This window comes from Balaenoptera musculus, chromosome 1 (genome assembly GCF_009873245.2).
Source record: "Balaenoptera musculus isolate JJ_BM4_2016_0621 chromosome 1, mBalMus1.pri.v3, whole genome shotgun sequence".
NCBI lineage: Eukaryota > Metazoa > Chordata > Mammalia > Artiodactyla > Balaenopteridae > Balaenoptera > Balaenoptera musculus.
The window spans coordinates 8,030,613-8,313,149 of NC_045785.1; the positions used below are offsets into that span (position 1 = coordinate 8,030,613).

General features: G+C 55.1%; 3 protein-coding genes and 1 long non-coding RNA gene across 21 annotated transcripts in view; 2 read left to right on the forward strand and 2 right to left on the reverse strand.

Moving 5' to 3' along the window:
• Positions 1 to 5,301: 5,301 nt before the first annotated feature.
• CASZ1 (castor zinc finger 1) lies at positions 5,302 to 162,278 on the reverse strand. Of its 18 annotated transcripts, none has more exons than XM_036855160.1 (21): positions 155,416 to 155,527; positions 122,512 to 122,666; positions 73,561 to 73,612; positions 61,371 to 61,409; positions 33,121 to 33,609; positions 29,242 to 30,076; positions 27,760 to 27,828; positions 25,671 to 25,761; positions 24,728 to 25,012; positions 23,613 to 23,785; positions 22,508 to 23,355; positions 19,921 to 20,056; positions 19,619 to 19,682; positions 18,151 to 18,305; positions 17,886 to 18,008; positions 16,602 to 16,940; positions 14,901 to 15,099; positions 13,945 to 14,116; positions 11,977 to 12,128; positions 11,665 to 11,806; positions 5,302 to 8,927 (listed from the first exon to the last, which is right to left on the reverse strand). In XM_036855160.1, the coding sequence occupies exons 4-21, from the start codon at positions 61,384 to 61,386 to the stop codon at positions 7,828 to 7,830; spliced, it is 5,388 nt and encodes a 1,795-aa protein (XP_036711055.1). In that variant the 5' UTR covers positions 61,387 to 61,409; positions 73,561 to 73,612; positions 122,512 to 122,666; positions 155,416 to 155,527; the 3' UTR covers positions 5,302 to 7,827. The 18 variants fall into 18 exon arrangements, with proteins under 18 accessions (XP_036711055.1, XP_036710998.1, XP_036711102.1 ...); XM_036855246.1 differs by lacking the exons at positions 61,371 to 61,409; positions 73,561 to 73,612 and adding exons at positions 10,760 to 10,881; positions 122,083 to 122,244 and having other exon boundaries at positions 8,799 to 8,927; XM_036855103.1 differs by lacking the exons at positions 61,371 to 61,409; positions 73,561 to 73,612; positions 155,416 to 155,527 and adding exons at positions 122,083 to 122,244; positions 162,151 to 162,278.
• A 45,969-nt stretch (positions 162,279 to 208,247) lies between these two features.
• LOC118880855 lies at positions 208,248 to 211,039 on the forward strand. The gene is made up of 3 exons (XR_005016407.1): positions 208,248 to 208,322; positions 209,461 to 209,646; positions 210,438 to 211,039. It is a non-coding gene; the product is annotated as an uncharacterized LOC118880855 (long non-coding RNA).
• Positions 211,040 to 218,007: 6,968 nt separating this feature from the next.
• On the forward strand, positions 218,008 to 222,763 carry LOC118903806 (60S ribosomal protein L5-like). The gene is given in 5 exon segments (XM_036869255.1): positions 218,008 to 218,011; positions 218,231 to 218,232; positions 221,253 to 221,283; positions 221,592 to 222,220; positions 222,529 to 222,763. Coding segments are annotated over 3 exon segments (894 nt in total). The 5' UTR covers positions 218,008 to 218,011; positions 218,231 to 218,232; position 221,253.
• A 50,265-nt stretch (positions 222,764 to 273,028) lies between these two features.
• C1H1orf127 (chromosome 1 C1orf127 homolog) overlaps positions 273,029 to 282,537 on the reverse strand; it is a 16,110-nt gene continuing 6,601 nt past the window's right edge. The window contains 15 exon segments of the mRNA XM_036824113.1: positions 273,029 to 273,034; positions 274,110 to 274,327; positions 274,394 to 274,460; positions 274,570 to 274,682; positions 274,685 to 274,870; positions 274,873 to 274,957; positions 275,097 to 275,205; positions 275,313 to 275,511; positions 275,748 to 275,819; positions 280,017 to 280,152; positions 280,394 to 280,484; positions 280,486 to 280,587; positions 282,103 to 282,182; positions 282,345 to 282,416; positions 282,419 to 282,499. Of these exon segments, the coding sequence (XP_036680008.1) occupies positions 273,029 to 273,034; positions 274,110 to 274,327; positions 274,394 to 274,460; positions 274,570 to 274,682; positions 274,685 to 274,870; positions 274,873 to 274,957; positions 275,097 to 275,205; positions 275,313 to 275,511; positions 275,748 to 275,819; positions 280,017 to 280,152; positions 280,394 to 280,484; positions 280,486 to 280,587; positions 282,103 to 282,182; positions 282,345 to 282,416; positions 282,419 to 282,499 (1,617 nt within the window).

Genomic DNA, 282,537 nt, shown 5'->3' on the forward strand with positions numbered 1-282,537 from the left:
CACAGGACGCTCCTTCTGGGAGCACTCGGCTCCCTCGAGCCCCCAGTGCTGTGGCCCGGTGTGCGGGGGTCAGAGGGCCTGGCCCCGTCCGGTGCCTCGTGTAGACAGGGGCTTTGGAGACAAAGTGCAGGCACCCCGGCCGCCGCGGAGGTGGAGCTGCAGCGGGTATGTACCCTCCGGGGAGGCCCCGGCCTCCTGACCGCAGCGCTGGCCTCCCACCCGCCCGGCCCTGGGGAGGGAGGAAGCCGCTGGCCGAGGGTGAGAGACTTGGCATGGGGGCTGTTTTGTCTCAGAAAACATTACCCCTCCTACCCAGGCCCCTTTTTCGGGCTCCCGCGGTAAACTCCTTCCTGGCGCTCAGGCAGGGGGCCCTCGCCCTGACTCTCTGAGTGTCCAGCCCGCCGGCCTGGTTTCCCAGGTTTTGTCTTTGATGCTCATAACCTCACGTGATGTCCCGGCTCGTGCTCCCTAGGGGCAAGCAGAGACGCCCCCCCCCCCCCACCGTTGAGTCACCTCTGCCTCTTGCCATCAGCGAAGAAGCCAGGTTTCTCCATCCCCAGGGGCTCCCAGCCTGGTCTGGACGAGGGGCCCAGCGTCTGGGAGCCCGGCAGGCAGACGGACCTGGGATGACAAGCAGAGGGCTGGTGGCTCGGTTGGAAGCACCCCTGGGCCTCGGGGGCCGGAGATGGGGTTTCCCCGCTCTGCCCTCCTCGGGGCATGGAAGCCCGGGTCCCGCGTGGGCCGTCTCGGGGTCTCCCCCTCTACTTGGTGACCGTTTCTCGTGGCCTCTAACTTTGCAGAGGTCCCTCCTGCAGTGGGACCAGACGGGGGGAGGGGGGCAGAGGGCAGATAGCCTGGGACGGAGACGCAGCCAGAGCTGCTGGCGCGGGGCAGCGGGCACTCGGGGGACCTTGTGGGGTGTGTCTTCCCCAACCTGGGGGGTCGGTTGTCTCGCAGGTCCCCGGACTCACTGCGGGAGAAAGGGACGAAAACCTGGGCCCGGGGGCCTTTTGCCCTGCGGGTCCTGAACGCCCGATTTCAGCTTTTGAGGACAGAGAGTCTGGCGTGATTTCAGGGAGGGAAAAACCCCTCCCCAAAACGGCGTGAGTGCTGCCTAATAAAGGCAGCTGCTGGACGGAGGGAAAACAGCCCTTTGAAAAAAAAGCCTTTCATTAGAAAAATAATGCATTTCATCCAAATAAGGTAAAAATATTTGGAATGGGGCAGAAGTGAGCAGCAGGCAGCGCCTGTCGGGCCCTTTCTGGAAGGGATAAGATTATTAAGCTCAATTACAAAGTATTTTTGTAGAGTCTTTTAAGAAAGAACTCGCCCAGTGCGCAGAGGCTGCAGGACGGCCCTCTGGCCCCCGAGGTCTCCCAGCTGGCCCCGGGAGGTTCGTGGGCTCTGCCTTGGGCAGGGTCCTTCCTCAGGCAGCCCCGGCTCCCCGGCGCTTTGCGACGCGCCCGGAGTGGAGCGGGCGAGGCTGCTGCCCGGCTGGGTCGGCCTCCTTCCGCAGGAGCCGGGCAGCCGGTGTCCTGGGACACCCTGGCGGGGAAGGGCAGCGTTGTGGGTCGGGGGAAGGGGATGCTGAGTTTGTACATGTTCTCTGTTTTCATACCATGGGAGCACACATCAGCTGTTGAAAACATCCAATCGCTGTTGAAGGGGCTAGAGGATACAGAATTCCTCTCCCACCTCCACTCGGTTCACAGGTGTGCACACGTCGTCTCTCTCTGTCTCTTTCTCTCTCTCTCTCTCTTTAATAAAAACGGGAAGTTGTTCTGCAGTGTTGTGTGACTTGCTTGTCTCACTGAAAGTAAAGCGTGTGTCCTCGGGGGCTCACACCAGGTGGGAGGAGAGGGGTTCTCTAGAAGGCGCCTCTCCTGGCCTCCCCCCGTGCTCAGCCAGGACAGCGAGGTGCCGGTTCTCGGCCTGGCCCAGGACCTCCCTCTCCTCTGGTGACTGTCCCTTCCTGCCCCAGGCTCAGCTTCTACCCCAGCCTCAGCCCCGCCTCACACCGCCTCTGCCCCAGACCCAGACAGGTTCTGCCCAAGGCGGAGGAAGAGCAGGCGGGAGACTGGCCGACAACCTGATTCTCAGGACTTTACTTAATCCTTAGTGTTTCTTCGTCTGTTTGCTTAAAGTTGCTTCTGCCAAGGCACCCAGAGAAGAGGGTCGGAGTCTCCACACAAAGCAGGCAAGAAGGCGCCAGTGAAACCCCAAAGGTTGCCGTGGCTCCAGCTCACCTGAGGGTGGACCCAGTCCTGGCTGACCCCTCCCTGTCCGGGCACCTCCCTGGCCCCTGCTCCTTCACGCTGCACAGGTGTTTCCCACCCCCGGGGATCGGCCACCCCACGCCAGGGACAGACACCTCCAGGGTGCCCGCGGTGCTGGTGGGTGACCGCCACGTTCTCCACCGAGAGCTGGCACGTCCTCCCCCCCACTTCCCAGCCCCGCCCTGGGCTCCAGGCACGCGCTCGAACTCAGAGAGGAGTTTAAATCTCCAGCCGTGTCGTGTCGGGTGCTTTTCCCTGAATAGTGAACAAACCTTAATAGTTTACTTCCATCAAGCACTTTAAAGCTCATACTGCTCTGGAAGAGGAGATGAGATTTTATTATCATTTCATGAGGATGCCTGCAGCCTTTCCTTGCCCAACAGATCCTGGGAGGATCTTCTTTATAGTGAAGGGGTCACATTTTAAAACACATCTTGGAAACTCAGGTGCCCAGCCCTCCACGTCCCGGCCCGGCAGCTCTGGGAGGATGTTTCCAGGGCATTAGTTCCAGGGTGCCCTGTAGATCCAGGGTGTGGCAGCCGGACCTCAGGGAGGCTCTGGGCAGGGCCTTGGGGCCCTTTGATGGGGAAGAAGCCTTGGACTCGCCGAGGTCCCGGTGTCTCCCCTGAGTGGCGTGGGTGCAGGGCTCACAGGAAGAGAAGCCTCTGGGTCTGGCCCTGCGCTGGCTGTGCACCCTGGGAGGCGCTTCCTGTCTGCCCCCACCCCGCAGAGGGTGGGGCGGCTCCTCCCGGCGAGGGTGGCACAGGCCTGGCCCTGTTCATTCCCGGCAAGGTCCCCAGGACTCCAGCTGGTCCGAGGGGCCCTGCTTCCTGGAGGCCTTCCTGGGGGCAGCAGCACTTCCACTACCCCTGTGCTCTGAGCCAAGGCCACCTCTCGTGGAGGCGAGCAGAACGACAGGCTGTCTGTGCCCGGGGCGACGGGACACGCGGGCCACGCCGCCCGGAGGGCACTGCCCTGGTGCGGTGGGTCCAGGTGGGCTGTGAATGCCGAGGCCCGACTCCCTTGGGTGACTCAGTTGCTGGTAGCACCTAAGCCGGGCCAGGTGTGTGGGAGGTGGGCAGGTGACTGAGCTCAGTGCGAGCCTGTGCGCGGGTTCGGGCTCTTTCCAAGAGGTTACAAAACTCTTGAATTTGCCCCAGTTGGGGTGTAGGAGCATCACACCACCACAGCTAATTAAATTCCGGAATGAAAACATGTTTTACTGCGATTCCTACCGAGCCCAACAAGCCACAGGGAGCAAGCACGGTGCGGCCTGGGCCCACTCCGCACCCCTGGGGTGGGCCCCGCCCTCCTGGGGTCACAGTGGGCTCGGGGGACATGGTCTCAGTGGGCAGTGCCTGGGACTGAGAGCTACGGGCTGGCCTGCGCGCAGCCTGCTTACGTGTCACGGGCCCGCGTCTCTCTGAGGCTCGGCTGAGGGCTGCCCTGAGACCCAGCGCCCCCTTCCCTGGGCCCCGTCTTGTCCTGAGCCGAGCCTGGAAGCTGGCCCTGCCCTCAGCTAGGCTGGGCCTCCTGTTGACCACGTATGGGTCCACTGAGGTCCATCCGGCCCCAGAAGGCCTGGGGGCCGCTGGGGAGGGGGCAGTCTTGGGGGTCTCCCCGGCCCCGCAGCAGTGACCAGAGGGAGCTCTGTGTTAGCACCACCCACCCAGCCGGCGGCGGCGGCGGCGGCGGCGGGCTGCGCTCTGGGCCTGGCTCCCTGCCTCCCCTCGGGCCCTGCGGGAGGGCCTGGGAAGCTCCAGTAATGGTTTTAATTTGTTGAACTTGTGTTTTATCCCATAAATTAGTCACTTTTATTTAACAGAATCGAGATATCCACAAACAATAGGCGAGTTCCAACTTGAACATTTTAATGAGACAGAAAAAAGTATATATGTTCGCGTCTGTTACAAACGTATTTATGTAAATAGCCTGTGGGCCGCGTGCCAGGAGGAAAGAAGAAAGGGAAGGGCCCTCTGTGCTGGGGGGGCCTGGGTTAGAAAAGAGGCTTTTGTGGTGGAAATGACGTTGAGCAGGGCCCCCGTAGTGGTGCAGCCCCTGCACCGCTCGCTCCCCCTGCTGTCCCGGTGGTGACACCTGGGGCGCCGCTGGTGGGACTTCACCTCCCCAGGAAAAAGGGGTGTGCTCCTTGCAGGGATGTGACATCCACTGAGATTCTCCACGAGGCGGAGGAGCGTGCAGGGCCTGGCACACACATCTCCTCCCCAAGGCCCTGGGCCACCTGGCCACCTGGAAGGAGGTTAGCTCAGGGCAAGGCTGCCAAGATGGCACAGATGAGGAGGTTTACTGAGGAGGGGGTCACCATCTAGAAGCGTCAGGGCAGATGTGCGGCCTGCACTCTGGACGGGGCCTGGCCGTAGCGCTCTAGCCACCCATGCTTCTGAGGGAGCCCCAGCCGTGGTGCCACCGGGGTCGCCAACTCAGGCAGGCCTGGGGCTGGTGGCTACGGACCTAGGAATTGGCCCCCGCTGGCTCTGCCCCTGCGTGCTCCGGGCAGGAGTCGAGCCAGCATCCGGATCGGATCCGGGTACGCGCCGTTCCCAGCCCGGGCAGGTCCCTGCAGGAAGGAGGAAGGAGCCGAGGGAGGAGGCAGAGGGATGACCCTTGCCAAGCGCCTGCCCAGTAGCCCTGGCTGCGCTGGGAGAGAGCCGGCCAGGCTGGGGGCCTCTGGAGCCCTTGCCGGAGGCCTGAGGCGTCTGTGCCAGGCATCTCCTGAGCCTCCGTGGGGCCTTCAGGCGGGGCTGGGGCGGGAGGCCGGGCGGGGCCCAAGCCCCCCACCATCTGTTCCCGGCAGCCCAGGAGGACGTGGCCCCCTCCCAGGGGTGAGCCCGGTCTGCCCCCTTCCCTGCCAGGGCTGAAGGGTGACCGACACCCTCCTCCCCTCCCTGCCTTGGCACATGGAGCCCGGCTGGCCATGGTGGCCGTGCCACCCTGCACAGCTGGGTCCCCGCCAGCCGCTCGGGACTGACTTTAAAAATAAAAGATAACTTGATAGATTTTTTTTCCAGTTTTTATTGAGTGAAAATGTCAAACCTTGCATCAGTCATGAAAAAAAAAAAAAAAATCAAATAAATAAAACACATATATTAAATTTCTAATAGCACTAAATTCAAGTGGAAAAATATTCAGTTCTTAATAACCAGGTGCCGAGGAGACCAGATTCAAGTAATCAGAGCACACGCTGTTCAGTTCGGTTTTCACGTTCTGCGTTTTCGTCTCAAAACCTCTCTATATATCTCTATATATCTATATATGTATATACATATAGATATATACACACACATATGTGCATACATATTATTTTATATTTATATATATACACATACATAGTTATAAAACATTAAAAGAGCATTGGTGGATCAAGCATTGTTTTCCCCACGGAAAGAAAATAAAACAAAAATTACACATTAAAATTCAAAATGAGCTAGCAATGGCTTATCGTCCTAGTGTGCAATATGAAGGTTACAAAAGGCTAGACTTCGCACTGTCGGCATCTTCTTTTTTTCTTTTTTTTTTTTTTTTTTTTTGTTTGATTTTGCTACATTGAAAAAAAATTTTTTTTTTTTTTCCTTTACAAAACTCCTTCCACAGACTCCCCGGTTCTGTGGTCGGGCACAAAGTCTGGGCGAATGCTCAGCAGCAGCACGTGGTGCCCACAGAATTCAGGAGGCTCTGCTAGGGGCTGTTCTAGAAAACCATTTGTTTCCTGTTGAATCAGGTACACTCCTTCTGACCACTCCTCCCTCCTGCTCCCTCTCCAGTTCAGATGGTCCTGGCTTTCTGGCTGTGGGCAGCCAAGAGGACAAAAAAAAAAAAAAAAAAAAAAAAAAAAAGAAAGAAAGAAAAAAAAGAAAAAAGAAAAGAAAAAAAAAGTAAACCACTGCCCCCTGCAGCTGGTCAGGCTCCCCTTGGAGACCTCTGGGGAGGAGGCTCTGGGAGACGGCCCCTCCCCCAGGCTGGGCCTCGCGCTCTCCCTGTGGCCATGTCACAGGGCCCAACCTGAGACAGGGCTGGTGGCCCGGCCTGGAGTGAAGATGAACAGGAGTGGCCTTGGGCAGCCTGCCCTCCGTCCCCGTCGCCCTCAGAGCCATTGGCCGGGCACGTACCTGCCAGGTGGGCCCTGGCTCTGGGCTCGGTGACCTCACCGCTGAGGGAGGGTGGCAGGGGTGGGGGGCTGGGATTTGCAAAAGGAACCAAATCAGGGTGGGTTGCACCAGCAAAGAAGTATCCCAAAGAAAATAATAAAACAAACTGGGAAGAAAAAGCCCTATAAAGCCACACGCATAACCAATAGAGAAAAAACTCAAATGTTAAATTAACTACAAACTTGTATCAGTAATAACAGTCCTTTTTTCTTGTCTCTACGAAATTCAAGTTAAAAGTTGGAATCACGCAGCTCCCATCAGTGCTAGTGTAAAGACGGACAGCCTCAAACTGGTAAGGCCTCTAAACGCTAAACAAAACCCCACGTGAGCAATTGCACTCGGGTCTCCAACCTCAGGGCTGGTCCGGAGGCGGTCTGCGCTCTAGCCGCCCGCCTGCTTTTTTTTTTTTTTTTTCTTCTTTTGTTCTATGTAGAATAATAACCTTTACAGGAAAAATACTGTACAACTTTCTCGTATTTTTTTCCATGTTGACTATTAAAGCCCCAAACAGTCGCATCCTTCCTGTTCTCACCACCTGGGTGGCAGAGACGCCCTGCGGGCCCAGCAGCCCAGCACCAGCGAGCAGACGCACCCCTTCCCAGGCCCCAGCCCTCGGGACGGACACCCCGACCAGGCCCCGCGCTGGGGGCAGAGTGACCCGGAGCTCCCCGCTCTGTCGAGTCCAGGAGGTTCCCTCCGCGGTCCCTGTAGTGTCGCCCGCCGGACGCCGCCTGCCCCGCCCTCCCCCCAGGGCCGGGAGGGAGGGTCTTAGCTGCACGAATGGGAGGCCCTGCCAGGTGCCACAGGTGCCGGCCCGCCTCCGGTGGTGAGGGGCGGGGGTCGCGGCGACTCCCGGTGCCCGTCCCAGCCCTGAGCAATGAGGAATCCCACCGGCGCGCTCGGGGGGCCCGGGGTCCGGCGCGGGGAGGGCGCGCGGGGCAGCCGCCCGGGGTCGCCGCCCTCCTCGCCCTCCGGGCCTCCTGCCCCTCGTTCCCACCCCGGACAAGAGCACCTTCTATTTCCCTGAAGAAGATCCCCGAACTGCGGCTGAGGAGGGTCCCGGGCAGCCTCTGTCCTTCCGGCCGCCCAGCTGCCGCGCGGGCGGGGCGGGCGGGCGCGGGGGGGCAGCCCCGGAGCACCAGAGGGAGGCCCCCCGCCTCTGTCCTGAGACGGACTCGGGGTCCGGAAGCACCGGCGGGGCGGCCCCGGGCCCGGAGCGCCTCCCGACGCCGGGGCGCGGCGAACACCTAGCTCTGTACAAGGGAAGCTTTACATATAAATACCGTTTCTTACAAAATTGATACTAATAATAACAATAGGATAAAGCGGCAAGATCCCGAGGGCGCCGGGCGCGGCCGGCCCCCCACGCGCCACGGGCCCCGCGGCTACGGGGAGGCGGCGGCGGCGGCAGGCGCGGGGCCGGGCGGCGCGGGGGCGCCGAGGGCCGCCAGCTCCAGGCTCCGCGCCCCCGGCCCCGCCGCCGCCGCCTCGGAGAGCGACTCCTCCGAGTCGGTGCGCAGGTCCTCGTCGTCGTCGTCGTCCTCGTCGTCCTCGTCGTCGTCGTCCTCGTCGTCGTCCGCCTCCTCCTCGTTCAGCTCCAGCTCCTCCTCGTCGTCCTCCTGCGACGACTCGCCGGCCGCGGGGCCGGGCGCGGCGGGGCCGGCGCGGGGCCCGGGGGCGTCGGGCGGGCGGGGGTCGCCCGCGTCGTCCGGCCCCCGCCCCGGGCCGGGCAGGAAGAGCAGGGCTGCAGCGGGCTCGGCGCCGGGCGGGGGCGCGCCGTCCAGGCTGGCGGCCGGGCCGGGCGCGGGGCCCTCGGCGCCGGGGGAGGCGGCGGCGGGCGGCTCGCCGCGCTCCTGCTTCTCGTGCTTGCGCTTGTGCGAGTCCATCTGCGACATGCCCACGACCGTGTGGCGGCAGCCGGGGTAGGTGCAGTGGAAGTGCGAGCACTTGAGCTTGTACTTGCAGTCGGGCACGGCGCAGTCGGCGCTCGAGCTGAACTGGCAGAAGCCCGCCGCGCTGATCACGTCCTGCTTGCCGTGGTGCTTGCGGTGCGCCGTGACCTTGGTGCTGTCGGTGCAGCGGAAGCGGCAGCGCAGGCAGTGGAAGTGCGTGCTGGTGCCCGAGAAAGGGCAGTCGGCGAAGTGGCAGCTGAGCGAGGCCTTGAAGCGCTTGAAGTCGTCCAGCACGAGGTTGTCCACGCGGTCGTGGTGCTGCGCGTGCTTGTACATGTGCGTGCGCCCGCAGAACTTGTAGCCGCAGTTCTCGCGCGTGCAGTGGTAGTGGGTGACCTTGAGCGAGAACTGGCAGGCCGCGTCCTTGCAGTCCTCGTAGAGGTCGAAGCGCCGGAAGCCCTCCAGCATCATGCCCTCGTCCAGCATCTTGCGCGAGGAGGCCGTCTTGCGCCGCTTGCCAAACGGTGACATGTCCTCAATGATCCAGAAGCGCTTTTTGGCCCCGGAGGCTGTCGGCATGGAGATGGTGTTCCCTGGGGAGGGGGGCTTGGTCAGCGCCCACGTGCGCACCCTACCCAGGATTACACCCACGCGATGTCCCCGATCTCGGCGCGGTGGGCGGTGGGGGGGGGGGGTGCTGCCCTCGGGGACAGCTCCGCTTCCCGTCGCTCTGGGGGCCTCTCCCAAGACCACCCCTCCCCCCCCAGGATAGCTGGGGAGCCCCAGGCTTCCCCCTTCGTCATCCGCATCTGCAGGCTGACCGCACCGGCCCGCCCTGGTGGGTGGCGGAGCAAGCAGCTCTGGGGGATGTGGGTGGGAAGTGAGGACACGTCCTGGCGCTAATTGAAGCTGAAGGGGGAATCTAGGTCGGCAGAGTGTAATTACCCAAGTTGGACGGGGGCCAGGACACCATCACGCACCCGCCTCTAATGAGGGACAGGCCGGCTCCTTCTGCCCGCCGGCTAACCAGTTTCCCGGGCTGCCGGCCTGTCTGCGCCTGGGACCAGCCTACTCGCAACAGGGATGCAGAGCGCCCTGGGGCTGTTTGGGGCTGTAACTCCCCGCCCCGAGGCACACCTTCTCCTTGGTACCAGAGGGTTCTTTCAGGTCTTGGGGTGTCCCGCCCCCAGTGAACTGGGAGAGGGCAGCTCTGCTGCAGGGCCAGGACTGGAGCCGGGGCTCGGCCCGCGGATGGGCTCCACCTGTGCCCTCCCCCTCCTGGTCCCAACTGCTTCCCTGGGCTTAGGATGCCCCGTTGCCGGGGCCGCTTAATCCACTGTGTGGTTGTGCTTCCCGTTACTCCTTTTCTGCACAGGCAGCCGGGGAAGGGGTGGCCGTCCCGGGACTCCCTGCTCCACGCCCCAGGCCTAGCCCTCCCCAGAGTGCGGGGTGGGCACCCTCCGGGCTTCTCCCACGCGCTGACCCTCCCGGCCCTCCCAGAACCTGCCGAGAAGGCTCAGCCCAGGCACCAGCCCCTTCCATCTGGGGAACAGACCCAGTCCCCGCCTCAGCAGGTGGAGAGAACAAGGACTGTGAGGGGCTGGGGTAGCCAGCAGGGGGCAAGGAAGGGTCTGGGGCCTGGGGATCCGGGTGGGTGAGGAGTGGCTGCTTTGGGTCGGAGGTCACAGGGCTCTGGCTGGTTATGTCAGCGACAGAACAGGGGCTGAATTCCCTGAGGAGGAACCCCCTGCCTTGCTCCCTGCCATTCCCCTGGGCTGGCCCAGTGCCTGGCAGTCGGGCAGAACGTGAGGTAAGAATGCATGGAGGAAGAGGCAGAGCCAAGGTGGTGATGGCACCAAAGGGCAGGGGAGGGCAGGTCCCGTGCCTGCCAGGCGGCAGGTACAGGGTGGGGCTGGGAGGCACCTCTGCCGTGGAGCACTGCCCGCGGCCTGGGCCTCTTCCTGCTTGGCTCCGGGGCTGGGGGCTCAGGCTGGTGTCAGGATCCTGCAAACCTGGGCGGGTCCCAGGCACCAGCAGCTTTCCCAAGAACATCTCTGCCCCTCTCTCGTGCTGGGCCCCGGGTGACGTCCTCAGAGCAGGAGGACAGGCCCTGCCTTGCCGCAGGGTTAGGGGGGTGGGGCGGGCACGGCCATCGTGGGGTTCTGGCCAGTCGCTGAGCTGGGGTGAACCCCAGGGAGCCCTGGCAGTGATGTTCTGGCCTGCCCAGTGCTGGGCAGGAGCCGAGAGGCACTGTCCTCGGGACAGGGACCAGGCTCTCTGGTCTTGGCGGGTGCTGCGCTGTGAGGGGTGCAGAGTGGCCGTGTCCTTGACCCAGCAGGCCACAGAAAAGGGTCAGATCCTGGACCGTGGCCTCGAGGCTCGGCCAGGGTGACAGACAGCGGTGGAGAAGGCATGTGTGAGTTACCTGCGGCGTCCTGAACTAGGGGGGCGTCACTTTTTACTGGAGTTGGAGTGGCAGTGATGGGCGGGAAGCTGGGCGGGCTGCTGATGGGGTGGGCCAGGCCCCGGGTGGCTCCGAGAGTAGCACTGAGCAGAGAGTATGAGAGACAGGGTGGAGAAAAGAGGCATGGGAGGGAGGGGAGGGGCGCCCGGAGCGCGGCCGGAGAGAAGGATGGGGGCGGTGGGGGCTGCGGAGCCACGCGGGCAGCCTCGGCACCAGCGGCGGCAGGAGGAGCAGGAGGAGGAGGAGGAGCCGGGCAGCCTGGAGAGGGTGGAGAAAAGCAGAAAAAAAAAAACCAAAACAAAGAACAAACAGAAAAGAACCAAAATGAGAAACCCAATGGCAGAAGCAAGTATGATATGAAAATACGTGGACAGAGGAGGAGCAGACAGACGCCACGAAGAAGAGAGGGGAGGAGGCGGCAGAGGAGAGCGAATGGGAGGGAGAGGCGGTGCAGGGAGAGGCCACGGCGGGCTGGGGAGGACCCCACTCTGGGGCCCAGGGACCGTGCTGGGGACAACGGCAGAGGGGCCAGAAGAGGGCCCGGGGCTGGGCGGGGCCCACCTGCCCCTCTGGCTGGGGGCTGTGCTGCTTTATTCTGTAGCTCACAGCTCAAGCCCGGGTTCTCTCCTGGAAACGGAAGCCGAGGGCAGAGTGCTGGGGAGATGGGCAGGGTGGCAGCAGGCGGGGACCCACGTCCCCCAGACCAGCCAGCTCTGCCACGGCCTGGCCCGTCCTCCTTTGAGGCCACTTGAACGTGAACCTCCTGTCCTAAGCCAGACCCAGCATTGCTGGGCCTCGGAAGGAGGGGCCTGTCCCAGGCTGGGCGCTCCCGGGCCCCCGCTGTCCCTTCCTGGCCGCCCGCTCACCTGCTGCGGTGCTCTCGTTGCCCACAGGGGTGCTGGAGCAGCTTCGGTCCATGGTGGAGGACTCAGAGGACATGGCGCCCGGGCTGCAGCCAGTGTAATCCATGTACTCGTCCGTCTCGGTGTCCATCAAGCTCGGGGGGCCCTGAAAGGAAGTGGGGGCCCTGAGGAAGCTGGGCTGGGGGCTGTGCTGCCCACAGGGGCAGGCTGTCGCTTTGGGCGGCCTGGCCCACCACCCGGAAGCAAGAGCGGGACACGAGTGATGGCCTCTTGCCACCCCGGGTCGGGGAGCGGCAGCCTGCCCGCCGGGCTCACCTGGGAGGAGGGCACGCGATCGAAGTTCTTCCCCAGCATCCTCCTCATGTGCTTCCGGGCGTGGGAGGTCATCTGGTGCTTGAGGAGGAAGGAGAACTGGCAGCCCTCCCGGATGCAGTGGAAGTGGCTGTTCACCTGGTTGTACTTGCAGCCTGTGGACACAGCCCCACTCGGCCGTGAGCCTCTGCCGCCGGCCAGCGCTCACGGCACCCCCTGCGTGTCGGGCACTGTTCTGGGCACGGGCCTACGTGGCCAACCAGGCAAATGGCTTCTGGGGAAAGGGCGCGTCCCCTGTGGTGGTGTTCCCCTGAGGAGGGCTTCTAGCACCCTCTCACCCCAACCCCAGAAAGTCCCAGGCCCACTGGCTGTCCAAAGCCTGGCTCTCGCCTCCAGCCTGCACGCACGGGACAACAGCAGGCTGGGCCCAGGCCCCCGGGCAGGGGACCCTAATGACCTGTCCACTAGGTCAGCCACCTCCCAGCAAGCCACCTGTCCCCACATCTCCTCTGGGGAGCCCAGGCGCCGCCTGCCCCCAGACCTGTCAAGATGGCTGCGAGCCGGCTGGCCCTCCGCCCTGCCCCGCCCCACCTCGGCTTTGCTCTGGGCGGAGAACAAATAGAGCGAGCCGGACTGAAACGGTATCAGCAGAGGGCAGGTGAAGGCCTGCCCGTTGCCATGGCACCTGAGCCGGCCAGGTGTCTTATATCATCCCCCAGCTTTGTTTGGCCCCAGCTACCACCCAAAACACCCAAACTGAGTAAATAACGGCAACTGCGGAATACCCTGACACCTGTAGACTGAGCCCAGGGACAGCACGGGCCCCCGAGGGTTGACATCTGTTGCCGTGATTACCAGCCCTCTCTCAGGCCATTAATGATTTCTGAATTAATTCTTGAAGGAAAGGTTTGTTCCCGTTCTTTTCTGGCAGTTGACTTTGGACTGCCTCATCCTCCCCCTGTGCAATGGCCGTCGGCTGCAGGCCGCGGCCCCACCTCTTCTGCCCCGGACCCTGCTGCCATGACCACCGGAATCACAGCAGGCCTTGCATGCAGCCCAGGTGTCTGCACCCGGCCTGCCTGCCTCCCACCTGCCTTCCAGCTTCCGGTCTCCTCGTGGGCAGACTCCCGCCCCACAGCTGCAGGCCCGTGAACGCGTGGCTCCACCCTGAGGCGGGAGGATGGGCTCTGCCCTCTCTCTGCCGGTCCTGGAGCCCCTCCCCACAGCATCCCCAGGGCAAGCTGGGGCCAGCGAGCTCCTCGGGGTGGCCTTGTTCCAGGGCTGGGGGGCAGCTTCCCTGCCAAGGGCTCAGCTCTCAGCAGCAGAGTCAACTCTGAGGCACCTGCCCCTGAGCTCAAGGCCACTTCCTTGCCCCGTGGCCACCTCCTTCCAGGTCACCCCAGGTCACAGATGCTGTGGGCTGAGCCCACAATGTATGTGCTTCTCCCACCAGATCCCCAGCACCAAGCACAGTGCCGGCCACGGTGGACGCTCAGAAAAGACCGTAGCTGCCACTTCTACCCACCCCTCACCTCCTGCAACAGCACAGAGCCTGGCACACGGCTGCTCCTCCACAAACGTCTGCTGAGTGAATGAACAAATGAACACACCACGGTCCATTTGGGATAAAACCCTAGTAACTTCAGGTGCTCCTAAGACTTGCCTGCAAGGCTCTCTTGAAAAGAAAAGGAAAAAGAACCAGCCCTGGGTGCCAGAGACGAGGCTCCGGGCATTTTCACTGGGGTGGGTGCAGTGGTGGGAGTCACCCTCACCCCTTTTCCTAGGCTCTTAGGGTTTTGACTGTTCTCCTGGTTTGACAATGCCTGGCCTGTGATATCGTGACATTTTCAAAAAAACAAAACATGGAGCCTGATGTGCGGCGACAAGAAGTGGGTCCCAGGGCCTCAGGCGCCAGAGCCGCAGCCCTGCCACCTGCTGTAGTTCCCTACCCCCAGCCCTGGCCTTCGGTACCTAGCCTGCCGCACTCCTCACGCTTGGTGAAGTACTTGAATCCGTTGGCTGCCCGCCGCTCAGCTTTCTCATGCTTCTTTATGTGCCACGGCAGCTTGGTGGTGATGTTGGTCACAAAGTAGCAGCCGGTCCTGAGACAGTGGTAGTGCCCGCGCATCCGGAACTCGCAGTGCTGCAGGGAGGGACAGGAGTCAGGGCCAGGCAGGCGACTTCCGTTAAGCTCCCACCTGCTCCAGGCCTCTAGAGGGCTGTGGCAGGCGTGCGTCCTTCCACGCTCAGAATCAGCAAACACAACTGTGTAAAGACCTTTCACGTGTTAAAAAGCAGTAAGTCCCTTCTGTCATTTGATTGAAACATCCCACCTGGTATTGTTTCCATCTCTTTCTAAACCCACACCCAGCGCAGACATCACTAATCTATCTGAGCACTCTTGTCTGTGTGCCCAGACCTAGGCAGACGTCACTAATCTATCCTAGCACTCTTCTCCGTGTGCCCAGATGGAGGCTCAGACTGCTTCCCAATGCACTCTGCCAGGCAGCCCCTACAAGTCTCGGGAGTAGCCTTTATAATGAATCTGACCTGCCCTTCCTGTCTGGGGCATGGACAGTTCAATCTCTTTATCTGTCTAATGGGCCTATTTTAAAATCCTAGGCCTCTGGGGAAAGGGAGCATAGCTGTTCCAGGACGCGCAGAAGGATGCCAAGTGCACGGTGGCTGCCCAGCATACAGTCATCACTGAGGGTTAGGATGAAATGACCTCGCCAACTGAGCACCAAGCTGAACTCCTGCCCAGGGGTCTCCAGGGACCTAGGGGCAGACGGTGTCCTTCCCAGACTCTGGAGGAGGCCACTTACAAAAGGGTGTGAGACACGGAGCCTCGGCCAGGAGGAGCTGGCCCGGAGCCCTGCGCCTCGCTGCCCCCACCCCAGGCCCCACCCTGCCCGCACGTTGCTGACCTGGTTGGGACAGAGGCACTGCAGGGAGTAGTACGCAAACTGGTCTCGCACGTTCACCAGGTTGTTGTTGGGATTGATGTGGTCCAGGCAGTGGGACTCGGCCTTGCCGGAGGTTTTGCAGACGTACTTGCAGTTCCCAAAGAGACAGTGGAAGTGGAACTTGTTGGCATACTTGCAGTCCGTTGCGAGGCAAGGATCGCTGGAATGAAACCACGGCCCAGAAGGTCATTGGCATTCCTGGTGCCCTCCCCGCCGGTGTCCTGACATTTGCTCACGTTGGGGTTCCGCTCCCCACTCCCCTGTGGTGTAATCAAGAGGAATGGCCCCTGGGCTGCCCTCCTGCTCAACAGGCCCATTCAGCCAGAGACTACAGATCCCAGCATGCAGTCTTGCCTTCTTTTTAGAGCTCTGATGGCGCCGAAGGGACTGCGGTATGCAGGCTGCCCAGAGCACTGCATGCTGGGACACGTAGTTTCCGTGGCCACACCCCAGGATTACAGATAAGGATGGCCGCAATCACTTCGTGGATATGAAAATGAGCGATGGTGCTGCCGGGCCTGGCTGATGTGGCATGGGCAGTGCCCTGGCTGTGGCCGATTGACAGGGTGCAGATGGGTGGGCAGCCCTACCAGGAGGCTTTGCCACCACGAGGCCTTGGCCAGTGGGAACGTGTGCCTGGCGTCAGGTCCTGCTGAGGCTCAGCTGCTGGGGCTTCCAGGGTCAGCTCGGGGCTCGGGGCTGCCACCCACTCAGAGAACCTCACAAGCCAGCTGAGTGGTGGGGCGGCTGGGGGTGGGGAGGGGTGCTGGGTGAGCCCCCATGGCTGGCCTGCCCCGAGCAGCAGCCCCAGCTCCAGAGCTCTGCCTTCCAGGCTCCAGGCAGGTGCGGAGGGGCTGCACCGGCTTCTGCCCTGGCCGACAACACGGCCGCCCCCGACATCCACACTGGACCTGGGGTGGGAACTCCGACCAAGGCCAGGATGCTGAGCGGGCTGCCACTTTGGGGAGGCGAACAGAGGAAGGGAAGCTGGGAAAGGGAGAGAGAGGAGCACAGGTCCCCTTCCACGCCGTGGGCCCAGCCCCAGGTGCTCAGAGAGGGAGGACAGCTGCCACTCAGGCGGTGTGTGTTCACGTCCAATTTATTACTTTTATTGAGAACAGGAAGCCGCACATATCATGATACAGAGTCACCGTTCTCGCCGCAGGGAGACACCACCATCCAGCGAGGAAGGTCCCTTCCACCCCTGAGAGCTCAGACCATTGTGCAGGTGTTGGGGGGGGGGCCAGAGGAGGGCCTAGCCCCCTCGCCGCCCACCTATGACTTTGCTTGCCCTGCAGAGACTCAGCCACGGGTGTGAGCCACAGAGACCAACAAGGGGACCCGGAGGGAGACGCAGCCCGCCTTGCCGGGCGAGGACCACCACTCCCAGCCCACCCAGGCTGGTCCTCGCAGCGCCACCACTGGCCTCTCTGGAACGGTGGCCACTACCTCCACCATCTCCCCCCACCCCGGCCACCTGCTCCGGGAACAGGCAGTGAGGTCTGAGCAGCAGCAACTTTGGCTAGAAGGACATCACCCAGTGACCATGTCCCAGAGGGGCTACTGCAGGGGAAGGAGCAGGACCTCCTCAGCTGCCCTTACTAGCACCTACTCCCGAGACACACGGGGGACACAGGACTCCCGGCTCATCGAGGGACTCACTTCTCCTGGAACTGGAGGAATCCGGGTTTGACCTGGGGCTTGGCGTTTTCTAGAGAAGTCGTTGCCAAGGGCGAAGTGGGCAGGTGAGGCACTGACGCTGGAACCTGAGGCGTCTGGGGTATCGTGGAAGCCAGCTGCTTCCAGGCGAGCAGGGTGGGGCTGGAGGGCACGGCGGCCAGGCTGGGGGCGGGCCCCTCGAGAGAGGAAGCCGTGGCCGTGGTGATGGGAGGCGCTGGAGGGGATGAGGGGGCCAAGGAAGGTTTGGTCTCAGCAGCCGAGGCCGGGAAGGAAGCCTCCGCATTTCCTTTCACTGCTCCTCCCTCTGTCCGGAAGTGGAAGCTACGAGAGACAGGAGAGGGGTCTCAGGTGGGGGAGGAGAGGGCCTTTCCCTGGCACACCTGCCTGCCTGCCTGCCTATGTATGACCCCATCACAAGCCTAGTGGGCCAGTGTCCCCACCGCATCTTCAGTGCCTGGTGCCAGAGGCCTCCCACCAGGAGGGAAGGACTGAGAACACACTGCTATGTCCTCTGATCTTGAACTTGGGCTCCTGGCTCTGCCCTAACTACACCTTCCTACTCGTGACCTTCCTGATGTGCTGTCCCTAGCCTCTCCCTACTCGGGAGGGGTTGGGTACAGCAGGTCCTGGCTCATGAAGCCCGTCCTTCCAGAACCTGCTCCGACATTTAAAGGGGGGTCTCAGACCAGCAGCTGGGGCTGCCTAAGCAGTGAGAAGAGCCTGACCCGGGGCTTAGAGAGCGGTGAGGATCTGCTGTAAATGTTTACCAGTTCTGGGTTCAATTACAGTAGGCGGCTGAGCTTGCTGCTCAACGAATTGTACAAATTAATTTCATTATTTTTAGGTCAAAGAGAATCTACAAATGCAGTACTGTGGCTTGGAAAAGCCTTCACTTAGGGTCCCTGCTGGGGTCAGAGCTGGGTCTCTCCAGCTGCCTCTGCAGGAGCATCTGTGGGAGGGAGGGCTGACGGCTGCATGGGCCCGGCGGGGAGAAGCAGCTCTTACTCAAGGCGGGGACTGGGTGGGCTCAGAGGACCCGGCTGGGGGCTGAGCCAGTGGGAGATGAGGAAGCCTGCCTTTTGCCAGGCAGCACCTTCTGAGAAGCCAGCTCAGCTTCTGAGGTCTCGTGGGAACCGCACACGGGTCCTGCTTGGAAGGCTGCTAGAGGCCTGTGCACCCCCCAGCCCCACCCCGGCCCACCCAGCCCCGAGCCAGGCTGGGACAAGTGGGGCTGGGTTTAAACGGGCCCCCCGGACCCCCACTCACTTGGCGTGCTTGATGGCCCCGTCCAGGGTGCTGAAAAGCGCGCCGCACTCCTCCACCACGCAGTGGAAGTGGGCCTTGTGGAGGAAGTCACACTGGGCGTCGCAGAAGTCCTTGGTGCCAAACCTGGCAGAGGGGCCGGCTACTCAGAGGAGACCCTGGCGCTCTGGCGAGGCTGGGGGAACAGCCTCGTGGGGGGAACACGTGCCCCTGGGACGAGTGGGCGTGGCCCTTCCCTCCCCCTTTGCTCACACGGCAAGCCCCTCACCTGCGAAGGTAGACCTTCCAGGGCTCTGACAGCTTCTCCTGAACCAGCGCCTTCACGGCCTTGCCCAGGAAGGGCGAGGACTCCCCGGCGGGGCTCCCCTCCGCTTCTGTCTTGATGTTCAACAGGCTGCCGAGGTTGGGATTGCCCTGAGACATCTGCGAGGAGGACAGGCCCGTGCTTCAGGCTGGGGACCTCAGGACACCTGACCCGACTGCCCTGGGAGGAGTGGCAGCTCTGGGCCGCTCGGGCCTCTCCAAACTGACCAGAGCATCGCGGTGCTGGCAGCCGGGAGGAGAGGAGGCCCGACCCCACATGGCTCTGGCTACGGAAGAGCCCTCACTGAATGGATGCTGCCGCGGGCGGCCTGCGGCGCTGCCCCGGCCCCGTGGAGCTGCCGGGGCTCTGCCACACAAACCCCGTGCTGCTAGGAGCCATCACTCAATCTGAGGCCGAGACTCAGGGCACACACTCCAGCCCAGCTTTCCCCAGACTAAGCGGCTCCCTGGTTATTCTCCTGCCAGGTTTTCAAAAGAAGTGCAGGAGGAGGAGGCATGGGGGGAACCCGCACGAATTCCTTGAGAACGAGAGAAGGCACACAAAGGAGGAGCAGAGAGGGAGGGAAGGAGGCTCGTGGGGTGAGACCAAGGCAGGCTCGCTGCTGCTGGCAGAGGAGGGGGCGGGGGAGTCCGCGGAAAGGCTCGACCCACGTGGGGTGTGGGTCTCCAACAGGAAGGAACAAGGGGGTGCAGGGAGCAGTGACCCAAGAACGGAAAAGAGGAGCAAGAGAGCGAGCAGGGAAGGGCGGAAGGCAGAGGGCATGCGCACCGACGGGGCAGAGGCCAGTGGGAGGCCATGGGCCCAGCAGGAACCCCACTCCGTGAGGTCCGGCCCGGGCCCAGCTCCCTCCTCAATAGTCACTTGTGTACGGTAACCTAATTAATCTTGCTGTAGTCAAATTTATCATGTGAAGGGGGAAAATATATTTGCGATGGTGTATAATTTACAAAGACCCTGCATTATTTAAAATAAATATTCTGGAGCGACCTCTGCTGAAGGCGTCCGAGACCATTACTCAACCCGAAAAGTGGAAATTGATGCTTTGCTCCCACTTTGGTCTCCCCCTCCACCTTTATAAACAAACAAAAAAATATATAAAATTAATAAAATTAATAACCAAGAGTGAAAGAAGTTAGAGGGCTCCGGAAAAGCTTTTGGAGCCCTCCATGTGAAGGGAAAAAAAGGGTGTCAGAGGCTGGAATATATTTCTTCAGCCAGTTCATTAAATTAATTTGTAAGCAGTGGCTCTGAAATTATACCCGATGAAAAATGGCCTCAAAATTTAAATGGTACAAACTCATCTTATTAGAGGCAAAACATTAAAAAACAAACACATCCCCCCCACCCCCCCCAGCACAGCTTTAATTTCTCTGGGTGGGGGAATGGGAGGCGTGTGATGGATGGTTCTTACCTTATTCATAAGCGAGGATAAAAGAGATGAATTTGCCGGGACTGCGTGGCCATTTGATTCATTACTGGAACACACAAACCAAGGGGCTTTAGCTCAGACAGTACGTGGGACCGGGCCCAGAGACTCACCCCTCCCAGCTGGCCCCTGGGGCTCTGGCCCCGCCTGCTACATCTGCCTGGGCAGGAGGATGACCCCTTGTCAGGAGGGGTTGGCCCCTGGCCCCATGGAGTCTGGCTCTGAGGGTGCTGTCCCCAGAGCCTCCTGCAGAGGGGCAGAGCTGGGAGGCCTGGGCCTCGCCTCACCTGGGCTCCTTCAGAGTCAGGTCTAAACTGCGGTCCTGGGAGGCCTCGTGGGGACCTGGGGCGCCAGCACTCTCACCGGGCTCCTGCTTCACCGGGGCTGGGGGGAACCTGGCAGGGGTGGCCTGCTGCCCATTTCCTATGGGGGAGGGGGGAGGGAAGATGGTGTTAGAGGGACTGAGGGCTTCATATGGGCACAAAGCGGAGCCCCCCGAAGTGAGGGTAGCGGGCCGGGTGGGCTGGGGCCCCTGGGGAGCCCTGGCTGCTGGTCAGCGGTTCTCCCCACTGACATGATCGCTTGTGACGCTTCCCCCTGTGTGGCAATTCTTCAAGTGATAATTATTGCAAAATTATGTCAAAGTTGTCCTGGCTCAGGGCCTCCTGGAGGAGAAGGGCGGGAGGATGGGGAGGGGGCTGGGACGGGGGCGGGGGCCCTTCCTCTTCTCCACCGACTGTCACAGTCAATTTGTGGAGCTGCCGCTTAGGCTTTTATTAAAGACTCTGTTAATGCTGAGGGAAAGTGGCAGATCGAGACTGGGAGCTGCGCCCCCTCCGCAGGTCCCGTCCCCACTGTTGCCGGGGCGACAGCCCTGCCTTCCACTGAGCATGCCCAGGAGGGGCATCTGCTGTGTCAGGGCTATGGAAGCTGACAGCCAATCAGAGCGGTTCAAACTATGTGACCTCGCCCGTCAAGCTGTCCAGGGCAGGGATATGAGGCCCACCCTGGCCAGGCTGGGCTGGACGGGGTGGGTGGGGGAAGCTGGCGGGGTGTAGGCATGGCGGGGAAAGGCCGGAGCTGAGCGGGCAGAGGATTCGGGAGGCCAAGCAGAACAGGGCAAAAGAAGTTGCTGACAGGAACATGTCCACCGAGCCTTTCCCCACAATCCCCAAGTGACTGAAATATTAATCTGCCCCAAGGCGCTGCAGCTGACGGAGAGCTGCTTCACAGACAGCAAGTGGCATTTTATTAAAAAATAAAGGAAAATGGCCCCCTTCCCTTCACTTGACCTTTCTTTTCGGGGAAGGAGCTTTTTCTAAAGAAAAGAAAGTACTTGACAGTCTGGCCACGGAGCCCAGCGTGGTCCCAGCCTGCAGGCACCTCGCCGGAGGCGCGCGGCCCCCGGCAGTCAGGCCTGACACCCACACTTGGAGTGGAAGGTGTGTCACAGCTGATAGGAGCGTCCCACTGGGAACATGATATTCAGTTTTCAGAATTCAGAGTCCACATTCCAGGAGCTCCCCAAAGCCACTTGCCCAGGGTCCCTAGGGAAACAGGGCTCTGACCCTCCTGCCAAGCACTGGTCTCTCTGGGGGCACTGCGCAGAGCCCTGGGTGGGCTGCGGGGACCCTCAGTCTTGGCGGGTCTCGAGACAGTCTCACAGAGGAGCAGGGTGCCCGGGCTCAGAAGCCAGCTGTTGAGGTCCAAGTCTCGACTTGGCCACCTCCCAGGGGGTATACTTGGGGACAGACTATGGCCCACACTGTTCCATCAGCTCCACAAGGCAGGAGTGTTTGTCTCTCTTCTTCCCTGCCGTGTCCCCAGCACTGGGTTGGTGCCTGGCCTGCCAGCAAGCTGCCCTCAGTGAGCACCAGTGGTTGATAAGTGAATGAATGAAGGAAGGAATGAAGGAAGGAAGGAAGGAAGGAAGGAAGGAAGGAAGTGAGCCACATCCCAGATTTGAGCCGAACTCTTCTTAAGAATTTGACTAATGCTAATTACCCGGATGGGGGAGAACAGAGGGAGAGGAGTGAGGGAAACAGAAAAGCCAAAAAAAATCCAGAGAAAAAGAGTAAAAAATGTTCTCAAGAGCAGAAAACTTGGGAGAAAGGAGAACCTCTCTCCACGATGAGCCAGAGGAAGGACACAGATGTGACCTGGCGACTCCGACATGGCAGCCAGTGGCCGGGTCTGGCTCAAGTGAAAGAAATTCCAGTTGAAATCCAGGTCCTGGGTCACGCTAGCCAATTTCAAGCACTCAACAGCCATGTGACCAGTGGCTACCATATTGGACAGTGTGGAACAGAACGTTTCCACTACCACAGAAAGTGCGACTGGAAAGCGCTGATGGACAGGGAGACCCTGGGAGGGCATCCTTGGCCTTGACGGGCTGTCCAGGCACGAATCCCCTGAGCATTCCTGTACTGCGGCCACCCTGCCACTCGGCTGGACTCACACGCCCTCCCAGTCACCTGGAAAGAGGGTCCCAGGGAAGCCTGGGGCTCTGGGACTGCTCCCACTAGGGCTGGGAGCCCCTACTAGCCCAGGGCGACACGGCAGGGTTCGGGGGGAGCTAGCGGTTGCCCCGGGATGCACAGGTACCCTGTGAGGCCGGGATTACTGCTTCCCTTCACAGATTGAAAAAAACAGAAACAAGAGTTGCCTGGGGTGGGTGGGCCAGAAAGAGGGGCCCCGAATAGGAAACAAAGAGGATGGAGGCAGAGACCAGGCAAAGAAGGGGGCAGGGGTCTCGGGGGGCAGGGAACAGAAGACACTTCCGCCAAACACCCGCTGCTCGGCTCTGCACCGAGGCCAGAGAGCTCCTGGGGTTGGAGAGGTGCTCGCTTCCCAGGCAGGGCCCAGCCTGCTCACCTGGGTCAAAGGTGGCAGAGGGCTTGAGGGCGGCCGCAGCCAGCCTGGCCATCATGGGCGAGATGAGGCCCTTGCTCGCAGAGATCCTCTCCACGATGGAGGCAGGGGGCACCGGGACAGAGGCAGCTGCCGCTGCGGCCGAGTCGCCAGCTCCCGAGGCAGCCAGGGCGGGCGTGTCGGGGGTTACTGAGGCTGCTGTCCCTGATGACATGGTACCCATGAGGCCGGGGGCACCCACAGGCAGGGAGGTGTTGCCCCGGCCCGGAAGGATGGGGAAGTAGGGCGCGGCGCCGGGCAGGCCCGAGTTGGAGAGGGCCAGCGCCAGGGGGATGGATCCAGGCAGGCCCTGGGCCAGCAGCCCCGAGATCTTGCTGTTGGGAGGCTTGGTGGCACTGGGCCCAGCCTCGGAGGTGGCAGTGGCGGTGACCAGGGAGGCGGAGGACTGCTGGCTGGTGGGGGAGGCGCTGAGGCTGGAGTTCTTGCTGCTCAGGGCAGAGAAGTCAACCAGGTCGTCGTTGCTGGACTCCTCGTGCTCCGTGTCCTTGGCGCCCAGCAGCGAGGGCGGCAGCCCCAGCATGCCCGAGCCCGAGGCGCGGATGTGCCGGCGCTCGTGCTTGCGCTTGTGGGAGGTCATCTGGCTGGTGGAGGTGAAGGTGAAGCCGCAGCCGGCGCGGATGCAGTGGAAGTGGTTGGTGGCCTTGCTGTACACACAGCCCTCGTACTTGCACTCCTCGTACTTGTAGAACTTCTTGAAGCCATCCTTGGCGTAGGCGTCGTCCTTGATGTGGTAGCTCTTGTGCTTCTCGATGTCACACTTGTTCTTAAAGGTGAATGTGGCAGCCGGGCGCCTGGCAGGACATCGGGAGGCTGTCATGGGGCCTCACGGGGCCAGGGGGAGGCCCTGCCCTGCTCCCACGGTGGCCCTGGGAGGGATGGGCCTCTGGATGGAAGACCAGGCCAGAAACTAAGGCGGGGCCTCTGAGCAGCCCTCTGCTGCTGTTCCTACTCCCCTGAGGAGGTGGGGCCCCGAGCCACCCACGGGCCTGGGGCCCTGCCTGCCGTCCCTCCCCGGGCCAGGAGGCCTCCCCGGCTGCCTCCCGCTCACCTGCAGTGGAAGTGCGTGGTCTTCTGCCCGTAGAACTGGCAGTCGGCCGTGCCGCAGTCCTCGGTGGCTCGGAAGCGCTGGAAGCCGTCGTTGATGAGCTGGGTGTTCTTCTTATGGAAGTTCTCGTGGGTCATCACGTCCGACGTGCTCGTGTACACCTTGTTACAGCCCACCTGCAGGGGCCAGAGTGGCAGTCAGGGGAACCGAGGCCAGGCACCCCGGCGAGGTCAGAGCGGCTGTGCTGCTGGGTGCAGCTGAGCCTGCTCGGGGGAGCTTCTGCACCTGTAAACGTCCAACTCGGGGCACCGAGGTTAAGGTAGGACGACCCCTCAGGCCCCCAGGGCCTGGCCCGTGCTGGGCGTGGGTCGTCCTCAGAGAGCCCTGGATACGTCCCCACACAGGCGTGGGAGTCCCATCCTGCAGGAGGTGGCTTGGGGGTCCCCAGTCTGTGGCTCTACCTCTAAAGCCCCCGGGGGTGAGCAGGGCTGGACCCTGGGGCCTGGCGGTCACCTGTAGGCCGGGGACTTGTTTGGCAAACAGTTTCTGGCACAGGGCCTTCCCTACCCCACCCTGGCTGGGCCAAGGCAGGCAACGTTGCCATATTGAGTAAAAACCAGTGGAATCTGAACACTCTTGAGGGCTGGACCGTGCCAGTGTCTGCACCATCTCAGAGCCCAGAGAGCGAGCCCCCCTCTCCTCCTGGCCCAGGTTGTTTCACGGAGGCCATAACAACCCCCTGACAAATACCGGGGGAGGCGCAGGGCTGCTATTTGCAAACCAAAGTCGCTCCCCCTGGACCTGACACCTTGAAAAAGCCCAGACTCTGCGTGGCATTAAAGCAAAGAATTAAACAAAAACCTCCTCAGGAACCGTTTGCAATGCTGCTCTTGGTGTTAAAGGCTGAAAAATGTCGGTCTGTATAAACAGCTCGCTGAATTTCACCCGCACCAAGTATGGCCATGGGGAAGGCCCCACCCTGGCCCACCGGACACTGCCCAAGCCTGAGCCCCCGGGACTCTCTCCTCTGGCCGTCCAGCCCTGGGAAGGGACACAGAGAGCGGCCCTGCCCGAGGCAGGCCTGCCTCGGGGGTGGGGGAGGGTGGAGGGCGGGGCACCTGCATGCAGTGGTAGTGGGTGCTCTTCCCGTTGAGGTGGCAGCCGTGGTAGTAGACGCTGCAGTCGTCCAGCGGGCTGAAGCGCATGAAGCCGTGCTGCAGGGAATTGTCCCGCTTCTTGTGCATGTTGTAGTGCCGGATCACGTCCTGCTTGCTCGTGAACCTCTGCCGGGAGAGGGCCTGGTGGGCAGGAGGCTGGGCCTGGCCCCAGGGCCCTCCGGTCTCCTTATAAGTCATCCTGTTGGGTCGAGGCAGCCCAGACTGCCCCAAGGCCAGCACCCTGGACTTTGGAGGGAACAGTTCCAAAGGTTCCAGAGCCACAGACCCTTCCCTGACCTCCCCGTAGTCTCCCCATCGGCAGGCCCAGAAGCAGAGAAGATAAATCGGGCCAGGCCTTTCAGGGAGGAGCTCTGATAGGTGACAACTCGTTGCGTCTACTGCCACCTGTGGGCTCTGCCAAGCTGGGCTCCCTGGTGAGACGGAGGCAGTGGCTTCCTGCACAACACCCGCACCCACCTCCCGCCTCTCGTTCACTTGCTCTGCACCTACCAGAGGGTGGCTTTGAACGTAAGGGCCGATCCGTCTGAACCTCAACACAACCATCTATAAAATGGGGCAGTAATACCAGCCTCTTAAGGACACTGGGAAGACTCGATTGGATAAGGTACGCAGGCTGTCTGCACAGTCCTTGGTGCGTGGTAGACTCAGCGAATGGGAGCTTGAATTATTACCACTGGGGACGCAGGTGGCTCCAGACCCTATCAGATGCCTGTGGGCAGCAATCTGGGAACGAGAACAGGCTGGGAGCTTTTCTGGGCTCTCTGCCTGCCCAAGTCAAATTCAGGTGGCCCAAGCAGAACCGAGTAACCTCGTCCTGCTTTCAAGAGGCCCCTCCGCTGCTGTGCCAGCCCGCAGGAGCGGGGCGGGTGCCCGTGGGACATACCTGGTAGTTGCACTCGGGGTCGAGGCAGTGGTAGTGTTCGCGGTACTGGTAGGCGCAGTGGATGTGGCCACAGTGCTGACTGCCTGAGAACCTGCAGGGAAGAGGGGGTGGACTCAGGCCTCTCTGGATGCCAGCTCCAGGGTCCTCGGCCTGAGCGGCTGAGCAGAGTCCGTGCCCGTGCTCCAGGGAACTGCTGCTGTGGTTCAGGGTCCCTGGGTGGACATGTGGAGGGGCAGAGGTGGTCTGCTGGGGTGAAGGAGCAGAGGCTGAGAAGGCTAGGGCGAGTGACGGGGCCGCTGGGAATCCCAGACCCACTGAGCTGCAGACCCAGCCTTATCTGCCCCGGGAGGGAGTGGCAGGTGGGGCACAGAGTCCTGGCACCAAGATGGGAGGAGGAAGCTAGGCCAAGCCAGAAGCCAGAGCAGGGTCAGGGGAAGAGACCTGGGGTGGGATGGGATGGGATGGGATGCTGAAGGCACGAGCCCCCGAGGTGGCCCAGTTGCCGTTTCTGCAGGTGCTGCCCGCCCACCCCTGACTCAGTGCTGGGCCAGGTGCTGCGGACTCCAGCTGCGCCAGCCCAGGGCTCTGTTGCTAAGAGGTGTTAAAGGGCTCTCTCTGTTCTGGGCTTTCCTGACACTTGAAACAGTCCAAGAGTCATGAATTTTTAAAGCGCAGCATCTGTTTGGCTTCCCGTGGCAGGGAGCGCGCTCTCCGGCCAGCTCCGTAGCCAGGAGCTCCGTGCTGCCTGGCCACCACCTGCCCTTCCAGAGTACCCCAGGCCTTCTCCAGGCCCCGATGCTGCCAGGGCGGGGGTCTCACAGCCTGGACGACGGCCACGGGGGACAGCACCCCGTGACAACTGTGGACAAGGTGGTGGGCTCAGCCCGCCTGCCCCAGTGCGTTTCGCATGGTGTGGGGCTGCGGGAGGGAAGCCCCTCATGAGGGGAGAAACTCTTGCAAATAAATATTTAAGCTGAAGCTGCCAAAAGGGCCATCTGCTGAGGCACTAATAATAATGGCAATAATAATAATAAAGAGAGCAGAGCAAAGCTGAAAAGACAGGGAGGGAGACACAGAGAGCGACGGCAAAACTGGGAGATCAACAGAAAGACGGCTGCCAGGGCACAGCCCCGGCCTTGTGCTGCGTCCCCAGGGGCTGGCCGCTGGGGGCCTGAGCGGGGCGGGGGGGGGGTGGTGCGGGGAGCGGGTGGAATCTGAAGGTTCTTCACATGCCAATCCCACTGCCTTCAGGATGTAAAGGGGCAGGTCTGGAGTTAGGTGGTGAGGGGGGAGCACACTGAGGCCACCCGCCCACATCCCTTCTCATCCCCAACCGTTCCACAGGGGCCTGCAACCCCACCTGCCCCACCCCCACCCGGCCCCAAGTGGAGCCCTTTTTAAAAATTTTTTAAAAATGTTTATTTTATTTATTTATTTATTAAATTTATTTATTTTTTGCTGTGTTGGGTCTTCGTTGCTGCGCACGGGCTTTCTCTAGTTGTGGTGAGCGGGGGCTACTCTGTTGTGGTGCGCGGGCTTCTCATTGTGGTGGCTTCTCTTGTTGCGGAGCACGGGCTCTAGAGCGCAGGCTCAGTAGTTGTGGCACACGGGCTCAGTAGTTGTGGCTCGCGGGCTTTAGAGCGCAGGCTCAGTAGTTGTGGCGTGTGGGCTTAGTTGCTCCGCGGCATGTGGGATCTTCCCGGACCAGGGCTTGAACCCATTCCCCCTGCATTGGCGGGCGGATTCTTAACCACTGTGCCACCAGGGAAGCCCACAATGAGCTGTGGAGGGGGGGGCCTGCACTCACCTGTGGCCGGGCCCTGCCTTCGGGCCCTTTCAGGTACCCCAGTCCTGCCTGGGGTACAAGCTGCTTAAGGGCATGTGGCCTGGACCACATCAAGGGGGCGGGGGCTCTGAGATGGGGCAGAGGGCAGGCCTGGGGAGGGTTTGGAAGCAGGAATGCATGGGGGCGGGGAGGCAGCAGGCACCTTGGTACTAGTGGTCACATGGACGTATGGTCCCATGGTCCCCAGGCATTCCTGCCCCCACCCACCTTCTCTCCATGGCAGTCTCCTCCCCAGGGGCCTACCTGGCAATATATTTCTGGTAAATGTTTACATCTTCAGTGACAGCTGGTTTATCTGTGGGCAATCCGTTCCTGGTGAGAGACACACAGGGCACAGCTGATTAGCAGACGAGGTGGTCTCATGCCCCAAGAGTGTCTGGGGGCAGCTCCCTGCCCTGGGGCCCTGGCCCTTCTCTCGCTCACTGTGTAGTGTTCCGGGCACTTAGGGTGGGACTGGAAAAGTCCTTCGGCAGAAAACTAGCACAGGTTCAATTAGCCCACCTTTGGCAAGGGCTGGGCCGTCTTCAGCTGGCAGGGCTGGAGGGCCCTACCTTGGGCGTGGATCTGACCTAGAGTCCAACAGCATAGGAAGCCTGGGAAGCTGGGGCCTGGCCGCCTTGCACACAGAGAGTCAGGATGCTGCTGGCTGAAGAGGGGTACCAGGTACCACTGGGGAAGACGCCAGGGGAAAGGGCAAGAACAGCACCAAGCAAGTGTGGCTGGGTGGTCGGAAAGGCCTCCCCGACGCCGAGGGCAGCTCCCTAGATCTACTCCCAGGTTTCTGGACCCGCCTCCAGGAGGGATGGTTGAGGGGAAGGGTCTCACTCAGCCCCACACATTGATCCATCAATTATTTTGCCATTGTCTAGGGCTTTGCGCTGGGTGTGCCCACCCCACCCCAGCCTCCTATCTTCTCTTGCTGCCTTCCCCATGGCGCGGGCTCTGAACCTGGGAGCCCTGGCCACCAGCCTGGAACCCAGAACCCCCAGCCCGGAGTAGGGCTTTCCCAGCCAACCATAAGCCCGCAACTGGCCCTCATGGTGGCAGGCAGAGAAAGCCTGGCACGGGCACATGGGGGTTACAGTACCCTGTGGCATGTGTGTTAGCAGATGAGCACGTGCACAGAAGTACAGGCAGACCCTGGAGATACTGCAGGTTCACTTCCAGACCACCGCCATAAAGTGAATATCGCAATAAAGCGAGTCACACGAATTTTTTTGGTTTCCCAGAGCGTAGAAAAGTTACGTTTACACTATACTGTAGTCTATTAAGTGTGCAATAGCATTATGTCTGAAAAAGCAATGCATATGCCTTAAATAAAAAACGCTTTATTGCTAAAAAATGCTGACCGTCATCCGACAGTGCAGGGTTGCCACAAACCTTCAATCTGTAAAAATACGCAATATCTTCGAAGCGCAATAAAACAAGGTGTGCCTGTACCCGCTGTGAGAGCGTGTGTGCGCACAGCAAGATGTATAGTGTGCGGGTCCATGAACTGAGTCTGAGCGATTATGTAGGCAGAGGAGTGTGTGTGCGTGTGCGTGCGTGTGTGTGTGCGTGCGCGCGTGTGCGGAAGCATGTGTGTGAGAATCTGGGTGCACAGTGGATGTGCATAAGGTGTGGGTGTGTGTGTCCATAAGTGTGAGCTTCAGAGGCAGGAGGTGGGCCTCCGGGCCACTCCAGTCCCGAGTGCAGGGCTGGCAGTGAGGGTGGTGCACGCCTTACTTGACAGTGGAGACGGTCCCCGTGGTGATGGAGTCTGTTTTGGAGAAGGTTGACTTCAGGTACTCGGGAGTGTTGAAAGGCAGGGAGGCAGGTGGCTCAGGGCCTGGCCCGGGGGCACTGGGAGCAGTGGGCACGCTGGCGAGGGGTGCAGGAGCCAGGCTGGGGGTGGGCGGAACCTTGGCGGGGCCCGGCTTCTGGATGGCCCGGACGTCGTACTTGGAGGGGCGCCCCACCTTGCCCGTCTTGAAGGCGATGGCCCCTCCCATGTCGGGGCTGCCCTCCCCGGGTTTGAAGAGGTGCAGGTACTTGACGTTCTCCAGGTCGTACTTAGACGGCTTCTTGTAGGCGCTCCCGTTCTGGGGCCGCAGGTTCTCACCCGTCTTCAGTTTCTGGATGAAGAAGTCGTACTTGGAGGCACGGGCCACCAGGCCCTGCATGGGGACACTGCTGTGTGAGGGCAGGGGCAGGATGGTGGCCTTGGTCTCCAGGTGCGCGGTGCTACTGGGCAGCCGCAGGCCAGGCAGTGAGCCCAGGGCCTCTTTGCCGGCCCGCCCCTCGGCTGTGGTGCCGTGGGCCGGCCAGGACAGCTGCTCGCCGGCCTTGAGCTTGCGGATGTACTCCTCATACTTGGAGAACCGCGCCCGCTTGCTGAGGGCGTCCTCGGAGGCGGGCAGCACGGAGGAGGTGGCCGCCTCGGGTGTGGAGCCCGCGTGCAGCTTCTCGAAGCTGATCTTCCTGGCCAGCTCGTCCCTCGTGTTCTGGTCGTCATAGCCAAACATGCCAAGGAACTCGGTCATGGTGGAGGCCGCGTAGTCCCGCAGTGAGGAGGCCTCGCCTATGGCAGGGAGGAGAGGGGCTGTCACCTCTGGGAGGGAGCAGGGTAGCCAAGGGACAGGACCCGCCCCCCCCCACACACACCCGCCCCCCGCCGCCCTGCCCACAGAGGGAGGGGGCCAGCCTGGGGAAGGGGTGGAGCGGGACATGATCTATGGACATTTGGCTCACTTGTTAGGTTTTACGACTCTTAAATTAATTTGTTTAAAAAAAAAGTAATTAATACTGGGGTAAAATAAAACGAGTTCATCAATGCCAGGAAAATCAATTTCCTAAATGTTCTGGCCGATGGCTTTTCAGTACATTAAACAAAGTTTCATAAATGTCTCCGCTCTCTCGCCTTGGCCTAATATGAAGGAGAAGTCATTTTACTGGAAGTAAGGCCAGATCCCAACCTGCCTCCCAGGGTGGGGGTGGGAATGGGGGCTGGGGACAGGTAGGGCTCTGAGCCAGTGGCTGGGCCGTCAGGAGGGACCCCAGGGGCTGAGGGAGCCACTGGGGATGGGGTCAGGGGTGGGCCTGGCTGAGCCTGCCTGGAGGACCCTCCCTGGCCCCCACAAATGGACACACAGGCCCCTTATCCCTGGGAGGATGAGAGGCTCGCCCCAAGCCTCCTCAGGACCTGTCCCCTTGGCCCTTCCCGGCCCCCCAGGCTGCTGATGGCCCCAGACAACAGGGCCGACGGGGCAGAGAGCCTGCGGATGTGTTCACTCAGACTCCCTCAGGGCCCGCCCACCCCAGCCAAGACTTAATGACGTAGAGAGTCCTTCAAACCTCCCTGCCACCATCTGGTCACTTGTGCTCGCGCACGAGGGTGGGCCACCCCGAGGAGAGTCAAGGCCGTAGAGGCAGTGGCTGAGGGCGGCCCATCTATCGCCCCACTGTGTCCACAGCGGGGCACAAGGAGAATCCCCCGAAGCAATCTCCCCACAGGGACACGCATGCACGCGTGCACACTCGAGCTCGCAGCCCTAGCGACCTTCCCCGCCCACACACACACGTGTACACAAACCACCCCAAACTCCACAGTCAGCTCCCCAAGATGAGTCTCAGGATGGCGGGGGCAAGATGACCCCATTCTGCCTGGGGCTGTTCACTGGAGACAAGCCCCTTCCGCACACAACCTTCCGCCACAATAGGCCTGCGACTCCCCAGCACGCGCCTTCCTGCACACAACACTCGCTGAACACTGACTGTGCGCTACACCCTGAATCAGGAGTGGGTACACACAGGTGGGTGGGACTCACCTGGGCCCCAGGGCACATGCGTGTTCTCTCCACTCATGTCTGAGCCTGCACACCCAGGCACACAGAGCGGCAGGACCCCAGGCTGGGGGTCCTAAAAGCACGGCCAGGGGAAGGCGTGGCCGAAGCAGGGGTGGGCGGACCAGGACCCAACAGGGCAGCCGATGAGGGCTTTCCTCCCACCCCTACCTGGAAGTGGTCTGAGAGCGGGGCTGGGCTCTGGCACAAGAGAGTACCTAGCAGCATGTAGAAAGAGCCTCTGAGCTCCTGGGAGGACAGGGAGAAGGGCAGTCCTGTGGGGACCGGGACGCGCCAGGTGAGGACAGGACAGTCACGGGCAGCACCTGGCACACAAGGTGGGCAGAGTGACTCAAGGAACCGACGGACAGCTGTTCCTCTGGGCGGGATGGCCGGTGGGCTGCTGTCCTGACCTCAAGCTACTTGGGGTTGGGGACCCAGTCTGGGAGGAGTGGGCCCTGGCTGCTAGATTCAGTGGCTCAGGGACCAGGGAAAGGGGCTAAAAATAGCTGGAGGCAGCTGAGCCCTCACTATATATGGCAGAGAAACAGAAGGCTTTGAAGGGCAGGCGGCTTAGAGCAGGGAGGGGGCCAGGCAGGGGTCCCAGGGGCAGCCCAGAGGCCTGCATTCCCAAGCCCACGGTGGGCAGCCTGGGCTCCGGTCGCCTGGCTCCAGTGCCCGGGCTGAGCAGGCCGCCCTGGGTGTCACCCTGCAGTCCCACTGGGCCTCAAACCCGAGGGGCGAGGCCTGCAGCCACGAGGCCACTGGCAGTTCTAGCCCTGCCTCCTGCCATCCTAGCTCTCCGCTCCCCCGGGAGGTGCTGGGGCGCTGAAGGGACAGTGGGCCTTGTCCCTGTCCCTCCCCTCTCCTCAGGCCCAGCGCAATCACCTTGTGTCTGGGAACGGCAAGGGCTTTTCCTATCAGAGGAAACTGAAGGTCACACTTTTCCTCATTGATCTTGCAATGTTTGTTAATTACTCTGTCACTGATGTGGCGAAGGATAATTAAACAGCTCTGTTTATATCTTATATGCATAATTATGTGGCTGCGCAGGGCTCCGCGCGCAGGGAGGAGATGCGCCCCTCGCTGCAGGGGAAGGGGATCGGGAAGCGGGCAGGGAAGGCTCGGGACACCAGGCACAGGCTGGGAATGAGGCTGGGGAGCTGAAAAAAGACCCCAGGCCCAGAGTCCCAGTCCTAGCGGAGACACCCTCCCACCCAGAACCTAGGCCCTCCCTCCCCAGGGCAGAAGGAGCTCTGCATCGAAGGACAAGCAGACACCAGAAGAGCCAGCTCTTAGCCATCTCGTGGGAAAGAGGTCAGCCAGGGGACCGCGTCTGGGGCAGGTGGGTGTAACGGGATATGCCGGCTGGGTGTTGCTCCCCACACGCATGTCCAGGTACTGCGCCCCCCAACAGGCTCCTCCCTATGCAGGTGCGTGTGGACAGTCGTCTACTCACACGCCGTCCGTCCGTCCGTCCATCCATCCATCCATCCATCAGCCTGTCCACCAGTCCATCCGTCCATCCACTGCTTCCTGAAGACCTACTGTGTGTTTGGCAGCCCACCCCAACCCGGCTCGCACGTCTGGGAAGCTGCCTTCTCAGGCCCTTCCCTCTTCACCCCTGCTGCCCTTCCTCAGGGGTCCTCCCTGGGTCTGAGTGAGGGGTCACTATTTGGAGCAAGAGTGAGGGAAGCGGGCATGCGCTGTGGACACACCACTCCTTCCCCGCCGCGCCGCCCTCCTCGTGGGGTTATGTCCCGCCCGGGGCTCAGACACCCACCTGAAGCCTGCTTGGCACTGGGGCCACTATCAGCCTTGGAGGCTGCCCCGTCCGAGTCCTTCTCCTCGACGACGCTGCCATCCTTGGGGGGCTCGTCGCCGTGGTCTTCCTCGTCGCTGCAGCCCTGGGGCTGCACCATGTAGACACCCTCGGGTGGCAGCTCCAGACCCTCCCGGGCGATCCGCCCCAGCACGGGCGGGGGTGTCGGCTCCTCGCTGTACTCCCCGTTCACCCACTTCTCGATCACCGCCCGCCTCTTGTCCTCTTCGCTGCGGGGGGCCCGGGCCACCCCCGACTCAGGGCCACTGCGCTCTTTGTCCCGGGGCCGCAGTGGGCTGCCCTTGGCGTGGGCGCCGGCCTCCGCTCCCTTCTCCACCACCACCTGGCGGCTCAGCTTGGCGCAGATGGCGTTGAGCTTCAGGCCGCCTTTGCGTTTGGCCGCCATCGCGGGCTTGCCTGTAGGCGGGTCGGGGCACCGGGTGCCTTCAGCTGCAGGGATGGAGGAGAGGGGTCAGAGGCGTGTGTGCCAGGCCTGGCCACCCACCTCGACAGCCGGGGCGGACGCGCTGCCCCCGCATCCCCCAAGCCAGAGGTCTCCCCAGTGACGGTTCCACCGCCCCGCCCCAAGGCCAGGGTGCGTTTGTCCCCTCACTAGAACGTGAGATCTATCCTCAGAGCCTGGCGCATACTAGGGGGTTCAGAAATATTCTGTAAACGAGCAAACGAATGAATGAACGAATGACTCTTCAAACGCAAGGGGCAGTCTTCTTCCCAGCACCTGGCTTCTGGAAGCATTTCCCCCCCTTGTTTGGCCCCAGGAGGCAGGACAGATATGCCACAGGACCTGGCTCCGCCTTCTCTGCCTCAGCCAGCTCCTGCTGCCCTGGAAGGCCTGGCTGGTCCCATGAGGCCCACTTTCCAGCCCTGAGAAGCTGGGACAGGTTGGGATTCCTCAGATCCCCAGCGGGAAGCCCAGAGGCTGCAGTTACAGGGCCTAATCCCTCAACACGACAGCCCAACGCAACCGGCCGGGAACTGTATCTAGGCTGCCCCAGTGCTAGCCACCTCCCTCACGGCTGCTGAGCGGGGGCGCCCAGGGTCCTGCGGGGTAAATGGCAAGACCACTAACCATACAGCCTGGCACCCGCCACAAAGGCCAACAAAAGTGGACACACCTCCACCTGTTTACTTGTACATCCTGTCTGTCCACCCATCCACGTAATGAGCTCCTACTGTGTGCCAGACCCCGAGGTGGTACCAGGGGCAGGGCGGTGGCCATGGCAGGCCGTCTTGGCTCACGCTCCCTCTGCGTGCACAGGGAGCCCCACCGAATGCTCTCAAGGCAGGGCTCCTCCGTGCGGCCCTCAATAGAGAGGTGGGCATGGCCGAGTCTCCACACAGCTCAGAAGGCTAAGCAAGGGGACTCTGCTCCCAGATCCATGGTCAGAAGGGGCTTCACTATAATGGATCGAGACCCTAAAAACCCACACGCCTGGAACGCACTGAGAGGCTTACTCAGACAGGGACGGCCACACCTGTGCCAGGACCTCATCTACAAGCAGACTTGGCTTGTACACACAGATGGTTGCCCCCCGATACAGACAATGCCCAGCGGCCCCAGACCCTTGCCTCGAAGCCAGCTGCCCAGGGATCCCAGCCCAGCCCAGCCCAGCCCAGTTCTCCCAGTCCTGCAGCCCTGGCTCTGCCGGGCCCCACCCTCACCCCTAGCTGGATGCCCACTCTGCCCACGTTTGTCCGCATCTCCAAGTCTGTGCTGCCCACACCCAAAATTCCAAGCATCATCATGGGTTCCTTCTCAAAGCTCAGCGATGGGGCCCCTCATCATGCCATCCCACCCGGCCTCAGGGCCAGCCGCCAGGCTCCGTGACACCAAGTTTCCTCCAGCAGGCCTATGGGGAGCTGGCCTCACCTGGCCCCCTTTGTCCCCGGCCCTGGTGGAGAAGGGAAGGGTGGGAGTGCGGAGCCTGCTCTATTTTTACCGGGAGGTAAGCAGCCAAGTGTGTATGGCAGACGGCAAATGAATCTATAAATATTTATCCCAAGGAAGAGGGAAGCAGAAGCTCCCAGGGCTGCACTTGCTGCTGGTGACACCCCCTCCCTGGGCCCCCACCCATCCTGGAGCCTCCTGGCACTTGGGCCCACCCAGCCCCGCCCACCCGCTCCTGATCTCGGCTGTGTGCCTGCCTCAGTCCCTCACGGGCCCCCACCAGCTGCGATGCAGCTGTGCACCCAGGGCCCACCCCCCGCCCGCAGGCCCCTTTGCTCCGCCCATGCCCCCTACACCTGCCCTCCAGCTGCTGCTCTGCCCCAGCCCACCTGCCTTCCAGATGTTGCCCTCCCTCTGACTCTACTGCTGGTCCCAGGGGTGGCGGTGGAGAAGGGGTGTGGGCCTGGGGTGCAGGGCAGGAGGCAAAAGCAGGCCTTACTCAGAAGTGCAAACGCGTGTGAGTCTGGGGCTGCGAGCTGGGGTGTGTGTGTAAGAGCTGAGGTCCAAGGTGCCTGCCCGCCCGCCTTCCGGCCCACCCTGTGGGGCCTTCCCCCCTCCCCCTCCATCAGGGCCCTGGGACCTGCAGACTACCCCCCTCGTGGTCTGACCCCAGGCTCCCATCCATGTAAACATTCCCTTGACTTTCTTCCCTAAAATATAAACGCCGTGGCCAGGCCTCAATGGGAGGAAGCCATCCGTCCCCGGCCCTGTCAGTGCCCCTTTCATCTCCTTCCCGCCACCAGCCTGCCCGCTGCTCTATTTACACTGGACACTTCCTCTGGGAACAATACTGCCCAGGAGGCAGGCTTGGGCCGGACGGTGGGAAGGCGCGGGGACTGCCGTACCGCTCACCCAGGGCCGGGCTCCAGAGAGGAGGCGAGGGGCGGGGCGGCTGCAGGGAGCCCAGCCAGGCCTGGGGAGAGGAGCGGGTCAGTATCTGCACGCAGGCAGCCAGCCCAGGGCTCCCCCAGCCTCCTGCCTCGGGCCCCAGTGATGCCGGATGGGCCAGGGCGAACCCTGGGAGGCGGCACAGCACCATGGTATGGCCTGGCTTTTGGGGTCAGACAGTCGTGAGTTCACAGCCTGGCTCCGGCCCCTCACTAGCCCTGGGCCCTGGTCGAGCTTTCTCCCCGTGAAAAGGGCTGCAGGACTGTAAGATGAGAGAGGGTGCTTGTCTGTGCCAAGCACAGGGCCTGACAGTCGAGGACCTGGGGAAAGGCAGCTGAGCCCTGGGAGGGGACAAACAGGCAAGTGTGGTGCCACATCTGGGCACGAGATCCCTAGACCAGGAAACCACACCTGGCCCAGCAGAGGCAGAAGCAACAGGAGAGGCTGGAGGGCTGGGCCGCGGGCAGGCTGCCTACTCAGCAACAAATGGCCCCTCACCGGCTCCCACAGTCTGAGCCTCCCCTCCCAGGGCTCCAAATGCAACAAGCCCCCAGCAGGCAGGCAGCTCTGTCTCCAAGCTGAGTGGGTCCTGCTCAGGGTGGAGAAAGGGAGGGGCGAGAACTGGACTGTCCCTGCACCTGCTGGACGCTAGCTCACAATCTCTCACCATGATCCCGTGAGGCAGGTACTGTCGTCGTCCCATTTGACAGAGGAGGAGACTGATCCTGGAGCCGTGAAGACACTCCAGAGCCCGAGCTCATGAAGGCCGGGGCTCAGCAAGGTGCGGGGCCGCCACCATGTCCCCACGAAGGCTCCAGGCAGGCTCCAGGAAGTCCCAGGCCTCCCTGCCCACCTCCTCCTCACCCTCACTCCCGGTTCCCATAACACGGAGCCCCCTAAAGTGTTAACTGTGATGGGTAAAATGGTGCAGCAGATTGCTACAATAAATAATTTACTGATATTTATAAATATGCAAATCAGCCAGCTTCAGAAATCGAATGAAGGGAGGGCCTCGGGAGAAGGGCCCGCTACGGCAGGAATCTCATCACTCCCTCCAAAGGCTGGGGAAGGCCAGGGCTCCTGCCAGTTCTGAGGGAGAGAGGGGGGCTCCTGTAGCTGCACCTGGGCCCCTCATCCCTGATCCCTGGGGACCACGGGGGTGGCTGGAACGGCCACTTCCTCGCCTGGTCAGGGCCAGGTCCTCCCCTGCCCTGGGCAGCCTGGGCTCAAGGGGACGAGAAGCTCCAGTGCCCACTGCCCACGGCTGGGTACCTCAGAGTCACTCGTCCTGCCTTGGGGGTGGGGGTTAGTCCCCAGGGGCTGGGCAGGCCTGGCAGCCCCTCCCCACCGGTGAGTAATGTGTTTTGGGGCCGGGCGGACTGTCAGCTACCAAGCTCCGGGTGCTTTATGGGCTCTGCCTGGCGGCTCTGAACTCCCTGGTAGGAAATAAAGTTCTCCCTGCGCGTCCCTTCTAAACATTTCACTCAGTGGAAACGGTGTTTAAGAAAAATGAGGACATATTTCTTCCTAAGGATGCAGTGTCCCCTTTGGGCGGCCTAATGCCCGCTGTATATCAAGAAGTGGCGAGGCAGGGGCCAGGCACCCGTCCCCTCGGGTTGGGGTGGTCTGGGACCTCCTGCCTGCTGCCAGGCGGCTCGGGGGCCATGGGCACCGCTGGGCCACTCTGGTGGCCGCCCTGGCCCACACTGCCTAGAGCAATATGGCAGCTGGCACCCTCTGAGCACCACCCCTGTGCTGGGGACAGTGCTGGGCAACTCAGAGCATCGCCTCAGTGGTCCCCCAGCATCCCCGCCTCAGTGGTCCCCCAGCATCCCCGCCTCAGTGGTCCCCCCGCATCCCCGCCTCAGTGGTCCCCCAGCATCCCTGCCTCAGTGGTCCCCCAGCATCCCCGCCTCAGTGGTCCCCCAGCATCCCCGCCTCAGTGGCCCCCCAGCATCCCCGCCTCAGTGGTCCCCCAGCATCCCCGCCTCAGTGGTCCCCCAGCATCCCCATACGGCCGCTGTCCTATCCCTGTTTCTGGGTGAGAAAGCAGAGCTCACAGAGGTTGTCAACTGTCACGGTCACCCAGAGAGTGTGCCAGAGCCGGACTCCCACTGGGCTCCGATGTCTCACCATCTGAGACCCCACACATACCTCCCACAGCCTCCCAGCGAGGGTGGCAGCAATGTTGGAGCTTCCCTGCAGCCCCTAAGAACTTGAACCTGACAGGCCACAAGCCCCAGTGCTGCGGTGCTGAGCCTATGTTCAGGCTCTGGGCTGAATTCTGAGGATATGAAATGAGCAAGCGGACTGTCCTGGTTCCTGCCATGACGGACTGTTCACTTTAGACGAGGGGGCAGACGTTCAAGTCATTACAAACGTGATCACTGCAGTGAAAAGTCTCGGTACCACAGGAGCGGCGAGTCTGGGAAGCAAGGAAGGGTTCCTAGAGACATCTGCTCCGGCCCTGCTCCCCACGAGCTCCCTCAGGGGCCCCCCTGCCCCCTCCCCCTCCCCCACCACACAGCCCATCTCCATCTTAACAGCTCCCGCCCCATCTCCCCAGACAGGACCTGTCCCCGAGAAGAGGGGTGTCCTTCCCTCTTGGGCCCAATCCCATGCCTCGTTTTTGCAGGTGGGAGGAGTGGCCACTGCCTCTCAGGGCTCTCAGCTGGGTCCCCTGGTCCCCAACAGCTCCAAGTCGGGAAGTGGGGGGCCCAGCCGCTGGGCCCTCCTTGCCCCACTTTGTTTATTTATTTATTATGATTTTTTAGTCCAGTTAAAAGGTTTACTATCCAGACGCGTCTAAGTGGCCTCACTTAGCGTAAGTAACTCTATAAATCAGGAACTGTTAGCATCCACCGCACAGGCTGGCTATCAATCTCCCCCAGGTCACAGCCAAACAGGAAGGGGAGAAAAGAAGAGTTACCACCCAGGGGAGATTTAAAACACACACACACACACACACACACAGTGCACACACAGACCGTGCGCGCGCACACACGCTTGGGCGTCTCTGTATTTATACAATCATATTATATTCACACGTGCACACGAAGAGCGGCCCGGAAACCGGCTGTGCTGTGTGTGTCATGACAACAACGCATAAATGCGACTCCTGCAGCCTGAAGGGGACACAGCCTGAGGGAGGGGTGAACCCCCCGGGGCCGGGCTCTCCGTGCCTGAGCTGCCCTGCCCAGGCAAGCAGCTCTGGAGGGTGGCAAGGGGGCTCTGCTGGGTCCCCTCCCTTTCTGTGGCCCCTGCCTCTGCCAAACCCCAAGGGACCAAGCTTTCCCCTTTTGCGCGCCAGGGGCAGGGAGGTGGAGCCCAGGGACGGGGCAGGGAGGCTGTCAGCTGCAGGCCACTGACAGGTCCTCAACCACCGTGCCCAAGGCTGGGCACACCCCAGACACACAGCACAGGACTCCAGAAGGGCAGCACCAACCAGAGGAGCAACCGGCTGCTGTGCAGAGCCCTGGAGGGTGCCCAGGCAAGGCGGCCTTTCCACAGCGGCCTCAGGAATGCCTCACCTTCTCTTCGAGTAGGTGTGGCTGGATGCACACAGAGCTTGGACACAGGCTCCCACCCCATCCCCAGAGAGGCCCCGGTCCTAGAAGGCCCCACTAGGAACTGGGGTGGAGAGGCCTCTCCTGGCATCCCCTGGGGGTCCCCAAGGCCAGGCCAGGCAGCCCGAGGGTGGAAGACCCGCCCAGGCCCACCTCCTCTCCCACCTCGCCCAGAGGCCTCCCCAGCTCACCCGCCCGCCTGCCCGCTGCATCTCCCCATGAACTCTATTTCTCTTTCCTCTCTGAAAACAACTGAGCTGTAAATACTGTTTAACCTTCTCCCCCCCCTCCCCCCCCACCCCCTCCCCTCCGCACTATAAAAACACAAATATGCCATAACTCAGCCGGCCCGGCCGCCCAGCCTCCAACATGCCCTGCGCCCGGGCCTCTCAGGAAGGTCATTACAAACGACTTTCCGATTCACTGCTCCTGAAATAATTTTGTGTATTAAAACCTGAATCTGCACTTTCTGGGGCCGAAAGCCTCGCTTAATTATGGCGGGTGTCCTTGGGACGGACAGTGATCCTTCACTCGCCAGCCCGCGCTCCAGCCCTCCGCCCGCCAGCCCGCCCCCCTCCCTGGGCCCAATCTGTTTTCAAAGTGTGTCTGTCCTTTATTAAATTGTTTTCTTTTCCACATTATCAGTTGCCATGGAGACCTCATCTCTCGGATTATTTGAATTTCATTATATCTATTGATTTGGGAGCATTTCATCTTTTTTATTGTTTTTCTGTCAATTTTCAAAACGAATAACCATCTAATTTGCGTCAGTGCTGATTATGTTTGTCCCTCAATAGAGGTCGGCAGCTGCGCTGGGGAAACAAATCAATGAAAAACCATCATAAAACTCCCCACTCCAGTCTCCAGGATGTGTGGGTGACATTCCACGCCTGCGAGAGACACTCATCAGCTCCAAGCTCGGCTACGGTGGCGGCAGCTCCGCTCCACGTCCGCCTCCTCTGGCCTTAATATTTAATTCCGCGATTTGGGGCATTATTAGTGGTGTTTTTATTAGTGCGTGTGCATGTGAGTGTTCGGTGGTGGGCTGGCTGTTTCACTAATTTGTGGGTGAGGCAGGGAAACCCCGGAGGAGGGCAGGGCGGACGGTGTTGGGGGTGTAGTGGGAAGCGGAGGAAAGGGGGGACGCCCTGGGGAGCGGATGGGGCTCGGGACCGGGAGGTCCACAACGAGGGGCTGGAAAAGGGGGGACACAGAAGGGGGACCGAGCGAAGGGGAGGAGAAGAGGGAATTCAGATTGCTCACTTTGTTGGTTTTTTTTAAATAATTTATGCAATTTTAAGCATTTATGTATAAATTTTTTAATAAGCCACCCTGGAGCAGGATGGCCATTAACATCCCAACGTCCTTCTGTCCAATGGGCTGGCGGAGAGGATCAATTTCTGAGAGTACTTTCCCTTTTTTATGACATGATAAAATGCTTTTAAAGCAACTTACACAAATACGGAAAATTTTTTTCTTTTTTCCCCGTCCCCTCTCCCATCCCCTAACAGCCTTCTTATCCACCAGGGAGGGGGGTGTGCGCGCACGCACACTTGTGCTCGAGCTCTCTCTCCTTCGGGGGAGGGGGCTGGAGGGGAGGCTGGCCGGGAGAGAGCCCCAGTTCTAACTGGAACTGGCCGCCTGTCCTTCTAACAAGGGCATAAACTTTCATTACCCATGCACGCAGTCAAAGACAATTTAGGGAAACGCGCTGCTCGGAAAAGGAAAACCTCAGCGATTCGTGGCCCACGCTGCCGCTGCCATCTGGGGGGCTGCTGCCGTCTCCAGCGTGAGGGAGCGGGACCCTGAACCTCTGGCCCTGCCCGGAAGGAAGTGCAGAGGGGCCCTCGTGGGATGCAGCCAAAGAGGGAGAGGAGGGACCAGACGGAGCCCTGGGAGCACCCAGCCTTGGGCAGGGGCCAGGCCCCCTGGGTCGTGCTCTCCCCCGACACCCCTTCGCTAACCCCAGCCGGGCGTGGACCCTTGAGGGCAAGCGCAGGACTCGTCATTTCTGCCACCCAGCGCTGTCGCGGAGCAGAAAGAAGCTCAGCTCTGTGGATGGATGGTCAGACAGAGGGACCAAATGAAGATGAAGTAGGAAACAGGGCCCAGATGGCCTGGGGTCCGTGCAGGAGACCCACAGGTGCTGGGGACAGGCTCTCTCTCCAGGGGTCACCTGCTTTGGAAGTGGGTCTGGGGCAGGAGTACCTCTGGGTGTAAAGGATCAGGGGCACCAGAGTGAGAGGGGGTGGCCTGGCCACCATCACCCCAACCCTGGACTCGAGCCCCTAACGCCCTGAGATGGAGCCAAGCCCTTGTGAGGAAGAGGGTAACGGCCCGTGCCCAGACTTGGGGACAATCCTTATTTCCATGTCCCCTTCACCTCGTAGACCCTCCTCCTGAGAGGGGTGGGGGGGGGGGTAGGTGGAGGGGCCTGAGGGGCGAGCCCTGTCCCAGGGCTGAGGGGGATGATCCTGGTTCCCAGGGTGGGCCCTTCCCTGCCACTACGGGACAGCGTCCAGCCTGCTGAGACCACGCCTGGGCAGCTGGACTTTGGCAGCTTCCAAATAAGACAAACTGACATTAGGAACTTGGCCGCCCTCTTAAAAACCTCCCACTTTAAGCAAGTTACATCTCTGCCCCGGACAGCAGTGTCCTCACCTGAGATGCAGGGTTGTTGAAAGGAGGACATGGGGTGACATGTCTGGCACAGAGCCGTGCAGCATGGGGCCTGCCACCATACTGGATGGTGACCGTGGACAGGGTCCCCGCCCTCGGGAGCAGGAAGTGCTGGTGCGGTCAGGGCAGAGTCCAGCCCTGCACGGCCCTGCCTTTGCCCGGGGACCTGGGAACCCTCAGCGTCCTCCTGCTTCCCCACCTGCCACAAAGCCCTACTTTCTCCTTGGGCCCTCCCACCCTGGAGCCCCTGAGCCTCTCTCAGGACGCATCCCACCCTCTGGGCGAGCCTGAACGTGGGCAGCCCAGGAAGGGCCCCACGGTGTCCTAGACGCTCAGCGGCACCAGCACGGGAGCACGCTGGTAAGGCCAGGCCACCCCCAGCCCGCGTGGGACTCAAGCGGAACAGGGCTGCGCCCACCCTCCTCCTCTTCGGTGCACAGCCCCCCCCCCCAATTGTCATTAAAATAACAAGTTTCTGTTACAATCTAAACATTCCCACATCGCATAAAGGGTTATATTACACCCGAGTCACTCCCGGGCCCGTGTTTGCACAGAAAAGCTCACGGCAGGTCCCCCCTCCTGACGAAGTGACTTATTAAAGTTTAAACAGTAATTAACAGAACAATAAAAATAAAGGGATGTTTGGGGAGTCATAGCACACACAGGGTTTTTGGCAGTGCCAGCAGTTTTTCAGTGCCCTGCGCTGGCAGCAAAATGCGACTGTGAAGCCAGGGGGCACGGAGGACCGGGCCAGCGTTGGGTTGGGGAGACTCCAGGCCTAGAGGGTGAGAAACTGAGGGCAGACGGGAAGGAGAGGATGAGGTCCGGGAAGCCCTTCTGGAGTCTGTACGGGGCCACCAGCCCCACCGGGATCCGGGGTAGCAGGGTGGGCACGGTGGGAGCAGGAGAGGAGGTCTGACACTGGCAGGAAATCCGCCGAGCCAGGCTGTGGAGGCTCTGCGATGCCAGAGCCTAGCTTGGCCCCAGGCACTTTCTGGGAGCCCAGTGGCCTGGTCACACCCAGCCAACTCCGGCATGGACCTGACTTGGGGAGGCACCGGGTACCCAGGCACCATGAGCATCGCTAGACCCTGCGGTTAATGATTCCTGGGCCTGGACCCCAGCCACTCTGGGCTTCTCTCCCAGTGGGGCAAGTACCTCTCCCTGCTCCCGTGGCCGGGGCAGTGCAGTGTACACCCCTGAGAACTCTCCTGAAGCCACTGGCCCCTACTAAGCATGAGTTAGGACTCAGGGGACAAATCTGCCTCTCCATCCTCTGGGAGGGGGAGACCAGATGGCCCAACTAATGCTGGGCCCCACCTGAAGGGAGGAAGCACCTGGCTCACTAGGCCAAGGTGGGCCCCACTGGTGGAGTCCTCCTTTGCAAAGGTCCACAGGGAGCCGGGCCTGGGGGGCTGGCCTAAGGCCAGGACGCCCTGCAACGAGCAGGCCAGGCCACTCATCCTTCGCCTCTCCTGTTCTCCCTGCACAAGTTCTACCCAGAGGCTCAGACACCTGGGCTGGGTGCAGGGGGGTGGGGAGGGGTGGGGGGAGGCAGGGAGGGGCCTCGGAGAAAGGAGGGGCTCCACCTGGACGAGGCCAGCGCGCTCAGTACTCTTCCCTCAAAGCCTTGGGGGCTGGAGAAGAAGGGACAGCAGGAATGCTTAGTGGCAAAACAATGCACGTGTTTTATCTCATGCCAGCCAGGTGAAGGGCACCAAGGTACCGCCGGGCTGGCCCTAGACTTACCAGCTCCCCAAGCTGCCCTCTCACTTCTCCTTCTCCCAGACTCCCTGGGCCCCAGATGTCATAGGCTACGTTGGTGGGGTGCTCTCCCAGGGCCGACCTCTGACCTTGCAACCCAGAAGCCATGGCCAGCCTTGCTGCCCTCGCCTGTCCTTCCTCTCCAAGGAGAGCCTCTGTAAAATCAATGTTCTCTCCTCACCACAGAACATTAGTTCCCAAAAGTGTTTTTTCAGTATAGCATCCCCAACTCAGGCTCTCCCAAGTAGGGCAGAGCAAAGGGTGCGACACGGGGACACCGTGAGGAACATGACGGTGCCCTCCACCTTCCTCTTGGCCTTCTCCATCTCTCTCAGTGCCAACCTGCCCGGGCCTGCCTGGGGATCCTAGTTCTGCCGTAGCCTCCCTCTACCCTGGTGCCTGCCGTTGGCAGCCTGGCCCAGTGTCAAGTCCAGAAGCCAGCCCCTGGCCCAGGCAAGCAGCCCCACCAGATCCCTGGCACAGGTTCCCCTGCTCTTTCCTCCACATCACAGCTGCAGGGCCTGACGTGAGCAGCTGCAAGCCACGCGTGGAGGTGAGACGCTGGGCTGAGGCCAGAGGCTCTCTCTAACCTCGTGTCTCCTAGGATCTGGTTCCTGGGCAGCTGGTGGGCACAGAGGGCAGGAACTCGCTTTGGCTGGGCCTCCATGGTGCCCGCCCATGCCACTGCCTCTCAGCAAGGCCCCTGCAGGCACAGCCGGCCCGGAGAGCACAAGGCCCCAGGGACCTGGGATCTGGGCACAAACTTTGCTCCAAAGACGTGGAGAAGAGCCAGCAGCTTTCCTTTCCCTCTTTTCCAGGCAGAGCTCTTTGGGGCTCCACCCCCTGCCCCAAGATGAGGGACCCTCGGTGAGGGGAGGGTAGAGGGTCAGGCAGAGAGAGCTCAGGAAGGGGGCAGGCGATGCTTCCCAAGCACCCAGCTGCTCTGCTCAGGAGCCAGGCTGCGAAGAAGAACGACAGGAGCTCCAATCCCCTCGCCAGAGGAGGCTGACGGAGTCGCCCAGCGCCCAAGGTTGGGGGGGTGGGCAGGGAAGGTGTGCTGGGGGTTGGGAGAAGGACTGGCGGAAGGCGGGGCCCCAGGGAGGGCACGTGGGGACAGAGGCCTTCTAACTGGTATGCTCTAAGGTGGGCAAACTGGGAGCAGGCTGCTCATCCTAATCTGCTGTTTCCAGAACCCCCAACTTCTCCCCTGCCCCCATGGCACGGCAAGGAGCTCTGGCTGGACAAGGAGCTCCTGAGGGTGGCAGCTATAGATTTGTACAGAACTTTAGAACTGGAAGGGGTTTGAGGCCCGAGAGGTGGAGAGACTTGTCGAAAGCCCAGGTCACTCACATGTCAGGACCAAACAAATCCAGAGGCCCATTTCCTGACCTAGGCCCTGTCATGACCAGCAGATCAAATTGCTCCACGTCTGTGTTTTAAAAGGGAATTTTCTGTGACCTTGGAGACCGCTCCAGGGCCCATCAGCCCCAAACACCCCACGGATTCCCTGCTGGAGAGGCTTCAAGCCCCACATTTGCCCACCTGGGCAAGGACCCCAAATGGTTCTGAACCAGCACCCCTAGGATGCAGGGCCTGGAATTCAGGCTCCTCAACTCTCCCAGGGAAGCACAAGTGGCATCTGGCTCTATGACCTGGCTAACCCCCGGAAATGGGTAGGACACGTGGGTGGTTGACCATGTGGGAGGGAGTGCCTGGGCACATGGAGAGCGCTCCGGTGTTGGCGGGAGGGGCTTCCTCTTTCAGGGACTGAGACCCCCAGAACTTGTGAGCTGTGCTCTGAAGGGAAGACAGGGCAAGCGCTATTCTGGGATTGGAGGAAGGGCATGGGAGAGGCAGGCCCCGGGCAGGTAAGCACAGCCTCCCGGAGCCCCAGGAAAGAAGGCGGGGACGGCAGCACGTGGCAGAGAGGTGCTACGGATGACATGCCACCCCACCCTCCCTACAGCCCATCTCCACAATCCCCTTGCTGAGGCCAATGACGATGACATGAGGGGCCTAATTTAGGAGTATTTTTAAAACTGTGGCCCTGGTGGAGGGGTTTAGCAGTTGTCAGCCATCTGGAGTAAGGAATTACTGTCACCTCCCTGATCCTATAGTCCCTAAACCCAAAGCTGGCTACGGCTCAAGGGGGGAGGCAGCAGGTGGGTGGGGGACGGACGGGGCCCATTCCAGGGCGGGGCTTCCCACAGGCCAGGAAGCACCTTCCCTCACCCTCAGAGGGGGCCTGGGGCCGGGGGAGGGGGCCGGAGAGCCCGGTGTCCTCTGTGCCCACGCGGGCTCTCCCACCCGCTCACGCACGCTCACTCCCTGGGCCATGCCGGCTCGCGCAGGGGCCGTCAGGTAAATTAGATCTGAAAGCTGACAATTTCTGACCATATTTCCTTGATTATTTCAAACAAATGCACAGCAGCCGCTGTAAGGAGATTAAAGTGACATAAACGTCCCGAGTGGGAGGGGGGAGGGCAGAGGATTCAGGTCACCCCCATCCGTCCCCCGCCTGACAGACGCTATATCGCTATCCAATCCAATAAAAAATCCCCCCCTTTTGCTTTAATTAATTTTACAGCTAGCTTGCTTAATTACTTTCAATCAAAATCCTCCTGCCATCGCAAAATTAGAGATGGTTGAGCTCCATTAGCCTAAATTCTTCATTTCCATATAGAAAAGAGGCTGTCTGCATAGCCAGCCTGGGCCCCTGGCAGGACAGACGCCCATGTGCCCGCCCGCTGCCAGCCAGCCCACTCCTGGCTTCCGCTCCATGGCTATCTCTGGCCTGTGCATTTCCCCTCATTCTCCTCTGTCCTTGCTCCTTGGGCTGAAAGAGGTGAGGTCTAGAAGGGGTACACTCCCCCGCTGCCCCCAACTCTTCCCCTGATTCGTGCAGGGACTGCAGAGCTGGGCTGGACTGCCAGGGTTGGGCTGCCCCTGGCAAAAGGAGGGGCGATCCTGGGATCCTGCTACCCTGCGAAGGGGCCTCTGCTGCTCCCAACCCAGGGCAGACAGTTCTCCTGGGCTCTCTGCCTCATCCCTCCTCACGAGGCAGAGCTCCCAGCAGAGCAGGACCACTTCTAGCCTTGGACTTAGGCCCAGTAGGTAAAGACCCCTGGAACCAACATCATCCAGGGTCACCTCTCTGCTGTTTCCTGGCTGAAGTCGCTCACTATCAGAGCGACTCCAGGGCCAGCTGTCTTGATGGTGCTAACAGGCAACATGGCGGCCCCCACAGACTCCCGTGTTCTCCAGGGGGCCCCACGTGGGCCCCTGCTCATCCTCCCGTATCCCCGGTTCCCAGCCTGCAACAGCTGCTCTGCTCCTCCACCCCCGGCCTGGGTTGGGTGGGTGGCAGGTCTGGGCTCTGTCCACATCCTGTGCCTGCACCAGCTCCCTTCTCTCCCCTCCGCCTCCTCCTCCTCACAGCCCCCAACCTCAACTCTGGAAGCTCCACTTCAGGTTTTCCAGGCTACAGCCCTGAGTGTCACCACAGGGTCCAGCCCAACCTGGGCTCCAGCTGATTAAGGATCTGCAACAGGATGTAAGGATTACAGTAAAACCTGGCTCCGGATCTACAGGGGCAGAGGGCCAAGTCCGGGCTCTGGGACTCCCCTTGCCTCCCCTTTCGGCACGCCCCCTCCCTCTGAGATGCTGAGGGCCAAGAAAGGCTGGGCCTCTGGGCCCTTCACGGGATCTTGGCTGGACGCTGGGAATTGGATGACAAGGGGTAGCATGTGGGACTCAGGCCAATTCTGGCAGGAAGGCAGGACTGGGATGGGGTGAGGAAGGGGATTTAGGGCTGAAACCTGCCCTAGACCCTCTACAGGGACAGGAAGCCAACCTGGTCCTCCCTCTCAGGGGACCCGCATGGAGGTGGGGTGTCCTGGGTCTGACTTCTGGAAGCTCTCAGGGAGGCCCTTCCAGGGGGCAGGCTTTAGGGCTGCCCCATCGCTATGGCTGAAGGATTCTGGGGTTGGGTGAGGTAGCTGGACCTGGACCTGAACCTGGAGCCAATCTTCCTGGACACCAGGGACCCACGGTCAGTCTGCAGGCTCCTCGAGGATCCTGCGCTAAGGGTTATTTAACCCAAGTCCTCCTCTTCCTGGGTCAGTTGAGTTTCTCAAATATATCCCAAGTACCTTATGGGCACGGTCCCCGCTGGCCCTAGGGATCCAGAGAGAACGGTTTCAGGTATCAGGGAGCTCAGATTCTGATGGGGAAGACACACCAGCTCCAAAGCATTCCCCACACCACTGAGGGCACAGAGGGGAGGCCAACTGTGAGTTCCAGGAAGGCTTCCTGGTGTCCAGGCCCAGGCTATGCCTGGGAGGCCAGCAGGTGCAGAAGGAAAGGGGGGCGGCTCCGCTGGGCTCCTGCTCCTCCAGCCACTCTTCCCTCCACGCAGGGCTGCATCCTCTCTCCTGCCCTCTCCTCCGTGAGTCATCAGCAGAGTAGGCTAGGGAGCCCAGGAAAGGCAGGAGCAGCCCCAGGCCTCGGGGGCACTTACAGACTTCCTGGTCACTCTCCCTCCCCCTGGGGCGGAGCTGAGCTGAATTCTGGCTCTGCCCCTGATGCACCATGCCTGGCACAGACAGCCGAGTAGGTAGAAGAGTGGTTGGCAGAGCAAGTTCCAGGTCAGCTGCCCAGAGCTCGAAGGGGCACAGCCACAGTGGGGTGGTGAGGTTTCCCCCCCATCTCCGGCCTGCCAGCCAGCACCTGTGGTGCAGGAGCACCTGCCTCTCGCCCCATTCACTCCTTCAACTCAGGAAACACTCCTTCGATTTGGACCCGGCTACCCTTCCTCCTATGCATCCCTCAGGGGTCCTGGTTGAAATTTTACTTCTTCCGGGAAGTCCTGCAAAGTGCAGGGCCCCCTTCCTCTGCCCTCTCATCACACCCTGCTCCATTAGATAGCACTTCTGTAATAACTTGGTTAATGACCCCTCTATTTCGCTAAACTGCAAGATCTGCGGGACAGGACCACTGTTTTAGCACAGCGCCTGACCCAATAAATATTTACTGAACGGATACAGAAAACTAAGTGCTTCTCAAGTTCATTAGGGGTAGAGCTGGGATTGGGGGTGTGGCCTGACTTCTGTACCAAGCCCTGTGGAGCTCCAGGACCTTTCCTATCTGCGAGGGTAGGACTGGGTGGGACTGAGTCTGAAACCCCTTCTCTTGGGTCTCTGGCCCTCTTGAGCCTCAGGCTCACCTCCAAATGCCCTTCGCAGGGCTCTGCCTGGAGAACAAAAGAGGCCCCAGTTGTTCCCACATTTCTCTGGGAGAGGAACAACTGTTGCCGGCGGCCAGGCCCTTGCTGAATAAATCCAGCAACTGTTTGTAGTACAGTGCAATTCTCTCCCGCTACTCCTGTCTCTGTCCCAAAAAAGGAGAAAAGGAAATTGAAAAAAAGATGGGGGAAAAATCCCATCCCAAGCCCCACGATCTCCCCTCCCCCGCTATCAAGTCCGTCTGAAAATGTTAACACACAGAGGGCACGGGGACAGCCACCTGCCATTGCAGACAACTGGGACAGCCGCAGCAAAGGGTGAGGCTGTGAGATCAGGACCCAAAAAAAGGAGGTGAGGGAGTGAAGGATGGGGGGGGGGCATGGGGCAACAGGATAGATCAAAGAAAACGGAGAGACTTTGGAGGGCAGTGAATGCCCAGCCCAGCAGTCGCGGGAAAGAGCCCTGAGGACGAGTGGAGGGAGAGGCCAGAGACCTGCAGAGACACCCAGAACCAGAGGGCCCAGGAAGGCTCCAGGAGGCCAGGCTGAATGGGGAGGCAGGAGGTTTCTGTGGGAGCAGCAGGTACAGTGAGGGGAGGCGAGGGAGGGGAAGAGAAGTTGACTGGGTAAGAGGGAGAGAGGTCTATTAAAAACCTCTCAGTGCGTAACACAAAATGTCAGGGTTTATAGCTTCATTCTTGGCATTGCCGGGACTGAGAACCCTGCACAGAAATGTCACCGCTTGTCATGTTTAATCACCTGCTGTTTGTTAACACCTTCCCTGCAAGGAGCCTGTCTCAATCTGCCCCTGGGCCCCCAAGGGACCAGGAAACAGAAAACATCCCCATCTCCTTCTTGGTCCCGCCTCAGGGTCTCAAGGGAGGAGCTCCATTTGCCATCTATCTGAAGGTCTCCCAGGAGCCCCAGAGTGACCCTTCCTATCAGGCAGGCCAAGGAAAGGGACCCATATGGTCCTAGCAAGGGGCTAGGACCTCTGGCCGGGGATGGTATGTTTCAAGTGGCCAGAGCCAGGGTGCTGCCAGGCTGACTACCTTTCTCCTGCTCCTTCCACCTGCCTTTCTAGGGCTGCCTGTCCATTCTGTCTAATCCACTCCTGTGCCCCCACCCTGGGTGGAAGAGAAGATAAATAAAAGAGGGCCTGCTCAGAATCCCTGCAACCTGGAATTCACCAATCTGTCTGCTTGAACAGCAACTGCCACATAACATCTAACATTCAAAGCCACCATCCTTCCACTTACAATCCTGGATCACACCATCTGTGGTTCTGGCTTGGCTCTCTCTCGGAGCACGCTTTGCTAGGTTGTTTAGACTAGGAATTCTCAGTCCTACTGCCCCATAATTCCTCCCTCTGGGGTGGGAGGGTGGAGTAGGCCACTCAAGCAGCACGTGTCTTCCCAAGAACACCTGGCTGTTCCCCACCCCTGAAAGCACGGTATGGTTAACACCAGGCAAAGGGCTGGGTCCTCTCTCAGGTGACACCTACACAAACTCAACACAGCCCCAGACGCAAACCCCATGCAGGGACAGCTGTCTGCAGAGCAGCAAGTTGATCCTGTACGGTTCCCGAGGTAGCCCCGTTACTTCTAGAAGCAGTGAGGGCCAGTGGTGAGCTGAGCTGCAAGGGTCTCCCGATCTTTCCTTCCAACAAAATCCATGCTTACGCAGAAACATATCTGACAAACATGCATCCCAGGAGAACGCCCGTTCATTCAGACTTTCTTCCTGAAGAACGCTTTGTCCAGTCCATTCCCATTTCAGTAGAAACAAGTCAGAATGTTTTTCAACTCCCCTTTGATACTTCCCTGAAAACAGACGGGAGCACCCCTTTCTCAGGAGATAGGCAATAATGAATGCTTTTCGAGGAAGCTTCCTCCAAAAAGTTCAAAACGCATTTGCATCAACAATTGCCTTTTACCTCGCAGGGAAGGCCCGGGGATGCGTCCACGTGTTACAGCTGGGATATAGGTGGAGCCCAGAGATGGGGATGTGGGCCAGGCAGCACAGTCAATAACCAGGGCTGAAAGTGGCCTCCACTCCACGCTGCCACTGGAACGGTCCTTGGGGAAGCCCTACTCTGGGTCTGTCTCCCTGCACTTGGGAACAAATCCCTTAGTGTCTCTGGGCCTCCTGTTTCCCCACTGGTGAAACGGGACAACTCCCTGTGTCTTTCTCCGAGGGAACCGATGAGAAGAAATGGATAGTAGGTGTGGTGTGCCTGGAGTCTCTTGGAAGGAGGGCACTGGGTAAACTCACGGGGTTTCTGCCGTCATGATTCTGCACGTTGCACCCCATCCACTACGGGGGGAGGGGGCTCAGTGTTAACACGGTGGGGAGGAGTGGGGCCTCAGCTGCAAGACCTTTCCTATGCCCAGCAGAGGTTTTCAGGCAGTGGCCTGTCGTGCCTGGGGAGGTGTGTGTGCACACCCGCTCGAGTCCACATGCACCTGGCTGAACGCAGCCCACGGAGCCGGAGCCAGGTGGTTTTCGGTGGCGCCAGTTGTTAAGTAACCCATCCTAGACTGAGACTATTCTAGTTCAGGTGCTCAGGCTCGCCAGGACCCTGAGGGAGGGGCTGTGTCAATAAGCCCATCCTTCTGCCTCCAGGCCTGAGGGGGTTCACGGGACATGGGTCTTTCCAGTCCTGGGCAAACCAGGGCGGGTGGTCACTACATCGCTGTCTATATGGAGTGACAGCTGGAAACTGCTCCCGAAGCCCCTCCTTCTTGGGTGTCAAGAGAAGCGCTCCACCTCCTGGGGGCACTGCCCACGTGGGGCGGGAGGTCAGACTGGAGCCCCTCCCACCTTGGGGATTTGAAAAGCTGGTCCCCGTCATTGAAGGGGACCCTGAGCATACATGGAACGTGTCCTCCCAACTCAGCAGGCCAGGGCGGAGCCCCAGAGGAGCCAGGAAGCAGGGCCTGGCCTGAGGTTCAGGGGAGCCCCCTGGTCCAGAACTGTTTTGTCCAAGCCACTTGGATTTATCAGATGAGCACGGCCTCCCGGCCAGGCCCCCTGGTATAATCCTTTCATTAATTTACTATTCGATGGGAAATTACTCCTTACCCAGGAATATAAGTTTTCATCTTATTTTAAGTTAGATTCTTAAAGCAATTACCCAGGCATCTGGCAATGACTTCACCGCTGCGGCCGGGCCCTGGAGAGAAGCAGGGCAGCCCTGAAGCTGCACAGACCCCTGGTTCCCGGCCCCGCAGGGGAGTTCAAGGAGAACCGGGAGCCCCTAAACAACTGTCCTGGGTCCTGGGAGGAAAGTGGGGGGCACACCGTCATCTCTGCTATTTGCTGTTTGTGAAAACACTCCTCTCCAGCACCACCTGCCCCATGAACCTACCGGGGACAGTTGCTGAAAGCCTCAGCAGCTGGTGCCGTGGGAGCATTTTCTATTTTTAATTGTTTGATCGGAATATTAACTCATTTAGGTCTGTTCCCAAGACACACTTCCCAGCCAGGGGGTTTCCCCCATTCCCCAGACCTTCTTCTATCCCTGTCCAGTCAGAAATCAACTTTGAAATTAATAACTGGAAACACAGACCTCTGCAAGTTTGCAAAGGATCAACACACCGGAGAGAGAAAGAAAGATGGTCCTCGCCGGCCACAGGGTGGCCCCGAGCCATCCTCTGAGCCACCAGGCAGGGGAGGTGGCTCAAGCACCCAAATGCCCCGCTGCTCCCACCTGACCCCGCTTTTCCTGGCCAGCCTCTCCCTCTCCCCTCCGGTCAGCCCCGCTGACCCAGTCTGCTCACTTGTCAACCTCGAGGGCGGGGACGCTCAGGAGGCTCCCAGGGAGGGGGCGCCGGGAGGGAGGCACGTGGCCCTGGGCTCAGAGGGGCCGGGCCAGAGGCTGACTTTCCTTTCAGCTTCCACTTCCGAGAGGGAGGGAGAGAGGGCAGCCTCTCCACGGAGCCACAGGAGAACCTGCCAGCCAGCCCTCCCCGGGAGCAACACCAAGGGCTCCAGGCCCAGCCCCGATGGGAGAGTCACCCTGCTCAGCCTGAGCTAAGCGTCGCTCCCCGTGCTGCTGGGGACAAACCTAACCCCGGTGGCCCCCGTACCCGTCCTCGGAAGGCCCCCGACCCAGCACTGGGGCCACTTGGCCTCTTCGCCCTCCATGCCCTTGGCCCCCCTGCCATGCTTTTCCCTCTCAAGGTCACAGGGCTGTCCACACCAGGAATATTTACTCACCAGACTGGCCCTGTTAGCAGCACTCACCACAAATATGCTTTCTGATAAAGTTGGCAGAAAAAAGTTCTAGAGCTGGAAACAGTGTCAGAAAACATCCCCCACCCGCACAGTGTGAGGCTGCGAACAGGTCACACAACCAGCCCGGCCAGAGTCCTGGGGGAGGCTTTTGTCGCTCTGGCTCTCACTTTTCTCCTTCCTGTTTTACTTCCCAACATACAGCCTGTTGCCAGGGGACCAAGGGCTGGGGATGGCTCTAAGCTCATACTGGGTCTTGGCCCCCAAAGGGCGCAGAGGCAGGGGCGTGGGGAGCGGCCCTCTGTTTCCTCCTGCCAGGAGCTCTCTCAGTGGCCTCTGGAGGACGAGGCCGGGTGGCCTCTTACCTCTGCTTCTCTCTGGGCCGTCTCACCTCGCTGAGCCCCCTTCCCACCCGCCCGCCCTTCCTCTGTGCACATGGGCTTTAATGTTTTTATTACCTGTTTGACTCACTGCCTTATTGCTTCTCCCCTTAATGGGGCCGTAACCGTGGAAACAAGGAATAAACGGCCACCAGAAAATGAGATGATTAAACAGGTCACCCTGGCAAAACAAACTCAGCCAAGGAACCTCTGGGGGTGGGGAGGGTAGGCTCCTCCTCCCCTCACCCTTGGCCAGAAGGCTTGGACCAGACCCCGGACCAACGTCCCCGTCCCTGGAACTGGGGCAGATGCAGTGGGGCGCCCCCTGCCGGGCAGTGGGACACCTGGTCAATCCCTCCCCAGGCTCCCCTATCTCCCAGGCAGCCCTCCTGGCTGGCCTTGGGCCTTGAGCTCTTTGGCTGAGGGGTGGCAAGGAGGAAGGCACGGGCCTAGAGGGAGGTGAAGAGCAATGCCAAGGAGAAGATGCACTCCCTGGTGACACAAAGTTCTAGAATTCGCTCCCTGCTGGGCTTCCTGGATGCCTCCTCCTGTTTTCTCACTGGGCTGGAGTCCCCCACCCGATGCATCTCCTACTCTCACACAGTATATTCCCCGCCGCCTCCAGGGGCCCCTTAGTTCATGGAGAAAGCCGTATACTAAAAGGCCAACGTACGTCAAGGTTCAACTCGGGAAGCTTTCCTCTGGGAATCCCTGGTCTTTGGAGCCACACAATGTGTCTGTGTGGCTCCAAAGCCACATCCTGGACCAACCTGCTCCCACAAAGCCTCAGGTCAGAAGGCTACAAGAGAGGGCCCTCTTGACTTCAGGAAGGACTCCTTGGCCCCTTGGCACTGGCCAAGACTGTGGGTCCAGAAGAGCCCCCAGGAGGCAGCCCGTGGGAAGCTCTAAGAACAGACCCCACAGCCCGATCAGGAGCAGCCCAAACACCAGGCCAGGGGGCAGAGGTCCAAAGCCCTGGCAACGTGGGGTGGGCCTTAGTACGGGCCACCCCTTCCTTCTGGCCTCACTCCCTGCACTGCGTCTACCCAGCTGGGGGGGTCCTGGGACTGTAAGCAGGACCTAGAAAGGGTGAGCAAGGCACAGCGAGGTCCGCTGCGGGGAGACGGCGACGGGCCAGGGAGGAGATAGAGGGAAGTCCCGGACCACCCACTGGCTACTGCCCCCGCCCCCTCCAGGGCAGCAGACTGCGTGTGCAAGTGTGACCCCACGGCAAGACCCCCCGCCCCCAAACCCAGTCACGGTTAGCAGCTAATGGGGCCCCCCCATCAACCACTCACGCCTACCTTCATCCTTATGCCCACTTTCCCCCTTCATGTCATCCCTCATCCCAGCCCCACTCCTTCCTGTAAACCAGGCGTAGAAAGCTCTTGAGGAGCGAAGGCCCAGGTCCCAAGGGAATCACCAAATGTTTCCTGCCTGCCTCCTGCTGCCCCCACTAAGAAGCTGGCGAGGCAGTTGGCGAAGAGGCACATCAGTCAATCAATTCCATCAGCACTAACAGTGGGAAGGCGCAAGACCAGCCCTGTACCGCGCACTGGGAGGAGATGTGAACGCAGAGCTAACTCTAATAATGGTCACCATTACAAAAAGCAGTAGCAGAAGAAAGCAGGGTTCCTGGCCTTGGTCTCTTGGGGCAGCGTACAGAAGCCCGAGTGCCACCCTGACACACCAACGTCATGGGTATAACCAGATGCTCAGAGGAGCAGGTCCCCAGCCAACCTCTGATCTCTTGTCTCTTTCCAGGGCCAACTGGGTGTGAGGTGGCAAAGGGGGAGGTGCAAGAAGGTGGGCAGGAGGTTCTGGCTTTAGGGAGCTGGGCGGCCTGGGCCAGAAGAGGCAGAAAACTGTGGTTGCACAATGGGAAGCAGCCGGGGCGGTGGGTGGGCTGTGGGGTGGAGGAGGGAGAGGAGGACAAGGCAAGAGAGAGAAGAGGCTGGTGGAAGTCTAGAAGGTGTGGGTGATAACAGGAAACATCGTTTGTCTATCTCTATCTGTCCCAATACCTCCCATCCTCTGTCAAGTTCAAAGGCCACTCCTTCACAAAGCTCCCTGGGCTCTCGGCACCAGCACTCCCACCTGGTGTGACAGATAAACGCACCTGTCTCCCTCCACCAGGCAGACCCCAGAAACCTGGGAAGGACCAGGCGGCCTTCATTTCTGCAGCTCCTACAGCGGGTGCTCCCCAGCGCTTACTGAATTGCAGACCTCACTACTTGCGTGTGATTTCCTCCCCTTCAGGGCACGATATGTCCTGATGCGTCTGGGGTATGAGGATGCTATGCTGTGGTCAGGAAGCCAGAGGGGTGAACGCTGGACCACCAAGCTGTCACGTTTTCCAGTCAATCCCAGAGAAGCAGTCTCCTCTCCTCTGCTCGCTGGGACCACCAGCCCTCCTCCTCCTCCTCTTCCCTGGCTCCTTCCTTGCTCTTCCTGCTGTACTCTGGCCCAGCTACCCCGGAACAGCTGCTGCTTGCTGTGGGGACCCACAGGCTGTAATTACTACAGAGCAACTTCCTTCCCCCCTGAAGATGAGGAGGAGGAGAAGGAAAAGGAGGAGCAAGAGAAGACGTGGTAGCAGCCAGGGTGGTCGAGGTTTAAAAACCAGCTCAGGGAAGGTGGTGTAAAGGACAAGCCTTGGGGCCTGGGGTGGGGGAGTGAGGGTGGGGAGCAGGGGTAAAGAAATGGCCTGACTCTTCTGAGAACGGTGGGCCAGGCAGAGGAGGCTGACGGAGGGGGCAGGCGCATCACTAACCTGGCAGGGTCCAGGAAGAGGAGGAGCCTGGGCCCAGAGCCTCCTGGGTCCCACCCAATCCTCTGCCCAGGGACTTGAGCCAGGGGCAGCAGCTTTAATGAGGAGATGCTGCTGCCGTGACTCAGCCCTCCAAAGGTGCCTCCATTTATTTTATTTTTCCATCATAAAAACCCAAGCTGCAACTCAGCCAGATTCCCTGGCTCTGGGGGATGGGGGAACACCAACAGTGACGGCGAAGCCCTCAGAGAGGTCTGACTAACTGGACCCAGTGCCCTTCTTAGACAGGAGAGTTAATGGGTTCCCCTGGTTGATCCCCAAGGGAAAAAGGGCCCGGGGTGGGGTCCCTCTAGGGATCTTTCAGACCTGCCCTCACTGCCTCTGCCTCCTGTTGGAGAATGGCTACTCCAGGCCTTATATCTAGAGTTTTGCTCTGATTATCTTATAACCAGTGCCAGGGCTGGTTCAAGGGGCCACTTCACAATCCAGAGCTACCTGTCTCGAATGCTTTCTTCCAAAGAGAAGGTCCAAATGTGTGCTTCTCACCTCGTCCACTCAACCCGTCCCCCAAGATGCCCCACAGAACCCTCTCAGTAAAATCAGGTTGGGAGCTGGAGAACCAGAGAACTTAAAGGTCATCTGATGCTCACGCCCCTCCAAACGTCACAGCCAGCCTCTGTCTGAATGGTACCAGGAAACTCGCGAGTTCAGAGACAGCCCATTCTGTCCTTGGCTCTGACTGCTCCTTCCTGCCAAGATGGCACCGAAGCACCTACCCCCTGCAGCAGAGTGGCAAAACCGGTGTCCAACCTGACCGTAGGGACTGGCCCCAGCTTAGACTGGTTGAGTGGGTGTACCTGGCCAAGTAAAGGCTCGAGGAAGAAAAATTGAGGACAACCTTCTCTGGCCCAAACTCAGCATGGACTCTCTTCCTCCAGAAACAGCACAAGAACCTTCCCAGGCCCCAGTGTGACCAGAGCCAGCAAGGTTCCTAGAAGCCTCCACTCCTGGCAAGGCCCTGGCCTTGCACAGGTGGCTCACAGCAGTCCTGAGAGTCTGGAGGCGGGCTGACACTCAGAGCGGCAACTTTGGGTTGGGGAAGGCAAATTCTTTGCTCTCTGGGGTCAGCTACTGCCTGGAAGAAGCCTGCGGCCTTTCCTCTCCCCTCCTCGAGACTGTGTGTCCGCGAAGCACGTGGCCAGCATGTGGACATCCCACTCCAAGAACCAGGCTACTAAGCCAACATGTCTCAGCTCCCTTGACCCCATCATTCCTGGCCTCGTCCACAGCCGAGGCTGGGGGCCAGGATAAATGTGGGGTGGGGGTGGGGGGGTGGTCTGTACGCAATGCAAGGGGGTCCAGGCCTGGAGTCCCAGCAGAGCTTATCCCAGGGAAAAAGAAGCAGGCCGGGCGCAGTGAGCAGCACTGATCCCTCCCCCTGACTCACCTCGACAACACAGCTACAGCCACAGTGCCAAGTGGGCAGTGGTGCCCCTCACGGCTCCCCCTGTGGTCCCTGGTCAGCCCTTTGAACTTGCTCTCTTGCCTGTTTGGCCCTTTACCTGGCAGAGCCTACCTTGGATCCTCTGATGGACAGCTCTAGCCCTGGACAGCCCCTCCCCCTCTCCTCAAGACCTCCCTAGGGAGAGCGGGGGCAATTACAACCAGATCCTTAAGAATCAAGGGCAAGTTCCGTCGCAAAGCTCTACTGCTGTTTCAAAGCCATTTTTCGCCCTGGCCTCCAGTTTTTTTCAGGGCCTAGGAATCAGCCTAGCGGAGCCTAATCCTGGGGAGCTTCCCAACTGCAGCATGGATTTACCTGTGTCTGAAAGCTTCCTCCCTCCTCCCCTCCCCCTCCTGACTCCCTCCCCCAGGGAAATCACTCTAAAAGGGCCTAATGGAACTATGTCCTCCTCTCTTCCTCTCTCTCCTCCCTCCCTCCCTTTCTTTCTCTTTCCTTTTTTTTTTTATTAGCATTTGTGGAATTTATTCCCAAACTCTCCTAATCTTCCGTACACAACCATTTGATTTGCATAACCCAACCCCCTCTCATAAAAACTGGCTGCTAGTTTAATTAAAAAATGTAAATTTGCTGTCATCTCGGGGCCTGGTGAATTAGGACGACATCGGCATTTTTTATTGCTAAAGACGTCCAGATTGATCCAGCCCTTGGCTGAACTATGGTGGAAGAAAAGGGGTCCACATGGCCCCTGAGGGTCTTGAGGTCCTGCTGTCCCCTCCTGAGAAGCCCTGGTTCTCCCACCACTGAACTACTTATGGCTGCAGTGCTTCAGAACCTAGACCTGGAGTGATGTTAACCCACAATCCAACGCTTACTGGGTCCCTGGTGCCAGCAACCCTTTGGGGCCTGTGTCTCCAGCCTTGTACTGTGCTAGAGAGGCCCTCGGCAGAAGCTGCCTGTGGTCCCCCAAAAGAAGAGAGCCCCTCATCACATCAGCAATGAGTCCAGGCCAGAAACGAGGCCCCTGGCCCTGGCTGTGTGCAGAAGTACATCCCAGAGGTTGAGGAAAGATGAGCATGCAGTGAGCCCAGAGACAGGCTCAGAGGGGGATCTCAGAGCTCCCACCTGCTTCCCTTTTTTTGTGAAGAGGGGAAAAAGTGCTTTTCTTCTGAAGTTCTGAGATTAAGGGAAACTTTCAAGTTCGAAGAAAAGGCTGAGATGGTATCACCAGATGACTTCTCCAGGAAACAGTCAGACCTTTGACACCCTGGACCTCCCCTCACTGAGCGGCCAGAGTCCAGGCCTGGGTCCTGCTGGGAGGGCCCTGCTCCAGCTACGGGAGGGACCAGCTGACCACAGGGGCCCTTCTAACTTCTAGGAAAGGTTTCCAGAGCCTGTCCCTAGAGGGCTGGGAGAAGTAAGTGCTGGGAAAGATGCTACAAGAGGTTCTGCCACCTGCAGGCCCAGGAGGCCCTGTCTCCAGTCAGGGACACCCTACGGAAGGGCTTTGGAGTTGTGCCCCGACAGCAGGTGGGTATAGGGCAGGAGGATGGACTCCAGCTCCACTTGGCATCTGGGTTAGAAGGAGGAAGCTGAGGGCCCGACTTCCAGCCGAGTAATGCCTAGGTCCCCTGTGCCTGTCCACAAGCAGAGGCTCACCTGCCCCAGGTAGGGGGTGGTGCGTTACCACCACTGGCCCATCTATAAGGTCTGCTTCTTAGCTGGGATGGGGGGGGGGCCATTTCTGAAGAAAGGGGGTGGGGCCTGAGAGGGAGGTGATGAGACACCTGATTAGAGGTGGGGGGGGGGCTGCTTCTCTGTGGGAGTGAAGGGCAGGGAGGGGCAGGGTGGCAGCAGTGGCCTTAGACACCTTAACCACTTTGCCCAGCAGGGGTTGTTGCACCCTTCCTGGGCACAGAGGTCCCCAGGACCTCCACATCGAATTCTCCAAGATCACACCTGGCTGGACATAGTCTTAATATTCCTTCCCCAACAAACACACTTCCCTCCTTCCCAAAGCCACTGCCATGTCCTGTCACCCATCCTGGGCCCCCTAGTGCTGCCTCCTGCCCTCTCTGCCCACTCCCTTTTGACTTCAGGAGGTCAAATGTCAGCCCATGGATCCCAAGGGGCAATGCCATGAACTTGGGCCGTTATAAACAACCACTCTAACAGCCACCCATACCACCTTCTATAAATGAAACAGAAGGGTTCAGAGATCAATCTCAATGAATTATGAACCTGTTTATCACTGACTTCTTTTAAAGACATTTAGCAAGAAGACAGCCTAGGATGAGGGTCCTGGTCAAAATACCATTTCAGTACAGAGGGCTAAGGGAAAGCCTGAAGAACGTAAAGTAAACCTCACTCTGGACTCAGATTGGAACCTCAGATGGGAAGAGAAGAGAAATGTTGAATACAATTAGATTAAAACCAATAAAACACCAAAATCTCAGGATAAACTCTGCTCCAGGCCAGCACTATGCTACGTGGGACCCTAGCCTAGGCGCCATGCTAGGCCCCCCAAAACCCATACGTCCAAATTCAGTAGTTTGTCTGGTCTACCCTCTCCCAGGGTAGGGGCTAAGGGGGATGGGAGAGAGTCCTGGGCCCCTCACTTTGAACTGATAACAGCCGCCTCATCCCACGGATTCTCAGGTGAAAAATACTCATTAGCCATAATAAGCAGCTTGATCATCCGACACAGCCTTGTCCCACATAAATTAAATTCCTTTACCTTGAGAGAGTCGCCCCGAAACCAGACTAACCGCCTTTCCCAACAGGACGCTGCTTTCAAAAACTAAACCATCCCCCACTAAAAAAATAAAAACACACACCCCACAGCCAGACACACAGAGATCTTTGCTGGGGAAGAAGAAAAAAAAAAAAAAACAGAAAAAACACGCAGCCGTTCAAAAAACACGGAGAACAAAAAACAAAAACCCCACGAAAACCCCCTAAATCCTCTCTCTGGGTGCCCCCCAGCTCCCTCTCCCCTAGGTTCTTTCACAATGACAAGCATCAAATTAGTCACAGTCACTAAGCAAGTAACAAATAATAACAATAATATCATCGGAAGCCTCACAATCCAGAAACCAAGGCAAGAAGCGCAGCCCGCACCAGACCCTCTCCAGACCAGCCCACCCCCCACCCCGCCCCGCTCAGCTGCTACCTCATTGGGCTAAAAATAATAACTTCCGTAAAAGAACCGAAAGAAAAGTGAAAGAGCCACCCCTGGTTCCCACCGGCCGGTACCTGTACCAAGATCCATTCTCCTCTCTTTGGTCCCAAACTCTTCGAGGAACGCCAAAAAAAAGAAGAGGAAAGAAAAGAAATCTGTTTAGTCTCTCGCAGTGCCCCCCGCTACCCACCCCAGCTCTCCCCCTCCGCTCTCCGCACCCTCCCCCCATCGAGGGGCGGTCAAGTCCCCGGGCCTGGGGGAGAAATGAGAAGGGAGACCCGGAGGGAGAGCGAAAGTTTCTCCCTCCCGCCCCTCTCTCTCTGGCGCTCCGGCACTGCACACTCAAAGCAGCTCTTCTCTGCTCTCGAGTTTATTAAACTAAAAGAGAAACTATTTATAGACGCGCGCCGGGTCGGGGGGCCCGGCCGGCCCCCGAGGCCGAGGGGCGCCCCCGCCCGCGCCCGGCCCCGCTCCCGCCGCCCCCGCCCCCGCGCCAGGGTCTGAGCCCCGCGGCGGCGCCCCCTGCCCTCCCCCGCCCCACTCCCGTACTCACCATAGTCGGAGAGTCGAAAGCCGAATTCACTTAAATAATCAACTTTCATAATACTTAATTAATGCCTAATTGCGACTGATTACTCCCCGAATAACAAGTTGTTTTAAAGCCCTGATGTCATTGCTCCTGACGGTAACACTCAGGGTAACAGTTTGGCAGGAGGGAGCGGGCGGGCGGGCGGGAGCGGCCGGGGGCGCTGCCAGGCGCCGAGGTGATTGGCAGGGCGGCCGCGGCACCGCCTCCTCCCGGCCCGGCCCGCACCGCCCCGGCAGGTGAAAGAGCAGAGCTCGGCCCGCCCGCGCGCGCGCCCGCCCGCGGGAGGCTGGAGTGAATGGGCTCGCGCTCGCCCGCCCCGCGCCCGCTCCTTCACGCGCGCCTCCGTCTGTTCACTCCCGCGCGCGCGCTCCTCACACGCGCGCCCTCGCCCCGCGCCCGCTCCCTCACGCTCGTGCGCGCGGCCTCAGCGCACCGGCCCGGGCGGCCCGCCTTATTGGCTCAGCGACTGCCCAAACCTTAGACTTCGGAGGAGGGAGGCGGGGACTCGGCGCCCGGGGACGGGAGGGAGGGGGAGGCGGGAGGGGGTCGCGGCGGTCCGAGAGGACCCGGCGGCCCGCGCTCGCGCCCCCGCGCCAACTCTGGCCGGACGCCAGCGGGCGGGCGCGCGCTCGCACGCTCTCCTCGGCGCTCCGGCCCCGCGAGCGCGACTCGATGGCGGCCGCGCGCGGACTCACTCCCCGGCGCCGGCCGGCCGAGGGCTCGCGCCGCGCGCAGCCGAGCAAACTTTTCCGCGCCGGCGGGCGCAGGTGTGTGCGCCGCGGGGTTGCGCCCACCGAGCCGCGCGCCCTGGTGCGCCCCCCGGGCTCTGGGTGCTGGGGTACCAGGCGTTTTGTTTCCTCCCCATCCCTGAATCTCTTCCTGTTGCTGTTGGTGGTGGTGCTTTTTAGCTCTGAGGAGGAAAGACTCTGGGGCCTTGGGCCTGGGCGTCCCGGGGAACACTCGCATCGGCCTCGCGCTGTTCCGCACACCGTGCCCGCCGCAGGCTTCACGAGTGCGGGGACCCCCAGGGCTCCGCCACTTTGGTTTGGCTTCGCCTTTAAATGCGCCCTGGCTCCCCCGCCCCCACCCCGATTGCGGGTGGACCCCGGCTCCGCGCCACATCACTGCTCTCCAGGCCGTCCTCCTCCCGCTGCCCCGCAGTTCCGCCCCCAGGCCCGCAGTGGGGACGGCACCTCCTTCCTCCCTCACCCTGCCTTGGCCGCCTGTCCTCCGAGGGCCCCCACCACGGATCCGCGCTGTCACTTGGGCTCCCAACCGGCCCTCTTGCCTCTGCCACCTCCCATGCGGGGCCCTGGCAGACAGGGCACAGACAACCCTCAACCAAGGAGCCAGCGTCCTGCCACCTGCCCCTCTGACATCGCCGCATTTCCTGTCTGCCAGTTCATCGCTGGACCAGGCAGGGCAACTTCTTCTCTCCTTGCCCTCCTTTCCCCTCAGAGAAAGCACTTTGGTGTATCTTTCGGTCCCCAGATGTCCCTGCTGCAGCCAGATATGTTGAGATTCCTTAAATTTTAGTCATCTAAGTTACCCACTGGGTGGGGGGCAAGGAAGGAGGCAGGTAGGCGAGCAGGAAGGTGGGCAGTTTTGCTTGTGAAGTACCTGGATCTCACTGTCCCCAGCTCTCCCTCTGTCCCTTCTGCAGCCCCCCTGCTGCCTTCCTCCCCTCTCCTGTTTCAGGGGAGGCCACACTGCCTTCAATGAGGGGAGGGGACCAGAACCCAGGCTTTCTTTTCTCTGGTCTTTGGGCAGCATTCAGCAAAATGGCGCTGGACTATTTTTGCAATATTTCTATTTTGCAAAGGGAAGGGCCCAGGGAGGCCTTGGGGCAAGTCAGGGAGTTAATCTACTCTTTTTCCCACGTTCCCCTTATTTTTCTTCTCCCTTTATTTACTTATTTACTTTTTAAATTGCACTTTAGTTCCAAATGGCCTCACAGGGAGATTAGCATCCCTCCCCCATTCGACTGCTCTCCCTGTTGCCTTCTTGGCAACCCCCATTCCTGCTTGTCACACAACCCTCTACCCTTCAGACCTGCCCCATGCCTATGGAGGACGAGTAGCTGGAGAGGCCCAGGAGCTCTGAGTGTCCCCCAGCCCTAAAACCCTGAACAAGGGAGCAGAGCTCCTTAAACAAACCAAGCCCTGTGCTCCCCAGAGGCTGGTACAACTGCTGTCACTGGGCAACCAGGCAGCAAGGACCATGAGCTTCTCCCCAGGTGGGGTCTCAGAGAGGGCACTGCGGTGTCCAGGACTGCTCTGGGGTACACACATGCCGCTGGGTTCTCCCACCCATGACTCCCCAAAGCAAGGCTTACAGCTTTGGGTTGTAACAGCAGTCAGTCAAACCCAAATCCCAATCCTGAAGTGTCTGCTTCCCCATCTGAGCAACTGGGATGTAGAAGGAAGCCTGAAAACATAGGGGTAGAAGGGTGATTTCTGGGTGCGTCTGAAGTGTGCACGTATGGGGAGCTCCCTGCATATGTGACCCACACAGCCTACGGGCTCCCTATGAATGTCCTTCTGGGCTTCTGCTGATGGTGGTCAGGGCATGGGAGGGCATGCCTTCCTGTCACTCACGCAGGGCCAACAGGATTGGCTGCACAATAACCTGGGGGCCTCTGGTGGACAAAGGCTGGAGAGGAATGGCTGAAGGGATAGAACTGAGAGAGCCGGAAGGAAGGCGGAACAGGCAGGGCGGGCGAGAGGGGCTCGCCAAGCACAGCCAGTGGTAGAGGGAGGCGTGAGCTGCCCGGAGAGCCTCAGCTCTGCCAAGACGATGGCCACCATCAGCCACTGCAGGCTTAAGAGGCTCTGCCCAAGAGCGAGGGGCCTTCCTGAGAGGCACAGAAAATGAGACCATCTTAGCGTGTTACGATTTGACATCTGAGAAGGCTGAGGCCGTGTCGTGGAGGGGTCCCCCGATTTCTCTTTCTCTCCGTGTGTGTACTCATACCAAGGCCCAGGACCCTGGCACCTCTGAGCCTGTGGCCCATTTTGCCTTGCGAACCCTGATGTGGTAACACCTCTTCGACCCTGAGGCCAGGCCACAGCTTCTGTGCCTCGGGCCCGGGGAATGGAAAGCCCAGTGCCACAATTCCTCCTGGTCTCAGGCCCTGGGCCCAGAGCCACCAGCTCCTCCTCTCACACCCCGCCTCCAAGGGAAAACGTGGAGCCCTGCCCAGCAATGCCACCCACCAGGCCCCTCACACGGGTCCAGGGGAACCTGTCAGCTGTCCCAGGACAACTTTCCTTCACTGGCTCCCGGCGCCCTCGCATCCCCAGTTTGCCCACTCATTCTCTCTCCCTCCCGAGCCCGGGGCCTTCTCACTCACCAGCCTACTTACACACCAGGTATCTCATGCTTTATCTGCTCTCATTTTGAATTTGTAACTTTCACATAAACTTGAACAAAGCTCCTTTTGTTTCTGCACCCCACCCCGGGATCCCAATAAACTGGTTCCCTCTGAGGCGACTGGGCCAGGACACAGGAGCCTTGGCCAGACGACTGCGGGTGCATGTGAGCAAGCATGTTCGCACCTGCGGGGGAGTCTGTGTGCCTGCCTGTGAGTGCACTCCCCAGGCGGGCGGCGGGAGGGGTCACGGGGAGCCTTGAGTGAGCGAAGTGTGGATGGGAAGGATGGTGGGGATGGAGGGCAGAGCCCAGATGCCATGGCACGGGGATGGGATAGCCTGCCAGTAGGGCACGAGAGGTCATGGGCCCCCGATGGGTGGGCATCGGGGCAGGGGGTGGACGGGGATGAAGAGGAAACAAAGAGCAGAGAGGCACAGCAAAGTGGGTGGCGGAGCGACGGGCTGAGGCCGGGCTCGGGCTAAGTGTAAGGCAGATACAGGGATCGCATTATGGCGGTCTAGGGGCTGGCACGGCCGCACGCTCAGCCCCGTAATCCTGTTAGCCAGCAATCTCCATTCCGAAAGAGCTTCATTTCTTTGTGAATATTTGTAAACTAGATATCTAATGGAAAATTATAGGAAAATTATAGTGAAATTCATGACGGAGAAATCCGATTATCCCTAATTCAATTATGCCATCTTAGCCCACACAGCACATTTCCCATTTTTTTCCCATAAATACCGATGCCAGGGGTCCCGGTAATCAAATAAAATTGAAAATCATCTTCCCATTAAATTCAATTAGCCGCAATTTCTAAAGCCTATCAGAGATTTTAATTACTAAATTATAAAATTCTCCAATGCTAAATTGAAACCAAAAAAATTGCACATCCTTATATTTCAGAGAAAAAAAAGGGGGGCCAGCAAAATCCTCGGAAAATGCCCTACTCTCTGTGCCCGGCTCCAAAGCAGGTCCCCTACCTGGAGGGACAGCGCACCGCTGCCTACTTGCCAGGCTGAGGACGAAGCCAGGGGGGCAGAGGAGAGGGCCCTGTCAGGGGAGGGGCTGAGGCATATTAATTTAACAGAGGGGCAAAGCACACCTCCAACCCCAAGCAGCTGGAGCTGGGCTGGCCCCTGGAGAGGACCCGCGTCCTCACTGGCTGTCCTGGCTCCTGAGATGCCCTCAACTTTGTCCCCCACGGAGAGTGAGGTCTATAACTGCTACCTTCTTGGCCCGTGGACATGGCTCGGGCCCAGGTCACAGCTTGGCCTCAGGGTAGCAGACCAGAGGCAGCCGGCTTCTTACTCAGTTGCCGGCTCTCTGACCACCTAGCCGGGCCCCCAGATGGCCTGGGCTGGGACAGAGGTGGGAGTAGGACGGAACCCCATGTTGAGGGTGGCCAGACATCATGGGAGGGGTCCGTGGCCCCGAGCCTTCTCCAGAGCATTCCCAGGAGCCATGGGTCCTGGCTGTGTACCAGCCTCCTGAGAGAAGAGCTGGGGATGGACATGGCCCAAATTCGGCCTCTCCCTGTGCTTCCAGCTCATTCCTTGTTCTTACCCTCTTCTGGGAAGCTGACCGGCTGAACTGGCCAGAAGGAATACCCTTGCCCCGCGGGAGAGCTCACTCTTTCGCCCCCATCTCCTTTTAGGGAAGCGCTGGCCATAACCCCAACGGTAGCCCCTCCTCTCTCACCGCCCCCCCCCCCGCCCCCGCAGGCCACTTACCCAACTCTAAAGCCTGCTCTAGGAGTCAGAAGAGCCTGGGGAGGTGGCACCGGTGGTAGCATAAAGGGACCTTAGATCTGAAACCCAAGGTGGGTGGCTGGGTGGGCAGCTGCTGGGCCCGGCAGTTTCAGGGCAGCCAGGAGCTGAGCTGCCAGCAGCCAAGCTGCCAGCAGCCCAGCACCCAGGGAGCAGGGAGCAGGTTTAATTTGCCAGGCAGTCAGGAGTGCCAGCAGGGGAGGCACCCGCAAACAAAACAAAAACAAAAAAGTTAATTATCTTTGGCTTTTTCTTAATAAATATCCAAACTGGCCCGGCCGGATCCTCCGCTTTGGAGGGAGAGAGAAGAAGGAGGAAAAAACCCCAAACCAAATCCAACAGACTCATTCTCTACCTTTCCCTTTGTCTCTCATCCTTGTATTTCTCTCTTATCAGAGGCAGTAACAGTTTCACATTAATTCCCAAATTTTGCAAGTGCAAGAGTGTGGTCACAAAAAGCTTTTTTTTGTTTTTTTTTTAAAGTTTTGGGGTGGGAAAGTGGGCATGTGAAGAAGAAAGAGGCAGGCAGGAGGAAAAAAGGTGAGAAGAAACAGGACAGAAGCAGAAGGAGTGACAAAAAGACAGAAGGAAAGAGAGAGAAGAAAAAACAGAGAAAGTGTGATGCGGGGAACTGAGCTCGTTGCATTGCCCCCAGGGACACGGCCCAGCCTGTGGCCCCAACCTGGGCAGGGACCTTTTCTGGAATGTTATGTTGGCATTTTATTTCGGTTGCAATTATCAGCTACAGGAGATAATGGGGATTTTTCATCTTAAAGCTCCAAACCACCTAGGTCTCATTGGCCACTTGGTCTCCCCTGCTGCTGCGAGTTCGTGTGCCAGCCCTCCCTTCCAGGAGCTTGGCTGGGGAAGAGGGGAGGTTGGCTGTCCTTCTGAGGCGTGTGACTTTTTCTGTGTGGAATCCCAAGTATACCTGGGGAGAGAGATGCGTGTTGCCACCTGGGCCTACGTGTTTGCATGGTGCTCATACACGCCTGAGCCCATGCTGTTAGAAACATCTGGTAGGGCACGTGGTGGGGGGTAGGCAGCCAGGACATCGGGCAGTCCCTCACGGAGCACGGGCGCTGGAGTCCCACTACCTGGGTTCAAACCCTAGCTCTATCTCTCGCCAGCTGTGCAACCTCAATCAAGTCACTGACCCTCTCTGAGCCTCCATTTTCTCAGCATCACAGTCAACAATAATTAGTGATTGCCGAGGGCTGAGGGTAGGGGAGAATGGGGAGTGACTGCTAATGAGTACGGGCTTTCCTTCTGGGGTGATGGAGATAGTCTAAAATTAGATAGTGGTGATGGTGGCACAACCTTGGGAATATACTAAAAACCACTGAACTGTACACTTGGTATGTGAATTATGTCGCAATAAAGTGGTTATAAAAAAGTGGGGATAAAGAGGGGGAATGATAACAGCACTTACTGCATCGAGCTGTCAGAAGGGCATACAGAGCACGTAGCCTGGCACAGAGTAACGCTCACTAAGGATTCACGAGTAGTCACTCATATGGATTGTGGAGGACGGGCTGGCATCCTGGGGCCTGGGCTGGTATCCGTGAACTCATACTGCTGGGGCTTACAAACGTCTACCTGGGGCCTTGGGGCAGGGCCAGCAGGTTGTCAAGCAGCTGAGCTGCCCGCCCCCAGTACTTGGTTGGGGCTCCTGGGTGACTGCTCCCTGGCAGGGATGGGAGAGTGCATGGCCCTCCTCCTGCCTCCCCGCCCGCGTCCCTGGAGAGGAGGCTGCCCACCGTGGCAGGCAGACTCTGTGCTCACTCTCCTCGTCTCACAGAGCACTCATATTTTCCATGTGCAGCAGACCGTGAATTCACCTTCATACTAGTTACAGGGTTATTTAGCTTCTCCTGACACTGACAATCACCAAACTTTAATTCGCTGCTCGGTTTCTCCCTGCTGCGCCCTCTGCCCACCCCCAAAATCACTGGGAGAGGATGGGAAGAACGTAGGTCTGGCCCGCTCTTGCCAAAGCCTGCCCTTCGGAGTGATGGAGCGATGGGAGGAGGGGGGTTGGTCAGAAGGAGAAGATGATGGGCAGAGGGCGGAGAGAGAGAGCAGTACGAGACAGAAGAAGTATCACCAGGGCTAAGGGGAGCTTCCATCCTGCTCCTCTGGCCTGACACTAATGTATTCAACCTGACGTCCATCCCGTTATGAATGAAGACTCAGCTGACTGGGCTGTGGGTCTGAGGGCTGGCAGCCCTGGCCAGGACCTCCGGGGCCAGGACTCACTAAGATTCCCAGGACCAGGCAGCTGGCATGGGCTGGCTCCTCTGCCTGATGCTGGACGAGCAGGTGCCCATCTGGGAACTCACCAGAGGGAGCCCATTCTTACCACCTGAGAAGCCAGCTCTCATTTCCTCCCGCCTCTCCCGTGCCAGTCTCCTGTCAGGCCAAGCCCTCCTGCCCTGTAGAGGTTTCTCTCTGGCTTACAGCCCTGTTGCCGGGATCACGTCTCTCTTCCTTTGATAAAGCCAGGGGGGTCTGCTCAAAGCTACTGACAAGCATCAGATGAGAAACAGAGACTGAGACATCGCCCACCAAGGATCCCAATCACACAATCCTGGGACCAGTGTAGGAGCCAGGGCCCAAATGTGGCCACGAGTCTGCTTCCTCGCCCAGTGGGAGGGGCCGCTGCTGCCCTGAGCACCCAGGCCAGCCCCAGCAGGGTCTTTGTCTCTCTTCCCTTGCCTTCGACAGATCCCCTTCTTTCTGTCTCCTCTGCACTCCCACAGCTTTCCAGGAGTGGGCCCAGCTTCCAGAAGATCCAAAGAGGCCTCTGGTTAGCTCAGGGGCCAGGCAAGCCCAGAGATCTCAGACTCTTCCTCTCAGCTACTCTCCACCTCCTGAAGTGGTCACCATCACCTTTCCCCAAAGCCTCCCGGGCAAGCGAGGTTTCCTCTGAGGACCATTTGGTGGAAACAGGGGACTCTCTTATTCGCCAAATCCAAGCTGGCTCCATCAGCCACTCATTGGGCGGAGAGTCCCAGGAGCAGAGAGACTCACAAGGCAAGGACCTGGGGGGCTCGCAAAAGCAGAGGCAGGGCCGGGGGCAGAGCCAGGAGGGGAGAGGCAGGGAAATCCACTGGTGGGTCCAAGCTCTGCCTGCTTCCTCCCAGCCCTAGTCCACTGCCCCACCCCTGCTGGCAGGGGAAGTGGCCATGGTGGCCTGGGCAAGAGAGATGTCAACGGGAGCGATGGCAGAGATGGGAGAAGGGGCTTGTTGACTGCAAACTGTCCATTATGGCTCAGATTATAAGCATATTGCGCAGGGCTCTCTGCACGATGCCGAGGAAATCCAATACGCTGAAAGGTTAATGCAATCAATTAGGGTGACAAGGAAGTAAAGTAAAGCCTTCGGAGTAGATGAAAAGGAGAGAGAGGGAGAAAGAAAGAGCGCCATGGAGTTGGGGGTGGCAGTACGGGCGGTGGGAAGGTGAAGAGGAAGAGAAACTAATGGGATGCAGAGAGAAGGCTTGGAGGGGAAAACAGATCTACAAAGGGCCAGGAGCCCGCGAAAAGAGGACAGTAAGAGAGACGGCAGCAGAAGCAGCAGGAAAGGGCAACTAGTGAGCTGTGCGGGGACCCGGCTCCCAGCCCGTCTCAGACCCCTGACTGCTGCGCAGCTTCAATTTCCTTCCCGCTCCCCCCTTCCCCCTCCCTGCCAGCCTTTCCTCTAGGGCTTGGAGCCTGGCTCCCAGATTAGCTCACAGCGCTAGTCATGTGCAGCCTTGGTCCCTGCCCCTGTACTGAGCGTGTGCCCACCGTGTAACGTCCAGGGCCTTCTCCACAGAACTGTAGACTGGGTCCCAATTGCCCCAGAATGGGCCCAAGTTCAGACCCGGACCCTTCCCTTGGCTTGCTTTGCTCTCAGCAGACCCCACAGCTTTCCCCTACGCATCCTAGTTCGTACTTGCAACAAGCCTGCAAAGCAGAGAGCGTGGTGGTCAGGGCTCCGTTTTACAGATAGAGAAACTGGTGCTCGAGAGGTTATGCGACTTCCCAGGGCCCTGCAGCAGACATGGAGGACCCGGGACCGACCTGAGAACTCCAGTGACTCCCCGTCCACCACCCGTGCGGCGTTTTCTTCCACGGCCCTCGCTCAAGCGAGGAGCCTCAGCTTCTCCAAGGTGAGGGACTCAGTGGTCCCGGGCAGGGGAGGGGGACTGCATGGAACCTGCCTAGGGATGACTGCTGGCTCCTACATGCATGGTGGAGACCCAGGCTCTGGCAGGTGAAAAGGAATGAAGGAAGGAGGGAACGCAGGCGCTGCCTACCTGTCAGGCCCCGGGCTAGACACCTTCGGCCCCATTAACTCACTCGCTTGTCCCAATAACCCTGCAAAGTAGATATTCTGCTCATCTTGCAGAAGAGGAAACTGTGGATCTGAGAACTTGCTAAAGGCTACAGGATGGAGACACAAGGCTCCTGGATCCTGGGAGCAAGAGATCTGAGGAGACAGTGGCTGTCAAGGAGAGGACAAGCCGGGACTTCTAGGTAGGTGGGACTGAGCAGGAGATGAGGTCCTACAAAGAGCAGAGAAAGAAAGGGCAGCCCCAAAGGGACCAGGAGTGCAAGCAGCCCCGCAACCTCAGGGACAGGCCTGGGCCCCTCAGAGCAAGACACGAGCACAGAGCAGGATGATGGTTGCACAGCACTGTGAACGTACTTAATGCTAGGGAACTGCACACTTAAAAATGGTTACAATGGTAAATTTCATGGTGTGTATATTTTACCACTGGAAAAAAAAAAAAAGAGCAGAGGGCAGGAGCCAGAAACCCCGGAGGGAGAGACAATAAACTTTTCCTACAAAGGGCCAGATAAATATTCTAGGCTTTTCAGGCCAAACATGCTCTGTTGTAGCTACTCAGCTCCGCCGTCATAGAGTGAAAGCAGCCATAACTGATATGCAGATGAGCGGGTGTGGCTGTGTTCCAATAAAACTTTATTTACAAAAACAGGCAGTGGGCCAAATTTGGCCCTCTGGTCATACTTTGCCAAGCCTTGCTCCAGAGAATGGAAGCACCTGGGGCTGACTTTCAGGACAGAAGTAGCCAATCTGAACCTTGCCAAGAAGTGGAAGGAAGGGCTGGGCAGAGGGCTCAGGAGGAAATCAGGTTCTCATTACCAGCAGAGGGTGGAGAAAAAGAAGGGAAAGAGAACAAGGGCTGGATGGGAAACAGATGTCCAGGAACTGGTCCATCCCAGCTCCCAGCATCCTAAGCCCTCCACTGTGCTTCAGAGTCTCAGGGATGATATGAAGGGGCGGAGAGTTGAAGCTCTCAACATGCTAGGAGTCTTGATGCCAGGAGAGAGGTGTTGGGCTCTGGCTAAGAGAGGACGGGAGTGGGGCAGCAGCAGGGTCGGGCTGGCCAGAAGGGATGCCAGGGGAGAGAAAGGCGAGGAGAGAGGCCCGGGGAGCAGAGCTGTAACCAGGGTGGTGCTGGCGGCAAAGGGAGGAATCCACAGGCCCCAGTGAGAGCGCAGGGCGCGGGCCGGGCCTGCCCTACACCGGCCGCCTCTGATCACGTTTTCAGGGCCACTGCCCGCCGGCACAGACAATGCTGGGGGAGCCTTTGAAGTCCGAAAGGGATGCCGCGGTGGGAGCCTCTCGAATCTCCTCCCTTCCCCCATCCTCCCGGGGGAGGGGGCCAGCAGGACAAAACCCAGAGCCGGTCACAGCCGGGCCCCCGAAATGCGTGAGACAAAGGGAAAACAAACAGGTTTGGAGCCAGGCGCACGGTGCCGTGTCTGTCCCCCGCCCCGCCGAGCACGGATGATGGATGGCTGCAGCCAGCCAGCTCGCCCGCCGGGCAGGCCCCGCTATTTACATAACACTGGCGTTCCACCGGTCACCTCTGACACGGCGCTGCCTGGGGCCGAGGCCCGGTGGCCCCGAGGTTCCTCGAGCCACCCGAGAACTGAGACAGCCTGTGAAGGCCCGGCCAGGCCAGGGGAGCCCAGCGCCCGGGGAAGGGAAGGGCAGCAGCCTGGTCTGGGCTCAGGGCCTGGGGCCTCCTCCCTGCCAGCCTCCCACGGAAGAAGGAGGGCCGGGAGCTTCCCAGGAGAGAGGACTTCTAGGGCTTTCAAGTCCACGCGGTTCCCCAAGCACGAGCTACAAGCAGAGCTTCCAGGGAGAGCTGGCAGCAGCCACAGCGGGCAGACAGCACTGCGGAGAGCTGGGCACGGTACTGCCGGGCGGCTGAGCCCTGGCACCACAGATGCCCCTTTGCCTCATGCTGCCTTGAACACATTCCACGCCCAGAGTCAGCGATCCACGGGTCCCCAGCCCATTTCCAGCCTAAGAACGAATCTGAGACTCTTCTACCGGGGTCATCTTTTCCTGCCAGGTTCAAATAGGCAGTGTGGTTCCAATTCCCTGTCTCCATCTTCCAGACCCACCCTGGGGGCTCGGCACGACTGGGCCCAGCCCAGGGTGACACGTGTACCAGGCGCGTGGTCACCACTGGGGGGAAGGACCCACGGATCAGGGAAGGGCTCAGGCCTTACCTTGTAGCGGGTCCTAGAGGCTCCTCTCTCGCAGTGGGGGCGTCACTTCATCCTGGGGAGGGACAGAGAAGAGCCTCTTAGCCTTTCAAGGCAGGACGCGTACAACTCCCCAGTGTGTGCCCAAGGGCTCCCTGCCACCCCCAGGCCAAGGGGCTGATGCTCCAGGGTGGCCAAGGGTGTCAAAAATTCAGACGCGCGGAGTGGGCACTGATTTTGGCCCATCTGAAAGGACGTGCCGACCAAAATTTGAAAAAATTCAGAAAGCAGCAGGGGCTGATCACAGTGGAAATATGGTCCTCAGGACACCCCTAACCAAAGAGAGGAAAGTCAGAGCATACTGCACACACCTCCGTGGAGGCAGAGATGCGGGTGTGCGGGTCGGGGTGCTCCCCTGGAGCTGCAGTGGTTGAGCAGCAGGGCCTGGGGACGATGACAGGCTACAGCAGCGCCCATCCCTCACTCTCTTCCCTTGGCCCCTGAAAATCTACAGCAGATGGGTGACTGAGGCGCAAGGGTGGACCAGGGGCCAGGGCACCAGGAGGCCTCAACTCCCAGGAATAGGCTGCAGACAGCACCTTCCACCCTGGGGTGCTACTGATGAGTCACAAGCCATGCCGGGGGCCCACGTAGGGAGAGGGAAAATGGCCCAGCAAGGTGGGGGGTCTTTAGCCAACACGTGACTCAGCCCAGCTTGCCAGGCCCAGGCCCTCCTGCCCAGCGCGTGAGTCTGGGGAGCCAGGTTCAAATGGGACAGACGCCTCGTGTGGACAGAAAACCCAAGGAGCCTTCTGCCTGCTGACCTGGGCCCACCTGCCCTTGCCCGAGCCAGGCCGGGCCACCCCACCCCACTCCCACCCCGTGGGCCTTCAGAACTCCACCCGTACTCGGGAAGGGTTTTCTGTTTATTAGGTTTTTTTTCTCCCTACTCCCTCCTTTGTGGCTTATCAATGATGCAAGAGGAATAACACCAATTTCCTTAGGCTGTGTAATCCCCAAATCAGATTGGGGGGATTGCGAGAGGTGAGGTGACCTTGTACAGGGCTCCGGGAATGCCACCCAGTTCTGCCGCCCGCCCTCCCATTCCCAGGGCATATTTAGACAGATAATGCTAATTGTACTTGACGCATCCTCCTAAGGAGGGCTGGGTCCTCTGCCAGCTTTCGCTGCCTTTGCTGGGCTGCCTGGGTGGAGGGTGCCCACTGAGGCAGAGCCCACCCTGCTGGACACCGGGCTCTGGTGGGCATCGAGCCGTTGGGGGGGTTACCCCATGGGCCTCTGATGCCCATCTGACCCAGATGGTAGGAAGCTAAGATTCTGCAGAGAGCTGCGCGGACAGAGAGACGGGGCAGCAGAGAGGAGAGGGGAGCCCTGCTGAGATGGAAGAGGGGGCCGAGGTGGGGAGAGTGGAAAAAACAAGCAGTCGGAGAGGAGAGCTGGATGAAGTGGAGGCCAACAGGGCTGGGCCACGGGGCAAGGGAGAGAGACCCTGGGCCTCCGCTGAGAGGCGCTGGGCAGACTTGGCTGTCAGAGCTCACAGCCCAGCCAGCCCGCCCAGGGGCCCAGAGGGGCGTCATCGCTGTCCGGTCCATCCCACACCCGCCCGCCTGAGATCTCTCAAGGCACCCCGGCCAGCCTCCCTTGAACCTCCAAAGCCCCCCAACTCCACAACTCCAGTATCTCCCTTCCACCACCTTTTTCTCCCCTCCCATCCTCCCCAGCAACTGTGCATTTATTAATTCATGAGGCACTAATTAGTTCTTTGTTTAATTTTGTGTTAAACAGACTGACCGGAATGATAACGACTCGCAGTGCGGTGTTGCCGTCCCCAACCACCCCTGTTTTCTGACAACAAGGGAGCGCGGGAGACCGGAGCGCTGAACCCAAATCCCTCAGCAGTTGCACTTCATTAAGTCAAAATGTGACAAGAAGCTTAGAGAGCAACTTGCAGATCTGATCACACAGAACAATCGGGGAGGAAACTTTCCAGGAGTTGGCTGGGGGTGGACGAGGGATGGGGAGGGGCAGAGATGCTTACCGTGCGGGGACCAGGACGTGAACCGGGGTCCTGCCCCTCACCTGGCCCTGGGGCAGGCGGCCTGGCGGACGGGAGCAGGGAGGCTGTCTCTGGGTGGGATCTGGGACACTGGGTGGATTCTGGAACCCCCGTGGGGACCTGAGAAGTTCAACTTTCTCTCTCCATCCTGCCCGGGCATCTTCCCCTGTCACTCTCTGCCTCTCAGTGTTCCCGCTGTTTGGTTCTGGCCTGTGTGAGTGAGTGACTGGGCACAGCCAGGGCCTGGCAGAGAACCAGAAAGCTGCTGCAGTTAAGGAAGGATTCTGCAAGGCCGGGGTGGGAAACACAGAGGAGACCAGGAGCCCCAACACTTAGGAAGGCTGAAGTTAAGTGCAACCCTTCCAGGCTAAGAAACAGAAGTAACGTGCTCAGGGATCCCGGCCAACACAGCCACTCTCCACCAGCCGTCCACCCATCCACCCATCCACCCATCCTGCACTCATCCAACGTTCTTCAACCTAAGTGCTCCGACCAGAAAACGGAGGACCAAGAGGTTGAGTTCTATGCAGAGGTCCACAGTAAATCAGAAACAGAGCCAGGTCTGTTTGGCTTCCGGGCTGTAGTGGCTGACTGTAGGCAGGCAGCTGAGCTAACAGTGACCACAAGCCTTGCTACCTGCTCCCTCCTGTCTATGTGACAAAGCAAGACCTTGGCCCAGACGTGTCAAGCTGCTAACCCCATAGGTCCACAGGGAGGGATCGGAACTAAGCCCTGTCCCAGTCTAAAGACAGGGCCCCTGCTCTCCTTTTACCGGACCCTAATCTCGGAAGATGTGGACAATGTCTTACATAAATGAGAACATGGAGGGGGATAGGAGGAGGAGAATAAGAACAAAGCACACAGAGAAAGTTGACAGAGGAGAGCCCAAGAGCCGGATTGTGTGTGAAGATCCTCCTGCCTTCTTCCCATTGGCCACTGCGCCAGCCCAGGTGTGGCCTGACCCACCCGCTGAGGGCCGGGGCCTGAGGCAGAGTCTGCAGGTCAGCCTTGCCCTTGCCTTCCCCCGGCCGGTTCGGTTCGGAAGTGCAGTGGTCTCTCACCCGAGCCTGGCAGCCCTGGGCTGGCTTCTGTTCATTTGCTGTCAGGCTGCCTAAGCAAACCAATTAAAACTAATCATTAATTATAAAAGAGAGCAAGAAGAGTAGAAGAGAGGGGAGAGGGTGAAAGGGCGAGGTGGGAAGGAGGAGAGGGAAAGTGGGGTAGAGAGGGAAGACGCGGAGGGCCTGCAGGGAGCTCGGAGTGGGGGACCGTGGGCCTGGGAGCTGGAGGGGACCAGAGGCACAGGAGGTGCTGGAGTTGAGGGAGGGCAGGAAGGGCGCCAAAGATGGTAGGGAGGGGGCTGCCGCGGGCCGGGGTGGGGGGGTGGGTGGAGGGAAAGGCTGGAGAGGAGGGAAGGGGCAGAGGGAAGGGTGAAGAAGCTGCTGTGACCAGCGTACCAGGACCCGAAGAGGCCTCGTCCGCCTGCAGTCCCCTCTGGCTGGAGCCACCGACCATCCGGGACGTGGCTTCCGAGCGTCTCACCCGGGGCTCCCCTGCTCCATATTTATGAGGCGCAGCTGATTACGCAGCACCGGGCCAGGCTCCTCAGCCCTGCCGCCCCTACCTGCTCCCCAGCCCTCGCAGGCCACAGAGGGGCGGCTCGGGGCAGCTGTCGCGGCCCATCTACCCCGCCCCCCCACGCTGTCTCCTGCCCCCTCCGGCACCCGCACACACCCCGTCCGTCTCCAGGCCGGGCCCTTTCACAGGGCTGAGGCCGTGTCAGCGGGCAGCTTGAGGAGGGGGGCAGCACAGACAACAAGGGGCAGTGTCATGGAAACGGGCACTTTCCCCGAGAAATATTCTGTTTGGCCTCCTTCCTGCATTGAGGAGCTGTCAGGAGCCTGAGTGAGAGCCAAACCACCCCGGGACCAGGCGTGACAAAACCTATTTTCTGCCTCAAATTTGATTGATTAAAAAACTTTTTAGGAAAACCATGTTAAAAGAGTGAAGAAAAAAAAAAAGAGAGAGAGTGAGAAGGAGAAAGACAGAGAAAGAGAGAGAGAGAAAGAGAGAGAGAGAGAGAGGAACGAGGAGGAAAGAAAGAAAGAGAATGAAAGTGCTGCGGGCGCAGGGCCACGGGCAGGGGCCGCGCTGTTGCCCCGGCAATGACGCCAGGGCCGGCGTGTCAGCCCGGTGGCCGCCGCGGCAGAACCAGGCACAACGGAAAGGTCAAAGGAAGCCCCAAACGTCTACACAGTGGTTAGCAGGACAATGAGGGGCCGAGGGCACGCACGATCCAGCAGGTGCCAGATCCAGAGGAGGCGGCGGCCGGGGCAGGTTGTCCGTCCGCGTAGGGGAAGGAGCCCAACAGCCGCAGGCAGGCCGGGGACAGCCGGGGGTCAGCGCCAGGCCTCCGGATTGGCTCTGAGGAGGCGGGCAGTGGTCTGCAAACACAGTCTGGGCTGAAATTTGGCCAGGCTCCTTAAAACCCTGTACAGGGTCAAGAGGAAGGATCTAGTAGTCTGGGGGCAGGAAAGGGGTTTTCCCACCTTGTTCTCGGAAGTCCTGGCTCATAGAGGTACCCAGCTGACCCGCCCGTCCCGCGGGGGCTGAAGCCTCTGCTGGTCCAACACCTCTAGCTTGCTCTCTCGGTCTCACACCTTCCCTGCCCAGGCCCTTAGTTCCTTTATTACTGGATGCTGCCCTGTGTGGTCCTCACGCCTGGCTTGCCCTCTCTTTTTTCCCGTCTCAGAAACTGAGACAGGCCCCACCCTGAGCTAGGACTGTGATGGAAGGCCGTGCCTTACTCTCTCAGGGCTGCAGGAGAAGGGCCAGCCTCCCCACCTTTCCTGAGCCCCCGCAGGGGGAAGAAACTCCTCCATCTCCCAGAGGCCCTGCCTGACCACTCCAGTCGGAGGTGGCTCAGATCTTCCTGGTGGGACCCATCCTGTCCCCAGAAAGACGGGTCCAGGTCAGCGGCTGGGTTTGCTCTTCCCCGTCTAAGGGCCTTGGAGGTCAAGGTGAGGAAGAGATCTGGAGAAGATGTCGGCAAGAAGGTTTCTCTGGGGTGCTGGGAGCGGTGCATCCAATGCGGTCTTTGCAGCTCAGGGCTCAATGTGGGCGAGGCGGTGCCTCCTTGGACAGACGGCGCGTTCCACCAGACAGATGTACGGAAAGACAACACCCGCTCCGGGCCCTGCCCAGCCCTCCTCCAGGTCATTGGCTTAGATCTCTCCGCGTCCCGGCTCCACAGTGATCGTCAGGACGTACACTGAGTACGTCCTGTGCACATGACACTGTGCTAGGCCCGAGGAAGATAAAATACACAGCTTCCACGAGAAACAGCAGAGGAGGTGAGACCCAGGTCTGAATCCTGCCTCTGCCACTTACCCTCCATGGTGTCTGCCGGGGCAGGCTGCTTAACCTCTCTTGGCCTCAGCTTCTTCAACTGAAGGGGCGGGGGGTGGTATGAGCCCCACCTCAAATGCATTTCATTCAGTAATTTTTCTTCAACACCTACTATATGCTGGGTACTGTCCTAGACCTGGAGAACACTGGTAACCAGAGACAGTCCTCATGGAGCTTCCGTTCTGCAGTTGTTGTGAAGACCCGCTGAAATAACACACAGCACCGTGGTCTGTCACACAGTAAGTGCTCAACAAATATTACCTGTTACTAGCTTTCAGGGGCCCTGCCTTTAATAAACTGGGGAGAGGTCCAGCAATTCCACTCCTAGGTATATACCCGAAAGATTGGAAAACAGGGACTCAAACAAAAACCTGTACACGAATGTTCGTAGCAACTCCACTCACAACAGCCAAAAGGTGAACACAACGCAGATGAACGGATAAACAACACGGGGTCCCCACAAAACGGAATATTATTCGGCCATGAAAAGGAATGGAGTTCTCATACAGGTTACAACATGGATGAACCTTGAAAACATTACGCTAAGTGAAAGAAGGCAGACGCAAAAGACCACATATTATACGATTCCCTTTATATGAAACATTCAGAATAGGCAAATCCATAGAGACAGAACACAGATTAGCGGTTGTCAGGGGACGGGGGAAATAGGGAGTGACTTCTAATGGGTATAGAGTTTCTGTTTGGGGTGATGAAAAACTTCTGGAACCAGATATTGGTGATGGTTGCACAACACTGTGGATGTACTTAATGCCACTGAATTGTACAGTTTAAAATGGTTACAACAGTAAATTTTATGTTATGTGCATTTTACCACAATAAAGTAAAGTGATATAGCTGAAGAAGAAGGAGGAGGAGGAGGAAGAGGAAGAGAAGAAGAGGCAGCAGCAGCAGGTGAGGAGAAGGCTATTCCCAAGTGGCAGCTCAGCATGAGTATTAGACAAGCCAAGCAAGGGGGCGGAAGGTGAATCATCCTAATTTCAGACGGGTCCCCTCTCCTTCCTGTCCTCAAGAATGGCGTGCGCTCCCGCCCGAGGCGTTCCTAGGCCTCACAGATGCGCTGAAGAAAAAGACAACATGGGAAGGCTAGGGTGCCTCCAGAGATGGGGGCACACATCACTCAAGAGCCCACGATGCCGTCTCCCGAGCGCTGCCGTTCCTCTGCGCACACATGGCCTGGCTCCTCTCAGGTGTGAATCCCAACACGCACGGCCCACTCCATCCATCTCTCTGCCGGGCTCCCCAGACAACCTGTGCTGCTGCCCAGCATCGTAGTGCAACACGCTGCCCCCCACGTGGGGAAAGAGGGTCTGAGTCAATGACTTCCCCACCCACAGGGCTCTCAGGCTCCCCAAGGATGGGGAGTTCCACCTTGCAGGAAAAGCTGAGGATAACCAGGGAGCCAGGCCCTTGGGACAGCCCTCCCAGCCCTCAGCCTGCCCTCCTAGCTGCTCCGAATGCGTGTGCGCACAGAAACCCCTGCCTTGGCCCGGGAACTGTCAGGAGATCAACAAACAAAAGCTGCTTCTTGACAGGGAGTCATTTATATTTTAGCTTCGTTCCATTATCCTAACGAATCCTTCATCAGCAGATGCAATATTAACAGCAGAAAATCAGCTCATTACATCCGGGGGGATTTCATCAAGACGGCAATCATGTATGCAGCTCCCCAAGCCTTCAAGAGGCCAGTATGGCTGTTATTTATTTATTTTGTTACTTATTTATTTAATTTTTTGGGTTCTTTCCACATAATTGCACCACATCTCAAATCTTTAATAAATAATTTGTAGGTCCTGAACTGCAGACAGCTTTGCTCTCTGCCATGAGAGCCTGCATTAGCCAAAATATTTACCAATATTTGAAAGCCATCAGAATCAGGAGGGAAGTGGGGAGGGGTACTCTGTTCTTCTAGAAACAGCCTGCTCTGGGGCTACGGTGCTAGGCCCTCACTCCAGTCCCCCAAGCCGGTCTCTTGGTATGGCGAGCAGGCCTGTGTTGCTTCCCTGGGCTCACTTAGTTTCAGCAGGGGATTCCTGGGAGCTCTTCGAGAGGGATGTGGCCATCTCCAAGGGTTCCTGCGGGCCTCTCATGGCTGACGTGGGCTGGTTGCTGGAAGGGACCCCCTTGGTGAAGGGGCAGGAAGCTTCCACATGCTGAGCTGGAGCAGTCTGTCGGGATGACACTCCCTGGGTTTGCCCGACCAGCAAAGGGAGCTCAGCGAGGGAAATCTTCATTGTGCTACAGCAGGCCCTGGCTCTGCTGTGGCGGAGCGTGAAGAAAAGTCTGACCTGGGAATTCCCTGGTGGTCCAGTGGTTAGGACTTGGTGCTTTCACTGCCATGGGCCTGGGTTCAATCTCTGGTCAGGAAACTAAGATCCCGCAAGCCGCGCAGCGAGGCCAAAAAAAACAAAGAAAGGAAAAAAAAAGTCTGACCCATCCCTCTCGGCTCCCCAAGAGCCTATGCCTCCCACTTCAAAGGAAAGGAAGGTTTAGTGGACCCAGAAGGCAGACTTAGTGGGCCCATTCTACAGACAAGAAAACTGAGGCTCAACAAAGTGAAGCTTTCTTCCCAAGGCAACACAACTAGGAAAAGGCCCAGAACCAGGATTTAGACTCAGAGGTCGCTCTGCTGGGCCTCCATTCTTTCCACTAGGCCAGAGCCTTCCAGTGACACAGCCCAGCCTTCCAAAGGCTCCTGGCTCTGGCCCACGAGCCTGGAGTGGCCACTAGGGCCGACGGGCACCCCCTGCCACCACCACTGGGCTGGCCATGCTTTCACAGGTTTTTCCCAGCAGGGGCTGGATTTCTGCCCAGCCAGGAATATGCTCCCAGGATGTCAATTCTAATCTCCCCAGCGCTCTGACAGAATTAAGCTCCAGTTTGTCGGACAACATCCCAAAGTTTCAGAAATCCAGGGCAGACTCTCTAATCAGGCTGCAGGACAAAGGTCTGGCCTGACCCTGTCACTTCCATTTACTCCTCCTGTCTGTCTCCCAGCTGCTGCCTTTCTGCAGCTTCCTCCACCCTCTGCCCTTCCCTGGCCAGCTCAGCCTCCACCCTCTCCTCCAAGCTCCCCTGTTTCTCCGCCCCGAATTTCCCCTCTCTGAGCAGCTGGGCTAATCCTGTTGCTCCACTATCTAAAGCCGAGGAATTCCTATGAGACTGACCTGCCCGCTAGCGCTAGGCCTGCCGGCCTCACCTTGGCTGGGGCTCCCTCTGGTTCTCCACCTCTAGGGAGCGCACAGGCTCAGACCTCCTTGGCTTGTAGAGGGTGCAAAGTTATTCTCAAACTCTGCTTACCCCTGCCTTCGGTCAGCCTGACTTTGGGCCCCCTAACTGCCCCTGAAGCATTCTCTGGCCTTGCCCAGCTTCCATCCTGTTTGAGGGGTCAGCTCGTGGGCTCTGGAAAGCCTTGGCCCTTCGGCCATGCTTGGGGACACCCCTCTGGGCAGAGACCTCCCTTCCTCAACAGAGCCTGGGGGGCCCCAAGAGGAACACTGGGTGGAGGGACAGCAGAAGCAGCCCTGAACATGGGGTGGGCAGGGCCTGCGGTGAGAACCCCAAGCCCTGGCTCTGCCGGGCTGTGGAGCCATTAGAAAGGGGTGAGGAGCGCGGGAGCTGGGCAGCTGGGCCAGGAGAAGCACTCCTGTGCAGCCAGCCAGAGGACAGGCCCCCAGGACGCCGGGGAAGCAGAGGGGCCTCCCTCTCCACTACTCACCACGCCCAACACCCAGCTTCCCTTCTACACGGCTCTCAGATGGACCCAGAGCGCTGACGCCTGACTCAGTTTCCAGAGGAAATCATATGCACAAGCTGGTCGGAAGAGGCAAAACCTTACAGCACGTTCAGAGGGGCGTGGATGGGGGACCGTGAGCTTAAATCTGTTTGGTTCACATCAAAAGGCTCCTGGGGGAACAGAGGGCACGGGGAGCAGTGTGGACAGTCAAGGGGAACACCAAGGGCTGCTGCGCTTGAGCCTGTGCGCTGACCAGAGGCCAGATCAGGGGATGGGGCTCCTCCAGACAAAGCAGGGGGCAGGAGTACACACACGGGGTGCAGAGAGAAGCCTCAAGGCGGACAACAGAAATGGGAATGTCGTTCTCCTCTTTTGTTGACCCTCCAGAGGCACAAGAAACCTAGAGTGGCCAGGGTAGGGGCGCTCCCCCAGAGCCACCCAACTGGCAGGGAAGTCCTGGAATGTGGCAGGTAGGCAGGGCCATGCCACAGCTCCTCGGCTGCCCCTGTGACCTGGGTGGAGACCTCACCCTGGGCATGGAGTTCTGTCCTACACAGGCTGTCTCACGCCCTCCCCTCCCCGGCTTCCTTGGCCACGGCCATGTTGTACGGAGTGGGGATCACCTTCCTCAGAGCTGCAATGAGGGGCAGCTCCTTACTCCCTGACGGTCCCTCCTGCATCCCCCCACCCCCCCATCCCAAGGCTGGCCCTACCTTCACCAGCACAGCCAGCCGGGAAGCCTGAAGGATTCACCTAGAGCCTTGGGTGAGCTGGGCTGGGGGAGGGACAGGAGCAGGAGATAAACGACACGTCTCTGTAACCAGCCCTTTCTCTAGAAGGTTGAAAATAATTATTGTCTTTTTTACTTAATAACAGAAAAATCTACAAAGGTCACCAGTGGAGAGTAGAAGAAGGCCTGCCTATCAGTCCTTGCAAGGAAGTCCCTGAAGTTTCAGCGCACCCGCCCCACTCCCGACAACTCCACAATCCCCCCAAACTCCCAACTTTGCTTTCCTGCCCTTCCTTCTGCCTCGTCTTTCCTTTCTTGCTGTGCTGGGTGTTGGTGAGATGTTGGGTTTTTTTCTTTTTTGCAATTTATCAGCAGATTGTGTGGAGCTGAGTGGTGTGAGCCTCACCCTGCTAAATAAAGCTTTGGTATTTCTGATAAAGCCATCAAATTCCTTATCACGCTGACACAAAGTGCATTTAAAGAGACAGACACCCTGTCCCTCCCTTCCCACCAGCCCCTGCCCCCTCCACTCAGTTCAGATTTCCAGCTGCTCAGGCTCTTGTGGATCAGACACCAAATACGGCTCTGGAGGATGTGGGGAGTGGGGGAAACCAAGGGGCGGGCTGCCCTCTCCGACTCCCACCCACCCACGTCAGAGCCGCCGGCACCCTGACCAGGGCCTCAGGTCCACAGGGATGTGGCATGTGCTTCCTGCCCCAACTCAGAACCAGAGGGAGCAATCAGTAGACACGCCCCGCAACAGGGGATGTCCTCACAAACAGCACAGTCCTGTGTTAGGACAACACCCGGCCGCTGCAGGAGGAGCCCCCAGTAAACTGCTGGGCCTACAGGGCTGCTCGCTGCTGTGAACACATCTGGTGGCTTCAGCCACTTCAGTGTCCACACGGGGTACAAGGACGGGGCCGAGAGGGGCCACTGATGCCCACACAACCCGGGGCCGACCAATGTTCCCATCATGCTTGACCACGGGTTCAGCAAAGCCCTGACTCCTCACACGGCCCTGCAAGGTGGGCGGAACTATCACCCCATTGGACAGATGAGGAAATCAAGGTTGGCCTGAGGCCACAGAGCCAGCGGCAGGCCCAGCTGAGGCTCCAGCCCAGGCTGGCCAACAGCTCTGCTGAAAGACTCTTTCCTTAATTGATTGCAGAGCTCATGCCCACCTCCCCATACAAAGACAGGCCTTCCTGTGTCCCAGTGCCCCCTCCCCCTTCCCCGGCCCTAGCTCGTCAGTCCAGCCCCTGGGCCCACACACAGCCTGTTGGTTGAGGAATCAAATTTATTATTTTTAATTATTTTGATTTATCAAAGCAGCAGCTACAATCATATTAAACCAACTTGGCTTCTTGGCATTAAACAGATACAGCTGCCCAAGGACCCTCCCACACTCTATAGATGCCCGGCCTGTCCGTGTGCTTCCCAAGGAGGGCACCCGGGGCACCTTCTCCAAGGACCCCAAATTTGAGGACCACTAGGCCTCCCACCTGCCCTGCCAGAAGCACATGCAGCCAAAGTCGCCGAGGTCCAGAGAATGGGAAGGAACACGCTGGGGCCAAGCTGTCAGATGCTTTGGGAAACAGTCACCTCCGTCCCCCAGCCCGGGAGACCCTTCCAGATTCCTGACCCACTGGGGAGTCACACGCCCCTCAGCTGGCATTTGCGGGGGCCTATTCTATCCCAGGCCTGCAACTGGGAACTCAACATAGATGAGCCAGATCACTCCTCAGACCCTGCCCACAGGAATGACTGCCCCCTTTTTGCAAGGGAAGAAACTGAGGTTCACAGAAGGGAGGTGACCTGCCCAAGGTGCACAGCTAGAAACACAGCCAGGCTGGAATCCAAACTGATTCATTTTGAATGAAAACTCCTTTCGACCATACCCCTCTGCTTTCCCCTTAGATCCGGGAATAGTGTTCCTGCCCAAGTGCCGTGGCTACTGGAAGAAGGTGGCAGAAGAGAAAGGACCCTGAAGTTCAAGGTGATGGCCCTGTGGGGCAGTAGCACCAAACCAACAGGTTTCCACAGAATGCCCAGGCCCATCCCAGGGCATAAGGTGGCCCACCTGCAGGGCATGGGGCGGGGGGGGTGGGCGCACAGGTGAGCAGATGCACAGCTCAGCCAGGGAGTTGGGCCATGCCCTAGGGTACAGCCCAATCCCTATACATCCAGGAGCCTGTGGCACTGCAAGACAAGGACCAGCATTACAACCAAAATTCTAAGCCAAAATGCACACAAAGAGCATGGGGGATTCTGGCAGGTCTGGAAGGGGCACCTCCAGGGTCCAACAGCCCACAGAACACACTGGAGTCAGCTCCCCGCCCCTCAAGGAAAGGCAAATCTTGGGAACATGGGCAGGGCTTCTTGGTGGGGTGAGAGGAGGCAGCAGTGCAGAGACAGAGTCTCAATACAAGTGCTCTGACTTCATGGCCAAGAATTATAGCTGGCTGCCACCAAACCAGGAGCCAGACTCCCGCTGGTCCCCACGGCCTGGAGACCCCGCAATCTGATGTGAAGAGCTTGGCTCTGACTGCAAGTTCTGAACCCTGATGGGCATTGATAGGCACATCATCTGGCCTCCCTGAGGTCAAGTTTCCTTATCCATCAAACGTATGCAAAGATAGTGCCGATCTCGGAAGACTGGGGTGAGGATCTGGGGAAACAATGAGTGCAAAGCTCTTAGCAAAGTGTCTACACATTTTCTGTGTGCAAAAAGTGGTGGCAGTTGTCATCATCATCGTCACCATCATCACCAGCATCACCTAAACACCTCTCTAATTGGGATACGGCACCTGGGATTGTGCCTTTGGAGATGGTGATGGCAGAGAGACTGAGGAAGCTCAGAAATGTCTAGAAGAGGCCTTGCCCGGCACACCAGCTAAAGCAGCCGACGAGGGCCTAGAGTTCAAGGCAGGAGGGGAAACCAGGATGACTTGTGACAGTCACATTTGCCTATCAAAAGTATACATTCACTCAGCTTTCCATGGGGACTCATGCCCTAATATGGGCCCAGCAGCTTTCTGGGTTATTTCGAGTGTGTGTGATAATGACTCCAGGCTTTGTGTCTGCTGCCCCCAGAAAACCTTCCATCTGGGGAAAGGGATGACGGCTGGCAAAGACTGAGAAGGGCACAGGGAAGTCCAAGGTCAGAGAGTGTGCAGAAAGTAGGCACAGATGGGTAAGCCGAGGGGAAAGGAAGAGCAGAAGGCGGGAAGAGTGGGCTGACCCAGGGGTCAAGCTGAGAGAGGAGGGACAGAGAGCTGGGCAAAGCCAGCCAGAGCTCCAGGACACAGGTGGGCACTGGACCACTCCCAGCAGGACAGCAGTGGGGCCTGCAGCCCGTCTCGTCACCCACAACGCCAGTGGGGACCCCTTTAGTACAAGGGCCAAGCTGGGCTCCTGGGCCCTGGGCAACCACTCGATGCCTGGGGGCCCCTGGCTCCTGGATTTATTTACATATAAATGATCTTCTGCCCAAGCTTGGCCCATCAACTCCAGGCTGCACAGGGTTAACTCCAGATGGAAGGGCTGGCTGGCTTTGCCTTCACTCTACCTCAATTTCTACTGCTCCCATCACCTACCTCCCCCACCCCCTGATCTTAGGAAAAAAACCCCATCAAAATAACTATTTTATGTCTCCAAATATGCAGATCATTTTCTTTAATGAAAGATGCTTGACGTCTCCGATCCAATTAATATGCAAATGCAGGAGAGGATTTATTTGTGACATTCTGTCTGGGTGAGAGAAAACAAAAAAGGCCTGTTAACCAAAACACTAATTGCTGTGACTGATTGTCACATATCATCATTTTCCTAAGATCTCCTCCATCCCCAGCTCTCAGGGAGCCTGAAACCAGGACTCACCCACGAGGCATCAAGGAGAAACAGGGCGACCAGCTACCTGGAGGCGTGGCCCCTCCCACCAGAACTGTGTCTGGGGCCAATGAGGGTGGAGGCTCTGACTGGTTTCGGTCCCACAGGGGTGGTCCCGACCATCTACAGAACTTACCAGTTCATCTCCCTTCCTGCAACGCACTTCACCACTTAGGCGCTGATGTCCAGACCGGAAGGGAAGAGGCCTGGTCTCTACTGGATCTGATAGGCCAGGGGAGGCCTCAGCTCGCACACCTTCCTGCCCCGTTCCAGGCCAACTGCTTTTTTGCCGCCTGCTCCTACCTGCTAGGAGCTGGAGGCCCGCCAGTGTTCCAAGAAGGAGAGAAAGCCTCTTTGGGTGCTGTTGGTTACTGCCCTCCACTGCCTCCTCCCTCATTTCTCCTGCTGTTTCATCTTGAGGTCCTCGCAGCACTTGTTGAGAGAAGCCACCTGGGGAAACTGAGGCATGGCATGGCATCCTCTCCTGAAGACGACACAGGGACTCTATGGACATGTTTGAAGACGACCAGGGACCCCTTGCAGCTGGGCAGATACCTGCATGTCACCCCCAGGCCCCATGACTGCACTGAAGTGGGAGGGTCAGCTGTCACAGCCTCATCTCCCTGAGCAGCTCAGACCCCTCAGTAGGACCATGGGGTCTCCTTTAGGGAGAGAGGGGAGGGGAGTGAGTGTTGATGGATATCTTTGTTCCCAAAAGCCAAGGGGGAACTGGAAAAGATATGTTTTGCTCAAGATACCGGGCATAGGACAAGAGGGTTCTGGGTGCCACACAGCTCCAAACTCAAGGCCAAGGGGCAGAAGAAGATCTGCTAAAGCAGCTTTCTTTTCCACACAGGGGCCAGCGGACAAGAGGAGACTAGAAGGTACAGACTTAGGGCCCTAGTAGCTTGGAAGGCTGATCCCTTACCACTTGAGCACAAACATTCTGGGTGCTCAAAGAAGGCCTCTCTACCTCCCTGTCTCCCCCGTGGAACTCCCCAGAGATTCCAGACACTGAAAACTGGGGGCTGGGGAACCAGTGTGGCAAGGCCAAGGAGCCATGGGGGCCCCTGAGCTCCTCTGTGGGTGCTGGGCCCAGCTGAGGGCACAGTGAGGGCTCTGCATCTTTCAGGAAAAGTCACTGAAGGTCAGCGAAGCAACAGCAATCTAGTGAACACCAGTGCACATCAGCCCAGGGGCCAGAGGCTGCCCCCAGGAGGGCCATGATGGTGGTGGGAAGGTGGCCTCATCCCACTGACTCCCATCTCAGATGTCCCCAATCTCCTGCCCTGGCCCAGCTGTCTCCCTCTGGCAGCCCCACCACAGCCTCCAGGGAGAGCTGGCGCCAGGGCAGCACAGGGCAGACACTCTCTCCCCCAGAAGGCCTGCCCCCGCACCCCGGGAACAGGCTCAACAGGATGCCATGCGGGGGAGCTTGGAAGCCTTCCGGGAAGAGTGCAGCCCTGGCCCCAGTCCCGCCGGGAAGGAGGTGAGCCGGGTCCGCCACTCCGTCTGCGGCTCACCTGACTCGCGCCCACAGCGGCTGAGCACCAATGGGGTGTGTGTGGGTGCAGACGGGAGGCGAGCATCATGGCGCCAGGAGCCAAAGCGGGAAGGGTGGGCGGCTGGGGAGTGGCAGCAGGTTGGCTGGCCAGCTGAGCGGTGCTCCGGCTGTAAGCTCCAGGTGTGAAGGCCCCACCCCCAGGGTGGGACCAGAAGAGGGGTCCTCATGGAACACTGAGCCTGTCTTACGCAGCTTGGAAGTACCCACTTTCCCCAGCCTTCCTCGCCACCGTTAGCTGATGAGAGCAGGCAAGCCTTGCTCCTACTTAGCTTGTGCCCACCTGCGGGCACTCACAAGCACAACCTATGCGGCACTGGGGTTCAGGGAACGTTGAGATGGTCCCAGTATGCCATGATTTTGAGTCCCTTTAGAACCAACCCATCTGTACACTAAACCTCCCATAAAGCAGAGGAGTAAGTGGCTGTGGCTCTGAGTGGTCTATCAAAGCCAGATGCCCGCCCCCACCCCACTACCTCCTCCTCCCCCTGGTGCCAGCCTGGGGCAGCACAGGGCGGCCTGGGCTATGGGAGGTGTGGTGGGCAAGGTCGGGTGGGGTGAGACCAGCTTCCTAGCACTGGGCAGAGAGGCCCTGCGCTTTGCAGGGGCCCCTTCACAGCTTAGAGGGAAGGCCCAGACCCCAGGGCATCATATTGGAGGCTCCCTACCTCCTTCAGTCTTCCTTGGCCCTCCTTCCCCGTGGTACGGCTCCTCCAGGACCAGATGCCTAGAGAACACGTCCCATTGATGCATTTCCACCTAATTCCCTCCCACAACCTGGCTGCTCTCACAGTCAGCTTTACTCTGGCCATCTCAGGTGGCACTGCCTCAGCGTCATGCACCCCAACCCCAAAGCCCTCCTTCCCCTGGACCCTGGGGTTCTCCCTAAGTCCAAGCCACACGAGCACGGGTCAGCCCCCAACTCACACCCAACCTTGCACCTGCCCAAGTCTCTCTGTTCATTCCAGTTCTGGGTGGGGACAAATCTAGAATCTGTTTCCCAAATCCAGGACCTCGGAGCTCTTTCTCCATGGGGTACTTTCAGAGAGCTGGAAGAGTTCCCCCATCTTTGCAGAAAGGGGTGTAACGTTAACGCCACACCGGCTTTAAAAATACCCCAGCATACAATCCACAGGGTTAGAGCAAAGGCCACGTGGTCAGCGCCGGACTATAAATAACCAGCCAATCACATCCCAGAGCCACAGCCCCTCCCCAGCACCAAGAACCTTTCTGAGGAAATCAAAGTGAGCACAACTGTTACCAAGTCACTACTAAAATATTTACCAGCCTGGCGAGGTGCCGAAGGTGCTTGGCACTGAGTGTTTGCTTATTTACAAGGCTGTTTTAAAGGGTAAAAAGCAAAATAAGGTAACCTGAGCTATTAAACCAAGGGGGCCAGGTGGTACCTACCAGCTGTCAGCTGTCCCAGGCACACAGGGAGCTGGAACAGCACTGGTGTAGATTCCCCCCAAAATGGGTCAGAAAAGGGAACAGACAGGCCTTGGTGCTCTGGATTATCCCAACCAGCAGGGGCGGGGGCTCGGGCAGCGGGAGCAGAGAGAGTGCCACAAGTTAAAGGTGCTTCTCCTCCAGCTGCCCCTGGCCTTCTGCATCCTCACTCAGAGGGGCAACCTGGGACACCGCCCTAATCCAGAGGTGGGGGCCTCTGGTAGGGAGAGGGGAGGCACAGAGGAAGGCAGGCCCCCAAAGATGACGTTAGGGGACACACGGGACCTGAGAAAGAGAACGCACTCGAGTGTTCTTTTCGTCCTCCTCTTCCTCTTTCTTTGAAGTTCCCTTGTGGTTTGAATTTAATTTTGATTTTCTCAACTTTAGCAGATTGAAGTTGAAATAACCTACAAATTACTTAATGTGTTGTAAATCTGGGGGAAGTCAGGAGTAATGGGGACCACATGTTGGCAGGAGGAAGCCCACCGAGGGCTGAGGGGAGGGGGCCCCCTCAGACACGCAGGTGGCTGTCCCAGGCAGGGACACTGATGCCCATGCTCCCCTGGAAGGAGAGGGCTTGGGCTCCCCCAGGGGAAGGGGTAGGATTCCCAGCTGGCCAGGGAGCCCTGGATGGACACAGCGAGAAAGTGTTAAGACGGTGGACGGACCAAGTCGCCGCCCGGGGCAGCCTGGTGACCGCGGACGGGGGCAGCCAAGTAGGCCGTGTGCCAGGCGCCTGCCAGGCCCCTCAGCCGCGCCAACGCCGCAGCGCTGGCCCTGCTCCCCTCTGGCCTCGCGCTGCATGTGTGTGGCTGTCAGCTGAGCTCCCACCTCCCTTCTCCCCCCTCCCGCCTTCCCTCTTCAGCAGATTTCTCTCAAGTACTAAGCCATATGGTTCCAGTTAAGCTCCATATTTTTCCTTGTCGATTGAAGAGACACACTTTCCTCTTTGCCAGACAGTTTGCAGATTGCTCTGTTGGCTCAATTTCTTATTGGATTTCTCAAAAAACCTGACATTTTAAATTAATTTATAGCCACAACAAAAAGAGTTCAGAATTTTAATGGTGTTGTAAGTAATTTTTAGGTAATCCACTCCAGATTTTGATATTAACCTTTGAAACTGGAGTTCATTCAGCTACTATGTTACAATAGCCAGTCAGATTCCAGGCCTGGGGGAGGCCAGGCTGGGGTAGGAGGCAAAAGCAGTGTTCTGGGGACCCCATTCTGCCAGGAAACCCCAAAAGGGTGGTGCCTGGGGAATCCTGGACCGCTGAGTGACAGTGACAATGGGGCGGGGAGGGGATGGCAGGGGCTCCGTAAGACAGCAGGGCAGGTGCTGGAGAGTAAATGTGGCGGCAAGGGGGCCTGATGAACATTCTAGAAGGACAGGCAGGACTCAGCAGAGGGCAGCATCCCCAGGTCCATCAGCAGCAACAGCAGGGCTCAGGGTATGCGTGAGGCTCCACCTCAGCGCGCCAGGAAATAACAATGATAATAGTAATAATAACGACGACAGCTAACATTTGCTGAGCACTCACCGTATGTCAGGCAATGTATGGAGTGCTGTACACGCATTATCTCACTGACACCTCAAAACCACCTATGGGGGACTTCCCTGGTGGCGCAGTGGATAAGACTCCGAGCTCCCAACGCAGGGGGCCCAGGTTCGAAGCCTGGTCAGGGAACTAGATCCCACATGCATACCGCAGCTAAGAGTTCGCGTGCCACAACTAAGGAGCCCGCCTGCTGCAACTAAGACCCGGAGCGACCAAATAAATAAATAAATAAATGTGTAAACTTAAATGAAAAAAAACCCCCAAAAACCCCACCTATGGGGTAGCTACTATCACCACGACTACTAATACTAATCTTATTAATTGTTAACATTTTTTTGAGGGCTTACCCTGTCCCAGGTATTAAACGGTAACAGAAACCATGTAAAGAAGATACACTATTCTTATCCTCATTTTACTTAGGAGGAAATGAGGCTCAGAGAGGTGAAGTCAGGTCCCTGGCTCACCTCACACCTTGTTTCTCCTTTCACAAAATGCTACAGAAGATTTACTGCCACCATGGTCCTTCTGGCTGGAGCTAGAGGGAGGTGGTGTGGTCCTCCGGGCTGGCCAGGCCAGGGCCTGCCGAGGATGCCACCTCTTCCCTGTGCTGCCTTGGGCTCGGCTGAAGGCTGTACGCCAATCCGGACAGAGGAAACTCCGGGCGTGGGGAGCGAAGCCCTCGCCAGCGTCTTTACTAGGCTCTGGCACTAAGCGGCCCCTGCCTGGGTACCGTGCCAGCTTACTACAGCAGCAGAGTGTTAGCATTCCTTTCCTGCAGGAGCTTCCAGGGCACCCAGGAAAGGAGATGCAGAGATGGGGCCCCGGCCAAGGCCGTCCCAGTCCCTGGAGGGTCCTCACTCCAGCAGGGATCCAGGGCTCTGAAGGGAGGCCAGAGAGAGGCTGGACAGGGCTGCCCTGAAACCAGGGGCTGTCCTTGGCCTTCTCCTCATCTTGGGGGCAAAGGATTCTGGGGGTTAGTCAGCCCCTGCCAACCCACTGAGATGTCACGTTAAATGGCACCGGGTGGGGCCTCAGGCCAGATTCTCTGCCATCGAAGCAGGGACAAAGGAGAGAGTAGATGGCCGGGAGGAGGACTGGAGCGTCACCGGAAAGGTTTTGACTTGAATCGCTTTGGAAGTGAACAGAGCCTCCGAGCACGCGAGTGAGAAGGACTGAGGGCTGAGTGAGGGCAGCGGGGGCACCTGTGGGAGCCAACGTCAAGCCTGCGGCCTGTTAGGGAGGGCGGAGCAGGAAGATCACGGGCGGAGGGAGGAAGGGGCCAGCAGCAGCTCTGGGCCGGGCAAAGCTGGGCAACCAGGGTGTAAGGCAGAGAAGTGGCTGCAAGACCACGACCCCATGTCTTTCAAGCCTGGTCTACAGCCCTCAGGACAGGAAGTGGCCCAGGGAAATGCCTACTCTGGCTGGGTCATCCGTCCATCTATCCATTCACAACTATCTGCCGTTTGCTATTCTGGGTGTCAGGTTCATGCAAGGCCTTGCAAGTCCAGAAGAAAATCCAGCCTCCCAGAAACTCACAGACTCAAGAATCTCAGCCCCTTTATCCCCAGGGCCTGGTGATGCAGCACGGCCCAACAGTGTCCAGGATGACGCGGTCCCAGTGCCCGCTCTCTGAAAGGTTCTGCTCTAGGGTCCCCTTCTTTACTCCCCTCAGGCCTCAAGTCGGATTTCTTGACTCCATGAGTGAGACAAACCTCCCCCAAGGTGCTGGGAACCATGATGGGAACTCTGTCCCCCCCGACACTTCCATGGAGAAAAGGAGCCTGAGCTCTCAATTTCAGGTGCCCGCAGCTCTGAGCAATGAGGGCTGGGCCGAGAAGCTGGCCTTCACCTCCTTCCTGATCCGAGCTCTCAGGAGGGCCTGGCAGCAGCTGCCAGGCTGCCCGCTGCCATGCCCAGACCGTGCCCGTGCCCAGACCGTGCAGACCTCAGAACCTGTGGAGACCCTGGCTAGCGGCCAGACACCATGTATGAGTGCCAGGGGGTGGGGGGCACGCTCAGGCTTTCCATGCCCCCGGCACCATGCCAACATGTGGAAGGTTGAACTCACCCCTGGCGGGATGCCACGTGCCCAGGGAGTGGGCATCTGCTGGCACGGCATCGTACGAAGAACGAGGGGTTCCGCCATCGCCTGTCACTCTGGGCTCCCCCTGACACGTCACGGGGGTACATCCACTCCTGCCCTGCATGGCGTGGTGCATGGGGGCCCTCAAATGTCCCCGTGGCACCATGCCCACCACATACTGCGGGCCATCCCCACTGGCACCGGGCTGCACGTGGAAGGACCCAGACACTCTCCTGGACTCCAGCCAGGCTCTGAATGGCTCTCCCCGCTGGCTTGAGGCCATGAACTGGGCATCTCTGGGTTTGGGCCCATGGTACCATCTATTCACTATAACAGCCCATAGGACTTCCCTCCCTCCCACTCTGCCCACAGACAACCACGTTCCATCATTTTATGGACCACAGGAAAACGCCAGAAGCCTTCGCAAAATGAGTTGCAACGTGCAAACTATATGTAAAAATTAAAATGAACATCCTTCCCCTCCGGTCACTGGGACAATCCCATCCGACTGATTAAATTTTCATTTGTGTTCCAATTGATGAAGCAAACCCCAGAAACTTTCTGAATTGTTTCCCTCCCCAGTTGTCTACTGGCCTCTCGCTCTCTTTCCCAGTCTTTCTTTCTTGGCTTTTTTTTATTTTTTATTTTTTATTTCCCCCTCTTGGTCAGGTTAAAGCGCTCCTGAGGGGTGATTGACGGGGGTTGCCATGGAGACCCTGGCTTGAAAAAAAGCCTCGTTAGTTGCCAACTCTGTGTGTTGTTGTTTTACAACTGTGACCGACCGTCACATGAGAGGGGGGACAGCTGGGGGCCGGGCAGCACAAAGGGGAATGGCTTTTTAATGGAGTGCCTGGCCGGCGCTTGAAGACTCAATAAAGAGTAGCTGGTGAGTCCCCTCGCTGGGCCCGGCCCAGCACACGGGGGCCGGAGGCCCTTTGTTCCTCGGGAGCTGGGATGGGAAAGTTGGGAAACCAGCCGCTGAGAGGTGAAAACAAGAGGCCTTCCCCCACCGCTCACCGGACAGCTATTTTCTCTCACTCTCAGGGTGCCCGGATCGAGGGGACAAAACCCAGTGTCTTGGACAGGCTGCCATGCTGGGGGGCCGGGAGGCAGCTGGGGGAGCGGAGTGGGGAAGCAGAGGGAGGCGGCAGGCCCGCCTCTGGCTCCTGCCCCTCCACGGCCCTCAGCATGAAGGCAGGTGGCCGATAGGAAACCGGGCCGTGCAGGGCGGGGGCAGCCAGAGCCCAGGCTCAGGACAGGCCGAGCCCTGATGGAGCCAGAGGCTGCGGGAGGGTTTTCTGGGGGAGGACAAGGCTCTGCAGGAGAGACTCACGCCACGGGCCAGGAGGAGGCTGGTGCCCACAGAAACGGGCTGCCGGGTGGTTCCTGCCCCTCTCCCAGGCTGCCCATGAGGAAGGACCCCACTGCTGTCTCGCCCCATGGCAGCTCCTGACGGGCCCTGCACCCAGACAGAGGCCAGAGGAGCCAGGAGGAGGTGCTGAATGAGGCCAAGAACTTAGCCCTTTCTGAGGACAGAAACCGAGTGCCAGAGCAAAGGCTTTTCTCTGGCCCTGACCAGAGAGAGAGAGAGAGGAAAAGAGTGTAGCGGTTCTCAAAGTGTGGTCTGCGGGCCTCTGGGGTTCCCGAGACCCTTTCGTAATACTACTAAGATGCAATTTGCCTTTTTTGCTGTGGTGACATTGGCATTGATGGTGGAAAAGCAATGGTGGGTTAAACGGCTGGCACCCTAGCACAGATCACAGCGCAGCGCTGGCAATCACCGCGTTCTTCAGTGCCATACACTTCCAGTTTAAAAAAAAAAAAAGCCATATTCACTTAAGAGTGTTCTTGATGAAGCTATAAAAATTGTTAATTTTTATGAAATCTTGACCCCTGAGTACGTGTCTTTTTAACATTCTGAGGGATGAAAAGGGAAGTACACATAAAGCACTCGTGCTGCATCCCACAGTCTAACGCTTGTCTCCAGGAAAGCACTTGGGTGACTGGGCTGAGGCTGAACTGGCTGCTCTCTTCACAGAGCCCATCTTTACTCGAAGGAGCGACTGACAGAAAAACTACGGTTTTTCAGATTTGAGTATTCGGCAGACATCTTCTCAAAAGTGAACAAAGTAAGACTGTCACTTCGCGGGGGTAAAAAACTGACAATATTTGTTGCCAGTGCTAAGCTGAGCTTTCAAGTGAGAATCAGACTTTTGGAAAAATATTTGCCACTGTGACTCTGACAGCGTCCTAAAAACTGAACAACTGACAGCGTCCTGAAACTGAACAACTTTTCTGATGACACAGGTGATGACAGTAATGAACATCATTTTTTTTTAAATTAATTAATTAATTAATTTATTTTTGGCTGTGTTGGGTCTTCGTTTCTGTGCGAGGGCTTTCTCTAGTTGTGGCAAGCGGGGGCTACTCTTCATCGCGGTGCGCGGGCCTCTCACTATCGCAGCCTCTCTTGTTGCGGAGCACAGGCTCCAGACGCGCACGCTCAGTAGTTGTGGCTCACGGGCCTAGTTGCTCCGCGGCATGTGGGATCTTCCCAGACCAGGGCTCGAACCCGTGTCCCCTGCATTGGCAGGCAGATTCTCAACCACTGCGCCACCAGGGAAGCCCCATCATTTTTTTTTTAAATGTCGTGTAATGAAATGTGTCAACATTTGGAAGATCTGCCTTCCTCAGTGAACCAGTATTTTCCAAATGACCCATGCAAGAGGTTACAAAATATCACGCATGCGGGAATGATTCATTCAAAGTGCAAGACAGACCAATGGGTTTTCACGTAAGAGTACACAAGTTCACTGATGTGGTCTCAGATCCCACATTGCAGCTAACCTTTGAGAAACTATCACTTGGCGAGTTTTAGCGTAGTATCAAAGGAGAATATCCACAATTATCTGCAAAGGCTATTAAAATAGTCCTCTCTTACCCAACTACACATCTGTGGGAAACTGGATTTTCTTCATAGGCTAATGTAGACAATACATCAGCAAGGACTGAATGCAGAAGCACATCTGAGAGTCCAGCTGTCCTCCATTAAGTCAGACATTAAAGAAACCTGCAAATATATAAAGCAATGCCACTCTTCTCACTAAAATTTTGTTTTGGAAAATGCAGATATTCTCATGAAAATATGTTCTTAATGTTAACATGTAATGGATTTATCACTGTTATCTTTTTTTTACCGTTTTAAAAATTCAAGCATAGGTCTTCCCTGGTGGCGCAGTGGTTAAGAATCTGCCTGCCAGTGTAGGGGACAGGGGTTCGAGCCCTGGCCTGGGAAGATCCCACATGCTGAGGAGCAACTAAGCCTGTGCACCACAACTACTGAGCCTGCGCTCTAGAGCTTGCGAGCCACAACTACTGAAGCCTGCACCCCTAGAGCCCGTGCTCCGCAATAAGAGAAGCCACTGCAATGAGAAGCCTGCGCACCACAATGAAGAGTAGCCCCCGCTCGCCGCAACCAGAGAAAGCCCGCACACAGCAACGAAGGCCCAAAGCAGCCAAAAAAATAAATAAATAAATAAAATAAATAAATTTATTAAAAAAAAAAATTCAAGTATAGTTAATTTACAACGTTGTGTTCCTTTCAGGTGTACAGCAAAGTGATTCAGCTATATATATATGTATATATATATACACACACACACACACACACATATATACACATCTATTCTTTTTCAGATTCTTTTCCATTATAGGTTATTACAAGATACTGAATATAGTTCCCTATGCTGCAAGTCCTTGTTATTTCATTATCTTTAAATGAATTAACATTGATAAATACATTTTCTAAAATTTCTGGGTTTTAATTTCTAATATGGAAAGTATCGATCGCAATAACCCACATACGTCAAAGCTCTTTGGAATCCTCAGTACTTTTTAAGAGTGTAAAGGCGTGCTGGACCAACAGTTTGAGAACCACTGGCTTGGGGCAGTGGGAACAGAGAGAAAGAGGGCAGAGAATATGCCATTGTCGGGCTCTATGGAGCAGGGCTCGGCAGGGATAAGTCTCTGCCCTCGCAGCTGGCCTTGGACTGGGTGAGGGCTGCCTGCTCAGCACTGCCAAGAAATTTGAGGAGAATTACACATCACATCCTATGGAGAGAGATGTAACAGCGGGCAGGATGGTGACTGGAGAAGGCAAAGGCTGAGGCAGGGTGAAAAGGTACTGGCAAATATTGAAGGAACCACCCAGAGGCCCTGGAGGAGCAGAGGGAGAGTGAGAGAAGGAGGCCAGTTTCGCCCTTGGCTTGAGAGGCCCTAGCCCCGTGGGGTGGCAGCCCAGAGAGGTAGGCGAGGTCATGGGGGCCTGAGCCCCACTGCTCCATCAGAACGTAAAGAGGAGCTGGTGGAGGGGATGCCCAAGAATTTAGAGCCGAACAGGGATTCTTGCCACCAGTGTGCAATTCACAAGATGCTCTGGGCCCCTTCCCAGGGACATGTTAATTATCTTCCCCCACTGGTCCCCGTGGGCAACCAGGCTGGAAATGAGCAAAGGCCGGCTCCAACTCACTTTGCTCTGTTCTGCCTGGGAAAACCAGTGGTCCTCAGCCCCAAGCTTGGCTCTAGTGCAGAGATGTGGAATTTTCCAGGAAAACTTCAAAATCATCACTGAGAGGGGAAGACATTTGAAAACTATCTTGAAGAGCAGAAAGAAAAGAAAGGGCAGGCCAGGCTTCCCAGGGATGCCTAGGACCCCAGGGCTGGGGAGGCGAAAGCGGAAGCTATGTGTTTTCATCTCATGCACAGAGTCCCCAGGACAGCACTCAAACTTGACCTGGGGCCCCAGGTCATCCCTTCCTCCTGGGATTTGAAGCTCAGGGACCCCCAGGCCCTGTGGCTTCTGCTGAGAGCAGCATCTAAAGGGCACCTCTGGACGTCCAACCAGCCGAATGTCTACATCGAGTCCCTACCACCTGACACCCCAAGTGGAGGCTCAGGGTGCAGCACCCTACCAGACACACCTGCACGCCTTCCTACCCCACAGACTGCACCGAGAGCCGGCTTTGTACAGGCACCAAATTACATGCTAGGAGTCCATCAGGGACGATGGCAGAAGCCCTCCGCCCTCACTGGTCTCTGCTCTTAGAGAAGTAACTGGGGACAGTGAGACAGGTGCTAGGACTGTGAAGCTGTGTGGACACAGAGAGGGAACGCTAACTCAGTCTCGGGCAATCTGGGAAGGCTGTTGGGAGGAGGTGGCATCTGGAGGACCTAGTAGAAGAGACAGTACAGTATAGGCAGTCGGAGCCTGGGCTCCAGGGACAGACTTGGGTTTGAATCCTACTTCTTAGCTCTGTGATCCTGAACGTTGGCCCCCTCCTCTATAAATCAGAGATGTTATTAGTATCTGCCTCATAGGGTTGCTGAGGGATTAAGTAAAATAATGCAGGTAAAGAGCATGACATGGGGCCTGGCACGTACTAAACACTCAATAAGTGTTGTATTTATAACCATGCAAAGCTATATTCTCACTCCTGACAGGTCCACCCTGGTCAGATCCCCCAGACCAGCCCGTACCAGGTGGAGCTGCCGGCCCAATGCAGAAGCACTGATAGACCCCTGGCCCTATCAGCCTCAGCCCTGACCCTCTCCACGTATATAGGGAAGAGGGGGAGGGATACCCCCAGAGCATAGTCCAGCAGACGACAGGCAGAGGCGGCGCTGCCCACCTCTCCTGAGCCTGTGGGGTGCTGAGCACGACTCAGTGCTGATCTTGAGCAGTATCTTCCAGCACAGAAACTCCAAGTCACCTGCCTGGGAAGAAGCAGGGGAAGAAATCCCACGGCCATGCCCTCCCCTGGAAAAAAAAAATTCTAGGAAACAAAATACAACGACATCTTTTTATTTTGTTTTTTTTCGGTAATTATACTAAAGATGAAAAACTCATAATAAACATCTCCCAGTCCCCACCTGCTAACAGTAATTATAATAGACTCAACAATAAATGGTAAAGCAGGGCAGAGCTGCATCTCGGGAATTCTCTAGGGCATGTGGATTAGCTAGGAAAGCCTGAATGATTAAAATACACTAATTAAAATTTTGTGTTCCTTGGTAACTCGTCTGCCTGGGCCCCTGGTGTTGGCAAAATGGGAATTAACGTGACAAAAGCAACACAGAGGGTTTTTGTTTTAAATAAAGAAAAAAAGAGAGAGAGAGAGAGAGGGAGAGGGAAGACCTATATAAACAAGTTAGACACCAGGAGAAAAGAAAGACGAGGTGGTTTTCTCTCTTTTTCTAACTGGAGCACCAGAATGCTTGGGACAGGAAAGTGTAAGAGAGAGGGTCCGGGTCTTGGAGGGGAGGCCCTTTGCCTGCCCTGGGGTCCTGTGGGGGGCAAGGGGAGCATGTGTCCAGAGGTCACTGTTTAAAAATAATTACTGGAGAGAAGAGGATGGGAGGGGGAGAAATGGGGGGCAGCAGGCGCCCACCCAGTCCGGCTTTCCAAGGGCATTCCTCCAGGGCGGGCCACATATCCCCAACTCCCCGCCCCACGGCCAACGGGACCCTGGGAGGACGCAAGGGAGCTTCTACCCCATTGCAGTTGCACAAAAGAAATTGAACACTTTTGAGTTGCCCTTAGCAACCTAATTGCATCAGTACATTGCACACAGGAGCCAAAGTAACTGAATTTTGATGAAAAGACGGCGGTAATTTACGGCATCACAAAATTAGTTGTCATGGCGACGGGTTAATTACATCTCAAATTAACAATGCAAGTGTGGTGAAATTAAATATAAATCATATTTTCTGCATAAATTATAGGGGTTGATTAGACCGGGGCTCTGGGAGAGAGAAAGGTTGAGCCGCCACGGGCCCCAAGCTGCATTCTGAGCTGACGGAGAGAGGCGCCTGCAAGCTCGGGCGCGGATGGGGAGCTCTTGGAGGGGACGGGGGACCAGTGGAGTCAGGCACCAGGGCTGCCGGGGCTGCCTCCCTCTGTTCCCGCTGCCACTCTCAGGCTCAGCTGGCTCCACGCAGCGCCAGGGCTGTCCCCAAAGTTTGCTTCTGTTTGGATCAAACTTTGGATGGGGGAGGGGGCGGGCACGCAAGAAGGAGGGACGGCGGCTGGTGCCTCTTAGCTTAGTGTCAGGGACAGAAGTTCTACCTTCACCCATCCCAAGTGACTCCCGGCTTCTGTGCCCTGAGCCCTCAGAGAACCCACCACAGATGGCCGGCTTAACCCTGCTCTCTTCAGTTAAATGGGGTCAAACGGTTTCTGAGTCACAGGCATCTGCCTACCAGGGGACAGGCCCCCTGCCACATGACAGGCAAACAGCACATGGTCAGGGCTGCACCAGGTGGGCAGGGTGCATTGTAGGTGCCCAGGGTACCCAGGGGCAGCAGCTTACGGCCTCGGGTGGCGGCAGGCACATCTGGCTGAAGGATGAGCTTTTCCGGCTAGCCAGCTCCGATCAGGCAACTACACTACTGACCTCACTCCCTCCTAGCCAGGGGCAAGACACTGTGAACGTGCCTTCCTTGAATGGGGAAGAACTGCAGAGAGCCAAAGGCCAAAGAGAACCCACAGAGCACTATGTCTGGGCCCTCTGGGGCTCTGCCTGGCACTACCCTGCCCAAGTCATGGGAATACTGAAGAGGCCACAACTGGAAAGTGGAACGTGCCCCAAATGCCCTAGCCCTGGTCCCACCCACCCGTCGCTGATGGGCAGTGCTGGCAGTACTCCTAGGCCCTGACATGGAGCACTGCTGGACCAAATTCAGCTTGGTCAGGCCAGGCAACCTCACCAGAATGCCCAGTCAATAAATGCTTCAGAAGCATGCCTCTCTCCTCACGTTCCTGGCCCTGTTTCTCAGGTTCTGGAGAACACAGAGGAGAACCCCATTTGCTACCTGGACACAGGTATCATGAGGCAATATACCAGGAGTTACAAACTTTAGTGAGCAGCGAATCACTGGAGAAGGTCACTAAACCTGTAGAGTCCTCAGGCCCCTGCTTCGGAGATTCTGATTCTGGATCTGGAGGGACCCAGAATCCAAGTTCTTAACCTGCTCCACCAGGGAATCTGATGCAGGCAGTCCCAGGCCCACACTTAGGAAGCACCAGCAACTCTAGTTATTAGTCCCATTTTGCAGATGAGGGAACTGAGTCCCAAGGAGGTTAAGTCACTTTTGAAGACAGGGCAGAGCTGAGATTCAAAGCCACCTCTGAGTTGTTGCCCATCCTGTGCAATGCCTTCTCAAGGCTGTGTCAGGCACCTTGCCAGGCCATGTGGGAAATAGGGACCATGAACCACAAACTGGTCCCTGAGGACTACACGGCCTAGTGGAGACACAGAGTGTGAAGCAAACAGCAAGGCCCAACATGCCCAATACATCACTAAGGGACAGGGACATGGGAGCACGGGAGCAAAGGTGGGGACAAAGGAAAGGCAGGGGCCAGTATGCACCGGCAGCCAGCCCAGGGTAGGAGGCGCTCCCTCAGGGTCCCTGGGCCGGCTGAGTGTCCAGCAGGGCTGTGCCACACTTCACCTGGCCCAGGTGGGAGGAATTTCCTGAAAGGCTTCTGCAGAGAGATGGGGCGAAGGAAGGAAGAGAAGGCCCTTGGTGGTCCCCCGACCACGGAGGTGCATGTACAGCTCATGAATATTTTAGTGGCCATTTATTTATCCCTGCACCATCCAGCTGCTGGGGCCACAGACCCAAGGTGGATAAATATAGCCCCTGGGCGATCAATGAGGCATCCGCTCCACACCGCCCCCCCCCCCCCCCCCGCTCCTCCCGAGCCACATCCATTAGGCCCCTTGTTCCCACAACCTGCTGGCTGGGCACCTTGTCCTGCTCAATTGGTTTCCGATTTTCATTAGCGGTGGAGGCACAGCCCCGCTCCAAGCCTGGGCGTCCCCCTCACCCTCCTAGGCCCTCCCTGCTTGGGCTGGGCATGGAGCCCGAGGCTGCCGTCAGCCTGGAGGGGCCTTTTCAGAGAGCCCAGCTGACCAGAGCGGTGAAGTAGAGATGTGCAGAGCCCAGCAGCCAGACCTCACTTCCCTGGCTGGCCACTGCGCAACGCAGAGGGAGGTGGGGTTTCCCTAGGACTCCGCCCCCCATACCAGGGCCAGCCGGCAACGGCGACGTCGTTCCAGAACACTGGGGCTCTCCTTTGCTCACCAGGAAATTTCTGGGGGCCTCCAACGCCTTACACCTGGGGGAAGGGTGCCAGAGAGGGAGTTCCATTGGCTGTAGCGTTGGGGCTCCTGAGGCTGCCACAAGGGGACCCCTGTTCCCCTGGGCTGGAAGTTACATACAGGCCACCCTGGCCTCCTGGCCTCCAGGGCCAGGCCTGGCTCCAACCTACCATCCAAAGGAACAAGAGTGAGCTGCTGCACTCTCTTTTAGGGCCTCAGATCAGACTGGAAGGCGTGACCAGTTCCCGGCCTCTGCTCCTCCTGCCAGGCTGAGGACATCTCAAGCAGGCTGGGGCTCAGTACCTGGGGGCACTGTGTCCAGCCAGGCAGTGACTCCAGGGGCAGTCTCAGCCCTGACAGGGGTCCTGCCCCCGCCCCCCTCACTCATTTAACAAATAGTTCCTAAACCCCACCACGTGCCAGACATTGTCCCAGGGGTACAGCTGTGAAAGAGGCAAAGCCACCCAAATGCCCTGCCTTCAGGAGGTTTAGCCTTGGCTGGGGTGGGGACAAATAACTAAACAACTAAAGAGTTCTAGAGGACAATAAAACAAGGGACGTAATAGAGAGTTACAGAGGAGAGAGGTGGGGCTACTTCAGCAACCTCTGAGGAGGTGACATTTGAACCAGAGATAAGTGAATGGGCCTTCCGGCTGAGGAAGGTGGGAAGGGGGGTGGGGAAGGTCTCAGTTCCAGGAGCTGACACAGGGGAAGATGCCAGAAGGAGTACCCACAGACTCCCTTCCTTTGGTGCCAGGTGGCCAAGGGCTCAGGCCAGTGGCTAGCAGGACAGTGCCCCTTGGCAGGCTGGTACAGCATCAACATGGCCTGGGGAGGGGTAGGAGAGGAGAAAGGACAATGGCTGGCAGAGGACCAAGGGCACGAGGCCACCTGCCTGCTGGCTGTGAACACAGGCCCCTCCTCCAGAGCCACTGCCAGGACACAAGGGAGCCCAGCCAGGCCTGCATGGGGTCCTGCCTGCCCTGGGAGCTGCAGGGCCATGGGGTGACCAAGGGCCAGGGCTGTCTTCAGCCCCTTGACTCCGCCCTGAGCCAGCTCCAGAGACTAGGGCCTTGACTCTCCCGTCCATGTCCATTCACAGCGAGGACACAGAGGGTGGGGTGGAAGGTGAGAAGAAAAGATCAGGCATAAATCCCAGAGGGAGATGAAGAGGGAGGCAGGCCTGTGCCTTTAAAAGAATTTTCATTTAAAGGCTCTTCTCTCTTCCACCATTTCAGTGATCTATATGCAAATATGCTAATGCATGCAAATTAAGACACCACTTTTAGTCCCAATTTAATAGAAAGCATTAAAATACCATTTTTTTTTCCAAAAAACTCCATATGCATGAAGGAAGGATTTTTTTTTTTTTTTTTTTTTTACTTTTCACTAAAGTCACATTCCTGCAGCTATTTTATGCTGTCAAAATGTTCTCAACAAGGGGAGATTTGACTGGCTTCTCTGAGAGCCAGTCATAGGAAGCTCAGGCTCTGCTTCTCGTTGAGTTTTTCTTTTTCCTTTCTTTTTTAATTTTGGGGGGAGAGGAAAGAAAGACAGAAAAAAACAACAACAAAACAGGACACCCAAGAGTCTTTCGAAGGGCGCTTTTATTTTCAGGCCAGGCACCGATCCCCTCTGCGTAAAGTGTGTGTTAAACCTACAGCTGCGGGAGATGCATGCGATCTGGTTGGGTGTGCTTGTGGTCACTCCTGCTCTCTGGAGCGGGTGCAGACGAAGCGCACGGGGCCATTCTGTGTGTGCCACTGGCGGGAACATCCTCCCGGGGGCCTGAACCGCCTGGGAGGACAGTGCCCTTGGTGAGGGTGCAGGAGGGCAGGCGGGCACCAGAGCGGGGGGTGGGGGGGTGGGGGGGTGGAGGTGGGCGCGTGGCTGGCATGGCCAGTGTGGCCCATTTCAGCACCCAGCCGCACATTGAGGGCTGTCTATTTTCACTGCATTCGCTGCTCTGTAATTAAACTCACTGCTCCCACTTGGGCTAACAGACCTTTTCCAGAGGGCGCCCCCCACCCCTACTGGGCCCATTCCCCCTTCTCCCAGCATTCGTGGCCACTCTGTCTTCCCACAGACCCTTCAGGAGACTTCAAATCTTGGATCTGAATGCAGGGCCCTTGTCAGAACAATGGCGCCAGCCCTTGAACTGCGCTGCAGCCCACCCCTCCCCTTCCTCAGGGCCCTCTCTTCGGGGTTACAGTTCCTCATTAGACCTCAGTACTCCAGCACGTGCATTTTGCCAACTCCTCCACTGTTCCCGGCCTTTCCTTCCTGGCTGAAGCTAGTCAGGGCCTGACCTCCGGGAAGCTGCAAGGTGCTCTGATCCCAGCCGGGTTCCTCCCAAAAGGGTGACAGGCCTCTCACAGGGAGAAAGGGGCAGGGCAAAGGCAATCCTGCCACGTGGGTGTCGCCTTCGTGGGCAAGGCTCAGCCCCGGGTCACAGCGAGTTGCTGTTTTACAGTCAGGGTGAACACCGACCACCGCCAGCTTATGGGGAAGGGCCTAGGAGCTTGTCATGTGTTGGTTCATTTACTCTTCTCAGTGACTGCACAGACGAGAATGACCAATTCCAAGCCACAAATACAGAGAAGCAAGGCTCAGAGAGGTGAGGCCACTGGCTCCAAGTCTCACAGAAACGGTTGCCGAGGGGCAGAGTGAGGTCTGTGTGTCTTCCACACTCCCAGAACGAGCTGAAAGTCAGGGGGCTGCGCCGCCCACCCCAGTTTGCCCCCCCGCCATGCATGAGGAACCCCAGCTGCCCCACTCGGGGCTTCAGCTCCCCATCCGTAGAATGGGAGAGGGCGGGCACAGCCATCCACGGCTCCTTCTGGCTCCATCTGTTCCCGACTGTGAAACAGATGGAAGAGAAACAAGGGTGGGGTGGGGGTCTCCCTGAGCCGGGCAGGGAGGCAGACTGGCTCCCCAGGGCCGCCCCACGCTGCGGTAGAGGCCCTGCAGGCAATGGCCAGGAGGTCAAGCAGAGCTCAGGCAAGCGGGGAGACAAATTGAATATTGGGGGTAGAAGGTAATTAAAGAAATCAGAAAAGTACTTAGGTTGGGCCTTAAGGAACGAGAGCAGAAGCCCCACTCCACGGAACTGTTCAGAGGAAAAAGAGCAAAGACAAGAAGAGAGAAGACCCGCTGGCGTGGGCCCCGAGGCTGGCAGTGGGTGGAGGGTGGGGACTTGGGACAGACACGAGGGGCACAAGCTCCGACTCCCGTCCGAGGCCTGGAGCTCGGGCTCAGGGTGACAGGAAGGGGCTTCGCACACACGTTTCTCCAGCGAAAATGCAAAGGCAGGAGAGGAGAGCAATGCTGGGCTGGCAGGACAGGGCTCATCTAGCAGAGCCCATGGTGGAAAAAGAGAGATTTAGATATTTACGGGAAATACGTTTGTTGGTGCCAAATGCCTGGTTTTACTGTCGGGGGGAAAAAAACAAACCCAACCACCGAAACTCGTTCTCAACTGAGAATCCGCACGGAGGCAAACGATTTCCCCATCAAACCAGTTTTATTGGATATAAATATCTAATTATTCGTACCAGGCCCTGGAATGCCAGACATTTTGCAGCTTTTACAACATGTGTAGGAGTCTTTATAAATGACATATATACACACATACACAAACATATATATAGTTATATATTAACAAATCTGATTTGAATTTCATCTGAATTATTTTTTGCTTAGTGGGTAGTTTTTTTTTTTTTTTTTTTTACAAACCCAGAAAAGCTAGAATGTTTTCGGTGCTGCTCACACCCTCTTTCTGCGGGGGCATTTTATGAGCCTTAATGTGCCTGACCCAGAAAGCTCCGGGGAAAGGGACCCCCCCCCCGTACCACTCTGCAGTGACCCACACGTTCCCCCCACCCCCCAGGGCCATTCGGAAATGCAGATGTACTCGCTCACAGCACTTTACAACCACAGGACCCACGGCTGCACATCAATACCTCACACGTGACACAAACATGAGGTCCCAAACAGACACACAGAAGTACTGACTTTTCGAACGTAAAGCACATATTCCCCGGGCCAGCGTCCACAAGCCATGGATGACGACAAAGCGCTGGGCAGAGGGGGCAGGAAGGTGGGAGGGGGAGGAGGAGAGAGGGGAAGTTGTCTTATGGGGAATAACGTGGATCAGCCTGTCATCTGGAGACCCATCTTCATCTAGAATTAATGCACTAAAGTTCTTTTGTTTTTCCTCTAAATGGTTTTAAAGAGACAGTGGATTCTCAGCCCGGACATGGCGGCTCGGTGCGCAGCTGGTCCAGCCTCCGCAAGGGGAAGGGATGGGCAGCCGATTCTAGCCAGGCTGAGTCCGTTACCTGCCCACCCTGCCCCTGCCCCTGCCCCAACCTACGGCCACTGTGCTTTCTCCCAGCTCTCCCAACTTTCCAACTCGGTGGAAAGAAGTTTAAAAATCTCTGGCTTTCACGGCTCCGGACCCAAAGGCTGTGTTAGACAGAGTGAAGAATGCGAAAGCCCTTGGCTGGGCAGGGTGAGGGGCGGGAGAGGAAGAGGAGTGGGTGGGCGAGGACTCGAGACCTCTGAGCAAGGTGCTAGGTAGGGCTCGCGCCGCGGGGTGCAGGCTGGCAGCAGCCCCCTGGAGGCAGTGCTAAGACAGCGGTGCAGTGAGCCCCGCAAAGGCCTGAGTTCCCCAAACGGGAGCCCCCAGGCTGCTGAAGCCGAGGGCACAGGGGTGGGGACCGGGGGAAAGGAGCTTGGAACCAGACAATCCAGGAGGACCCTTGGGGACATCAGGGTCAGGGGAAGCTGTCCCTTGAGGCCCAAGGGCCGAAGGAACCATTCTAGTTAGAGTGGTATTTGGAGAGACTCTAGCCAGGGGCTGGCTGTCCGCACGAGAAGGAAAACCAACCACATGTCCAAATGCCCCCCACCCAGACCTACAGATTCACAGGGAGAAAGGGCTCGAGATTAAGGAGGGCCCCGGGCCTCCACCGAGAACCTTCTAAGAATGCCCACACATCCTCTGCTCAGAGACCCGCACTCAGGGGGATGGGCTGGGGGCCGGGGGAGCTGAGAACAAACAGCAGCAACAGGAACAGAGTTGAGCCATTTCAATTATTCATATGCCAGATGGATTCTTTTCCTGCCTTTTTTTTCCTATAAAAATAAGCAGGGAGGGAGAAGGTCTTATGACCGTCTCCAAAATGGGAGAAGGAAGGGGAAACGGAAGAAAAAAATAGAAATCAGGCCCCCCCATTCGTACCCACCCCCTGCCCTGGAGACCCCCGATCTCCTGACAGGAGGGCAGGAGGGACGGAATGCCCTCTGTTGGGCAGGGACCAGAGGCGTCATTTAGTTTCTCTATGAGCAGAGAGCAAGAAGCAAGGAAAATTGTCGAAGAAAGGGAGGGTGAGAGAGAGACAGAAGCACGGAGCATGGGGTGGAGGGGGGAGGCAGGCAGAAGAGGGTTCCGACCTTCTGTGAAGGATATAAAAAATCCAGCTGCCTCAGGGGACACCCAACTATCTAGCATATTGCTGTTAAAATGTCTGCAAAATTTAATACACTTGGCATGCCATCTAATCAGTCCTTGGAAACTCGGGCACTCTCTCCCTCCTATGATCAAAGCGCCTCAGAACTTCCACCTATGGGATTCCCACCCCCACCCATCCCCCCCATTTTAGATGAAGTTGATCCCCCCCCTTATAAAAACAGCTGCTGTGGCTTTTAGGACACATTGCATCCTGAAGTTCACCAAGGTCTAGAATCTAGAAGGAAGCAGAACAGCAGGGAGAGCCGGGGGTGGGGTGCTAGCTCCAGGACTTTGGTACCCAGGTTTCTTCTCCTTCTTAGCAGGAGGGACGAAGGGCAGGCATGCACTGACAAGGTCCGTGGTCCCGAGATGGGCAGGCAAAGGCTGCTCCTTCCAGGGAAGCTGGCGAGAGTCTGACAGCTCTTATTTAAATAGCTGCCCAGCACACAGAGAGCTGTGTCCTCACCAGAATGCAGACATATGCCAGTGTACCCATGGACACACGCCCAGCCATGTGCTCCATCAAGCCACCCATTGTCGGGAAACTTCTGTGAACCCCACAAGATTCCGAGGCTACTCCAAGTCCCCAACAGCCAGCTAGGAAGTTTCCAGGTTAGCCCAATGATGGCTGCCTGACCTTCTACCCCAAACACAGCAATCAGAGCCCCGCATGACCTGGATACTTTGGCAGGTCACCTGACGCTTAAACTTGACAGAGACCTTGTAGAATTCCTGAATGGGACTGGAAGGATTGATCCCCCCAAATCTGCACCCTCCACCCAAGGAGAGCTCTTGCCAAATCCTCTCTGTCCTTTTTCTTGATTTCCTCACCTCTGACTGACCTTAAGTCTCAGGTGGCCTTAAATAGGCCTGGAGGACCCTAAGAGGCTCAGGGAACCCCAGAAAGCCTGTGTCATGCTAAGGTACAGTGCTTCCTCAACAGGCCAAGACCGGGGAGGACCCGAGCACTGCATCTGCAGGGAAAAGCCGCAGAGGCCAGGGACACAGAACACAGGTGGCCCCTATGTAACTTCCCTGCCCCTCACCACGCAGGTGGGAACAGAGGCAAACAGGTGAAGGCGATTCAAGGGGGTGTGGGCAGGGCCAGCTTGCTGGGCGGGCAATCCACGCAGTCACACAGGGCCCCACGCTCAGAAGGGCACGTGCTTGGTTCAATGTCCTACAGCTGCCATCGTAAAATTCTTAATTTTAGAAGGAGGGGCCCTGCAGTTTTATTTTGCACTGGGTCCCGCAAATTATGCAGCTGGTTCCGGGTGTGGGTTTTGGAAGATCAGAGGACCTGGGTTTGAATCCCAAGGCTCTATCCCCTAGAAGCCAAGTGACATCAGAAAAGCCACTAATTATCTCTGGTTGCAGGGAGCCTCGTCTATAAAGTGGGGGTGATCACGCTGCTCTCAGGGTGGCCGGGAGGACCAGGAGGGTAAAGCGGGGAGAGAGCTTGGGGAACACGATTACACGCTCCTATTCAAATACAAGGCGTGCTGACCGGCAGGGGAAAGCACGGCCTGTTGGCATTGGTGGTTGCTTCCCACACCCCAGGGATGACCTACTCCACTGTGGCAAGAGGTCTCCTTCCAGAGCAGCATAGCAGGGGAGCCTCTGGCGGGCCCAGCCCTGCTGTCCCCGTTCACAGGTGAAGAAACTGGGACAGAGTCAGCAGCTGACCTGCCTGTTGTCACAGAGCTGCCTCCAGGCAGGGCGATGCTGAGGACATACTGTTCCTGCTGTCCAGGCTCGGCCTTGGCCGCAGGACACTTGAGATGGGGACAGTGAGAAGGAGGTAGGATTTGGAAAAGGGACGAAGGAAAGGCCTCTTTACACTTCGTCACACACACGCGCGCATACACACATACACACGGCAAAATTAAAGCTGAGAACTTGGCTAAAAAGAAAACTCCTACCCCTGCTCCGCTGAAACTTATTTTAGGGCAGGAGGTAATTGCCAAGGACCCAAATAAAAAGCCAACCGCAGGCTGTAAGTGGCTCCAAGTCTTTAATTAGACCCCAAGAAAAAACAGTGGCGAAAAGAAAATGAAAGTAGGCGAAGGCTCCCGGAGGAAGGAATATGCATGTGGTCTCCTCCCTCCCCTCAAGTCCAGTGGCTTCAAATGAAGGCTACCCTTGCCTGTGACGGGCATCAGAGTGTGCCCTGAACAGGCAGGCAATGCCCACTGTGGGGGCTGGCACGGAGCCAAGAGGGCACTGTACACCCCGAGCAAGGGCCAGCCCTGGTCCTGGGTCCTTCTCCCAGGGCCTCCCTATGCTCCAGCCCATGGAGGCTGGCCTGGGGTCAGAGCGCCGTGGGCCAAGGGGAAAGTGAGCTACCAGCCCTGCCAGCCCTGCGGTCAAGGCAGCAAGGAAAGGAGAAAGCTTTGGGTGTGGAGTGGACTCTGCCCCACTCAGAGATCTGCCCATCGAGCCACAAGGCCCAGCTCCTTGGCCGCTGACCAACCTTCCCACTCAGTAGCACTTTCCCCACTCCCTGGAGCTGTCTTCAGGCTGCGACCCCTCTCCCCAGGCCCTCTCCTGGGCCCGTGTGGAGTTGGGTGGCTCTGAGATCCTGTGGGCAAAGCAGGCTTCTCCCCGCAGGGACCCTCCTAACCAGAGGTGCGCTCTCAGAAATCCTCTGGGTGACAAGTGGCATGTGGCAGAAACCCCCAGCCGCTGTGCCATTCCACCAAGGCAAGGAAAGCAAGGAGGCACCAGCCACTCCATGACCCCCTCCCAAGTCCCCATCCGGCCTCTGGCCTTTGAAGAACACAGGCGACCTTGGACTAAGGGTGGGGCTGGGAAGAAAAGGATACGCCATGCTTGGGAAGGTGGCGGCCAGCAGAGGGTGGGTGTCCAAGCTCTTGCCTCTCATACAAACAGAACCCAGTGGGCCAATCCAATCCCACAGGTGGGGGGAACTTGCTAAGTGCCAAGACCAGCATGTGCCAGATGTGGCGGAAGCAATGGCTTCCACTGATGTTATAACAAAGGCCAGGTCCCAGGGGCAGAAGGGAGGCATTCCACCCAGAGTCTGCGAAGGAGCCCAGGAGGAGAACACATCCCAGCCCACGTGAAGGAGGGAGCAGACGCTGGCGTCCCGGTCCTTGCCTTCTCACGGTGGCAGGATGGTGACGTGGGCTCACAACCAAAGCCCAGTGCGCTACAAGTGGGCACGATCAAGTGGGGGAGAGGGAGACCCTGCCTCACCGCAGCTGGCATCAGAGGCAGCAGGGGCAACCACGCTGCAGACCCCTGTCCTGCTCCCCACAGCTGCCTGGAACCGGAGGTGTCACACCCACACGTGGCTCCCCTTGAGAACGGGCACTCGCTGACAGTGGGGTACACTGTGCTTCCCTTTCACAGGCTCTCCTCTGCTCCTGCCCCTTCGAAGCCGAGCGCAGGAGGACAGGCTCCGGAATGCCCACTGAGTGGACTGGCCTCCCAGCCAGAGTGGCAGGCCGTGCCCTGCTGTATTATACATTGCATTCTTCAGCCATTTCCTCTCCCCTTTCTCAAACAGAACTTTAACACAACAGTTTAGGAGTAGGTCTAACAGCAATAGGGGGGCAGCTACCCCTCATTCAGCATCTAAAGGTCCCAGGCCCTGTCGCAGGCACTCTAGAGATGACATCCCTGCAAAGAAGGTACTACCGTGCCCATTTTACAGGGGAGGACGCTGAGGCTAAGCGTGGTGAAGTGACGGCCACACATCTACACAACGGTGGGCCTGACTGCAACTCAGGTCGGCCTGGTTCCAAGGTCTGTCTCTCTCCATCACACATTTCTCCCAACTAGTTCTCCCGTCTGACCACTAGATCTAGGCAGGGGCAGGCCCGCTGACCTCTTTTCCCCTGTTGCTCTGTACTGGGTTCTCTGGGCGCCGGTTTAATGTACGCCAAGTGTAATGTAGGTGACAAGCATGACCCCATTCCCAGCCACCTGCCATGCCCTGCTCGGATGTCCGAGGCCTGCACGGCCACAGCAAGCTGGAAGGTCTTCCCAGGAGGAGGAGCAGGAGTGAATCCGACCTTCCGAGGCAGTCCCAGTTATCATGTCAGTCAGGAAGGGCCTCCCTGCCCGCTCCCCTCCCGCTTGCTTTGCTCTGCGGGGGGTGGTCAGACTTCCATCCACTGGGATAAGTGGAATTCCTCTTGGATGAGGAGCCCTGTGGCTTCTGCTCACCAACTTCCTTCCCAGCTTGGGAATGTGTTGAGAGCAGCAGTCCAGGCCCCCGGCAGAGGCTGCAGGAGTCCTGCTAATTAATTAGCTCTCCATCCTCCCCAGGTGCTCACCAGACACAACCAGATGGTCCCAGCGACGCGCCCTCTACCGCCATCCTCCCCTTGGAACCACACGGCATCTTCCCCTCAGGCTCCCCTCCGTTTTTCCCTTCTGTGTTGCAAAACCCCGAGAGAGCCCCTTCTCCCCTTCTGCCAGGCCTGGGCCCAGATAGCCCCAGATGGGCAGGGAGGACAATGAGAACCTGGTTCAGGTCTGCAGGACTGAGAGTTCTAGGTGGGGCCGAAGTTCAGACAGGTTCCAGTTTCTCCTCCTGCCTTCAGTCAGTTCAGTTAGGGAGCTGGGGTGGGATCGGTGCGGGTGGGACCCAGGGCTGAGTCTGCCCCTATTTCTTGGAAATGTTAAGAGATGGCCCTACATCCAAGAGACTCCAACTTAAAACCCCAAACAAATAAGGCCTGGCCGGTACCCCCTCCCCCGCAGGAGGGCACCTCATAGGAGCTGCTCCAACCAGAAGCAGAAGCCCACTGGGGCCTCTACAGCACCACGGACATTCCACTGGCTTTCTGTTGGCACCTCTAGGTCCGAGGAGGGGTGGTGGCCTGCAAGGTGCATGGCTGTGCCCTCTAGACGGCCAGCCTGTGCAGGCACACGGGGCCCAGGCAGGGGTGCAGAGTAACAGAGCAGTGGGGTCCCAAGGGCAAGGAGTCGGAGTCAAGCAAGGCTGGAGCCGCAGCTGAGAAGCCCTGGAAGGTCCGAGGCCCAGGAGGCGGGATGGCCCTCTGCAACAGGTCCTGCTTCGGGGGAGACTGCACAAGGACTGGAGCCCAGCATCGCTCGGCAGCCCGTGCCCCGGTGCCAGCAGCTGTGTGACGTGGGCTCTAGCTGGTGACCCTGCTTCACTTTTCTGGGCGTCGGTTTTCCCACATTAAAAATGAGCCTGAGCTGGATGATCCTTGGGGTGGCCGGGAGCTGGTGCACGTGGTGTGATGGGCAGAAGGCCTGCTCACAGTTACGCTCAGGACACGTCCGCTGAGATCATGACTGTTGTTGTTATTTTCATAAGCATCACTCTTTTTGATTCGAAATATTCTGTAAGCTTCCTTTCAGACAGCGCTCCAAAGTAATGGGGAAGATCTGAGCTTACAGCCCAGAAAGCCACATTTCCTGAATTTTTTATGCCCAGAATCAAAACTAGTGAGGAGAGGGTAATGATGATTTGATCAGAAGCTGTGAGGGGTTTGGCCGGGTTTCGTGAGCCCGAGTGACCCAGGACTGGCCCGCCCAGGATCCAAGAGGCACTGACCTCAGAGCTGTCAGGAGAATGCAGACAGGTGACCGGCTCTTCTGGGCCCATCTTCGCGGGGATGATCTTTGGGGTGAAGCATCTTTATCTGGGGCAGCAAGGGTTAATGCAGGGCTGGGAGAGGCCAGGCAGCACGGAGCACTCCCTGTTTATTAATAAGCTATTTATCACCAGCTTTGCTTTTAATGCCATTTGGGCTTAATGTCGTTAATGAAATATAAATACCCAGGCTAACGATGTCGGTCAGAGGCAGCAGGGGCAGCAGACGGCTTGCGAAACAGGGCCAAACCGCGGGGCACGCTGGGGAAGAGGCTGAGAGCTCGGGAAGCGGAAGAGGTTCCCCCCGGCTCGGCACCCCTAGCCCCCTTCTGCTCCCACCACAAGACTCCCCAGCTGGCTGTGCCGGGAAAGGCTGGGAGGAGGGCAGCCCGGGGCTGGGGGAGAAGAGGCCTCCCTACACAGGATGCTGTTAACTCCTAGAGGACAGAGCGGGAGCCAGAGCTTGCACCTCAGGGGCAGTGCCCACCTGGCATCAGGCCCCTTGGCTGCAGGAGCTGGACTACCACCAGCTGGCAGCAGGCCCCTCTCGCCGCCCTGACTTCTCTGACCCTGGCAATGGAGCCCGGGTGAGAGAGGTCATGAGAGGGAGCAGTAAGGACGCCATCACATTTTCCAATAAAGACGCCCCCCCCACCCCTGGAGTAACATCCTAGGCAGCCTGGTCCCAGTGGATGGCACACCCTCCCTAAGAAGCTGGCAAGGGGCTGCTTGGCAGCCTTCAGGGTAGCTCAGAGAGGTGGGCAGACGGGTATTTCTGGTCAGTGCCCCGAGGCCTCACAACATGGAGGTGGCCCCGCAGGGCAGGCTGTTGTCCCTGACCTCGTGCCTGACCTGGCCTGGCCCCCTCCCACACAGGGAGCCATCCCTCTGGCCTCTCCCTGGGCTCAGAGCAGATGCCCTTAGCGGACGACCACCTAACCCAGATGACCCCAGGAACTTCAGGCCTTGACCTCAGGAGACGCCACGGACTGTTCCCAGACGACAGCCTCACCTGGTGGAAGTGGCCCTGGGACTTGCTCCCCAGCCCGGGGACCACAGTGCCTTTGGAGGGAACTTGGAGTCCACTCAGCCAAGGGCTACCTGGGCCCAGACAGAGGTGGGAGACTTTGGCAGGTGGCTGACCTTTGTTCCATCCTCCTCTCCCAGTACCGTGGTGAGGGGGTCCTTGTGCCCCAGCCCCACCCTGCTTGCCAAGCCCCCAAGCAGCCCCCCAAGGGCGCTGCCTCTTCCAGAGGGAGCTCCAGGCTGTTCCAGGGAGGGAGTCCCACAGCCTCTGGCCCTAGGTGCTCAGGGTTGCCTGAGAAAACGCAGGACCACTGGCAAACTCTGAATTTCAGATAAACGGCTAATACTTTTTTTAGTGTAAGTATGTCCAAAACACTGCATGGAACATACTTACACTGAAAATGATTTGCTGTTTGTCTGAAACTCAAATTTCACCGGGCATCCTGTATTTTTATTCGCTAAATCTGGCAATGCTCTCCCACTCCTCAGCAGGTAGCACCTGGCTGGTGGGGACGGTTTCCGGTGGGTGACCAGGACTGCAAGGGGCAGTGAGGGAGAGCAGAGATCCCCGCCGTCTCGGGACAGCAGTCTCCTTTCAAGGGGCCCTGTTCGTAACTGTCCCCCACCTGCCCTCTCCCCTCACTGGTCACTACTGCACTGCCCAACACCATGGCTCACCTGTGGGGGTCCCCTCTCCCCGCACCCCCCAAAGTCACCTCCATGTCCCCAAGGAGTACAGGACTCATTTGCTGGGGCTTGGTGGAGCTCGGCTCAGCGGCTAATCCCCTGGGTGGCTCCTGTCAGATTATTAATTAGCTAAAGCAGATCGGTCCTGGAACAACATGCGCTTGGACTTCAGATAAAGCAGCCAGGGAAGCCGGGCCGGGGGCGGCTTAAAGCGACAAGACCCCGTTTCTGAACTGCTCCCCGAGGTGGGGCTGTGCCGGCCGGCAGGGCTGGGGCAGGGCGATTGCTGACAGCCCCTCTGCGCTCCTCATGTCCGCTCAGGAGAGCACCTCGGAGGGGGCTCGGGGGTTCGTGCAGACGCACCTGGACAGGGGCGCAGACGGCCCGTGAGAGCAGGAGCCAGCCACAGTGGGTCTTGCTTTTTAATAAAGAGCTTGTGCCTAAGCAGATCATGTCACTCAGAATTCTTCAAAAAGCTTCTTATTCCACTCGGGGCAAAGGCCTGAGTTCTCACGATGGCTCCAAGGCCTGCAGGATCTGGGGGCGCCCTCGCCCGACCCCCTTGACCTCACAGGACATCTCCCCAACTCCAGCCACACCAGCCTCCCTGCTGTCCTCCAACGTGCCAGGGGTGCTGTCGCCTCTGGGAGCTCACACTTGCTGTTCCCCAACGGGGAACCCTCTTCTCCCAGATATTAATTAGGGTGGCTCGCTCCCTCACTTCCTTCTGTCCTTACCCAAATGTCACCATCCCAGGGACGCCCGCCTCAGAGGCCACACCGAAGCTGACAAGCCATCCACCGCCACACACACTCCCTATTCTATTCTATTCCCCAAACGTGCTTCAATTTTCTCCCCGACACACGTCCCGTCCAACATCTACTTTATTTCTTTATCTCATTTATCATTTGCCTCCCTCCACGAAAATGCTAATGCCACAAGGACAGGAATTCTTGCCTTGTTGGTTCACTGCTGCAGTTCCAACCCGGTTTGTAGCGTCATCAAGCATCAGTAATGCTTGACAAATAGACGAAAACGAAAAATGAATGACCGGAGATTAGAGGTCAGGATCTGGACCACCACCTCTTCTGGCTCTGAGTCCCATGTGGCTGAGCCCTGGCCAACCTCAGTGGGCTCCCCAGACACCCATCTTTCCCCCCCCAACCCTATTCGAGCCCACCCTTCCCTGGCTCTGCAGCACACCAAGTGTTACTTGTATCCTGGTCCTAGCATCCCCTAGATGCATTTCCAGGTTCTGGGCCTCCCAGGGATGTCCTAGGGGACCCATCTCCTCATCACCCCAACCCTGCCCCACCAGCTGGGACTGCTACTCTCTCTGCCCGGGAAACAGCACAGGGTGGGACGACGGTGACGAGGGGGAACACCAGGGCTCCCAGCTGCTGCCCGGGCCCAGCTCTGCTGCCGGCAAACTCCTGGGCTTGGATTGTTTTGACTTGAGTCGGTGAAGCTGAAATATTGAGTCACAACGGCCCTAAACTTCATTACCAGCTCTCAACACAGATTACTAAGGGAAAAAAGTTGCTTTTAATTGCTTTTCCCGATTAGCATTTCTGGAGAAGAAACTAGTGATTAATTACACCTTCCCTCCCCTCAACCGCCCAGGGCCACAGGGGTCCCAAGCCCAGGCTACCAGAAGAAGGCTCAGGGTCAGAAAAGGCTCCTGCTCCTGAAGGGCCAAGAAACCAAACTAAAGTGGGTGGTGAGCGGAAGGTGGGGACCATCCCCAAGGCAGATTTAACAGAGAACCAGCAGCTGACGGTGTGGGGAGGCCTGGGGGGGCAGCTGAAGGACTTTCTCCCGGACCAGGACTATACCTGGGTGGATTCTGGAATCAGAGAGGCCAGGGACACCGGGGGAAGACAGAACGGGGGAACCTGAAGATGTGCAAGAGAAGACGATGCGTTCCCAGCCACTGGGACTCCCCTCGTGTGCAAAACCTGCCGTCGCTTTTCCAACGCCAGCGTGTTCTCCCTGTGGAGGCTCCAAGGTCACAGGACGGAGGCAGCGCTGAGTGCTTCTCCCCTCGTCCACGAGATGTTAACCCTCCCAAAGCCATGGGCCGCTGTCCCCTTTGGAGCGAGCACATCACCCTGGGTAGCTCCAGGCGGGCAGGCGCTGCCAGCCTTGCCCAATCCCTCACCCCTTGGGTCTGCGCCTGGTGGAACGCAGGGGCTTCCGACGCTGCTAGGAAGGCGGGAGGCACAAGGGAGAACTGGGGAAGGAGGCCCAAGGCAGGGATGTCGGCAACACCAGGCAGAATCTTCACACAGATTAGAAGCCAGAAGGATCAGTAACTCTTCCCACACCATCTCCCCATCACGTCTCTGCCCAGTACAAAGTGGCTGCGACCTTGGAGTCCACTGATCCAGGGTGTCACCCGGTGTGGGGCTGGAGGACAGGGGCCCCCGCTCCCCTCAGCCAGCACCTCCCTCTCCAGATCCCGCCCGTCCACGCCTCCACCGCAGCTGCAGGCTCTGGAGCGGCCAGCCCCACACCAGATCAAAGCCCTGGAGGACGGAGTTAGAACTGTCCAGTCCAGTTAGGAGTGAAGGCCATGGATCTAGTGCAGGCCATGGAGGCAGAAAGCAGAAGAGCCTCCCATGCATGCACGGACACACAGGCCTGCCCACCCAGACGCACCCTCCCCCAGGGCTCAGCCCAGTGTTCTGATGCCGGCAGACACACCCAGGAAGACTGGCTGACACCCCCTTGGAGCCAGAGGCACCAGCTGCGCGCCTGGGACATCCCCATCACCCCCCGCACGACGTCATCGCCAGCCCGCCCCTCTGCTCCCTCCCGTCACTCCCCCTGGAGGTCAGGCCTCCAGAGCTTTCCTGGAGGGCTGAGCTGGCCCATATTGCTGCGAATATGTTGCCAGCACGGGCAAGTCCTCACTGGGGCCTCCACAGCCGGCCGTGACAGCTTCACACTCACTCCAGCTAGGCTCTGGTTGCTGTCTGGGCTACGCAGCGCCCACCCAGGGGGGTCGGGGATGGCTTGGCTGTTACAGCATCGCTGCTGGGACTGCCTGCCTTGTCCTGGTCCAAGCAGATGATACCAGGACCCAGGAGAGTGGAGCCTCAGCTCAGGATCCCTGGAAAAAGGGACAGTGGCCTAGGTCAAGTCTGATGAGGTACCTACGGCAATTCACACTGTGAACTGTGGAAAGACTTTCCATGTGGAAAGACGGCCAGGATCCCTGCCCATGAGCTGGGGCTGGACACTGTGCTGGCCGTCTGGAAATGAGGGGGTCTTAGACAAACCCATTTTTCAGCTCTCAAAGCTGATCAACTGAGGTTCTGTGCACCCAGGCACAGAGATCACATTTAAAGCCACAGTGAGAGGAACTATATGAGCTTCTAGGCCCAACCTCAGACCCAGCACAGAACCCGTGGAGCAAAGGCACAAAACAGGCTTCAGTGCAGCACCTTAGGGCCAAAGGACAGTGAGCTGGAAAGTCCCTGCTGAAATCGGTGCCAGATACAAGCAGGCCTTGGGCCTTCCCTCCACATGGTGCTGACCCAGGGGCGCCTAATGCACTCCAGCAAGCTTTCTTAGCAACCAGCACAGCGCCCAGGGTGGTGCTTCTCCCCTTGGCACTGTCAGGTGAGAGAGGAGACACAGGGCCAGGCATCGGGGGCCTGGAATGCCAGAGTCACCCTGGGGTCTTGTCTCTTCTTCCCCCATTCAATCCATCAGCAAGACCACTTCACCCTCCCTTTAAACACACATGGACCTTGCCCCCTTCTCCCCATTTCCCCCTTCTGTCTCAGCCACTTTTACTGATGTCAAATGGAGGAAAGGAACAACAACAACAAAAACCTGTCTGTGGGACATTCCCAGGTGAAGAGAAAGGTTCCACTTGGTTCCTAAAATCACCAAAAGCCCCGTCCCAGAATTTAACCCGGTGGCTGAGTTCAGACTCTCACGCTGGCAGCTGCCTCCTCGTCTCTGCCCGTGCTGCCGCCAATCTTCTCCCCACGGCAGCCCCAGCCATCTTTTTAAAACAAAATCAGATCACTTCACCTCCCTGCTTGAAACCCTCCAGCAGCTGCCTGTCACCCAAAGAATAAAGTCCCAACTTCCCCTGGCACATCACGTCCTACATACCCCAGCCCCACCCCATCCACCTCCCAGCACTGGGGCCTCTCTCTGTCCACTGAGCTCCCTGAGCTCTCGGCCTCAGCTCCTCCAGACTAGTCCTCCCCTGCTGAAATATTCCACCGCTCTTCGGATGGCTGTCCACTTCCTATCCTTCCATCTCAGCTAACTGTCGCCTCCTCCAAGGAGCCTCCTCTGACTGCCCAGTCACTTCCCAACACCTCATCCATTTCCATTCCGCACGAATGATTTCCTTGTTGCTTTCTGTGGGTTTGTTTGTTGTCCGCTTACCCAACCAGAACTCCATGAGAGCCGGTCGTCTTGTCACTCTGTTCCTAGTGATCGGAAGACACCAGGCCCTCCGTAACTGTTGAATAAACATAACCAGATCTTCTGTGGCGTAGCCAGAAGTAGGGAGAATCTGAGTCAGACAGGATCAGGCCTGCAGACCAGGCCTGAGCACAGACTTGCCCCAAGCCCACACTCTGGTGTGGTGAGGCAGGCCACCTCTGAGGCCATGGGTCACCCCTGCCACACAGGACCCTAGCCGGTGACCAAAGGGCCGGGTGAGTGAGAAGGGGCTCGGCCATGACATTCCCACTTGGAGCCCTCTGAGTTCCCAAGCTTCATTATCAAGCCCGAGATGGCTGGTGCCAGGATGCGGGAGTCCCAGGGGACTCGTGGAGCCCATACCCCATGCCGGGTGCAAATCCCAGCTGGCACGGCCCCTGGGAGTCAACAGTGAGTGGAAACTTCAGAAAGGGAAAAAACTAATGGGCGTGTTTTGCCGAGGGAATGAAGAAAACAAAAAGCCTGCCACTGAGGACAGAACCGGCAAACACTGCCCCCTGGAAAGGGGTTCCACAGGCACTCTGGCAACCTGCTCGCGCACAGGGTGCAGGGAGCCGGGGAGACCATCCAGAGGCTCAAAGACGCGTGGGCTTGCCATCCTAAGACCCGTGATCATCAAGGAAGTAGAGTCGAGCAAGAAGAGCCCAGGAAGGAGCAGAGAAGTACAGGTGCCGGTGCTGACCCAGCCAGAGGGCTGCACAACCAACAGTCTACACGGCCCCATCGCCATCAGGGGACAACAGCCGTGCATCTTAAATGTGGATGGACCAGTTCCCGGACGGTGATCGCATTCTGGACACCAGGAAGAAGAGTCTCAGACACACAATTGCTCCACCACAACAACCAGAGGCCACATTTACATCTGATTTGCAAATCTCTAGGCCTTATCCAGGGTTTCTGCTAGTTCCCGAGGTGGCATGGCCCGAAATGACCAGGACTGCAGCTCTGGGGACCACTCAAACCCCAGTGGGCACCAAGGCACCCATCTCTGCAAGTGCTTCCTCCCTGCAAGTTCAAAGTCCAGAGTTGCAGCACTTGGCCACTGGAGGGAGGGGCAGGACACGTCTGCCCTTGGCGCCCATGGGAGGGAGAGCACAGGTGGGTGAGCTGGGGCTGCGGACTCCAGCCTGGCACACACAAGAGAAGCAGCCCCCAGCCCTGCCCTCCCAGCCACACTCTAGGCCCTCAGCCTCAGCCCCCACCCTAAGACGCTGTCCGTCAACTTTACCAATGCCCAACCCCTCTGGGCCAGTTCCCTCCGGATCTTAAGAGAATATTGACTAATGATCAATACGTGGTAAGTCACCTGTTGTGTGTCAACCCTCCACCCCAAGAACTGCCAAGTTTGACACCTACAGGTAAATATCTGACAGTACCAGACCTATAGACTACCCACCCCAGGCGTAAGTACCTGCCTTAAGCAAGGGCTACTTCTGAGCCGGGGTCAAAAGATACCTGTGGCCTCTTCTCTAAGGAGGGTCCTGCCTGGGCTGGCGCGCCACCAGGAGAGCCCCAACAAGTCATGCATGAGCTCAGAGCAGAGCAGGAGCCGCTGGACACACAGACAGGCTGGACTTACCGTTCCCAGAGGTGATGTTCATAAATGACCTGACACGTAGCTCCAGGAGTAGTGTCTGCCAGGGCACAGGCCTCACCCGGAGTACCTGCACGCTGCTGGCACCATTCAATGTCATACAATGGTAATGCTGGGAGAATTCTTCAGGGTCAGTTATTCCAACCTCTTTATTTTACAGGTGGGGAAACAGAGGTCCAGAGGGGAAAAAGCAGTGAGTCGACAGCAGAGCCAGGGCCAAAATGCAGATATCCTGTTCCTAGGCCCCGGCTCTTTTCTCGAATTTGCAAATTCTCACTTTCACTTGGGGTGGCTAAGCTACCACCGCGGAGAAAGGCCTACGCAGTCCCTCCCCTAAGAAGGAAGCCCTGACCTGGTCAATCACAGCTCCCACCCACGTTTCCCAGTGGCATCTTGGGAGTGGGGAGCAGCTACCTTTGCATCCCAAGAAGCCGGGGTCCGAAGTCCATTCCAACACACACCACAAGAGTTGCAGGACCCCCTTCTACAGGATGGGTCGACGCCGTAACAGCGGGAAAGGCAGGTGGGCTGGAGAGGGTCTTTGCCTTCACTCAGCGAGGTCTGTTTACCTACCAAAAGGAGAAAGGAAAACAGATTATTAGGCTACAACTGAGACCCACAAAGCTACTCAGAGAGAAGGACAATGGAGGGTAAGGTTCGGACACCTTGCCTGGCAACAGGCCAGCAAGGTAAGAGATTCTTGGACCTTGTCTACCAATCTGCAGATGGCATTGCCGTGGTACGTGCCATGCCTGACCCTACAACAAATGCACCCTTTGCACAATTATTAGCCAACTGCTATGCAGTCGTCGCACCTAGTAAAAGAATCAAACAGGTAGAAACAAAAATAGGCCAATCAGGTGCCACCCCAGGTAACAACAGAGTGATCACACCCTAGATTTGGCACCTGAGGTGAAAGGTCAGCCTGACAGTGAATCAAGCTGACACTGGAAACCAGATCAGACCCATGCAACCAAACTAACCCTTGACCTCCCCAACCTCCTGCTCCCTCCAGACTTTCCCTCCACCAGCTCCCAGCTGCTCCCATGACCCCCTGATGGCCTTATGGAAGTCTCTAAAAATGGAATCAACAGGTGTCCCCGTAGCTACCAGGATGGTGATTTTGGCTACTTCTCTTTCTTTCCCCCTCCCCACTCTGGTACTGTGACCTTACATCTCATAAAAAAGAAAAGAGGGTGAGATTCCATTGTGATAGGTGTTGAGCCAAAAAAATGTGGCCAAAGAAAGTTGGTGCCCTGCTACCGGCAACCTTTGTGTCAATTTAAGCAAATATTGTGGTGTTTCCATGGTGATTCCTGTTTTGAATATCCACTACACTCACTTTTTAAAGGGCTTTTCCTGTTTGCGTTTCAACTTCAAACCTGTAAATATTTTCAGCCTTTTTAGAAAAATTAGCCCACGTGCATGCAGACACAGACACACCGCCACCAACCTCGGCACACCAACCTCCCAGGCCTGGAGTCCCAGCCTCATGGATGTGAGAGTGGGGTGCAGGAACCCCGAGGGCGCTGTCCGTCTGCTCGCACACCCACCCTGCGTACAAGGCTGGCATGAGGGAAGGTGGCGGCTGAAATGCCAGTCCTTTCCTTCCCCCTCTGCCAGGGCACTGCAGTACCCACAGTGCCTGGTCTGTGTATTCCCAAAGCCTGTGAGTGGGCTCGGCCCCGATTCCACAGTGTGGCACGGTGTGGGCAGCTGCCTGGCAGGTTCTCCCACTTGGCCCAGCCCCTGGATCCCCTGGGGCCTCCCTGGAGTGCATGAACCCCTCCTCTCTTGCCTCCCAAGGTTGGGCCATGAGTGGAAGGGGGAGTTGGTGCTTCAAAGGCAAGAGCTTCCAGCATCAGCTCCACCCTACCTCCGCTCTGGGCAGTGCCACCGAGACCAGCTCCCCGGGAGAAGCATCGGGGAGGGCCTGCAACAGTGGTCCCGGGCTTGGAGCAGCCCAGGTCCCACCCCACCCTTTAGCACCAGACAGGGTTAACAGCGGGTTTCCTGGTTTCCATGGATTCCCGCCAGGCCCCTAATGTGAGTTTCGTGTGATTTGGGGGAAGTGGATTTCCTTTGTTTTCCAGTTTGGGAATATTTTTTTCTTTAAAAAAGAGGAAAAAACACTTTAATGGGAACTTCAGGGCCACTGGGAGACTCACTCCTCTGGGCTCTGACACTCCCCTGACTGTTGGTCCAGAATCCCCAAAGCCCGGGGCAGCCCACCCACCGACCAAACATCTCTGAGCTGGAGGAAGGGGTGCCTCTGACCACCTACAGATCCCCACCCCCAGAACACACTTCTGCTGGGGGCGGGGTGCTCCACTCCCATATCCCATCAGAATGACCGCTACCCTACCTGACAGCCAGCTGCTTATACAGCCGGCTGACACTCCCCCCGCTTCCAGGCATACACGTTTCCCCAGAGAAAAGGCAAAGAGCTAGAAAGACCAGAGTCTGACCACACATAAATGGTGAACATGAATGATACCAGGGTCTTACGTCCTGGTCAGAAGGGGGTTCCAGTTACAGGGGAAGAGGGTCTTCCAGACCCTGGTGGGGTCCTTGTCCGGCCTCTGCCAGCTGACGAGGGGCCTGCCCAAGGCAGAGGAACCTTCTCAGCTTTGGCATCAAGGACAACTGAATAAAGGGTGTGTCCAGGCCTCCTCCTCCTCCTCCTCTATCCTCCTCACTCCTGCCATCCTCCAGCCCTGCCAGGGTGCGGCCTTGCTCCAGGACTGTCCCCAACCAAGCAGCCTGACCCAGTTACCAAACCGGGGCGCAGGCCACAGGGCCTGTCGTGGACAGGGCCCTCCCACAGCACAGGCCCCAGGGCCACGGCAGCAGCAAGAATCCTGGTCAGTAGGTGCACAGCCCAAAGGACGGAGCTCTCTGGCCAGCAGCTCTGGGGTGAAGGGGTGAGAAGCCAGGTGCAGGCACGGAAGTAACACTGGGCCAAGAATCAGAAGATAGGGGTCTGAGTCCCAGTTCTGCCGCTTAAGTCACTGTAGGCCCTGGGACAAGCCATGTACTCTCCCCAGGGCCCATCTCCTCGCCCGTCCAGTGGAGATAACACCTTCTTCCCTCCTACCTAGCAGACATGGGGGATCAACAAGAGACGTGAAAGGCGATAAGAGTGTTCCAGAAACGCTCTCGACTAGCAGCACCCTCTTCTTCCAAGTCTCTTCAAGGTAACCTTCCAGAATCTACCCCAAGCAGGCCCATATGCCCCTCTACTCTGCTCCTCATGCAGCCTTCCCTGTGGCATTTAAATCCATACTGGACTAAAGTCATTTGTTCACAAGTCTGTCTCCACCATTGATTTTTAACTCCTCAAGGGCAGAGACCAGGTCTTAATTATCGTTGCGTCCCCGGCATTTAGCACAACAGCTGGCCCACAGTGAGCAGTGTGTTTGTGAAACTGAACTAGTCCCTGATTTCATGTCAGAATCAGATGGGCCTGGCTCAGCTTCATCCCTCTCCTCTGACAGAAAACTTCATCACCTATTTTCACGCTCCCTTCTGTTTAGCTTCCCTAAGCCCCAACCTGTGTCCTGGGCTCTCCCGACTCCTCCATCAACACCGTGAATTAATAACTTTCAGGTTCAAGGAGACCGCTTGGTTACTTGACCCTTCTCCAGCTGATTCCAGTAAGAATTGACTGAGCACCTACTATGTGCCAGAGAACATGCTGGGAGTGGAGGGCACACCCTCTGCCAATAGGCTTATGTGAGAAGTAATGATATTCTTTTTCTGGACGCCTTCTATTCGCCAAGCAACATGCTGAGTGCTGTATGATCTCATTGAATCTTTACAACACAAAGTAGGAAGGATTATGATCCCTGTGGCTAGATTAGGGAGGGCAGGCACAGAGATACGAAGGGACTTGCCAAAGGTCACACAACTCGCAAGTGCTGGACCCAGGCCTGGACTCGGGCTGACAGACTCCAAGGCCCAACTCACTTGAAAGTTCCTCTTCATCCCCACCCATGACCTCAGCACCCACCCACACCCCATGCTGTTTCCCCTCCTGAATCTCAGTTCTCCTGACCTCCAAACAGGTCTCCATCAAATCCCCCAGAGCCACCCAAAAGCACTCAGAGATCACAACCAGAGGGAAGGCAAAGGCCAGGCTTAGGCGCTTCCTTCCGGCTGGGCGGCAGGTTGGAGGGAGGTGAGGCCTACGGTGACGCACCTAGTGAGCAGGAGGAACCCCTGGATCCACCTGGTAAACAGGGTCCCAGCTGTGGGCGTGACCTCCTGGCGAAAGAGGGGGCTGAGCCACCCAACGCTGTCACCTGATGGGATAAGGACAAGGCAGCCAGTCGGGAGAGGGCCACTCTAAGTCAGGAGGCCCTGTGGGCACGGGACAACTTCTATTTCTTCTCTCCAGACAAAGGGTAAGCTAAGCGGCTTTACCCGGGGGGTGGGTGGGTACACAGAGATTTCGGCTACCTCCCCCAAAGCGGTACCTCCTACTGCAATGAACACCTGCCTCAGAGATGCAGGACTGAGAAGCAGGGCCACAAGATCCCCTGCTTTTCACTGGATGAATGTGCAATGGGGGGGGGGGGCGGGGTGGCACCCATCATCTCCCCAAAGGCGAGAAGACACTGGGGGGGTGGCAGGAAAAGATCTATACCCGAGAGGATAAAGGGGTGGAAGATCAGGCTGGGCGGGGAGAGGACAGAGCCCTAATGAGCAGATTTCATAAACCACCTGGAGTGAAAACAAAAGCGCAGACGTGCACATTGCCCAACTTCAGGGCTGTATGGAAAAGGGAAAAAAAAAAAACAACAATAAAAAAATCCACATCTTAATACAAAAATCCTACATGATGTGTCGTGGCACGAAAGTGTTTTTCACTGCATTTTTCATCTGTGATCTCACACAGCCTACGATGGGTACGCCCAACGCAGCAGGTATTTGATGGTACACAAACAGGGCAAACACATACACAAGCAAAGCAAGGACAGCAAATATTCAAATTGGTCCAAGCTGGCATCTCATGGCTTCAAGTGGCCTCTGGAGATGGCTACGGTGGCTCCGAGAATGGGCCCCTTTAGATTCCTGAGAGAGGAATAAATGGGGCAAGAACACAGCTCAAATGGAAAGAAACATGTGGAGTTGTGAATTCTCAGAACTCCACCGGCGGAACTCCGGGCCAGCTGGTTATGTGGCTTTCTGCACTTACGGTGCTGCCCTGCTGCCGACAGGGGCCAGAGAGGGAACCCACACACCAGAGGCCCCTCCTGTGTGTCACTCACCCCACAGTTACTGTCTGTCTCCTTTTTGCCCCACCCCTCCCCCTTTTTAATTGTTGGATGAGTTTACAGAGCTGTGTGCCAAAAACAATCAACTCTAGGGAACGGAGTTATACAGAAAAGGGCGTGTCACCAGAGGGAGACGGATATCCATGGAAACCACCACCTTTTCACAGTAGCCTAGGTAAAGCCAGTGGGAGGGGGGCAGTGTGGGCGTGGGGTCACAAGCTCCACCCAGAACAGGGCCCCGCTTAATGCTGGGGTCACTGAGGAGCTGAGGGAGCCACGTCTAGTACAGAGGGTCAGGAAGTAGGGTCAGCCAGAGACCACCACCAAGGGCAGGGCTGTTGGAACTCAAGTGTGCACACACACACTCGTGTGCACACACATGCCACCCCACCAGATCACTGGGACAGCAGTGGTTTAGTGCTTTAGTGTACAAGCTTGGGAGCCAGGCTGCCAGGTATGAGCTGCCATTTACAAGCTGTGTGACCCTGGGCAGACTACTTTAACTTCTCTGTGCCTCAGTCTCCCCATCAATAAAATGGAGATAATAATAGTACCTCCTGCATACAGTTATGAGGATAAAATAATGTATTATGTGTAGCATGCTGAGAAAAGTAACTGGCACATAGTACGTGCTATAAGTACTTAATAAATAAAATCAATCAAAAGGGCTAAATGAAGAGAACGGGGGAAAGGTTTCCAGCCTCTGCCCCTGTAGAGGAGGAAAATAATAATAGTTCACATTTATTAAGTACTATGTACCAAGGACCTTAATACATTAATGCATGTAATCATCACAAGAATCCAATGAGACAGTTTATTATCCCAATTGGACAGTTGAGGAACTAAGACTCATAGAGGGATGTGACCCATGCAAGGTCACACACCGGGAAGTGATTTGAACCCAGGCCTGCCTGACACCTGCGCAACACGCTGCTTGGCAAGGAGAGGGAGAGGGAAGCCGGTGGGGAGGAAGCAAGGGAGGGATGATGAGCTTCCAGGAGGTTCTCTTTCCAGACTGGACTTAGATGCACAGCAGTGCAACCCAGATGCGTTTTCCCCAAGCTTACAAAGGAAAACGGAAATCCTCCAAGCCAGTGACTGCCGATGGAAGGAACAAGAAGTAGGGGAAAGCTGAGATGGCCAACGGGCTCAGGTATCCACATTCCTCAGGAGGTCCTGTCCCAGTCCTGACCCCAGGAGACAAAAGATGCTCTCCAGAATCAGGAGGTCCTGGAGGGGAAGCAGCAGAGTTTGGGGCCCACCTCCCATCACTGAAGGCCCAAAGCCTGGGAAAGGTCCTACTTCTGGGTCAGAATCCTGTGAACAACCCAAGCGTCTGCCTTCTAAGAACTTAGGCAGATTCCTGCAGGGGACAGGGCACAGGCGAGGAGAGCCTAGGCCTCCCCTGTGGCGAGGCCGGGCCCACGGAGGCCCAGGAGGTCTGGGAGGCTGAGAGCTGCAGTCAGAGGCTGTCCACCCTGAGCCGTCTGGTTCTCACCCTGCTCGGAGACAGAGGTCACACAGGCTTGGTGGCTCAGCCCTTTCTGCCATCGACCACCCAAACTCATTCAGATATTTCCTCTCTCCCTTGCTTTTTTAAAAAAATTTAATGTTCTCTATAATTCATCCGTCCCAGAAGATAATCGATAGAGCCCGTAATGAAAATCTGAGCCATATTTTATGATCCGCTGCAAGCAGAAAGGGCCACATCAGCAGGTCCGGTTTCGGCTCTCCCTATCTGTCTTGCCCACTGCCCCGGGGATTACTTATCCAGCCTGCCCTGCCCACAGCCCCTCACCCAGAGCTCTGCCCCTGGCCACCCAGGAGGGTGTGGACCGCCCAGCTGGAAGAGAGGCTTGGACCACCACCCCGGCGTCACCCCGGCACCCCGACGCTCACTCCACGAACCCCAGTCACAGGATGGTCACCCGCCATTCCAGGGTCTTTCTGGAGCTGCCCCCGACCTGGGACCCTGGCATTCCCTCCCTGGAATCTCACAACCCTCTTCAGTCAGGGCCCTTCCAGAAGCCTGAAGACCCTCACCAGGCCCTGGAGGTCTGCGCAGGCCTCAGGGAGCCAGGCCAGCCCCAACCATGGCATTCGCTCCCCACCAAGAAAGGCCACCCGCTCCTGGGGGGTTCCCTGGGGGTGCTCCTAGGAACACCTGGGACCCTCGGGTCAGTGGAAGCGGGTCACGATTTCTCATTATTACTACCTCGAGCACGTCCCTCCTCTCCCTGGTCTCCGCCCTGTGAGGTGAAGGGTGTGGATGAGCCAGCCTGAGGGGACGCACTGGGGGCTGAGAGGGGCAGCCCCCTCCTGCTCTGACAGGGCCCACTGCGGGGAAACAGAGCCCCGCCCCTTGCCCTGGCACCACCACTGGGAGCCAATCAGCAGGTGAGGCCCTGCTCCTCCCAGAATGCCTTGCTGCCTGGCACCAATCAGAGAGCGGCACATTACCAGTGCCGGGAAGGGCGACCCCAGAGGGCCCAATCAGAGCCCAAAGGATGCTCCAACATCCCAGGAACAAAGACTGAAACCAATAAGAAGTGCGACTCAGCCATATCGTGGACCACTATGCAGCCATTAACAGACAAGTACAGAAAGCAGGAAACTGGGGAGACAGAACTCATATGACTCTATCGTTTAGAATGCTGTCCAGTAGAACTTTCGACGCTATCCAGTACGGTAGCCGCTGGCCGTGTGTGGCTATGGAGCACTCGAAATGTGGCAGGTGTGACTGTGGAGTTGAATTTTTAATTTTATTTAATTTTAGTTTAAGTTTAAATGGCCACATGTGCCTAGAGGCTACTGTATTGGACAGCACAGGTTTAGAGAGAGAATTTCATCGATATAAAAAATTAAAAAGCCTATTATCTCGAGGCAGTAGAACAATCATTATTAACTACAATAACAGAAATAGTTAATGTTCAAGTATGCTGTGTGTCGGGCTCAGTGCTCAGTATTTCATACGGATCATCACACTGAATCCTCCCCACCCTCCAAGATACATACGATCGTTATCCCCACTTTATAGATGAGGAAACCGAGGTTGAACAATGTTAAGTAACTTACCAAGAGTCACAGCGCTGGGGGGCAAAGCTGGGGCTCAAACCCAGGTCACTCTGTTCACCTAACCTGTACTTTTAACTACACTACATGTTTAAAAATTATTTTCTTCACAGTTTTTTGTATTTTCCAATGAGCCATGAGCATGACTTACAATCAGGAAAAACATGTCTTTTTAAAAAAGACCTTAAAAAGAGGCAAATCCTTTTTCCCCAGGAGGGAAGTTTATGAAGAGATTACTGGGGCCCCTGGCCAGCTGGGCCTCCAGCTTTTGATCAGAGAAAGGAGAAGGCAGTGTGGTCCAAGTCCCCTCTGTCCCTGACCCTCCTATTGCCCAGATGCCCGGTACTCAGGAGGCCTCGGGCCCACAGACAATGCTGGGCCTAGGATCCTCCAGCAGCCAGGCTTCCAGTGGGATCCAGTTTCCTCCCAGCCCCACCCTGGAGTCAGTTCCTGACAGGTTTCTCAGCAGTTTTGCAATCATCACCCAGGTCTGCATCTTAAAGAAGGCAGCAGGCCATGGGGCTCTCTGCAAAAGGCAACACACACCATTCTTACCATGGACCACCCTTTCCCACTACCTTCTAGAACAGCCAGGAACTCGGCCAGCAACCAAACCTGGGACATATTGTCTGCCCTCTGTGGGCATGGAGAGGCTTGTTTTTCCCAAGGGGGGACAGTCATTGCCCCCAATTCACCCACTCTTGGGACTGCATCTTGGTTCAGAACAAGGGGGATGAAGAAATTCCCCTTGGAAGACTTCCCTGGTGGCGCAGTGGTTAAGAATCCGCCTGCCAATGCAGGGGACACGGGTTCGAGCCCTGGTCCAGGAAGATCCCACATGCCGCGGAGCAACTAAGCCTGTGAGCCACAACTACTGAGCCCGCGCACCACAACTACTGAAGCCTGCGCACCTAGAGCCCGTGCTCCACAAGAGGAGCCACCACAATGAGAAGCCTGCACACCGCAACGAAGAGTAGCCCCCGCTCGCCGCAACCAGAGAAAGCCCGTGCGCAGCAACGAACACCCAACGCAGCCAAAAATAAATAAATAAATTTATTTAAAAAAAAAAAAGAAATTCCCCGTGATGAAAGAAAAAGGCCCAGCAAGTACTGAGCCCAGCTTGAAATGGAATCAGGGAGGATTCTGAGTTGTTTTTGCCTTTTTTCCATAGCACTAACCTGGAGGGTGGGGGACAGGGAGCGATTACCCCACTTGATCTGGTTTCCATTTCAGCTTTTTATTTTCCCTGAGATGCACAGATAGTTCTGGTTTCGGGGTAGGCAGGATAAATGTCCTTACTTAGAAGGTTTTTATTATTATTATTATTATGGATTTTTGGTTCCGTGCTGTCTGCAGTTCTCTGTCATTTCCAATCTACCTTAAGTTCCCCCTGGATTTATATATTTATTTTGGGGGGTTGGTTTCAGGTGCTTCTAGTTTATCTAACAATCAACCCTGTGAGGTACACTGGGTGTTTCCAGAAATTACATCACAAAAAATCATGCAGTTAAAGTGTAAGGGGAAAAAAAAAAACATAGCTGGTGCTTAATTTTGTATTTTAATTAGCGACTTATTGTAAACGTAGACTTTTAAAATGGAGGCGCCTAAGCAAAGCCAGTAAACACGTTTTTCTAATGAATTAATTTCACCTCTTCCCTCCTCCTCTTCCCCCACCCCTCCTCCTCCTTCTCATCCTCATGGCAAATGTCATCTTCCAGATTGTCTTTGCCCTACTTTTTTTCTACTCCACTTCTTAGTCCTTGCCCAACACATATTAGAAAAAGAATACCCTGAAATAACATCAGGAACCCTGGCACCCAGGACTCTTACAGGAGCCCCGGCTTGTATGACCACGGAAGAAGCCTTGATAGTGAGGGTCCTGGCTGAGGACCCAGCGTGAAGTCTGCCGCGGTGCCCCTTGCTCTGGCCCCAGCCCTGCTTCACTGCTGCCAAAGCCCTCTCTGCTGGGTCCCAGAGATCCCCCTGCTCCTGTCCGTGCCCTAAGCTCAGGAAGGGAGAGAGGAGAAAGCCCAGTGCAGTGCTGAGTGCCAAGGCAACAGGAAGAGGGTGGAGTCGCCGGCCACCTGGAGCCTGAGCAGGAATGAGGTGAAGAGACCTGGAGAGAGAGGGAAGCTCCCGGTGTTGTGAAACCCAAGAGACCTCTGGTTGCCTGGAGGAAGGAGGAGAGGGGGCACGGGAGGGAAAAGGAAGAGGGAACACAGAGCCAGAGAAAAAGAAGCCGAAACTAGAAAGGTCTGTCCAGGTCACGTGGCAGCTCAGAGCAAGGACACATCCATCAGTCCCAAGCACCCCCTGAAGGGTGCTCTACCCCTCATAGAAAGTTCCCAGCTTGGGGGATAGGGGGCAGTGAAGGAGGCTAATTTGCCTCTTTCGGTCTAGTTTCTGGGAGAGAAGGCTGAGGATGGGGACAGAGTTCCCTGCTCCATCCCAGGAAGGGGAGACAAGCCTCAGATGTCCTAGAGAAGGGAAGACCCCCGGAAGCTGCTTCTGCCCATCATCACAAGTGGATACCACGGGGCGCCTCAATGTCGCTGTTCACTGGGGCACATTTGAGCCCTCCTGTCACCCCAGAGGCCAGGCCAGCTTAATGAGGACAGGTGTCCACCCAGAGCACCGACAGGAGCAAGCCTCCTTCCTAGCGCTCCCAAAACAGCGCAGAGACGCTGTGGAGAAACAGGTTTGCTTTGCAGACTCTCTTCTGGGGCAAGTCAGGGTGTTCAGTACCGTGGGCAAAACCCCACCCTGGCCATTTTTATTTCGAGCAGGAAGAACTGTAACGCTGGGCTCAGGAAGGGCTGTCATTTACCTGCTCCTGCCTCATGACCACACTGGTAGGGGAGGGGGACACTCAAGAAGGCTCTAGAACACCTGGTGGCAGAATCCTGACCCCTACTCCCTAAGATTCCCAAAGAAAGGAAGGAGGAGAGGAGGGAAGAACCTCCTTCCTCCAGGGAGGAAGGGGCTGGACCTCCATGTCATCATGCCCCGGTAGGAACCCGGACCCAACCTCACGACAGAGTCTGTTCGGTTCAGCTTCAATCGGAAAGGAAGGCTCCCATCAAACAGGGGCCGGGCAGGGATGTGGGCACTGAGATTAGGAATTTGGAAAACCATCTGAGGAACCTGGCCCTGGGAAGACAGCAACGGGATTTAATACCTTATCCCGGCTGTCTGGTAAACACCCTGAAGCATCCCCACACTCCGTTAGGCAGCCTCGGATCCTCAGGTGTGCCGGCGACGGGCAGGTAGAGACAGACGTGGGCAGAGACAGGAAGGGGGGCAGTGTAGGCCTGAGGGGTGGGGGTGAGGGAGGAGCTGGCCTGGGAGGATGGGATGGGTGGCAGCCAAGCCAGACAGTCAATGAAACAGCTGACAGGTGCAAGGCAGGGGGGCAGGGAGAAGAGAAAGGTGAGCTGGGGGTTCACAATACTTGGGGATGCCACCGTCACACCCCAGGGGGCTCAGCGGGATGAGAGGCAGAGTCAGAGGCTTGTGGGCCAAAGACCTAAGAGTTCTGGCAGCCTTTTCTCCCACCTAAAGGAGAAACCCAGGCCACAGGCTCCTCCAAACCAAACAGGACAAAGCAGCAAGTGGGGGGCTAGCTTCCAGGGTTTACTGGCCACCTATGAGAGCAATCTGCTGGTATCCTTTAGGGTCACCCTCTCCCCAACACACGCACACATATACCGCATGCCGAAAAGAATGTCAAATCAATCAGAATGGACCTTCCTTCTACTCCAGGCTGGAGCTGACATGTGACAACAGGTGTTGAGAAGAAGCAGGGAGGGTGGGGAGCAGCCCTGAGCTACTCAGAGGGGACCCGGCTCTCCAGAGATGGCTCAGGGAGAGTGAAGAGTAGACCAGAAGAGAAGAGGTACCCAGGCTGTTCCTTGGGGTCTTCCGGGGCAAACCACCTTTGCTGTGATCCAAGCACAGAGGTCAAGCCTGCCACCTCTACCACCAGGCCCAAGCAGGCCACACCACTAATCCTCTTTTCCCATTTCCATCTGCTCCTTGATATAATTACAGTTTTGGATTGAAATCCACCCAAAGTAACCCCCCTGCCTGATGCACTCTCCCTGCTCTCAGAGAATCGGGAACCATTTCCAAAGCTAAAAGACGCACCACTTTTAAATGTTTTCATCTCTGGTTTCTTTCAGCAACACTCTCAGAGCTGTCCTGGCCATCTCCACTAGCACTGGCCCTCCCTCTCTGCCCCCTCAGAACCACAGGGCCTCCCGTGTTCCCAGCAGTGGGAAGGAAGAGGTTCCTGGCTTGTTATGGGTCCGGGCTTGGAGTCCCTTGCCTTCTGCACATCCTCTAAACCCCACGATCCCAAGAAATCCCACCCATAGCCCCTTGATCCAAGTGCCCCAGATGGAGAACTTTCCTACTCCAAACATAATCACATGGAACGCTGGCCCTGCTGCTGGAGGCCGGCCTGACCCTCAGACATTTCCCACCACCCAAGTCAATGCAGACCCCTCTGCTCCAAATGCGAGCCTGCAGGCCCTCTAGGAGCCACCAGGAGAGGCTGGGAGCCTGTGCCCACCCTCCCCTGCCCCAGTGCCAAGTTCCCTGCAGCCCGAGAGCAAAATGCTAACACCCAGAGCTCACACCGCCTGCAGTCAAGGGAAGCCTCAAGTGTCTTCTGCCGCCATTTCTGCTCCAGTTTTTCAACTCTGGCTTTGCCAGTATCAACAGTTTGAATCTTTGCATTAAACACACACGCGCGTGCACACACACACACACACACACACACCACTCTCGAACAGGGAGCAAAAACACATAGAGAAAAACCCCACAAGACGTAGGGCTGGGGCTGGAAACCAGCATCACTGGCTCACCGTTTCCCCCGCACCAGGCAGGCAGCCAGAGAACCAGGGCAATACAAGCTACAGACCTCGCCAGACATTAGACCACTTGTTCGGGTCCCTACCCTTTGGAAGCTGGTCCCCCAATGCAGCGCTTTGGGCCATTGCTGCTGATAATTTTTCAGAGATAAACAAACCGGTTTGGATAAAACAAGAACCAACCTGAATTCTTTACCCAAAACTCAAAATGAAACTCTCTCATCATCCCTTTCCTTCCCTTCTCCACCTTCCTGTGCTATCATCCAGTTCCCTAAAATTCAGACAACTTGATTTTTTTAAAGAAAATTCAGTCCTCTAGACTTTTTTGTTCATGGACACTACCATTTGGTCCAACTTGAAGAAATGCTGGCTTATTGAAAACACCCTTTGTCCAGTTTCTCAAGTATGCCCGGGTCAGAAAGAAGAATGGAGAAGGGGGTTGTGCCGGGGAGTCTCTGCCAGACTGGTGTCTGGCCTGGGTCTTTTTCCCTGGCTCTTTTTAGGCTCAGTGTCTTTCTTTCACATTCCCATGGCTCCCCTAAACCTGCAGCCCCTTTAAAAAGGGTGTTGTGTAGACTGGACACCTGGTCTACCCCTCCTTTGGAGTAGCAGAGGAAAGAAGTTGCTCAGTTCCCCTTGGGGGTTCACCAGGTTAACTGAGGCTCAATGTCAAGACAGGAAGGAGGCCAAAGGGCAGAGAGGAAAGACACAGCCCTGAGGTCTGAGGCCACGTGTGTCTCCCTGCAGGCTCAGTGTGTGACGTGTCTGCTGACAACCATTGTCATTCATGCCTGACACACCCTCACCCACCACCCGGTCCCACCCAATCATACCCCCCATGTCCCTCCAGCCTCTCTGTGGGGCATTCTGCTTTATGCCCTAAGCTAGTCTGGAACCTCTGCCAGGGCTCCCGCCTCCCAAGTCACCATCAGTGGGGTCTGCTAGGTCCCTGTAGCTAATTTACACCCGTCAGGGTATAAAATAGCAGAGGCATAAATGAAAAGTCCAATTTCTTCAAATTTGCATTGTAAAACCATCCTTCAACTTCCTTGAAATAAATTTTACTATTTTATTAGTGCAAACAAAATGGTAATAAAACACTAATACAGCGCCTTGTATCCAGGGGAAGAGCTAAAATTAACATAGAGCGAGCAGTGTTTGCTATTACATTCAATTACCTTTTTACTTGAGATTTACATTCTCATCCCCTTAATCTCCATAGTAGTGGCTTCAAAATCATCCCTCCCAGGCTCTGCCCTTCCGGAGCCACCACAGCTGGAAGCCAGGCCTCCTGCCCAGATGGTGCTCACGCTGGGCATGGCGCCTGCCCCTTTCACCACAGCTGCCTCTTGTCACAGGGTACCACTTCTCTCCCCTGCTCTTAATTTTCTCACGTCTCAGCCTCTGAGTACTCAAACCAAAGGGCTCTGACACGAGCCACATTCAGACATGCAGTTATCAGTAAGCAGGTGCACGGGGCATGGGCCGGGGGCATTGCTTGATGAGCCTCTAAAGGCTGTCCCCGGCACAAGAAAGGGGCAGGGAGCTAGCTCATGGGAGCCCTGGGAAAACTGGCATCTCTGGTTTGACAGGTTTGCTGCATGGCGCAGCTGGGGACTCTGGATTGTGGCAGGAAGCTCCACCGTCCAAAAGTAGGAAGGGACGAGGAACCACTGGGTCCAGGCTCTTACTCTATCCATAGACAGCAAAGCTGAGGTCTTGGGAAGTGGCTGCTTGTGGGTGACAGAGGTGGGGCTAGAACCCCCTCATCCTGTCTCACCGTCCAGCACACGTTCCTCAGCAGAGACAGTCCCTGAAACCAGAAGACCAGTCACCCAACCACAGCCACAGAGCGTCTGACCCACCGGGAGGGTCCCTTTGTTTCCTGTAAGTGGACGCAAGCAGGATTTCTTGTCCTTGGGGACTGGTCAGCCTTGCCCTGAGCCATCGGGAGAGATGACCATGTTTCCAAGTGGCACAAAGACTCAGTCCTGGTTCCAAATCTGTCACTGACTAGCTGTGTGATCTTAGACAAGGTACCTCCCCTCTCTGGGCCTCAGTTTCTTCATCTGTAAAACAAGCACAATCATCCCTGTGCTGCCTTCTCAGGAATGGTCACAGTGACTGAAAGATCAGGAAGTCACATTAAAGCCCACGTAGCCTCGGAGGTTTGACAGCAAATCCGCTTCCGAGATGGCCTCGGCAAGGGCAGACGGGAGCCCTGGAATAAGGTCGACAGCGCTGGGATCCTCATCAGGGTCTCAGACTGGGGCACCTGAGTTCCAGGCCAGGCCACCTCAGACCGCTGTGACTCTGCCTTTAACCCACAAGCCTCCTTCTCTTACTGGTCACCCTGTTGCCAAAGAGCCTGGATTATTCCTACAAAATCCTTTGAACTAATTCTGAAGAAAGAATTGCCAATCAGCCCAGGGTCCGGGCTGCCTGACAGGTTCACTAGGAGAACTGGTTTGGGGGATGGGGAAAAGGTAATATGGGAAAAAATAGATGTAAGCCCCCATAAATTTTACTTGGCCTGGCTATTACAACTGGGGGAAAAAGTGATTAAGACTAAAGGGGACACACGTACACACAATCACAATCACCCACAATCATATCACAATCACACAACCTCACATATAATTACTTACACAATCAATCTCTCTCACACACAATCACACACACAATCAATCTCACATACACAGTCACACACATTCATACAATTTCACACAACCATTCACACAAATCACTCACACAATCTCACAACCATATACAATCACTCACACACAATTTTACACATGTACAACACATGCAACCACACAATCACGCACACACACACAACTACACACACACACACCCATTCCCAACTCTCTCCTCCCAAGGTCTTTCTTCCTAAATCTTATTCTTAAAATGTCTTCCAATGGACACTGGGAGGAACATTCTGGTCCAGACTGGTACAAGGCAAACCTGTCCTCACCCCTGATTCACATGAAATTCTGAACACTAGCACAGAGTTGCTTCTGGGACACCAGGAGGTCGGAACCTTCTTTAAACCCAACCGGAAGTGAGGGCAAAGGCTGTTGGCAGTTGGGCGGTACTGGCTAGAACAGCCAAGTGAAACGTTCATGTTCACCAGAGCCCAACCTGGCCGTCCTTGCTCCGGCCCTTTCTGCCTGGGTCCTTCCACTCCCACCCCCATCAAGTTCTAGCCCAGAGATGAGTGTCACGAAATAGCTTTCATGTTCCACAAACAAAAGGCAAAACCCCCTGCAAGAGGCAACCCCACGCACAAAACGTGAGGCGTTTTATTCGGTTCAAACTGGTCCTCTGCATTTTTTCCTCCTTATTTTTTTCTCCCCACTGGGGAAACAAAAGAAAGTTTGTTGTTGAGGCTCAAACGTTTCTTGGGCCTTGTCCGAGTTCTACCTTGTTTTTCTTTTCCTTTTTGTCTGCCCCACACCCCACCCCGCCATCCCTGCCTCCCCACCTTGAATAAATAAAGCACCCGAAGCTGGCACAGGCTGGTAAGGAAAGTACAAACTATCTCATAATTTTATAATTTTTTTTTTTTAATACACTGGCCTAGGGTTTTGGGCAAAGGACAAAAGCTATTGTTGAACAGCATAACACGAAGGTCTGAGTCACCGATACGCCTCGGCTTCTGGAGATCTCATAGGTTTCTGGGGCTGGCACAGCCGTGGGTGCAGGCGCCCTCTTGCCTGGCACTGTTCCGCCCCTCCCCCTCCCCAGGGCTCCCTACTGGGCCCCCTACTGGGCCTACACGTTGGCGTTGTTGGTTTTTAATCATGGGGGGAATTTAAAGAAAATGTTGTGAAATAAAAAACAAATCACCGTCGTCCCATCACCCTCACTCTATCATCTTCATTTCGGAGGATTACCTTGCAAGCTTTGTCCATACGCATTTGCAATTTTTATATAGTTTCTATCGTGGCGTTCACAATACTTGGCCTTCAGTGTGTTGTTTTGTTTTTTCACTCACGTAATAAACATTTTTCCATGTTTCGAAATCATCTGCAGGATCATTACTTGCATAGGTGACAGTATTTCTTCTGCCGTGTTATTCTTGGGCTGACGCTATGAGGCGAGATGGGGAGAAGGGGGCCGGGGAAGACCTCTCCTTGAACTGGATCATTTATCCACATGATTCGAACCAAGGTGGGGGCTTTGCCTGAGTGATCCAGATCACCTTGACCGTGGGGGCCTGGACTTGGAGTGTGTACCTGGAGGAAGGTGGAGGGAGCTCCACTGAAACCCTGCCCGTCCTGTGCGGGTTCCCGAACGCCCGGGCCCCCGTGCCCAGAGAGATGCTGCTTCTAGCAACGGCCTTCATCCCCATGCTGACCTTCACTGCCCCCCCAAACTGCACTTCCTCTTTATAAAGCGCCCTGGCAGCAAAAGGCCCATGACAACACTCGGCTCTCCATTTTTATATCTGAATATCTCAAAGCACTTAGCAGAGACTTTCATTTTCTCATTACCCCAAGGAGAGGAGGTCATTCGGGAAAATGGTACAAATATTCCCATTTGTCAAAAGCAAGAAGGAAGTGAGTTAAAAGGAAAATTCTACCACTTAACTGAGCAAAACCAACCCAGGAGGGAATACAGGGGTCTTTTTCACCACCCCATTCACCCAGTTTGCTTTCTCCAGTGCAACTTCAGGAACCTCATTACCGAAAAGATGGCTCCGGGCCAAAACCAGGTTTCCATTTTGCCGAGAATCAATCACTCTCCAGCGGCCCCAGCTCAGGAGACCCTCCCATCTCATCCTGGGTCTCAACCCAAATGATATTCTCTTATGATTATAATTATGTAAAATGTATATTACATACATATATATATATACAGACAGCAAAGGAAAGAAACACAGGAAGGAAAAACACTAAATACTAAATGAAGTGGTGTTACCATAGTTCAATTATGGGTGAATTTTCTTCCTTTTACGTATTTTCAAAAACCGTTTAAAATAATGGTTATATTTTCCCAGTGTAAGGAGAAAAGCATGTGTGTCAGAGTCATATCAACCTGCATTCAAACTCCGATTCTCCTTTAACCAGCAGGGTGAACTCAGGTAAATTACTTAACCTCTCTGAGCCTTATTTCCTGATCGGGACAATGGGAATCGGACCACTACCTGCCTGTGTCCTTCAATCCCACAGAAAGTCACAGCACAGCATCTGACACATAGTTGGTGCTTGGTAAATGTCTACTTCCTTCCTCTTTTAATAAAATGAAAATGTAAAACCAACTCAGCTCGCTTGCTGACCCTTGGAGACAAAAGCAGGACGCTTTACCTCCTCCCCGACTCCCTCCACATCCGTCATCCTTTCACGTGTCTCCCCTTGCCCCACCCCCAGCAAGGCCCCCGCACACAGATCTGAGGATGCTGGTCCTGGCTCTCCTGTGACTCACCTGGAGGGCGAGGAAGGGGGCTCTGGGATGAGAGGACGAGCCCCTCTCTGACCCCCTCCCCCAGGACCGGCCCAGGCGAGTCCCTCCGGGAGCAAACAGGCCTCGTGCAAGGACCCGGAGGACACAGAGGGTGATCCCTGGGTTTGAACCTTTGCTGGCAGCCGCCCTCCAGGAACAGGTGCCAGGCTGCAAAGGCCACCTGCACCTGGGGGAGAGCAGGGGCCACGCTCCCGACTCTGAGGAGAAGCCAAAGAGAAGCAAGATGGTGCCAGCGTCTGGGAGGCGGTTCCTCCCTGGGACAGGCAGGGCAGGCCAGGCCAGCCCAGGGGCTGCCACCTTGGGGATCCAAGAGTCCAGCCCTGAGCATGGCAAGCCTCCTCCCTGCTCCCTCCAGGGCTCTGTACTGGACCAACATGTTTGCTTTGCTGGTTTGGCAAGTATGCTTCAGCAAAATTCCAGGGGCCACAGCCACTGGGCCACGGCTCCAGCCTGGCCTAGGGTGTCCTGGAGCCCGAACACAGGGACAGGCCTGAGCCCTCCCCCTTCCTGCCTTCCTGATGACAGATGGGGAGGACGGAGTAGTAACAGTAATAGTAGCAATAATAGCTCCCCTTTGTTACCATGTGCCAGGCCTTGTGTCAAGTGCCTTACCAGCATTATTTCATTTAATCCTTGCAGCAACACCATACTATAGGCACTAGCCTTTAGGGAGGCGCCTAAAGTCGCAGCACTAATAAATGAGGGACTAGGGATCTGAACCTGTGCATCTGACCACTGTTCTCTGGTGCCTCCGCATGGGGGCCTCTCCCAGCACAGCTGCTAAAGTAACGCCACTCCACCAGGTCTTTTCCAGAAGGGGGCCCCTGGGAGGCATCCCCAGCCATGGGGGGATATATACACCCCAAAGAGCAGGCTGGAATTCTGCCAGAATGAGTGTTTCTCCTTGCCTCTTGCCCCCCAGGAAGAGGAGAGATGCCACACCTCCACCGAGAGAGGACAGTCAGACTAAAGAGATGCCATTTTACAAACATGGGGTGACTGGAGGAGCATCTGCGAGGTGGCAGTATTTCCCTCCCTGGCTCTCTTGGTAACGTTTAAGTGGCAGGGGGGTGGGGGTCTAGGGACACGGGACCATTGGCAAGAGCCAGGTAGAAATAAATATCTGTCAGCTGATGTACCGGTGTGGACATGGTGGAGACGGAAAATACGGGGGGGCAGGGCCCACGGCACATACGAACCCTCAAAATCACAAGCCTCCCTTGCAAACCAGGGATGATGCCAATTCCAAATGGTGCACCTTTTCTTTTCAAATTAAAACACATCTCTGATGGGGGGCTGGCCGTGGGGAGGGCACCAGACAAGATCCCTGCAGCATGGGCCACCAGCTCCCCAGCTGCCAGCAGCAGGTCCATGGAAGCTGGTGGAGCCCAGCAGGGTGGGGGCCGGGTGGGCCACCCGAGGCAGACAGTCTCCAATCGTGCTGAGCACAGCACATCGCTTCATTCAGGAACCCAGAGTGAAATGTACAGCTGGGTCTAGAGTTGATTCAGCCCTTAACTCGTTCGGGATCGCTGGCGGAGCCACGGAGGCGAAGGGGAGTTTGGGGGTGGGGTGGGGCAACCTGGGGGAGGGGGCTAGGCCATCCCTGGAGAAGGGGGCAGGAGGCTGCGGCAGAACCCCGGCTGATGACGTTGATACACACCAAAAGGGATCATAATTATTTTCAAACCCCCTGTCAAAACCAAACAAGCATTGGGAGTTCAGGGAGGGCTGAGCGAGTGTGTGTTAGGTGGGGGGTACGGGCAGGGGAGCTTGTTTTCTACCCATTGCCAGATTTTCATTTACTGTCAGCTCCAATCCGTTCGGAACTCACTGACTCAATTGCCTTTTCACGGGGAAAGGAGCCTGCACAATGCAGGGGACTTTTCAGCTCCACATTAGCACACAGGGCACTGGGCAATTTCCAGGAATAAACACACACGTCCCTCCCAGAGGCCGCCAACCCCACCTCCACCCGCAAACAACCCAGCTAGCCCTGTCAGGGCCACATCTGCTCTCCCCCATTTTCCCCCCAAAACTATTTTTTTTTAATGTAGTTTGGCCCATAGAGAAGAGTGTGTGTGTGTATGTGTGTGTGTTACACACACACACACGGGCACGCTTATACATGTGTTGGAAGGGGTAGGGGGTCTAATTCACAAGTATAATACAAAGGCCTGCAAGAGTTAATTCTGGGGCAGTTTCAGCTCTTCCTTGTGCCGGAAAAAGGAGGGATGGGGAGAGATGGAAAGAAGGGATCCAAATTGGGATCTCAGAAGAAAGGGGTCTGGGAGGGGGCTCATTTAAAGTGCTGATTATGGAGAAATCAGCATTTGGTCAAGCAGTGTCCCTAAGAACTTAGCAGCCACAAAAGCTATTCAATAATCATTATGAAAATAATATCAACAACTATAATTATAATGATTATAATAAGAGTGGTCCCCATTTCTCAAGTGCTCGCTGTGTGCCCAGCACTAGACTAAGTGCTGACACCCATCAACTCAGTTATCGATCGCAAGGACCCAATGAGATGGGTACTATCCACCGTTAGCCCAGTTCCACAGGGTCAGAGAGTTAAGACCCCTGCCCAAGGTCACAAAGACAGTAAGTGGGAGAAGGATTTTAACCCTGTTCTGCTGAACTCTAGCCCCACCTGCCCTGGGAGAGAGGAAACATGCGTGGAATCTATACAGAAGGCAGCCCCAGCAGGACGGAGGCCTTGGCTCCAGACAGGGAGGTCCCTTTGACATGTGGGTACATCCCAGCCGCCCATCACCAACCTCCTTCGCTGTCTCTTGGGGGCTCATCCGTTTAGCCCAGGCTCTGAGGGAAGCACCCTTCTGTCCAATAGAACTTCATGAGACGGAAATGTTCCTTCTCTGTGCTGCATGCTATGGAGGACTTGAAATGCGGCTAGCTCATGGAAGAACTGAATTTTTTTTTTTGGCTATGCCGCGCGGCTTGTGGGATTTTAGTTCCCCCCGAGCAGGGATGGAACATGGGACCTCGGCAGTGAGAGCTCGGAATCCTAACCGCTGGACCGCCAGTGAATTCCCGAAGAACTGAATTTTTCATTTAACTTAATCTAAATTGCCACATGGGCTAGTGGCTACTGTAGTGAACAGTACAGGTCCAGAATCCCTCTAGCTAGCCCTTTCCTTCCCAGCCCAAGAGCTATGTTGGAAATACATGAGAAGTAACCGAAGACAGAAACCTGGCCCAAGACACCCACCTTAGACACCAAGCATCTCCTCCACTCTGTCATGGCCTTTCAAAAACCACTGGTCTGCCTCCAGCTAATCTGTCTCCCTCCCTCCTTTCCGTCTTTCTTTCTTATCTTTCCTTCCTTCCTTCCCTTCTTCCCTCCCTCTCATTCCTTCCTTCTGTTCCTCCATTTCTTTTCCCTCTCTCCTTTCCTCCCTCCCTCCCTTCCTTGCTTCCTTCCTATCTTTCTTTTCTCCCTCCCTCCCCTCCTTTCTTTCTTTCTTAGAAAAAAGCATCAGTTTAATTAGATAAATCCTCAGAGCACGTGGCCTGGAGTTCGTCATGGAAATTAACCTGCTCCCAGATCTCAGATAGTGAAACAAGAACCGGGGTGTTTGGGCATAGCACAGTGAAATGGGAGAGGCCCATGGAGTTTCATACACCTCATCTTCCATAAGTGCCCCTCGCCCCTCCGGTGCTCCCGCTTCACAGCCCCCATGCCCTTGCCTCCTTAGGTCACTGCTGCCAGGCCTCCTCTGTTTCTGCTCCGGGCCCTTCCCTCCCCACCTCCACCCATGCCTGGGGAGTGCCCCCCCCCACCCCGGGAGCAGGATCACCCAAGGGTGGGCTTAAACCTTGGCTCCATCCACATGACGCCCCTGCCCAGCTACCCTGGCTAGGCCCTCTTGCACTCCAGTTAGCTCCAGGTCATCCAGGGACCCACCTGAGGCTTGGCCCGAGGCTGGTCTGTTAATCATCTGATCCTTATCCTGTGGTCCCTACTGTGTGCTGCTCGCTGGGCTAAGCTCGGTTCATGAAAGAAAGCTTCACATCAACCCTCAGCACGTGGCAGCCACAATCACTATCCTCTCACCTAATTCTCACAAGGTAGAAATTCCAACTCCCATTTTACAGACATGGAAACAAAGAATTAAAGGAATTCATTTGCCCAGTTGAGAGAAACAAAATTCACACCGGGCTCAGCCCGACTCCAGCAGCAGCTCTTAACCCTCTGCCAGCCACATGTCTCCACCACAGCAGAGCCTTTGCACACTCGCGGACCCCGGGGACCCCCGGCATTCAGCACTAGGCTCCCGGGCCACAGGAACACAGGTGGAGGCCACTGGCACCCGGAGTGAGTTCCCAGGGTCTGCCCCCACCCTACCCCTCAAGCTCCAGGAACAGCCAGTCTGGCCACAGTGGAAGAGACCAATGGCCCCTGCCCCACTTGAGCTCTGACTCTGAAAGTGGGCACAGTCTTACTTCTCATCCCCTTCTGATTCATCACCAAAAATACCAAGGCAGCCCAGAGAGGTAAAACACAAAATTCAGAATTTCCAACCAACACCATCGTGCACCACCCCTACCAGGGTCCCAGCCCCCAGATACATAGAGAGCGGCTGCCCCACGCTCCCATCCACAACACTCCCTGGAGGGCAGCAGATACGACCACACTCACCCCAACCTGGGTCTGGAAGACACTTTACACGTCATACCGTATCTAATCCTCACACCAACCCCACAAGGTAGGTCCTGTTATCCCCATTTTACAGGTGAGAAAACTGAGGCACAGGCTAGTTAAGTAACCGACGTAAGGGCACGACTTTGACCCCCCAGCTAGCTGGCTCCAGAATGCATAATCTACAATATACACAGCTCCTCACTGAATCCATGGCTCAAAACAGCTAAGCACACCGCACATCCTGAATGGGCTCCCCCACCCTGCCTGAAAAGCAACACCCACCCCCAACTCAGCCCCAAGCTCCCAGCGATTTCTGTGACTTGTTTTGGGGCTTAATATTGTGTTTTTGAGATTCATCCAGGTTGATACATTTAACTGTTCATTTTCTAAAGACTGAATTACACAACTTATTTACCACCCTCCCCCCCCAAAAAAGAACCAACCCACAACCTGGTACAAAAATGCAACCCCAGCACCACACAACATCCAGGCTCAAAGCTTTCTGGAATGGAATTCATAGGTGTCCCCTTTGAGACTAATACCATATTATACAAAATGGGTTCATCTGACATTGGAGGCACCCTGCACTTGACAACGCGACCATGATAAATTCTTCATCACGCTTAATTATTTCAAAGGACTTTCACAGCTACAAGCCCAGCCGACGGTCAGGGCAACCCTGTGAGGGCAATAGTGTTAGAGGCCATTTGATAAGAGAAGAAACTGAGGCTCAGAGAGGTCGAATGACTTGCCCAAGGCCACACGATGATTTACTGCAGAATCAGAACTGGAATGGGGTCTCCTGATGCTTACAACTAGACCTCAGGGGAGCTCTGGACCACCTAAGTCTTACCCTGTCCCCTCATGCCAGACCAGGGATGCTGGGGCTTGGCCCATGGTCACCCCACCCACCAAGGATCAGATTTCCCTGAAATTCCGAAAGAAGCCTCCAGGACTAGTGGGCCCGGAAATGGGCCTCACATAGCGAGCTGCACAGCTGAGCTCCCCGGGGGCGAGGGGGGCGGGCAGAGCTGGAGACACTGGCACAGCCCCCGTGGGTACTCTGCCAGCAATTAGTGCTGGGGAAGGGTGCCAGCCTGGCAGAGCTAATTCCCCCACCCCGTCTTCTCATTTACACACACACATACACACACACACACACACACAAACACAGGCTTACCCACCCCGAGACCAGCAGCAGAGAGGCAGCGCAGCTTCCTTTCGGTAAATCTCGTCAGCAAGGCACACGCAGGGCACGCAATTTGGTCATTACTGCTTTTAAACAGCAGAAAAGCAGAATCCACCCGCCATTAACCCGTCCTGCTCTCCCTCCGGGCGTCACCAGCTCAGTCATCAGCCTTCATCTCTTAACTCCCACGCACCCCCTTTTGCATGCTCCCCAGAAGTTACTCTCCAAAAGAAAGAGTTTAAAAACACACACACACACAAAAAACCTGACTACAGTAAGTCAAACCTGAATTGTGTCTCCCTGCCCACCACTGTTCCTAGAGAAAACAATCAGTGGTTCTGACATGACCTTGGCTAAGACCCTTCAAACACCCCAGGAACCCGAGACAATGCCAGCCGGATGAGGGGGAGGTGGCCTTTGGCCCAGAGAAGGGCAACTACCTATCAGGTGTGGTGCTTCAGATGGGCGCCTGAGCGTTGGCCCTGATCCACCTGCGGGGGCCCAGTGGGTGTCACAGTTTGACGTGGCTCTGCTCTCCAGGTACTGAGGCCGGCAGGGGTGGGAGTGGCGGTGAGAACTGATTTTGCCTCATCACTGCCCCCCTCCCCCCTATAGTCCTGGAGAATTGGAAAGAAGTCCACCAGAGCAAGGGACCCTAGAGGGTCCTTGGCTGGGTTTTTAAGATCTGTGAAACCCCTCCAAGTATGTGCAGTATTTATACTTATGAGATTTTTTTATTAAGAGGATTCTCCAAGGGGGCACATGAACTCAAAAGGGGAAGAAGCAGAGACTGCCCTCCCCGCCACCATGGGCTCAGCAGTGCCTCATGCCCAAGCGGCAGAGAACACAGGGCTGAGCTCCAACTGGCCCTCGTGTAAGTGGCCCTGACCGGCTGCCTTCCCCCCACGGAAGCTGCCCCTGGCCTCCTCCTCGCCTTGCCTGGAAGCTGCTCATTGGGAGCGCGGGCCGCAGGAGCCATGCCATGGCCCCTGGGCCCGTGCCCACTCGCCCTCCTGCCGGTCAGCCAGGGCTGCCCGGACCCGGCAGAGGACGGGCACAGCGGAGCCCACCAGCGGGGAGGAGAGGGGAAGCCAGCGGCTGCTCGTCTTGGAAAACCTCGAAGATCCTCTAAGCCACCTAGTGTCCGGAGCTGAGCTCTGGCCGCTGCTCTGTCCCTCCCGCTTCCCAGAGCAGACAATGCAAGGGAGCCAGAACGAGCAGGACAAGACCCCGGGGCCTTCTCCGGGAACCCGAGGCCAGGGGGCAGGGGCTGAGCTGGCTGGGGAGCCCGTGCCCAGGAGGGAGCAAAGGCCCTGTGGCCCCTGGCCTCCACCCCAACCCAAAGCAGGGCAGGCCCAGGGTAGAGGTTCCCATCACCCCTGCTCCTTGTCCCAGCAAGTCACCCTCTCCTGGAGATCCCCAGTGTCATCTCTGACACCATCTCACTGGGGCTCCTCTGGGTGTCCCCCACCCCAGCTTCCAGGCCTCTTGCAGAGCCCCCCAGATCCTGGGCCTGCCACTCCCCCAGGGCTGCTTGGGCCCCCTCCCACCCCCTCCTCTGCTCTCTCTTTTCTCTGTGTCCTCAAGACTCCTCTCACCTTGAGAAGTGTTAGGATTACCCAGCATTTACACTCAATGCTCTCCTTTATTCCTTAAGACTTATTAAGAATGATAATGAGTTCCGAAGGAGCCACACATCTCCCTCTCTCTCTCTCTTCTCCATCCTTCCCTCTCTCTCTCTCTCTCCCCGCCCCCCCATCCCCCTCCTTTGCTCTCTTTCTCTAGGTATCTTTTCCACCAAAGACACACAGGACAAATCCAGACCAAAAGGAAAAAAAAAAAAAAATTCCAACAATATGGAACAAGGGCACTTGAGGATTTATATTCAACAAATCCCTCTCTCTTCTTCCCTCTCTCTCCAGTTGTTCTCAATTATTCAGATAAAAAAACAAAAACAAAAAACAAACTCCCCCTTCCCTTCCCACCGTCCCGGCCACCCTGGCTCTGCTGGACTTTGAACAGGGGGAACAGGAGAAGGCCCGGCCTGCCTGTACACCCTTGTTAACGTGCAGCTCTTACACGGTTGATTAATTTTTGCAGAATTTACGACAGGCTTTAGCTCCCCCCCCCCACCCCCGCTCCCCCGACACTGTGGCCTCCGAACCACAGCAACTTAACTTGGTGAAGTTGAAGGGGGCAGAGATGGGGGTGCCCACCCTGTCCAGTGGTCTCACGTGGCTGGAACCACGGGCCACCTGGCAACAGAAGGAAGACGCACTGATGCCAAAGGCCAGGCAGCAGACAGACCCGCTCATGGAGCGGCGTGGCACCCACAGGGGAGACCACCAGGCAGCCAGAAGCCACGGCTAACTTTTGGCGATTTGGGATTTTTAAATTCCAAAATGAGGAAGCCAGCAGAAAGTAGGCAGAAGGGAAACAAACGCTCCCTCGGAACTGAAAAGGATGCCCACGTTTGCGCCCACCCACACACCACGCATCCCGGCAGAGGGACCGGCCTTATCGGTCTGCCGGGCTGCCCTTCAGAGAAGGGGAAGAACAGATCCTAATGAAATTACGGTTTTTAAAATGTCTATAAATTAAATCTCTCTCTCTCTCTCTCTGTGAATCTCCCCCTGAGCTCCCTCCTCTACAAGGCTTGTTTGCCTCTCCTCCGTTCCCTCTGCTCGTGTCTGTTTTTCTGATATAGACATCAAGAGGTTACGGGCTCAATTACAAGTCCGCTGGAGTCTCAGCATCAGACTTGCCTGGCCTTCTCTTCTCCTCTTCAGAAACCAGATACCAAATAAATCTCTCTTCTGCTTTATATTTTTATTTTTAATGCCAAAAGCCTGAAGATTCATTCAGTTGACTCACAGCCTTTTTTAACTTACTTCAGATGGGGGAACTATCCTTTTTCATTGTGTCCAGGTATAAATATAATATAAATGCTTTTCTCTTTATTTCATTCCCCTTTCTTAAGGACACACACAAATCCTTGGCTACACCTGAAATTTCAAAAAGAGGGGCAACAGCATATAAATGTGCCTAATTAATGCATGTCTGTTGCGGGGCTGCTGGAGAATATCAGTTGGACACATAGGATATTTCTAAAGTTACCGGGTGACATCATAAGGCTTATTAGCAAAAGGTCCATTTGAAAAGGGTGGAACATAAATGGTGATTTTTTTTTTTTTAAAGGAAAACATTGCTTCTACCCTCCCCGATATGGAAGAGAGATGGGCCATCTATATCATTTTACATCCTCAAAAGCTGCCCACCCCCCCCAAAAAGAAAAAAGTTTAAAAATCCAAGTCATAATCAATCATCATAGCTGTTGATTCCTGAGAAGCAGAAACCAGCTCTGAGTTGTAGGTCTAAGGGGAAAAAACAAAAACAAACCCCTGCTATAATGCTGGAAATACTAACCAGAAGGGATTCCAAAAGGCACTTTTCTAGGAAAAAGCACTTGAAACAAAGGCTGGAGAAAGCTGAAGTTCAAGGTGAATTGAAAAGAAAAACTTTGTCTTTCCAATTAACCAGACTGGGAAAAGGGGGCGGGGTGGGGGGGGGCGGTGGGGACGGGACATTACTACCGACTCATTAATTCCTTCCTTGTACACAATTTAATTAAATTCCGCTAAATACAGGAGAAATACTCATTTTGGAGTGCCTCCCCCCCACCTCAAAAACAAATTCCTTCAGGTTACTCCCCCCATGCCAGCACTTCCCCTGCTGTACAACCTTCAAATGGATTTCCAACCCAGGCGTGGACTGCACTGCCCTCGGCTGCAAGAATGACAGCCTCATATGTCTGAAAGCTGACACTTTAGCTTTTAAAAGAAATGGGGGAAAATAAGCTGTTGACTTCTTGGTTAAAGTATTTTCTTGTTCTAACTCATGTTCTTATGTCACTGGGCTAAAAAAGAGAGAGAGAGAAAGAGAGAGAGAGAGAGGAGAGAGAAGAGAGATATGACTTTCCTTGAATGATCTGTTTAACCTAAGCCAGAGGAAAAAAAAGAAAGTCATTAATTACTTATGTGAGCTATTGCTTCAGAAAGACAATAAACCTGCCCGGTCGCCATGGATATGACATATTTGCTCTGAAAACAACACAATAATTAGCAAAGGGGAAAGATACAAGGAGAATATGCAAACTCGTGAGTTTAAAGCCACAGTGCTCTTTTCTACCGGTAAGCCTGTTCTGTTTGCAATCCAAATCAAACACATTTTTAAAATATAGCAGAGAGGGAAATAACAGGAATGGGTCCTCTCTCCTCTGAGCTGAGAAGTAACAACCACTCCACCCTCTTCCAAAATAAAATAATATAAAAGAGAACCAGGATGGCAGAAGGAGAAAAAAAAGTCAAGTATTGCCTCTGTTTTATTTCCTATAGCAGGGGTGGAGTCTGAGGTTTGTTTTTTTCTTTTCTTTTTTTTTTTTTTAAGTGTGCTCTTATTTAGCATTGGGTCTTCTGGCCAGATACAAATTTATTTATAAAAGCCAAATGCCCTGTGTGCGGCTCATCCCTCCCCAAAGTAAGTGGAAATGTGAAGGGGTGGAGGTGGTGGGCTCTAGTTGAAAAAGCAAAACAGTACACTCAGAAAGTATCAGCTCCAGAGAGGGACATCCACTCCCTCACCTCCAAGAAAATGGAACCCAGGCCTTACTTTAATATTAAAAATGCATTAAATGGTTTTACCTACAACTCAGTCCCAGAGGATCATTAGGAAATGCAATCGCTTTGTATCATATCTGTCAGCGTGATAAATATCTGAGTTCAGAGTGGGTTTGCAATTTTTCAGAGTGTCACAAACCAAGATAATTTTTTTTTGCCTTACTTTCTTAATTCACTGTACCCACCCCCTCAAAGTCACAAGTCTACAGAAAAATACCTGAGGAGAGGAGAAGAGGGAAAAGGAGGAAAAGTTGATATGCTCTCATACACCAGAGGTTACTGATATTCCCCTAAAAAGTAGAAAAATTGAGACTTTAAAATATTTGGGTGAGAATTTTTAAAAAAAATTTAAAGCACTCCATTAGGTTTGAGTAAAAACTCCTTTTCCCCTCTTCCCAGAGGCTAATTTTCCAAAAACAGATGGTCAGGATCTAAAAGAGAAGCAAATATACCTCAACCCCCGCAGGCAGAGAAATCTAACTTTGAACTTCTTTTTAAATTAAAAAAAGTGTGTGGGGGGGGCAAGATAAACTATTAATAAGTATGAAAAATTAGCTGAGCTACAAGTTTTGTTTTTCTTATGCAAAAAATTCTTTAAACACAAGGGGAGCAGATATATAGGAGAGGTTCACATTTGACTGACTTCCTTTTTTTTCACAACAGTTTGCTTTTTGGTTTTTTTGTTTTTTAGATTGAACTCTTTGATCTTGAAAGAATTTTGCTCTTATATTATGGGGGAGAAGGGGGTGGTGGTGAAATGATCTGTTTTAAATGATGATGCAACTTAGGGATCAAAGCTTTGGCTTTCTTCTAGCCATAATAGGCTGTACTTGCCACAAAGCGTGAGTCTCCGGGCTTCTCTCCTTCGTAAGAAGGAAATAAAATGCACCGAGACTCAGAGAAAGACGCAAAGTGTCTGCAAGGTGCAAAGTCTAGAAAACAAAACAAAACAAAAGTCAGGGAAAAAGAAAAAGGAGAGAGATACTGCCCCTTTAAACGTTTTAGTGCATATGGAGTTTGATTTCTGAAAGAGATCAGTTTAACATCTCCATAGAAACCAGCAACAGATTATCATCAACAGAATAAATAACTAGTCTAATAAATTAAACACGAGGCATAAGATCGCTGGAAACCTGATTACTGAAGTTCAACAATATTCCCCATAAACTCTCGTTAACCGCCTCTAAGGTGGCTAACAAGATGGAGTGGGGGGGGGGGGCGAGTCAATCTCTCCAATTCGCCGGATTCCGGGCAGAGAGACCGTGGCCGCTGCCGGGAAGGAAAAAGTTCCCCACCCTGCCCTGGAGAGGGTCTCAGAGCTCGAGTGAGGTGAAAGCCATAATGCCGAAGTTTGGGAAGTGGGAAAGCAGCTGGGCGTCAGCGGAGGCAGTGCGAGTCGCCGGAGATGGCGCGGGACGCGACGCCCGCCCGGGACGCACCGCCTCGCCGCCACCAGGGCGCAAACCCGGAGCTTTGCGCTCGGGCGCCGAACGGCCCAGCGCCCCCTCTGGGCACGTGGAGCGCAGCCCGGGCGCAGCCCCCGGGGACCAACTACCCCCCTCACCACGCCCGGCGCAGCTGCTCCTGCTCAGCCCGGACAGCTCCCTTTAGGACGGCGACGTGTGTGTGTGTGTGTGTGTATGTGTGTGTGTGGCGTGCATGTGTGCGGCGTGCGTGTGTGTGTGTGTGTGTGCGTGTGCGCCCGCGCGCGCGCCGTGGGGTGGGTAGGCGGGCAGGCGCACCAATCTACCCGGCGATCTGTTTTCCAGTCTCCTCGCGCGCTCTCATCGCGCGTCTGTACCAGGTTAGAGGCGCCCTAAATTTACCAACTTTGCCCGGCGATTATCCTGGCTTTTCCCCCCTCGCCGCCCCCATCTCTTTGAGTGTACGGGGTGTTGGCGGCACAACCACACGCTCTGAGCGTCGTGGCCCCAGGCTCCGCCCGGGCAGCGACGCATAACCCCGTGTTGCCCCTTGATCCAGCCGGGTTTGGGGGAGCTCCAGGCCCGTTGGAGGGGTGTTTTTGCTGCTTTGCTGGTGGACAAATCATACACACCGCATACGCGCCCGCACCCTCCCCAGCGTGACTGGAAGGAGGTCCTCGCCGCACCCAGGGCCCGCTTCCCAAGCTGAAGCCGGGTCAGGAGAAAGAAACTTGTGTGGAAGGGTGAAGCGTCCCCCTGCCTCCCTCGGCACTCCATTCCTCCCCCAACTCCGGACCCGGGTCGGGGATGACTTGTAGGAAGAATCTGCGCCCACCCCCTAGAGAAAAATCTATTATTATTATCTTAATCTACGCCCCCAAAGTGTCCCTCCCGCCGTGATTGACGGCGCATACACCTGTTCCCCTCGCCGAGGAGCTTCCAACGCTGGGGACAGACATTCGCCCAAAAGCTCTGCAGCGGCTCAGAGCCCGTCCGCCGCCCTCGCCCGGCCAGCCCCCGCCCGCCGCCCCAGTGCGCCCCTGCCCGTACCTTGCCAACCCAGCGGCCGCCCCCTCCCCTCCCAGGCCCGGCTCCCCAGCCCGTCCGCTGCCGGCCGCGCTGGCTTCGGAAAGAGAGAAAGAACAGAAAGCAAAACTTCCTGGCGGCCGACGGCCATCAGCTGCACATTCTGCAAATGCCACCGAGTAAAAATAAACCGGCCGCCGCTCCGCCCGGCCGGCTCACCCCGGGCGCACGACTCGGCCCCCTGCCCCGGGACTGTCGGTCCGGCCGATCCCCCATTCCCGTGCGCCCCCTGGAGCCCCGTTCCCCGACACTCCTCCACCAGCCACCACGCGCTCCTTTGCCCTGAAACTCGACCCCAAGTGACCGGGCAGCCCGGCCCTCTCCCCTTCGGTGCCCCTCCGTGTTCCCACAAGCTACCATTCTACGTCCTCCGCCTGGTGCCTATTTTAGCCGTGCGCCCCTGGATTCAGGGCTCCCTTTCCCCAACTGTTGAGCCCCGGGGTCACCCTCAGCCCACCCTTGGGGGCACAGACCCCACCACACCCTCGCCCACCTCGGCCGAGCCCCCTGAGAGTGCACGGCTCCACCCGCCCACCGGCCCGCCAGCCGGGCATCCCACGTCCCCGGGCGCAACTTCTCTCCCAGAGCACACGACAACCGCGGCAACTCCCCCGAACTTTTCCCGGGACCCAGGCGGGCTCCGGCCGACAGTCACACGGCCCTGAGCCGGCATCCCGACTCCCTGTGCCCAGCACTGCCAGCCCTGCACCCGGAGAGGCTGGGGTGGGGGTGGGGGGGCAGTGAGGAGCTCCACTTGCCGCGCCCGGAGCAGCGCACTTGAGACAAACTTCCCAGGCACAAATGAAAAAGGGGGCGCCGCTCCCCCCAGCCAAGCAACCTCTTGCCTTCGTTTTCCCACCATGAGGCACCCCCTGGCACCCCGCGCCTAAGTGAACACTGCCTACCTCTGCCGGTAGCACCTACACCCTGGTACTGGGGCACAAGAGTCGGCTGGAGGGGTTCCCCACCCACCCCCCTTCCCTTGAGCAAAGTCTTGCAAAGTCACCCCAGGCGCCCCTCACCCCTGCCTCCTTCTCTGCCCTGGAGAGCGCACGAACCCCTGCAGCTCGGGAGGTTGAGGGGGGGAGCTTCGGGGGAAGGAGTGATTACTGGGTATTGGCGAGCACCTGCCCCCCCCCGGAGCCCGCGGCGCGGGGGGCGCCCCCACCCTATTTGCAAAGTCCTGCACTCGCGCCTGGCACCTCCCCCTCTTCTCCCTTACCCCGCCGCCCCCTCAGTTGGAGTAAGTGACCCCCAGGAGCAGCAGCCCTCCCCTCCCCCGGAGCCGCGCACTGGGCATTCCCTGGCCGCGGCGGGCGACGCGCCGCCCCGCTCCCGGGTGCCAGCCCTCCGTGCCCCCTGCCTCCCGCACGGCCGGAGTTGGGTGGCAGCCGCCGCTCGCAGGCTGGCTGGCTGGCTGGCTGGCTCTGTCGCTCGCTCGCTCGCCCGCTCCCGGCTGCAAGCGGCAGCCCCGGGGGTGGGGGGCTGCACCCGGACAGGGGGCGAGGCGGGGAAGCACCCCGGGAGGCCCGCGGAGCTGAGGGGCGTGGGGGGGGCCGCGGCGGAGGGAGCGCCGAGTCTCTTACCTGCACTTGGGGCGGCTTTGGGTGACTTTCCAAGTCCGGGGGAAAAATGTGTGTGTGTTTGGGATGGAGCGCCGCGGGCGCGCATGCGCTGCCCAAAGTTGCCTGATCCCGGATTTTTCGCTCCCAGTCTCTGCTCTCGCCCGCTGTGATTAAGGAATTCTCCGCGGCCGAGCGGGCGAGTGGGTGGCAAGCAAAACCCGGGCCGGATCGCGGGGCCGGGCTCCGCTCCACCCTCACACCCCCAGACCTTCCCCTCCCGGTTTCTTCCCACCCACCGCCCCGCGGAGCTCGGCGGGTGCGCGCGGCGAGACACGGCCTGCGGAGCAGATCTGAGCGCGCGGCTCCCTTTTGCAGATGGAGAAGCTTTCTCCACCCCGGACTGAGTGGAGCAAAGGCGGGGCGGGGGGTGGGGGGGGGGTGGACAAGAGAGGAGAGCCGGGAGTGGGTTACTTTTCACCTGTTCTGAACCCCGGGAGCCAGTCTGCTTCCCACTTTTCCTCTGAAGAACTAGCTCTTTCCTGCAAGTTAGAATGTTAGAATTGTCGAACCCAAAAGAACGTGATGTCCTCACTGTTTTGATATCCGCTTTGCACTTATTCTTTGCAAGGGAGTTTTTCATTCAGTCCATTGTGCAAGAAATAAATCCTTAAGTGAACAAGATAAGCCGTGAAGAATGAACCTGGGGCCGGGCCGTGGGGCGGGGGGTGGGGGGTTGGGGGGGTACAGATAATGAACATTAAAACAAAAGAATAATATTATTTCAGAGAGTGAAAGGATCATGAAGAAAATAAAACAAGGCAATAGGATAAAGGGTATCTTGGGAGAGCTAATTTCCCCTGCCCAGGTGATAAAGAAGGCCTCTTTGAGGGGGGACCTTCATACTCCATTGGAGATCAACCTCCCTTTTCTCCCTTTGCCCACCCTGCCCACCTCCCAGGAGGTTTGAGGTGGCCACGCCAGGCTGAGCCTGGAGGTCAGCAGCGATGGCTCTGGTCCTGGCTTTCTCAGCCTGGCCAGTGCCCATCCCAGGACTGACCAATCACTGTACCTGTTTTCCCTTCTGAACAAGGACAGAATGGAAATAGACTTGAAAGAAAGGAGGAAACACTCAGATGATGAGATAAGGAGAAATTGACCACAATAGTAAACAAATAGCTAAATGACTCGTTGAAGAAATGAATAAAAATTGAAAGTATGACCAGCAGCTTTGAGAAGTGTTCAACAGAATGCGTTAAAGTAGGAGGAAATGCCACAGGCTGGTAAGCACTGTTGCAGGCTGGTAAGCACTGTTGCAGGCTGGTAGACTTCGGGGCCTAATCTACAAGGTTTCAGCAAAGCCTCTCAGGACTAGTGAGGGGTAATGACCTGAGAAGTGGTGTTCTAACTTTTGATTCTGGGCTCATTCCACTCCTGGGACAGTGTAAAGACGTGGTTAACAGCTTGGGCTTTGGGGTCAGACCCCAGCCACTTACCAGCTGGGTAACCTTGAGTAAGGCATTTGACCCCTCTGTGCGTCGGTTACCTCAACAGTAAAATGGGGATAATAATTGTACTACTGCCCGGGTGTGTTGAGAGGCTAAAATGAGTTAATGCAGGAAAAGTGCCTGGGCCAAGACAGTGATCGATAAATGCCAGTAATTGTCGTCGCTCCTTGGGACATCCAGTGTTCCCTCTCCTCATTTCTTCCTGCCCTCTCTCCCTTCCTTCTCCTCTTCTGTCCGTTTTTTCTCCAGCAACAGTCCTGTACTCATTCATTCATTCCCCAGGCATTTGCCGAGCCCCACTGAAGAGCACATCCTCACCGGGGCTGGGGAGACAAAAATGAACCAACAGGGACTTCCCTGGTGGCGCAGTGGTTAAGAATCCGCCTGCCAACGCAGGGGGACACGGGTTCGAGCCCTGGTCCGGGAAGATCCCACATGCCGCGGAGCAACTAAGCCCATGTGCCGCAACTACTGGGCCTGCGCTCTAGAGCCCGGGAGCCACAACTACTGAGCCCACGTGCTGCAACTACTGAAGCCCGCGCGCCTAGAGCCCGTGCTCCGCAACAAGAGAAACCACTGCAGTGAGAAGCCCGTGCACTGCAAGGAAGAGTAGCCCCGGCTCGCGGCAACTAGAGAAAGCCCGCGCGCAGCAACGAAGACCCAACGCAGCCAAAAATAAATAAAATTAAATCTTTAAAAAAAAAAAAAAATGAACCAACAGGCCTTGCCTCTGAGAAGCTGGTTGAGGAGTTTGCTGGTCTCTCCCCTCCCCCCTTTCCCACTATAAGGCTCTTCCCCCCCACACACAAGCCAACAGCTGCATCTCACGTATCACACTTTTATTAAAACATTTATTCTTCCCTCCATTTTTTCTCAGATGCTTCACAATCCTTCCCCACCCCCCCCACCCCCCCCACCCCCCCCACCCTCCGCCAAGGAGTCTTTCTACCTCCTGTGAAGGAAACGCATCTGGGGTGGGGGAAGCTGGAAACAGTGGCAAGCCTGGGAGGGGAAGGAGGACATTGGCGTGAGGTGAGAAGGGAGGCCTCCTCTTCCTTTCCCAACCACCACCCCCCACTCAAAAAAAAACCGAAAACAAAGCAAAAGGCTGGGAGAAAGCACCACACCCGAAAAAGCAGCCCCGGCCTCGAAAGCCTCTAGCGCCTTGTTCCCCACACCCAACTCACTTTGCAGGGACTGAAATCAGATGGTCTTTTCCTCATTTGCTTCATTTTAGCATTTCCTGAGCTTTCCCTAAAATAAAATACAAACTCTTTCCCATGGTCAGCAAGATCTGACCACTGTCTGCCCTTGGACCTCACCTCCCTCCACCCTCCCCTCGGTCACATTGTCCCGACACACTAGCTTCTTGCTGCCCTGGAAATCACCAAGCCTGTCCCTACCTCAGGACCTTTGCACTTGTCCCCTCTGCCTAGAATGCCCCTCTTTCGGCTGCTTCCTTGCATCATTCAGGCCTCTGCTCGCATGTCACCTCCTCAGGGAGGCTTTCTCCCTAAAGTAGCTCCCCAGCCTTCCTCTCTCACTTTACCCTGTTTGAGTGTCTACAAAGATTTTGCTTATTCATTTGTTTCCGTATTTCCTGTCCAGCTGCCCCTGCTAGAATGGGAGCTCCTTGGAGGCAGGGACTTTGTTCTGTGTCCCCTCGTGTCCTCCGCACCTCAGCCTGGCACCTAGTAAGCCCTCGCTCTCTGGGGTGAATCAAGATAAGCCTCTGCGGTCCCTGCCCTTGAGGGACGTAAGCTTTAGGAGAATGAGTAGAAAGTGTCTAGGACAAAGTTTGGGGGAGGGAGGAGGAGCTGGTACAACCTGGGAGTCGCCAGGAGTTGCCAAGTTGAAATGGTGGCTTTGCCAAGTTTTCCACTCCCTGGCTTTCGGCCAGGGGTTGACAGTGGGGAAGTAGATGGCTCTGGTGACTTGTGCCTCAACAGAGGAGGCTGCACAGGCAGGAGGGGAGGTGGGGTCAACTAAGGACCCTATGGAGGCCATCCTTCTAGCCCCCTACCTGCGGGTGGGCTGCATGTGATTAAGAGCCTCTCCCATTTCTAAGACTCCAGGGAAGTCCCTCCCCACTAGACTGTGAGCCTTAGGGTCTGTGCCTTTGTCGCAAGAGCCGAGGAGCCAAGCACAGTGCCTGGCACCCAGGAGCCTCTCAATGATTGATTGTTGAACAAATAAATTTAAGTCTGTCTCAGTCTGTGTGATTGGGACAGCCTTGAAAGTAATCACAGCTCGGCTTCCTGGTCACAGTTTTTTGGTTTCTGGTCCTCTACAGTGATGGAAAGCAACACCTAATCGTACGTCAATAGCTGTTATTTACCAAGTGGTTATTATGTGCCAGGCAGCTCGCTAAACACTTGTACGTATTATCTTATTAGATCGTCACAACAACTGTACCAGGTGGTTACTGTTATGAATATACCCATTATACGGGTGAGGAAACCAAGGCACAGAGAATAACTTTCCCAAGGCTGAACTAGGCTGTCTGACTCCAGAGCTGATGCTTTTTACCCGCAGGACCAGCTGCAGGGCTGGGGAGGTGACCAAAGCCTCACTTCCCAACTTACCCGAGTGCAACAAGCATTTTTACCTTTACTCTGAGATGAAACTTGAATGTGAGTGCGTTGGGAGAGGAGGAGGAAGGAAGTAGAACAAATCTGCTTTTTAACCATAAATCTTATTTCAATCTAATAAAAGACAAAAGGAATCAAAGAAATCACAGAATCAAGCACCAGACTTTCTATACGTGAAGCACTCAATAAGTGTTGGCAAACAATCACTATTTTTAAATTTAAAAATTACAGACTATGTACTTGTTTCCCTTTTTCCGAAGTTGCTCCTGGGTTTGAGGTCCTCCTTGGGTGAGGTCTGTGTTTTTCGAGCTCACTGGGCCTCTCACGGTTCTGGCATCACAGTGGGTGCTCAATAGACACTTAGTGACTGAATAATTAAACAAATGCCCAAGATAAGTGATTATGGTGATTACTGGGCAAGTTGTAATTAAAAATAAAAAAAGCTGAGTGCATTTTTTTTTTTTTTTTTTTTTTAGGAATGTCTCACTTGGGAGTCCTGGGAAGGGAGTATGGAAGAGGGGCTTTTTCCCAAATCCCATCCAAGTTGAAAAACTTGACAAGCCCTTCCACCCCCAAATTCCCTCATTCGTTTTGCAAAGTACATGATTATTTGTTTCTGACAATATATATAATACATGTTTATTGTAAAAAATTCAGAAAATACAGATAAACAAGAAGAAAAAAATTTAATCGTCTGTAATCCCACCACCCATGAATAATCACTGTTGATATTTTGTTGTATTTCCTGCCAGTCTAGGGTCTTTGTTTGTTTTTTGTTTTGTTTTATAAAGTCAGCACACTGAACATTCTGGGGTTTTTTAAGCCGGCTGGCTATGTGTAGTAGCATGGTTTTCTCACGTCATTAAACACTCTTGTACAACGTGATGTTTTGTGGACCCATGGTAGAGCTTGATCACAATTCACTTAACCAGTCCCCCACTACTGGAAATTTTGAACATCGAGCTCATTTCCAATTCATTTCATTAAGATAAAGAACGCTAATGAATATCCTTGTCCCTAAATAATCATGCACATTCCTTAAAGTGGAATTGTCGAGTCAAAGAGCGAGCGTGCATTTCAGAGCTTTGACTCCCGTTGCCAGAGTGCCCCCTCCCCAGAAGGTGTATGAACTTGCCCTCCGACCAGCTGCGTGTGAGTCAGCCCCATCTCTCCAGTCTTTGGTATTCTCACTCTTTTTTTTTTAAACCCCTGTTAATTTAATGGGTGAAAGAGTCTGTGATTCTAGTAATGAATCCTTATTAGAACCGTGCTGGCCACAAGCAGGGGCTGTTTCAAGGTTTGAGCGGCCTTGTTCAGACCTACCACCTCGGGCAGAGATGAGGACAGTTGCCTAGGAGCTGGGAGCTGGAGTGGAGAGCAGAGCCCTGTTACAGCTTCTGGGGGTGCCTCTAGAACGTCTACCTGAGCCCAGGCTTCTGGGGCATCTGCTCAGCTCTTGGGGGCAGAGGGGTGGGGTCTATCCTCTCTTTCAGCCTCAGCCGCGATGAGCTCATGCTCCCTCCTACCTCTCCGCCCACACCTTCCAGAAACCTCTCTGGACGGAGGAGCCTTCGGGATTTCTATGCCATAAATACTACCTGTTTTCCGAGCTCAGGATCCACACTTTGTACCTCCTTTCATTTCCCTGTCTGAGCTCTCACCCAGCTCCAGTCAAGGGACAGGCTGTTTTGCTCTCTGGTTCAACCTTTTCCTTTTTCTAGTTGGTTCTAATTAATTTACTTTTTTGGTATTTATGTTTACCCCTATCTGGTAACGAGAAAGAATTGCAGGTGAGTAATTTTTTCCTTTTAGGGAATGTTCCCTAATCCCAGAGTCTCTGACCTCTCTATCCCTTTCAGCTTTAATATCCTCTGAACATCTCTATTTCTTAAATAGCTTTAAATTTCTGGGGGAAAAGAAGGGTAATTCGCATTCAATGCTAACAGTTCAGGAAACACAGAAACATACAAACATAAATATAATGCAGAAAATTTCAAAACACCCACAATCTGAGAGTGCTGTATTTGGGTTTGAGTTGGACTTGAAAAGTTAAAAGAATGAATGTAAGTGAAATCCACCAGGCACATCTTTTTGAGCCCACCCCAGAAGTCTGCCTGGGAGATTTAAGGATGTGTTTGGATAGGAGTGTCTTTCATGGCAAGTGGTGAGGTATGTGTCTGATTTTATCTGTATGAGAGTGTGTGTGTGTGTGTGTGTGTGTGTGTGTGCTCGCACGCACATGCGCACACATTTGTGGGACACGTATCCCTTTAAAGGAGGGTTTGGGTCTATGCAGGTATAGCTGTGCTCTATTTGCACACTGGAAGATTATGCCCATGCTGTCAGCAGACACCTGAATACAGAGAAGTACAGCCAGGTGAGGGGCAGGGCTGACTGCTGACATCATCTCTTAAAAAAGAGATCCATGGGCGATACCTACCCCCTCCCATGCCTGTCAGGGAGGGGCAGGCCTGGCACCAGAGCCCTGTGGAACAAGGGAAACCAAGTGATGGAGAAGTCAACGGGACCACCTGTCCTCAGAGCACAAGCCACACTCCCGGGCCCTGGCGGTTCCCGCCATGTACCACGTGGGCTCATATCTCAGCCCCAGCCCCTTCCTCCTTCCTCCCACCTCTCCCAGATCTGAAATCAGCACAGACCTGTGAGGGCAGAAGCAAAATGGACTAGTCATGGCTGTGCTGCTCTGTCCCAGGATGCAATCCCGCCTGAGGTTGGCGTGGCCAGGCCACGGGCAGAAGGAACCCGCCGTGAGACTCCGGAAGTGGCCATGCTGGCTCCCGACTGGCACCTGTGCAGGTGCTGGCCGCCGCCCATGGCACCGTGTCTCACAGAGGGCGGGGCTGGCCGGGGAGGCAGGAAAGAGCTGTTTTGCTGATGAGGGGCCCTCGTGTCACACGGACAGGCGTGCCAGGTAGCCGACTGTGGGTGGGGGAGGGCTGTCCCGCTGTGCCAACCTGGCCCGGATGTGAGCGACAGCCCTGCCCAGCTCTCCAGCCTCACCTCTCAACGCTCCCTCTGTCACACCTTTACACACCCTCTGCCCCAGCCACACGGAGCTGCTTAGAGCTCCAAACATACCCTGCTGGGTCTCCCCTCCAGGCCTTCATCCAGGCTGTTCCCAGAAGGCCTTTCTTCCCCTTCTTTACTTGTCCTCCTCCCACTCACCCATTAAGACCAAAGCAAGTATCACCTCCTCCAGGGAGCCTTCCCTGAAGTCCTTCTGCCCCAAACTGGGTTAGATGCTTCCATGTGGGTTCCCGCAGCCCCCTTGTTTCCTCTGTCACAGCACTAATCACACTGTTTTATATGTATCTTAGTAGACTATGTGTGTGTGTGGTTTTTAAATCTATGTTTAAATAATTGGCATATTGGAGCCTGGATTTCTAATTGGGTCACATGGGTTCAAGTCCCAGCTCTGGTACTTACTAGCTGTATGACCTTGGGCAAGTTCCTGACCTCCCTCAGCCTCAGTGTCTCTGTCTCTAAAATGGCAACAAGATAAGTATCTACCTCACAGTGAAGAATTAATTGAGATCATTACACAAAACACTTAGCCTGGATTCACACATAATAACCATTGTTATTATTAGTCCCAGCGTCTAGCGGAATGCTTAGAAAATGTCAAGCGAACGAGCAGTATCTATGTGTGTGATGTGCACGTGTGTGTGGATGTGTGGTATGTACCAGGGGGAGACCCAGCCTATACAGGGAGGCAGGTCCTGTGTAGATGTGTGTGTCCACTCCGAAGGGTAATGCACTGGTTATTTATGGTCATGGATTAAAAAAAGAAAAGAAAAGACAAACCAATGTTCAGTATGACAAAGTTATTACCTTTTTATTATGTTTTCAATAGGATTCAGAGGGAGTGTAAGCCTTGGCCATGGCCAGAACAACCAGTCAAGCTTTGAGAATATCCTGATGCTTTGAGCTACCCCCATTTCAACTGCCCCACCAGGGAAAAGGCCAGAGAGGGCTGAGCAGTGCTCCTAAACATGAAAGGGCTTAGGGACAGAGGGAGAGGGGTTGCCCAGACTACAAAACAGGATCTCCAGAGGTAGAGCTCTTTCCAAGCTCTGGCTGAGTTGCCCACATAGAAGGGGCCGGACTCATAGCCCAGAACATTTAACAGAGAACATTTCAGAGTGGGAAATTGAGGCCCAGAGAGAGAAAGTCACTTACTCACCCATGACCGTGCAGCAAATTAGTGGCAGAGTGGGAGCAGAGCCTGGGTCCCCTGACCCCAGGTCAATGCTCTTTACCACCACATGACTCACTTGAAAATGGGGGTCTGCCTAGCCCTAGAGCTTTGTCTCAAATTTCTACCTGAAAGGGCTCTGACTTGTTAGAAGGTGATTTTTTTCCCGGCTCCTTCAGGGGATTGTTGGAGACATAATTTCAAGGTATCAGGACCCCGGATATTAACTAGACTACACTATGATAAGCATTATCTATCTAGTGAGAGCTAATGGCCAGTGACGGGACCAAATCAGCTTTAGCCTCTTATTTGTTCATCTATCCATCCATGCATCCATCCAATCATCTATCCCTCCAAATTTCTGTCCATCTATCCAAACTTCCATCCATCCATCCATCCACCCACCTACCCATCCATCCACTCATCCATCCACCATCCAACCATCCATCCATCCAGTCATCCATCCATCCACTCATACATCCATATATCCAATAAACATCTGAATGAGTGCCCCATGTGCCAGGCACCTTGCTAGAACCTGACGGTCTGGAGATGCTGAGATGCGCGAAACAAAATATTGGGAACAGCCCATGAAGAAAATTTTCGTGACATAGGAGACTTCTCAAAGACACCTAGAGATAAGTGCAGGTAGATGAGGGTGACTTGACAGGGAGTCAAGCTCCTGGAGTTCCAGGTCCAGCTCTGTCACTAGCTTACTGGAAGGTCTTGGGTATGTCCCTTCTATTCTCTCTTTGCTATGGTTTCTTCCTCTACCAATTGAGAGGGTCGGACTAGCTCAGAGGGCAGGTGGACACTGTACAGAGAAGATTCCCTGGATGGGTAGCATTTTGAATGGAAGATTGTAAAGTTCCAGGGGGGCAGGGGACAGGAGTTCCCTTGGTTTACAGCGAGAAGATGAGGCCCAGAAGATTCAGGAAGAATAAGGACAAAGAGATGAAGGATGGGGAGTCTGTCCCAGCTCCACTCCACTGTGTGGATCTTCAAACCATCGATCAGCTTTTTAAAAAAAATTTTTTTGGCTGCGTTGGATCTTCATTGCTGCACGCAGGCTTTCTCTAGTTGCGGTGAGCGGGGGCTACTCTTCGTTGCGGTGCGCAGGCTTCTCATTGCGGTGGCTTCTCTTGTTGCAGAGCACAGGCTCTAGGTGCGCAGGCTTCAGTAGTTGTGGTACGCGGGCTCAGTAGTTGTGGCTCACGGGCTCTAGAGTGCAGGCTCAGTAGTTGTGGCACACGGGCTGAGTTGCTCCGCGGCATGTGGGATCTTCCCAGACCAGGGCTCGAACCCGTGTCCCCTGCATTGGCAGGCGGATTCTTAACCACTGTGCCACCAGGGAAGCCCCTGATCTGCTTTCCTTAACCTGCTGTGGGTCCCCTAGACCTGGATCTCTGATTCCAGGTAACCGACAAGGCCCCTGTCCCTTTGTCGTCCCTTCCCCACCTCTGAGCTCTTGTCTCCCGAAGCTGTGATAACCCACACGTAGCACTCTGCCCTCTGGAATTTATTTTAAGGTCTTAGCTTGTTTATTTATTTTATTTAGAGATTTCTCGGTGCTTTGTGGGGAGGAAAATTTGAATGGGGTGATTATGGAATACTATTTCACCTCGCTGTTCATTCACAACAAACAAAGAGAAATGATTGGTGATTAAAAATGCATTCTCTCTGCTTGTTTTCTTTTGTTTTACCATTATGGAAATATTATAAATACTGAATACTAATCTGGACCTGCGGGGACCTCACAGACCTTCCAGAAACCAAGGCTCCTGCTCTTCCCTCTGGCAACCTCATGCTGTCTTCTCAGGCCCCAAACTATGGCTCAAACCCTCCCAAGAGGGTCCTAGGCCAGAGGGCCCCATCACTCAGTCCTTGCTGGATGGAGGTAGAAGTCTGCCCACTTCCTCGTCCTGGTTCCCTGCTTCAGCAGATGGAGTCAAGGAGAGCAGAGCCATGAACGTGGAGAGCGCTTGATTAGCCCAAAAGTCACAATCACAGAGTTTCACTCCCAGAGTGAGGCTGCCTGCGACTCCCTGCTCTACCACTCCCTGGCTGTGTGACCTTGGGCACATTGCTTTATTTCTCTGAGCATCCGTTTCTTCCTCTGTAAGATGGGGATGAGAATGGTACCACCTCATAGAGTTACCTTGAGGATCAAATGGATCATAACATCTTATCACAGGGCCCAGCAAACAGAAGTGCTCCATAAGTGTTGACTCCTGTACCGATGAATACTCCCTCTCCCTCTTCCGGGTCTCAATTTCTCCCTCTGGAACGTGAGAGCGCTACGCTAGCCGCCCTCTAAGTTCCCCCCAGCTTCGGTGGGCGAGGCTTCTGCCTGCAGGACCGGGTGCAGCGGGGACAATCCTCACCCACCTTGACTCTCTTGGAGACCTTGGCTCCTTTCCGGGAACGCAGCCTGTGCCTGCTCGGGGCCTCCTAATCAGGGCCTGCTTTCCATGGGCTCTTTTTGAGCCATAAACCCTGTACTTCCCCATTTATTTCAATCACAAACAAATAAGTAGGAGCCAAAGGGCCCGATCCAATTCCAAAGTGTTACACCAAGTCCAGATAAACAGCAAGTTCCGTGGCGTCTGCGTTTCTTTTATCTTTCACTTTATTTAACCAAATTAACTGCTCTCCATGTCCCCTGCGTGTGAGTGTCTCTCTCTGTCATATAAAATACAATCACGCTTGCTTGCTACATGTTTCAGATACTTTATCATTAACATCAATTCCAACCAAATTAGGAGTTTCTCCCAACATAATTGCCCTTCCCATTATCCAGCACTTTATTTTTTCAAAGCACTTTCCGACCATTAATTAGTTAACCCTTAGGACGCCCCGGAGCCCGCGTTCAATGTCACCCTCCCTGTCTCCCAGCTGGGAAGGGGGAGGTGGTGAGGGGTCAGGTACTTTGTTGGAAGTCACCCTGGATGTGGGGCTGGGGGCTATGCTAGGACCTTGGTAACCCTCCCTCCAGCCTCAGACCCTCTGTCTGGGCCGGGTCCAGGCCTGGGCTGGTGGGGTGGCAGGGGTGGTCCCCAACACTTTTAAATCCCCTCACTCCTAATCCTCTCTTTGGCTCACCAAAGGAAGAAGGAAGCGGAATAAAAGATTGGCTGGGTGATGGTACCTTCTTTGCTGTGGGGAATCAGGGCAAAGGGAAGCGAACAAAACACCCATCGGACAAAGGGACAAGCAGGTGCCATGCCTATGGCCCAAACCATTTACTTGTTCCCGCCACCAATAAGCACCCACTGAGTGCCAGGTAGGTGCCAAAGTAACAGATTTACCACCAGAATGTCTAGTAAGTGAGGTGCTTTTGGTGTATGGTTATGACTGCTGCCAAGCAAAGTAAGGGAAGACTTGGGGGTGGATCTCTTGGGCACCCATTCCAGCTACCAACTGGGACCCAGCTCCCTCCATAACTCTGCCAATACTTTGTCCTTTCCTGCCTAGGTGCAGCCACAGTCTTGGTCGGTCCCAAGCTAGGTGGGCAACTTAAAACTTTGGAGTAGACATCCTAGATGGATTCGGGGAGAGCCATCTGGGGAAAACAGAATGATTTACTTCTTGGACAGGGTTCTGGCTCGTCAAGAGGAGCTCTGCTTGCAGCTGTTAGGGATACACTGTCGAACCACCAATATTTTTCATTTATGGCCTCTCCACAGTCCTAACTTCTTTAATGATTTTTTTTTTTCTTAAAATACATGAGCTGGCTCCCACAGGGACATTGCCAGGAACCTTCAGAGAGGTTTTCCAAGCTGTCGTTAACTTGGAGCACAGTGAGTTTCCCAAGCTCTTCTATTTCAGCCGCTCTCCTTCCTTCCAGTTGCCTCAAGGATGGGGCCACCCGTGCTAAGGCAGCCTTGCAGATAGAACGCCAGCTACCAGGCTGGGAACTTACCCCTGCCCTCTCCCTACTTGTCCCATGCCACCACTCTGTATGAAGTCAGACTGCAGGGAGCTTTTGCAACCCAAGGAATAGGCTCACCCGGGGAAGTAGAGCTCACACTGGCCATTTATCCTCTGCAGTCACACACCCTGGGGTCTGAATCCCAACTCTGCCACTTACTAGCGAGTTTGACCTTGGGCAAGGTGACCTCTCTGAGCCTCAGCTTTTCAATTATTGAGTGTTGTTGTGAGGATCAAGAGAGATAACATAGGTGAAGGTCTCAGCACAGTTCCCAGTTCCTGGTGGGTGCTCACTGGGCGTGAGCTATCGTTTTGGTCCAGGAGCAGATTGTAGACTTTAGTATGACTTTCATTCTTCCACGCTCCTGCTTTTTATTGTCTCCATCTCATTTCTTTCAGGCTCTGGGTCTCAACATGTAAGCAAGGCGAGGTGATTAGACAACACCCTAATTCTCAAGCTCTTCATTTCGCGGAGGAGAATAGGCTTAGAAAGGCGGTGAGACCTAGTTTGGCCCCAAGCCCCCCATCTGCCGTCCCAGTTGTGTTATCTTCCACACGGCCCTCAAGTCTGGCTCCATTGCCAGTTGCCATAAGAGCCATGAGGGCAGGATAATGTCTGGTCCCTCCAGGGTTGCATCCCTAGTTCCTATCCAAGTCCCTGGCCTGTAGCTGCCTCTCCGCAGAGACCAGTGAATACTCAAATTGTCCTTAGAGCTGCACTCTTCCTTCTGGGCTGGGATTTTTTCTTTTTCCATCTCTTTTATCCTTCCGGGGCTCTGTGCAATAATAGGTAATAGCTCAAGACAGACAAAAGCCATGGGGGACTCTTTCCTCACTGCCCCTGCCTTTATAGCTTCACTAAAAAGGAAGATCCTACTCATTCTCCCCTAACCAACTATTTTCCTGTAAACATGCATGCATTTGTTCATTTGTTGACTCAACAAATGTTTGCTGACTGTCAAGTGCAGCTGACTTGGGTTTGAATCTTGGCTTTACCGCTTACTAGCTGGGAGATCTTAGGCAAGTGACTTAACCAAGCTGGTCCTCAGATTCCTCATCTGTAAGAAGGGGTAAGAGTGCCCAGCTTGTGGGTCTATTGTGAGGAGTTGATGAGACTTAAGGAATGCCCACACTTAGCACAGAGCCTGGCACATAGTAGGCCCTGCATAAATGGCACGTGTTTTTATTACAGGCAAAACTCGGTATGAGGACCATAGATGGTGCGGCTGAATTTGAGTCTCTGCCTGTAAAGGTTTCTGCCATGGAAAAAGGTTTCTGTAGAAGCTTTAGCCAACTCTGGTACCTAAATAACACAATCCCTGAAGTTTTATGACATGATGTCAACTCACAGAGCACTGAGCTGGAGATGCTGTCTCCTGCAGGATTGCTATCCTCATTTCGCATGAGAAAATCAAAACTCAGAGAGGTTGTGTGGCTTTCTTCAGGTCACAGAGCAGAGCCATGTGACTTTCTTCAGGTCACAGAGCAGAGCACATTTTAGACTGTGACCAGTCTAAAAACCTCAGACTCCATTTCTAGCACTTTCCTCTACCATTCCTCTACTCTGCCTTACCCCCCACCCCTTCCTCCCCACCCCTTGAAGATAACTTTTACTTACACAAGTGTGGCCTGGGGCCTCCTCCAGCACCCTTGAATGGTCAACTGGCACTCTGCGGGGCTGAGATGCCCCATGCAGGCCCATCATTAGAGGCGCCTTACGCTGGAGACCCCGCCAATGCCACTTCTGTGGCAGCAACAGTGGAAACCGCCCATTTCTGGGGCCCAGCTTTTCCAGGTGATGCTGAGGGAGTGTGAACAGGCCAAAAGTGTTAGAAAAAGAAGGGTCAGATTTGGTCTTACCTGCCCTGTGGCTCCCCCTTCAAGGACCCATTCCGACCCTCCCCTGGTGTCCCTGAGTCCTAGCACTGAATGGGGCAGCCTTCCATTCAGGTACGACCTGGGCAGCCAAGGGGTGGAGCCACATTCCCAGGTGGGTCCTGTGAGCGATGCTGGGCCATGGGCCAAGGAGGGGGGGCCGTCCTGTGCGCTCTGCGGTCCCCAGTCCGGTTCTGCTGGGGCTGCTCCTCCACCCACTAAGAGCCAGAGGTCGGTGGGGCTCAGCCTTTGACCTTCAGCATCTCATTTAAGCCTCATAGACAGAGTCTGTCATCATCCCCATGTCATAGGTGGTCAGAGAGGTGGAAAGACAGCTCTGTGCCCCCCAGCACCTGGGCCTGTGCCCGACAGGTACATAGTAGATGCTTGATAAATGTTTGTGGGATAAACAGAAACATGACCAAGAGAGTGAATAAATGAAAGAAAATAGCTCCTATTAATGGTGGGGGGGGGCCCTACCACCTGCCAGCCACGTTCTTCAGAATTTCGGTTAGCTTGTTTACCGTCTGCAGCAATCCGATGGGTCGTCACCACCTTCATCACCTTTATACGCGCAAACCAAGACTCAAGGGGATTAAGTCACTCCCTCAGGGGCACACACGTAGCAGGCAGGGGGGCTGGGAGTTGAACCCAAGCAGCGTGGCTGCAGGGTCTGTGTTTGTTACCCCTCTATGCTACGGTGGATAAGGTGAGGGGGTGGATGAAGGTATGGGGGTCCAGGAGCTCTGCCCCCGTGGGTGTCTTTTCCCTCTGCGTCACTAGCGCTTCCAGCCAGCATCCAAGCCAGGGGAAGCGTTTCCTCTAAGTCCCGACCGCTCTCCCTGACACATTCCCACCGTTACCTACACAGGGAATTAAGACTCAAATCCTCGTTTGACACGATGCAGGAGGGTGCTAAGTACTTAAGCGCTGATTAATTAGTGAGCTGTACCCGCTGCCACCAGCCGCTGGAGGAAACCTCAAACAGACCCCCAGAGCGCCGGCGCCCTCCCTGCCACGGAGGCCAAGGCACCAGCCAAGCACAGGGGGACAGAGAGGAGGGGGCTGCCCAGGAAGTGCCAGGCCCAGCCTCTGGTGAGAATAAGGTCCAGTCCAGCTCTGACCCCTGCCTTCCAGTCCTCAGAAACCTGCGGGGGCTGGAGTTCTGGGACCCTGACTCAGCCGGGGCTCTGGAAGAGACTGTCCCATGGTGAGCAAGCCTGGGTTTGTCCGACTCAGCAACAGACTCTCAAGACAAGGCCAAGTTCCAGGGGCGGCGCTGACCTCCTGTGTTGGGGGCAGTTTCTGGGGCCCTTGAGACAAGAAGGGGGCATCTTCTTCCCCCCAAGCCAGCTGGAATGTGTTTTCCCGGGCTAGGCCAAGGGGCAATCGGGTCTTCCGATACTGATGGGCAGAGGCACCCTAAAGCTGGCTTCACTGAGGGAACACCAGCTTGAGGTTGGACTCTCCCCACCTCTCTTGACCTTGGTCTTACCATCTGTGGCTGGCCAAGGTCAATCCACCTCATGGGGCAGAGGGTAACTGAAAGCTAGGGCTTTGGAATCAGGCTGGGTTTGACTCCCTATTCTGCCACTTCCCAGCTGCGTGACCTCCTGCAACTCAGTTTCTGAGCCTCAGTTTTCTCAGCTGTACAATGGGACTCACAGTTCTCCACAGGTCTGTTTGTGGAGATACGTGAGGTCATACACGTCAAGCACCTTGTGCGGGGTGTCCGGCACATAGTAATCACTCAGTAAATGGTGGGAGTAGTCCTAGCAGATATTGTTAACATCATCGTCGTTTAAGGAATCTGCCCACTTGACTCTCAATTCGTTGACCCTGTAGTGTGACCGATCATCCTGGTTCACTCAAGACTGTCTCAGTTTTAGCACTGAAAGTCCCTAGTCATGAGAAACCCCACAGTCCAGAGCAAACTGGGACAGTCAGTCAAACACCCTGTGCCCTAAAGAGGTTGGAGAGGGGGAGGGGAGAACTGGCAGTGCTGGACAGAACTGCTCTCCATAAAACCTTCTCTCTAGTCAGGATTCCCTCGGACCCCAGACCCTGAAGCCCCCTCCTCAGAGGTGGCTAGGCTCGGGAAGGGCCAAAAGTGGCACCTGGAGTCCTAGGCAGAATCTGTGGGTGTCAGGGCCCAGGGCCCTGGGGCTGTAGCTCTGATAATATCCCAGCCTGCGTCAGCTCTGGGGCCCCCCTCCTGCAATATTTGCTTAACAATCAGCCCAGAAACGCATTGTTCAGGACAAAAATGAAAAACATTGGCCTGGGACTTGTTTTTTCTTTGCCTTCCAAATTCCTCTGGGTCCTTGGGAGGGGAGATGGTATCTCGGCACTGCCACCTCAAGGACAGGCAGAAGCGAGAGTTGGGACACCTGGCTTCTGTTCCCCATTTCCACCCCCCAGGAACTTGGGGGTAGGTCTTCAGTTTCTCCAGGTGCTCAAAAGGGGAGACTTCGGACTGGGAGCTGAATGAGACAGGAGAATATTTGGTTAGGTTAAAATAGCTATCACCTTACGGTGCTTTTATTGAAGCCTCCCAACTCTCCAGGAAGGAAGTCTCATCCCCATTTTACAGATGGGGAAGTTGAGGTTCAGAGCACTCACCTGAACTAACATCAAAACCAAGGTCAATCAGAGGAGGTGAGAGAGAGAATTTCTATTTGGCATCTCGGGGGAGCCAGATTCTTCCCAGAAATGGGCCTTCTCTTCAAACATGTGTTTGCTCATTAAACACCTTTATCAAGGGCTGAGGAAGTGGGCTGGAGAAATGAGGGCAGGGGGGCTTTGCCCCTTTCTCCAGAACTCTTGGGCCCTCAGAGAGTGTGGCTGCCTTTTGTGCGGGTACCTCCTTTCCCCCAACCCCATCCAGGAGGAGGCCAGCCCCCACCAGGGCAGCCCCACAGGAAGGGCCCAGCTCTTTCCCCACGATGCACAGGAGGAAGAGGGCAGGAGGCAGGCCTGGCTTGCCTGCCAAGGCTGGCAGCTTGTCACGCAGATGGGCGTGAGGCAGAGACTGAATGTGCCTGGGGAGGGGTGCAGGCAACCAACAGAGGCCAGGCAGGGCCAGGGCTGGTGCTCCCCGAGCCCACTCTGTGTTTCAGGCACTTTAAATGCGACACCTCCTGTGTCCTCACGACAACCACTTGAGGTCTTCTCGTCCTCATCCTCAGGTCCTGGGAAGCGAGGAAAGGAAACTGAGATTCGGAGAGGCGGGTTCAGTGGCTCAAGGTCACATAATGGCAGTCTTGAACCCAGTCCTGACTCTCAACTGGGCATAACCAGGGTTGGCCCTCCAGCATTAAGAGATGGTTCTGGGGTCAGGCCTCTTGGCTTCAAATCCTCAATCTCTGACTCCCAGCTGTCACATGAATGACATCACTGGTCTGTGCCTCTGTTTCTTCATCTGTAAGATGGGGCAATAACACAACCTCCTCACAGGGTTATCGTGAGGGCTCAATGAAATAATGCCGGGCACATAGGAGCTGTTTGACAGAGGGTGGCCATTGCTGTCACCACCTGCAGTTAGAGTAATAACCTTCTTACTTTATGACTCAGGCAGGGGTCCCCCTAGGACTGGGGGCTCTCTAGGCTCAGGATCCTGTGTCACACTAGAACCTGGTCCTGCAGCTGCTGCCTAACCCCTGCCGCTTGGAAGGATTCTTTTCATCCTCAGTCCCCAGTTCTGGACCATTCTAAATGCCCTGGTCTTGCCAGGACCACTCAAGACTGTCTGCCTGTGACCTGAGCAGGTATCTCCCAGTGGACCCCTGCCTTCTTAGGTGCCTCACCCTTCCCTGCTCCATGGTGGGGAGGGGCCTCCCTGGCTTGAGACCCGGGCCTTGGATTCTCACCCCAGCTTGTTCTCAAACTCAGGCAAGGCTCTCCCCAGCTCTGGGCCTCAGTGTTCCCATCTGAAGATAAGACCGAATGAACCCCAAGGGTTCCCAGAGGCTAAGATCTGGGAGCCCCAGACTCCCTGAGCTGAGGAAGGAGGAACAGTAAATCTGGGCACCCTCAGGCTCCCCTGGAATTCTGCAACTGCCTCCTAAAAGGGCACTGGCCCCAGGCTGGTCCTGCCCACCTGCTGTCCACGTAGCATTGGATTTGAGGCCATCAGGGGTCCAGACTCCTTCATATGACTCACAAGGTCCCTCCTGGTGTGACCCTGCCACCCTCTACTCTCTCCTCTTTGGCTCCCCCTGCCCCAACACACTGGCCTTCTGCTGTCCCTCGAAAGTGGCATGTGGTCTTGGCCCTGGCCTTTGCTTGTGGCATGGCATTTTCGGGAATGCTCTTCTTGCCTGGTCCCTGTCCCTACCCGTCTGTTGTCAGGTCTCAAATGAGACAGCATTTTCCTGACCACCTGCCGTAGTCTTGGTCACGTGTCCCTCCTCTAAGCTCCCAGAAACGCTTGCTTTTCCTGAGTCTGAGACCACCTGGTCCTTGCCCTCGAGCAGCTTAGCATCCAGGGCTGGAAATGAGGTAAGCCCCCAGGTACTGGCTCATTCATTCATTCAATTCATTCTTTATCCAACCAGTATTTACTGGGCACCTGCTCTAGGCTGCTGCCAGGGCTGAGCCTGGGGAGCCTGCACCCCTGGGGACTAGAGAACTGGGGACCCGGGGGGCACGGGCAGGGGGATCATGCTATTTAGCAAAGTGCTACAGGAATGTATGATGTGATCCCCCCCGCCACAGGCCTGAGCGCACCCACAAGGCCAGGACTGTGTGTTAACAATTTTTTCTCTCCCTGCACCCAGTCAAGTATAGCACAGGGCTTGGCACACAGTAGGGGCTCAGTCAGTGTGGGCTGAAGAGAACTGAAATATAGTGTGTGTCCTACATAAGGGCTTTGTGGATTCCAGGTGGGAAAGGGAGATTACTGTGAGCTGCAGCAGTCAGAGAGGACTTCCTGGGGGAGGTGTCAGAAGCAGGGCCTTGAAGACTGCGGAGGCTCAAAAGTTGGCAGGGAGGAGGGGGGATACTTTCCAGGCATGGTGAGGGCTAGGATAGAGGTGGGAGGAACAGGGGTGTGGAGTTGAAAACAGGGTGGGGGCAGATGAGGCATCCACACAAACCTGGGGGGCGAGGGTCCTGTCTATGAATTTCATTTAGGAAAGATCCAGGCTGCCCATCTGGTAACCACCATTCCTGGGACCCCCTAAGTCCTGCTCTGGCTGGGGGTGACTGGGAGTCCCAGTTCTTGTGCGCAGGGAAACCAATGCCTGTAGTCAAAGACGTGGGTGCCCTGCCCCCAGCCCCAGAACATGGGGAGTGCCCTGGGCAGGGCTTGCCCAAGCCTGGCACTCAGAGTGCACCCTCCACCCTGGGACGTCCTGTACCAAGGAGGACCTATTAAAGGGACAAAGGTCCTCATGGGGTGCAGGCACCCCAGCTCAGCCCTGGCAGCTGGCCCAGGCTTGGGCTACAGCAAGAACCCCTACTCTCAGCCCTACCAGCTCAGACCTCAGGGCAGAGAGGAAAGGAGCAGAGTCCTGGGTCTGTTTCCCTTGGGGCAGGGCCCCCCAAGTTGTGTGAGGACAGGATGCTGCTTGGCAGGTGCTCTCCACCTGGCAGGGCACAGACAGGAGGCGGGAGGCAAGGCACCTGATAATGTGGACCCTGGAGTCCAGTAGTCTTGAGTTCGAATCTTGACTCAGCCCCTAACCCGCTGTGTGACCTGGGGCAAGCGACTTAACCTCTCTGAGCCTCAGTTTGCTCACAGCTGAGTAAAACAGGGTTAAGGATAGTACCTATTATTCATGATTCCTTGAGAAAATGCCTGAAAACACTACCACAGAACCTAGCACAAAGTAGGTGCTCAATAAGGGTAGCTGTTACGTGCTGTGCTTTGGAAAGAGAGATGGACAGATGGACACCACAGGTTGGTCTTGAGCCCGCTCTGCAGGTCCTGGTGAAAAGGAAGCAGCTTTGAGATTCTTGGAGAGATGGGAGGCTGCCTCCTCCCATCTCCAGAAGTTCCCCAGGGAGTCGGCCAGGGGCAGGAGTGATCAAAGTGCCCTGTAGACGTCCCATGGGTTAGGGGCAGGGTGGTTGCTTCATGGAGGTCTCCTCGGGCCAGCACAAGACACAGGCTTCCTATCGCTGAATCAGGGCGTGGGGGCAATCAGCTGTTAGAAAGTGGACCCGGGTTTTATTATTGCTGAATGTTATCATCCTTGATAAGAACCAGATTAAAAAGAGGGAGGGGGAGGCAGAGGCGGGGGTGAGGGGGTGGGGGAGAAGCAAAGGGCAGCGTTGGTCTTGCTGAGCAAGCCCTCAGCTGCTCTTGGGGCACTGGCCAGGACCCCGCAGCCAAGCCCCTTCCTCGGGGGTGGGCGGCGGCCCTGGGAGAGACTGGAGAGCAGCTACCTGGTGGAACAAGGGGGCAGGAACTCTGCAAGCTGAGGGCTCCCACACGGGGACACGGTCCTGCATCTGGTCCTCTCTGCTGCCAGCTGTCACCAGGGGCGGCCTGCTGAAGCGACCAAAGGGAGGGACAGATCTGAGTGCGAATCCACCTCCGCCACTTATAAGCCAGGTGACCTTGGGCCAACAACTTCAGCCGTGCCAGCCTCGCTTTTCCCATCTGTAATATTGATCGCTGTGCCCCCTCCAAGGCTCAGGATTACATGAGGTGAAGGAGGTGGAGTGCCTGCCACACCGAATCACTCCTCCATCCTCCCGCCAGCTCTTTTGAAACGGTAACTGTTTTGCCTCCCTTTCCCCTGGTCCCTTTGCCGCTCCCTCCTGCCCTCACAGGGCCCTGGCCCTGGGACCTGCTGACCCTCTGCCCCATTCTCCCCAAAGCTTCCTCACCCTTCACCACCATGGGAGGCACGCAAGGCCCGATAGTCCCATTTTACAGATGGGGAAAGTGAATTTTAGAGCCAGGTAGTGGCCTGCCCAAGACCAGAGTTGGAATCGGGGAGTCCTGGCTCTCTGTTCAGGGCACTTCCACCTTCCTGGCCAGCATCCCTGGCCCTGTGACCTGGCAGGGGTGAGGGCCTGGCCTAGAAGGGCTTCAGAGCACCGGGGTGTCAGGCCGGCATGGCTGCGGGGCCCCCAGCCCCCGGAGGTAGCTCGGCCCAGGAACCAGGACTCCCCAGGATGGGCCCCACTGGCATTCCTTGCCATCAGGGAAGGCTATAAAAAGCAACACTTTTCAGCCCCAGAGTGTGACCTGTGCGACTTCACAGAATCCAGAGAAAAACAGAGATAACCTTGGGGAGGCCCGACCTTCAGGCGGGGCAGGGGTGAGAAGGGGGCACCCCACCAGGCTGTAGCTTGGCCTGGGTTTGAGATGGGGCGTGGGGCATGGTGTAAAATGAAAAACAGAGCTTCTTGGCGGTAGTTGGAATTATTATTATTATTAATTAAATTTTAAATTATTATTATTAGAGCCACTGAGGATTCAGGCCTGGCCATGGGCTGGCCCTCTGCATAGATCCCTGGGTCCTCCCAAGTCCCGATGAGGTAGCTCCTTTTATTATCCCATTTGACAGGTCAGGGAACTGAGGCTCAGAGAGGACCAACAGCTTGTGCAAGGTCACAGCTAGAAAGGAGAGGGACTGGACTGAACAGCCTCCACCTCACTGCGTCCCACTCAGCACACTCCAGCCACATGTGCATCATCTCTGCCCTTCAAACACTCTGGGCTCTTCGCTCAAGACCTTCACACGCGCTGACCTGAGGGCTTGTCTCTTTTCTCTCCACCTCCTCAGATTTCAGCTGGAACGTAACTGCCTCCCGCAGGCCTCCCCGGACAGCCTCGCTTACTCATTCAGGCAACACCTATTTATTGAGGACCTACTATGTGCCAAGCACTGTCGTGGGTGCTGGCGACACAGCAGTGAACAGAACTGACAAAATCCTCTGTTCTCAAGGGGCTGGCGGCCAGAGTGGATCAGTGAACCCTGAGTTTCTCTAGCTGGGGGAGATATTGCCCCGTGTTGGGGGGAGGTGAAGCCGCAGGATAAACCTGGCACATCATCACAATAGGTCAATTTCTTTCTTAAATTTGGCGGGAGGGGGGTGGGGAGAGAATTATCTTTTATTTAAGCAACACAGATCCATTATGGGATAGCACATCACACTTCTGTAAACTGAGGGGGGTCCCCAGGGTTCACCACCAGGCCACCCTGGTGAGGGGCTGCCCTTAGCAGCACTTTGGGGAAGAAGGTTTGAGACTTCGTGCCCCACGATGGAGCTATCCCAGCCTGAGAAAGCCAGGTGTCCAAAGGACTGGGGCTAAGTTCCTCCGGCCAAGCCCAGAGCCAGGGAGGCCAGGTTCAAGGCAGGCTCTGATCCTGTCTGCTGTGCAAGCCTCCTCCCCAATCTGGGTCTTCGTTTCCTTGTGGGTAAAATGGTGGGCTTGCGTTAGAGCTTCTCTAGGGTCCCAGGAGCCCCGAAAAACCTGTCAGACTCTAAGGCCAGATTTGGTTGACCAGCTTCATCTGGTCCCATCCCATCTTCCCACAGTCTTCCCTCCACCCCCCCATCCCAACCCTCAGCATCTGTCCTAGTGGTGCCTCAGGCCTGAGACCCAGCTGAAGGCAAAGACCCTGCCCCACCCTACCCCCAGGCTCAGAGGGAAGAGAAAGAGGAGGCAGGAGGAAGGTCACATTTCTTACTTGGCCCGCTGCCTGGTTTTCATTAGGCCTGCTGCCTAATTTTCCTGGGCGGCACTTGCTGTCTTGGCGAGTCTCTCTTTCTTAACCATTTTGGAGGAAACAGCCGTCACGCCCTGTCCCCCTCGCTGCTGGTATCATGGCCTGGAGTTCTTCCTGCTGTGTCACCTCGGTGCCTCTTGCTGCCGTGTCAGCCCAGGTCCCCTTTTCCTGGAGTCCCCAGGGACGGAGAGCAGCAGCTCAGATGTACCCAGACTTGATTAATAATCACACTAATTATGACCATTAGCATTTACTGAGCACTTACTATGTGCCAGGCCCTGTGAACCCAGTAACTTCCCCCCAACAACCTTATGAGGTTTGGACTATTATTATCACCCCCATTTTATAGATGAGGAAATCGTGGCTCAGAGATGGCAGGTTGTGGGACTGGGACCCCAAAATCAATGCTTCTAACCACCATTCCATACGGACTCAAAGAGCCTAAGAATGCCCTTCTCCTGGCTAAATGCATGCCCCACCACACACACACCCTTGTCTTCTAGACCTCTCCCTGTCACTTCCAGAATGGTGTATTTTCCTCGAGTGCAAGGAACCAAAGCCCCAAACACAATGCCCTTGGGGTAGTGAGCGCTGAAGGATCCAACCCATTTTAAAGGTGCGGGAGGTGAGGCTGCCCCGGCAGGACTTCTGGGCCCAATAGCTGGTTTCTGGGGACATCAAGGGCTGGGCCTCTTTCTGGGATCAAGATCAACTAATGATGGGGCCAAGGAGAAACTGAGCCATCTGGGAGAGGGTGAAGAGAGGCAGGGTCTGCATGGGGACCCAAGCCCCTGGCCCCCACCCCCGAATCTGGGATAAGCAGAGCCGGAGAGCTGATGCTGAAAGCAAATTAGCCACCCCCCCCCCCCCACCCCATGGACTGAATTCTCCTGTGGGCAGAAGCAAGTGGAGGGAAGTCGGGGAAAGACTACTTGGAAGTCTAGTTGATGCCCTAGCTAGACGGGGGAAGCACGGGCCCTTTCCAGTCTGAAGTGGGAGGGAGCGTGCTGTTACCACCAGCCATGCCACCGTATGCCCTGGAAGCCAGCCACCCACTCCAGGAAGAGATAACCAACTTTGCCCGGACCCAGAGCTCAGCTGGTACTAGTGGGCTGCCCAGCTCCTTGGGGCCAGGCCGGCAATAAAAATCTTGCAGTGGTGATTGCAGTGATGAGAGTCAAAGAGAGAGGGGGAGAGAGAGAGAGAGGAGGGGGAAAAAACCCTCTAGTGCCTGACATTCTTTTTAGGATGCCCATAAAAGATAATGTGACCTGTAAAATCTGCAAGCTGCTTCCCAGCCTGTGGTGCCTGGGACCCACGCCCCACTCCCACCCCCAGCTCCACTCTCCTGCCCTCGGGCCGAGGGCACTGCCCTGGGTGTCCCTTGGGGCTCAGGCCCTCAGAGCATCAGGGACCCTTGGGCTGAAGGAAGCAGCCGGCCTAAGCCCCTACGGTCTGGTCTGCCAAGGTGGGTGGAAGTGGTGTGGTCCCTTCCTCCCCCTCCTCCTCTGAGCCCCCATTTCCCGGGCCCTCAGGTCAGCAGGGCTGCTGCTGCCAGGCCAGGGGGCAGAAATGTGCTGGGGCAGATCCCGGCTCTCCTCTCCCCGGTGAGTCACCCCTGTGGGAGTGTGTTGATGAGTCTGAATCCCTGTTCTTTGTTTTCAGCTCCTGGGAATTCACACATTGGGGCAGATACTGTATGCCCTGGAAGCCTGGGTTCTAGTCCCAATGTTGCCACCGACCAGCTGCTTGAAATCATGTATGTTCTGAGCCACTTCGGGCCTCAGTTTCTCTACCTTTAAAATGGGCATAAAAATCCTGCCCTTTGTAATTTTGCAAGAAGGTGATAAAGCAAAAGAGAGGGTCACAGCGTGGGATGATGACAATAACCATCATTTATTGACCGCCTACTATGCGCCAGGTGCCCAACTAAGAGGTTTATAATCTTCTAACCACCTTATGAAGTCTGTGAGATTATTATCCCTTTGTTTTAAGGCAGAAACTGAGACTCAGAGAGTTTAAGCAACTCTCCTGAGGCCACATGACTTATACACCCAACCATCAGGCTCCCTGGCCACCCACAGTGGGAGTTAAGGACATCCCTGCAATTGCCAGGCGCAGTGACCACTGTGCTGACTGGGCCTTCCCCTGCCCTCCAGGTGGGGGCCAGTCCTAGGTGCTCCCCTCACCGGCTTCGTCTCCAGAGGGCCCAACCCTGCCATGGGTCCTGATGGAACTCCCAGCACCCTCCCGTGGGCGGACGGGGTTGAACTCTGTGTCCCCAAACTGAAAGGTACACTCGTCACAGCCAGGAAGCCTTCCAGATCTGTAGATCTGCCTTGGGAAGGCGCCGCCGGCTGGGTTTCTCAATTTCCCAGACTCCACATCTTCACCCCAGCCTGGGGAGCAGGCAGCTCCTTGGGACCCCAAGGCCTCCTGAGAACAGTCCCTGAGATCAGACTTCCTTTGTAGGGTGCAAAAATTTGAGTTCCAGTCTAACCTCCTCTCAGCCCCTTTCCTGGGGTTCATCTGACATTTCTAAATGCGTCAGTTGGGCAATGAGGTAAGGCAGGAAATACTCCCTCCCCACGCCAAAGCCCTTGGCTCCGTGCTTCTGTCCCCTCTTCACATTTCTCTAAATCCTCTCATTCGCATTTCCCAGTTCCCTCCATGCTTTAGGAAAGCCACTGTCTCTCTCTGTGTCCTCATAGCGACACAACAACAATGGCAACAGGCGTCGTGTGTCAAGCACGTGCTGTGTGTTAGGTGCTCTCCATATGGTCACACATTTCACCCCCTTTTTACAGATGAGGGAATTGAGACTCAGAGAGGTCCAGTGACTTGCCCAAGGTCACACAGCTAGTCAGCGTTAGAGCCAGGATTCAAAACCCACATCTCCTGGACACAAAGGCCCTGGTTCTCAGCCATCAAGATTCTTCCAGCTCTGCCAGCTTGCGAGGCTTTTGCTGATTCTGTCCACGCTCAGAGCAGCCTGGTACATAGCAGGTGTCCAATGAGTGCTTCCACAGTGGATGAACTTTCTGAGTGATTTTTGAATGTGTGAAAGCACAAGTGAGAGAATAATCAGCGAATGAATGAATGAATGAATGACCTCCACCCTCCCCATAACCATGAAAGATGGGCAGCATTATCCTCATGTGTCAGATGAAGAAACTGAGGCTCAGAGAGGGAACGCGACATGCATGAGGTCACGCAGCGAGTTGAGGGCAGAGATGAAAATGCAAGCCTCTTGACTCCTATCCTAGGACTCTTCCCCCTCGACACCAGCCAGCCACAGGCCCTTCCCACCTCCTTCGTCCCCTCATTGTCCCAGCCACACTCTGGGCCCGGCTCTGCCTCGCATCTCTGAGGGAGGCTGCGGGCGCAGCGTCTTTAAGCTGCCCTTTGAGGGACGAGCCAAGGAGGGGGCTGGGGAGGGGGGGCTCCACCCAGCACGCAGGGCAGGGAGCCCAAGCCCGTCCATCTGAGATGGGGTCAGTGCAGGGGTTCTTTCTCTGCAAGCACTTACGGCACAATTGATGGGAGAAGCGCTCATCAAACGAGGGACAAATCATAAAGTTCGGGAGATGGAAATTAGGCACGGACAAACGATCCAGGTGCAGGGGAGATTTATGGGGGAGGCTGTATTCTAGCTAATGATTTCTGCTAATGATTCTCCGAAGTGTACAGTGGCACGGAGCCCGCGCTCCATGGGGTGACATGAATCCTGCGGGCCGGATGAAGGACGTTCCTGGGGAGACAGTGACGGCAAGGGGATGATGAAGAATGACGGATGGAGGGGCCCCCAGATCCCCGGCCCCCTGGGGGTGGCTGGGGAGACGGGGCTCTCAGGGTGTGAGTAGGTCCTGAGTAGGTTCTGCAGAGATTTATCGTTCAACCCGGCTATTTGGCCCTTTCTCCACTCGCCCTGAAAGCTCCTCCCTGCCTGGCAGCTCTAAGTGTTGGTGGGGTCTGCCCACTGCTGACACACACATTTTCAGAGCCCACCACCATCTTTCATTCCACCAGCCCCACTCACAGACGCAGGCTTCTGGCTGCAAACGGTCCCTCCCTGCCCCCTTTCTTCTCTCCTCCCTGGTCCTCCCCTCTGTAAGAGTCTCTCCTCCCAAATGCTGCTGCCTCACTCCGCGGCTGTTCTCTTCCCCTCTCAAGTTTCAGTGACCCCAAGAATGCCACTTCCGAGGACCCCAGCCAGGGACTCCCCCAGCATCTGGCCCCGGAGCACCCAGTTCCCCTCTGCTCCCCTCCATCACCTGGCTCAGGGATGCTGACCCTTTCAGCTGGGACAGTCCCTCCCGAATCTACCCTAAATTCTACTGTGGACCAAGTCCAGCCTCCTGGCTCTGTAGTGGAGGATCCTTGCGGGACGGGAAGGCCCTGCCTTTCAAATCCATGACCAGAAAATGTTCTCAGTAGTTAATTCACAAGGGTCGAATGGCCAGGAAATTACATTTGCTTCTTAGAATCTTTATGTGTTGTGTGATTTCTCCACAATGAGCCTGTGTGTGTGCGTGTGTGTGTGATTTTTTAAATTAATTTTTATTGGAGTATAGTTGCTTTACAATGTTATGTTAGTTTCTGCTGTACAGCAAAGTGAATCAGCTATACATATACATATATTCCCTCTCTCCTTTTTTTTTTTTTAAATTTCCTTCCCATTTAGGTCACCACAGAGCACTGAGTAGAGTTCCCTGTGCTATGCAGTAGGTTCTCATTAGTTATCTATTTTACACGTAGTAGTGTATATATGTCAGTCCCATTCTCCCAATTCATCCCCCCCTTCCCCCCTTGGTATCTATAGGAATTGGTTAATTACAGTATAGAGTAAGGAATTTGATGGAGTCAGTGAATGTAGCTTTCAATAGGTACTGATGTGGAGAAATGTTCAAAAGACATTGGAAGTAAACAAGGCAGTTTCCAAAACAGTTTGAGGCGTAGCATCCTGTTTTTCCTAGTGGAGGAGGATCTTTGTGTTGATACATGCATAGAAACAGCTGAGTTTCCCCCCAGTGTCTGCAACGGGGAGGGACGATTTGGGGACTTCTCTTCCATATTGTCTGAGCCTTATAGAGTAAACATATGTGCCTTTAATAATGAGAGGCGGGAGGAAAAGACAGCAAAGCTATTTTCATTTAGAAAACAAAAAAAGAGCAGCTCCAAGAGCGGGCCAGAAGCCACGCCCAGGTTGGAACCTTGCTGTCGGAGCGCCAGCTTCAGGCCGCTTGTCATGTATCCTCAGAACATCCCTTCCGACAGCAGATACTGGTACATGTCCAGGGAGGGGGTGTTGCCTTGGAATCCACTCTCCTCTCCACTCCTCAAGGCCCCTACCCCCACCCCTCCCTGACCCACCCACCACCCCCTCTGGGTGTGATCAAAGGCCAAAGTGAAAACGAGATCTGAAACTTCAGCCTGGAAAAGCAGCGACGCACTGATGCCGGGATAAGAAGGATCACCGCTCACCAGCTGGGTGCCCGCGCCCCCCCCCCGGCTCCGCCCCTTCCCTCTCGTCACCTCCCGCCTGCATCCCAGGCCCTGTCCAGGCACAAGGCCCTAGGTGTCCCCTACCCCATCCACTGCCCTAGAGCAGATTGAGGAGGCTGCTAGAGACACCCCTTACGCTGGTCTCGTTCCTTTGCACTTAGGCAGCATCTCTAGAAGCTCCTCTGATAGAGTTAGCAAGTTCCTGGAGACGCGACCTGTGAAACTGGCTGGATGAAGTGATTGGATCAGCCGCCGGGAGAACAGAGCCCTTGGCGGACTGGCATTGGGACAAGTCCATTTCATGGGAACCAGTTGGAGGCTCCTGGGACTCTGAGAAGAGGGAGGACCACTAGAGAGTTAGAAGAGATGCAATAAAGACAAACTGCACAAAGCATCATGGAAAGATCGCGAGCTCCGGCATCAGAGACACCCTGTTAAAATCCCAGCCTGGCCATTTCTAGCTCTGTGGCCTTGGGCAAGCCACTCACCTCTCTGAGCCTCCTTTTCATCATCTGTAAAATGGGGATAATAGTAATACCTTCACCTGGCAAATGGAGGGATTAGATTTAATATATGCAAAGTACTTCATAACTGCTACTGGTCAGCTATTACTATTGTTGTTGAACTTAGAGAAGAAGAGACAGTAGGCCTAGGAGGACCATAGACCTTGTCTAGCATAGGAGAGATTTGGGGCTGAGTGGCCCCAGTGTCAGTCTGGTTCACCCAATGACTAGACGAGGGGAGGAGAACAGGAAGAAGAAGGGGCAGGGGAGGCACTGGAGATGATCTTGGTCATCAGCTGCACCCCAGGAGTCATGATTCAGCTGGTGAGAAGTCCCCACCCAGAGACTGGTCCCACAGGCTGTGGCCCAGGCCCACGGGCACAGCAGGCACACACTGGGAAGTCCCGTGGAGCAATGCCCAGAGTCACCCATTAGCCCAAGGGCTCAGGCACCCCCTGGCCTCTTTACAACGCAGCCCAGGATGAGGACCCAGAGCCAGCTAAGTGACTCCCCCGAGGCTGGGCAGGCCCAAAGAGATCAGGGAATTTGCTGGGGCCACACAGCAAGTCCTGTGAGGTTCATCTCATCCAAACCCAGAGAGGTCAGGTCACTTGCCCAGGGTTACACAGCTCAGACATGATAGAGCCAGGAAGCCTAAAGTTGGCCCACGACAGCAGGCTGCCCAGAGTCTGGCTGGAGATGGTGCTACTGTGAGGCTCAAGCCTTTTAGTCCTAAAGCCCCGGGGCTGCGGAATGCTCATGAGGAGGGGTTCCGTGGGCCTGGGTGCTCGGGGGGCTTCCCTGAGTCTCCTGAGGACCAGATTTGTGGGACATTTTCACAGCAGACCTTGCCCCCAGGAGCGAGAGATGGACAATCCCACTTGCCTGCGTGCCCTTAGGGCCTCGCCTTGTCCCTGAGCCTCCCCAAGCACCTCTCCTTCCGCTGGGAACGCCTCACCTGCATCCCTATTTAAAGCTCCGTGGCCTCCTCCAGGCAGACCCGCTACCCCCTGTGTCTCCCTGGGCCATCTGGTCCTCTGCCCCGGGGCCCTGGAATCAGCATGCCTGACTCTGGGGGTGCTGGGTAACTTCTCCAGTCTGTTTTTTCTTTCTCTTTGGAGTGCGTCTATATGTGTGTATCCCCTTGTTTGTTACTTCCTGGCATTTATCACGTGTGTGCTTGTCTTCTCCCCCAGCTAGGCTCCAAGCTGCCCAGGGTGGGAACCGCATCATCACTGCCCTCCATTCCCACCCCCACTACCTAGAACAGGGCCCTAGGTAGTGGGAGAGGAGGGTCAGATGTGCCAGCACAGGTCAGGGCACCCTCGCTGTAAACAAAAGTAACTCTTTTGACTTACTAACCCGATGCCCAAGGCGGGTCATTTACTTTACAGAAAGTCTTTGCTTTTGAAAAGGATGCTCAGCGGGGTCCCTCAAACAGCCAGCTTTCCTGGTACCTAAAAAATAGATTTGTCCACAGAGATCCAACTTGCCTGCCCTGCTCTGAGCATCACGGGCTGGGTCCACCGGCAGCCTGAGAAGCCCACATACCTGTTTGTTCTCTCTCCCTCTTTGGTGTGGCAGTCAAGGCCCTTCCCAATCTAGCTCCAACCTGCCTTTCATAATAGAAATAAAAGCTATGGTTAAAAAACAAAAACAAACACAAACAAAGAAACAAAACCAATGGTGAGATGGTAATTGACATTCACCCAGTGCCTACTGCCTGAGGACACCTGACATGGTTGTCACTTCATTCATTCCTTGGATGACTCTGAGATGGGGTGTCAATTGTCATCCTCACTGTAAAGAGGGCAACAGAGAAAATCTGAAATGTCCCAGAAAGGAGCTGGGACTTGAGCCCAGGTTAGCTAGTGCCCTAGGGCACAGCCCTAACCAACGAGCCACACTGTCCCATTTGTGGCAGCTTCTCCTGCCAGGTAAGCTAGTCAGCCCTGCCATTGCTGACCACCAGCCTCTATGTACAAAGTTCTTCTGCCCCAAAGTTCTCACTCTGTTTGTCCTTGGGTCCAACTCCTACTTACCTTTTCAGACACAGATTTAATGTCACCTCCTCAACCCCACCACGCAGAATTAGTTCTGGTGGCCCTGCATTCAGATCTCTGTGTGGCACCAATGACGTGATCTTAGGATTGTCGATACCCGTCACCCTTGCTGAACCAGAAGTCCAGCCACTCAGTTGGGATGTATTAGAATCATTCGCCTAGTCAACCGATATTTAATGAACACCTACTATGTGCCAGGACTCATGGTAAATGAGAAACATGAGGTCCCGAGCTTATGGAGCACAAATCCGAGAAGGGGAGAGAAATAATATATGTGTTGACAGACACGTGAACAAGATAATTTCAGATGGTGACAATCCTATGAAGAAGCAAACAAGGTGATATTCTGTAGAGACCCTGAGCAGATGTGATTCTGGTCTTCACCAAAGTGAGTCTTCTCTTAGCTTGACCTGGCTCTGTCTAATGATATGTATCTGTCACTCACTCATCCATTCATTCATTCAGTCACTCATTTGCTAAGCACAGACCATGCTGGGTTCATCCTCCAAAGCCCTGGGGTCCCTTGGGGAGGTGAAACCAGGGAGACTAAGGCCAGGGCAGGGAGGGAGCAAGGTAGGGACTGCACGGTATAGAGCATTTCCACTCCCTCTGATCGGTCATGCTTCCTAATTCAATAAGGTGAGAAGAAGCATAATTTGATCATATTTGTTTTGCATCACTGCAAAAACAGAAAATGAAGGGCTGCAGAACCGCACCAGTTTACTTCATCCGACCTTGATTAAAAGAAAATTAATTGTCGCATCTCTCAGGATATCACAGGCAGCAGCCAATGGCTCTCCAGGATACCACGAAGAGAGGGAAAGAGAGCAAGAGATGCTTCATGCCCTTTTCTCGAACACTTCCAGTCCAGCTGGCAGCAGAGACAGCCGAGCTGGGGAAGTGTCTCTCTGCACAGGAGGCTGTTGGCAGATGGGAGGGGGGCCCTGAGTCCTTCCTCTTCTCTCCCACCCATTCTGGGGTTTGTCCCCCTTCAACCTCACACCCTGCCCATGGCCCAGAGAAGATTCTCTGGGCTGCGGCCCCATCCCAGAGCCCTCCACGGGCTCCTCAGGGGCTCCCCTCCCATCCCCAGGGCTGGCAGATGCCTCGTGGAGGAGCCCCGGGGAAGATGTCCCCCAAAGAGCCAGGCCCCCTTGAGCTTGCCCCACCCCCAGCCCAGGCTGCCCAGCCCAGAGGGAAGGAAGGAAGGAGGGGGCTTGGCGCTGCCTGGGTGAGCCAGGGCAGGGGGGTGGGGTGTCAGCGGGGAGAGCATCTCATGAAAAGTTAATGCCCCCTTGCAGGTTGTTGATTTTTGTTTGTTTTTCTCTTTTTGCCAGAAGAGAAGCCTCTTTCATTAGCCCAGACTGTCATTACCCGGCATTAAATTTTCATAGAGCGGGCGGGAGGCCAGGCAAGGGGAGGCATGCAGCGGGGCGGGCTGGGGGCTCCCTGGGCTGGGCCTGCTGGGGGCTGAGACCAGCTCCCCTGGGTTCCCGTCTGCACACTGCTAGGTCTTAGTAATAACACTCGCTTTTCTCTGTCACCCACAATATGTTAAGGGTGGCCCATGGACTACAGTCTATGATCTTCCTAACGCTCCTATGTGGTGGGTTCTAACTATTCCCATTCTACAGATGAGAGGAACTGAGGCTCAGAGAACTTGTGGCTCTTGCCCGTTACAGACAGTAAGAAGTGGCCTCACTGACTCCCCCCACCCCACCCCAGGATGTGCTCCCACGGGGCTGAGAGGCAAAGAGAGGAGTAGAGAGGTGGAGGGGGTGGAGGAGCTGGAAGACAGACACGAGCAGGGTGGCGACTCGGGTGTTGTGGGTGCTCTACCCTGGGGGAAGCGACAGGAGCCTGGCCCCCAACCCCATCCTGGGAGGCGGGGGGGCGGCTCCTCTCAGCCAGGCAGGGCCTGCGCCCCGCCAGGCAGGTGTCAGGGCCTTCACAATGGTGCACCTGGCATGGGCACCAGGCCTGGCCATTCAGCCCCGAACAATCACTGCTCCACAGCCGCTGGCCTAGCGGCCTCCAGGGGCAGGAGGACAGGAGGGCAGCAGATGGGCCTCGGGTGTCAGATTTCCAGTCTGGGGTTGGGGGAGCAGGCAGCCCTGGAGGGGGAAGGGGAAGGATCAGGGTCCTCCCCGCCCCCCTATGGCCCCTCCCAGCCTCTGGTCCCTGAAGGAGGGTGGGAGGGACAGGGTCGGGGGTGGAGGGGATTCTCTGCCCACCACCACTGCCACCTAGAGCAGGGCGGAGGGGAAACAGTCCCCAGGCCAGGACTGAACTGGTGGGCTTCTCATAGGGCTGGGGAGCCCTGAGAAGGCTGCACTCTGGCCCTACCACCCACTGGAACAGCTCACAGAACCTCTCTGGGCCTCAGTTTCCTCATCTGTAAAATGAGTGTCTACTTGCTAAATATATACTGAGCACTTGCTGTGCGCTGGGCGCGCCAGAAAAGCAGTAGTGAACAAAAGAAATGCAAATCCCTGCACCTCTGAAGCTCACATCCTAGTGTAAGAGACAGACAACAATCAAGATAAAAGAATTAAATACTTAGTGGGATACGGAGGGAAGTAGAGGAAGTAGGCAAGGGGGTTACAACTTGAGACAAGAGGTCAATCCCCAAAAGAGGTTATCAGCCAGGCAGATGTGGGGGAAAAACATTCCAGGCAGAGGGAACAGCAGATGGATGCTAAGAGTACCTGCCCTGTAGGATTTTTCTGGGGCTGGAGGAGGGGGCAGGTGAAGGGCTCAGAACAGGGCCAGGCCCACAGTCTGGGCTCACAAAGGATGCACGAAGAGCAGAGCTGACAATGGCACTTACCACACTTCTGTGCCAGTTTATTTGTCTACCCCGCAGCCTCTGAGCTCCTGAAAGTAGCATCATTATCCTCATTTTACGCATGAGAACACTGAGGCTTGCGAAGGGAAAGGAAATAAGTCACGTGAAATAAGTCACGCCTTGTGTGCTGGGTGCCAAGCTCTCCTGTTCCAGGTCAGAGGTGAGACATGGTACAGTCAGGACACCATCCTGGCTGGGACTTCTGCTCCAGTGCTCTGCCCATGTGATACCAGACAGGTGGAGAACAGGATGGTGAAGTCAGGGAAGGAGCAAACGCCCCACAACCGGGTCATGCTCGGCCCATCTTTGCAGGGTCTGGGGGAGAGTTTAGTGCCCCTGTGCTTCGGGAAAACTTCCTTGTCACTCTGAAGTTGGCTTTGAGGCACCAGATGCCTATGGGGGTGAAGACAGGAGGCTCTGAGAAGGGAGGGGGGAAAGTTCAAACCCCTGATGTCACAGAAGTGGAAACCAAGGCTCAGAGAAGGTTTTTGGAAAAGCCTCTGCCCATCCCTGACCTCAGTGATTGCATCTGTGCAATGGGACTGGGGCTGTAATTGATATAAAAATACCAACTGCCCCAGGGGTGGAAGGTACTCCCTCCATCCAAGGTCGGGAAGGGACAGCCTGAGAGATCAAGTGGGAAGACTCGTCTGAAGGGGCGTTCTGGCTGTGGACGCTGGCACACACAGGAGGGCCCTTGGGACAAGGAAGCTCTCACAAGTGTGTGAGTATGCCTGCAGGCCTGGAGGCAAACGGCGGTACACCTGGCGGTGATGCAGATGGGGATCAAGGAGAAGCTGGAAAAGGTGGCCCGCCCACTCCTAAACTCCAGTGTGACTGCCTCATTTCCTTGGGTGATGTGCTTCAAGCAAAGTCTCCTTGGAGGGGTGTCAAGAAGACTGTGGGGCTCTTCCCTGGACCAGGAGGGGAGATGCAGGCGGACAAGGGGTGACAGGCTGCTGGAGGTGGAACTCATGGGCCCTGGAGTCACAGACACCTGGGCTCAAACCTAGGCTCTGCCACATACTAATGTGTGACCCCAGACAATCATACGGTCTCCCCATGCCTCAGTTTCCCCATCTGTAGAATGGGAACTGGCCTCATGGGGTTTGGGGGAGGATTCAATGAAACTGCATGCAAGGTCCTCCTCACAGCCTGGGCACAGGGTCAGCGCTGGGTGTGGGCACTGTCCTTAGTGCCTGGAAGGAGCATCGTACCTGCAGGCAGGGTCACGGAGAAGCAGCTGAGGACTGAAGAGTTTAGGGACTCACCAAAGTTACACATCTAACAAGTGAAAGAGTCAGGATTTGAACTCAGGTCTACCTCATTCCTGGGCTCTCTCTGGTGCACAGTGGTGGATTGGAAGGCCCAGGGGAAGTCGGGGATGGGGCTCAGGTGCGATGAAATGAGGTGGTTCCCAGCCCCCTCCAAGGCCCAGCTGGCTCCCCCGGGACACCCTGACTGTGGGCTCGGGGACTGACAGGGCTGCCTTACTCTTAGCAGCTAGTGGCATCTACCGTGCAGCAGATGAGGGATGAGGGCGCCACGCTCCCCCTCCCAGCCACCCCCAAGCTTGGCTGGGTTCCTTCCCACCCATCCCCCGCTGGCTCATTCTAGGAACAAAGGCAACGCGGGCACAGCCCCACTTCCTGGCGATGCTGATTATCTAATTCTCTACCCCGCAATTACCGCTTCCTGAGGGAGGCATTATCCCAGGAGATCCTGCCCTCCTGCCTGTCCCAGGGGCTCTTGGGGGTTATTGTAGGGGTCCCCATTCGTACAGGGAAGCCCGCAGGGGGCCAGGCTGGGCCCTTGACCTTGCCTTCAGGAACTGGGCCCTCCAGCGGGGGCACTTGGCCTGCCCTACGGCCCCCCCCCTTACCTCTCCCAGCATCCTGGGCTCTGGGCCTGGATGGGACCCAGATCCATGGGCTCTCAAGAGGTCAAGGAGAGGTGCGTGCAGGCATACGTAGGGGTGTATGTTAACACGCGTAAGTGATGTGCACATCTGTGAACAAGCGTACTAAGGTCTAAGTGCATAAGAATGTACAAAGATATGAATGTGTATGTGTATACAGCACAGTGTATATTTATACGAGTGAGAATGTGCAAAGATGAGTGTGTACAATGAGTCTGTGAGCACATATGTGAGCCGGTAACACAAATGATTGCATACATGAGTGTGCAGATGTGTATAGATGTATATACATTAGTGTGCATTTGTGCATGGCTGAGTTTGTGTTGGACTAAAAACAGGTGTGAGAGGGTGTGACTGAGTGCGGACAGGGCCACCCGAGGCTGGGACAGGAGAAGGGGGGACCCCCACTCCCAAGCAGGGGAGCCAGCTGGGCCTGGCAGTGGTGAGTGGGAGGGGAAGGGGGGGGATGGCCCCCAGGCCAGCAGGCGGGAACCTCAGACCTCCAGCCAGAGGCCTGCTTCCTGCTGCCACTGGAGCTCCCATCCTTCCTGTCAAAGGGAAGGAAGTGCTCACCTAGGGCAGGTGGAGCTGGTTGCAGATGCAAAGAGACTCAGTGCTGATTTGCATCTTTCATTTGCATACATTTCCACAGGACCCACTGATCGGTTATTTGAAAGCCCCCATCCTTCCCAACCCCTGTCAGCTTGCAACGGCCCTGCCTGGAAAAAAATCAAGGTTAGGTTCTGCTTGACCCAGGGCTGAAGCTAAGTAACCCATGGGCCTGGCCTGGGTGGGACTTGGTGCTCACTGAGATACTGGCCCTTAGGGATTGCTCACTAGCACAGAGCAAATAGCGTTCCTCAGGTCTTGCCTGACACTGTGAAGGTGCTTACTGGCTATTCCATCAAGGAATAAGCAAAGTTGTGGATGGGGACAAAGCAGGTGCTAGCTACCTGGGCTTCTCAAATCCTCAGGTGGGGTCTTAGCCATGGGGTCCCCAGAACCTGAGGTGGGGCCTGGTCCCCTGGGCCAGCGGGACCAGCCCTGAGGATGGATGTCGGGATCTGAAGGCTGCTAGTCAGAAGCCTGGCTCCAGAGTTCTGCCCTTCCGTCCCAACCAGCCCTCCCCCTCCTGCCCCTGCCTCCCCACCACCTAAGATGGGATCCGGAGGCATGACCCCCTCTCTCCTCATCACGGCCAGATGCCTGGTCAAGCACTTTTGGAAACAGCCCTGTTTCCCCAGGCCTCTGAGTCTCCCAGCAGCCCGAAGTGCACGCAGCAAGAGGCTGGGTGAGTTCTCAGAGACAAGGAAAGAACTGAGATGCCCAGCAGAAGGGTGAGTGTGTGTGCGTGTGTGCGTGTCACTCACCACTGTGAGTGTGCATGGTATAGTCTCTGAACAGGGGAGAAGGCGTGCATCCTGGGCCAGGAACGGATGTGGACCTGCAGGCCCGTGTGCACAGGTGTGAGTTTATGTGTTGTGTGTACATGCTCAATAATGTGTCAAGGGAAATAGAAGTTTCCAGTGTGAAAGGCCCATATGCTCCGCTTCCATTTGTCTTTTCACCTAAAGTACCTCATTTTCCCCTACAGTACGGCTTGACAATGATAGGGCCTTTAAATTCTCCTTTTATCAGAAACACATCACACATACATACGTGTAGATACATACATGTGCGTGACCATATTATTGGGTACATGCACATAGGTGTGAGCACATGTGATAAATGCATGTGTACATGAACATCCACACACACCGACTGTAAACACACTCCTGTTAACACCCGCAGCCCCTGTATCCATGTCTGGCACATGGTTGTCCACATGTCCTTTTTGCCAGTGCGCTTATATGTGGCTCCTGTGTGCATTGTGTGCAGGCATGATGTGTGAACGCAGCACTGCCCTGGCACATCCCTTGGCTTGGGTGCGCCTCGGGCCCCGAGGGGACACGTGTGCCCAGGGCTGTGCCCGCACCCATGTGGGAGCACATGGGGTCTGCGTGACCGTGTGGGGAGGTGTGTGTACAGGACAGCATGTGTTTGCATATCGGGAATTGGGGATGTTTAGTAATTAAATCCCTTTTCATCCTTCTGCACCTGTCTCCTTCTGAAAGCTGAGAGAACAGACGTCAAACGGGACGAGGGCTGGATTGAATACAGCCAATTCTGAAATATTTATTAGCTTGTGACTCCACTCAATGGAGGAGAAGGAATGCCAGCTAATCCACACAGCAGTGCTCACAGCAGGGACATTTTTCAACAGGGACTTCTCGTATTTCAACGACAGCCCACTCTGTCCAAAAATGGCAGAGTTTTCATCTGGGCCCACGCGGGGTTCTCCAGAGCTCTGGTTAAGGACCTAGATAGAGCAGAGATCAAACCTGAGCTCCTGTTCCTGGGTTCCCCTATCCCCTGCTCACCGCTTCCTGGGGCCCTTCCTCAGGCAAAGTACCAGTGAACTGGTAGATAATCATGCTGGCCTGTGCCAGCCGCTATTTATGGGGCCCTTACTCTGTTGCAGGCGCTGTGTGTAGGGGTTTTTATACATTCTCTTATCAAACCTTCACAAAAATTGAATAAGTGCCAAGTAGTACCCACTTAATACACTAAGAAACTAGGAAATTCAGAAACATTTAACAAATAAGGACACTGAGGCTCAGAGTAATGAAGTAATTTGCCCAAAGTCATCAGCTATTTAGTGGTGGAGGCAGGATTTGAAGCCAGGGAACCAGGCCCCCAAACTCAAACTCTCAATGGCTACACCCAATGCCTCCTAAGTGAACTAATAAGGGCCTACTCCATGCACTGTGCTGAGAAGATCCATGAGAAAGAGTGCAGTGATCCATTAGTGATGTCTGCCACTGGGATAGGAGGAGATGGCCATGTATCTGCTGTCCCTGATCCTCACCCCACGCCAAACCTGCTCATCACCAAGTCTTCCCTTCTTATAAATGGCAACACAGTTCCTCTAACCGCCCAGGCCAAACACTTTACAGTCTTCCTTTACTTCCCTTTCTCTCTAACCCTCACCCAAACCCTTGGCAAATTCTGGTGTCTCTAACCACTTCTCACCATCCGCATGGACGCTTCCCAGTCTGAATCACCGTCACTTTCCTTTGGATTATTGCAATGGCCTCCAAAACAGTCTCTTACTTCCAATCTTGCCCCCTATGGTGCTGTTCTTCTGCCTGGGATCTCCATCCCCAGATATCCACGCAACTTGCTCCATCACCTCCTTCAGGCTCTGCTCAAATGTCACGTTATTCGAACCACACTATAGAAACCAGCATACTTCCTTCCTCTGGGTCTGGCACTCCCATTTCCCCTTATCCTGGTTTATTGCTCTCTATAACTTTTATTTGACATTCTATGTATTTGTTATTTTCATTCATTTCAATAATGACAAATATTTATGGAATATTTGTGCCAGGCACCGTTCTTTCATCACTGGTTCTCAGTTAAGTTGACTGTGATGTTCCTAGGTGTGGTTTTCTTCAGGTTTCTTCTGTTTGGGGTTCATGAAGCTTTTCGGATTTGTGGGTTTATAATTTTCATCAAATTTTGTAAAAATGTAGTCATTATTTCTTCAAATATCTTTTCCATCCCACAGCTCCTTCTAGAACTCAATTATACATATGTTAGACCTCTTGATGTTTTCCCACAGGTCACTGAGGCTCTGTTGGGTTTCCCCCCACCAGTCATTTTTCCCCCTCTATATTTCATTTTTGATCATTTCTATTGCATTGCTATGACTTTAAGGTCACTGATATTTTCTTCAGCAATGCAGTGTCTAAACTGCTGTTAATTGCATCCAGTGTATTTTTCACTTCAGATATTGCAGTTTTCATCTCTAGAAGTTTAATTTGAGCACTTATATACATTTTTAATTGGAGTATAGTTGCTTTACAATGTTGTGTTAGTTTCTGCTGTACAACGAAGTGAATCAGCTGTATGTATACATGTATCCCCTCCCTCTTGGACCTCCCTTCCACCCCCCCCAACCCACCCATCTAGGTCACCACAGAACACCGAGCTGAGCTCCCTGTGCTATACAGCATGTTCCCACTAGCTATCTGATTTAAACATGGTAGTGTATATATGTCAGTCCCATTCTCCCATTTCATCCCACCCCCCACTCCCACCCCATGTCCACATGTCCGTTCTCTATGTCTGTGTCTCTATTCCTGCCCTGCAAAATCGGTTCATCTGTACCATTTTTCTAGATCCCACATGTATACGTTAATATATGATATTTGTTTTTCTCTTTCTGACTTACTTCACTCTGTATGACAGTCTCTAGGTCCATCCACATCTCTACAAATGACCCAATTTCATTCCTTTTTATGGCGAGTAATAGTCCATTTTATATATATGTACCACATCTTCTTTATCCATTCATCTGTCGATGGGCATTTAGGTTGCTTCAATGACCTGGCTATTGTAAATAGTGCTGCAATGAACATTGGGGTGCATGTGTCTTTTTGAATTATGATTTTCTCAGGGTGTATGCCCAGTAGTGGGATTGCTGGGTCATATGGTAGTTCTACTTTTAGTTTTTTAAGGAACCTCCATATTGTTCTCCATAGTGGCGTTATCAATTTACATCCCACCAACAGTGCAAAAGGGTTCCCTTATCTCCACACCCTCTCCAGCATTTATTGTTTGTAGACTTTTTGATGATGGCCATTCTGACTGGTGTGAGATGATACCTCATTGTATTTTTGATCTGCATTTCTCTAATAATTAGTGATGTTGAGCATCTTTTCATGTACCTCTTGGCCATCTGTATGTCTTCTTTGGAGAAATGTCTATTTAGGTCTTCTGCCCATTTTTTCATTAGGTAGTTTGTTTTTTTGATATTGATGAGGACTTATATTTTTTATTTCTCTCATTGTGTACATGCTTTCCTCTACCTTCTTAAACATGAAGAGTATATTAACAATCGTTGTTCTAAAGCCCTTGTTTGCCAGTTGTATCATCTGAGTCTATCTCTATTGATTGATTTTTCTCCTGGTTATGGGTCATATTTTTCTCCTTCTTTGTTGCCTGGTAATTTTTATTAGATGCTGGACATTTTAAAAATAAACTTTAAACTTTGGAATAATTTTAGGTTTACCAAAATAGTTGCAAAGATAGTACAGAGAGTTCTTATACACCCCATACTCATTTTCCCCCACTGTCAGCATCTTTCATTACCATGATATATTTGTCAAAACTAAGAAACTGACATTGGCATATTACTATTAACTAAACTTCAGACTACATTTTGGATTCACCAGCTTTTTCATTAATGTCCTCTTTCTATTCCAGGATCTAATCCAGAGTATTACATTGAATTTAATTGTCTTGTCTCCGCAGTATTCTCTGGTCTATGACAATTTCTTAATCTCTTACTTCCTGACCTTGATGGTGTTGAGGAGTACTTGCCAGGTATCCTATAGAATACCTGGATTTTTACATTGTTTTTCTCATGATTAGATTAGAGTTTGGGGAAAGAATACCACCAAAGTGAAGTGCCCTTCTCATCACATCATATTAGGAGTTAGATGATATCCACATGACGTCACCAGTGATGTTAAGCTTCTTCACTTGGTTAAGGTCGTGTTGGCCAGGTTTCTCCACTGTAAAGTTACTATTTTTTCCTTTCCCTACTCTATTCTCTGAAAACAAATCACTAAGTCTAACCCACCCTCAAGAGGATGGGAACTACCTCCTGTAGGAAGAATATCTACATATATTATTGGAATTCTTCTGTAAGACAGATTTCCCTGTTCTCCCCCTTTATTTATTTATTCAATCATGTGTTTACATCCATATGGACTCATTTATATTTATTTTATCTTTGAATTACAGTCCAATACTACACTATTTTATTGTCCAAATTGATCCAGCTTTGGCCATTGGGAGTTCTTTCAGGTTAGTTCCTGTGTCCCTGTGATATGCCCCATATTTTTGTTTTTGGAGCTCTTCCTTACTTTACGGTATTGAAAGATGGTCTCGCTCATCTTATATTTTCCCCACTCTGGTCCTAGATTTCCATTCCCTTTTTTTAATTGGAGAATGGTATTAAAAACCAAGGTCCAGCTGGGACCTTGCTTGCTGCTACTAGCCTATCATTGCTTCTAGGCCCTCTCAGCAGACATAACCCATGTATACACACATGTCTGTAATTGGTTCAGCATCTATCCATCTGTATCTACATTACACTAAACATGACTTCATACTGATGTCTCCAGCTCTAATCCACAGAGTTCATTCTAACTTCCCCTCCTTGCTTATCTGTAGCGTCCCTCTCCAACCACAAGAAAACTGGCTCCCACCATCCACCTTCCATGTACTTTTTTGTTCAACCAACATTTAAAATTGTACACTGTTGAGGACTGGATTTGGTTGTATTCCTTTAAATATTGCTGGCTTAGTTCCAAGAGGCAGCTAGGTTACATGGAATTGGCTTGATACCATCGAAGAAGGCTTGGTTTTTAACTTTGTTAGCATTAGTTTAGAGCAGCCTTAGTCTAGGGCTCACTTGGCCCCTCTGCTAAGGCAATGCCTTTCCAAGGACTCTACCTAATGCCCCATGTAGTGGGAGGTCTTTCCAACTCTGGCTGGTGTTGGAGGGGACCCCTTCTCACATCTCTGCATGTACTCTCTGTGCAACAACGTCCTCTTCTTTATTTTGCCCCACAAATTCTGGTCACTTGGCCTCCCTGAACTCTAGTTGTGTCTCCTCAACTCAGTGAGACCACCAGGCTCCACTTGCCTTCCTCTTTGCCTTCCCTATGCTCTGGCCTGGTACCTTTCTCTAATTGGTAAGCTGGGAGCAATCGTAAGACTCACCTTACGTTTTCCTTCTCTAAGGGATCACTGTTCTGTGCTGCCTGTTGCCCAATGTTGCAAACCATTGTTTCATAGATTTTTGTCCAGTTTTCTAGTATTTTAAGGTGAGAGGGTGAATCTGGTCCTGTTGCTCCATCACGTCCAGCAGCAGACGTCCTAGCACTGTTCTAGATGCAGGGGCCACAGTAGTGAGTAAATAGACAAAAAGCCACTGCCCTTGAAGCTTGCATTCTAATGCGGGGGTCAGCAAATTTCTGTAAAAGGCTAGATAGTAAATATTTAGGCTCTGTGGGCCAAGAGGAAAAATCAAGTCATAACCACATTGCCACCACTTGCAGTAAGCCGGGCACACAAGCAGTGGAGGACACCACATACAGTCTCTGTGCTCACTGCTCAACTCTGCCCTTATAGCGTGAAAGCAGCATAGACACACATAAATGAAGGAGCATGGCCGTGTTCCAATGAAACTTTATTTATGACATTGAAACTTGGGTTTCGTATCATTCTCACATGTCATGAAATACTATTCTTTTTTTAAACCATTTAAGAATGTAAAAACCATTTAGTTCACCAGCCGTCCATAAACAGCAGCGGGCCAGATTTGATGGGCCATAGTTTGCTAACCCCTGATCCAGTGGGAGAGATGGAAAATAATCAAGATAAATAAATTAAGAATATGGTATTTTAAATAAGTGCCAAGGAGAAAAACAACAACGACAACAACAAAGCCAAAAAGGGGAGACAGGTGAAGCCTTGGATAAGATGTCTGTCCAGGTAAGTCTCACTGAGACGGTAACTTTTGTGTCAAAACCTTGTGAGAACGAGCTACCTGGTGTTTACAGTAAGGGAGAGGTTTATTTGCTGTTGGTCTAGCATCTGCCGCCTGACCAGACTGAGCTCCTCCAGAGCCGAGCCTGTGCCCCTGCCTGGCACTGAGCTGTGCTTAGTCAAATAAGTGTGTGTGTGTGTGTGTGTGTGTGTGTGTGACATCAGCAGACCTGGGTTCGAATTCCAGCTCAGCCACCTTCCCACGGTGGAAGCTGGGGAAAGCTCCTTCGCCTCTCTGAGCCTTGGTTTCCTCATCTGTGAAATGAATGTTGTCCCACCAGGGGGCTGTGGGATTTATATGAGATGGCACATGGCTTGTCCTGATGCTGACCTACAGGCTGCTGTATTTTTTTTTTTAATAAATTTTATTTTTATTTATTTATTTATTTATGGCTGTGTTGGGTCTTCGTTTCTGTGCGAGGGCTTTCTCTAGTTGTGGTGAGCGGGGGCCACTCTTCATCGCGGTGCGCGGGCCTTTCACTGTCGCGGCCTCTCTTGTTGCGGAGCACAGGCTCCAGACGTGCAGGCTCAGTAGTTGTGGCTCACGGGCCCAGTTGCTCCGCGGCATGTGGGATCTTCCCGGACCAGGGCTCAAACCCGTGTCCCCTGCATTGGCAGGCGGATTCTCAACCACTGCGCCACCAGGGAAGCCCCAGGCTGCTGTTTTATTGGAAAGAGACAGAAGCTCTGCCCTGGAGTAGCCTCTGGGTTGGCTCTGTGAAGCCAGGGATCTGGACTCTCCATCCCATGTTCATCACCTCTGTCCCAAGAGGCCTTGGACTCCCCACAGCTGAGCCCAGAGCAAAGGGACCCCACCACCACCACTTGCCATAGGGTCATGGGCAGAGGACGGAGCACTGTGCCAAGAGCCCAGAGCCCCGAGTTCCAGTTCTGGCTGCATCACTGCCTCCCTTGAAACCCTGGGCAGGTCACACCCTTTGACTGGACAATGATCCCAAAGAGAAGGAAAACAAACAAGCTGGGCCCTACAACTGCCCCAGCTGACGGCCTGGAGAGCTTCCAGACTACAGCATGAGGAAGGAAAAAACTCGTAAGCAGCGGAGCCAAGATTCAAAACCAAGCCTCAGTCTTAAGCAGCACGCTGATCCACGTCCCGCAGGGCGCAGCCAGCTTTGGCCCAGTGGCTCCCTAGAAAGGGATGGGAGCCCCCCGACACAGGTTCAAGTCTTACCATTGTCACTTCCTGGCCGCATGACCTCAGATGGTCAGAGCTGGAGGTTGATGCTGCCTGTAGTCAGGTCTCCTCCTTTGCTCTTGTCATTCAGACTAATGTCACCTCCCAGAAAGCCCTGACCACACCCCCATGGAAGCCCTGGGTTACCGTCACTGTCCCCTGTCCTATCGGCCTCACAGGGCTGATCACTACCTGGTTTCCCTTTCCTCGTTGTCTCACGTCTTCCCTACAGACTGTAACCTCCATGAAGGCAGCGCTTGCGTGGTTGTCTTCCATCACTGTGTCTCCAGCACCTAGGGCAGTGCCTGGCAGGGTCTTTGTGCTCAGAAGATACTGGTTAACTGGATGAAGCCAAAGAACCCTCAACAATCATTCAGTCAAGTGCCCTGCCTAGCCCATTGCACAGATGGTGGGGAGCGGCTGAGGACCACAAAGGGGAGGGGTTTGCCAAGGATCCCCTGGGGAGTTTGAGGCAGAGCAGGGCTTGAACCCCAGACTTGTTTCCCTGCCACACACTCCTCCTCCCCGAGCCTCAGTTTCCACATCAGGACAATGGGTTTTATTTTGGTGGGCTGAGTGTTGGAGCACATCAACCCGCTCTAGTGAGCTGAGGCTGGGAGGTGGTGGAGATGACCTCTTCAGAGCCACTGAGCAGGAGACCTACCAAGAGGAGGGTGTCTGAGCCTCAGAAGACCCCATGTGCCAGGATAAAGCACTCAGCACAGTGCTGCAGCCAGTGGAGCGATTACTATTACTATTTCCCCGTCTACCCTCAGGGTTGTTCTAAGGCTTGGATGTGACAGCGTGTGTGAAAGTGCATTGTTCTTTGTGAATCTACAGCACAGTGGAAAAGGTGAGGGGCCCTATTTTACTGTCACTACCAATAATAAGGACATTATGAACTTGTACTTTCATGGACTTCCTTCCAAAGGGTATAAATAGGATGGTTAAAATCCATCCACACTGACAGACAACCCTGAGAAATAGGAGAGCAGGGAGGACTCTATCTGACCTTCAAGGACCTAGAGAGGTAAAGCCGCTTGTCCGTCCTAAGGCTCATGGCCATGGCCCAGATAGACCCACCCTCAGGGCCCAGGGAGCCCTCCCTCTCATGCCCCCCAGGTCTCCTGGCCAAAATCCAATGCAAGCTGCCCAGAGCTTGGCTGATTCTTCCAAGGCAGGCCCCCTTGGAGCCCCCAGTCCCTGGGGTGAGGGACGAGCCAAGGGCAGACATGGCTGGTTTGGGTCTGATGCTGTTAAATTCACGGTGCCAGCCCCTCAGGACAGAAAGTCGGAGCATTGAAAGGGGCTCAGCCCACAGGAGCTGCCCAGCTGTTCCATTCCCAGTCCCAAATCCTCTGTCCGCAGGCCCTAGACTGGCAGCTGAGCCAGGCCTGCCCACGTTCTGTACTCCCTCCTGAGGCCCAGCAGGTGCCCATGTGAGAGTTGAGCGGGGGTGCCAACTCTGGGGAGCCCCGGGGGGCAGCAGAGGGGCCTTGAGTCAGCTGGTGACCAAGGTCAATAAATCCGACATTTCCCCAGCACCCTCTGAGCCAGGCCCTATGCTGGGCCCCTGGGACTGGAGGTAAAAGGTAGGTTGCTGCCCTCAGCAAGCTCCTAATTAGTCTAATTGTGGAGGGAGACAGAGGACCAGGCCACTACAACATGGTGCGTTCATCCCCGAGGAGATGGCCAACCATCTGAGGCTGGTCAGGGAAGCTTCCGGAGGAGGTGACCCACTGTGCCGGCCAGAAGGACAAGCGGAGTTACTAAGGGTAAGCAGAAGAGAAAGGAGATCTCAGGGAAAGCGGCTTCCTGGTCTATAAAATGAATAACAGCACCCATCTCAAAGGGTGTTGTGTTTTACAAGAAGGAAGGGGAAAGTTCTTTGAAACTGGGAATCAGAGGCCACATGCGCATGCGAGGAAGTATTCTTTAGGACCTTATATAGGTAGGGGTCTGAGGTCCCCAGGTTTCTCCATTAGTCGGCCCCCAGGCCTGAGTCCCTGGGTACGCCCAGGACCCACATTGCCATGGCTCACGCCATTGTCCACCCGAGGGTCCAGGCCCTGCAGGAGTCCCCTAGGTCACCAGGCCCACCCCGGACCCACACTGGGTACTGGGCAAAAGACAATGTGCACCAAGCCCCCTGTCGACACACTTGTATCTGGGCCCCAAGGTCCTCGCCTAGTCCAGCACCCAGTCCTCCTGGTTCGAGGCCTTTTGCTTCTTGCTATGTTTCCATCCTTACCTTGATCATCACTCTTGACACGTAGAACAAATTGTGACCTTGACAGCCCCTCCCAGGTACGATTAGGATCTACCACCTTCCTGCCTTGGTCTACACCGAGGGAAATACTCCTTGTGGTTTGATTCAGACGTCACCACGACAACCATCAGTAGGACCACCACCCTTGATCAACATGATCACCGTCATCGCCATCCTCAGCCCAGGCTCGTTTGCCTCTGTGCCCCTGCCCTGTCAGTTTCCTTTGCTTGGCGTGTTTTTCCCCTTGACGCCTCCATGGGGATGACTTGACTCGAAAACCAGCCCCCACTCCCAGGAAGCGTATCAGCCCCAAGTCTGTGTTGGGATCCCCTTCGCTGCTCCCAGGCCCTGTTCTGCTCCCTTAGATCGGGAACCTCGGCACCCCGTGGTGCCCCTGTCTTACTGCTCTTCTGTCTGCCCCCTCGATGGTGAGCTCCCTGGGGGCAGGGCTGAGGCTTCTGCAGCTTTATGTTCCTGGCGCAAAGCCTGGCTCAGAGTGGGAGCTCCAGAAATATTTGTTGAATAGATGAATGCTTGTTAAATAAACAAATGAAATGTTGCAAATCATGAATCAGAGAGCTTTTGGCAGGAAAGAAGAGGGGGAAATGTTCTCTACTCCTCCAAGGAGGGGAGAAAATGGGGGATCAGACTGTGGAGGGGAATGGGGGTGTTGCTTGGTAAAACTTCCTTGGTTGGGGAAGGCCTGACTCAGATAGGCTCTGTCAGCTGAGATGCCCTCTCAGACCATTGCCTCCAGCTGGATGTTTGGGGAAGTGGGGTCAAGGGTTCAACTGCCCACCAGCCTGGCCCTCTCCTTGGAGACCCTCAGCCTGGGGGAAGCGGAGGGGGAGGAGGCAGGCCAGCCCCCCTCGCAGCCACACGCACCGTGGCCTCCACTCGACCCCTTTAAGACAGCCCGGGCGGCCTCCCTTTGCTGGTTGAAACTGTTCAGTTTTCGGACAGGACAGAGGAGGGGGGCGGGGGGGAGGTCACACCTGTTGTGGAACTTGAGAGAAGGCTTATTTATAAATGTTCAGGGCTCGGGATTCTTGCGGAGCTGATGTCCGGAGGGGAAGGTCACCAAAATGCTTGTTTATAAAAGCAACAGCAACTGGGAACACCATAAACGGGCTAAACGATGAAATTAACAAGCTACCCGAGGCGGGGCATGGCGGGGCATGGCGGGGCCTCCACTGGCCGGGCACCACTGCTGGGCAGAGCCTCAGGCCTGCCTCCAGGCCAGGTCCCTCCCCTGCCCCAGCAGCCCTGCCCGCCCCCCAAGGTCCAGCCTCCCTCCATGACACCCCTACCCCACGCCTGCCCTTGACCCGTCCCCACGCGGGGACGCAGAGCCTGTGTGACAGCTCCTCCAGGGCACAGCCCTTGCTAAGCCACTCCATCCAGGGCCGTTCCTTCATCACCCCAAGGTGAGCGATTCTGGGCCCCCCAAACGTGCCACGTTGGTGCCAAGTTGGGAGTGGTGGGGTGTGTGTTTGGTTTTTCTGGCTCTCTGAGGCCCGATGCCACCCTCCAGCCTACCCCGCCCGACCCTACCTAGGGGTGAGCCTGGGGGCCCCCTGGAAGTGGCAGAGGGCAGTCATTTCCCCCATGCTCACCCCCTCCCGGGACCGTCTGTCCAATTCCCGTTTTCAGGAAAGCTGTGTTTTCCTTGGGTGACTGATGGCTGAACAGGTGGCTTCTGGGTTAGAGAGTGTCAAGTGAACAGCGGCCGGGAGAAGTGGCCCTTTTATGGCTCACTTTCTCTGCCCGCCGCCTCTTGGCTGCTGACGGCTCTCTGGCCTCCTCCCCCCGCACCCCGTGAGGGCATGTGTCAGGCTGCCCACCCATCCTGGCCCTGCAGCCCACCAGCCGGGGCCGGCAACACATGGATTCCTCACCGAGGGGGCGTGGGGACAGCTGAGGGGGAACGGAACCCTGCCCTCCTGCACGTCATCACACATTTACACGCGTGCACAGGCCGCACGTGTGATCACAGACACGCAGGAATAGTCCCATGAGGAGGGCACGCATTCTCTTGGATGCAAGACACCTGCCTCCCCTACAGCTCCATTTTCCATCAGATCCGGCAAGGGTCGTCCAAACGACTCCGTGCCTGGCAGCGTGCTCAGACGGTACTAGACCCCTCGTGCACAGGCCCAGACACGCTGGGCCCCACGCTCACTCCATCTCCCAGCCTGCCTCGCGCACACACAGGCTCCCCGCTGGCCTCCCCCTCCTGCTCATTGCCTCGGTTTCCTCAAGCGTGTGTCTCTCTGTCTCTGAGTGACTCCTACTCTCTCTCTCCTTCCTCCCTGCCATCTCTCAGAGTGTGTCTGTTTCTGTTTCCCTTGTTTTCTCTTTGCTCTCTCTCTCCCTATCCTGTTCTAGATAGATCTGCCTCTTTTTGTCCCTCTCTCTCACCCTCTCTCCTCTCCCTGTCTCTCCCCACTCCCTCTGGCTCTTTCTCTGGCACAGAACCCCGACCCTTCCAGCACATCCTCCGGAGTCATCATCATCAGATCTATGTCCTCCCTCAGCCTCACTACTCAGAATTGTTTTTTTTTTTTTTTTTTGGCCAAGCCACGCGACATGCAGGATCTTAGTTCCCCAACCAGGGATCGAACCCATGGCCCCTGCAGTGCAAGCACGGAGTCTTAACCACCGGACCACCAGGGAAGTCCCACTCCTCAGAAGTTCTGAGAGGAGCTACACTTCAGCCTGGGCCTCGCCGTGGGGCCTGTAAGGTGGAGCGGGCAGCTCTCTGGAGTCACTGGTGTCCCCGTGGCCCATGGAGGACCCACAGGCCTCCCCCACCTGGCGGGCGGAGGCTGGCCTGGCTCAGAGCCCTCTTGGCTTGGGCTAGGAGTGGGCTACTGGCCTCTCGCCTCTCTTCGGTGCTGGAGTCGGGGAGGCCCTGGGTGTGAGATCTGGGTATCTTGGTACCCAGCAGACCATGGCAGTGGGGCAGGGGCCGTGGGAGGGGACACAGCCAAAGCTTCTTCATCATCATCCTTGGCCACCATAATGAGCCGCCCAGGCGTGCCCAGACCCTGTGAAATCTGCTTAAAATACTGGGCCCTGTCTCTCCCTTCAAGGGCTGCAGCCTCCCTAGGGAAGGGATGTCAGGTCTCTGTTTAGACCCTAAGGAGGGACAGCTGAGCCACCCTGGGGATGCTTTAGCCTCAGGAGCTAGGGAGGTGAGGGGCCTCAGACACCTTGTGTGGCCTAAGGCAGTTGGAAGAGCCTGGGAGGGAACACTGGGGGCACCCAACCTGGAAAGGGCCCTCCATCCCACACTCATACCTAGAGGTCATCCCAGCTCTCCACCAGCCCTTCTCACCAGCTCCTGAATCCACAGGGAAGCAGGAAAGGTCTATTCCAGTGACAGAACAGGGACGGGGACCTGGGTGGGCAAGGCTTGCTCCTGAGGCCAAAGACAGAGGTAAGGTGGGCCCAAGAGACCGCTCCCCACCCCACGTGAACCCCCTATCCACATACCCTTGGCCTCCCACATTTTTGCCCGGGCCTCATTCAATTACTCATTCATTTGGCAAATATTCATTGAGCACCTACTATGTGTCAGGCACTGTTCCAGGTACCCTGATAGACCCACAGTCTAGAGACAGGAACAGACAAGAAGCGAGAAAACAAATATTTAGTTACAGTACATGCTGGAATAAGCTCAGCGAAGGAGGCAAGAGCATGCCACCATGGAGATTAAAAGGGAGGTTCCTCGGAGGGGTGGTGGCAGAGGCCTCTCTGAGGAGGTGACCTTTGAGCCTCCAGACCCTCCTTCCATCCTGGAGGCACCTCCTCTCCAGGTAGGAAGCCAGGATCCCACACTCTACCTCATCACAGACTGTGGGCAGATCCACAGTGGATTAATAGTATAAAAACTTCAGCAATAAGTTAACTTGTTGAGGACCTAGGTGTGCCAAGCCCTCTGCAATTTACCTCTATGTATTATCTCTTTTGATATACAGAACAAGCTAGAGGCAGATACTCATAAAAAAAGACTTTTAAAGATGAGAAAACTGAGGCTCAGAGAGGTTAAGTGGCTTGTTTAATGTCACACAGCTTGTGGGAGGCAGAAGCAGGATTTGTGTGACCCCCACCTCCCCCATGTCCATTCTCCCAGATTCTCCTTCTCCTTGGGAGCCATCTCTGGCCCCAGAAAAGAGGGAGCAGGTGGGGCAGGAGGAATTGGGGGAAGAAGAGTGTTCTGCCCCCCTTCCCAGGGCATCGGTCCCCCATCAAGCCCTCTAGACTGGGACGCTAGTCCCGCTCATCTTCTCCTCTACTGTGGACTGTGGGCCCACAGTCCCCCAGATGCTCCCAGCTGGCTCATGACTCCAGCCCCCAACCCCGCCAGGCCCCCCCTCCAACCTTGCAGGCACGCAGTCTGGGTGGAGTGAGGCCCCATCCCAGTCCCCAGTTGCCATTGTCTTCTCCAGACAACCATTAGCATATGTGCAATGCAATTACCCTTCAGCTCCCCTGGCCCTGGGCTGACGTGGAGGTCCCATCCCCAGTGATTTGGGGGAAAGGGGGGTTATTACAACTCACAAAACCTTAAATTAAGAGTGAATAAGGGAAGCGTCGCATGCCACTTCTGAAAGGCTGCCAGACGGGCTGGGGTGGGTGACGGGTGTATTATATGCCAAGCTGATGGAGGAACTTATGGATGTGGGGATGGTGGAGAGGCAGCGGCTCAGCTGGTACCCACCCATGGCACGGGCCCAGTGCCCACCCAGAGTCTTGCCTGCTGGGTGTGGACCCCACATATCCCCTATGGCTGTAGGATTTGCAAAAGGCAAAAGTGGGGTTTGACCTAGATTGTATTGGGGGGGGGAGGTGTGTGATCAGAGTCTTCCTGGGGAAGCTGAAGTAGAGCCTGAGGGTTAAAGAGAAGTTAGGCAGGCGAAGTGGGAAGGGCAGTGATCCAGGCAGTGGGCCCGGCTTGTGCCAAGGTCCTGTGGTGGAGGGACCACAGCACATGGCAGGTCAAGAGCCTTTCTAGACCATGGAGATCGGAAATGGAGCTGTAGATGAGGGGATGACCCTGGGGAAGTCGGCAGGGTCCACTCCCCGATGAACCTTCTTGACCAGCGTACGATTTGGGATTTGATGGTAGGCGCCCGGGAGGAGTGTACAATGTAACCATGCTGCTTCGAACAAGGTCTCTCCTGCCACAGTGCAGAGAACAGACTGGAGTTGGCAGGGGGCTTTGGAGACCCTCCAGAAGGCCCACACAGTACTCCAGGAGAGAGACGGTGGCCACTTGGACTAGAGGGCGGGGGGCATTGGAGAGAAGGGACCGCCCTGAGTGGTATTTGTGGCAGGATGGAGCAGTGGTGGTGATGGGGGCAGTGAGCATGCTGGAGTTGGAGCGTGTGCAGCCTGGGGAGCCTGGATGGGCAGGCCAGGTGGGGATGCAGGCTGGAGGGTGGAGGGAGAGAACAGGTTTAAGTTTGAGTATAAAAGTCACAACCCACCTGAGCCTCAGTTTCCTCCATCTGTAAAGCGCTGCGCGATGCCTGGCTCCCACGTGGGAAAGTTGGAGCAGAGAGAACGAACAGGGGTGGGAGCCCTGGGGTAGGGGTCGGAGGCGTGAGGAGTACAGAAATCACCTCGGAGGCTCGAGGTGTTCTCACTCCACTTGTCCAGGTGGAGGTAATGGAGGGGACGCAGAGGGGGCAGGGGGAGGGCAGAACCCAGAGCTGCAGGGCAGGAGGCTGTGACCCCGTTCTGCTGCTCCCCCGCTGTGTGTCCATGGGCTTGTCCCCTGACCCCCACGAGCTCTCATTTCCTCCAGGGGGGCCCCGTGGCGCTGGTGCCCTTGGAAAAGGGGCAAGGCCCAAGGCCTGTTCCCAGGAAAGGGAGGACCGCAGCCCAGGCTCAGTGGGGCTCTGGGGAAGGTTGGATTGGACCTGCCCACCCACCGGCTGGGCAGCCAGGAGCTGGGCTTCCTCTGTCTCCATCAGAGCTTGGGGTTGAAGGTGGGGCTCCGGAGGTCCCCTCCCTTCCAATCCCACACCCTCTCCTGTACCTCCGGCAGGGCCCTGCGTCTCCCACGGCTCTGGGGTCCTCCCTCCTTACACACACCTCCCAGGCTGGCAATTCCACCGGGAGCCAGGAGAAGCAGCGACTTCAAGGTCAGTGGGGATGAGCTCATGGGCGGTGGAAAGATGGGGCTGAGATACCCCCATCACCCTCACGGGGACAAGGGCCAGAGAGGGCTCCCTCTGAAGCCCTGTGACCCTGGGCTGCAGGGAAGTGGCGGGGAAGCAGGAGAACTCAGCCCCTTCCCCCAGCCAGGAGCCCTGGGCCTCTGCTCGTATATCTGTCCCTGGATAATGTATATCCAGCTTATGGAAAATATTCATAATGCTCCTTACACCAAACTGGCCCCCTTCCATAGTGCGTGATCTAAAATTAAATCCATTTCAAATATACAGTAGATCGAGTCAAGCTAATATAAATGAAACATGATTAATAGGCAGAACGCTGTTTTCCTTCGCAGGGACGGGGCGGCAGGGCTGGGGGCCGCTCTACCTCTCCCTCCCCACAGCCCCCGGATCCCCAAAGGCCTCCACGCCCCCGTCCTCATCCCAAACTCCCCTCCTCCTGAACCTGAAATGTGAACCAACCCTGGAATTTGCCCAAATGGTGCCAGGCCATTAGAGCAAAGCGGTTAAGAGAGTGTGGTCTTTGGCGTCAGGACAGAGCCAAGCCCTTGAGCAGGTGACTCCGCCTCTCTGAGCCTCAGTCTCCTCATCTCTACAATGGGATATTAACAACCCCTGCCTTGCTGGGTTGTTGTGGGTGGTCGGTGAGATGATAAGCTGGTAAAGCGCAGAAGTAGGCAGCATCCCCGTAAAGACAGCAAGCATCGTTAGGTTGCCCCCAGAGGTCTGCTCTGTTGGCCCCCATGGGCGTCGGGATCTGTACGCCCCACCAGCGGGGTTCTGCCGATCAGCCGGCAGAACAAGGGCCAGCCAGAATTCCTGCCATTGCAGGGATACGCTGGGTGGGTTATTTTTAGTTCGTTGGCAAGTGACTGTTACTGACCAAATGTTCCCACCACTGGGGACAGACTCTGCTAAGAGGGCACTTGTGTGCTGAGCTCAGGGTGGGGAGGGGTGTTTGTGGCCCGTCCCCAGGGGCTCCACGCGTGTCCCCCTTGCACACACATTTGGACACAGTTTCCGTGGCCACTGGCAGAGAGCCGAAGGGCCTGGGTGGAGCAGGGCAGCACGTATGCCTGGCCTTTCTCTCTTTCTTTTCACTAAGGACGCTCCTCAGTGTGGAACGAGAGGCAATGTCACCCTTGGAGAGGAGTGGAGCTCTCAGCCTGCTGGCCAGCACGCCGTATCCGTCCCTCCAGGAAAGACCCGGGTTTCCACGGGCTGAGTGTGTATGTGCACGCGTGTCACCTGCGTGTCTGGTCATCGCCTTCTGGGCGGTGTCCTGCTCCAGGTATGGGTGCCCTTTCCTACCTGCCTGGACCCCCACTATTAGTGTTCCTGGGTCTCTCAGACCCACACCACAACCCCCATTGCAGGTGATCTTCTGAATTTCCTTGTGTTCCAAAGGGAAACCCCGCCTTCTGTACAAGCCCCTGCGTCCCGGGGTGTTTTCATCCATCCAACGGGATAGCGGGCCAGTGCTGGTCCTTTCTTTTTCTCCCCAAGGGGTGGGAAGCAGGCAAGCCCTACAGCGTGGGAGGGGGTGCCGCTGACTCTTTCCTTGTCATTGGCCATTTGCTGCCTGCTTCACCAGGCGTGTTTTGAGCATGTTTGCATAAAGTGGATGCAGGCTGCAATTCCGTGATGAATTCTATGAATACTAATCCGCTACTACCCTTGACCTTGGGGTCACCGAAAGATCAAAACCGAACCATTTAATATTTTCCTTTTGCAGATCAATAGAAGCATAAATTCCCCCTCAATGACAAGTATAATTTCAAACAGATCTATAGAAGGCATGCGTGCATTTCCAGCCACAGACACTCGCTGCCTGCCTGGCCTTTTGGGGAGCAGACGAGGAGTTTCTTGCCTTTTCTACCGTTGAATTTCTTTTTGCCTTTTTTTATGGCTCTGAAATGCTATTTTCAGCAGCTGCTGTCATATAAATATCTCTTGTTTTTCTTCTCCTCTTTCCCTCCTGGTGAAAAGGGCAGGGGACCTATTGAAAATTCTGCTTTATCTCTTTCAGTCGGGTTCAAGTACAGGTCGAATAATCGATCCCTCCTCCCTTTCTTTTTTAAGTTTCCTGTCGTTCTTTTGGCCGGATCAGCAGCGGAGAGAAATCAGGAGGGCAGCTCTCTTATGCAGATCCTCTCAGAGGTCTATATTGCTGGGTTTGTGTGCGCGTTTGCGCGTGCACATGTGCGAGCTGCCATTGGGTGTGCGTGGGGCGGGGGGTGAGTGTATGAGTGTGTGTGTGTGTGTGTGTGTGTGTGTGTGTGTGTATGTACCTTTGTGTACATGACCATAAAAGCTCATGCTAGTTCAAACTCTCACCCAGAACTTGAGGAGGGAGGAAATAGAAAATCATCAAAGAGAAAAAGTAGAGGGCTGGAGCAGGCATTGTTAACCCCTGCAGCTCCCAGGCAGAGCCGGGTCGGGCCTGGGAATGTCTCCCAGCTGGCTTGCCACGCGTGCGCCTCGTGAAAAAGAGCTTCTGAGTCATTTTATGAATACAACTCCGAGAAGGGAGAAAAGATGCAGAAAGAAGACGGGGCAAAAACCAGACCAAACCAAAACAAAACTGGAGGCGGAGGGGAAAAAAGCAAAAGAAAAGGAGAATTAAACCATTAATCTGCCCAGATTTTCCACTTCACAGAGTAATCAGTTTGGAAGTGACTGAAATAAAGTGGAAGCCACGACTGCCACCACCTCCTCTCTCCAGTCCACGTTTCTTATTTACTGAAAAATGGGGAGTCAGGAAGGCAGCCTCCCTGCCCCCCCCCACAAAGGCCCCCAGTGTCCCGCTCCAGAGAGGGACGAGGACCCCAGCCCTCAGCCGCAGCTGTCCGGTGCCGTGACACCCGGGCAACGGCTGCCCTGAGCTGGAGGTGCAAAGCCAAGATGATTTAATTTATAGAAAGGACAAGGATGTCGTGTAGCAGATTTAATCATCGGAGAGTTTAAAAAAAAATAAGGACCGGGCTAATGTCGTAATTTACATTTCAGGATAATAAAGAGAGAAAGGCAGAAAAGGAAGGGCCCGTAAGCCTGCAAGAGGCAGTTAGGAGGGGAGGCCAACCAGGGGGCTGAGGGAGCCCAATAGATTTGCCTGAAACACCAATAAATTTAAAAACAAACCCAGAAAGCTAAAGACAGCCCCTGGAAAGTGCTGGGAAAATGGACCATCGATTTTAGACTTGATCTGCATTTTGTATTTTAATAATGCTCTCTCTGTCTTTCCTTTTCTCTCTCTCCCTCTCTCCCTCTCTCGCTCTCTCTCTCTTTTGCAAAATATAAAAGCTGATCTGATAAATATTAATTTGAACCATCATAATGTATTTGAAAATTCCAGCTAAAATGTCACCACATGGAACATTAATGTAATATTTCAAGGCCCTGAGAGCAATACTCATATTGATTGCATTTATTTCACTCTAGGGAGGAGAGATAATTCTTCAATGTGGGACACATCTGGGAGCCAAGGAGGCAGGGGCTGAGGGGAGAAATGCGAAATTATATATGGTCATAAAAAATACAAAACAGAAGATCCTCCCCAAACTCTCCCCTCTCCCGTGGCGCCCCACACCCTAACTTGGCTTTTTAATTTCTCAGCGTGGCGTGGGGCACGGAAGGCAGAAGCTCGTGTGCCTCTGGGGCCGGGGTTGCCGAGATTCAGCCTCCTCTCCTTGGGCCTCACCACGTGGGCCCTGCCTCCAGGCATTGGCTGCCTCCCAACATGGGGCATCGGGGCCCAGCTGGGGATGGACAGACAGATAGAGGGACTGGCCCAGCTGGGGCTCCCCCAGAGGTGTGGGGTGAAAGTCTGTGAATGCACAAGGGCTGTGGGGTCCTGGGAGGGGGGCGGAGAGAAAGAGAAGAGGAGAGGAGGGGAAAGGAGGGGAGGGGAGAGGAGGGGGGAAGAGGGAGACAGAGAGAAAGGCAAGAAAGAAGAGAGGAAAGATACCAAAACAGAGAAAGAGGAAAGAGGGAAGGAGGGAGACATAGAGGTGTGAGTGAGAAAGGAGGGAGAGAGGGGAGAGGAGACAAGGAAGGCAGGAAAGGAGGGGAAGAGTGAGTGGGGAGGGGAGGGGGCGAGGGGAGGCGGAGGGGGGCGCCGGCCGACTGGAGTCCCAGTTCCTCTCACTGTCATTAAGGATATTGATGTGCTCAGGCGTCAACCAGTCTTTGCACAAGTAAAAGGAAATCCGATGCTGGTGATGACCCGGAGCCCACGCCCTCCATGCCCCCTGCCGGCCTGGAGCAGAGACCTGGGAGGCCTGGGGGGAGGGGTGTGGAGTGGTGAGACCCCCATACAGGGCTGAGATGCCAAGGCTCCGTGACTCTAAGCTTCCCCAGCCCAGGCCCCGCGCCGGGGTAGGGAGGGCACCCCTGGAACCCGCTCCCTTCAACACCCATGCCCACGGCTCCAGGGCTGGCTGCCTGGCCTCCTGCCTCCCCCTGGGCTGGTACCTGCAGCCCAGATGCAGGCTGAGCAGGGGTGCCCCCTGACTGAGCCCTCAGCCGGAACTGGAGCCTCACCTTCCTCCTTGCTTCTTGGAGTGTGTGGGGGGTTGACCCTTATAGCACCCCTAGGAGGCCAGGGGCGGGGCAAGGAGAGGCCCCGGAGGCCCAGGGACTGGCCAAGGTCAGGCACCTCCTTGCCGTTCTTCAGATCTCTGCACAAAGGTCACCTTCTCACAGAAGCCCTCCTTGGCCACCTAGACAGCCACTGACACACACTCCCTATCACGCCTGCGTGTTTTAAGCAGAGCATTTGTCAGTAACTGGGATTATCTTAATTTGCGTTTACGTGCTTTTTACCTCTCTTCCCCCGACTTGGAGATTAAGTTTTTAAGGATAGGGACCTTGCCTGCCCCGTTCACCTTTATATCCCCTACACCAGGCACAGAGCAGATGCTCCTAGGCGTTAGTTGACTTGATGGAAAGATGGATGGACGGTCGGAGCGACAGACGCTAAAGGCTCTGCCCTTACGCTCACCACCCCCTCCCTGCCTGAGCCCCCTTTGAGCCGTGTGACCCAGCATCGCCCCCACCCCCCGGACCCCTCCCAGCCCCAGCGCCCGCTGCCTGCCGCCAAGGCTGCGCACCCCCGCCTCCCCTGAGCCGTCACTCGCGGAGCTGCCACAATATTGTGAAGGCTACGCGCTCCCGCTCCTCCGCGGAGCCCGCAGCCTGCGCCGGGAAAGCGAGGGAGGCGGCGGGCGGGCGGCTCGGCGATGAATAATGCATGACCAAGGCGCCCCCTACCGGCGGCCGCGGGCTCCGCGGGGACACGGCCCCGCCGCGCCCCGGACCTCGCCGGGACCAGGTGGACGCGGCAGATCTCACTTCCCCGCCCAGGGCATCCAGGGAGGGAACTTCCCTCCCTGTCCTGCCTCCGGGATCCAGCCGCCTAGTCCTCATCCTCGCCAGGGCACCCTCCCTCCCTCCCTCCATGTCTGGGGAGCAGCTTCCACCCACCCCAAGACTGAGGGCCACTTTTGGGGGCGTTTGGGGCGGTCGGGGAGGCTGCACAGAGCCTGGGGCAGGCCTGCGTGGTCTCTTAGGGATCCGATCCCCGGGTGGAGGTGGGGTGGAGAAGCCCACTCCCTCTCACCCCAGGGCTTCTGCACCCGGATTTGGGCTGGGCCGGGAGTGCAGCCTCAGGAAAGACCAGCTGGAAGGCAAGGGAGAGCAGAGAACGCGGCTTAATCTGCTGATAAAAATTAGTGCAAATTATTTGGTGACATTTTGGTCTCTATAGCTCATGGTAAATATCTAAATATATAATTATCTGATTAAGTTGATGTTATCAAAAAATTAATGCCAACACTATCACAAGTGTTTCCAAGTTTCTGTAGAACATTTAGAACATTGAGATGCTTTTTTTTTTTTTTTTTTTTTTAAGTTGAAATACAGGAAAGCCCACTATGTATATGTGGGCGTCTGTCATTTTAGAATAAGGGTCCTGGAAGTGTCTTCCTGGGAACCTCTTTTTGGGGAGGAATGGACCGTCTTGGCTGCCCTCCACCTGGAGATGCCAGGTGGCAGAGGGCACAGGTCAAGGGTGATAATCAGGAGCAGGTCCCCACCAGGCCTAGAGTGTCCCCCAATGGCTGTGATCTCTGGGGTTCCACCACCACGACTGCCTGTTCCCCAGGCCCACTGTGTCCTAACAGGCAGGTAATGAGAAGGGAGCCAGAGGTCTCTGCTGAGCTTAAGTGGCTGTTTTACTCCCAGTCATGCAAGCCCCTGGGGAGCAGGGCCTCACAGCCTCTCCTCCTTGAGAACAGACTCTGTTGACACCCCCTCACCCCCAGTCATTCCTCCTGTCGCCTGACCCATTGCCTAGCCTTAATAAGCCAGAAAGGAGGGGCGGCCATTCCAGAGGCTGGGACCTTGGGCATCTGGGAAGTGTCTCCAGCCCATCTGTTGAGCACCTGCTGAAAGGCTGGCACGTGTTAGGATCTCTAGTCCCAGCAACGCCCTGGGAATTGGACTCTGAGCCCCATGTTACAGATGAGGAAACCGAGGCTCAGAGAGGTACAGTCACGGGCCCAAGATCACACAGCTCAGATCTGAACCCAGGCTTACGCTCTTCAGAGCCTGAGGCAAGGATGAGCCAAGAGGCCTGGAGCTGGGAGGAAGAACTCCAACCTCTTCCCAGACAGTCCTCTTGTGTCCTGGACCCCACCCCCAGGAGATCTGACTTGAATCCTGAGCTGGACCACAGCCCTCCTTGTGGAATCTTGGGGCAGCACTTGGTCTGGTTCACTACAAATGGGTTGCAAGCTTAAGTGCCCCAGGGATGGCAGGTATAACCACACACAGGAAATATATGGTCCTCCAATAGTTTCCCAAATAGTTCTGACTCTTAAGAAAACGACAGTTCAGGGTGATGAAACCTGACAACCTGTTAGCAACCTTCACCCTGGAATCTTGCTCCTTCAAGTGAGGCCCGGGTTCCAGCCCCTGTCTCCCTTTGCTTTGCTCTGTTGCCTCAACCAAACAAGTCTGACCTCTCTGAGCCTCTGTTTCTTCATCTGTAGACTGGGAATAAAAGCAGTACCCATATCACAGGGGGCTGCATGGGCCAGGCGAGTGGAGGGATGTGCAGGGCTTTGTAGGGCAACCCAGTGTCCTCCCAGGATAATTCTTGTTAGTAAGTTGGGGTCCTCATTTGGTGGCTCTTTTAGTTTGGGTCTCCCCAAAAGCAGACCAGGGATCTGCAGACCCTGCAGACCCACCTGAAATATGTCAGAGAGGACTGATGGTCTCTGCCATCAGTGCCATTTGAGAGGGATCTCCAAGGAGAACGGGGGGGGGGCAGGGTTGGGGGGAGAAGACGAGGAAAATGTGTCAATGAGCAGTTGCCACTGTGAGCAGTCAGGGCTCAAGACTCCTGCAGAGACTAGAGCACAGCTCAGAACTGTCCCAAGGTGAGAGTGTTGGGGCGGAGGGGGCGGGGTGCGATTTATCCACCAACTCCCATCTGTCACTGGTTCATTGGTTGAATGAGAGTCACAGGGGGCCAAGCTTGCTCCTCCGGCCAGACAGATGTCCTTGGGGTGCTCAAGTTGGAGTGATGGGGGATGTTGGTAGAAGCTGCGGGTGCCCTCTGGGGCAGGCGGAAGGACAAGGCAGGGCCCAGTGCCCACCCCAGTTCCCTTCCTTTTGCCTGCTACACTTGTCAGCACCAGTGCCCACTCTAGGCCACACCCGGGCTCAGGAGTCAGAGGTGGGCCAGACTCAGCCCCAGCCTTGTCAAGGCGGAGGAAGGGAGCTCACTTTTCCACAGAATGAGTGCTGAGAGAGAGGTAGGTCTCCTGGCCTTTTTAGGAGCCCAGAGACTGGGTATTCAACTTAGCCTGGGGCTGAGAAGGCTTCCTGGAGGAGGGGCCGTTTTCCTAGCAGAATCTTGAGCCAGAAACTCAATTCTCTGTCCTGGGGCCTAGAGGGACCTCACCCCCGCACTGTCCAAACTTCCTTCAGGCCGTGGTAACTTAATATTGAATGGCTGGGCGGGGCTGGCAGCTCTGCGCCGTCCATCATCCTGGACTCCAGGCCATCTGTCCTCCAAACCAGACTTTGTCCTGCCCCTGGCACTGCGGGGGTGGGGGCAGCAGGCAGTGAGGAGAAAGGGTAGTTCTGGGCCTAGGACCTGAGGGACTGCCAGAGGGTAGCCAGCAAGAAGTTCCCAAAGCTTCCAGAATGACTGGAGAGCTTGCTTTAAATTTGGATACAGGTTTAATTCAGACCTTCTGACTCAGAGTATCCGGGCAAGGATTTGAGCTTCTGCATTTTTAAGCACGCACCCCAGGGTCTCCTCATGCTGCCAGTGGACTTGGGTTGGGGACCCACCTCCTGCTCTGTGCTGAGCTAGTGGTCACCTCCCCCTGCGAGGGACTTCCTGTGGCTGTGAGCTCCTGGGAGTATCCCTCCCGCCGTACTCATCTTCCCCATCACCTAAATCATCCCCCGCGACCTGGATCTGTGTTGCCAAGGAGAGGGGGTGAGAAAGAGGAGACGGTCTCCCCAGGGATGTCCTCTCTACCTCTGCAAGCTCCACCCTGCAGAGATCTCCCCCCCCCCCACCTCTGTTCCCTGGAGAGCGCGGGGGAGCATGGGGGCTCCTCTGTGGCTGAATCGGTGACCTCCCATTCATTCATATGCATAGATCAAATTTTGGAAATGCAATTAATTACCTGTTGTTGTGTCTGCTTTAATTATTGTTGTGTTTTCTATACACTTCACACAATTTAATAAACAGTTGGGGAAACAAGATCTTCATGGCGGCCAGGGCTCGGGAGAAGCTGGGCTCTGTCCCCAGCCCTGGGAAGCACTTTCCACCTGTCATTCATGGTCACATCCATTCATTCTTTCACGCGTTTGTTCATTCATTCTCCTGTCAGTTTGTCATTGATTCATTCACTCAGTCCCTCATGCATTCGGATACTCATTTACTCATTCATTCATTCATTTATCAAGTGAATATGTATTAGCAAAGCCATGTGACAGCCTCCAGGAGAGAGGCCAGGAAGGTCATGGTAAATAAAACAAGAAGGTACCTGCCTTTTAAGAGCTGGCAATCTGGTGGGGGAGACAGACGATAAGTACATGCGATGAATACAAATAGAGCCAGGATGACCAGGGAGGACTTCTTGGAGGAGGCAACATTTAAACCCACTCCCTGTTTCATTCATTTGTTTATTCATCCATTTGGGCAGAGCAGGCTCTATTCCTGGAGAGAACAAGAGATAGAAGGCCCAGTTCTGAACCAAGACCTAGGGGGAGAGACAACTGGCGGCCGAATTATTACAACACAGTGGGAAACACGGTGGTAGAGGTAGGAACCAAGTGGGAGAGTGGAAGCTGGAGAAACAGCCAGGGAAGTTTTCTCCTTGAGAGGAGGCATGGAGCGGGTCTTCCAGGACCCAGAGAAGGTGAGTCATCTGAGCCTCCAGGGGACAGGCTCAGGGGCCATGCACAGCTCCTCTGAAGGGATGGACCAGCAAGTTCCCGTTACAAGTGCTGCGCACGGTGGTGGTGGCATGGAAAGAGAGGAGGAGGAGGGGGTCTGGTGACTAAGACCTCCTGGTTCCCAGTCCCCCCAGGGCTTGGAGTCAGAGGGGACTGGATAAGGCTGGGTCTTGGTGAAGGAACAGAAGTTTATCAGCCAGAGAAGGACACTCCAAGAGTACCCCGCACGTGCAGAGACCTAGGGGCAGGAGGGAGCTGGCATGGAGTGGGGAAGCCCGGCTTCGCGGCAGAAGATGGAGCCTTAGGCCCAGGAGGTGGGAGACAGGTGACCGGATCACACGGGCCACGGGGACGGCACCAAGGAGCCCGAGCGAAATCCTGGAAGTAATCAGCAGTCATGGACGGTCTGCAGGCTGGGGAGGCGACTGTCAGAGCTGAGTATCTGCGCTTGTTTACAAACATCTTCCAGGGACTTCCCTGACGGTCCAGTGGTTAAGACTCCGTGCTCCCAGTGCAGGGGGCCTGGCTTCCATCCCTGGTCGGGAAACTAGATCCCGAATGCCACAACTAAGACCCAGCGCAGTCAAATAAGTAAATATTTTTAAAAAAAAAAAATATCCTAACAGACTTTAAAAAAAACAAAAAAACAAACAAATGTGTTCCAATGCCTGCTCAGGGCCGGGGATACGTCAATAAGCAAGACATGGTCTCCGCCCGTGGAGAGCCAGTGACTCTGGTAGTAAAAGCGCCATCAGGGTGACCATGCTAGGTACCCAGGAGCCCAGAAGAGCGGGTTAGGCTCAGGAAAGAAAAATTAAAAGCCAGTAACACCTAGTATTTATCAAGCCCTTCCTCCATGCCAGGTGCCTCCCATTTGTTATCCCATTAATAATAATAATAGTAGCAGCAGCAGCAGTAATAAGTAACACTTATTTTGTGCCAGCTTCTTTCTGTTCTCTGTGCTTTTACCCATATTAATTCCTTTAATCTTCACGACAACCCTGGGAGGTGGCTATTATGATCAATGTCCCCATTTGACAGATAAGGACACAGAGGCTCGGAAGCTGAGTGGTTTCTCCAAGGAATAAGTGGCTGAGCCGGGCTATGACCTCAGACCCTCCCGCTTCCCCAGTCCATGCTGGCCTCTTGCTGCCCCGCCCCCCACTCCATCAAGGGATGGGCTGGGGGCTGAGGGGGCGGGGGCGCTGCTGGCAATGAGCCGATGATGGCCTTGTCCTCTCCCTTCAGGCAGCCTCGGGCTGCTGCATTCTCCTGCCGACTGAGGCTGGTGTTTTATGAACCCAGAACCGCAGCAAGATTCTCCTATTAATTTATTGGTATTGCTAATTAAACATCATATTCGCAAAAGTAAATTTCCTAATGGCCTCCAGTCCATTTCCGAAGTTTCCCAAAAGAGATTTCTTGTTATGGTTGTCAATTGAAATCAATTAAATCTCACCGGATGGGTGGGCTGTGGCTGGCTCAGGGGTCACCGAGGGGATCTGGGGCCTCTGGACAGGGTCTAGCGGGGGTCCTTGTTGACCACAGAAGAGGAATGGGATCAGGGAACTCTGGGGAGAAAGAGGCAGAGCAGGCCCAGCCCCAAGCTCTTGGGTGTCAGCTGCCTTCTCTCTGACCTCCCCTAGTTAGGGATGGGCTTTCCTCTGGCCCTTGATGTGGTTGCCGGCTGGGCCTGTAGCTGTTTGCAAGGCTACGTCAGGGAGGCCAGGACTAGGATGAGGAGTGAGGAGGGAGGTGGAGGGAAGAGAGAATCTAATAGGAGGATCCAGGAATGAGTGAGTGCCAGTGCTTGGAGGAAACTTAGAGATTTTTCCAGTCAAACCCCTCATTTGAAAAATGGGGAAACTGAGGCACCAGGGAGGAAGTGACATGCTCAAGGCCACAGAGTCAATATGTGGAGAAGCTGGGACTTAAACAGAGATCTGCCTGTAATCCCTTTGAGAACTTGATGAGCTATGTGCCCTCACTCCAGAAAAATGTGCACAGGGATCACATAATTGCAGGGACCTTGCTCTGTACCATGGCAATCCCCGACCCCAGTCAGTCATCGTGTAGTGCTTAAAAGCAATGGCTCTTGGATCACAAGTTACCGCTTTTGAATCCCATATCCAGCAAGCTCTCTGCCTCTCTGGACCTCAGTCTTCCCGTCTGTAAAATGGAAGAGCAGTCTCTCCCTCCCAGGGCTGCTGGGAGGGTTATCTGACAAAGCATGTGAGTGCCCAATATCAGGATGGGCCTCATCATGTCAGAGCCCAGTGTGGAGAGGGCTCTGGCCAGTGCCGGCCTGGGCTGCAGGTGGACCCAGGGAGGTTGGGAGAGGGTGAGCCCATGCAGGCCGAGGCTTGGCTTCACGTTTGGAATGATGGTCACCATTTACTCAGCGCTGAGACATCACATGTGTCGTCTCTGTAATTCTCCCAGCTGATGAGGAGGTGTTGTCTTTGCCTCCTTCACAGATGGGGAAACTGAGGCTAGGGAAGTCCAGGATTTGCCTGGCCTGGGGTTCCCTGGGGGAGGTCTCTCTGACTCCAGAGTCTGAGTTGGTAACTGCTCTGCCTTTGCTGAGAATGAAATGGAAGAACTAAGAGTGGACCAGCCGCCAGGACTTCGAGTCCCTGCTCTGCAGCTCCTTTGCTGGGGGTACTTGAGCATGACCCCTGCACAATCAGGGCCCAGGACCCACCTGAAATATGTCAGAGAGGACCGATGGTCTCTGCAGGCCAGTCTAAGACACCAGGGTGCACACAACGGTCAGCACTGCCCTTTCCACTCCTGCAGCTACAGGCCTAGCGTCCCCTCCCGACACCCCTAAGCACAGCCTCTGGGGAGACAGGCAGAAAAGGGAACCTGTGGGGGAAACTGAGTCAAAGGGCCAAGGCATTGGCAAGGACCCGGAGGATGCGGAAGACCCCTTCCCTTGCCTTTGTCCCTGGTACCTGGGCAAAGCTGGGGAGTGGCACTGGCGGGGAAGGAGATAAGTGAGGGGCATCTCCCAGATGCCAGGAAGCATCCACCTCGCCCCAGCTCTCCGTGGCATACGTGGCTTTTGTGTGTCAGTATCTTTATGGGACCAGTGGGTAATCTGAGTGTTTTGGTTGCTGCTTGAGAATCTCCATTAGGGCAAGTTTTAAAAATACACTCTATTGTTGTTTATTATTAATGGTAATGACACAGGGAGCGAGGTGGCTCATCAGCTCCCTACTGTCCCCGGCTTCTAATGTGCTGCGTGGAACAGTCACTACCCAGGGCCTTGCGTGAGCGTGAGCTGGACTCAGGGCACGGGACTGGACCCCGGGGTGCCCAGACATTAAAAAAAAAATTTTTTTTGCTTTTCCCCCCCTGGAGCCGTGCTGGTTCTGCAGCTCGGTGGCGGCTAGGGCCTCTGTTCTACAGGATGGGGTTTGTTAAAGTTGTCAAGAATAAGGCCTAGGGGCTTCCCTCGTGGCGCAGTGGTTGAGAATCTGCCTGCCAATGCAGGGGACACGGGTTCGAGCCCTGGTCTGGGAAGATCCCACATGCCACGGAGCAACTAGGCCCGTGCGCCACAACTACTGAGCCTGCGCGTCTGGAGCCTGTGCTCCACAACAAGAGAGGCCGCGATAGTGAGAGGCCCGTGCACCGCGATGAAGAGTGGCCCCCGCTCGCCGCAACTAGAGAAAGCCGTCGCACAGAAACGAAGACCCAACACAGCCATAAATAAATAAATAACAAACAAACAAAAAAAAGAATAAGGCCTACTTCAAGAGATATCGAGTGAAATTTAGAAGACGGCGAGAGGGCAAAACTGACTACTATGCTCAGAAACGATTGGTAATCCAAGGTAAACATAAGTACAACACACCCAAATACAGAACGACAGGTCATGTAACTAACAGAGATATCATTTGTCCGATCGCTTATGCCTGTATAGAAGGAGATATGATAGTTTGTGCAGCCTGTGCTCACGAACTCCCAAAGTATGGTGTGAAGGTTGGCCTGACAAATTATGTTGCAGCTTATTGTACTGGCCTGCTGCTGGCACGCAGGCTTCTTAATAGGTTTGGTATGGACAAAATTTATGAAGGCCAAGTCGAGGTGACTGGAGATGAATACAATGTGGAAAGCATTGATGGTCAACCTGGTGCCTTCACCTGTTACCTGGATGCAGGGCTTGCCAGGAGTACTACTGGGAATAAAGTTTTTGGGGCCCTGAAGGGAGCTGTCGATGCAGGCTTGTCTATCCCTCACAGTACCAGACGGTTCCCTGGTTATGATTCAGAAAGCAAAGAATTCAATGCTGAGGGACACCAAAAGCACACCATGGGGCAGAGCATTGCAGATTATATGCGTTACCTGATTGAAGAAGATGAAGATACTTACAAAAAACAACTCTCTCGGGCTTCCCTGGTGGCGCAGTGGTTGAGAATCTGCCTGCCAATGCAGGGGACACGGGTTCGAGCCCTGGTCTGGGAAGATCCCACATGCCACGGAGCAACTAGGCCTGTGAGCCACAGTTACTGAGCCTGCGCGTCTGGAGCCTGTGCTCCGCAACAAGAGAGGCCGCGATAGTGAGAGGCCTGCGCACTGCGATGAAGAGTGGCCCCCGCTTGCCACAACTAGAGAAAGCCTTCGCACAGAAACGAAGACCCAACACAGCCAAAAATAAAAAAACGAAACAACAAAAAAAAACAAAACAACTCTCTCAATACATAAAGAAAAACGTAACTCCAGACATGATGGAGGAGATGTATAAGAAAGCTCATGCTGCAATATGAGAGAATCCAGTGTACGAGAAGAAGCCTAAAAAAGAAGTTAAAAAGAAGAGGTGGAACCATCCCAAAATGTCACTTGCCCAGAAGAAAGATCGGGTAGCTCAGAAGAAGGCAAGGTTCCCTGGAGCTCAGGAACGGGCTGCTGAGAGTTAATAAAGCAAACCACAATTTCTACGAAGATTTTTCAGATAAAGACAGTAATAAACTTATTGAACAAGTAAAAAAAAAGTTTTTTTTAATGTGGTAAAATACACAGAACATAAAATTTAACATTGTAGACCTTTTAAAGTATGCAATTCAGTGGCATTAAGTACATTTTATGTAGCTGTCTAGTTCCAGAACTTTCTCATCACCCCAAAATGAAACCTCATACCCATTGAGCAGTCACTCCTCATTTTCCCATCCCTCTGGCAACCACGAATCTGCCTTCTGTCTCTATAGATTTGCCTTTTCTGGATTTGCCGATTCTGTACCCATTAAACATCAACTCCCCATTTCCCCCTCCCCCCAGCCCCTGGTAACCTCTCGTCCACTTTTGTGTCTATGAATTTGTCTATTCCAGGTACCTCATATAAATGGAACTATGCACCATCTGGCCTTTTGTGTCTGCCTTCTTTCCCATAGCATCATGTTTTCAAGGTTCATCTATGTTGTGGCATGTACAGTGCTTCATTCCATGTTATGGCAGAATAATATTCCACTGTGTGGATAGACCACATTTTGTTTACCCATCATTCATTGATGGACATTTGGGTTGTTGCCACCTTTTAGCTACCGTGAATAACATCCAGATTCTGAGCACACAGTTATCTGCGTTCTGAGTAAGGAGATGTCTCGATTCTCGTGCACAGATGTCCGGATAGCAAATAAAAGGTCATCTTTTGGGCTTCCCTGGTGGCGCAGTGGTTGAGAATCTGCCTGCCAATGCAGGGGACACAGGTTCGAGCCCTGGTCTGGGAAGATCCCACACGCCGCGGAGCGACTAGGCCCGTGAGCCACAACTACTGAGCCTGCGCGTCTGGAGCCTGTGCTCCGCAACGAGAGAGGCCGCGATAGTGAGAGGCCCGCGCACCGCGATGAAGAGTGGCCCCCACTTGCCGCAACTAGAGAAAGCCCTCACACAGAAACGAAGACCCAACACAGCCATAAATAAATAAATACATAAAAAAAAAAAAGTCATCTTTTTATACTGTACATGAGTTTGTCCAAGCTTCAAACCCCCAGCTCAGGGGCCCGAAGGACCACTTTGATGCTCTCATTAGGAAGGTGGGCTCCCATAGGGCCCAGGCCCCCAGGGAAATTATCCACAGCTTGAAAGAGTGCAGGTTCCTTGAGGTGGGGAAAAGAGGGGCAGGCGGTACCCCTTGGACATGTGACCCTGTGGGATGGTGGGGGCTGGATGAGATGACCTTCTGAGGACCCTTGTAGGCTAGCACACAGGAAGAAGTCTCTGCCCACTTGGCAGACCTTGGGGCCTAGAGCATAGAACATGAAATGTCAGAGATGGACAACGTCTTGCTGTTGTCCAGTTCAAGTGCCCCACCCTGGGCATTTTAGAGATGGGGAAACTGAAGCCAGAGAAGAGACGAGACCTCTTCATTGTGTCGCCAACACCTTCACAGCTCCCGTTGACTGGCACTTCCCAGCATAAGTTCCCTTAAACCGTACACTTTAAGGGGTGTTCTAATGTCATTCCCATTTTACAGATGGGAACTTGAAGGCTCATGGAAGTGAACCCCTGTCTGAAATGTAGGGAAGGGACAGAAGTTCTCAGGTGTCCCCAAAGGAAACCAGAGGTTTTCCAGCTAAACTCATGCCACTGCGGCCAGTGGCAACTGACCTCGAGGTTGGCACTAAGTCATCCTCTCCCAGGGCGCTTAGCACCCCTGCACTCTCCTGCTAGCATCTCCATCCCTCAGCCAGAAGCTGGACATCTTGGGAGGTGGCATAAATAATGGCAAGAGCACAGACTTGAGTGAAAATCCCAACTCCACTCCTTGGTAATTTACTTTATCCCACTGAGCCTCAGTGTGCCCATCTGTAAAATGGGGAGTCTTGCCAACACCCACTGAAGAGGGTTGCTTTAAGGGTTAAATGAGTTAATGTATCCAGGAGGCTCGCACAGAGCTTGGCACACAGTGAGTGCTCCAAAAATGTAGCCCAAACAAACCTGGCCTCCCACGAAGCCCCACGTGGGAAGAGCTGGACGGAAGATCATCGAACAGATCAGGGAGCCTGGTGCTGGCCCTGGGGATTTGTAGCTGAGAAGAAGCGGCGCTCACGGTCTCCCTGGGATAATCAGAGAGGACACCACCTTAATTCCACCTCCATCAGACCTCTGCCAGAAGACATGACCCTTTCACCTCATCAATATTCAAGAGCTTAACAAAAAACGCTATAACCAGGGAAGTCAGAAATAATGGAATGCAGTATTGATTATTTTATGGTGCGATTAGGGGTAATTACAGGTCTCAAATTTTATTTTAATGTTACTTTCTACTACTTTTAGCCTTTTAAAATTATCCCAAACATCTCCATTTAATGGAACACACATGCCTTCAATTTCAATGTGAAATACTTTTTTTTCTGCTAAAGTGTGACCTCAATATATTTGAAGACATAAATTACACCATGTATAAACCATAAAAAATGAATGATGAATTTAATTCTGGTGAAGCATGAGGGATTGAGGAGGCAGGCGGGCAGAGGTGCTGTTTATCCAGTGCAGAGGGGACAGTCAGAGGCAGGAGGGGGCAGTGGGGGCCAGAGGGGGTGCCTGACCTTCAGGGGCACAGGAACGGGGCTCGGCGCTCTCCAGGACACAGGCCAGGGAGGGACTGTCTGAGCTTGTGGCCACTTCCTCTGCCCACCTTCCCTGGGGAATGCGTTTCCAAAACCTTGCAGTTGCATGGTCTGACTTGAGCCTCCCAGCCTAACTCTGCCCATCATAGGTAGTGTGGTGAGGTTGCTAACATGCTGTTGCTCCATTTTATCTCTTCCATTATACAGATGAGCAAACTAAGGCTGAAGGAACTCACCTAAAGTCACTTGGGGAACAAGTGGGGGTTTGGGGTGCTGGCTGCAAAGCCAGAATTGGGTGCTCTGCAGCCCAAGAGCTTCCAGCTGTCAGAGAAGAGCCTGTAGGAACTGCATTCCCATGGACCTCAGGGCAGTGAGCAGAGTGGCTGAGGACACAGGCCTTTGAGCCAGATACCCTGGGTTCAAATCCTGGTCCCCTTATAGTGCTATGAGAACTCTCTACCACTATAAAGCCCCTAGCATATTATTTCTGATCTTCCCTTGCCCAGGGTCTATGCTGGGGGTCGGGGTGGAGGGCTTTGGGCCCAGCAACAGGGGTTTTCAAAATGTGGGTAGGGATTTCTCCTGCACCCTCAGGGCACGGCCGCCAAACCTCTGTCCTGGGCTTTCCTGGTTCCTGTACACTCCTCTTCCCCAGGTGACTGGCAGCTCATTATTTGGGGACCCTCTTGCCACCCCTACTACATCGTGAGCCCCCGGAGGGCAGGGGCCAGCTCTCCTTGTTTGTTGTTGTATCTTCAGCAACAGCACATTGTGGGAACTCGAGAAAACTGCATGAATGAAATGCTCTGTCGGACTTCCCTGGTGGCGCAGTGGTTAAGAATCTTCCTGCCAATGCAGGGGACATGGGTTCGAGTCCTGGTGCGGGAGAATCCCACATGCCGCGGAGCAACTAAGCCCATGGGCCACAACTACTGAGCCTGCGCTCTAGAGCCCGTGAGCCACAACTACTGAGCCCACGTGCCACAACTACTGAAGCCCGCGGGCCTAGAACCTGAAGCTCCGCAACAAGAGAAGCCACCGCAATGAGAAGCCCGCGCACCGCAATGAAGAGTAGCCCCCGCTCGCTGCAACTAGAGAAAGCCTGCACGCAGCAATGAAGAACCAACACAGCCAAAAATAAATAACAAAAATTAATGAATTTATTTTTTAAAAAAAGAAATGCTTGGTCAACTGGTCACTTTGCTAATTTCAACGGTCAGTTCTCAGCCCATCAGCAGCCCTGGTCACGGGCGCCTCCCGCCGCCCTGGAACACTCTCTTGCCTTGGCTTCCCAGCTCCCACTTTTCCTCTAACGTCCTAGGTTGCTCCTTCTCACCTCTGGTGCGTTTCCTCCTCACTCTCTTCACCTTAGGGGGTCCAGGGCCCGTCCTTGGGGTTTCTCTCTCCCATAGTCACTCCCACGGCGACCCCATCCTGCTCGCACTTTAATGACCATCTAGACCAATGCTGTCCAATAGAAATAGCATGTAAGCTTCTTAGGCACTTTAACATTTTTGGTACCTACATTTTTTAAAATTAATTAATTAATTTATTAATTTATTTATTTTTGGCTGTGTTGGGTCTTCGTTGTTGCACGCGGCTTTCTCTAGTTGCAGTGAGCGGGGGCTACTCATCGTTGCGGCGCGTGGGCTTCTCGTTGCAGTGGCTTCTCTTTTTGCGGAGCATGGGCTCTAGGCACGTGGGCTTCAGTACTTGTGGCATGGGGGGCTCAGTAGTTGTGGCTCGAGGGCTCTAGAGCACAGGCTCAGTAGTTGTGGCGCACGGGCTTAGTTGCTCTGCAGCATGTGGGATCTTCCCGGACCAAGGCTCGAACCCGTGTCCCCTGCATTGGCAGGTGGATTCTTAACCACTGCGCCACCAGGGAGGTTGTTCCTACATTTTTTAAGAATGAAAAAAAAAAAGAGTAAGGTAAATAACTGTATTTTATCTAACCGAATATATCCAAAATTATTTCATTGTCATTCCAATATAAATGATCAATATAAAAAGATCATTAATGAGCTATTGTACTTTTTTTTTCATCTAAGCCTGTGAAATCCGGTGTGCATTTTACACATACAGCACATCTCGATCGGACCAGCTGCACTTCAAGTGCTCAGTAACCACGTGTGGCTCCCGGCTACTGTGTGGGGCTGCAGAGGTTTCTACGCTGACCGTTTCCAACGTGTATCTCCAGCCCAGATCTCACGTCTCAGTGGTGGACACTTACTCCTACCCAGAGTCTTCATTTGGAGGTCTGAGAGGCACCACAATCTCCAAACATCCATAGCTGAGCTCCTGTTCTTCCCCCCACCTGCTTTACCCACCGCCTTCCTGCCTCTATTAACGTTAGCTCCAGCCTTCCAAGGCTCAGATCAAAATCCTCGAAGTGACACTTGACTCTTCTTCCCAGCCAATTCTGGTCCCCCATCCAATCCATCAGCAAATCCTGTCTGTTCTGTCTTCAAAATACATCCAGAATCTGACCACTTCCCACTCCCTCCATTGCTGCCACTTGGTCCAAGCCACCAATACTTCTCACCTGGATAACTGAAATAGCCTCTTCCCTGGTCTTCTCAAGCCCACTCTTGCCCTGGACGCTACAAACAATGCTCCACCCAGATCACAGAGTAGTCCGGTGAAAGCATCAGTAAGCTTCTGTCACACCTCTGTTCATAGTCCTTCAATGCTGCCGATCTCCCTCAGGGTGAAAGTTCAAGTCCATGAAGCTCAAAACACACAAACATGTTCCTGCCTCAGGACCTTTGCCCTGTCTGTTCCCTCAGCCCAGATGGCCCTTCTTATAGATATCTACAAGGCCAATGCTCTCATCTCCTTTGAGTTTTTGCAGAAATATCACCTTTCATTGACGTCTTTCTCGATCTTTCTACTTTAGACTGCCATTTCTCTCCCCATCCCCTACCCCTCTTTTATTTTCTCCTTTATTTCTAATACATATAATTTACCTATTTATTTGACTGACTGCGTCTCTCACCAGAATGTTAGCTCTACAAGGCCAGGAATTTTTGTCCTTTTGTCTACTTTATTCACTATTCCACCTCAGCAGCGTCCACATGCATGGTGCCTAGCCTGTGTTAGGCATTCATAAATATTTGATGGAGAAATGAATAAACATTCACCACTAAATGGATAGCCATTTGAACCAAGACCATTTATTGAATTCTGTTTATTTGAAATGTCACCTTTATCATAAACTATACTTTCATATAAACATGCATCTGTTTCTTTCCATTGATTGATTTATCTAATCTCACTCCAATACTACACTGTTGTAATTACTATGACTTTATGTTTTGCCAACTGTTAGGGCTACTCACCTTTGAATTTTTTTTCAATATTATTACACATTTTCTTTCTCATACAAACTCTACAAGTGGACTATCATGTTTGACAACAATTTATGTCAAGAACTTCACTGAGACTGCGTTAGATTTATTAATTCTTTTAAGAATTTATTATATTTCAATATTGTCATCACATCCAAAATATATCTCTCCATTTTTTAAATATAAAAATATTAGAGGAAAATATTTTCACAAAATTGGAGTAGGAAAAACAAGACATGAAACCCAGGAGCCAAAAAGGAAGAGGGCTGCAATCAAAATTTAACATTTTTATGTCACGAAAGATCATCAGCAGGCTGGGAGAAAGATGACCCATATCCAGAATATATAAAAATAGGTCGTTAGAAAAATGGACAAAAGATATAAACAGACATTTCACAGTAGACGAAATTTAAATGGCCAATAATCATATTTTTTTTAAAGTTCACACTCAGTAACAGGCAAATGAACCTTAAAACAACAATGGATTTTTTTGTTTTGTTTTTTGCCTGACAAATTGGCAAAAATTAAGCAGACTGATAATATCAAGAGTTGGTAAAGATGCAGTTAAAAAGCACTGTCATGCAACGCTGATGCAGGGTCCATGAGTCAAATTTTCAGAGAAAATTTGTTAATATCTATTGAAATAAAAAAAAAAAATTTCACCCAGCAATTCTACTTCTAGGGCTTTCTTTACCAAAAAGACTCACTTGGGTGCACAAAGATGTGTATAAGGATGGTTATTATCTTGTTTGCAATAGAAAACATTTTTGAAAAAATGTATCTCCATCAATCAGAGATTGGATAAATACTTATGGCACAGCCGAACTATGAAACCTTGAATAGGTTCTTAAAAATAGTGAGGTAGATCTATAAAAATCTGTAAAGATCATGGAGAGATCTCCATAGCATACTGTCAAGTACATAGAAGCAAGTGACAACAATAAACATGGTGTGATGCCACTTAAGATAATTAAGATATTTGAAAAACTGGCAAAGGGTTTGAACAGATACTTCTCCAAAGAAGATATACTAATGTCCAAAAAGCACGCGAAAAAATGTTCAACATCATTAGTCATTAGGGAAATGCAAATCAAAATCACGATGAGATAACCACTTCACACACACTAGGAAAGCTATAATCAAAGACAGATGATAGCAAGTGTTGGTGAAGATGCGGAGAAATCAGAGCCTTCATACGTTGCTGGTGGGAATGTAACCGTGTGTACCCACTTTGGAAAACAGTCTGGCAGTTCCTCAAAAGGTTATACATGGAGTTACCATATGACCCAGAAATTCTACTCTAGGTATATACCCAAGAGAAATGAAAACGTTATGTCCACACAAAAACTTGTACATGAATGTATGTAACAGCATTATTCATTATGGCAAAAAAGTAGAAACCCATATGCCCATCAACCGATGAATGGATAAGTAAAATGTGGTGTAGCCATACAGTGGAATATTATTGGGCAATATAAAGGAATGAAGTATTGGTGCATGCTACAGCAAGGATGAACCTTGAAAACATTATACTTAAGTGAAAAAGCTATACACAAGAGACCACCTCTTGTATGGTTCCATTTATATCAAATACACAGAATAGGCAAATCCATAGAGCTAGAAAGATTTAGTGGATGCTAGCGTTGGGGAAATTGAGGGGAATGGAGAGTGGCTGCTAGTGCGTATAGGGATTCTTTTAGGGGTGATGAAAATGTTCCAAAATTGGTGTGGTGATGGTTGCACAATCTGAATATACCAAAAACCATTAAATTGGACAAATCATATGGCATGCAAATTATATCCTAATAAAGCTGTTTAGAAAAAAAAAGATAATTAAGATGCTTGCATTTGATACTTTCTAACTAGTTAACCATGATCATGGCCATAGACTCTTGCCCACAGTCGCAGTATCCCCTTTATCAGTCTCCTTTAAAATCAAGGTGAACAAACCATGATGGACAAAATATCAACATTTTAAATAAAACAGGATCATATTCCTGATTTTTCATTTGTCACAGGCTCCAACATGGCTCAGTTCAGCGGTTACTGATCTTGTCTTTAAAGTGTTGATATTTTGTTCACCACTGAATTTTTGGCATTAATATTTCTTTTTAAGACTATTGCATTAAGGTATCATTTATCTTGGTTTCTGAGAGGTTTTGGGGGCGCTCCTTAAGTTTGGCACCCGAGTGCCTCATTCCCCCCACCCTTGTCTCTGTCCTGGGTCCCAGGACTAGTGCCCCTGGCCTTGCCCTTGTCCCCAGAGGTGCCAGCTGGGACTCCCAGGCTCCCAGCGGCTAGAAAGTGGAGCCTGGGGGTGGGAGGCTGCAATGCCACTGTCCCAGGCTGTGGGCAAAGGCCACAGCCTCCCGCCTGGGATGGTTGACCCGTCCCCCCCAAGACCTGTATAGGGAGAGACGGAGAGACAGAGACCAAGAGATTCAGACCACAGAGAGATAGGAGATGTAGGGGGAAACGGAACCTGAAGAGGGGGCGAGAGAGACAGAGCGAGATTGGAGAGAGTCTGAGCGAGACGGGGGAGGCGGAGAGGAGCCGGGCGGGCGCGGGGCCGAAGGTCCCACCGCGGGGCGCCCCTCCCCGCGTCCAGCCCGCCCCCGCCCCACCCCACCCCCAGCGCGGGAGGCCCCGGAACAACCGTCAGAGGCGCCCGGGGGAAGGGGGCGCTCCCGGCCGCCCGCCGCCTGATGCGTATCGATCGGCGCCCGGGGTCGGCGCGGGGGCACCAGCTGCCGGCGGGAGAGGCGACCGCACATTAGCGCGGCCGGGGACCACTCCCCGGAACGCGGGCCGGACAGCCCATTAGAAGCCCTGGCCGGTCGGCCGCGCGACCACCGTGGGCGGGGCGAGGCTGGCGGGGAGGGGATGCAGCCGCCTCCGAAGCTCCACCTCGCCCCATTGCCCGCTCCGAACAGCTGGTTTCCTCTGTTTCCTGAACTCCTCTCCAGCCTCTAGGCCTTTGCACGTGCTGTGCCCTCTGCAGGGACCCGATCTCCCATCGCTCCTCACCCAGCTGAACCTCGCTCATTCTTTGGCTCTTGCTTGGAAGTAGATTCCTAAGGAAGCCTAGATTCCTTGGGAACCCCCCAGACCCAGTTGGGTGCCCACCTTTGCACCGACCTCCTGAACAGCCCCCATGAAAGCTGGGGGCTAGTCACAGGGATCAAGGATTGACCTCCCCAGGTGGTCTGTGAGTCTTTTGGGGGCTTCTCCCTGTGTCGCATCTTGGGGATCCTGGCACCAGTAGTGGCCCCAACTGGCACACCTGTAAATGAAAGAGTAAACACCAGAGCTAGTCAGGAGGCAAAACCTACAGAGCCCACGGGTACCTTTGACGACGACCTCTTGTCCCCCTTACTTATCCTTGGAGGACGGTGTTGGGCATAATTGGGGTCGAAATCTAGTTCTGCCACTTAACGGCTGCATGGCCGTGGGCAGGTTATTTAACCTCTCTGGACCTCCATTTCCCCATCTGCAGCTTTATCAAGGTCTGTATTCTAATTCCTGCTCCTACAGGAGACCCCCAGAGATCTATACCCAAGCTGGGGAGGGGACTGGAAACCCCATAAGGGGTGGCTGCAAGGGGCATGAAATGCTTCACGGGGGTGTAGAGCGTGCAGGAGAAACAGGCCATCCTCACATGCTGCTGCTGGTGGGGGTCAGGGATGGGGGACTTTCTGGCTGCAGTGACTCTCCCTCTTAGGGCTCTTTCTCATCAACCTCATTTTTCTCCCGTGCATCGCTTTTCCCTTGATACCACTTCTCTGCCAACTACCACCCTATTCTCTGCCCTTTACCCAGTAAGATTCCGTGAGAGGTGCCTCTGAGCCCACTCTTCTCTGGTTCTTCCCTTTCCATCCTCTCTTGAACCCACCCCCATGCAACTGCTCTGGCCCAGAACACCAATGACTCCACATTGTGAAGTCCAACAACGGTCAGTTCTCAGCTCTCGATTTAGTGGCCCCTCAGTGCCCTGGACCCAGGTGGTCCCTCTGTCCTCCTTGGAACGCTTTCCTTACTCCGCTGGTTCTCTCCCTTCTCCCTCGCTTCTCCTTCCTGTCTCCTCTGCAATATCAGAGGCTTGGTCTTCTGAGTCTTCTCCATGTGCCCCCCTCCCTCCGTGATCCCCCCCAGTGCCATGGCTCTTTAAACACCAATATATGCTGACAATTCCCAAATGTATATCTCTAGCTCAGCCCTCTCCCCAGAGCTCCGCGCTTGTCCGTACATCTGTCTACTCAACATCTTCACTTGGGTAATAGGCAGAGCTGCCTCTAACTCGTACAGCCCCATGCAAGTTAGGAGAAGGTGCTTTTCTTAAGTAATTTAAAAAAACAAAAAACAAAAAAAACCACTTCATACTACATATTATTCTGTCCAACTGTGGGCAGGCCAGCCAGGAGAAAGCAGAATGCACTGGCCCGCTCCAGGCCCTGCTAGGCATCGAACGCCAGGCTGGCTCTTGTATAAAGGAGGGGGGTGGGAGGAGAGGGAAGAGAGGCAGGAGGGGGAGAGGTGGACGGGGAGAGGTAGAGGGGGCACTGGGTCTGGGGTTTAATCAGTAGCATCCAGCTTAAATTCATCTGAATGGCAGGTCCATAAATCAGACTTCTTGTTAAATCTGTGGCCAGAGCATATGCTTCCCGTTAGGAAGCAGTGAAGCTTCTGGAGCGTGGCTGTGCCCCCTTGCTCATCCCCTCAGCTTGGCCTGGATCTGCCCCAGAAGACTTTCCTGGGAGCGACAGCCCTGGCTGGGGCTCGTATCCACACTCTTGCTTGCTTGTACCCAGGCGCTAAGGCAAGTCACACAGTGTACAGTCCTTCCACTGCCCCTGCTCTGTGAGGTGGCTGTTGCCTGTTTAGAGTTGGGTAGGGGTAGGGAGTGGAAATCAGGCCTCTGAGTCTGGTAAACAAGAAGAGCAGCCTCAGGGGATGCCCCGAGCATGATTGCAACAGGACATAATCCTTCACACGTATGCAGGATCTAGAAGTTAGACAAGTCTATGATCATAATGAAACCTCCTCGGAGATGCTGCCGTTGTACAGTGTACAACCTGTGCAACCTTACATGGCAGTCCTACTAACAGGTGCCTGTATTATTCAGGATAGGATAAATTATGTTGTGTTAGCAAACAACATCTAAATCTCAGTGTCTTAGAACAACAAACATTTATTTCTTTGTGATGACACATGTCCAGGGCAGGTGGGCAGAGGGCTCTCCTCCATGAGTCACTCAGGGTCCTGGGCTGATAGAGCTTCTACCTCAGCCAAGCTCCGGAGATAGTCTCAGCAGGGGACCAGCAGGGCCGGAAGTGATTAAAGCCCCAGCCCGGAAGTTACACATATCACTCCCACCCATAACTCTCTGGCCAGAGTTCATCCCCTGGCCACATCTAACTTCAAGGGGACAGGAAGTGCCATCCTCCTGTACACCCAATGGAGAAGAACAGGATATCAGGCTGGCAGTGATGGCTGCCTTAGCTCCCCAAACCGAATTCCTCCCAGGGTTTTCTCAGCTGTGCTAAATGCATCTCTCCCTCTCCAGGGTTCAAGCTCCAGACTTTGGAGCCATCCTTGATTCCTCTCTCTTTTTAATATCCCATAGACAAGCGATTTGCAAATCCCGTCAATTCCATTTTCAAAATATATCCAGAAGGAAACCACTTCTTTCCACCCCACACCACCAGCCTGGTCTGAGCCACCATCATCTCCAGCCCAGCTGTCACAGGGACCTCCTCGCCACCAGCCTGGCCCCCTACAGAGATTCTTCACCCAGTAGCCAGAGGGATCTCATTAGATGTAAGCTGGACCACATCACTGCTCTGCTCAGAACCCTCATGGCTCCCACCTCCCTCAGAGAAAAGTCAGTGTCCTTACAGTGGCCCTCAGAGCCCCGAGATCTGTACCCCCTTCATTACCTCTCTGACCTCACTGCTCCCACCCTCTACCTCCCACTCTAGTCTAACCTCACTGGCCTCCTTGCTACTCCCTGGACAGTCAGCTCACTGTTGCCTCAGGGCCTTTGCACTTGCAGGTCTCTATCTGGCGTGCCCTCCCCTCAGATCCCAGCCTAGGTCCCTCGTCCTCCTCCTTCAAGACTTTGCTCTAATGTCCCTTCTCAGTGAGGCCTTGCCTGGCCTCCCTATTTTAAATTGCACACCCACCTCTGCGTTCCCATTCTATTGTTTTTGTTTGTTTGTTTGTTTTTGGTCAGGAAACTTACTAACTTCCAAAAACCTAAGGATTTCACTTATTGTGTTTACCGTGTGTCTCCCCAGCTAGAATGTAGGGCAGAGATTTTTTTTTTTTTTAATAAATTTATTTATTTAATTTATTTATTTTTGGCTGCGTTGGGTCTTCGTTGCCGCGCGGGCTTTCTCTAGTTGCGGCGAGCGGGGGCTACTCTTCATTGCAGTGCGTGGGCTTCTCATTGCGGCTGCTTCTCTTGTTGCGGAGCACCGGCTCTAGGAACGTGGGCTTCAGTAGTTGTGGCACATGGGCTCAGTAGTTGTGGCACACGGGCTCAGTAGTTGTGGCTCACAGGCTCTAGAGCGCAGGCTCAGTAGTTGTGGCGCACGGGCTTAGTTGCTCCGTGGCATGTGGGATCTTCCCAGACCAGGGCTCGAACCCGTGTCCCCTGCATTGGCAGGCGGATTCTTAACCACTGCGCCACCAGGGAAGTCCCAGGGCAGAGATTTTTATCCGTCTGGTACACTACTGTGTACCTGTTATCTGTAATAGTGTCTGGCATATATAGTAGGTGCTCAGCAAACATTGTTGAATGAATGAACAAACCAAAGCACGGCATAGTGGCTAAGAGCTCAGGCTCTAGAACCAGGCTGCTGGTGTTCAAAACCCAGCTTTGCCATTTACTATCATGTGATTTGGGGCAATTCCCTTAGCTTCCCTGACCCTCAGTTTGCTCATCTGTACAATGAGAATAGAATAGTACCTACCATGTGGAATTGTAAATTTGAATGAGCTAATGCATTTAAAGCTGTGCAATGCCTGGCAAAGAAATGCTTGGCATACGTTGGCTATTACTGTTTTAAAACATTGACCCTACAATTCTACTTCTATCTACTGAAATGAAGAAATAGTGAGAGGTTGTTTTGATTATGGGCAAAGATTTACATATGACTGTGTTCATCACTGTGTTATTTTAATAGTAAAAAGTTGGAAACAATCTAAATTTCTAAGAAGATAAGATTTGTTAAATAAAATATGGTACAGCCTTTGAAGGAATACCAGGCAGCCATTAAAACTCAAGTTCTCAAAGAATATTTAATGGCATGGGAAAATGTTCAGAGCCTAATGCTAAGTGAAAAAACAGGATGTAATTCTTAAATTAAGTTGTGGATATCTGGCTGTTTTTTTTTTTATTATTGTTCTTTAAAATGTACATATACTCTTTCACATGTATTAATTCATAAAAATGCAGGAAAAAAAGCAGGACACAAAACTACATGATCCCAATTTAGATTTACATGTTTTTATGCACCTTCCTACACCCCTACACATTCAGAGAAAAAAAAAAAGACTGAAAAGAAATGGACCAAAGTGTTAACAGTTGTTCCTTCTGGGTGATCGGGTATTGAAAGAGCTAAACAATCTTTCCTATTGCTTATTTTATTTTTTAGATTTCTTTCAATGAAAGTGAAAAACTGAAATGCTTTAGTAATCAGGAAAAAGGGGGTTTTTAAAGATTCAGGTCAGAGTTTTCCAAATAGCACATTAATAGGTGATCATTGAAACATAAGTTCTGCAGGGTCAGAGAAAGGAGACAACGGTAGGGTAAAGGGAGTACAAGCAGTTTCACCCCTGCAGGACGTCTCAGAGCCCTTACTGTAGCACCCGTGATGGCTGTCAGTAAGAGGGGGGCCCTTTGCTGCATAGTAGCTCATGGCGAATACCTGGGTATGAACTGGCACTGGGGGGGCTTGGTGACACCCTTACCCGCTGCGGGGCCTCTATGCTGGTCTCTCCAGACTCCCCACACAGGATCTGGAGCCTGGGCCTGGGTCTGCCTCTTTTGGTCCCTTTGCCAAGCCTCTGTCCATCTGGAATGTCCTTCCTCTGCACTAACCCCAACCCTCCCCATCCTCAGGGCCTCTCTCCCCCTGGAAGCCTAAGGCTGCCCAGCACCCTTGAGTGCCAGTGACAAGGACTGAGTTACCAGACTGGGTTTGGGCGGTTATCAATGCCTCCACAATGGTTTCATGATTGTATTTGGAAGAGGGAAGTGATTTGTCCTCCCAGATGACCTACAAGAACCCCAGAGGCCAGGCTGTCTCTCGGGCTTCCCCAGGTCTTACAGGGCACCCAGCGCAGCCTGGACACGTGCAGGTGCCCCATGAGGAAGCCCACTGCATCCCTGCTGCCCACCGCTCCCTGAGGGTGCACTCAGCTGACACCAACTCTCGCAGGGTCCCAGCCCCCAGTTCCTGCTCTCCTCCTTTCTGAAGACCCCCTGCCCACCCCCTCCTCAAAAAGTCCCCCAGGATCCTCGGGCAGGCAGAAGTCATCCCCTTCTCAGTCATTGCTAGAAAGAGCTGCTTCTCTGAACGCACACCTGTGCCAGGTCCAGGGGCACCAAGACAAATGTGACACACGGAGGGGCACTGGCCTGTTTTTCTGGAGCTGACTCACCCGGAGTCTGAATCACTTCCCTTTCCTAGGTTTCGGTTTGCCTGTCTCTCCAGTAGGAACAGGGAGGAAAAATCCCATTTCTAGTCATTGAAGACCCTGTTGTCCGTGTGCACATACCCAGACTGGCCTGGAGGGGGCCAGTTATTCCCGCCACGTGTCTTCTTGGAGTACACGGATCTGTCTGAGTGCAATCCTGGGACAGAGCACATCTGTGTGAAGTGTTCATTTTTGTGGCTGTGATGCCTTGAGGACCTGACTCTGTCCCTGTGAATCCTGCTGTGCTGTGCTGTGTGTGTGTGTGTGTGTGTGTGTGTGTGTGTGTGTGTGTGTGTGTGTCTTGGGCCCCTATTGAGCTCTGCAGGTCTCTGGGCCTGGATCACAAGGCCAGAGTCCCAGCCAGGCTGGGGTCTACAGGGGGGCGTGAGGCAGAACCTCAACCCCCTACTCCTCCACGCCCTGCCCAGAGAGACACTACAAAATTCCCACCAAGCAAGGGAGGGCTGAGGAGACCACCCCTCCCAATGCACATGTGTCCTGGCATAACCTGGTCCCTGAACCCAGCCAGCCACGTCCTCTAAGGGGCTGACCAGGAGCCCAAGGTGTCAGAGGCTGGGCAATACTACTGGGTCCCCCCAACGGTCCAGGACTCACTGTGGTGGGTCCCATAGGGCCCTCCCTGCCCCCCGCAGCTGGGCTGAGCAGCTGGGGAACACCTTCCACCCTGCCTACAGGGACCTAGCTTTGACTCGCAGCCACAAGCAAATGCAGTGAGGACCCCTGGCGCCCCGGCTCCCCGCCTTGTGGCCGCTCTTCCCGCAAAATCAATCATCCTGCCACTGTGTTTGCGGGAAGTGGGGGTGGGGTGGGGCAGGAGGCTTGCAGGGTACCTGCTCCCCAGTGGGGTGGCAGCCCAGTGGGGGCAGTGAACGGGGCTCACGGGCACCAGCACTCCCAGCAGACCCGCATCCCCGGCTCTGGGCCCCTTCCCTGCTGGCGGAACCACACCCTGAGCATAAGGAGAGGAGTGGGTGGGAGTTACCCCAGGGGTGTGGCCAAGGGTGGGGCAGACCAGGCTGGACCCAGAACAGGCCCCCCAGGAGGCGGGGGTGGAGGGAGGTGAGGGGAACGGTGAGTGTAACTGCTTAAGCCATGTTAGGTGTCCCCAGAGTGGGAAGTTAGATCAGATTCATTCATTCATGGGTTCAGGAGTCTTCCCCACCCCTCGGCAGACCGAGGAGCCCTCTCCACCCTCCCGGAGCTGGCAGGTTATGACCCAGGAGTCTCGACTGTGGGTGTGGGCTGGGCCGGGATAAGGAAAGGAGGAAGAGCCCCAGGCACCTCCTCCACGTTTGGCGGTTGGCCTCTGCTGCCTGGATTTTACCATGAGAGACCCATCTCCCCACCCCAGGGAGGGTGATCACCCCTGCTCCTCTTGGTTACAGGGAATGCCCCACGGTTGGGGAACAGACGAGGAGCTGCCAGCTCGACTACACCCTCCACTCCCATCATCACTATTAGTAAAGACCATGATTAACTCCTAACATTTACACTGGGCTTTAGCAGGTGAAAAGTGCCCTGTGAGGATGGGCAGGGGAGCAGGCACTATTATTTTCACACCCATTTTACAGATGAGGAAACTGAGGCTCAGGGAAGTCCACCTGTTTGCACAAATGAGTAAATGGCAATGGGCTAGAACAGCTAGAGGCGCAGGGAGGAGGCCTGAGTGGGCGGGGCATGTGGCGGGAGGTGGGGCGCTGAAGGGGCCGGGGGACCTGCTCCCAGGAGATGTGTTCTCCTGGGAAGAGCAGCAGACTAGAAGTCCTGCAGCCTGGGTCGAGCCCTGGCTCCTGCACTGGCTCGCTGAGCAAGCCTCATCTCCTCCCTGGGCCTCTACTTCCCTCTCTGTAAAATGGAGTTAATAATCCCTGCCCGGCCCTGCCCTGTGGGATGTTGCAGGGACCAAACCAGTGTTACTGGCTGGGAACTGGCTTTAGAAACTGCAGGGAGCTGGCAGCCTGTAGGAGTAATCAGCCCACGTCTGCTTTCTAGCAGCTCTGGGCCCAGAGGAAGGCAACCCAGCTGGACCCTGGTTGTAGAACCTGGAACTTTTCCCAGCTTGGAGCCTCAGAGCCACACACCTCTGAGCCCCATCTGGCTCGCCCATCACTGTCTTCTCCAGGCTTCGAGGGCTGAGGTGGCGACAGAGAACGGCAGCCCGAGATCCACGGGGAGCTCCCTCCACCCTCCTCGGATCCTGGGTTGAGGAGGGGGCGTGGGGAGTCCAGGCTGCCAGTGTGAATATTAGCTGGTGGGAACTAATTTGATGGTGCTGATAAAGGCTGGGCTGCCTGGAGCCCCTGAGCCCCACCCAGCCCCCCACTCCACCCCCGCTAAGAACATCGAGGCTGAGCTGTCCGGCTCCATTCTCGGTGATGAAATCCCAGCTCAGTCGGGCTGGCTAGCGCTGCAGTTACCAAATCGCTGTAATTGAGATTAATTTGGGTGCCAGATTGGGTCGGTCCTCACCGGCACCCATTAATTAGTGGGGGAGGCTCAGAACCCCAACAGGCCCTGCCCCCAGCAGGAGCTGGGGCCGTGGGATGAGGGTGCTGAAAGGTGCCCAGGTGGGTATGTGGGGTGGAGCGGCCCTCTGGACAGAGCCTCCCCACCCATGCCACTCCCTCGGCCCACCCCATCCCGAGCTCTTCCTCCCCTGCCCAGGAGGGGAGGGGGCAGCGGATCTTTGACTCAGGCCCAAAGGCGGCTCTGGGTCTCCAAGGGTTAAAGGGCTCATTACAGGGGTGGGGAGGACGGGTGGGGGGCTCAGAGGCTTCTTGGACATCAAACAGCTCTTGCAAAACTTCTAGATGAGTTAAGTGCAAATGAATTTGAAACAGACAATGACGTTCCCTTTATTGACACCTGGGCAGAAAAATGCAGGGAAAAGCGCCCCAGGGGGAGCTCAGTTAGGGATTTTTTTTTTTTTTTCCTGAACCCAAAACACACAGGGAAAAACAAACCCACCCGTCTACACAGTCTACACAGGCTACACCAGGTGCCAGAGGCAGGCTGGCACGCCCTGACTCAGGGCTGGGCTGGCAGTGAGCTGGGGACACACGTGAGGCCCGGGCACACGCAAGTGAATGGAGAGCGGCAGCACAGACCTGTGCAGAGCTGGGAGCACCAGGCACGCACGTGCGGAGGCGGCACAGCCCTGGGAACGGAGCGCCGCCCGGGCTCGCTGGTGGAGGACGCGGGCATGTGTGTGTGGGCAGCTAGAAGGAGGCCAGATGGGGGTGGGGGATCAGGGTCTGCTGGGGTGAGGGGCAGAGCCCCAGGGCCCCCCAGGGTGGCAGTGAGCAGGGCTCCCCCAGTCACGTGAGTGCTCCTGGCCTGGACAGGGCCCTTTTGATTGCCAGGCAGGTCCCCACCCGCCCTGCCCCACTCACCTGACTTGCTCCAGTTAATTGCCTGGGAGTTTTATTTTTTCCCTGTGAATCTCACAGAGGGACAAAAGCAGGTTCTGAGTCACCAGGAACCAGCCCCCGCTTCCGCCCACTCTGGAGTCTTACCCTTGCCCCTACCCCAAGGACCCGAGGACCCTGAGGCAGCTGGGGCCTGGCCCAGGGTGACTGCGGGGAGCCCCGGACCCGCCGGCTCTGCGAGGTGTTCCCACCGCTGACCAGGAGCCAGCCTCCCGCCCCCGGGGGCCCAGGGCGTGTGACCTCCCTGGGGGCCTAACGGATCAGCCTCCTCACTGCAGCATATTTACAATTCATGGCTCCAGCTGAGATTGCATTAGGGCCTGGCTGTCACTCTTGATGAATGTCGCTTGTTTTCCAGAAAAAAACGGGCTCTGGATGCAGAGTGACAGGGTGGAGGGAGGCGCCCGGCCCTTCCCCTGGCTGAGGACCAGGGCATGGCCTGCCTCCTCAGCGGCCTGTCAGTGGCCTCGAAACCGGACCCGTCCACGGGGCTCTCAGGGGTCCCGCACGGCCTTTCCTGTTCACCAGGCCCTTCGTGTTGCCTGCCGTGTGGGGTTCTCCCAGCAGCCCTACGGAGGGACTCTGCTTGAGCAGCTCCACTTGACAGATATGCAGACTGAGGTTTTCAGGAAGAGGGAAGCTGATGAAAGTGTGTTGGCTGGAGACGAGTTGGAAAGTGATGAGGAAACTGAGGCAGAGTGCTCATGGCAAAAGGCAGGGACTCTGTCTTGGGCTGTGAGCGCTGCTTTGCTCGCTGTATATCCCTGTCCCTAGAACAGTGCCTGGATTACAGTAGGTATTTGCTGAAAGAGTGAGTGAATGAATGAATGAATGAATGAGCTAATGGCCTCGGCAGCTGTGGGATGCTGGAGAGGCTGGGCCACGGGTCCAGGCGCTCAGGCCCTTGATGCCCCCTCTCCTGACCTCCCTGCTTCCCTGTGCCCTCGGCTTGGGCGCAGGCAAGCAGCTGACACAGCCTCACGGGTTTCCCCCGTGGCAAAGGCCTCTGACAGGGGTGGGAACCCGGCTGTCACCCAATCAGAGGCCAGGTTTCTTGTCATTCAGCCCCACAGCCCCAAACCCACACAAAGGGACTGGGGCAATGTAAACCAGCAGGAAAAAAACCCTATTCTCTGGGGGTCTAGAGCCCAAGTCAGATCCCAGATATGACATCGTAATAGCGGCTACTGTGGCCACGCACCATGCTTGTGTCATTTCCTCTCCGGGACAATACACCACCGGGAAGTGCTGTCTTTCTCCCCATTTCACAGATGTAGAATAAGACTCAGAGACTGAGAGGCAGGTTGGGACTGCAGCCCATGTACCTGAAAACATCCCTGGTGATGACTTGGACCCTCCTGCCAGTCCTTTCCGGGCTCATGAAGCAGCAGGGCGCTACTCCTCTCGTGGCCCTCCCCTCCCCAGTTCAAGCTGCTGTCCTGGTATTTTTGTCCAGTGTGGAAAGCCTCACCTAGAATACCAGGTGTCCACTCCCATCAGCTGCCTGTCCGTCGGTTCCAGAGTGGTCCCAAGGACATCACTGTCATAGGGCATCCCTCACTGTCCAACGCATGGGTTTCCTTAGCAACAAGGCCAGAGGTCCAGCTCCGGAATCCCTTGAATGACCCTCCCTGGCTCCCCAGGGACCAGACAGGTTTCTAGAATCAAGATGGGCCAAGTCCCTGCCCCTTCGCCATATGGGCAGATGTTGGTCTTGTCTCCCTGGGCTGTAAACAGCTGCATAGCAACTCTGGAGCGTGTCAGAGGCCATGGCTCAGGGCCAACATCGTACCCACCCTCCAACTGTATCTTCCCAGCGAACATGGAGCCACGCAAAAAGAGCATTGGCTCTGGAGTGAGCTGGCTCTGCGTTCAAATCTTCCTGTTGTCCCAGCTGTGTGACCTTGGACCAATTCCTTCACCACTCTGAACTCCAGCTTTCTCATCTATAAAACAGGCATGACCGTGCCTCATATCGCACGGTGGATGTGGGACTCACGTGGGCTGTGTGTAAAGCGCCAGGCACCCAGTAGGTGCTGGCTAAGTGGGGCGGAGGATGACCGCTTCTATGGACTGGGGGTGCAGTTCAACACTCTGAGCCAGCGGGCACCACCCCCAGGTCCCTGGGTCCCATCCACTCCTGTCATCCATCAACGCTGCTGTGACGCTTCTACAGCCATCTGTCAGCACCAGCTGCTGCCTACCGCCACCAGGGCACCTTGCGGGTCCCAGATGCCCCAGGGACCCCGCCACACCCTGTCCTCCCCCGCTGACTGCCCCAGCCCACCTTCAGGCTCTCAGATGCAGGGACCCCAGCAGCTTCCCCCCATCCCAAGGGCACCCCCTTTATCCTCACCCCAGGGCCTTCTGCATCCCCAGGGGCTCCTCATGAAGGCCTGGGGCCCAGGGACCAGGCTGGAAGGCCCTCTGCTCCCACAGCCCGGCCCCCGCCCGTCCTGCCCGTCCAGCCCGTCCGCTGGCTCTTACCACATCCTGCCGCAGCCCTGCCTCTATTTCATCAGGCCAAGGATTGCTTTTTAAGTAAATCTAAAAAACTCCACTTCCTCCTTGGCAAGTTCATTTTAAGTCATTTTATCTCTTTCCCCCCTATATTTTTCCCAAATAATGTGATTAAGTGACTCAGCGCCGGCTGCCTCTGGCAGGCCTGGCCTCTAATTCAGTTTGAGGACGGCCACCTCTGACCCCACTCCACTCTGGCTAAGAGAACACTTAAGCGATATCCTACCGCTTCCTACAGAGAGGCTGGGGGAGGGGGCGGAGGGGGGAGGGGGCAGGGGCGGGCGGTGGGGGGAAGCGAAACAAACTTTCACATAAAATTATGGTATATGGATAATTGAGAAGTTTAAAAACATGAATCTAATTGTACAGTCCCCGGAGAAACCCATATCGAGCCACCCTATAAGAGGCCTGGAATCTCCCGATGATGATTTATTGCTAAATCCTAGTATTTTTCAATACATTATAGTTTTTAAATTGTGTTTAAATTGAGTGTAGAGGAGCAGAGGCCATTAGGAGATGCAGAAATGATGATTATATTTAAATATTCATGCACGCAGTACCTTATTATTGAATCTGAACACTAACAAAATCAATATTAAGTGCGGTTTGACATGAATTTATTTATGAATTTCGACTTTCTAAGTACTGTATTTTTTCACTCAAAAATTGTGAGTATAATGTAGTAATGATATCAAAACACAGTGTCAGAGAGCATTAGCTGGGGAGGTTATAAACCTCTGGATTAGGGGGCCCCAGATTGCCCTCAAAAGTGCTTAGTACACAAAACCCAATTCCTTTTTTTTTTTCCTTCCCTGTTTCTGAATTGTGCAAATCCACATACACTCAGAGGGCGGTGGGGCAGAGTTGGGGAGGGAGGGCAGCTCAGCTGGAGTGGCAGGCGGGGCTGCGGGCACTCAGCTCATCCAGGCTTCTCTGTGGGCTCCTCCTCTGCGCTCCATGCCCGGGAAGCAGCCCTCTGGCCAGGGGGCTCCTGAGGTTCTCAAGGAATCTGCTGCTGCGACTCCCTAAAGGGAGATACCATGGGGGTTGGGGAGGGGGTGTATGAGGGTCTCTTTATTTCCCAGACTTTTGATTCTGGGGCAGGGTGAAAGCTGGTGGGGTCTGGCCCCAGGAAACCAAGACATAAGGAGCTAGAAGGAGATCTTTTGCCCCTGCCCCCAGATTCTGGGTCGGGCCCCCAGGTGCACACCCAGGGCAGGTTTAGGCCACCTCCTCCTGCTCAGGCCACCAGGACCTACTGCCCAGACTTGGGTGCTGATGTTGGCCAAGGTGATGAGTGTGCCGGCCCCCACCCGCCCTGGGCCCCCTTTCCTTCTGTTCATCCACAGCTTCTCTTTCGTGTGGCCCGGGACCCTTCCCCTGGCTGCTGCCCCGATGCCACCCCTGCCAGGAGGCCACCTGCAGCTGTAGGGTTGCCCCTCCCCGTCCTTCCAGAGATTTGATGTCTGCCTGTCAGCTTAGGCAGCACCCCAGCCCGGCACAGCCACAGCTGGCAGCGGTCCCCGTACATGTGGAACCCCCTCGGCATGCTCCATTCATATATGCCGAGACCTTACAGAGCCCTGTGTGGACACACACACACGCACATATACGCACCACTAGAGTGAAAAGGGACCAGTGGCCAGCTGGGGTGACAGCCCATTTTTCAGATGGAAAGTGACTCCTGGATTTGTAGTCTTTTGGAAAACATGCAACGTGCATTTGAAAAGAACCAAATACAGAAATACAGTTACGATCCCTGACTTAAGCTGCTACCTCTCAGCCCACCCCGCACTGCCACGCAGTCCTGACTCTAATGATCAGTGGCCTCAGTGTCTTCCAAATAGACTCATGACCCCCCATCCATAAACCCACAAACACCCCACAGCCCGGCGCTCACCACATCCCGCCCCCAGCGCACCCCCCCCAATAATGTAACACACAAGCACTCACACCTCGACACCCACAACTCCCCAGCTCTCCTACGCAGAAACAATCACACGGGCACACACGCTAGCACACACCCTCAGACACAGTCAGACCGCAATCATCTTTACGCATAGCCCCACGCACCTCAACACATGGACGCCCCGGCACAGATACACACCCCACTTCCCGACACCCCAAGTCCTCAGCATACGCACAGCCCTGTCCTGAAGCTGGCTGGGGGCCAGGTGATCAGTGCAGTCTGTCCAACTGCGGGTGGATGCAACCTGGGGTCAAGGGTCAAAAAGCACTTAGAAGCTTTGATTCAGAATATTCATCAGCCTTTGGGGAGGGAGGAAGAAGCCCACACAGGGGGAGGGGGAGAAAAAAACTCAACCTCGACCCTAAACTCTTTTCCAGTAAATCGATGTATTTTGCTATAATTTTATTAGGAATATAAAAGGAGCCTTTTCAAAAGTGCTTAGGACGCAAAAAAAAGAGGCGGGCGATGGAAACATTAGTCTGTCTGTATTAGCAATCCCATAGTCACATTTTATTGTTACTGTCAGGATGCAAAAGCTGTGCTTAAAACAAAATAATACATAATGTATTACTGAGGCATAAACATCAGCGAGCCACGAGCGGTCGGCGTTTTTATTTTAAAAAGAAGATGCAAGAAAAAAATATATCGAGGGACAGAGGGTGGGGGAGGGGTGCGGGCAACCTCTGGGAATCAGAGTTGAGCTGGGATCCCAGACCTGGAAGACTGGGGAGCCCAGAGCAAGGGTGGGGGCTGACCCCCAGTGATGATTTCAATCACAGTGTCACCCCCTTTTCTGCTCCCCCCAGGAAAAATCTGTCCCCCAAAGTAACCCCAGGCTCAGGGAACTCCTACCTTCTAGATGCACCTTAGCACCTTATTGTTTATAAAGCTCTGGCTCTTTGTCTTTCCCCAACCCTGACCCTCACTGCATCGCGGGGAAGGAGGCTGGGAAGCTATTCTTGTCCCTATTTTGCAGATAAAGACATTGGGGCTCAGAGAGGGACAGTTATCTCTAAGTCACATAGCCAGTGAGGGATGTGCTCAGGACTAGAATCCAGGGCAGAGCACCAGAGTCCCAGTTCAGTGACCCTTCCACTGATACCAGCTACTCAGGTGCCTGACAGTCGCCAGCGTGGGCCCCTAGCTCCCTGGGGGTGATCTCTCTGCCCCACCCTTGCCCCCTGTAATCCATTCTCCAATATCAACAAGTATAATCTTCCAAAATGCAAACCAAATCTTGTCTCTCCTAGCACCCTCCAAGCATATTCCATCCTACTTAGGAAACAATCTGGCCCTGGCAGGGTCCTCCTCCATCTGGCCCTGCCCTCCTCTGTCACCTCCTCTCCCACCCCCTGCCCAGTGCTCACTCTGCATCAGATCTACCGACCTTCCCTCTGTGTCTTCAGGCCACTAAGCTCACTCCTGCCTTAGGGCCTGGGCGCCTGCTGTTTCCTCTGCCTGGGCAGTCTTTTCTGGCCCTTTACATCAAATACCACCTCCTCTGAGAAGTCCTCCTGGATTACCTGATCTAAACCTGACCCTGCATCACTTTTTGGCTTATCTCTCTGTGTTTTATTTACTTGTTTATTGCCTATTTCCCCCAAACTAGAGCATAAGTCCCAAGAAGGCAGGGACCTCATTGGCCTTGTTCACTGCAGTGTCCCTAGTTCCTGGCGCATGTACAGTCCACATGTGGAGATGGAAGGATGGATGGATGGATGGACGGCGCTGCCACTTGGCTGTCACAGTGGGCTGAGGCTGGAGCACATCTGAGCCTGTGGCTTATCCTCCTCCAATCCCCAGAGTTCTCAGGGCAGGCCCAGCTTCCCGTGTTTGGGGGCTCCACCACCCCACCAGATCCAGGGGCCCCAACCTGGGCTGGACCCACCGCAGCCTGCACAGTTGAAAACAGGTCCTCTGGATTTCAGCACCATCTGGACCCAGCACTGCCTCTAACACCTGGGACAGCGTCTCCCCCATCCTGTTCCTGCCCCCCAAGTTTCTCCCACCTGTTCTTGGCCCTCTGGGGAAGCTGGCTCTGTTTTCCCACCCTGGGTTTCCCCTCCAGGCCTTTCCTGTATTCTCTCCTCCATTTCCTGGACCCCTGGTCAGGCAGCTGCTCGGAGAGCATGACTCTTCCATCAATCTCCCCTCCATCCCGCTCTCAGACCCTAGCTTCTCCCCTCCCAAACCCACCCCAATCCTCCAAGTCAGCCTCCCTACTCTGAAGGCTTCCTCAGAGCCTCTGGTCAGCTAGCTCTGGGACCCCATGGTTCACTCTGGGGGCCACTGACCCTTATGAGAGAGCTTTAGGGAAGCAGTAGCTAAGAAGAACCAGGAAGACAGGGTTTGAGTCCTGGCTCTCCTTCTTATTATCTATGTGACTTGGATACATTGCTTTAACCTCTCTATGCCTCAGTTTCCTCATCTGTAAAACGGGAACAGAAATGGTGTCTACCTCATTGGGCCTTTGTGAGGCTTGTGGGGGAATGCAAGGTAATGAATAAAAATCCTTTAGCACAGGGCTTAGAGGCTGCCATGCCATTCAAGGGAAGGACCATGGGGGCAGGAGGTCCAGCCAGTGCCAAAATGGAAGCCCCCCCCTCTCCCCGCCCCTGAGCCCTTCTGGGAGAGTTCCCCACTGTCTCAGGGCTCTTGGTGCCACCTAGTGGCGGGTGGGGGCACCAGGGCACCTAGTAGGGGCAGGGTAGGGCTATGGGGTGTGATGGATACCAGAGAGGGGAGAAGTGGCCAGGCACAGGTATCCACCTGTCTCGCTGGGCACTTTCTGGGCCAGCATACACCCAAGAGGCCACCCTGCCCCAGGCATGGCAGCCCTCCTGGGAGAACAGAACCGGGAGGAGCCACCTCCAGGGCACCCTGTGCCAGCTCAGGAGTCCCCAGCCAGGCCCACCAGCCACAGCTCAGATGCCTTCACTTTCACTGAAGGAGAACAAGAGCGACAGAGAGGGGAGCTAGGAATGTCATCTGCAGCCCTCAAGTGGCCCCAGCCTCCTGCCCATCACACCCTGTCCCTCCTCAGAACCCGGGGCAGCAAGAGGTCCTGTATGTCAAGGCTAGATGACCTTGTCCATTCAGGCATCAAGTCCTTCCACGCAACACATATCTGTTGAGTCCCTTCCATGCAGCAGGACATTGGGGATACAGAGGGAACAAGACAAATGCCTGTTTGAAAGTCAGTGGGCTTGTACTCGGGTGGTGACAGGTGGGGAGAGAGAGGGGAAGGGGCAGAAAAGCAAATAGCAAAAATTCACGGTGTGTTTAACCAGCACAGAATGTTAAAGTACTGAGGGCTACAAAGCAGAGGGGAGGGCAGAGGCTGTGATGGAACAGGGTTCGAGGGCCTACCCACGGCCGCAGCATCACCTGGTGGTTAGGGCCTTGGGCTCTGAGCTGCCAAGATGCCTGACTCTAATCTAGCTGTGTGGCTTTGGGTGAGTTATTTAACCTCTCTGGGCCTCTTGTTTCATCATTGCTGAAATGAGGAATAATAAGAGCTACTATCTTAATACCTGATGGGTGGGTTTGTCCCCAGGACTGAATGAGGCTCAGAACACAGGGAGGATCTGTGGCTTTGATAGTAGTGTCAGCTCCAGGACCATCTGCTTCTCAAGACCCCACACCAGCTTCTTCACCACACACATACACACACACACACACACACACACACACACACACAGCCCAGGAGCACCGGGGGCCATATCCATGTAGAAATGCCCAGGTGGTCTCAGGAATCAGGGCTGAGCCTGGACAGGTGTGCAAGGCCCTGAATGTGCAAGGCCACACGTGCCTGTGGATATCCAGCCCAGGGAGTCACCTGTGCATCCTCACACGTGGTGGGCACGCACACATGAGCCTGTGAACGCAGCTATGCATGTACCGATGTGTCTACAGGGCTGGGGGTCCGCCCATGTGTATACCTGGCGTGGGGGTCAAGGTTGCCAGGAGCAGGGCTGTGCTCGTGGGTGGGGAGGGCCCTGACGAGGGCTGTGATTACCACCAATTGCCTGGGGAAGTTACTTGGGGGAAAACCTGCCCCTCTTAGCCTGTCTCCAGCCTGGTGGGGTTACCCCTGTCACAGCCGCTGCCTGTCAAGTGCCATCCTGGCGCTCACTCGGGGATCCCCCTGGAGAGTTCAGCAGGGGCTTAGCCCTGGGGCTAGAGAGTCTGCCCAGGGAGGCCGCACTCCTCTCTTCCATCAACAAAATCATGGGCAGTGCTGAGGTTGGCTCTTCGTGCAGCGGTGTCAGCTGTTGCAGTTCTTGGCCCTGCCCTGCAGGGAGGTACCCAAGGACAGGAGGCCATAGGATCTCTGGGGTCAGACAGAACTGGGTTCTAATTTCCAGCCCCACTTCTTCATGGCTGTGTGGCCTTGGACAAGTCATGCCACCTCTCTGCGACTTATTCCCTCCCCTATAAAACAGCAGGATTTCTGGTGGGAACTGACATCATGGGAATGTGTGACGCTTGGCCCCTGGCACTTGGCAGGTTCTCATTAATGGGGCTTCCATTATGTTACTGGCCATGGAGCATGTGGACACCGTGCAGAGCCCTTTGCTGTCCCATCTCAGTCTTCAAATCCTCCCAGGAGTTCTCCACGGTGGCTGCTTTATTGCTACCCCCATTCTTCAGATGAGGAAACTGAGGCTTGCCGAAGTGGAGTGATTTGCCTGAGTCATACAACGAGTGAGGGGGAGAAGCAGGAGTTGCATGCATGCAGGCAGACTCCAAACCCGCATTCTTGCCCTGCTGCAGTCCTGGCCCTGCCCTTGGAGGGCTCCTGATCCCAAGAGACCCTCCATCATGCCCCAGTTCAGCACTCCAGGGCTGGATTTTGCTGAGGGTCACCAGGCTTCAAACAAAGGCTGTGAAAAGGAACCAAGATGGCCAGGCAGAACTTCCTCGCTACACCCCATTTCTCCCCCCCATCGCCCCTCCTTCCCTGTTATTAGGTCAGTGGTGGAGAAGCTGCCTCACCCCTCTCGAAGGATCCCAGAGCAAATGAGCTGGAGGACCCTCCAGTTCCAATGTTCTCATTTCACAGGTTGGGAAACTGGGACCCGGAGAGGGAAAAGCCCAACCCCAGGTCACTCAGCATCCAAATCAGGCCCGCTTGTCCAACAGTGATCTGTACAATGAGAGCTCAGAGGATGCAGGCGGGGGGCGGAACCCAAACTTGAGGGAGGGCTCCCCAGCCTCCTGGGAACAGCATGCATTCTCTGTGCCTTCCAATCAGTCAAACAAGCTTTTCCTGGGCACTTCCTCTGTGCCAGACACAGCTGGTGATGGTCTGGGCAGGAGCCAAGGGTACCTGGGAAGAACAGGACCTGCAGCCTGCACACCAGGAGCTTGTGGTGTGGTGGGGAAAACTGACCACTAAAGCTGGGACCTCCACTGGGCTCTTGGCCGGAACCCCACACGTGACCTCTCTATGTGGTCTCTCCACATGGGTTAGCTTGGGCTTCCTCACAGTATCGTGGGGCTAGGTTCCAAAGGCTAGTGTCCCAAGAGAACAAGTCAGAAGTGCATGGAATTTTAATGATCTAGCCTCGGAAGTCACACACTGTCACTGCCATCAGGCTCCATTGGTCGAGGCAATCACAAAGGTCTGCGCAGATTCAAGGGGAGGGACACAGACCCCGCCACTGGGAGGACTGTCAGTATCACACTGTAAGAACTTGTGGGATGAGAGACATTGTGGCAGCGTATTTGGAAAACACAGTTGGCTACAGAGATCACGCACATCTTGAATACTGGGCTAATGGGGCTGACTTCCCCTGGTGCAGGAGGGAAGAAAAGGATAGCAGGGAATAGAGAGAAGAGAAGACAGAAAACCTTGGGGGTCCAGTCGCCAGGCAGGGGCAGAAGCTGATACCCTGGATTAGGACTTCCTGGATGGTCCACCAAGGATGGCGCCCAGACCCAGCCCTCCTTGCACCCACCCAAGGCTGGGGTTCCAGGGCCCCTCCGTAACTTTGGGAGGCTCTGAGGCACAGGGGGTGTATCCCCATGGAGCCCCTTTATTCTGGGCTGAGGGTCCCTGCCTCTGGCTGCCTTCTCTCAGGGGCCAGACCTGCCTAGGCACTGGTGAAAGGGAACAGCAGCAAGCCTGCTTCTCCCCCATCCTTGCTCTCACACCCCTGCCTCTGAAGGAGCCCAGGATGTCTCCCAGCAGGTGGTAAAGCTCACAAAAGGGCCAGCTGTCCTCTTGCAGTCTAAGACAGCAATCGATGTGCAGGGAGGGGGAAAAAAGGAGGCTTCCCTCCCAGGCGCTGCCAGGCTGGGCCCTACATCTCCCCACCCTCATGGGCCGGGACCGGGGTGGCCTGTCAGCTGCAGAGCCCCTGCCTTGTCGTCAGACTCACAGGTCCAGGTGGCAGTGCCAGCAGCCGGCAGGGTCTCCCTCCCTCCACTGGGCAGCCTCCATCAGCAAGGAAAGAGCTGGGGCGGGGTCTGGCCTTCCAGGCCGATAAACACAGTGAGTCTGGGTTTACCTGCCTGGAAGTCTGTCTTCCCAAGTTCACTGCAAGCAGTTAAGGGTTGGCAGAGCCTGCTTCATCTCTGTGACCCGGCGCAGCACCTGGCACATCGTAGGTTCTTAGTTAGCATACGCTAAATGGACACACGAATGAATGAATCTTTTCAATGTCTATATTCCCAGTGCATAGCACTGTGCTTGGCACATAGATACCCAGTAGGTACCCAATAATCATTTGTTGAATTAATGAATTTTATTCTTCTCTGGATCCCTAATGCCCAACACGTAGTAGGTATTTAGGATCTATTGAATTGAAATGACAAAGCAAAACTCCTGAGGGCCCGTCTGGTCCAAAGGGGACTTCAGGAACTTCCCTGGCGGTCCAGTGGTTAAGACTCTGCGCTTCCACTGCAGGGGGCCCAGGTTCCATCCCTGGTCAGGGAACTAAGATCCCGCATGCCACGCAGCATGGCCAAAACAAAACAAAACACACAAAAAAACCCAAAGGGGACTTTAGAGATGGGCTACTGTTTAGACTGGCCCATGGGGCCCCCGCCTTAGCATCCTGGGAGGGCCTGGGCTCTGGGCATGCCCCATGAGTTCCCACACCCCACCATCTCCCCACCCCTACCCTCCTCCACGTCCAGGGCAGGGGTAAGGGGGAGGAGCTTTGGCGCCCTTGGTACAGGGACAGATGGATCAGAGGCAGGAGGTAGAGAGGGGAAAGGCAGACAGTCAGACAGACAGCACCGCAATGGGCCCTCCCCACGGAGGTGACACCAGGGCTGCCATAGGCATCCCTGGAGGCCCCTCCCCCGACAAACCAGGTCATCATTATATGAGTCCCCTCAGTGGAAAGTCCCCTCCCCCTGCAGCCCCTTACCCCCAGGGCCCTGCTTCCGGACCCTCCGCATACTCAGTAAGTCAGGGTTGGGTGGGTCGGTGGGGAAGGGAGGGGGAGATAAAATTCTTCCTGGCAGTTTCAAGAGTTTTGGCATTTTCACAAGGGTGCATGTAATATTTAAATGACTTCCCCTCAGCACGCCCTCATGCCTGCCTTGGCTTCCCCAGGTGAATTTGTAGGCGCTGAAATGGTCTAATTTCCCACACAAGCCATGTCAAATATAATTTGGGTGCAAAGTCGGTAATTATACGTAACATCAGTCTGATGTTAAAAACACTGAAAAATTTAGCAAGAAGAGAGTACTGGAGAGACATGAGTCTGAGGCCCAGCCAGAAACAGGCAGGCCCGGGTCCCGCAGAAGCCAAAGTCTTTAATTAATGATAGCATGTTTTCAGGGACTCAAAGGACGCAGGTCCCCAACTGTCTGAAACTCCTTTGTCTACCAATTACCAGCATCTGGGGAGGGGGAGGCAGGGAGGAAGTCGAAGGGGAGCACCCAGATCCCGGCGGAGAGTTGCTGAGGTTTGGGCTGGGGCTGCAGCTCACCTGAGGACAAAGATCCTGCTGTCAGGTGACCCCACTCTGCTCTTCTCTCACCAGAGACCAATCCCATCATCCAGCGTCAGTGGGAGGAGGGGGCTTGCCTCCCCTTGACTCTGTGGGTGAACTGTGGGGAAGGGGCGAGGTTTGGCTACTAGCCAAGCAGCCCCGCAAGGCTTAGAGGGTCCGCAAACAATGCCTGTCCCCCTCCTGATCTAGGTGGGGCTTTTTCTTTTCTTTTCAAACAGTTTAACGGACTGTTTCTATGAGGACAGGGACCACATCTTGTTTGCTCAGCTCTGTGTCCCTGGACCTGGCACATAGTCGGTGCTCAATAAATATTTGTTACCCGAATATACTGTATGAAACAAGCTCAAATTATTCCTCACTCTAACCCTGTGTGGACCGAAAGGGACCCCAGCACAGGAGACATTCGAGGGACTAAGGGGACAGGCGCCAAGCTTGGATTAGGATGGTGATTCTACACTTACAAGCTCTGTGACCTTGAGACAGTTTCCAAAACTCTGCCTCAGTTTCCTCATCTGCAAAATGGGCATAGTAATAGATCTACCTCCTAGGATGACTGTGAATTCTGGATGAGATTCTCAGCGTAAAGCGCTCTGAACAGTGCCTGGCAGGTAATGCTTGTTTTGCTAAGAAAGATGAGTGAGGTGTGGCTTTGTAGAATAGCTCTTCAGAAGGGTTTCCAGAGGCTGTATGAGGACCAGGAGAGAAGCGGCGGTCAGCAGGGCACAGGAACCTGGAGCAACAAAACAGAGATTTCCAGTGGACAGCTTGGAAAAATTTCTGCCACTGGGGGCATGACAAGACCTTCTTCCTTGACTCCCTAAGAAATCTTTAATAAAATATTCTGTCCTTGGTACATGAAAGGAAGTTGTTTCTGTTTGGGATGTATAGCCTCCAGGTGGGCAAGGATGTAAGCGGACACCTGTGAGAGGTGACCATATCCAGAGGTGGGTACTATTATTGTTATTAAGGTTTTCTAAAAAAATGTATTGGAGTATAGTTGATTTACAATGTTAGTTTCACGTGTACAGCAAAGTGAATCAGTTATACATATACATATACCCACTCTTTTTTAGATTCTTTTCCCATATAGGTCATTACAGAGTATTGAGTAGAGTTCCCTGTGCTGATGTGAAAGCAAGGCTCAGAGAGGTTAAGTGATGGGCCCGCACTTCACACTTTGGCGTGGTGAGTTTGCCTTCCCACTCTCTGCTCTTAACCCTCTGTGCTCCACTGAACATACCGGAAATTCTGCCAAATAATAACAAAAGCCGTAGCTGACATGAAGAACTTTACTGAGAGTCAGACGTCCTGGTTTACCCCCACTTCATCCTAACCACCCTTGGAGGCAGGCACTGTCGGTACCCCCATCTTACAGATGAGAAGGCTGTGGCTCTGAGGAGTTAACTTGCCCCAGGTTACAGGATGTGGGACGTGGAATGAAATCCAGGCTGACCCCACGGGAGCCCTTAACTGGGAAGGGACCACCTCCTCATACACTGCCCTTATCCTGCACCCCTGCCGCAGCTACACCTTCTGCAAAGTGGTCCTCAGTCCTGCACATTGGAATCATCTGGGGACCTTAAAACCGCTGATGCCCAGGTTTGAAGTGGCCTGGGTCCTGCGTGGGCAACAGGATTTTTTTTAAAACTCCCAAGTGGTCCTAATGTTGGGAACCCCTGCCTTTGTCCTGCTTCAGCTAAATCCTCTTAAGCTTCTCTATAATTCTGTGCAACTGTAATGTGCACACGGATCACCCGGGGATCCTGATAAAATGCAGGCTCTGATGCAGGGGATCTCTCTGGGTTGGAGCCTGGGATTCTGCATTTCTAACAAGTCCCCAGGTGATGCTGAGGCTGCTCCTACAAGGACCACGCTTTGAGTACTGAGGCTCCACACCAACGGCTCTCGAGCGTGTCTGCACATCCAAATCATCTGTGGAGTTTGAAAAAATCTGGATGCCTGGGTCCCAGCCCAGAGATCCTGGTGTCACTGGAAAGGAAGACTGGCAGTTTTGGGGCCAGGGGCACTTTGAAAAACTACCAAAGCCCAGGCCACATCCCCGGCCAATTAAATCAGAGTCTCTGGGGCGGCACCTGGGCACCTGCATTTTTTAAAGCACTCAGGTGATTCTGACCAACAGCCAGGCTTGAGAACTAAAGCTTTGAGCTGCGTCTCACATAGTGTTTGCTGTCGCCAGATCCCATCAAACCCAAGATTTTATTTCCTCCTTTGGGGCTTCACATTCTTCGGGTCTGGGGTGGAACCCAGGAGTCAGCATTCTTAACACACTTCCCAGGGGCTCCTGATGCAGGTGGACCCCAGGCCACGTGTCAAGAAACGCTCCTCCGTCTTCCTCATCCTCAGCGCTGCTCAGCTAACCCGTCTACACAGGGTTCCGCCTCAGCCAGCAAGAAGTATTCACTGGGCTTGTGAGGCCACATTCCTCAGGGCTCCGGGAACCTCCACCTGGGGAGATGAGAAAGGCCACAGAGGGAGACCGGAGGCAAAGCCACCAGCTGGCCGTGGCTGTAACCTTCTGTCCCACCTCTGTGGTTGACCAGCGCTCAGAGGTCAGCTCCGCCCTGGGACAGGCAAGGATTCAGGACTGCTGGCTTCTGAGGAAGGCAGGGGTCGGGCAGAGACTGGAAAACCAGACAGGAGGACTCCTGTCTAGCCAGTTCCTCCCCCCCACCCCTCCCCCAGCTCCCTGTACCACCCACCTGGGCAAGTCAGAACAACATCCCCACTCCATGCCTCTATTCCCGCATTTCTCAAATAAAAAGAATAATCTCTCCCCACCCCACTGTGTATGTGTGATTGTGTGTGTTTCCTTTTTAGATTCAAGTAGGAATTGCTCAAGGCAATGAATTCAAACAGATCAGAAGCATGTGAGGTGAGGAGTCTCTTTTGGAGGAACAACTGTTAATAGTTTCTTGTGTGTTTCCAGACATTTTCTTTGCAGGTACAAACACACAACATCTGTATACATTTTTTTAAAAATGAGATGGTATATGTTGTTACAATTTGTTTTTTGCACTTAGCAATATATCATGGGTACCTTTCCATGCAATTCCATAGGATCTATCTCATTCTATTTGAAGGCTGCATAATATTCCACAATATTGATATACCATTTTTTATTTAACTATTCTTCTACTGGTGGACATTTAGGCTGTTTTCTTTTTCTTTTTTTTTTCCTACAATAGACAATGATGCAACAGACACCATTATATGGCCACCTCTGAATACTTCTACAAGCATGTCTCTAGTACATTCCTGGGAATAACATTAAGGTTCACCCAAATTTCCATCTCTCTCATTTTATAAGAGATTGACAAACTGGAGTTTGCAATTTGCATGGATCTTTAATGAGAAGGGACAAGTTGGTGACAAACAGTAACTCTGTCTAGAGTGGACAGGGCTGCCATGGATTTTGCACCACAGTAGGATTTCACTTACAAACTGATCAACAACACCTCCCTTATTTCCATCCTAAACAGCAGCACCAACACTATCGCCAAATCATGACTGCCAGTACCGCTGTCCCCACCAGCCAGACCATCAACACAAATGCCATCACCATAACCACCAACACCGTCGTTTCCATACCAGCCTGTGTTCTCAGTTGCAGACAACAGAACCCACTCTGATTTAAGTGGAAAGGTATTATAAAAACGTATTAGGCAAACATCTAAATGTAAAACCGAGACTTAGAAAACTCCAAGAAAAAAAAAACATAAGAGAAATTCTTTAAGACCTTGGATTAGGCAAAGATTTCTTAAGACAAAGGCACAGATCATAAAAGATAAAAAATGATGAATTTAACTCCATCAGAATTTAAAATGTTTTCTTTTGAAGACATTGTTATGAAGATGAAAAAAGAAGCCACAGACTGGGAGAAAATATTTGCAAAATGCACAACTCATGAAAGACTGGTAACCACATATACAAAGAACTCTCAAAACTCAAAATTAAGAAAAGAGACAATCCAATAAAAATACGGGCTAAAGATTTGCATAGACACTTTCCCAAAGAAGGTGTATGGGTGGAAAATAAGCACTTGAAAACATGCTCAACATCAGTAGTCACTAGGAAAATGAAAATTTAAACCATAATGTGATACCACTACACACCTATTTGAATGGTTCAAATTTTAAAAAACTGACAATACAAAATGCTCGCAAGGATGCAGAGTAGCTGGAACTCTCATACATTGCTGGTGGGAATGCAAAATGATGCATCCACTTTGAAAACTTGTTAGGCAGTTTCTTGTAAGGTTAAACATATACTTAACACATGACCCACCAATCCCACTCCTAGGTATTTACCAAAGAGAAATTGAGATATATGTCCTTGCCAAAAAAAACAAACAAACAAACAAACTATATGTGAAGGTTTATAGAAGCTTTATTCATTACCAAAAATTGGAAACAACCTAAATGTCCATCAACAGGTGGATGGATAAACAGATTATGGTATATCCATTCAATGGAATACTATTCAACAATAAAAAGGAACAAATTACTGGTATATGCAATGACATGGATGACTCTCAAAAGGATTATGCTAAGTTAAGGAAGCCAGACTCAAAAGGCTACGTACTGTATAATTCAATTTATATGACATTCCAGAAAAGGCAAATCTATAGCAAAAGAAATCAGATGAGTGGTTGTAGGAGGCTGGGGATAGAGGAGGGGATTCAACAGCATCAGTGATGTTCTGTTAATGTTTAACAACCAGCTCAGGACAAGTGAGAGATTTTCTATATACATATAAGTAAATGTATGTATGTGTATATAGGTATACATGTGTATACCCATGTATGTGCTTATTATAAATCTTACTGATATAAAAGATGTGTAGCACATATATTTTTTTATTTGAGTAAAATTCACATAACATACAATTGTACCATTTTAAAGTGTACAATTCAATGGCGTTTGGTGCATTCACAGTGTTGTGCCACCACCACCTCTCTCTAGTTTCACAACATTTTCATTGTCCCTGAAAAAAACCCCATACTCATCAAATTCTCCCCATCCTCCCCCCACCATCCCCTGGCAACCACTGCTTTGCCTTCTGTCTCTATGGATTTGCCTATTCTGGATATTACACATAAATGGAACCATACAATATGTGGCCTTTTGTGTCTGGCTTCTTATATTTAGCATAACGTTTTCAATGTTCACCCAAGTTGTAACATGTATCAGTACTTCATTCCTTTTCATTGCTGAATAATATTCCATTGTACAGATCCCCAGTAATTTGTTTATCAGTTTATCCATTGATAGATATTTGGGTGGTTTCCACCCTTTGACTATATGAAATAATGTTGCTATAATCATGTACGTACAAGTTTCTATGTAGATATATATTTTCATTTTTCTTGGATGTATACCTAGGTAAGGAATTGCTGGGTCATATGGTAATTCTATGTTTAACTTTTTGAGGGACCACCAAACTGTTTTCCACAGTGGTTGTACCATTTTATAGCCCCTCCAGCAATGTACAAGGATTCCTATTTCTCCATATCCTCGTCAACACGTGTTATTTTCCCTTTTTTTAACTATAGCCATTTTAGTGAGTATGAACTGGTATCTCACTGGGTTTTTGGGGGTTTTTTTAAAGATTTTAATTTTTGGTTTTTTTTTTGGCTGCATTGGGTCTTTATTGTTACGCGCAGGCCTTCTCTATTTGAGGTGAGCGGGGGCTACACTTCGTTGTGGTGAGCGGGCTTCTCATTGTGGTGGCTTCTCTTGTTGCGGAGCATGGGCTCTAGGCACGTGGGCTTCAGTAGTTGTGGCGCACAGGCTTAGTTGCTCTGCGACATGTGGGATCTTCCCGGACCAGGGCTTGAACCTGTGTCCCCTGCATTGGCAGGCAGATTCTTAACCACTGTGCCACCAGGGAAACCCATCTCACTGGGTTTTAATTTGCATTTTCTTAATAATGAATAGTATTGAATATCTTTTCATATGTTTGTTGGCCATTTGTATATCTTCTTTGGGGAAATGTCTACTCAATTATTTTCCCCACTTAAAATTGGATTTTGTGTCTTTCTGTTGTTGAGTTGTAAGAGTTCCTTAGATATTCTGGATATTACACCCTTATCAGATACATGCTTTGCAAATATTTTCTCCCGTTCCATAGGTTGTCTTTTCACATTCTTGATAATGCCCTTTAATGCACAAAAGTTTTTAATTTGGTGAAGTCCAATTTATCTATTTTTTTCATTTATGCTTGCACTTTTGGTGTCAAATCTAAGAAGTCCATTGCCAAATCTGAAATCATGAAGATGTACTCTCATGTTTCTTATAATAGTTTTATAGTTTTGGCTCTTATGTTTAGGTCACTGATCCATTTTTAGTTAACTTTTGTATAAGGAGTACAATTTCTCTGGTGCAAATACCCCCACCAACATGAGGTCACTGAATTCAGAGTTGAGAAGAGCTATCATTACATAGTATTTCTACCAAACTGATGCAATAAACATAATCTCGCAAGCGTAAATAGTAAACTGTAGCGAAGTCTTTAGGAAGTAATGAGTTTATTACGGCTGTTTTTAATATAAGTTGTTTGTAGGTTTATATAATTTAACATTTAATGAGGGCTGTGTTTAACAATCAGCTTGTGAAGTTTCTGAAAGTTCAACAATTGACTCTCACAAGGTAGCGCTAGCCAGCTCTAGCACGCCACCAGGATCGACTACCAAGTGGCACTTGGGAACTTTTGAGGGTGACAAAAATGTTCTACATCTTGACTGTGGCAGCAGCTATAAGACTGTATAAGTTCGTCAAGATATATAGAATTGTGCATATAAACAGGGTAATTTTACCGGATGTCAGTTATACTTCAATAAACCTGAAATAAGGGGCATATGGTAACTCACAAACTTCCCAGAGGCACCATAGACTCAGACTTGGAGGCTGGAACAGCACCCAGGGCTAGTGGCGAGGCTTCTGCTACTGTCACTGAACACAGGTATGGCGGCTCCCACCACCAAGGTGGGCACGGAAGCCCATGCCGGGACCCCACTCCTGCTGCCACTGGACTCTGGCTGTCTCTCCATCCTACTCTACATCTGCACCGAGTCTGCCAGTGCCTCTTCCCTGTCAGAACCCTGTGTCTGCATCTGATCGATGGACGGGAGATCACACAGCTACACTAGCTGCAAGGGAGGCTGGAAAGTGAATTTCTTTCTTTTTTTTTTTTTTGCCACGCCATGTGGCATGTGGGATCTTAGTTCCCCGACCAGGAATCGAACCTGTGCTCCTTGCAGTGGAAGTGCAGAATCTTAACTACTGGACCGCCAGGGAAGCCCCTGGAAAGTGAATTTCTGATTTCTACCTTGGTGGAGCAGGACTCGTAGAGTGGGAGACACCTCGAATCTAGGAAGAGAGTTTGCAGGATGCAAACTGGCCACATGAGCATGAAAACGGTCCTCTACAATGACCACCAGTTACTGTCACCAGCACATGACCACGGATACCAGCAACAGTGTCATCCTAGTTATTGTTATAAGTCTGGTTCCAGCCCTTCCGTGTGAAGGCCACACAGACTGTTAGAACACATGTTCAGCCAGGCCCCTTCGTAGAGAAGCTTACCATCTGGTCGGAAGGCCTGGTCACCCATCCTACGGGGCAGTGTGTGCTCAGCTGCCACAGGAGGACTTGAGACAGAGAGCTACAGGAGCCAGAGGGAGAGGTCCCCTGGGAATGGGGAGGAAAGGGAAGGCTTCCTGGAGAAGGGGGCATTTGAGCTGAGCTTTGAAGGGTGGGAAAGACTTAGACAAGGGGAGTCAAGGAGGAGGGCACCTCATAGGAGGACCCACGTGGGCAAAGGCATGCTAAGGTGTCTGGCTGGTGCAGAAATGTAGGCAGTGCTTCTCAAAATTCTTGACCACAGCTTCAGAGTGAGAAACACATTTTACCTGTAACACACACGTATACCTAAATGAATAAAAATTTCACACAGCAGTACCTATCCCACTACATGCTGCGCACTTTGATGTTTTCTATTCTAGTTGATCCTGTTTTACTATTTTTTTCAAGTGCTAGTCATCACTCATTAAATTGACGTCATGACCCATCAGTGGGTCACGACCTGTAGTTTGAAAATCACAGATGCATGCAGGGGCCGTAGATCTGGGGGAAGAAGCAAGCGTGGGGCTATAAAGGGCCTTGAACACCAAACCACAGGATTTTTGTCTGTCTGTTTTTTGTTTTTGTTTTGTTTTGGTCACACCGTGCAGCCTGTGGGATCTTAGTTCCCTGACCAGGGATTGAACCCAGGCCCGAAAATGCCGAGTCCTAACCACTGGACAGCCAGGGAATTCCCAAATTCACTGCATTTGGACTCCGCCCTATATTCTTGATCCCGGAGGTCAGGTGTGGAGTTGTGATTTGAAATGATTAATATACACCATCTATCAATCTTTAAAATGCACATAATATTTGACCCAGCAATTCCACTTCTAAAAATGCAGCCTGGAAAAACACCCATCAAGGAGCTCAAAAGAGGATGTTTGCTGCCACACTGCTTCTCACTGGAAAAATTGGAAGCAACTAAATGTGGAATACTGTGCAGCCCTTCAAAAGAATGAGGTCAGTCTTTATTGTGAAGAGATCTCCAGGACATTTTGGGGGTTGGGGGGAGAAACCAGATCAAGTCACAGAGCCAGATGTGTTGTTTGCTTTCAGTTTTGGATAAAACACACTTGTACATGTGTATGCACATTTACACGTGTGGATGACTTTTTAAAAGATCTAGAAGGAAATTTGGACACATGCTACAACACGGGTGAAGCCTGAGGACATTATGCTAGTGACATAAGCCAGTCACAAAAGGACAAATACTGTGTGATTCTACTTTTATGAGGGACCAAGAGTAGTCAGATTCATAGAGACAGAAAGTAGAATGGTGGTTGTCAGTGGCTGGCTGGAGGGAGGATGGGAGTCAGTGTTTTATGGGGACAGAGTTTCAGTTTGGGAAGATGAAGAAGTTCTGGAAATGGATGATGGTGATGGTTGCACCACACTGTGACTGTACTTAATGCCACTGAACTGCACTCTTAAAAATGGTTAAAATGGTGAATTTTATGTTATGTATATTTTACCACATACACAAAAAAAGATTTAGAAGGCCCTACACCAGACCTAACAGTGGTTGCCATGGGAAGGGGAGTGAACTGGGGTTAGTGCAGGTAAAGAGGGTCTTTCACATTTAACTCTCTATGCTTCTGTCTGGTTTGTAATCTTTGCAATGAGCGCTTGTTCTTGGATAACTCACATGATTTTTTAAAAACCAGCTTTTAAAAATATATACATATATAAAGTTCAGGTGACCTTAGGAGGGTCAAAGGGTGGACATGAGGGAGGGGTTAGGGTCCAGAGAGGCCTGGAGGTGCTGGAGGGTATGGCCAATAAGGGGTTATCTTATTAAGACCAATGCTGAGCACGGTGCGGGGGGATGTCTAAGTAGCTCACTGGAAGAGGTGGTGATAATCCACTGCAGTAAACATTAGGAGCTCTGGGAGCCCAGAGGAGGTGCTTAACCCAACCAGAGAATCAGGGAGGGCTTCCTGCAAGAAGTGGCCGGAGCAGGAGCGTGGGCTATGGGAAGGCTGAACAGTAGCAGCAGGAGACTCGGAAGCAGCACCTTCTGCAGTCCAGAGCCGGGACCCCCAAGCATCCCCTGGGCTGGAGGCTGTTGGTCCCACCCACCACCCACCCCCACGGTTCCTGCCCAGCCCCCCGCCCCCCCCCCCAGAGAATGGCTGCGGGGCAGTATGGGGGCAGTAACGCAAATCACCTCCCGGGTGTAGCTCTCATTACTTCTCAGTGACTGGCGCTGCAGAGCCATTCTGGCCTGGAGGAGGCGGGAACAGATGCTTTGCTCCCTGCTCTTCCCCCAGCCCTCCTGCGAGAGCCCCCAACCCTAATCACATCTGGTTCACATTGGTCCTGTTTGGTTCCAATTGTCTCACTTCCTGCTACCGTCTCTGGGCACCCCGCCCCCCATCTGTGGGAACAGACCCCTCCCCCTGCCCTCCCCTCAGCCTGCAGCAAGCCCCGCGCAGAGGAGTCCCCCAGCAGCCTTGTGGGTCCCCCCTTGACCGCTCTCATGAACGTGATGGGTCATCTCACTGCCCCCCAGATGTGCCTCCTGGCCATTATTCTGGGGTGCCCTGGCTCTGGTGATGCCCACCTGTATCCTACCGGGTCTGACCCAGACATCTACTAGGAACCCCGCTATCCCCGTGCCTTGCCCCCTTCACCTCCTGGGGAGGGGCCTCCTGTGTCAGGCACTGTTCCGGGCTCCTCCATCCCCACACCCAGCAGCCCTCCCTGGGAGGTCCTTGGTGAGAGTGAGCCAGAGAAGGCATGTTTCCCTGGAGGGCGTTTCTCTCCAAAGGAAATAGTCCTAGAGCCACTTCCAGGGGTTGCCGGACCTCAGGGACAGAGCTGTACAGGGTGGGGATGGGGGGGTCAGGGCGCAAAGAGCTGATGGGACAAGAGGAGGTGGGAGATGACTGACCCCAGAGAGCAGGCACTCCAGGCACCCACCCACGTGGAGCCAGAGGAGTGATGTGGAGGGAAAGTCAGAGAGTTCCCTCTACTCCCACCTCTGGGATCAGCTGGGAGTGTGGCTCTCTCTCCAGTGCAGGACGGTACCCGGGTGATACATGCCCTGTAGCATTTGTCCCGAATTATCACTAATCAGTGACGCGCTGCACTTACCATAAGCCAAGCCTTTACAGTGTGTTAACTCCTTTTATCCTCTCAGCAACCCCATGAAGGAGCTATCATCATCATCATCATCATCACCACCATCAGCGTCATCATCCCCATTTTACAGATGAGAAAGCTGAGGCGGGAAGAGGTTAAGTAGCTGGCCCAAGGTCGCACAACTGGTAAGTAATGAAGCCAGGATCTGGGCCCAGGAGCCTCTTAATCTCAGAGGCCAGGAGTGCCCAGTGAGCTGGGGTCTCTGATCCCACCACTACCCCTCCCCCCGACTGGACCAGACTCTGGACTGGGAGCTCCTTGAGGGCAGGAACAGGGGACAGGGTTCCTCTCTGCCTCCCCCGAAGCCAGCACTAGACATTCACTCATTCACTCATTCATTCCATAGAATTTTCACTGAGTACCTCCAGGCAGTCATGTGCCAAAACCCCCCTGAGCCTCCGGCCCCTCATCTGCAAAATGCGAATGTTGTCTGAACAGAGGGGTCCAAATATAATACAGCGGCCCATGTGTGTAATTTTAAATCTCCTAGTAGCCACGTTTAAAGGAGTAAAAGGTAACAGGTGAAATTAATTTTAATAACATACTTTTTGACCCCAATATCTCCAAAATACTATCATTTCAGCATGCAATCGATGTAAAAATAATGAATGAGATATTCGACATGCTTTTGTTTGTACTGGCCCCGAGAAATCCTGTGCACATCCCCCTTCCAGCACATCTTCCTTTGGACTAGCCACACATCCATTGCTCAGTAGCCACGTGTGGCCATCGTACTGGACAGCACGGCCCCAGACTGGAAGGTTCAATAGAGATCAGAGGGCACGGGCGTGTAAGCCTCCAGCTCCCAGCCTGGCCCACAGTGGGAACACGTACAGGTGCGAGGGTCCCAGCGCCTTCCTGCCCTCAGCCTGGCAAAGCCTCCCCTTTCCTCCTGCACAGCCAGGAGTCAAGGCCCCTCTTGGGTGCCCCTGGGACTGAGGCGCTGCTGGCTTTCCAGGAAGGAGCAGGAGGAGGAGGGGGGAGAGCAGTCTGGGGCCTCGAGGAGGGAGCTGCTGCTGCCGCCGCCTGGCACGGGGACAGAGTTTGTTTGCACCTCTTTGAAGCCGGGAGATGAAAGCGGGGCCCACACGGCTGCCTTTGATTCCCTCCTCCCTGGGCCCTCGCAGCTGCAGCCAGGCCAGGCCCAGCCCTTTGCTACCCCAGCGGGAGCAGGAGAGGCCCCAGGCCAAGGGCGTTTCTCCCCTGGGTGGCTTGGAACGTAAGCAGAGGGAGCACCCTCCGTTCTGGGGGATCGACCCTCCCATAGACAGACCCACCCAAAAGGGAGAGTGACAGCTTCCCTGGAGAGGAAGGAGCAGGCGTGATGCGTAGGACGCGGGGGAGCCTGCAGCCTCGAATCTCTCTCCTGCTAATGCCTGAGTGTCCACCATCAGTGGCCAGGCCTTAGGAGCAAACGCAACAAGAGCACGGCGGCGGCTGAGAGTTGGGTGGATCCCTTTACCTCTCTAAGCCTCTTTAATTCAACCAATATCTATTGAGGGCCTACTGTGTGCCGGGTGCTGTTCTAGGTGCCCTCCTAGTATGTTTCACAGAGCAGATGGCATGAAATGATGCATGTGAAGTGCTTAGCATGGTGACTGGCATGTGGAAATAGCTCAGTACACGTCAACCGGCATCATCATCATCGCCATCATCATCATTACTGCTAAGTACCGCAGGGTCTCTTAACCACTCCCAGGCACTGAGGGAAGAGAACCAGCTGCCAGAAGCGTGCTCACCCCCAGGGCTAATCCTTCATGCTTTGGCCTGAGCTCCTACCTCCTCTCTCCTAGGTCCCTTGGGGGCAGGCCCTGGCCTGGGGGGAAGCAGGACCACTGACCTTGACCACTGATGTCTCTGGACCAAGAATGGCAGCTCAGACCAGAGGTATCATGCTCCGGGACCTCCTGCCGTAATGGATGCAAAGTGACATCGGGGATCCTAGTGGGTCCCTCCCCTGACCCAGGCCTGCAGAGCCTGTCGACCCCTCCGCGTGCAACTGGAGGCCACGGGGCAGCAGAACTTTAGAGCAGCAGGGGGTAGGACATCTGCGGTACCAGGCACGTGGCTTCTGCAGTCCCAGACCCCATATGGCCCTGGCAGCATGGACTGGGTGTCCTCTGTCCTGATCCCTGTCCAGACCGTCTCTGGATTCTCCCAGCCACGCCACCTTGGAGGAAGATCCACCTCTGTCCTCCTCCGATACAGGGCGCTGGCTGCACCGTCCTGGTCACCTCGTCCTTGCACACACATTGCTTGTTCACGCTGCTCAGTACACGGCCGGGGAGGGAGGGGGTCTGTGAGCCCCACACAGGCCTGTCCCTCACTCCTGGTCCTCTCCTGCTTGACAGCTTGCTGCCTCTCACGGGTCAGGGAGGAGACGTGGTGCCGCCAGGGCTGCAGACGAGAGCAAAGTGGGTAAGACCCAGGTCCCGAGCGCTCCTGGGCGACCACTGGGTTTGCGGGCGTGCAGATGCAGGCCCTTCCAAGATACACGTCTGACCCTCACCCATGGTCATCCCCATTTCACAGATGGGGAGGTCCAGGCTCTTCCACAGTCACACACTTAGGAAAGAGGGCAGACCGGATTTGGAGCCAGGTCTGACTGATTCCAAAGTTTGTGTTCCTTTCACTCCAGCACACTGCCAGGCCCTCTCCTCAGCTCAGAGCAGCCCCAGGTGGCTCCTCCAAAGCCTGAAACTCCAGGGCCAAGAAGCCTGCCCTACAGACAGATGTGCTGGAGCAGGAGGTATACCAGCCTTGGAGACAGACCGGCTGGCTGGAGATCCCACCAATCCCGGGACCCCGGGCAGGTCACCTCACCTCAAGACCTTCATCTTCTCTTTCAAGGAGTTCCCAAAGCATGCATGGCTGGCAGAATGATTTTAGGTGGTACTCAGCCTTTTCCTTCTATTTTAGTTGTTATAGATTTGTTCTATTGTGTATTAGACCAGAGAGATGTGACTAGCACATCCAACCCACAGTTTCACGGATATTTTTGCTTAGGTGGTGTCTACGTAAGTGAGAAAGGTGCGTTGACTTGAGGGATGATATTAAGTACGTAAAAACACAGGTGGTAGGAGGATGTGGCATATCAGTCGCCCATGTCTGGGGAACAGGAGCTGGTACAATGACCACATCAGCGAGAGGAGGATACCAGCTGCCTAGGGGGGCTACAAGCAGGGTGCCCTGGCCCCATTGGCTGGGGCGAAGCCCATGGAGGCCTGGACAGGAGAGAAGGAAGCAGGCAGGGAGGTGGGAAGAGGGAGAGAGGCCAGCGGGGCTCCAGGGCTTACCCCAGCCGGCTGGCCGGCTGCATCCACCCGGGCCTCCGAGCCTGGAGGCCACATTGCCGCCTCCCCTCCCCGGACCATGCAGTCCACAGCTGGCTGATGTAAAACACACATGTTTTGACTGAAGCTGCTCTCCCCGCCCCCCCAAAAAACGCCAACATTAAAGGGAGCGTAGCTTTGTAAAACTGAAACTGTAAAACGCTTCTGAAACCCAGCCCGGGGGATTAAAGAAACCACATGAAAAGGGATTTGGGACGACCTGGACCCTGACTTCCTGTTCAGAAGTTCACTCACCATGTGCCTCCCACCCGGCCGGTGGCATGTAGCCAGGAGGAGGAGGGGGAGGAGGAGGAGGGGGAGGAGGGGGAGGGGATGAGGAGGGGGAGGAGGGGGAGGGGAGAAGGAGGGGGGGGGAAGAGGAAGGCCAGACCAGTGGGGGCCTCAGGGGGCCTCCAGAAGTCCAGGGCTCCCTAAGGTCCAAGGCCTCACAACCTCAGCCGTGGCCTTCCCTGGCCTCTGACCTCTGGGGGCTCTGAGGAGAAGACGCCATGTTGCCCTTGGCCTTGGGACACCCTCCCTTGTAGTAACAGAGGGGTGGGGTGAGCAAATGAGACCACAGCCAGCCACCATCGGCCTCCCTCCCGGCCTCTGCCAGTTGCCCCTGCTGCTCCCAACTTGGTCCTCAGTGGTCCTGGATCCTTGGAGATGCAGGAAGTGTTTGTACCTCAGCTCAGCCTCCCATCCAATCATAGTTAAGAGCTTCCCCCAGGCACATGAGCCGACTGTGAGTTCAAATCCCAGCTCTGCACTTATTCACTGTGGGATGCCCACGACCTACCACTGGAAGCTCCCCACCTTTTCCCTCCACATGTTACTGAGCAGTGTGAGGAATGCCGTGTGCAAAGGTGCTGTGACTGGGATGGTGCAAAGGTGGTCCTTCCCCCGCTCTCCCAGGACTGGGGTTGGGTCTCTCTCTCGCTACATGGCCTTGGGCCCATCACATTCCCTCTCTGAGCTCAGGACCCTCATCCTCGGAAAAAAGAGGATAGGATGGACTGGGTCAGAGGGGAAGCCTGGTCTATGGACACCCACTCACACACACAGGCACACGCACACATCAGAGCCACTCTCAGATGGGCACACACTCACCGCCCCCCGTCACACACGTCGTAACACACACAGACACACATCACAGGCCACTTGGCCCCCGCCGCCCCCAGCTTCAATACAGCCCTCCTTCCCTTACATAAACTCCCCGTGCCCTCCAGTGTCCCCCGCAATCACTTACCTAATATTAGGATATTAAAAAATATGGCAAGATTTTAAGAGACTTATTAAAATGCAATTAGCAGCGTGTACGACTTAAGCAGGGAGATTATTTTTAAAAATGACTTGATTGTGCGGAATACCACGCACCTTCCCGAGGCCGTAAACCTGCCAATCACACACATTCTCAAATGAGGAGGTCTCCTCGCTTCCTCTTTGTCCTTCAGGGTTTTCTCCTGCCCCCAGGGACCATGAAGGCTGTGGTCCCCCACCCATAAAAGCCACCCGCCCACACACAGACACTCTGAACCCCTCAAGAGGTCCCTCGGAAGGAAGCCAAGGGGTTAATCAGGTCCAAAGCCAAGCTTGGAGAAGTTTCTAGAAACTGGCCGGAGGGTAGGCATGGGGATGGAGACACTCCCACCCCCCACTCACGCCCACCCCAGTTAAGATTTGGGTCTGGCAGGGTCTGCAGGCAGGGTAAGGGTGTCCTTCGAAGGGGCTGAGGCTGGGAAGGGCCCAGGGAGGAGGAAGAGGACCAGGGTAAGGGGGAGTGGGCTGCTGCTGACCCCCTCTGAGGGCTAAGCCTCTGAGACCCCCCCCGCCATTGCCCCCCACACAGCGCCCACTCTCCCGGCTGGAACGGTGGGTTATGCTGCCCCCTGCTGCCTGCTCTCCACACTGCAGCCCCGTTCAGGACCCAGCGGCTGAGCAAAGGAGCTGGCCTGGTCCAGGGTCAGCCCGTCTCCAGCTGCAGGGTCCACGAGAGGGACCCCAGGAGCCTCCAGGCTCTAACCTAAATAGAAACACGCATCTGGAAACATGGGGCCCGCTCTCCGGCACCCCCTCCTGGGCTGCCCCACCCCTGGCTGAAGGAGCTTATCAAATGTGCTCACTACTTCCTGGCATTAGGCTCCTGCTGGCACTTTTATTCCAACCATAAAAAGGCTATTTCATTGAGAAATAAAGTCCCATCTCCCTGACGTGTAACTCCTTTCAGAGCTCTTATTCAGCCGTCAGGCAAAATTTATGTTTCCTGGATGATTTCTCTTGGGATTGCAGCTGGAAATTGGGGAGAGGGGGCTGTAAGGAGGAATTTCCTTTCTCGCCAATGGACATGTGTTTATTCCTTCAGTCTAAGGAGCCGCAGAAACCCAAGGTGTCGAGGAGGGAGCCCTGGCCTTGGAATGAGGAGGCCAGGGTTTGAGCCCTGGTTGTGTCTCCTATTAGCTGTGTGCCCTTGGGTAAGGCCAAGTTTCCTGGTCTGTAAAATGGGGAGAACAATTCCTCTCTTCCCCAGAGGGATGGTGCTAGATGCCGTGAACAGAGGGAGGTGGAAAGTACTTGGACGCTGCAGAAGTGCAAGTATTGCTATTGCATGAAGGCAGAGGAATTCTCTGACTCTGGGGGGCGTCCCTGGCCCAGGTTCTCCCAGGCAGTGGTCCTCAACTGCCATGTGCATCAGAATCACCTGGAGGACTTGTTCAAACACAGATTGCTGGGTCCCACCCCGTGAGTTTCCGGAACCGTAGGTCCAAGAGTTTGCATGTGTCACGAGTTCTCGGGTGAAGCTGATGCAGCTCCTCCGGGGACCCCGCTTTGAGAACCACCGTTCCGAGGCTTTTGAGATCCGGGATGTGACACAGCTCAGCCTGGGCCTCAGGAGAGGAATGAGGAGCAGGTGGGAGGTCACCTGTGGTGCCAGGTGGGGCTGGGCTGTAGCCAGCTCCATGGGAATGAGCACCAGTCCACATCACCCCATCTTGTCCCCCACGCTGGCTTGGCCCGATGTCTCCGGCAGCCCCACCCCCAGAGACCAGACCTGCGAACAGCAGGAGCGTCAGGAGGTGGGCTGAGATGGGGAGGGTGGACCCTCCGGGGTGAGGGGTTCTCTCAGAGCTGCGTTAGAGACTTTTGACTTGTCATCTTCAGGGGCTGACCCCCACATCACCCTAGAGCGGAGGTCGCCTGGCCAACTACTCCTGTTTCCAAAAACCCCATGCTGAAGCAGGAGCTCAGAGAAGTGAACTGATTAGCTCAAGGTCACACAGCTTGGGCAGGACACCCAGAAGAAAGTGCTTCCCACCACGCTGCCTCTCTGGTTACGCAGTAATTTGGAGGATTACTAAATTGACGACTCCAATTCCACTTTAAGTAATATTCAAATACCCAACAGAGACTTGCAGCTAAGGCTGAAAGAGCGTGTTGTGATGGAAGAGGTCTGACATGGGAAGCATCTAAAATCTGGAAATTCGAGACCTTCAACGAGGGAAAAACAAGGAGCCTGGATGTTTCAGGGCGTGAAAACTGGCCTTGTGCTCAAGGCGGAAAACCCAAAAAGGGAAACTGGACCACTGGCTGTCCCCTGTAACAGGAGAGAAGGACAGTAAACGCATCACAGACCCTGGACTCGACACACAGAGTCTTGTGGGGAATGCTGAGGGTCCAAGCTGCAGGGGAGAGGTGGGGCCCCGATTTCTAATTACCCCCAAATCCCAGGTTGCCTGAGATCCCAGCCGGCAGGCCACTGACCGGGAGTGGCAGAGCTGCTCTCTGCCAGGATTTCACTGATCACAGACGTGTCAGCTGTCAGCCATAAACAAATGACTGCACGACCGACCGGGGAGGTCTCAACAGGAAAACCGGAGGTCCTCAGGGCAGAGAAAACACTGGCGCACGTGTACGCATGACTGTGGGTCAGACCCAGGAGCCACCCAGGCCCTGGCGGACCCGGAGCCCTGGTCACAGATCTGGGGTTGTCCCGTGTTGAGGCAGAACAGGAGACCTCCGGAGAACCCCGATCACTTTCTAATTAAACACGACTGTCCGGGTTTTGAGCCGAGGCGGAGCGGAGCAAAGGGAAGGAAGAGAAGAAAAGTGGTTTGTTCCAGCTGCGCGGAACGCTGAGCTGGGAAGAGTGCCCAGAACAGTTAATGCCCAGACCCTCTCAGCCTTGCAAATCGCCGCCCGCCTGGGGGGTGAAGAGCCATTTATGCCAGGTAAAGGCAGGCGATTTCATTAACTCCACTCCTGGCGTCTCATCTCCAAGGGCGCGGGTGGTTAAACGTGAGCGGGATTGGTAAAGGGTCAGCCTGGTTGGCAGGACTTTCTGGGGCGGGTATGCGCCCCTGGTCTACGAAGTCCCCAAGCTGAGTGTCTCTGCAGAGACGAAGAGGGGAAGAGGTGATTGGGGGCGGAGGAGAGACAGACTTGAGACAGAGACTGGCTCCTAGCTGAAACACCGCAGGCCGGTGTTGGGGTAGATGTGACACGTCTCAAACACCACCAGCAGCCACCTCCGTCGAGTCCTCCAGGTGCAGGGCAGGAGTGGCACAAGCCCTCAACAGGGAACCCTTGGAGTCACTCCTCACGGGGCCTCTCTCATCCCCCCACCTTGTCCCCCTGCTGCTGTTCTTGTGCCTCTGTTGTCCAGCCTTTTAAAGCCAGAATAGAGCTGGGCTCCTACCTCAGCCTTCAGGCCCTGCAGGCCCCTGGTCCCCTCCACTTCCTCCTGCCGGATGGCGTCTTTCAGTCCCTCCAACCGTCCCCAGGACTCTGGCACTTGCCGTGCCTCTGCGCGGATACCCCTGCCCCAGCCCTTTCCAGATTTACTTCCTCGGGGCGGGGGTCGTCCCCACCATCCCACCCAGAGCAGCCCACAACCTGCCCCCACCGACGTTGCGTGTTTAGGACTCTTCAGAGCACTTGGTGTGAAAACATCCACGCGTGTGTTTACCGTCAGTCTCCCTGCCCCTTCACACACGAGCACGTGGGCCTTTCTCTGTCCAATTCACCCTTCCCTTCCAAGCTGGATCGGTGTCTGCACAGAGGACGTGCTCCGTAACCGAGCCGTGGGGCCCAGGAGACGCTCTACGGAAAGGCAAGTGATCCGGGGAACCAGCCAACGGTAAGCCCACGACCTCAGCGCTGGGCTCTAAACAACTTCCCCACCAGCCTCTGAAGACCTTGTAGCCCCGAAGCCACGGGCTCCTATGAGCTGATCCAGGCTTAGAGGAGGTCAAGGCCTTCCTTCCTCACCAGTCCAGGCCACCCAGTCAGGTGTCCAAGGCAGTGGTCAGAGGCTTGGTCCTCCTCCTGCTGGCTTCCCCTCTAGGTGTCAGGCTTGCCCTGGCACGGGGGCGGCCATCCTGGGGAAACGCCTGGCGGGGCAGGGGGATGGGGAGGGGGTCGAGCTTGGAGTCACGGCTCAGATTCAAGAAAGGAAATCATCCGAGCTTTTAAAAAATTAAATGGAGTCAGTAATTTGATTTCAGAGAGAAGCTGAAAACCTCGTAATGGCAGGAGCAGCTCAATTCTGTGGTGAAAAGGAAAAGCCTTAAATGGGGCTATTAAGCTTTTGCCTGGGATGGATCTGCCCGGAGAAGGAGGAAGGAGGGGGGGTGGGCAGGGGGAGAAGTCGTCCTCGAGGCAGAGACTGTTCATCAGCCAAGACAACCCTGATTATTTATTTATTTATTTATTTATTTATTTATTTATTTCACGTTCCGGGCGTTGCCGAAGGCCTCTTCTTCTTGGCTGCGTTTCAAATCCCTCTTCTAGTGATGGGCCGGCCTGGGGGTGGGGGTAGTGTTGCTACACTTCCAGGGAAGCACTGGGTACCACTCTGGCTCAGGCCACAGCTGGGCTTCTGGGCCAGGGAGCCTGGGAACACTGGCATCCCTGGGGGTCAACAGGGGTCACCGGAGCTGTCCAAGCCAGCAGGGTACCAGCTGCTGCCATGGGAACCAGAGGAAGGAAGTGGTGAGTCATGAAAACAAAGCAGTAACACTCAGGGGGTTCTTTAGAGACCTGGGGTCATGGCCCCCTGGGGCCCAGGGGAGAGGGCTTCTCACATCATAGGATCTTATCACCACTTACCTTCTCAGAAAGATGTCTGAACTATGGTTGAAGGCTTTCCATGCTCTCCTGGAATAAGCAAACATCCCCTCTGCCTGGGTCTGGGAGCCCAGCTGTTCAGCTTCTCTGATTTGCCAGGATGGCAGCAGTAATGACCTCAAGAATGGCTCACAGGTTCTGAGCTAGAGGCCTGTGTCCATCTTCTTGCTTGCCCCTGAACAGACCCATTGGGAAGAACTAGTATCACCCCCTATTTGACTGATCAGGAAACTGAGGCACAGAGAGGTTAGTGCCTTGCCCAAGGTCACACAGCTAAAGAGTGAAAGGACTGGGCCTTGAACCACGGCAGCCTGGCTGCAGAGCCTGCAAACTTTCCCCTCCCCCACGCCTCACACATTTAACAGCGAAAGGGCAAGAACAACAACGCTGGGGCCTGCACTCGTGGGCAGTCCAAGCGGGTGGGAGGCACGCCCCAATGCTGCCCACCGCGCTGTTTCACACTTGGCATCCCCTGGGGTGCTCCCAGGACACACCCCAGCGAGGGGGTCTCTCAGAAGCCCATCCACGATGTTCTGAAGCTCAGGAGGCCTGTGCCTTTCAAGGCTGGTTGCCAGTGTGGGCTCTGCTGGCTCCTGCCGGGGGGTACCCTGGCCAGCAGTGAAAGGGTCTCTAGGCTCGGCCAGGCTGGGTGAGGAAACGTCCGTGGGAGCCCGCAGGCTCTGAGGTTGCTGGACGTGTGTGTGGCCCCCGTCTCAGCCTGCTCTGCTGGCCAGCTACAGGCTGACTTGAGGCCTCAGGCTCTACATGACTTTCCCACAGATGAGGCAGTGGGCTTCTCGGAGGCGGAGGCCGGATGGTTCTCGGGAGCTGCACTCTGCTGGCAGCTGCTCAGCAGTAAGAATTGGCAGGGGGCGGCTGGGCCCTCCCTGTGCCTCCCCTTGCGCTCCGGTCCTGAGGCCCTCAGACGGCCACTGGGGCCTGCTGCCACCACACCTTGGAAGTATTCACCACTGGGGCAGTGCTGTGGCATCCATCCCCAGAAGGAGGGCGAGTCCCCTCCAGGTCCTGACTTGGTTCTGGGAATGAGAGGCCCAGGTGCCCTCTGGCCCCTCCCTGGGTGGCCCCCCAGCTTCTGCTCTGGAGGATGTTTCCTGGGGCTCTCCAGAGGAGCCGCAGGAACACAGCACCTCTTCAGCCAGGCTGGTCACCAAGGGCTTTGTCAACGGCTGGACCTCCTTGCTGGCCTGCCAGGGCCCCCGCATGGGCTGGTCGGCAGCCACGTCCCCCTGTGACAGCCTTCCAGTAGGAGGGGACTTCCTGGTAGCTAGGCGGGGCTCTGCTCAGGCCTAGACTGCCACTTAGGGTAACAGATGGCCTGAGACTATTGGGACCCCCAGAGAGGCAGCTGGAAACGAGACATCTGAGGACAAAGGCATGGTCCAGGCCCAGGGGGCGGGAAGACTGGACAACTACTATGGACACTGAGGACAGCGCAGCTGAAGGCAGGGGGTCCAGGTCACCCCACTTTCCCTGGGGGAGCTGATCCTCTGGGAAAGGGAAAAAGGAAGCCAGTAGATGTCCACCTTCTTCCGCAGGTTTGGCTGTTCGCAGAAAAGGTCCAAGACCCTTCTTCAGCGAGAGAACAGTGGAGAGAGAAAAAGCATCAGAAATAAAAGGATGTGGTTTCGGCCACCCTGAGGATGGCAGCCCGGGGAAAGGCCTGTGGCAGCTGCGACCTCAGGCTGGTTCTCCAGGCCTGGCTCCTGGGCTCCAGCTCCTTTGAAGTGTGCCTCGGTTTCCCTCCGGTCTGTGTGCACCGCCGCAGGCCCTCCCCTCCACCTCCTTGTGCCGGGTCCCAAGGCCCTGCGTGGCCGTGAGCCAGGCGAGACAGCTGGGCTGCGCTCAGGTGGGAGCTCTCGGGGAGCCCCGCTTTCTCTGGGGAATGGTCGGAATTTGAAGAGGAGGAGACATGGCCGGAGGTCTGAGTGGGACTCCCTTTGGTAGAATGGTGGTGAAAGAGAGGGGCCTCGTGCCTGGCTGGGTCCACTGATGCCTTGTGGGGATGCGCCCTTCAAGGGAAACCGTGGGTGGAAGTCAGGGCGAGGGACTTCCATTGGCCGGTCCACGGGAAGGCTAGTGAGTGAAACTCTGAGAAAACCCTTCCCCGAGGCCTCCAAAGGCAGCTGGTCCTGCAGTTTGGAACTGGGAAAAGGCAGCAGATGGTATTCCTCCTGGAGGGGCTCCTGCTGGGGAGTGGTCCTCAGCATGGCAGTTGAGGCAGACAACTCCCGTCCTAAACCTCCCAGAAAGGAAGCAGAGGTCAGTCCTTCTCCTAAGGGAGCAGAATCCTCCCAACACCCTGCTGGAGGGGCCACATGGGTCCCCTTTTTACAGATGGGGAAATAGAGGCTTTAGAGGTCAAGTTCAAGCACCGGATTAGGAACTGTCCTCCTTGGCTGAATTTCACAGACCTTTGACCTGGAGTCCTTTTTGAGATCATGCAGGCATCAAAATCTATTTCTTTTCTTTTTTTTAATTTTTATTTTATTTATTTATTTGGTTGCGCCGGGTCTTAGTTGCGGCATGTGAACTCTTAGTTGCGGCATACATGTGGGATCTAGTTCCCCGACCAGGGATGGACCCCAGGCCCCCTGCACTGGAAGCGTGGAGTCCCAGCCACTGCACCACCAGGGAAGTCCCTAGTTCTGAAATTGAATCACAGAATTTCAGGTTTTCTCTAAAGAGCACCTGTCCCTGACTCTCTGCCTCTGCTTGATGCCACCAGTCGGTGTCGTCTCTGAGCCATTCCCTATTTTGAGGCCAAATCCATCAGCCCAGCCCCAGGAACCACAGAGACCCAGACTCTGCCTCGACCCCGTTGACATCCTGGGCAAGATCATTCTTTGTTGTGTCGGGGAGACGGCTCCTGTGCACTGCAGGATGTTTAGCAGGATCCCTGGCCTCTACCCACCACATGCTAGTAGCGTCCCCCTGCGTTGTGACAATCAAAAATGTCTCCAGACATTGCTAAATGTCCCTCCGGGAGGCAAAAATGCACCCCCAGTTGCAAATTCTGGCTCACGGATCAAATATAGCCTTTAGACGTGTTTGGTTTGGCCTGCAGAGGGTTTTAAATATTTTAAAATTAACTGACAAAATTTTATAATTTTCCAGCTTCTCCTGGAAAGTCAGATTTGGCCACACTGGCCTGCCTCTCTACAAGGCAGGAATCGGCTCCACTTAAATGAGACTACTCTCTTGAAAAGGGTCTGGTGGGACTTCCCTGGTGGCGGTGCAGTGGTTAAGAATCCGCCTGCCAATGCAGGGGACACGGGTTTGAGCCCTGGTCCGGGAAGATCTCACACACTGCGGAGCAGCTAAGCCCGTGCGCCACAACTCCTGAGACTGGGCTCTAGGGCCCACGAGCCACAACTACTGAGCCCGCGTGCCACAACTACTGAAGCCTGGGTGACTAGAGCCCGTGCTCCGCAACAAGAGAAGCCACCGCAATGAGAAACCCGCGCACCGCAACGAAGAGTAGCGCCTACTCGCCGCAACTAGAGAAAGCCGTGCACAGCAACGAAGACACAATGCAGCCAAAAACAAAAAAAAGAAGGGGTCTGGTGGCTGCCAGTTCACCACTGGAGTCCCCACCACTCCCCACTGGCTCCTACACTGAGCTTTGTCATCCCACCCTTGGGCCATGGATTTTCTTACCCTCATTCCTTTACACTCCCTGCCTGACCCCCTAGGGGCATTTTTGCCAGTAACCCCTGCTTTACAATGTAAAACAGCGGTAGCTAAACCACCCTCTTGGCTTCTCTTCTCAGGCTGGGCTCTCCATTGCCTCCACTGCTCTTGATACCTCCAACCTTACATAATTAGGATTTCTCCCACAGGTTCTAATCACTTTTTGGCAGAGAGGAAGGAGGTTTTTAAAAATCTGTAACCACCAAGTGCTTAGGCAATCCCGGTGCCCTAATATTCCAACATATTCGCCACATATTATCCCAGAGCAATGTTCTTTGTCTAAAACATTTTTTTAGAAATGCCTGGTGAGGGCTTCCCTGGTGGCGCAGTGGTTGAGAGTCTGCCTGCCAATGCAGGGGACACGGGTTCGAGCCCTGGTCTGGGAAGATCCCACGTGCCGCGGAGCAATTAGGCCCGTGAGCCACAACTACTGAGCCTGCGCGTCTGGAGCCTGTGCTCCGCAACAAGAGAGGCCGCGATAGTGAGAGGCCTGCGCACCGCAATGAAGAGTGGCCCCCGCTTGCCGCAACTAGAGAAAGCCCTTGCATAGATACGAAGACCCAACACAGCCAAAAATAAATAAATAAATAAATAACTTAAACCAAAGCCTGGCTTAAAAAAAAAAAAAAAAATGCCTGGTGAAAATTCAATCCAACAAGCATGTATTAAGTGCTTACCAAGGGCAAGGCAGTATGATAAGGCCCATGAAGAGTAAAATGCTGAATAGGGCACGGCCCCTGATGGCAAGGAGCTCCTAGACCACAGGGAGAGACAAGAGCGTGTACCACTAACAATAAGAAGAGAAAGACCTAGAAGCTGCAGGGGAGGTGCAGGGAAGGTGTGCTGGAAACCAGGGGAGGGAGAGGTTAATTCTGGCTGCTGATATGAAATTAATAAAACGAGGAAGAGAACATTCTTTCCCCGTGTAAATCTTTCCAGAGAGGCCAAAACGCCTTTCTAAAATGTTCTTATTTGCTGTTGCCCCAGCTATTTTTGTATTTTATGTACTATGTCCCTACCAAGAACGTACCCTCTCCTCAAAGCCCAGGACAAAGGTCACCTGCTCCTTGGCGTCTCCCTCAAGGCCGCCTGCCCTCCGTTACAAGTCTCTGGACATTGCTTCTCTCCCCTTCCAGGCAGGCCACTAGTTGAAAGCAAGGACCGAATCTGGAGGCCTCTGTTCCCTCCCACGGGGCCTCACGCACAGCAAATGCTTAGCGAATATTTGTTGGATAAAGTTCTGGCCCTCCCTTTCCAAAATCAATGTCATCGCTGCAGGAAACTGTTAAAATAAAAACAGCCGAAATGTGTAAAAACTTTCAGGAAACATTTCCATTTTTAGCAGACTGTTAGAACTCATCCCCGCCCCGCCTTTTCCTTTGTTTCTAATTCTGAATTTGGGGCTGGATGGTAGGCAGTCCCCCTTTTAATCTTTAAATATAGTTCTGAATATAATTACATTTTTATGCAGCACCGAAACATCATATCCTGGTAACGGGGCATTCTTGCACTATTAACATCTGAGTTAAATCTCCTTTGCGTCTGTCTTCTATTGAGGACAGTTAGGAATTCGAAGATGAAAGTGATCGACATCATTTGTGAATTATGTGTATTTCCTTATGCTGTATTTCAATGCGTTCTGCTCCCAGTGATTTTGTGAATACCAGGTTGTCTGGTAGCTGTGCTTTCACCAAAAACGCCTTTCAAGACTTGAATCCCAGCATCCTGGCACGGAGGACACACACCACGTTTAGAGGAGGGTTTGTCTTGGTTAAGAAATAAGTGGTAAAGCAACGATACCCCAATAAAAAAAAAAAGAAAAAGAAATAAGTGGCCTCGCAGAGTGCTCTTGCCAAGGAGCCTACTCCGTGCCGTAGGCCAGCGGTCCCCGACCTTTCAGGCACCAGGGACCGGTTTCGCAGAAGACAGTTTTTCCATGGAAGGCGGTGGGATGGTTCAGGTGGTAATGCAAGCTATGAGGAAGGGCAGATGAAGCTTTGCTCGCTTGCCCGCCGTCCACCTCCTGCTGTGTGGCCTATTTCCTAACAGGCCACGGCCCGGGGGTTGGGGATCCCTGCAGTAGGTGACCCGTGGAACTGGAGCCCACGCAGATCCCTGGACAATCGAAACAGAAGTGGCTCCTCTTGTGCCAGGAACTCTGCTGAGCCCCTAACTCCATCATCTCCAGTCCTCACAACAGGTAGTGGTATTCCCACTTTTTAAAAAATATTTATTTATCTATTTGGTTGCACTGGGTCTTAGTTGTGGCAGGCGGGCTCCTTAGTTGTGGCATGCGAACTCTTAGCTGCGGCATGCATATGGGATCTAGTTCCCTGACCAGGGATCGAACCCGGGCCCCCTGCATAGGGAGCTCTTAGTCTTATCCACCGCGCCACCAGGGAAGTCCCGGGCTATTTCCATTTTGCAGATGGAAGAAACTGAGGCTCAACAAGGTGAAGTGAGTCGCCCAGGTCCTGCAGCTAGCTAGAAAGTTGATGTGTCCCCCGCCCCCTCCCCGGCACTTTGACTCCGCCTAGCTCCCTCAGCCCTCCTGCTCCCCGGCCAGTTCCAACCAGTGTGCCTGACACCATCGTTTACTCGGGTTGGGTGTGGGACCTGTCAGGCTGGGGAAAAGGAAGCCTTGTCATGGGAGAAAGAACCACAGGCAGGGCCGGCAGGCACACCCTCACCGTGACTCTCACCCACACCCTGGAAGGAGCTCTCCACCGTCCAGAGGATGGGGGCGGTCACCTCGGCAAATCCCAGGCTCAGGACCACCCTATAGAAAGCCTGCGTCCCCAGAGCTCCTTGGGCCTCCTGGCATTGCTGTGGGGCAGCGAGGAGTTAGTCGCGTGTGGCAGGGTGCATCCTGTGTCCTGTGGCTGCCCTCCCATGGGGCCACCCTGGCAAGAGTGCCAGGCTTCCGGGCTATAAGTGGCAAAGGTCCATTTTCTGCTGGCTCCACAGCTCTGCTGTCACGTCTCTGACTCCACATGGCATCAGTGGCCCAAGGATAAGGGGTCTCCAGAAGGGGCAGGACAGCCAATGCCACCACCAAGATCCTGACCTGGACCTGGATCACCCCAGCCGCCAGGACACCGACCGCCGCAAAGTCCCTGTTTTCGGTCACTGTGAAGGTAAGGAACTGGGGGACCCGGGAATTTTAGGCTCAGGCTTTCCTCCAAGTAAGAACCTCTTTTGACCAGATCCAGTCTCTGCTTTGGGATGTGAACAAGACCTCCGTCTCTGGCTGGGATGACACTGGAATGGGGAAGGACGCGTGACACAGAAAAATACACACTCTGCAGGCACGTGGACGAAAGGGTGGTGACAGGACCTCAGCCAGGGGCCACACCCGTGGCCGGCACTTTCGGGATTGGTGACATGGGATTACTCGGTGTTTGGTATCACTGCCTGGGCTGGAACGTGACTGCACTGATGCAGAAGAGAAGGAAAGGCCATCCCCAAACACCTGGGGATCCCGCCGTTTGCAAAGACCCGTGAGGAAGCAGATGCTGAGAGCGGGGCTGCCCGTGGAAGTTGCAGAAATGTCTCTGCCAAGACTGTCTTCAGCTCCGTGACCTAGCCTGGTGCCCCTTCCATTACCAAAGCTGCTCTTAAGACATAAAGCTTGTATCAGTTGTTTACACTTTAGCAAGAATTTCATTGTGTCAGCCCTCTCACAGGGGCATTTAAAGCCAGCTCTGCAGTGGCTAAATGAAAGCATCTGTCTCCAAGTAAAAGGATTTCAAGCATTATGAATAAGGAAAGGGATGTTTGGGGGCTTGGTGAGGCCGTCCCCAATGCCCTAAACTCCCCAGAGTCCCATCATGAAATCTCGTCCATGATAAAATTCTATACAAATGTCAAGTCTTAGTCATCTCAGATCTACCCACTCAGGATGAAGCCTTTGATGTACCTAACTTTGCATACAGAGTTCCTTAGAATTTAAATTCCCCGGAGGTAGGAAGTGGTCTTCCAGGCTCCGGGCCTCTCTGTATCACACCCCAAGCTGAATGAAATAGTTATCACATACAGGGTCTAGATCAAGGGTCCCAACCTCTGTCAGAGCATGGAGCCCTCAAGAGCCTGATGGAGACCGCAGACCCTCTCTCAGCTTTGTTCTCGGACCCCCTGGAGGCCATCTTGGGACTTCCCAGGAGTTCAAAGACCTCGGGTTTGGAAAAGTGGATGATTCCACTTTTCATCCACTCTCTACACGCCACCCCTGCTCCACACACACTTGTACCTGCCAGAAAGAGCCAAGGTCTCTCTGTCCCAAGCAATTCAGGAACGCATGGCCAAGGCTGGGGCTAAGAAGAGGCGAGGTGGGGTGGGACCACGGACATAAGGTGCCAGAGGAGGGAGGAACACAAAAGGGACAAGAGGGCGATGTAGCCGGAAAGGATGGGCATTGGGGGCCCTCTTGGGTCTCACCCCGTGGGCCAGCGGCTCCTAAAGACGAGCCATAAGCAGCAGGAGCCCTGTGGGGTGTGCAACGCTTGCTGAGGCAGGATTGTCTCCCCGTGGCCTCCGAAACTGCTCCTTCCAGAAGCAAACTCCCTCCACAGGGCCCCCCCTCCCACCTTCGGACCAGCCTGTGGACTGAATCCCCAAGGGTCCCAGAGCTCAGGTCAGGGACTGTTGTTCCAATGCAACCAGGATATATTATTTAGCCGGGATATTTTTAGCAGGAAAGCGAGCTCGGAGCAAATGTCATGTGAGCCGTCTTCTCTTCCACGGCAACTTTGGGCTATTTAAAGAGATGGTAATTACGTTCCTGCCACCACGATCAGGACGACGAGCTGAATGCGTGATTGCAGGAGCCGCTCATCTGCCACGCGGAGCGCTTGACGCTAATGGGGCCCAATTTTTGAAGCTACCTGCCTAAATCTGTCCGGTCTCCAGGTGGACATTTGAATCGGCACTGGAGCGCCGGCAGACTGCTCTCCGGGGCCTCCCCGAGGGTGCCACGTCTTGAGGCTCCCCCCCTGGTAGGGCTGCTGCCCGCCACTGACCTCCTGCCTCTGGACAGGGTCTTGCCTTGGGCTCTGGATGGTGAGGGTGGTGGCGGTGACGTCCACGCTGATCATCGTGCTGTTGATGATCCCATCAGGCTGGCATCCCCCAGAGAAGCCACCGGCTCCCCTCCGATGCACAGCAGCCACGGGGTCTGGACAAACAGGAGGTAATCATAAACAGTCTGGCTAA

Excerpts from the sequence above, each read along its gene's own strand:
- CASZ1 (XM_036855103.1), bottom strand. The coding sequence starts at position 122,197 with ATGACATTGAATGGTGCCAGCAGCGTGCAGGTACTCCGGGTGAGGCCT. Across the intron at positions 33,610-122,082 it reads GAACATCACCTCTGGGAACG|CTGAAGGCACCCGGTGCCCC; the intron begins GTAAGTCCAGCC and ends CCATCCCTGCAG. Across the intron at positions 23,356-23,612 it reads ACCACGCACTTCCACTGCAG|GCGCCCGGCTGCCACATTCA; the intron begins GTGAGCGGGAGG and ends ATGTCCTGCCAG.